This window comes from Salvelinus sp. IW2-2015, linkage group LG16 (assembly GCF_002910315.2).
Source record: "Salvelinus sp. IW2-2015 linkage group LG16, ASM291031v2, whole genome shotgun sequence".
Lineage (NCBI taxonomy): Eukaryota > Metazoa > Chordata > Actinopteri > Salmoniformes > Salmonidae > Salvelinus > Salvelinus sp. IW2-2015.
The window spans coordinates 9,604,022-9,820,042 of record NC_036856.1 but is presented as its reverse complement, the minus strand read 5'-3'; the positions used below and the strand labels follow the sequence as shown (position 1 = coordinate 9,820,042).

The 216,021-nt window shown below is 42.5% G+C and overlaps 2 protein-coding genes and 2 pseudogenes across 4 annotated transcripts; 3 read left to right on the top strand and 1 right to left on the bottom strand.

The window, feature by feature from the left end:
• Positions 1-1,263: 1,263 nt before the first annotated feature.
• Positions 1,264-60,870, top strand: mast3b (microtubule associated serine/threonine kinase 3b). The gene is given in 29 exon segments (XM_024004336.2): positions 1,264-1,582; positions 11,042-11,131; positions 20,089-20,177; positions 22,435-22,507; positions 29,993-30,013; positions 31,606-31,684; positions 34,499-34,656; positions 36,056-36,131; positions 36,494-36,703; positions 39,904-40,005; positions 40,200-40,332; positions 40,442-40,509; positions 43,052-43,146; positions 43,441-43,649; positions 44,582-44,720; positions 46,106-46,238; positions 46,519-46,684; positions 46,775-46,876; positions 47,091-47,213; positions 47,463-47,575; positions 47,759-47,919; positions 48,187-48,308; positions 48,658-48,867; positions 51,513-51,739; positions 51,859-51,981; positions 52,094-52,230; positions 54,646-54,833; positions 55,067-56,072; positions 56,074-60,870. Coding segments are annotated over 29 exon segments (4,467 nt in total). The 5' UTR covers positions 1,264-1,535; the 3' UTR covers positions 56,141-60,870.
• A 16,456-nt stretch (positions 60,871-77,326) lies between these two features.
• On the top strand, positions 77,327-88,291 carry LOC111976090 (phosphatidylinositol 3-kinase regulatory subunit beta-like; annotated as a pseudogene).
• Positions 87,443-90,324, top strand: LOC111975918 (gamma-interferon-inducible lysosomal thiol reductase-like; annotated as a pseudogene).
• Positions 90,325-94,924: 4,600 nt separating this feature from the next.
• LOC111975805 (3',5'-cyclic-AMP phosphodiesterase 4C-like) lies at positions 94,925-209,816 on the bottom strand. Of its 3 annotated transcripts, none has more exons than XM_024004407.1 (15): positions 155,423-156,407; positions 130,536-130,727; positions 130,112-130,153; positions 129,438-129,474; positions 128,114-128,243; positions 126,334-126,446; positions 119,816-119,909; positions 108,867-109,039; positions 107,603-107,701; positions 107,253-107,417; positions 106,847-106,946; positions 106,516-106,670; positions 104,369-104,491; positions 98,472-98,654; positions 94,925-97,507 (listed from the first exon to the last, which is right to left on the bottom strand). In XM_024004407.1, the coding sequence occupies exons 1-15, from the start codon at positions 155,551-155,553 to the stop codon at positions 96,950-96,952; spliced, it is 2,295 nt and encodes a 764-aa protein (XP_023860175.1). In that variant the 5' UTR covers positions 155,554-156,407; the 3' UTR covers positions 94,925-96,949. The 3 variants fall into 3 exon arrangements, with proteins under 3 accessions (XP_023860175.1, XP_023860177.1, XP_070303609.1); XM_024004409.2 differs by lacking the exon at positions 155,423-156,407 and adding an exon at positions 136,106-138,426; XM_070447508.1 differs by lacking the exons at positions 130,112-130,153; positions 155,423-156,407 and adding an exon at positions 209,570-209,816.
• Between the last annotated feature and the right edge of the window lie 6,205 nt (positions 209,817-216,021).

The following is a 216,021-nucleotide window of genomic DNA, read 5'->3' as shown; positions in this document are numbered from 1 at the left end:
CACACACACACACACACACACACACACACAGATCTTATAGAGACTAATATACAGAGTAGATCTGGCTCTGGTGATAGCATAGTAGACTGAGAGGAATTCCTGGAGCAGCTTTGGGATAGGCTACCAACAGTCCTCATCTTGAGCAACAGCTTGTGATTATGTTGTCGGTGCGTCAGTAAATTGCCTACTGACGGCTATCCCGGGCTATAATTATGCACATCAATTTGCATGTTATTTCAGATTGCACACCGTCATTGATTTAGCTGGATTTTTATCAATTCAAATAGATTTAAAGGAATATTTCACTCAAATTTCAAAATATCATTGGTTTCCTTACTCTGTAAACAGTCTACAGCCTTAGGTGCTATCTAGAACCTAAAACTGTTTTCCGACTGTCCCCATAGGAGAACCCTTTGAATAACCCTTTTTGGTTCCAGAGTGGGTTCTATATGGAACCCCAAAATGGTTCTACTTGGAACCAAAAAGGGTTCTCCTATAGGGACAGCCTAAGAACCCTTTTGGAACCCCTTTTTCAAGATATGACAGAAATCCATGCTTTGGTTTTGTTTAGCTGACCACATTTTTTTATGGTAACCTTTTTAGCATCTGTGACACAAATCCAATGAATGTCAATGGTACCTACTGTATATTAGTGCTTCATGTCCAAATCACCCTAAAGCGTCTAAAAATGTATTGTGTAGGCTAACTCAATTAAGTTACTATAGATGATTTGGACATGAAGTGTAAATAATTCTAATATAGGTAACTTACCATTGACTTGCATTGGTTCGTGCCACAAATGAAAAAAAGCTAGCATTTAAAACAGTGGCCACATAAACAGACTGCTTACAGGGCAAGGAAAGCCAAACGTAATTTGTAATTTGGATGAACTATCCCTTTAARTTAGGAGGTAAATTAATCTTACACTCTCAACACAACTTTTCTCTTCCAACACCTTCTCGAAGGGTCGATTTATTACCTTGATCAACACCGTCACCATTACCCTCGCACCGTTGTCTGGCAAATGCCAGATGGGCTGGTCCATTTTTAGCACCGTGGGCCTGTCTAAATTGTTGTTATTTTTTTGCGCAAAATTGTAATTATATGGCTAATATTGGTGGCCTTGATATAAAAAATCGACCGGTGTGGGGGCCTCGAAGGGAAAAATGCGCTGGTGTGATAGAAATGCCTGGGCCGATTTCTGGTCCAAGTCCGTCCCTGGTGGTGACCGCGGTTCCCAACCGCGCTGTTGCTCCTCAGTTCTTCACTGGTGCGCTTTGGACTACACACTTGACGCGCGCCTTTTCAGAAACGGATTGCCTATGTTGAGTTTGCCTTCATTGACATGTTGTGTTTGTACCAGTTAGCGACGATGTGCTGAAGCCACTGATAAACGATAGCTACTTGACAGTTCATTTTAGGTCCTGCCGCACGATGATAGAGAAACTGTTCGCAAAATCACCAGTGTCGCACCGTGACAAGTGAAGTGCAAGCAGCAGTCAACGGAGGTCCCTCTTGGCAGGAGTCGTAGAAGGATGAAGTCGAGGAGAGACAAGCTGAAAATCCCCTCCCTTACTTTGGAGTAAGTTTGCATGCTTTTATATAGTGTATAACTTATGCACATTGATCTACATGATCATTCATTCATGTTGTCGGGGGAACCATGGGAAATCACTTATATTTTATTAAGGTAAGTAAATGTAGCCTAAGTGCACCTTTGGGTATAATGTTCAATTATTCATGTATGTGGGGCCTACTGTAGCCTATGTTTGACTATATATAATCAATTAGTGTCTTAGATGTTATAATAGTCTACAATCCCTATAGACTACTGTACTCTGATGCACTCAAATCATGCTTATTTTTCTGTGAGTATTTGAAGTGATAGATATGGTACARTCTTGGAATAAAAGGTGCTATCTAGAACCTTTAAAGGGTCCTTCAGTTGTCACCATAGGAGAACCCCTTGAAGAACCCTTGTTGGTTCCAGGTGGAACCCTTTTGTTTCCAAGTAGAACCGTTTTGGGTTCTACGTGGAACCAAAAATGGTTCTACCTGGATCCAAAAAGGGTTTTTATCTGGAACCAAAAATGGTTCTCCCATGCGAACAGCCGAAGAATCCTTTTTTTCCTGATTGTTTACAGCGATTGAAGCCCTAATAGTAGCTAGCCTACAGTATGTGCTTGATAAGAAAAGACAACAGGCTACAGTGGTGTGCCAATGTATTTCTCAACTCTACCAGTTGCAACCAGTTTCTGGCACGCAGTATGGAACACGCAGTGTGGAACCTACAGACACCTAGTGTGTTTCCCAATGAGACACACTCAGCTTGTAGGCTGCAGGAGTTTTGAACACGCATTGCTTGAGTGAATATCGTGGTGTAGAACTCAGAACGTTAATTTATTTTTCTGTCTCTTTGTCTATTGAGATTTGACCAATGACTTAAGCTAGTTCTGCAAGATGAGCTACTATAGCCAGCCTACTTGGCATATTTATGTTGGTGAATTTATGGATGTTGGTATATACTGTACTTTGTTGAAATTGAACCAATTATCAGATCATAAACTGAATGTGAATTTGAGGGATGCTTCTCACTTTGTTGGTGGGTGGGGGGATAGGAATTTGTCTACATTCAATCCAGAAATACATTAGACTAGATGTTTTTCAAAGTTACCTCCGCACACAGATTATATGCCTTTTTCAGAATTATTGTCAAGATGTCACATAGCTTTGATTCAGGCCAGTGTCAAACACGTGTTTCACATATCACTCACTCCCTACACAAATGTCTGTCATTTTGGAAATATGCACCCATTTTCCAAACGCTTTACTGTGATTCTTGCCTCCTTCAAAGGATTAGCATTGCTGCAGTTCTCTTCTTTCCACCCACTCTCCATTCTGAGCCAATGTAGCCAGGGGCTGCCTGTTTGCCTGCCTGCTGCCCACTAGACGCTGATCCATAAAGCGTAGGAGCTTTTTCTCCAAAATCTGACTCTCCCATGGATCACAGGCTCAGCGTAGGGTATTGACCCCCCAGTTTTGTGGGTGCAGCACGACGAGCAACATGAGCGCACTGCAGAGACCCTTTTCTAAGCAACCACTGTGTTCACAGAACGCTTCACACAAAGTTTTTTTTATCACAAAATGAAAGCAAAACATGGGAGCTCTCAGGTTTGACCGTGTGTTGCAGCAAATGCAGCTCCCCCAAACGTCTACCTCTACTGGATATAAACATAACACCTCACGCACTAATTAAGTAGGTGGAGAGCTGCAATCTAACGATTAACAATGAGGTGACGCACAATGTGGAACAATCTAATTCAGAGCGTTGTAGATGGGTTGGAGGGGTGAGAAAAAAATATTTTGAAATGATGAGGCGTGACTGTGAGTGATAGGTAATTATGAGTTAGCACAGTGCAGTGTCTTTGTGCAGAGGCTTGTTTTCCAACCATCTCTTTATTACTATGACAACAGGCTCATCTCGCTGCTGCAGAAGCCAGTGCTATGTTCTGCACTGGATCTGAAGAGCCCTCTGCTGCAGCAGCACTAAAACCATATCAACATTGTGCATTTGTGATAGCAAAGCACAGATCTGTACATGAAAATCAATAAAGCCAGCCTTCCAGCAGGGTCAGCAACTTCGGACGGCCAGCCTGCTACGGTATTATAGCTGAACGGTCATATTTTGACATGTGAGCAAGATGGCAGATGTTTTGGGGTGTGTTTCTATAGTAAGTCTTCCTATAGAATATGGCTGTGACGGTCATGGAATTTCGAGGACGCTTATTGTTTATTTTGTAATATATATTTTTAAGTGTTCTCCTCCGCTCCTGACTGCATGTGCTTCCATATAAATAGATGATATGTATATGTGTGCTGCTGCTGCAGGGAGGGGGGGTCAGCCGAGGTAGCCAAAGACTTGTCTGCTAGAACACCTTGCTTGTTTCAGCAAGGAGCAAGAAAGTTTCACCACGTTGTTAAGAATCCATGTTATCGCAGAAACAGACTCAAACGCACGGATACCCAGCCTTGCCGTCTTCAGTCAGCTGTTCGTTCCACAAAACAAACAAAAACAGTTATGACAGTTATTTTCTTTTTGTGACGGTCTTCACCCATAACTGTCGATTACACGGTTATAAGGTAATTGTGACAGCCCTACCATAGAATACAGAGGACAGCATGAGCTTATTGTATGTTTAAAACACAAGAACAGAACTTCTCAGGCTCCATCTCAGTGTGCTTCATTCTATATCTAGAGGACTCCTGATATCTCCAGGAGTGATAAGTATAATTTCTGTCTTCATCAGTTGTCTTTTTGCTAGCTAGGGCCATTTACTTTAAGTGRTGTCTGTGTTCCCTATGTGTGAACTGCTGACTGSTATTAACTTGCAGATGATTGTTGACACATCAACCAGGATTAAGGTTTATGGAAATTTGTGACTGTTGCTGTCTTCATAATCAGTGGCTCTATTGGAGGGGGAGAGGTTTCTCCTCTCCTAGACAATCACTACCAGGAGGTGAGGACAGGGCAAGGGGATACCTACCGTAGTCAGTTGCACAACTGAATGCATTCAACTGAAATGTGTCTTCCACAATTAACCCAACCCCTCTGAATCAGAGAAGTGCATGGGGGCTGCCTTAATCGACGTCCACCTCATCTGCGTCCTGGGAGCAGTTGTTTTTGGGGGTTAACTGCCTCGCTTAAGGGTAGAACGGCACATTTTTTCACCTTGCCGGCTCAGGSATTTGAACCAGCAAACTTCCAATTACTGGCTCAAAGCTCTTAACCGCTAGACTATGTGCTCTTCACCTCTGCAAGGGAATTAGTGTTAGTAATTCAGTCTCCCCTGTTTTCTCAGTGGCAGCTGTCAGTGGCAAAACTAAGACCGTCGCCGAAACAAAGACAGTTCTGCTGAGTTATTTGAGGTAGGAAATAAAAGAAGAAGGTTCCACACCACTCCCTCACTTGAGTATCTTTCCTAGTTATTTTCTTTGCTATTTTGTAGCTTTAGCAACTATGTGTGTGTTTTCTATACCTGTTTGCTCCTTTCCCTGTAGGCTTTACAGACACTCCCCACCCTTGGTTGCAACCCTTCTAATTTAMRGTAACCCGCTCACACAACCCATGTGGAATTCCTGGTCTCTTGCAGCGTTTGAAACTGACAATCTGCGGTCAAGAACGCCGAGTTCGTCTCAGCCTATGCTTGAAAAAAAAATAGGATACCCATTAGCCAACGCCAATGGCGACAGCTTGTCTTACTGGGGTCCGACACATGCTGCCCTTCAGTCCTTTGACTTTTTGGCCCTGATGTAGACATGGGTCACCCCAGAGAACACTGTTACTCCAGCTGCTCTCACTTCATCTGATTACGTTTTTCTGTCATAGGCCGAGAGCATGTGGTTGTCGTGGTGGTGACACAGGGCTACTCATTTCTCCAAAGTGGACATTTTCTCTTGTCTCCCTCTCTCACCTGTCCATCTCCTCATTTGAATCCCATGCCGTCACTGTCACTTATCCACTCAGGCTTAACATTGTTGCCATCTATTTCCCACTAGATGCCCTTAGAGAGTTCCTCAATGAGCTTGAAACCTTGATAAGCTAATTTCCTGATGATGGCTCACCGCTCTTTGTACTTGGCGACTTCAACTTCCTGATGCCGGCTTTTGATTAATTTCTTTCCAACTCTTTCTTTCCCCTCCTTGCCRCTTTTGACCTTCCCCAGTCCCCTCCCTCTCACAAGGCAGGCAATATGCTTGACCTCATCTTGACCTCATCTGTTCGCCTATTAATCTCACTTCAACCTCCCTCCAGGTCTCTGATCACTACTTTGTTTCCTTTTCTGTCTCCCTCTCTTCCAACCCTAGCCACTCAGCCTCTATCCAGATGGTCATGAGCCGTCGCAATCTTCGCTCTCTCTCTCCCACTACTCTGTCCTCTTCTATCCTATCATCTCTCCCTTCTGCTAAATCCTTCTCCCTCCTGTCTCCTGATTCTATCTCTTCGACTCTACTCTTCTCCCTTTCTGCATCCTATGATTTGCACTCTCTCTTTTTCTCCTGTACGGCTCGGCCCTCCCCTCCTGCTCCATGGCTGAGTCACTCATTGCTAGCTTGCAGAACAGGGCTGCAGGCAGCTGAGCAAAAATTGTGAAAAATTWAACTTCCGGAGGACCTATCATCCTTTCATTCCCTCCTCTCTTCCTTCTCTTCATCTGTATCTGCTGCTAAAGTTACTTMATATCACTCTAAATTTCAAGCTTCTTCCTTTAACCCTAGGAAACTCTTTTCCACCTTCTCCTCCCTCCTTGGAACTGCCAATCTGCGGTCAAGAACACAGAGTTCATCTCAGCCTATGCTTTTTTATTTATTAGGCTCCCCATTGTCTCCTTAGTCCCCCACCCCCTTCCCCTCCCTCCTCCCTCCTCCCTCTCTGCGGACAACTTTGACCTTCTCCCATTCCTCACTTCCTTCATCAACTCATCCCTGACCATTGGCTGTGTCCCCTCTGACATAGAAAACTACAGACCGGTATCCATTCTTGCTTTTATTTCCAAAACACTTCAGCCTGCTGTCTCTGACCAATTCTCTCACTATCTGTCTCAGAAAGATCTTCTTGACCCTAACCTGTCACGCTTCAAGACGGGTCACTCAACCGAGCCTGCTCTTCTCTGTGTCATGGAGGCTCTCTCTGCCAAAGCTGACTCTCTCCTCTGTTCTCATCCTCCTAGATCTATCCACTGCCTTCGACACAGTGAACCATCAGATCCTCCTCTCCACCCTCTCAGCGCTGGGGTCTCAGGCTTGGCACACTCTTGGATTGCATCCTAACTGGCAGGCCGCTCCTACCAGGTCACATGGAGAGGATCTGTGTCTGCACCATGTACTTTCACTACTGGTGTCCCCCAGGGCTCAGTTCTAGGCCCTCTCCTCTTCTCTTTATACACCAGTCACTTTGCTCTGTCATATCCTCATATGGTCTCCTTTTAATATATATATATATTTTACCTTTATTTAACTAGGCAAGTCAGTTAAGAACAAATTCTTTTTTTCAACACCGGCCTAGGAACAGTGGGTTAACTGCCTTGTTCAGGGGCAGAACGGCAGATTTGTACCTTGTCAGCTCAGGAATTTGATCTTGCAATCTTTCGGTTACTAGTCCAACGTTCTAACCACTAGGCTACCTGCTGCCCTTCTATCATTGCTATGCAGATGACACTCAACTACTTTTCTCCTTCCCCCTTCTGGCACCCAGGTGACGACACGCATCTCTGCGTGCCTGGCAGATATCTCAGCTTGGATGTCGGCCCACCACTTCAAGCTCAACCTCTACAAGACGGAGCTGCTCTTCCTCCCGGGAAAGGCCTACCTGCTCCAAGACCTCTCCATTACGGTTGACAACTCCACAGTGTCCCCCTCCCAGAGTGCAAAGAACCTGGTGTGACCCTGGACACCCTGTTGTTCTCTGCAAACATCAAAGCAATGACTCGCTCCTGCAGGTTCATGCTCTACAACATCCGTAGTGTARGACCCTATCTCACACAGGAAGCGCCGCAGGTCCTAATCCAGGCAGTTGTCATCTCCCGTCTGGATTTCTGCAACTTGCTGTTGGTTGAGATCCCCGCTTGTGCCATCAAACCCCTGAAACTTATTCAGAATGCCTGGTGTTCAACCTTCCCAAGTTTTCCCATGTTGCCCTGCTTCTCCACACACTCCACCGGCTTCCAGTCAAAGTTTTGATTTACTACAAAATGATACTTGCTTACGGAGCAGCAAGAGGAAGAACGGCCCCTTCTTACCTTTCAGCTATGCCCAAATCATACACCCCAACCCAAGCACTCCGTTCTGCCACATCTGGTCTTTTGTCCCACAGCKCCCCCCCCCCCCCRRKCCCCCRCCRCATGCCCKKACCTAACACCCCCCCCACATAAAAAGGCTTTTGTGAACTAACACTCCCAATGTAGTCTTTTCCCCCTTACTAGCTCTGACTTTGCTGATAGCTAATTTATTGAGGAAAAATGTATTTACTATGACTGTGATATGTGGTTGTCCCAACTAGCTATCTTAAGATGAATGCACTAACTGTAAGTCGCTCTGGATAAGAACGTCTGCTATATGACTAAAATGTCAAATGTAAATATAAGGCTATGTACCGGTATGTATATATCTGACACGCTATATATTTCGATTCTCAGATGGTGTCTACATTGGGACATTAGGCTAGACCTATCAGACAACCAGTGTTATAGAGCTAGACTTGGATAATAACCTTTTAATGGGGAAACCAGGCCAAAGTAATCAATGGTCTAAAAGATCTGTTCATTTAACTTCTGCTTTGACTGAAAACAGCAAGACCATTGTGCTGTTGTTGCTGTTAGAAATACTAAGGTTCCTAAGACAGACCCACGCTTTATTCGTAAGAGAAATCTGAAGAGTTTTAATGAGCAGGCTTTCTTTCATGATTTGTTTTATTTTGACTGGAGCAAGATTGAGCTTATTCCTGATGTGGAAACTGCCTGTAAATTCTTTCATGATGTTTTTTTCCCCAAATAGTAAACAAACATGCCCCATTCCGCAGGTTCAGAGTTAAAGGGAGGGATAATCCATGGTTTTCTTCTGAGCTGTCTTGTATTTTTCACAAACGTAATCTAGCCTGGGCTAAAGCAAGGAAATCATGTTCTAATGCTGATTGGCTTCTTTTTAGACAGTTACGAAACAAGTGTTATTTTCTTCTCAGGAAGGCCAAGTCTGAATATTTTATGTCTGTTACCACTGATAACCTGAATGACCGTAGAAAGTTTTGGAAGGCTATTAAGTCTATGCCTGGTAACAGTAATGTTAATGAATGACTGTCATGTGTATTGAAGGACTTTGTTGCTGCATATGACAAAACTGAAATGCTGAATTGTTTCAATGAGCACTTTGTATCATCTGGTAGGCTGTTTGATTCAGTGTCTTCTGTCTCTGTACAACCCTGTGTGGATGAACCAGCAAGAGCTGGRKAAAKMRWWAYKMTTTMYCCATTCTCAGTGCAGGAGGTACATAAAGCCCTGAAATCCTTCTTGATCCCTGCTTTTTAAATCTGGCAGCTGATTTCATAGCTGAACCACTTACATATCTGTTCAATCTAACCCTGGATGGTAATACAATTCCAAAGATCTGGAAATCAGCATTTGTCCTACCACTTTTTAAAGGAGGAGATCCAACTCTTTTAAATAATTATAGGCCAATCTCAAAGCTGTCACCCCTGGTGAAAATACTTGAAACCCTTGTGAGTGAACGGCTAAAATAGTTTTTATATACTAACTCAATTTTATCAATATACCAATCGGGCTTCAGGAAGAAGCATAGCACAATTACAGCAGCCATGAAGGTTTTAAATGATTTCACTGAAGCCCTTGACAAAAACAGCACTACGTCTCACTTTTTATTGATCTCTCTAAGGCTTTTGATACAGTTGATCATGCTATACTGAGGCAGAGATTGTCGAGTGTAGGTCTTTCGGAGCATGCAGTTGCATAGTTTGCTAACTATCTGTCTGATAGAACTCAGTGCACTCAATTTGATGGGCTCATGTCTGTTAAATTGTCTGTCTATAATGGTGTGCCCCCGGGCTCTGTACTTGGTCCCCTCTTATTCACTATTTATATAAATAATTTAGACAAAAATGTGCTAAATGCGCAATTTCACTTTTATGCTGGTGATACTGTTATTTATTGTTGTGCCTTGTCTCTCACAAAAGCTTTCCAGAACTTGCAAACTGCTTGTTATACTGTTCAACATACCTTGTGTCAATTGAAGCTTATCCTCAATACTGACAAAATTAAACTAATGGTGTTTTCTAATGCAAGAAATATATCTCTGAACCTTTTACCTATTACTACCTGTCAGGGCAATGAGATTGAGACTCATATAAATATCTTGGAATTTTAATTGATGGCGGCTTCTCTTTTAAATTGCATATTCAACAACTTACAAAAACATTGAAGTTGGCATTTTATTTTAGGAATAAGGCCTGTTTTTCTTTTGAAGCCAGAAACAGGCTAGTATCAGCTACATTTATGCCTTTYCTAGACTATGGGGATATTTTATATATGAATGCTTCCGCTCAGTGTTTGAGATCAATTGACACCCTTTACCATGGCGCATTGAGATTTATTTTTAAACTGCAAAACCCTTACGCACCACTGCACTTTARATACCAGGGTTGGCTGGTCTTCTCTAGTCACTCGTAGGGTCAGTCACTGGTATACTTTTATTTACAAAGCCATTTTGGGTTCACTACCATTTTATTTGGGGAATTTTTATTGTTCCGAAATGTGGTGGGTACTCTCTTCGTTCGCAGGACTTTATCCTGCTAACTGTTCCAAATGTCCGAACTGAATTTGGTTAAAGGGCTTTTATGTACTCTGCGCCATCAGCTTGGAACGCCTTACAAAATACTTTTAAACTGGAAGAACTTGTCCCGATTGGTGTTTTTAAATAACTGATGAATGATCTTGAGACTGATTCCCTGACCTGTCAATATTTTTAATTTGCTTTTATGATTTTTTTATACTCTTGTGAATTCTATGGTTTTTACTAGATTACTTGTAGTTTTTCATGTTGTCTGTCTGTAATTGTGCAATAACTTGGTGCTGCCTTTCTTGGCCAGGACGCTCTTGAAAAAGAGATTTCAAATRTCAATTGAGCCTTTCCGGTTAAATAAACGTTAAATATTTTTTTTTAAATGAAAGCAAGTGAGCAAAAAATCATGCTGTGACATGCCCTGGACATCGATTTGGTGTCTTGTACAGAACACTGAAATGACTATCCGATGACAGACTATTATCCATACAATCTGGAAGAAGTATCCCAAAACACAGCTGGGAAGTAAGTTGGTGTCATTTGCAAACAGTTGCCGAGTGTCTATCACAGACCTATAATGTCAGCCAATGAAAGTGAGACCTTGGGGTGCATCTCAGCCATTACCCAGGCACTGGTAGGCAACAGCGACCGTGCTGAGTCAGCACACTGATCCATGTGACCGTGTCTTGCCTTACAGTTTGTCACCCACTTGCCAGAGCCCAACTCTACTGAGCCCATGCAGTCCATGCAGCCCCTGCAGCCCCTTACAAACCCTACATCCCTGGAGGTAAGAAAGACAGCCCACATACAGCACACAGCCACACACAGCCACACAAGGGCATCAGGCCCACTTTATAGAACAGACAGGTGGCTTGAGAACAGCTCCTGTGAGGAATTATGAAGATAGCTTTGAAGCAGACGTTGCATTTACGGACAGTGTTTTTGCTAATTTAATTTCACTGACGAAAGCACATTTTTCAACGCAGTAACATTGCCTAATTTGTTGAACYATAAATGTTAAAACTCTGAATCATATTGTTTAGATAAAATGTTGCAACGTGCAAAAGCAGCTGCTAGAAATTGTCTTAACTATTGGAAGTCATTCGGAGGAAATGTTCCCTGGCTTATGGTGGTTGCCTGGCAACCCCCAATGGTACACTGCAGAGGAAAGGAAAACGATATGGCAAACCGAAGCAGCATACAGCATGCTATGTAGAGCACTAGGTTATTGTAATACATATAGTGAGAAATCATCTGTATCCTGATAATTTGGCAAAACTACCAAGAATATTGTTCAGTTCTGATCACAGAGGAACTGTAATATACCAGTAATAGTTTTTGAAATGACATTTGGTTGAACTTCATTATAGTTTGATAAAATAATATTTTTGACCACCAAGATTTTTCTCTACACCAGTGGTTCCTAAACTTTTTAAWGTCCCGAACCCCTTCAAACGTTCAACCTCCAGCTGCGTACTCCCTCTAGCACCAGGGTCAGCGCACTCTCAAATGTTGTTTTTTGCCATCATTGTAAGCCCGCCACACACACACTATACAATACATTTATTAAACATAAGAATGAGTGTGAGTTTTTGTCACAACCCAGCTCGTGGGAAGTGACAAAGAGCTCTTATAGGACCAGGGCACAAATAATAATATAATAATAATCAATAATTTTGCTCTTTATTTAACCATCTTACATATAAAACCTTATTTGTTCATCGAAAATTGTGAATAACTCACCACATGTTAATGAGAAGGGTGTACTTGAAAGGATGCACATAACTCTGCAATGTTGGGTTGTATTGGAGAGAGTTTGTCTTTTTCCACATACAGTCTGTGCCTGTATTTAGTTTTCATGCTAGTGAAGGCCGAGAATCCACTCTCACATAGGTACGTGGTTGCAAAGGGCATCAGTGTCTTAGCAGCGCGATTTGCCAAGACAGGATATTCTGAACGCAGCCCAATCCAGAAATCTGMCAGTGGCTTCTGATTAAATTCAATTTTCACAGAACCGCTTGTTGCAATTTTGATGAGGCTCTCTTGTTCAGATATCGGTAAGTGGACTGGATGCAGAGCATGAAAGAGATAACGAATCCAGTTGTTTGTGTCATCCGTTTTGGGAAAGTACCTGCGTAATTGTGCACCCAACTCACTCAGGTGCTTAGCTATATCACATTTGACATTGTCCGTAAGCTTGAGTTCATTTGCGCACAAAAAATCATACAATGATGGAAAGACCTGTGTGTTGTCCTTGTTACTGCAGACAGAGAAGAGCTCCAACTTCTTAATCATAGCCTCAATTTTGTCCCGCACATTGAATATATATTTGCGGAGTGTCCCTGTAATCCTAGATTCAGATCATTCAGGCGAGAAAAAACCTCACCCAGATAGGCCAGTTGTGTGAGAAACTCGTTATCATGCAAGTGGTCAGACAAGTGAAAATTATGGTCAGTTAAAAAAAACTTTAAACTCGTCTCTCAATTTAAAAAAACTGTGTCAATACTTTGCCCATTGATAACCAGCGCACTTCTGTATGTTGTAAAAGTATTACATAGTCGCTGCCCATATCATTGCATAGTGCAGAAAATACACAAGAGTTCATGGGCCTTGCTTTACTGGAGTGTCCAAAACGTKTTTCAAGCTGTCAGGCATTCKCTTGGCAGCAAYAGCCTCTCGGTGGATGCTGCAGTGTACCCAAGTGGCGTCGGGAGCATCTGCTTGCACGCGCGTTACCACTCCACTATYTCTCCCTGTCATGTTTTTGCACCATCAGTACAGATACCAACACATCTTGACCACCAAAGTCCATTTGATGTCACAAAGCTGTCCATTACTTTAAAAAGATCCTCTCTTGTTGTCCMGGTTTCCAGTGGTTTGCAGAAGAGGATGTCTTCCTTAATTGACCCCCCATAAACGTAACGGACATATACCAGGAGCTGTGCCAGGCCCGRCACGTCTGTTGACTCATCCAGCTGTAACGCATAGAATTCACTGGCTTGTATACGAAGCAGTAATTGTTTCAAAACATCTCCTGCCATGTCACTGATGTGTCGTGAAACAGTGTTGTTTGATGAATGCATTATCTGTACAGTTTTTTGGTCTTTTCCCCCAGCATTGTCCCAGTCACGTTGTCAATAAAGCTGCCAGTTGAGGACTTGAGGACTTCTGTTTCTCAAACTAGACACACTAATGTACTTGTCCTCTTAATCAGTTGTGCACTGGGGCCTCCCACTCCTCTTTCTATTCTGGTTAGAGCCAGTTAGCACTGTTCTGTGAAGGGAGTAGTACACCGCYTTGTAAGAGATCTTCAGTTTCTTGACAATTTCTCGTTCAAAAGTGTATATACAGTTGAAGTCGGAAGTTTACATAAACTTAGGTTGGAGTCATTAAAACTAGTTTTTCAACCACTCCACACATTTCTTGTTAACAAACTATAGTTTTGTCAAGTCGTTTAGGACATCTACTTTGTGCATGACACAAGTCATTTTTCCAACAATTGTTTACAGACAGATTATTTCACTTATAACTCACTGTATCACAATTCCAGTGGGTCAGAAGTTTACATACACAAAGTTGACTGTGCATTTAAACAGATTGGAAGATTCCAGAAAATGATGTCATAGCTGTTAGAAGCTTCTGATAGGCTAATTGACATAATTTGAGTCAGTTGGAGTGTACCTGTGATGTCTTCAAGGCCTACCTTCAAACTCAGCTGCCTCTTTGCTCCGACATCATGGGAAAATCAAAAGAAATCAGCCAAGACCTCAGAAAATTAATATAGACCTCCACAAGTCTGGTCATCCTCGGGAGCAATTTCCAAAAGCCTGAAGGTACCATTCATCTGTATAAACAATAGTACGCAAGTATAAAACCATGGACCACGCCAGCCAACATACCTGTCACGCCCTGGCCATATAGAGTCTTTTATTCTCTATTTTGGTTAGGCCAGGATGTGACTAGGGTGGGCAATCTAGTTTCTTTTAGTTCTGTGTTTCTGTTTCTATGTTTTGGCCGGTAGGTTCTCTATCAGGACAGATGTCTATCGTTGTCTCTGATTGGGAATCATACTTAGGCAGCCTGTTTTTCCACCTTAGTTATGGGTAGTTGTCTGTGTTAGTGGCCTGTATAGCCCTAGTCAGCTTCACGTTCGTTTTGTTGTTTCTGTTTTTTGTTGGCAACATTCATAAATAAAAAGAAATTACACTTACCACGCTGCACCTTGTCCGGTCATTTCCACCCTGACGACGAATGTGACAATACCGCCTCAGCAGGAGAACGCGTTCTGTCTCTCTAGAGAATGAAGTTACTTTGGTGGCGAAAAAGTTCAAATCAATCCCAGAACAACAGCAAAGACCTTGTGAAGATGCTGGAGGAAACAGGTACAAAGTATCTATATCCACAGTAAAACGAGTCCTATATGGACATAACCTGAAAGGCCGCTCAGCAAGAAGAAGCCACTGCTCCAAAACCGCCATAAAAAACCGACCTATGGTTGCAACTGCACATGGGACAGAGATTTACTTTTTGGAGAAATGTCCTCGGTCTGATGAAACAAAAATAGAAACTGTTGGCCATATGACCATCGTTATGTTTGAGGAAAAAGGGGGGGCTTGCAACAGAAAGAACACAATCCCAACCGTGAAGCAGCATCATTTGTGGGGGTGCTGCGCTGCAGGAGGACTGCTGCACTTCACAAAATAGATGCATCATGAGGATGAAAAATTATGTGGATATATTGAAGCAACATCTCAAGACATCAGTCAGAAGTTAAAGCTTGTCGCAAATGAGTCTTCCAAATGGACCATGACCCAAGCATACTTCCAAAGTTGTGGCAAAATGCCTAAGACAACAAATCAAGGTATTGGAGTGTCATCACCAAACCCTGAAAGTCAAACCTATAGAAAATGTGTGGGCAGAACTGAAAAAGCGTGTGCGAGCAAGGAGGCCTACAAACCTGACTCAGTTACACCAGCTCTGTCAGGAGGAATGGGCCAAAATTCACACAACTTATTGTGGGAAGCTTGTGGAAGGCTACCACCGAAACATTTGATCCAAGTTAAACAATTTAAAGGCAATGCTACCAAATACTAATTGAGTGTATGTAAACTTCTGAACCACTGGGAATGTGATGAAAGAAATAAAAGCTGAAATAAATTATTCTCTCTACTATTATTCTGACATTTCACATTCTTAAAATAAAGTGGTGATCCTAACTGACCTAGACAGGGAATTTTTACTATGATTAAATGTCAGGAATTGTGAAAAACTGAGTTTAAATGTATTTGGCTAAGGTGTATGTAAACTCCCAACTTCAACTCTATATGTGCACTGCATTTGAAAAAACGACTCCATGTGCCGATGTAAAAGTGGATTTGGGAGTACTCAGTAGGGTCTGTAGAATCTATATATGGTGTCATTTCATGGGGCACTGAGTAATATGGAGTGTTGCAGGCCTTTTACTTCACCCATTACATTGGCCACAATGCAATTCACTGTATATGCATTACACATTAGCTTATAGAAAAAAAACAAAAAAACTGTTCTATGTGCTGATGTGAACTGGGGTTTGGAGTACTCAGTTGGGTCTGTAGAATCTATATATGGTGTTATTTCATGTTATTTCAATACCCAGCAGCACTATGCACACTCAACTCTCAAAAAAAAAAAACTTAAGACCAACTTTTTAGTTCAAATGAAAATGTTATTTATTCATTACTTTATTTGGGCTACATTTCACTAGAACAACAGAATTTGCTAAATGATTAGTGAGTGTCTGATAAGCGCTTTGAGTTATAGCCCTAACTAGTCCTGGAATCTTCTTTGGAGATTTTTGGTATTTGGCAACAACAACAAAAATTGTTCTGGTAATTTTCACATAGAAACCTCATCGGGAGGATTGATGTTTGACATGCTTTTTACATCATTATCACAAATCATTTTTAGAGAACACATGCCTCCAGAATACATGCCTCCAGAATAATTTTTTCACTAAAGCCAATATATAGTTCATATATATTTGCATTATGACCTATGGAATGGTTGAAGTAAAATGCCAGCAACACTCCGTATTATTCAGTGCCCCATGAAATTACACCATATACTGTATATACTGAACAAAAATATAAACGCAACATGCAACAATTTCAAAGATTTTACTGAGTTACAGTTCATATATGGAAATCAGTCAATTGAAATACATTCTGTAGGCCCTAATCTATGGATTTCACATGACTGGGAATACAGATATGCATCTGTTGGGGTGTGGATCAGAAAACCAGTCAGTATCTGGTGTGACCACCATTTGCCTTATGCAGTGCGACACATCTCCTTCACATAGAGTTGATCAGGCTGTTGATTGTGGCCTGTGGAATGTTGTCCCACTCCTCTTCAATGGCTGTGCAAAGTTGCTGGATATTGGCGGGAACTGGAACACGCTGTCARAGACGTTGATCCAGAGTATCCCAAACGTGCTCAATGGGTGATAAGTCTGGTGGGTATGCAGGCCACGGACAAATTGGGAAATTTTCAGCTTCCAGGAATTATGTACAGATCCTTGCGACATGGGCTGTGCATTATCATGCTGAAACATTAGGTGATGGCGGCGGATGAATGGTACGACAATGGGCCTCAGGAACTCTTCACGGTATTGCTGAGCATTCAAATTGCCATCGATAAAATGCAATTGTGTTCATTGTTCGCAGCTTATGCCTGCCCATACCATAACCACCCCGCCACCATGGGGCACTCTGTTCACAACGTTGACATCCGCAAACCGCTCGGCCAAACGACATCATACACGAAGTCTGCGCTTGTGAAGCCATTTGGACGTACTGCCAAATTCTCTAAAATGACATTGGAGGCGGATTATGGTAGAGAAATTAACATTTAATTATCTGACAACAGCTCTGGTGGACATTCCTGCAGTCAGCATGCCAATTACACGCTCCCTCAAAACTTGAGACATCTGTGGCATTGTGTTGTGTGACAGAACTTCATATTATAGTGGCCTTTTATTGTCCCCAGCACAAGGTGCACCTGTGTAATGTCCATGCTGTTTAATCAGCTTCTTCATATGCCACACCTGTCAGGTGGATGGATTATCTTGGAAAATGAGAAATGCTCACTAACAGGGAGGGATGTAAACAAATGTGTGCACAACATTTTAGAAAATTATCTTTTTGTGCATTTTCTGGGATCTTTTATTTCAGCTCATGAAACATGGGACCAACACTTTACATGTTGCGTTTCTATTTTTTTTCAATGTAGATTCTACAGACCCTACTGAGTGCTCCCAACACCACTTTTACATAGGCACCAAAATAATGTTTTTCACTTAAGCCCAATGTTGTCAAAATATCCGGTCTGAGCATTGTATTTTTCAATAGTGGTCTCAAGTTTTACATATTTAAAACAATTCCCATAAATTCCTTCTTGCATTTGCTTATAAGCACAATAAAAATCGACATTAACCTTGCAATGTTTTGAAATGCCGGCTTTTATTTTAAAGGTTTCCTTTATTAACGCAGGAAGTGACGTCATCATTTGTGCTGAACAGAATACTAGTGAAAAGTCTACTGTGTCTATGGTAGTAGGCTATATCAGTCAACGATGGAGTTTTGGCAGCAGAGAGAGTAGCCCATGTCCACCGGGAACACTATCCAGGCAGAAGATATAGGCCTAGGTGCTTGGTTATGAGGCAAAATAAAGCGAAGGTGGCGCTGAAAGCTGMCTTCTTCAGTCATGAAGAAGTTGAATGATAGCCACGCTGACTAGCTAGTCCAGGGAACACAACATACTGCCACGGCGATGGAGGGTCTACCCGTGGTTTTGTGGGTTCCATTCTCGGGTCCTGTATCTACCATCTAGAAGGAGATTCAATAATTATTTATTTTGGATCGGAATGTGTGTTATTTTTCGTTCTAAACAACATTCACCATCATGTCGGATCCAAGTTACTGGACCGCAGTGCCAACCCACAACAAGTCTCATTTTGTAACAGGATCAATGCTAAAACGATCAAAAAGGTAGGAACGGTTCTGGTTTATGTAGTTATGTAACAAAGCCCAACGGCAGACAATTATGGTCCTTTTAATGTGTTTTGTATTCTTTTTTTTTAAAGGATATTTTCTTGTGTTGGCCTTGCTGATGTTCTCAGACAAGTCTCTGAAATAACCCGTCTATGGTCCAGATGGACACATGCTTGACCTCAACTTGCATTGTGTCAATTTCATATATTCAGAAACAATGTAACTAGATAAAAACATGTTTACCATTACTTTGTAAGTGATAACATAGCCGATGTTGACGCTCGTTCATTGGCTCCCATTTGGTTTCGATATTGAGACCACGCGCGGTCTTATCCCCATTGTTTTAGTTTCAGAGCGTGCAGTTAAATGTGGTCAGTGCTTAGAACATGTGCTGATTGTGATTTATGTATCGTTGGCWACACTATAGTTATGGAAAGGCAAAACATATAGGCGTACAGGTTATTCGTGTTTAAGTCTGTAATACTGTTATAACAAAAAGGGAACAAAATAGTTATATATTCAATAATGAATTACCTAAGTACAGTCATTGTTAGATTCAAAACAATGATACTATGCAGAATAAATAGGCATATTCCTGTTTCACGTAGAATTTAGGTTTGCTCACTGCTGTGCAAAACATCCTAGATCTGGATGACCAATGGCAGTCACTTACAATAATTTGATGGGTGCTTATATTTGATATTTGTCCTGTTTCATACACGTACCTATGTGTAATAATACGCATGTGCGAATTGGAAATGCTTTTTGCATATCGCGAGACACCCCTTGGAGAGTCGGGTCACGGCCAGGGTCTGCCATTATCAACGGTGATCCTGAAACAGTTATAGAGTTAACGTTAGTGCCTTGCCCAACGTTCTGACTGCTAGGCTACGTGCCGCGCTAATGCCGCCTCTTCTCCTTATAGGTCACTCTAAGTAATGCTCGTCTCTCCTTTATTGACCCTTATTGTGGCCATTCTGCTCAAATCGATGAGATGATTTACTTGACTCCTCCTCACAGTCTTTATAATAAACTGTCTGACTCTCTGTCTGTGAGTATGCCTCCTGGTAGATTTTTAGTGGATGTTTTGTTCTACAAGTGTTTCATCTCATATTTTGTTGCTTCACAGTTATTAACAATAGCCGTTTGCAATTGTGTTGATTTTGGGTATATTGAAGTTTTGAGAGAAAGTTTTGCAGTTTAAAAGTTAGTTTCCTGCAATTCTATGCATTCCGTCGTAAATAATGCTGTGTTCTTTTGCTCAAACAAAATGAAGACTGCTAAATTCCATTGTTTTTGGAAATTTCAATTCTGACGGTCTAGCTTTTAGTTCTCAAAGATTATAAAATAATCTGTGTCCATTGTCTTTTCTACATACTTTGTATATTGTTTTAGTTGTTTAAGTTTAGACAACGTTTGTTTATTACACTGTTTGGACTTAGGCAACCCCAAAAAAACGCTTAGGTGGCCCGCCCAAGGATTTCAATGGCAGACAAATCCCTGAAAACAAGCTTGTTTTCGATTCCCCCCCCCCCCCCCCTGGCTTAGATTGGTATATTTGCTGTGCTTAGAGACATTTTTATGACATCACTTGAACTATTCCTATTACTATTTGAAAGCGGAACTAACTCATGTTTTGAAGCACTGCCAGATGGATGACTGAAGTGTTTTGTATCTGGTGACTGACATCTCTGTTCCTGTTTATGTTCCACAGTTGCCGGAGCAGCAACAGGAAGAGTCTTGGCCTGGGGACACCTTCGCCCACTCTGTCACGCCCTCTCTCCCCACTCTCCGTCCACACCGGTAAGAACCATCARAGGAACAGAAGTTTGTCTCCAATGTATGAAGCCTGTTTTACACTATGTAGACTTATTCCTACACGTTGACACGTTTGAACGTTTTAGAGTTGGCTGTCCTACTACAACATAGCAAGTGCAAGTATCAATATTTTGGACTTCTCTCGCTATCACTGGGACCTCAAAGCATTTTTAGAGATATGCTGTGCTGATTGTAGAAAATAAAGGAGGAGAAATACATCTTATTGGGCAGAAAATTTAAAAAAAATGGTCTCTTCGGTAAAGGGGTGGGTTTTTGTGTTTCCCTTTAGCATTTGAATCAATGGGAGTGTATACAGTGCCTTCAGAAAGTWTTCACACCCCTTGACTTTTTCCACATTTTGTTGTGTTACAGCCTGAATTTAAAATGGATTAGATTGAGATTGTGTGTCACTGGCCTACACACAATGCCTCATAATGTCAAAGTGGAATTATGTTTTCAGAAATGTTGACAAATGTAATAAAAAATCTAAAGCTGAAATGTCTTGAGTCAATAAGTATTGAACCCCTTTGTTATGGCAGGCCTAAATTAAATTCAGGAGTAAAACTTTTCTTAACAAGTCACATAATAAGCTGCATGGACTCACTCTGTGTGCAGTAATAGTGTTTAACATGATTTTCTGTACCCCACATGCAATAATCTGTAAGGTCCTTAAGTCGCGCAGTGAATTTCGAACACAGATTCAACTACAAAGACCAGGGTTTTCCAATTCCTATTGGGGAAAAAAGCAGACATTGAATATCCCTATGGGCATGGTGAAGTTTTTAATTACACTTTTGCTGCTGTATCAGTACACCCAGTTACTACAAAGATACACTGGCTGTGTTAGGAGAAAACTGAGAATGGATCAACAACATCGTATTTACTCCATGGTACTAACCTAAATGACAGAGTGAAAATAAGGAAGCCTGTACAGAATAAAACATGCATCCTGTTTGCAATAAGTCACTAAAGTAAAACTGAAAAAAATGCGGCAAAAAAATGCACTTTGAGTCCTGAATACAAAGTGTTATGTTTGGGGCAAATCCAACACCACACATCACTGAGTACGACTCGTAATATTTTCAAGCATGGGGGTGGCTGCATCATGTTATGTGTATGCCTGTCATCGGCAAGGACTAGGGAGATTTTTAGGATAAAAGAAACGGAATAGAGCTAAGCACTGGAAAAATCCTAGAGGAAAACCTGGTTCAGTCTGCTTTCCAACAGAAACTGGGAGATAAATTCACCTTTCAGCAGGACAATAACCTAAAACACATGGGCAAATATACACTGGAGTTGCTTACCATTATGCCATTGAATGTTCCTGAGTGGCCTAGTTACAGTTTTGACTTAAATCGGCTTGACAATCTATGGCGAGACTTGAAAATGCCTGTCTAGCAATGGTCAACAAACAGAGCTTGAAGAATTTGAAAAATAATAATGTGCAAATATTGCACTATTCAGGTGTGGTCTTGGAGACTTACCTAGGAAGACTCACAGCTGTAATCACTGCCAAAGGTTCCTGTAACATGTATTGACTCGGGGGGGTGAATATTTATGTAAATGAGAGATTTCTGTATTTCATTTCTAAGAACATGTTTTCACTTTGTCATTATGGTGTATTGTGTGTACTGTAGATGGGTGAGAGAAAATATATGTAATAACTTTTGAATTCAGGCTGTAACACAACAAAATGTGGAATAAGTCAAGGGGTATGAGTACTTTCTGAAGGCACTGTATCACTTCTGGTTGTCAAGCAGGTGCACCCTATGAATAGAGTTCTGTACGAGGGCCCTACATGCCAGAGATGTGCAGACATTCTCTTTCAAGTTCTATCATGTCGAGACTTATCTGATTAGGGGGCACAATTTAAGCATTCATTATGTTTACAGTTTAATTAATTGGTAGCAAAATGCTCCCATGTTAATGAACTCTTGTGTCTCGAGTACACAAAGGTCCAGGCACTGTCAAAGACAAACAAAATGACACTTTAAAACGGCGCATAGCCTCCTCTCCATTAATGCCCTTTGATGGTAACTGCTGCTATGTTTGGCACCATAAACCAGACCTCTTTGAGATATTATTCAGTCTAGCTACTTACAGTACCTGAGACTTGCCTCCATACAGTTTGCTTCGTCCTTATTCAAAATATTAACAGGGTTTCAATCGCTATAATTACCTATTCTTACTATCCGAGCTTAATTCATTGTAATGATGATAATCATCCCTTGTTTCTTTTCAGCTGCAAGCAGTCCCATAGACAGCCCCCGAAATGTGTCCACCAGTGCCTCCCTCAACTTCCCATTTGCTCGCAGGTATGTGGTATGGTTGAATGGCAGAAACCCTTTTACCGGGAATTACCGGCCAAAGCCACTCCCTTTTCCTGGAATAAATTTATGTTAGAAACCAGTAAATTATAATGATTTATTTATATGACTAGCATGGCGTGAAATTGAACTGTTAAGTTATATGCTTCTCTTGTAAAGATGATACTTTTTTTCATTGCAGCTGCAGAGTTTTAAAACAGCCTATCACTGGAATATTGTTGCTTTAAATCAGTGCATGCGCGACCACTCTCTCGCAGTCTTTCTCTCTCACCATCAACTTCATTCATATTGCATCCAAAATAGATCATCCTGTTCTAGATTGAAATCAATCAATCAAATGTATTTATGAAGCCCTTTTTACACCAGCCGATGTCACAAAGTGCTATACAGAAGTCCAGCCTAAAACCCCAAACAGCAAGCAATGCAGATGTAGAAGCACAGTGGCTAGGAAAAACTCCTTAGAAAGGCAGGAACCTAGGAAGAAACCTAGAGAGGAACCAGACTCTGAAGGGTGACCATTCCTCTTCTGGCTATGCCGGGTGGAGATTATAACAGTAAATGGCCAAGATGTTCAAACGTTCATAGGTGACCAGCAGGGTCAAATAATAATAATCACAGTGGTTGTAGAGGGTGCAACAGGTCAGCACCTCAGGAGTAAATGTCAGTTGGCTTTTCATAGCCGATCATTCAGAGGTCGAGACAGCAGGTGCGGTAGAGAGAGTCGAAAACAGCAGGTCTGGGACAAGGTTGCACGTCCGGTGAAGAGAGAGAATTAGAGGGAGTATACTTAAATTCACACAGGACACCGGATAAAACAGCAGAAATACTCCAAATATAATAGACTGACCCAAGCCCCCCGACACATAAACTATTGCAGTATAAATACTGGAGGCTGAGACAGGACGGGTCGGGAGACACTGTGGCCCCGGACAGGGCCAACCAGGCAGGATATAAACCCACCCACTTTGCCAAAGCACAGCCCCCACAACATTAGAGGGATATCGTCAAACCACCAACTTACTACCCTGAGAGAAGGCCAAGTATAGCCCATGAAGATCTCCCCCACAGCACAAACCCGAGGGGGGCACCAAACCAGKCAGGAATATCACATCAGTGACTCAACCCACTCAAGTGACGCACCCCTCCTAGGGATGGCATGGAAGAGCACCAGTAAGCCAAGTGACTCAGCCCCGTAATAGGGTTAGAGGCAGAGAACCTCAGTGCAGAGAGGGGAATCGGCCAGGCGGAGACAGCAAGGGCGGTTCGTCGCTCCAGTGCCTTTTCGTTGACATTCACACTCCTGGGCCAGACTACACTCAATCATAGGACCTATTGAAGAGATGAGTCTTCAATAAAGACTTAAAGGTTGAGACCAAGTTTGCGTCTCTCACATGGATAGGCAGACCGTTCCATAAAAATGGAGCTACATAGGAGAAAGCCCTGCCTCCAGCTGTTTGCTTAGAAATTCTATGGACAATAAGGAGGCCTGCATCTTGTGACCGTAGCGTACGTGTAGGTATGTACGGCAGGACCAAATCTGAAAGATAGGTAGGAGCAAGCCCATGTAATGCTTTGTAGGTTAGCAGTAAAACCTTGAAATCAGCCCTAGCCTTAACAGGAAGCCAGTGTAGAGAGGCTAGCACTAGATTAATATGATCAAATTCTTTGGTTATAGTCAAGATTCTAGCAGCCGTGTTTAGCACTAACTGAAGTTTATTTTGTGCTTTATCCGGGTAGCCGGAAAGTAGAGAATTGCAGTCTAATCTAGAAGTGACAAATGCATGGATGAATTTTTCTGCATAATTTTTGGACAGAAAGTTTCATATTTTTGCAATGTTACTTAGATGGAAAAAAGCTGTCCTTGAAATAGTCTTGATATGTTCGTCGAAAGAGAGATCAGGGTCCAGAGTAACGCCGAGGTCCTTCACAGTTTTAATTGTGGTACAACATCAAGATTAATTGTCAGATCCAACAGAAGATCTCTTTGTTTCTTGGGACCTAGAATTAGCATCTCTGTTTTGTTCGAGTTTAAAAGTAAAACATTTGCCGCCATCCACTTCCCTATGTCTGAAACACAGGCTTCCAATTTTGGGGCTTCACCATGTTTCATCGAAATGTACAGCTGTGTATCGTCAGCATAGCAATGAAAGTTAACATTATGTTTCCGAATGACATCACCAAGAGATAACATATATAGTGAAAGGCAATAGTGGTCCTAAAACAGAACCTTGAGGAACAACGAAACTTACAGTTGATTTGTCAGAGGACAAACCATCCACAGAGACAAACTGATATCTTTCCGACAGATAAGATATAAACCAGACCAGAACTTGTCCATGTAGACCAATTTGGGATTCCAATCTCTCCAAAAGAATGTGGTGATCGATGGTATCAAAAGCAGCACTAAGGTCTAGGAGCACGTGGACAGATGCAGAGGCTTGGTCTGATGCCATTAAAAGGTAATTTACCACCTTCACGAGTGCAGTCTCAGTGCTATGATGGGGTCTAAAACCAGACTGAAGCGTTTCGTATACATTGTTTGTCTTCAGGAATGCAGTGAGTTGCTGCGCAACAGCTTTTCCATTTTTTTTTAAGAGGAATGGGAGATTTGATATAGCCCCATAGTTTTTATATTTTCTGGGTCAAGGTTTGACTTTATCAAGAGAGGCTTTATTACTGCCACTTTTAGTGAGTTTGGTACACATCCGGTGGATAGGGAGCCGTTTATTATGTTCTACATAGGAGGGCCAAGCACAGGAAGCAGCTCTATGTAGCCCTATACAGTGTATATATTTGTCCTAGCCTACCTCTTTCAGGTAATACATTCAATGCAGTATTAGCCTTATATTTAGCTAGTTAATGGTTTATGCATAATAAGCTTCTGACTTTTAGCCTCCATTTCTTGCGCAATACGCATGCACCTGTGCTTTGCTGGCCTCTCCTTAAAAAACACTCCTTAGCTCTTGGAGGCCCATGCAGGAAAATCTCGACTAGAATAGCTTGCTGGGCATTCTTTTTTCTTTTTTTGGGGGGCATTTCTTATACCAATTGTCACGCCCTGACCTTAGAGAGCCTTTTTATTTCTCTATTTGGTTAGGTCGGGGTGTGATTTGGGTGGGCATTCTAGTTTTTCTATTTCTTTGTTGGCCGGGTATGGTTCCCAATCAGAGGCAGCTGTCTATCGTTGTCTCTGATTGGGGATCATACTTAGGCAGCCTTTTTTCCACCTTTAGTTTGTGGGATCTTGTTTTTGTGTGGCTGCCTGTGAGCAGCCCAGAACTTTACGTTTCGTTTGTATTTGTTGGTTTTTTCGGTGTTCATTTTTAATAAAGTAAGATGTACGCTTACCATGCTGCACCTTGGTCCAATCCATCTCTAAACGAACGTGACACCAATAGACTATTCGAAGAGGGGCGCAAGCTCTTTTTTTTGCTGAACGTTAAATAAGGCAGCCAACAGAACTCATGGGTAGTTTGAAAGAAGAGCGTACACGCGACGGCGGTAGGCTATTGCAGTCATTTATTCAGACCCATAACCATTCAATCTTCGTGAAGGGAGGTGAAAGCCGTCTGCGTCTAATTCTAGTCCTATATTATTCAAGCATGTCATTAGAATGATGAAGATAAGGACAATAAAACTGTTGAAAGTGAGGAAAGACAGTAGAGAGAGAAAGAGGAGGTAGGCCAATAACATTAGGGGAAATATGAAAGGTATATATTCGTCAGCCTACTGATTATACAAATATGCCCTATTATATTTCAAAATTGTAATCAAATTCTCTAGCATATACTTTCTGGTGCACCAGAATCGCATGTTCTTTCAGCTTTATCATTGTTTGAACGATGTGCGTAATTCCAGTCCATATAATACAATACAGTACAGTAATACAGTTCACACTTAAAAAGATTAGCCTGCTGGAGCTAGTTACATTTATTTACCCAAGAGAGCATATAGCTAGCTACGTCTATGGGCTTTTATGTTTTTCTGTCGTGAGTAATGTGCAATGTATTGGATAACTGCACAATCATTTGGGCTTTTTTGGGCTTGGGCTCATTAAATGTCGTCAATGTAGGGCTCATAAAATGTATTTAATATATGGCTCATCAGGCTCCGGTAGCATCAGGTTTGAATTTTCATGCTGATCAAATCCAGACATACAGTGCATTTGGAAAGTATTCAGACCCCTTGACCTTTTCCACAATGTGTCACAGCCTTATTCTAAAATTGATTGAATTGTTTTTTCCCCCTCTTCAATCTACACACATTACCCAATAATGACAAAGCAAAAACAGGTTTTTAGAAATGTTTGCTAATTTATTAAAACATTTACTGAAATATCACATTTTCATAATTATTCAGACCCTTTACTCAGTACTTTGTTGAAGCACCTTTGGCAGCGATTACAGCCTCGAGTCTTCTTGGGTATGACGCTACAAGTTTGGCACACCTGTATTTGGGGAGTTTCTCCCATTCTTCTCTGGAGATCCTCTCAATTTTGGTTTCATCTGACCAGAGAATCTTGTTTCTCATYGTCTGAGAGTCTTTACGTGACGTTTGACAAACTGCAAGCGGGCTGTCATGTGCCTTTTACCGAGGAGTGGCTTCCGTCTAGCCACTCTACCATAAAGGCCTGATTGGTGGAGTGCTGCAGAGATGGTTGTCCTTTTGGAAGGTTCTCCCATCTCCACAGAGGAACTCTAGAGCTCTGTCAGAGTGGCCATCGGGTTCCTGGTCACCTCCCGGACCAAGGCCCTTCTCCCCCGATTGCTCAGTTTGGCTGGGCGAACAGCTCAAGAAAGAGTTTTGGTGGTTCCAAACTTCTTCCATTTAAGAATGATGGAGGCCACTGTGTTCTTGGAACTTCAATGCTGTAGACATTTTTTGGTACCCTTCTCCAGATCTGTGCCTGGACACAATCCTGTCTCAGAGCTCTACCGACAATTCCTTCTACCTCATGGCTTGGTTTTTGCTCTGTCATGCCCTGTCAACTGTGGGACCTTATATAGACAGGTGTGTGCCCTTCCATATTATGTCCAATCAATTCAATTTACCAGGTGGACTCCAATGATGTTGGAGAAACAGCTCAAGGATGATCAATGGAAACAGGATGCACCTGAGCTCAATTTCGAGTCTCATAGCAAAGGGTCTGAATACTTATGTAAATAAAAACCTGTTTTCGCTTTGTCATTATGGGGTGTTGTGTGTAGATTGCTGAGGACATTTTTTTATTTAATCCATTTTAGAATAAGGCTGTAATGTTACAAAATGTGTAAGAAGTCAAGGGGTCTGAAGGCACTGTATATGCTTTTGAAAGACACCGGGAAAATATTCAACCCTAGTATGTGGACCTGGTTATACTTAAGCTCTCTGGATGTTTATTTGTGTGTGTTCGTCCGAATTCTAAGGGCCATTTTCCTCCTCTATCTACGGCCCTTTTTTTATGCCAAAAAACTCCCCAGTCTTTAACGATTACAAGCATACCCATAACATGATGCAGCCACCACTATACTTGTAAATATGGAGAATGGTACAAACGAGATGCATGTTTTGGAATATTTTTTATTCTGTACAGGCTTCCTTCTTTTCCCTCTGTCAATTAGGTTAGCATTGTGGAGTAACTACAATGTTGTTGATCCATCCTCAGTTTTCTCCTATCACAGCCATTAGAGTCCCTTCCTCTCTGGCAACTGAGTTAGGAAGGAAGCCTATATCTTTGTAGTTACTAGGTGTATTGTTACACCATCCAAAGTGTAATTAATAACTTCACAATGCTCATTCAATGTATTTTTGTTTTGTTTTTTTGTTTTACCCATCTACCAATAGGTGCCCTTCTTTGCGAGGCATTGGAAAAACTTCCTGGTCTTTGTGGTTGAATCTGTGTTTAAAATTCACTGCTCGACTGAGGGTCCTTACAGATAATTGTATGTGTGGGGTACAGAGATGGCACAGTCATTCAAAAATCACGTTAAACACTTATTATTGCACACAGAGTGAATCCATGCAACTTATTATGTGACTTGTTTACCACATTTTTGCTCCTGAACTTATTTAGGCTTTCCATAACAAAGGGGTTTAATAGTTATTGACTCAAGACATTTCAGCCTTTCATTTTTAAATCATTTGTAAAAATGTCTCAAAACAAAGTACCACATTGACATTATGGGTTATTGTGTGTAGGCCAGTGACACAAAATCTAAATGTAATCCATTTTAAGTTCAGGCTGTAACACAACAACATGTGTAAAAAGTCCAGGGGTGTGAATACTTTCTCAATGCACTGTAAATAAAGCAGAGAGCTGGAGGCTATGGTTGGATGGTTGGTTGAGTCAGTGGAGATCACATCCTTCCTGCTAGGTTAGCTTCTTCCTTACTCAGATGAGGGGTGTGTGTGTGTGTGTGTGTGTGTGTGTGTGTGTGTGTGTGTGTGTGTGTGTGTGTGTGTGTGTGTGTGTGTGTGTGTGTGTGGTGTGTGTGTTGTGTGTGTGAAAAGATATTTCAATATAAAGTAGGTTTTTTGTATTTATAAAATATGTTTATTTGAGCGGTGACAATGTACAACAAAAACTTTAGTCTCAGTATACGTGAGAAAATATGTGTTGCAGTCCCCGGGCAGGTGAACATAAAAACAAGAGAACTTCATATACGAACAGATACCCGCAAACATCAGACATTTTTTTAAATATCCAGACATGTTTCCACACAGAAATCAAGACATTGCAGAAACCAATGTGTGGTTTTATACTAAATCAGTCTTATTCCAATGTTTTCTCATGAAGAAGATGTACCCAATGTTGGAAGACTGTCGACAACTGTTGCCATCAGGAAACTGTTTTCGTGCTGGAAAAGTCAGAACGTTCAACTAGGAGCTGCTGAATCCTTTAAGCTGGAACAATTTGTTTTTAGTGGGCTTTCATTTTGATCCGCTTTAAAACCACATTTGGCCAGCAGTGTGTTCGCAGTTACTCAACATCCCTTTATTCACAACCCTGGCTTTGATTCCTGATGGCAACTCATTATTGGTTATGCAACATGTAGAGAAATGTGCATAACCAATTTTTCTTAAACCCAGATTTGATAGGAGAATATATGGTTTTACACAATGTCTCTGGAAATTTGATATGGGCTGAAAAAGAACTGCACTGAAATGATAAGACCCTTTATAATTTTAGCCCCCTGATCATTTCCGTTGCCCGTATCCCTGGTTTTTAGAAAGAGCAAATAAGTGCTACAGTATTCTTTTTGCTCTTTGAATTCATGTTGAACCTGTACTCCCCATGCTAGACAAATGAAGTCTGACACATTAGCCAATTGTGTCAGACTTCATTCGTCAAATGAAATGTCACWGGTCAGTGGCCCACTATCGCAGTCATGTTCAATCTAAGCATGAGACTGTAGAAAGATGCAAACTTAACTTGTAACAGTTTAAAATGTTCCCCCGTAATCTCTCTTGCTTCTCCTGCTGTCGTGACCTCAGCCACATGGCTCGTACTGACAGGTAGATCTTTCTCTTATTCTATTGTCCTTCATGCCTTTCTTCTTTCTCGCCTCTATATTTGGTTACCACTTTTTCTGAAAAGATCACATCCCCTTGTCCTTCATCAGCCCAGATACAGTCAGGTCCGTAATTATTTACACCCTCGATAAAGAACAGCAAAAAATACCTTGTGTAAAATAAGTAATATAAACACTGAGCTATATTGTAGCTATTATTGTAGCTATGTTGAGCTATTAAGGTCAATGGTGCCGTTCACTGGCCACAGTGAAAGCAAAATAGCCATAACATCATAGATAAACTGCATTGCCACTTGGATTGGAACCGGTGCTATGGTCATATGACATGAAAATAGAGCTCTTTGGCCACACACACACAAGTGGTGGGTTTGGCGTTGGAAAAACAGAATCATATGCAGGAAGTGTTTTTTTGTTTAAAATCAATTTTAGATTACTTTGATAAAGTTGGCTAGAACTCGATCTCTGAATGTGCTAGAGCGACGAAACCACTCTCCTGCTGGTTACGATGTAAGGTTCCAGGCATGTGCTTTGTCAGTGGCTGTGACGTAGGGTTCAGCCAGGAGTTGATTGATGAAATGAAATGGTAGGTGGGAAATCCCAGCTTTAAGTGCTGTCAAATTTCACATCCTACGTCACACATGCGGAAGAGATGGACTCATGAGTCCGTGAGAACCATGGCTACCGCTCAATGCAAGCCATTTCGATAGACGGTGTCCACAGATCAARTTATAAGTTAAAATGTCTGTTGTAACCAGTACCAGAACCACACAGGTCCTCGATACAGGGGAATTTAGAAACGGCACCATGAACTTTACCAAGTACCAGGACATTTTAGACAAAAACCTGGTTGCCTCTGCCAGGAGGGTGACAGTTGGCAGCAAGTGGCTCTTCCAGCAAGACAATAACCCCAAGTACAAAGAAATGGTTAATTGACCACAAAATCAACATTTTACAATGGCCATCTCAGCCTCTGGACTTGAAACCCATTGAAAACCTGTGGTTTGAATTAGAGGGCAGTCCATAAGCACAGACTAAGGACATCAAGGATCTGGGAAGATTCTGTATGGAGGAATGGTCTAAGATCCCTCCCAACGTGTTCTCAAATCCCATAAAACATTTTAGAAGAAGGCTCYGTGTTGTTATCCTCTCAAAGGGAGGGTGCTGGAGTATTGAAAACATGGCCGCCAATAATTTTGACCCCTATCTTCTTTAGATTTGTTTGATTACTTGTTAAACAATCTATTCCTCTGAGCAATTGTATTAGTATCAAATAATATAATTTCTCTCATTTTTTTGAGCATACAGTATAGCTCAGTATTTGTATTTATCGATACAGTCTTGGTTGCTCATCTTTATCAAGGGTGCCATTAATTATGGGCCTGACTGTACATTGTAAGTGCATAGTAATTACACATTACACAATCCCCGAATGCATATTACATCACGAAGAACAGAGTAATAGCAAGACACAAGGCTTTCAGTGTAGTGCGGGGAAGACGTAACGTGTTACAAGGCAGTTGATATGATATGCAAATGTTCAAGGTAACATAACAATGTCTGTCTGTTTTTCTCCAGAGCGGAAGGCAGAAGATGGTCACTGGCGTCCCTCCCCTCCTCCGGCTACGGAACCAACCCCCCCAGTTCCACCGTCTCTGTAAGTCTCTAACCCTCACCCAGCACCCACAGGGTCCATGTGTAACTGCAGTTTCACAACACCATATAAACCATTCAACAAGATCTGAATAGGATAAAAAAAAGCGTCTGTGGCTGAAAGAAATAACACTGTGACCATGTGATCAAACGGGACAAATCCCGTCTTGAATCATCATGTGTCTGAATGAGTCATTTATGTTTGGCTCCTAGCCTGCGGTGGATAATGCCTAGTGATAATGGGCCCATAGTACACGAATGTATTCGAGTGTGACGTGATGGGCTAATGTTCTGTATTTGTGCTTGTAATAGGATTTGATGCTTCGAAGAGCATTATCTATGCACCTCGGCCTACGGGGTGCGCACTTAAATGCCCTCATCTTATCTTTTACTTACCCTGCGGATGTTGTTCGTGGTTAAGCATGAACAGAATTAACAGAATAATATGTGAACATCAAATATTCTATATGAGAGAATAAAACTGTGGGGGCTTTATAGCGACTGGTGAGAGTTGAGGCCTCTGCTCCCCATACGCCCCAACACATCTAATACAAACTCTCATGCTCACAAATCCACCAGCATCTACGTTTCTGACAGACAGAAACTTGGTACCTTTTCACTCTATACGTGCTGCGTGAGACAGGACAGGGTTCACGAACTGGCAGCCTAATTCGGCCCGCGTGTGATTTTATTTAAACAAAATACGACTGTAAAAACACCAGCAAATCAGCTCCAAGTGATTTACATTTTGGAAATCTGTTCCAAATTATTCCCACGCATAATTGAGAGATATATTGTGTACAAATGTCAGCAAGGTTTAAAATGATTGTTTTAGCCAGGTATTATATACAGTGCATTCGGAAAGTGTTCCGACCCTTTCCCTTTTTCCACAATTTGTTATGTTATAGCCTTATTCTAAAATAGATTAAAAAATATATACATCCTCATCAATCTTCACACAATACCCTATAATGACAAAGCAAAAACAGGTTTTATTAAAAATAAAAAACAGAAATACCGTATTTGCATATGTATTCAGATCCTTTGCTATCGGTCTGAATACATCCTGTTTCTATTGATCATCCTTGAGATGATTCTACAACTTGATTGGGTCCACCTGTGGTAAATTCAGTTGATTGGACATGATTTAGAAAGGCACACACCTGTCTATATAAGGTCCCACAGTTGACATTGCATGTCAGAGCAAAAACCAAGCCATGAGGTCGAAGGAATTGTCCGTAGAGCTCCGAGAAAGGATTGTGTCGATGCACAGATCTGGGGAAGGGTACCAACACATTTCTGCAGCATTGATGGTCCCCAAGAACACAGTGGCCTCCATCATTCTTAAATGGAAGAAACTGAGCAATCGGGAGAGAAGGGCCTTAGTCAGGGAGGTGACCAAGAACATAATGCTCACCCTGACAGAGCTCCAGAGTTCCTCTGTGGAGATGGGAGAACCTTCCAGAAGGACAACCATCTCTGCAGCACTCCACCAGACAGGCCTTTATGGTAGAGTGGCCAGACAGAAGCCACTCCTCAGTAAAAGGCACGAAGGCCTGCTTGGTGTTTGCCAAAAGGCATTTAAAGGACTCTCAGACCATGAGGAACTAGATTATCTGGTCTGATGAAACCAAGATTGAACTCTTTGGCCTGAATGCCAAGTGTCATGTCTGGAGGAAACCTGGCACCATTCCTACGGTGAAGCATGATGTTTACAGCATCATGCTGTGGGGATGTTTTTCAGCAGCAGGGGCTGGGAGACTAGTCAGGATCGAGGGAAAGATGAATGGAACAAAGTAGAGAGAGATCCTTGATGAAAACCTGCTCCAGAGCGCTCAGGATCTCGAACATCTCTGGAGAGACCTGAAAATAGCTGTGCAGCGATGCTCCCCATCCAACCTGACAGAGCTTGAGAGGATCTGCTGAGAAGAATGGGAGAAACTCCCCAAATACAGGTGTGCCAAGCTTGTAATGTCATAACCAAGAAGACTCGAGGCTGTAATCGCTGCCAAAGGTGCTTCAACAAAGTACTGAGTAAAGGGTCTGAATAAATGTATTATTTACGTCTTTTATTTTTTATACATTTGCAAAAATGTCTAAAAACCTGCTTTTGCTTTGTTATTATGGGGTATTGGGTATAGATTGATGAGGAAAAAAACATTTGAATCAATTTTAGAATAATGTTGTAACGTAACAAAAAGGGGGAAAAATCAAGGGGTCTGAATACTTTCCGAATGCACTGTATGTTTGGACTTCTTGCGGTCAATTTGCAGTCTTCGGATTATTTGTAATTATGTTCCGGCACCCTGACCATCCGCTCAAGAAACAAATTGTCCCAAGGCTGAATTAGGTTGAAAAGAAAATAATCAAAGGTCTCCATTCTGAAGGAGAAGGGTGGTGGTGGTGTAAAAATTTGATGAGGGTCTAAGATGAGAACAGGCCATGTGTTCCTCCATTTGTGAGTAGTTTTATAATGGAAAGGTCGGCATATGTGGCAAGGTCAGACTGGGACAATAGACCCTTCAGTGATCCTCAGTGACCTCTTTATGAGCAGGCAGAAAAGGGGCATCACAGATGCAGCAGGCCAAGTCACCATGATCTACTGCTATTCAGGACCCATGGGGCAAAACATCTGACAGATTGCCAGGAGCTGCCAGAGTGTGCCTTTCATCTCATAAAAATAATCAGGAAAATAATGTACTCGGCCTCAAAAGCCACATGAAATAACCGTTCTCTTGTCCTAATTATGATACCGATCCTCCATCCTTCAGGATAAAGTGTTGGCGTTTGAATGTTAAAAGTACTAATTTTCCTCCAGTCCTCCTCCTCTTCCCAGGAGCGCCTGCACCAGCTCCCCTACCAGCCCACTCAAGACGAGCTCCACTTCCTGTTCAAGCACTTCCGCAGCTCAGAGAGCGTAACCGACGAGGATGTGCGACCCTCGCCGTTCATGCGCCCCCGCTCCCGCAGCCTCAGGTAGCCGTCCGTTGACCCTCGCCTTAACTGTAATGTGCCATATCATCAAAATGAGATTTAATGCATCATCACCCTTACGTACATTTTTGTGGATTTTCTTTTTTAATCAGACCTGGGAATTTATTACATGCTAATTAGAACATCTTCAAAAACAATGTATTAAGTCAAATCCAGATTTGACTGTACCGTACCAGGATCTCATTGTTTTGCCTGGTTCTTAATTAACTCACCTCCCTTTATGTTGCGATAGAGAACTTAGGTGTGGACGAGAGCATGAGTCAGTGGAGTATTTACACAGTGAACTGACGAATGGAGACAATGTATTCATCTACATCCCCTTACCTGGGGGCTGTTTCACAAAGCAGAATCAATGCGTTAGCTCGTTATTGATCCTGCTTTGTACAATCCAACCCTGCTGCTAGTTCTGACAGTGTGGTCAGTCAAAATGTATTCAGTCCTGTAACAAAGTAAAGCTAAAGTATTTTGCAGTTGCTAACGTTCAGTACGCCTCAATTTGACCTCTAGCTAAACTCACTACACAGTGGGATTGCAGTTCCCACCTTCACTGTTCTAGTGTGATATAATAATTGTAGAAAATGAGCCTGTTTTGTAATAAGTAACATACTGCACCAATTTGTGGGACTCTCGTAGGGTCCGATTTAAGCATAGATTAGGACACAGAGCGTGGTGCTGCTGCGTGGCTTAAGGCGAGCAGCGCTGTGTACCATGCTCTGCCCGAGCTCCCTGTGTTGTCGTGGCATGGCGTGCAGTGCGTAGGTGGGTGGGTGCAGAGCACTGCGGGTACCAGCTAGGCTGGAGGTTCTCAGGGGGTGGGTTAGGGGGAGGGGGCGGGCTGCAGTGTGTGGTGGTCAGGCTGCCATCTGCTGCAACAGAAGCCTCTTTCATTGCAAAAAAAAGCTCTGAATGGGTCTGTGGCTGGGGTGCATTTCTGCACCGTACCCCTAACTCTTGGACAATGAGATTAGGCGGGACGACGTGAGAGGTAAGGGCCTGTTGGTCTGTTACATGGGCCAGGCAGACAGTGTAGATGTGGTCCATGTCTTACACCAGCTGTTCTCTTACCTCATACTGAAGAGTTAAAAAAACAAACATCTAAAGTAGCAAAGTAAAACAGGAAATGAGCTTGGAAGCCAAATAAAATGTGRCGATTAGATGTTTTGAAGGGATTAGATTTTTATCTTTATCTGAATGTTGCACGTTCACTATTCCACAATGAATCTTCACTTGGGATGATCATTTTAGCCATTATTCAAAATATTGCAACCACCCACTGCTTCACAGATTTTTGCTCTGTCAGTCCAGAGCAAAAATCTGTCAGTCCACTTTGTTGGATTGGAAAAATAAAAATTGACAAGATCTGTGTCCTTTTCTGTTTTAGCCCCGGAAGAACAGTGGGTTCATTCGATAATGAGGTTGTCATGATGAACCATGTTTACAAAGAACGGTTCCCTAAGGTATGTCATGTTGTCTCCTCCCCCTTTGTTGTACAGGAAGCAATGTCTGTTTGTATTTGCCATAATCAGAAAGCTAATTTCCCCTCTGCTTCTGGGGAATGTGAATACTCGGACTTATCTGACTTTCTGAATGTTGCACTTGGACTAACCGTGGTCGCCATAACATGTCTGAAGATAATTAGCAGTATTGGGCGCTCCAGAAGGACCACTTAACCATGGCTACCCTGTTTTGGGTGCTACTGAGGATTACACTTGGTTACAGGCTTTGATTGAATGCATTTTCACTATTTCTGATCTTACTAAACTAATGCTTAGGTGTGTTTTTTTTGGTATAATGTTGTGTGTGTTTGCTGTCCCTTTAGGCCACAGCACAGATGGAAGAGCGCTTGCTGGATATCGTCACCGCCTGCTCCCCAGACAGCACCCTCCCACTGTCCGATGGCGTGCTGGGCTTCATCCAGCACCAGCTGGTGGAGCTGGTCCGAGACTGCCTGGACAAGTCCCACACGGGCGTGGTCACTTCACGCTACTTTGTGGAGCTGCAGGAGAAACTGGAGAAGCTGCTCCACGAGGTGGGATATCCACAAATATCTTTGCGTCTAGGTTTATCAGTGTGATCGGACAATAACTGCCGGCACTTGAGTCTAAAATGTGTTTCCTCAGACTACCCTTGGGCATCCAGGTGTTTTATGATTTGCATATGATATGWCAACCCCCTGAGGAATAAATAAGTTATTTTTGGATGACATGTTATTTGTATGGTTTAGCTAGAGCAGCCAATGATGAGAACTCACRGTTTGAATCAGGAGGCCCTCAGAATACAGCCAAGGAATATTCTCCTTTGTTGATGTAACGTCCTGTCTGATGCATTTTCTTGGGGATACGTGTGTGTGTGTATAATATTTCTGGCCACATTTAACCCATCTGTTAAGGACACATCGCTTTTCTCCTCCTTTTTCAGACGTTCGTCCTCATTGCCTTGGCTTGTTTTGTTATTAATGGATCAAATTTGCCCTCACGGGGGCCACAGCATGACTGAGGCTGTCTCATGTGGTTCCGTGGGGTTGTTTCCAGCTAGACGTCTTTCTGTGATGCGCAACATATTTCAGGTTTTGCATTTTAAATTCAGAGTTCTCACTGCACTATTGTTCTGTGTTTAGCTCCTCTATCCAGAGCTCCTCTATCCAGAGCAGCGTGCATTCTCTTCCCCTGAGTTCCCCTTATATCGAAACTCAGTCTTGCTCTCACCATTCTAACCCAAGCAGACAGTTTTCCTTGAAGGCAAACTCACTTTATGTAACGTGTGGTAAATGTACTGAACAAAAATATGACCACAACATGGAACAATTTCAAATATCTTACGGAGTTACAGTTCATATAAGGAAATCAGTCATTTGAAATAAATGCATTTGGCCCTAACCTATGGAATTCACATGACTGGGAATATAGATATATCTGTTGGTCACAGATACCTTTAAAAAAAGGTAGGGGCGTGGATCAGAAAACCAGTCAGTATCTGGTGTGACCACCATTTGTATCATGCAGCGCGAAATCTCCTTCGCATAGAGTTGATCAGGCTGTTGATTGTGGCCTGTGGAATGTTGTCCCACTCCTCTTCAATGGGTGTGTGAAGTTGCTGGATATTGGCAGGAACTGGAACACGCTGTCGTACACGTCGATCCTGAGAATCCCAAACATGCTCAATGGGTGACATGTCTGGTGAGTATGCAGGCCATGGAACAACTGGGACATTTTCAGCTTCCAGGAATTGCGTACAGATCCTTGTGTTATGGGGCCGTGTATTATCATGCTGAAACATAAGGTGATGGCGGCAGATGAATGGCACGACAATGGGCCTCAGGATCTCGTCACGGTATCTCTGTGCATTCATAGGGCACCCTGTTCATAACGTTGACATCAGCAAACCACTCGCACACACGACGTCATGCATGTGGTCTGTGGTTGTGAGGACAGTTGGGCATACTGAAATATTCTCTAAAATGCCGTTGGAGGTGGCTTATTGTAGAGAAATGAACATTCAATTATCTGGCATCAGCTCTGGTGGACATTCCTGAAGTCAGCATACCAATTGCACGCTCCCTCTACTTGAGACATCTGTGGCATTGTGTTGTGTGACAAAACTGCACATTTTAGAGTGATCTTCTATTGTCCCCAGCTCAAGGTGCACTTGTGTAATGATCATGCGGTTTAATCAGCTTCTTGATATGCCACACCTGTCAAGTGGATGGATTATCTTGGCAAAGGACAAATGCTCACTTACAGGGATGTAAACAAATTTGTGCTCAAAAGCTTGGAAAAATTATATTTTTGTGCATATTGAACATTTCTGCGATCTTTTATTTCAGCTCATGAAAAATGGGACGAACACTTTACATTTTGCGTTTATATTTTTGTTCAGTGTAGTTAGTCGTCCTCTTTGTGTGTGTGTGTGTATCAGACCTGAGTTCAAATACTATTTCAATTATTTCGATTACTTTCACATACATTTAAAAGTAAGTATTCAGATAATTTCTTTGGAAAATACAAGTAGTTGAATATTGGAACGTATTTGGAAATACACTAGGAAAGTTTTGGCATGTATTTGAAAATACTCAAATACAGTGTATTTTGAAATACAAATAAATACTCCAATGCATTTGAACCTAATAATAATAATTTGGTGGGTGCTTATATTTGTCTTATTTCAAATGTGTTGTCGTGGAAATTCTACACAAGGACACTTGAAGTCAATCTTAAATGAATCATTGTTTATTAACAGCAAGCTGGAGAGGTCACAGTCAAACTTAGATGCATAAAGTACCGGTTTGAAGTGAGCTCCCCCGGGGCAGTCCTGTTAGATCTCTTATATACTGCTTACATAGGCATAGTTCATTGGGTTGGTTCCGGGCATTTGTCAGTCTCCTATCTTAACTTATAGACCATATTCTTGGCATTCTGCCAGATGGTCCTAAGGAGGGGGTCATGTCGCCCCCCCCCCCCTCTCATATCTTTACCAAGCACAGGCAGGAACCAAGGATAATTTATGACACTAAGACAAGATGAACATTTTCAAGGCTGTCTCTTCACATAATCAAATTTTCCATCACAGTGTTTTTTGCATACTCCAACTGCCCCTGAGACAACCTCAGAGAGTGGTGTCATGGCCAGGGTCAGCCATTATCAACGGCATCCCTGGAGCAATAAGGGCTAAGTGCCTTGCTCAAGGGCACATCAATAGATTTTTCAACTAGTCGGCTCTGTGATTCGAACTAGSMACCTTTCGGTTACTGGGCCAACACTAACCGCTAGGCTACCTGCCGCCCAGGTACTTGATTGTGATGTTTGGGGTAGCCAATAATGATGCATAGTGCGAGGGCTTAAGATCCATTGGCTTCCTGATTTGTGTTCTGTAGAACAATTTATTCTCTGGAATTGATTATCCACTGAAGAACAAAGAACAACCTGTTGCCCGGGAATTATCGCCATTTTACTTATTCAGTCCTCTCAGATCTACAGAAGTGCCTAGGGGCCAGGGTTTCTTTCTAGACAGGGCCTATGTCTGCAAGTAATGCATTCTGTGGTCATGCTCCAGGTAGCTAGGTTGGTTTGGACGTAGCATTAAAGCCAACATACTATGTGGTTGCGCTCTTGCTATGGTGAAAGAGATATAAAGGCCCCTCTGTTTTTGAGCTATCTGCGTCTTTAACAAAGTTMATCATCTCCATGTTGTGCTCTGTTCAGAAGCTTATAACATTTTGGCTTTGCATTTCAGGCGTATGATCGCTCAGAGAGCGAGGAGGTATCTGTCATCACCCAGCTGGTGAAGAAGATTCTCATCATCATATCCCGACCGGCGAGGCTGCTCGAGTGCCTGGTGAGACGGAGAGAAAATCTCATTCCGATTGAAAATGCGATTGATTCTGTCMAGAGCGTTGGAAAGCCGTCTCTCTTAATCTGTTTAGTCGCTGGTTTTTAAGCCACTGTATCGCCAATAAGCTCTTTCATGACTAAGTGATTTTATTCACTTTAATCCAATCTAATCTAATGGCCTTTGGATGTCGTTGGCAGGAATTTGACCCGGAAGAGTTCTATCATCTTTTGGAGGCAGCCGAGGGTCACGCCAAGGAGGGCCAGGGCATCAAGACGGACATTCCACGTTACATCATCAACCAACTGGGCTTGACTCGCGACCCTCTCGAAGGTATTGGAATATCTTTTGCCATAACATTGACCTGAATTTCCCGCACTTGAGACCAGTACCAATCAACATCATTGCTGTTAAATCGTATCTTTCTACCCTGCTCTTTTAGATATGGTACAGCTTGAGCAGTATGAGTCCGCTCCGTCGATGACATTGGAGTCTGATGAGTCTGTGGAGGTAAGGAGTTATGCCTCATTCACATTCCACCTGAGCAGTCCGTTGCGTTGCGCCAGATGTCATTCATTTCAATGGGAAACTTTCCTTAACGGAGTGGTATCGCAGCACCCCCCCTTGCGGTTGAAGGCTCCATTGCGAAACGGGTGATGCACACTTTTCCAAACTATGCAACGTCTTCAGTGCAGCCAGAGTCTGTCAATAGGATAGGAAGTTACCAAACCACAGAACAAGATGAAAATATATGTGGTTTTCGGCGACGGCTTTATGGGATAACCTGTCTAGGACATGCGTTCCGCTGGCGGAACCCCTCGACAACATTCCGCTGAAAAGGCAGCGCGGGAAATTCAAAAATATGTTTTTTTAAATATGTAACTTTCACACATTAACAAGTCCAATACAGCAAATGAAAGATAAACATCTTGTTAATCTACCCATCGTGTCCGATTTCAAAAATGCTTTACAGCGAAAGTCTGCAGTCAAAAAAGTAAAAAAAACATTTTTCCAGCCAAAGATAGGAGTCACAAAAAGCAGAAATAGAGATAAAATTAATCACTAACCTTTGATGATCTTCATCAGATGACACTCATAGGACTTCATGTTACACAATACATATATGTTTTGTTCGATAAAGTTAATATTTATATCCAAAAACCTCAGTTTACATTGGCGCCATGTTCAAAAATGCCTCCAAAATATCCGGAGAAATTGCAGAGAGCCACGTCAAATAACAGGGGTTTAGACCTGTCTCACGACGGTCTAAACCCAACTCACGTTCCCTATTAGTGGGTGAACAATCCAACGCTTGGTGAATTCTGCTTCACAATGATAGGAAGAGCCGACATCGAAGGATCAACTCATCATAAACTTTGATGAAAGATGCATGTTTTACATAGAATTAAAGATACACTTGTTCTTAATGCAACTTCTGTGTCAGATTTTTTTTAAACTTTACGGGAAAAGCAAACCATGCAATAATCTGAGACGGCGCTCAGAAAATACAATAACATTTCCGCCATGTTTGAGTCAACAGAAATCAGAAATTACATTATAAATCTTCCCTTACCTTTGATGATCTTCATCAGAATGCACTCCCAGGAATCCTAGTTCCACAATAAATTGTTGTTTTGTTCGATAATGTCCATTATTTAGGTCCAAGTAGCTACTTTTGTTAGCACGTRTAGTACACATATCCAAACGCTCGTGCAGGTCCAGCCGAACATCGGACGAAAACTTCAAAAAGTTATATTACAGGTCGAAGAAACTTGTCAAACTAAGTATAGAATCAATCTTTAGGATGTTGTTATCATAAATATTCAATAACGTTTCAACCGGAGAATTCCTTTGTCTGTAGAGAAGCAATGGAACGCAGGTCGCTATCATGTGAAATGCGCGTGACCAGGACCTGGCTCTCTGCCAGACCACTGACTCAAACAGCTCCCATCCGGCTCCACATCACAGTATAAACCTCATTGAAGGTTCTACAGACTGTTGACAACTAGTGGAGGTCGTAGGAAGTGCAAACAGATCCATATCCTATAGGGACTGAGTTGAAAATCGACCAACCTCAGATATCCCACTTCCTGGTTGGATTTTTCTCAGGTTTTCGCCTGCAATATGAGTTCTGTTATACTCACAGASATCATTCAAACTTTTTTAGAAACTTCAGAGTGTTTTCTATCCAATAGTAATAATAATATGCATATATTAGCATCTGGGACAGAGTAGGAGGCAGTTCACTCTGGGCACGCTATTCATCCAAAAGTGAAAATGCTGCCCCCTATCCCAATAAAGATAACTAGCACTTGTAAACAATTACCCATTCCTATAKTTGAGTACTATTTTAATAGAAATGTTGGCTGTTAAGCCAATTATATTATATGTCTGTTTTAGTTTATTGTGATGGTAATTACTTTTGTTTTTGATAATAATTTTTAGGTGGAGATCACTAGCTACAGTATTTTCAACCTAGCCTTGCTTTTAGTTAGCTAGCTAGTTGCTCTGTAAACTAGCTTGACTTGATAGAAAGTTCGAGAAAGAAGTTGAGGAAAAAGTAACTCAACGAAACATGTTTTATTATCACCTGAAACAATATGTTTCTCCTGTCTTGAATGAAAAGGGCCTATTTTGCAATCTCCCAAAATAAATGCGTTCTCGGACGAGAAACTAGACTCTCCTCCATTTTGTCTTGCATTGTCAAACCATATGCTCTCCATCCAGTAGCAGAATGAGATTGCGTTAAGATGACTTACCGCGTAATGAAATATGTCACGATGTGAATTGGACATTAGCTAAAAAAAAAAATGTTTGAAATAAATAAATTGGGCATTGGCTTGCCTGTGATGTACTAGGTTTTTAGTATGAGATTGCCAACAGAATCACACAAACTGGACTTTCAGTTAACAACATAAGCAGCTTTATTTACATGACGTTATTTGGTAGACTGGCTATGTAATCATACTGGCACCAGTGGGTTAATGGGTCCCCCGGCACCTTTTGAATAATGGCTGCCTCTTAATTCTCTAATTCTTTGCGCTGTTTGTAGCAAAACAAGTGTCCCCAGGCACTCACCCCGACGCGAAGGAAACCACTGGAGAGTGACTTTGAAACCATCAAGCTCATCAGTAATGGAGCCTATGGGTAAGCGCTAAACAGACAAGTGGTTAACCACGCTGATCACTGAAAACATGGACTCCCAATGAGCTATTATCATGTTGATTTGAAATCAATGCACTCTGTCACTTCAGTTATAGTCAGTTAAAGGTTAACAGTAAAATGCCAACTGTAGACTTCTGACATGGTTAGTAAACATTTAGAAAACTATTGAATATTAACTTAAATTCCACCTTTTATGGATTGAACTATCCCTGTAGTCATGGATTATCAATATGGAGGTCTTGTATGACACGGCTCCTGTCCTGTGGTGGTTGGCAGGGCTGTATACCTGGTCCGACACAGAGACACTCGGCAGCGTTTCGCCATGAAGAAGATCAACAGGCAAAACCTGGTCCTGAGGAACCAGATCCAGCAGGTGTTTGTGGAGCGGGACATCCTGACCTTCGCCGAGAACCCATTTGTGGTCTCCATGTTCTGCTCCTTTGAGACACGACGCCACCTGTGCATGGTGATGGAGTATGTGGAAGGTAATGTCATATGATATTCTAACCCAAAAGCGATATGTTTATCATGACTCTGTTTGTCATGTTGTAATGGAAATATACTGAACAAAAATATAAACGCAACAATTAACGATTTTACTGAGTTACAGTGCATATAAGGAAATCAGTCAATTGAAATGAATTAATTAGGCTCTAATCTATGGATTTTACATGACTGGGTAGGGACGCAGCCATCCACTTTGGAGCCAGGCCCAACCAATCAGAATGAGTTTTTCCACACAAAAGGACTTTATTGCAGACAGAAATACTCATCAGTTTCATCAGCTGTCCGGGTAGCTGGTCTCAGACGATCCCGCAGGTGAAGAAGCCGGATGTGGAGCTCCTGGGCTGGCGTGGTTACACGTGGTCTGCGGTTGTGAGGCTGGTTGGACGTACTTCRAAATTCTCTAAAACGAAGTTGGAGGCGGCTTATGGTAGAGAAGTTAACATTAAATTCTCTGGCAACAGCTCTGATGGACATTCCTGCAGTCAGAATGCCAATTGCACGCTCCCTCAAAACTTGAGACATCTGTGGCATTGTGTTGTGTGACAAAACTGCACATTATAGAGTGACCTTTTATTGCCCCCCAGCACAAGGTGCACCTGTGTAATGAGCATGCTGTTTAATCAGATTCTTGATATACCACACCTGTCAGGTGGATGGATTATCTTGGCAAATGAGAAATGCTGACTAACAGGGATGTAAACACATTTGTGCAACACATTTTTGAGAAATAAGCTTTTCTGTGGGTATGAAACATTTCTGGGATCTTTTATTTCAGCTCATGAAACATGGGACCAACACTTTACATGTTGCGTTTATATATAATATTTTTGTTCAGTATAGTTGGAAAGGCGAATTTGATCCACCCATGAATTCTCCTAGCTTTAGCATAACTGTTGATTATCTCTTGCAGGTGGGGACTGTGCTAACCTGCTGAAGAACATGGGCCCCCTTCCCGTGGACATGACCCGGATGTACTTTGCTGAGACTGTGCTGGCCTTGGAGTACCTTCACAACTACGGCATTGTTCATAGAGACCTCAAACCTGACAAGTGAGTCCAGAACAAACTTTAAACCTCTTTACAGGCAGTGCCTTCAGATAGTATTCATACCCCTTGACTTATTCCACATTTTGTTGTGTTACGGCCTGAATTCAAAATGGATTAAATCGTCCGTCCCCCCACCCATCTACACACTATACCCCATAATGACAAAGTGAAGAAAATAAAAAAAATCTGCATTTTTACAAATTTGTCACACCACTGAATAAATACATGTTAGAATCACCTTTGGCAGCGATTACAGCTGTCTTTCTGGGCAAGTCTCTAAGAGGTTTGCACAGCAGGATTGTACAATATCTGCACATTCTTTTTTTATTCTTCAGCTCTTTCAAGTTGGTTGTTGATKATTTTAGACAGCCATTTTCAAGTCTTGCCATAAGTTTTCAAGACAATTTAAGTCAAAACTGTAACTAGGAGCTAAAGAACACTCAATGTCYTCTTGGTTAACAACTCCAGTATAGATGTATWTTTGGCCTTGTGTTTTAGGTAGTTGTCCTGCTGAAAGGAGACCCCAGTGTCTGTTGGAAAGCAGACTGAAACAGCTTTTTCTTTAGGATTTTGCATGTGCTTAGCTCTATTCCGTACATTTAAAAAAAAGAACTCCCTAGTCCTTGCCGATGACAAGCATACCCATAATYTGATGTAGCCACAAATATGAAGACTGGTACTCAGTGAAGTGTTGCATTGGATTTTCTTAAACATAACGCTTTGTATTCAGGCCACATTTTTTTCAGTTTTACTTAAATGCCTTATTGCAAACAGGATGCATGTTTTGGAATATTTTTATTCTCTACAGGCTTCCTTCTTTTCACTCTGTCATTTACGTTKGAATTGTGGAGCAACTACAATGTTGTTCTTCAGTTTTCTTCTGTCTCAGCCATTAAACGCTGTAACTGTTTTAAAGTCACCATTGGCCTCATGGTGAAATCCCTGAGCGGTTTCCTTCCTCTCTGGCAACTTAGGCGTTAGGAAGGACGCCTGTATCTTTGTAGTGACTGGGTGTATTGATACACCATCCAAAGAGTGATTAATAACTTCATCCTGCTCAAAGGGGGTATTCAATGTCTTTTTTTCTACCAATAGGTGCCCTTCTTTGCATTTAGGCTTGCCATAACAAAGGGGTTGAATACTTAATTACTAAAGACATTACACCTTTTAATTTTTAGAAAATCTGTAGCTTTTCTAAAAACATAATTCCACGTTGACATTATGGGTTATTGTGTATAGGCCAGTGACAAAATCTAAATGTAATCAATTTTAAATTCATGCTGTAACAAATCAAAATGTGGGAAAATGGGTGTGAATACTTTCTGAAGGTACCGTACCTCAAGTCGAAGAAAATGTAGCTTTAACATTTCTCTCTATGCCACCTGCAGCTTGTTGATCACTTCTATGGGCCACATCAAATTGACCGACTTTGGCCTGTCCAGAATTGGCCTGATGAACATGACCACTAACCTTTACGAGGGTCACATGGAGAAAGACACCAGGGAGTTCATCGACAAACAGGTGAGTCTTGTCAACCGCTTAACCCTTTATTGGTCCTTTCACTATAAATACATTCAGCTCCATAATAAGGCATAGGAAAACAATATAGCGAAATGCCAGACAAGTGTTTTTGAACACATACTCACACCYGGGTCAAATGCATAGGTCAAATACTTTCAAATACTCAACCCAGTATAGGTGTACCATCTCATAACTACTGTGTAACTAAACTCCATTGTGTTACAAAAATCTGAATGCAAATGTTACAGTATAACTGAATATTATTGGTGTGGTTCTCTAGGTGTGTGGCACCCCAGAGTACATAGCCCCAGAGGTGATACTGAGACAGGGCTATGGGAAGCCGGTAGACTGGTGGGCCATGGGAGTCATCCTGTATGAGTTCCTGGTTGGATGTGTGCCCTTCTTTGGGGACACGCCCGAGGAACTCTTTGGGCAGGTTGTCAGTGGTAAGTATTCCACTGATGGAATATGTACAGTATGTAGGCTTTCTTTAATGTGGAGATCCTCTCATTAACGTGTGCTTGCTCGATGTACAGATGACATCATCTGGCCCGATGGGGATGATGCTTTACCTGCAGACGCCCAGGACATGATCACACGGCTGCTGAGGCAGAGCCCTCTGGAGCGCCTGGGGACAGGTTCGTAGACCACAAAACTACGTTCCAATGTCCATACTAGCATCCCACTTAYAATGCATGCCCTATTGCTTCATTCTAAGTGGTGCGCTAGTCTAGATATTGGAACCCGAGGCCTCATCTTTCATGTCACATCATCCTAGTCTGACGTTTTGCTGTTGGCTATTTTTCTGAGATTTGCACACGACCGTAATCGGAAAAATAAATATTMTTCTAGGAGGAGCATCTGAGGTAAAACAACACCCCTTTTTCTTACTTCTGGACTGGAARGGACTACTGCGACTGAAAGCCGAATTCATCCCTCAACTGGAAGCGGAGGACGACACCAGTTACTTTGACAGTACGGGCAGTCCTTCATAAGTGCTTTTATTAAAGACAAAGATCCATTCTTTCTATTGCTAGTATATCTCCACAGATGTAGTGATATTTTCTCTTCATGCCTGTTTAATGCTTATTGATATTTTCATTAGTCAATTGTGTTTAATGAAAACTATATGTTTTCCTGAAATACACTAAATATCCTGGTTCGGATTTTATGGTACGGTCCCTGTTCCTGAGTTCCACTCATTTTGTGTTGTCATGTTTTCAGCTCGCTTAGAGCGTTACCACCATTTGGCCTCAGATGAGGATGACGAAACCAACGATGAAGAGTCTTCCCTGGAAATCCGTCAGTTTTCTTCCTGGTCAAACCGCTTCAGCAAGGTTRGGAACGTACCTTTTKAAATATTAGAAATGTCAATAATATTAGTCGTTTGTTGAGAATTCTTTGTAAATACAATATAATGGAAAACTCCTTAAATCTGTGAAAGAGAAAAAAAGGTTTTGTTGGTGCCAAGTTCACCAAACTTGACCACCCTAGCTAATGTGGCTACTCCATGCTTRCAGGTGTACAGCAGCACAGAACATCTGGCCACACCGTCCAACCTGAGCTTCTCATCYGACCGCAGCCACAGTGAGGACAAGGAGGGCTGGGATGGGCGTTTCACACCCTCCCCAGGAGGAGACATTCAGAGACAGGAACGCCAGCACCAAGATCGCAGGGGCAGGTGAGCAGAGCCAGAATGAGTTTGTAGCTCTCTGTTTGTTAGGATTCCCTGTGTAAGAGTTAAAACACGTCTTTATCGGGCGCACCCCAAAACAGTGGGTGAAAGTGCATAAAATTATGATTAGTTCCGAAAAGTCAAGAAATGTTTGCTGAATAGGGTGTGCATAACCAATGGCTGCACACATCATAAATGACTATTTTAGCTGTAGATAGGATGTCACCATTGCCCCTTCTACTCCTAACTGACACTGCCGTTGATGCGTTGCAGCCTGCGCCCTCGGGCAATGTCCAATTCCTTCCATTCTGAGAGGGGCACCAGCCCCCTGGTGATGAGCAGCACCCACAGTCTGGAGACCATGCCCCGCTTCGCCTTCTCCACAGACGACGAAGGTGAGCTCAGTTCCAAGCCCCTCCACTCTTCTTCAAGTCTGCACAGCCTCATGGAAACCAGCAAAAATTGAAATATCACATAATATATTTAATTTCTCATGAAACATTCTTCATYAAAACAAACAGATTTGTGTGATATTGCTTTTTGTTGATAGGAGGATTCATGACCAAGCCAGGTGCAGACTAATCAAAGGGCAAACAGTCTAGGCACAAACACAGAGTTCAAGTGTATAGACTTTCTCTTTAGAGTGAGCTTCCATCCAGACCAAATTATTTGCAAAGATACTTCAGACATTGCCTAATTTGGTCAAACAAATTTGATTTGAACCCTTATTCCTGTGTATTACAGCTGAGGTGGTAGTGTCAAACCTGCATCGGATCAGGATTCGTAGCAACAGCACCGGGGCCAAACACTCTTCCCCCAGGAACCACAGAGCCCCACAACGCTTTGGAAACCAGCTGGAGACACCAGATAGACAGACACCAGACAGAACGAGGCTTGGGGGCAAAGTCCCCAAGTCTGCCTCCATCTCCGCCCTGTCTCTCATCATCACTGCAGGTCTGTGTTAGGGTTAATGCATTACAAAAGTAAATTGTTACGTAAATCAGATTACTTTTATGAGTAACTGAGGAAAGTAATGGGTTACTTTGTCAAATTGGGTAATATTATTACAGTTACTTTGTCAAACAACGCTTGCGTTACTTTCACAATCATATCTCTACCGGGCATGTTTCCATGATCTGATCCCYACTTGTTTCCTCATTTAGTTCTCGAGCGATTATAGAAAGGCAACAAGCTCACACAGTCTCARTGCTGAATTAGACATTTATCCACGTTGCTCCAAATTTCAGTGTGTTTTTGACACCCTGGGTTGACTCCTGCTGCTCTGTGGGCCCATTTTTCCAAACGTCAAATTTCTAAGTTAAGGGTTAAGTGTAGGCACTCATTCCCGAATGGTTAAGGTAAGGTTTGGGATAGGGTTAAAACAAAACATGTAAAACCAGTGTCCACGACTGGGATCAAACACACAACCTTCTGATCCAGAGTCATGGGATAACACTTATCCACCACCTCTGTCCACAGCACCCTAGCAAAACACAAGTCTACTTGATGGTAATAGTGCTCACTGTTGCCCCTAGTGGACAGTTTTGAAGGCATTTCCCGACGACCTCGGGACATGGATAGACGTCAATCTTGAACGCTCTCTCTGGTTTGGAGAAATGTCATGACAGTTGCTGTACATAGAAATATATAGAGGGCGCACCTCTGATCTTTGCCATTGGTCACTTCTGTGAAAACAAAGCCCATAGAGGGCTTTCCCYTGTAGTGGCAAGTGTGCCCTCTATACATTTCTATGGGTCTGTGTATGTGTGGTCCTTAACCAGAACTGGCGGCTCGAGAGAACGATTTTGAATGAAAAGATAGGAAATCTGTACTGATGTTTTGCTTACAGTACATATGGCTTGTAGACTAGCACAGGAAAGCAGCGCCACAGATGCAAGGAGAAACTAGTGATCAAACCTGAGTTAGTAAATAGCCTATCTCTGTCAGTACACACGGCCTTGTTTGCTCCTACAGAATTTTCTCATGAAAGTAACGCAAAGTAATATAACACCAATACTTTCCTCACAAACGAATATTGTAAAGTAATCTGTGGACATTGGAGTTAAGATCAGAACGAATGGTGATTGGCCACTGTGGGTGAAAATCCAGCACTTGAAGGAAGAGGAAATTAGGAATATATGTATAAATATTTAGCTACAGGTACTGTAGATGTGAGCAAAATATCTGTAAGTAGAAGTATTGCTGTCCGTTAGTTTACTCCAGTTAGGGTAGGGATGGTAGTAGGGTAACCAAAATCATGGGCATTAATATGAGTTGGTCCCCCCTTTGCTGCTATAACAGCCTCCAATCTTCTGGGAAGGCTTTCTACTAGATGTTGGAATATTGCTGCAGGGACTTGCTATCATTCAGCCATGAGCATTAGTGAGGTTGGACGATTAGGCCTGMATTGCAGTCTGCATTCCAATTTAATCCCGAYGGTGTTCGATGGGGTTGAGGATCAGGGCTCTGTGCAGGCCAGTTAAGTTCTTCCACACCGATCTCAACAAGCCATTTCTGTATGGGCCTTACTTTGTGCACAGAGGATTGTCATGCTGGAACAGGAAAGGGCCTTCCCCAAACTGCACAGAATCGTCTAGAATGTCATTGTATGCTGTTGCGTTAAGATTTCCCTTCACTGGAACTAAGGGGCCCGAACCATGAAAAACATACCCAGACTATTATTCCTCCTCCGCCAAACTTTACATTTGGCATTATGCATTGTGACAGGTAGCGTTCTCCTGGCATCRGCCTAACCCAGATTAGTCAGTCACATTGCCAGATGGTGAAGCGTGATTCATCACTCCAGAGAACGCGTTTCCACTGCTCCAGAGTCKAATGGTGGCGAGCTTTACACCATTCCAGGCGACGCTTGGCATTGTGCATGGTGATATTAGGCTTGTGTGCGGCTGCTCGGCCATGGAAATCCATTTCATGAAGCTCCTGAAGAACAGTTAATGTGATGACGTTGCTTCCAGAGGCAGTTTGGGACTCAGTAGTGAGTGTTGCAACCGAGGACAGGAGATTTTTACGTGCGAAGCGGTTCAGCACTCTGTGGTCCTGTTCTGTGAGCTTGTGTGGCCTACCACTTRGCGGCTGAGCCGTTGTTGCTCCTAGAGGTTTCCACTTCAAAATAACAGCACTTACAGTTGACCAGGGCAGCTCTAGCAGGGCAGAATGTTGACGAACTGACTTGTTGGAAAGGTGGCATCCTTTGACYATGCCACGCTGAAAGTCACTGAGCTCTTCAGTAAGGCCATTATACTGRTAATGTTTGTCTATGGAGATTACATGGCTGTGTGTTCGATTTTATGCAGCTGTCAGCAACGTGTGTGGCTGTAATAGCCGAATCCACTAATTTGAAGGGGTGTCCACATGCTTTTGTATATATAGTGTAAGTTCGTCATACAGGGTTACTAGTGCCAAGCAGGCAAATATCGCTGAATAGGGTGTGGTATGGCAGGTGTGTTTGCACAGAGCTAATGGCTATTAAGTTGATTGTAAATGCTAAACAAGAGCAGGCCCTTGTTCTAAATTCAACCATTGCCCCATGCRTTTTCTCATTTCCTGAACTTGAACTCATCCTTTGTGTACCATTTCAGATGATATGCCCGGCGGCCTCCAGCCCAGCCCCATCTCTTCGCGCTCGCTCTCCTCCAATCATTCGTCCCGCGATTCGTCCCCCAGCCGCGACCTGTCGCTTAGCCTCAGAAGCCTGCGGCCACCCATCGTCATCCACAGCTCAGGGAAGAAATACGGCTTCACCATGCAGGCCATCCGCGTCTACATGGGCGACAGCGACATTTACACTGTGCACCACATGGTCTCGGTGAGTGCCCCTTTGCTATCCTGCTCCAGAATTAGCCAATAATGACGTAATAAAAGGCGGCATCACCCCACAAAGACTGAGGAATTGTGATAATTTAAAAAACACTGTTTGTTTTACAGAGTGTGGAAGATGGCAGCCCAGCCCACGAGGCAGGACTGAGGGCTGGTGACCTCATCACTCATGTGAATGGAGAGTCCGTGCAGGGTCTGGTTCACACAGAGATGATGGAGCTGCTTCTGAAGGTCCATAAAACAATACACACCCTAGAGCCTATACCTATTGTCAACCTATAACAACACTGTTGGCGAGATATAAGAACCAATGCTTCATAGTTTTTTTGTGAAACACCAACAGAGTGGCGGCAAGGTGGCCCTTCAGACTACTGCATTTGAGAACACGTCTATCAAGGTTGGGCCAGCTCGAAAGACCAGCCACAAGGGAAAGATGGCAAGACGCAGCAAGAAAAGCAAAAGAAGGGACAATCAGGACAGGTGAGGGAAAATATTTAGATTTGTTTTTGTGCTAATTTATTTTGATGGAATATTGTTGCCGTATTGCCATTGTTATGATATATTAACCTGGTGGGGGTTGATACTGTATCAAAACATTTATATAAGTACATACAGCAAGAGTCACTATTACAAATCGAGTCAAATTGTRACATGCTTCGTAAGCAACAGGTGTAGACTAACAGAAACATGCTTACCCACGGGCCCTTCCCAACAATGCAGAGAGAAATAATAGAAAAGTATTTGCGTAATAATAAATACACAATGAGTAACGATAACTTGGCTATATACACGAGGTACCAGTACCGAGTCAATGTGCAAGGGTACAAAGTAATTGAGCTATATATGTACATTTAACTAGGAATAAAGTGACAGATAATAAACAGTAGCAGCAGTGTATGTGACGAGTCCAAAAAGTTCATGCAAAAAGGGTCAATGCAGATAGTCCGAGTCGCAATTTGGTTAACTTTTTAACTAACTATTTAGTAGTCTTATGGCTTGGGGGTAGAAGCTGTTCAGGGTCCTGTTGGTTCCAGACTTGGTGCACCGGTACTGCTTGCCGTACGGTAGCAGAGAGAACAGTCTATGAATTGATTGGCTGGAGTCTTTAGGGCCTTCCTCTGACATTGCCTAGTATAGTGGTCCTGGATGGCTGGAAGCTCGGCCCCAGTGATGTACTGGTCCATACGCACTACCCTCTGTATCGCCCTGCGGTCGGATGCCAAGCAGTTGCCTCTTCAACCGATCGCTGCCTGCACCTGCACGCCTGTCCAACATCACTACTCTGGACGGCTCTGACTTAGAATATGTGGACAACTACAAATACCTAGGTGTCTGGTTAGACTGTAAACTCTCCTTCCAGACTCACATCAAACATCTCCAATCCAAAGTTAAATCTAGAATTGGCTTCCTATTCCGCAACAAAGCATCCTTCACTCATGCTGCCAAACATACCCTTGTAAAACTGACCATTCTACCAATCCTCGACTTCGGTGATGTCATTTACAAAATAGCCTCCAAACCCACTCAATAAATTGGATGCAGTCTATCACAGTGCCATCCGTTTTGTCACCAAAGCACCATATACTACCCACCACTGCGACCTGTACACTCTCGTTGGCTGGCCCTCGCTTCATACTCGTCGCCAAACCCACTGGCTCCAGGTCATCTACAAGACCCTGCTAGGTAAAGTCCCCCCTTATCTCAGCTCGCTGGTCACCATAGCAGCACCCACTGTTAGCACGCGCTCCAGCAGGTATATCTCTCTGGTCACCCCCAAAACCAATTTCATCTTTTGGCCGCCTCTCCTTCCAGTTCTCTGCTGCCAATGACTGGAACGAACTACAAAAATCTCTGAAACTGTAAACACTTATCTCCCTCACTAGCTTTAAGCACCAGCTGTCAGAGCAGCTCATAGATTACTGCACCTGCACCTCTTTCCCTACTGTATTTATTTATTTTGCTCCTTTGCACCCCATTATTTCTATCTCTACTTTGCACATTCTTCCACTGCAAATCAACCATTCCAGTGTTTTACTTGCTATATTGTATATACTTCGCCACCATGGCCTTTTTTTGCCTTTACCTCCCTTATCTCACCTCACTTGCTCACATTAGAATAGACTTATTTTTTAAAATAGACTTATTTTTCTACTGTATTATTGACTGTATGTTTGTTTTACTCCATGTGTTGTTGTATGTGTCGAACTGCTTTGCTTTCTCTTGGCCAGGTCGCAATTGTAAATGAGAACGTGTTCTCAACTTGCCTACCTGGTTAAATAAAGGTGAAATAAAAATAAAATAAAAATACCAAGCGGGGACGCAGCCAGTCAAGATGCTCTCAATGGTGCAGCTGTGTAACCTTTTTTGAGGATGTTAGTGCCCATTCCAAATCTTTTCAATCTCCTGATGGGTAAGAGGCATGTGTTAGTGTGTGGACCATGATAGATACTTAGTGATGTGGACACAGAGGAACTTGACGCCCGTCGACGTGAATCTCCCCCCAGTGTTCAATCGAGGTCACTACACACTACCGCATGGATGACACCAAACTGCATACCTCACCAGTGTTGCCTTTTTTCAAAATGGAGCTAGAAATCTAAGCCTTGACTTTAGGTTAAGAAACGTAAGGTATATTGTAGAAGACCTCCTTAATGCACAGAGTATTCCCTCTCATTTGTATAACTCTACTGTCATCGTGAAACAAGTTGACCTAACCCCYATCAATTAGAAAACAAAATTATCCTCAATGAGAAATTTGTTTTACCGCATACATTTTCAGYAAAAAAACTCCCGGGCTGTGAATCACGTACTATAATAATAATGTTATGGCTCTATTTACCCTTCGCAACCCCTTCATAGCCCTTCATAACTCTTTGTAACCACTGACTGAGCTAGGCGGCGGAGCATCCTGAAGAAGCTATCCAAGCAGAGCACGGTGATTCACAGCAGCCGCAGCTTCAACTCTGGACTGCAGCACCACTCTGTGTCGTCCAGCGAGAGCCTGCCAGGCTCCCCCACACACAGCCTGTCACCTGGCCCCTCCACCCCCTGCCGCAGTCCTGCCCCCGACCACCAGGCTGCAGGTAAGACAAGGCCCACGCTCCTGCAGCAATGTTGCTACTAACACTGTAACTATGACTACTACTATGGCTACAGTCACTACTGTATTACTAGGCTACTACTAAAACTACTACTGTTACCACTAACTTAAGCTTTTATCTCCCCATTTTGCTTTCCATATGTCTTAGTCCATGACAATGCAATAGCCCCTTTTGAGGTGGATCGTAAACTTACTTTGTATTTACCTCTCCCTCAGACACAAACTCTCCACAGAGCACTTCTCCCTGCTCCAGCTCTCCCAGCTCCCCGGCTGCACACATCCGGCCCAGCTCCCTGCACGGCCTGGGCTCCAAGCTGAGTATCCAGCGTTACACCAAGGTGGGTCGCCGCAAGTCCACCAGCAGCATCCCCCCATCCCCCCTGGCCTGCAACTCCTCTCCCCAGCCTCTGTCACCCCAGCGCTCCCCTTCTCCCCTCCCTGGCATCACCAAGACCTTCCACACAGTCCGTGGCAAGACTCTGTCGCCCCCAACCATTGTCCGCCATTGTGTGCGCCCCCGCAGCGCAGAGCCGCCCCGCTCTCCCCTCCTAAAGAGGGTGCAGTCGGCTGAGAGGCTCTCCAGCGCCTACCACGTTGACAAGAAGTCGTACCCCCACCGCAGGCACACGTTGGAGGTGCCTTTCCAGGGCGAGGGGGAGGACGTGGAGGTGGAGGGGGTCTGCGGCGGGGGGGTCTCCTACCTTGGGGACCACGGGAGGCTGCTGGGGGGTTACGGGGGCTGCCAGCGGCTGAGGGACTGGGCGGCAGAGCGTTCAGAGCAATTGGTGGTGATGAGGAAGCTCAACCTTTCGGAACGCCGTGACTCCTTCAAGAAGCAGGAGGCGGTGCAGGAGGTGAGCTTTGACGAGTCTGACGACCAGAAGACAAGCCCCACGTTCACCGTGATGCTCACTGCCCCTGGAGCCAACCGGCTCCAGCAGAGGGCAGCCTCCTGGACGCCTATGTCCCAACCCAGCGAGGAGGTGACTGAGGTGAAACGCTTCACCCTGGTGCCTCAGATTGCTGTGCAGGGCTCAACGGAGAGTGAAGAGCAGGACGACTGGGAGCCGTGCTCAGACGGAGAGGAGGAGGACGGCGGCAAGAGACAGGAGCCCGAATCTACCGATAACAACATTGGCACACAGCAGCTTGTTAAGGATGTCTCTCTCACGGTGAACGTCTCCAGTAAGGCACCAGAAGCGACAGCTGCTTTGCACAAAGACTGCCTCTGATAAGGTTGGGGATACCGCAATAGACTCTAGCCCCCAGAAAGGGAAGCTAAGGAAGTGACATTTCCTTGAATCATTTCATGCAGCACATATCTTCCAAGGATGCACCTTGACACTCTCACTGTTGAAGGAAGGAAATGTTTGGGCAACAGAGTGTTTCCCCTCCGAAGGAACTCAAACGAATCGCGACATTGATTTTGTTTTGTAGATTTCACTTGATCCAGGATATTGTTTTATAAATATGTAACACAAGGAAATAGATTGCACTTTATTTCCTGGGTTTATTTATTACTTTTATAAGCTAAGTGGATTTTTGGGGCCAAAAAAGGAAAATGTTAAATTGATAGTGGCTAGCCAAGGTTAAATCATGTTTTGTGTCCATATATTTTGTTGTTATGTCTATTTTTAAACATGCTACAGAGTAGTTGCTAATAGTAGTTCAAAGAAGTGAGTAGTTTGAGAGGAATTCATTTTTTACACATTCATGTTTTGATTTAGGCTCGTGTGCTGTGACTTAGTGATGCTTTTGTGTAATCTCAGCCAGTAGTTTTGAAAGTGGTGCTAATTACAGTGCATTCGTAAAGTATTCAGACCCCTTGTCTTTTTCCACATTTTGTTACGTTACACACTTATTCAAAAATGTATTTAATCGTTTTTTCCCTCATCTACACACAATACCCCATAATGACAAAGCAAAAACTGTTGTTTTAAAAAACTTTTTTTTGCAAATGTATTAAAAATAAAAAACAGATACCTTATTAAGATAAGTATTAAAACTCTTTGCTATGAGACTCAAAATTGAGCTCAGGTGCATCCTGTTTCCATTGATCATCCTTGAAATGTTTCTACAAATTGATTGGAGTCCACCTGTGGTAAATTGAATTAATTGGACATAATTTGGAAAGGCACACACCTGTCTATATAAGGTCTCACAGTTGACAGTGCAAGTCAGAGCAAAAACCAAGCCATGAGGTCGAAGGAATTGTCCTAAGAGCTCCAACACAGAATTGTGTCTAGGCACAGATCTGGGGAAGGGTATCAAAAAATGTCTGCAGCATTGAAGGCCCCCAAGAACACAGGGGCCTCCATCATTCTTAAATGGAAGAAGTTTGGAACCACCAAGACTCTTCCTGAGCAATCGGGGAAGAATGGCCTTAGTCAGGGAGGTGACCAAGAACCCGATGGTCACTCTGACAGGGCTCCAGAGTTCCTCTGTGGAGATGGGAGAACCTTCCAGAAGGACAACCATCTCTGTAGCACTCCACCAATCAGGCCTTTATGGTAGAGCGGCCAGACAGAAGCCACTCCTCAGTAAAAGGCACATGACAGCCCGCTTGGTGTTTGCCAAAAGGCAACTAAAGGACTCTCAGACCATGAGAAAAAAGATTCTCTGGTCTGATGAAACCAAGATTGAACTCTTTGGCCTGAATACCAAGCGTCACGTCTGGAGGAAACCTGGCACCATCCCTACGGTGAAGCATGGTGGTGGCGTTTTTCAGTGGCAGGGAGTGGGAGACTAGTCAGAATCGAGGGAAAGATGAACAGAGCAAAGTACAGAGAAATCCTTGATGATAACCTGCTCCAATGACCCCAAGCACACAGCCAAGACAACGCAGGAGTGGCTTCAGGACAGGTCTCTTAATGTCCTTGAGTGACCCAGCCAGAGCCCAGACTTGGACCCGATCGAACATCTGTGGAGAGAAAATAGCTGTGCAGGCCCCCCCCCCCCCCCCCCCCTCCAACTTCACAGAGCTCGAGAGGATCTGCAGAGAAGAATGGGAGAAACTCCCCAAATACAGGTGTGCCAAGCTTGTAGGGTCATACCCAAGAAGAATCGAGGCTGTAATCGCTGCCAAAGATGTTTCAACAAATTATTGAGTAAAGGGTCTGAATACTAATGTAAAATATGATATCAATTTTGTTATTCTTTATATATTTGCAAAAATATCTAAACCTTTTTTTGCATTGTCATTATGGTGTAATGTGTGTAGATTGAACTATTTAATTCATTTTAGAATAAGGCTGTAACGTAACAAAATGTGGAAAAGGTCAAGGGGTCTGAATACTTTCCGAATGCACTGTGGCTKGGTCAGGTTTTGGTTGATGTGAAGTCATTGTATTACTAACAAATGGTATTAGCTGCCATGAAACAGATTTGTTTTGTTTTTGTTCTCTTAACCCATATCTTATTGAATGAGGGCCTTTCTTGTTTGACAAATAGCTCCTATTCCCTTGTTTGCAGGCTTGATAGTAGCAGGAAAATGCAGTCCCCTTTACAAATGCTTCAATTATTTTGCTAGTTTATATTTCTAAGCATTTTTACCCAAATCTCAAAGAGGGTATTTCTTCCAATCTTATTTAACATATAAATTAAAGCCAGGTTTGGTTCGTTTTGAAACCTGTTGATTATATTGCACAATATTTTGTCATAACCTCATCATGTTTGTTCATCCCGACCTCATCCACTTCTGGGTTTCCTGGTTCCTCTGTACTGATTCTCATGGACAACAGGGTTTATACCCACTTGATTTCGCTGAAATCATGGTAGCATGGCAATTTGAGCTTGCTGCCAATGCTTGTACTACTAAAGCATAGAACTTTAATCCTATCAAATGCTGTCACCTAATCTCTGTCACAGAGGCAATTGTTGACAGGATATTGTTTTGATAAGACACAAATAGATAGTTTTGCTCTCAAACCTGTTTTAGGCTACATCCTAGAATTCAGCTGTCCAGGTGACACCACCAAGCTAAAGATAAACAGTTCAAGCTTTCCACAAGATCCGCTAGCATATTTTCAAATGATACTAAAATGCAGCTGTTGACCTTTATCTACATATTATACTCCGATTTGAGCACAATGACTAGTGTGCGTGTAAATGTCCATGCGTAAGAAACCCATTCCTCTTTCATCTTCTTCTTCAGTGTGTTGATGTTTACATTGTGGTGAAGTGCACTAAGGAAAATGTATATTTTGACATGAATTTTGTAAACGATATAAGGAAGAGGCAACAATGGAGGAGCGTGACATACCTTCAGTCAGAACCCAGGGCTTAGATATTAGGAACAGATMATCGTTTTATGTCTTTGTACTGTACATGTATTTATGTATGTATTTTGATATCGGAGTCTTAATGCCATATGCATTATTATTATACTTAATAGTATTATATTTTAGAGTATACCAACATACCAGTTGCACAAGTGATGTGAACAACAATGGCTGTAAAAATGTGCCTCAAGGATGAAGCTTGTTGGGGAATCACATCATTGTTGCAAAAMGAGTTATGTTGTGTTGAACACCATCATTTTGGGCCTTTTATACACTACAGTAGTTCTGAAGGTTGATATTGTGTTAAATTTTACTTGCTGTTATGTAACTGTCTGTACATATCAAAAGTTGGCGGTGGGAGGGGGTTCTTTCAGAGTCTCAACAGATCCTCAAAAGAGGTCTATATTTTCAGATTTGATGAACTACTCAGAAGTCAGTGGTGGTGAAATGAAATTATACCCAGGACACGCTATCTCGCGGAGCCGGTCAGAATTGTTTACAATGAACATGCTATGTACAATTTCAACAAATGGTATTTTGTAATCCTGTATTTCTATGTACTGTGTAGGTATTGTATTGCAGTCTGTGCATTTCAACACTACACCGTTTTAAAGGCTTTACTCAAGTACCTTTTTGGAACTGTAAAACTTCTGAACTGTTCTATAAGAATACAGTATGATGCATTTTCTCTTGTTTACGCCTTTGTTAGATGCATGCTGCATGAGACAAGGACACATAATACTTGATTGCATGGTACTCTGGGTTTATATAGCCCATGCTGGGGTTTCTACAGTGTGTCTAATAGAGCATTTGTGTGCAAAGTCAACTTTTGCACTTCCCTCTGACTCCTACTCATCATACCCTGAACCACAAATAGACAACTGGTCTGTTTTCCTAATAGTTGTAGGTCTTTTTCTGTGTGTGCTGGGATGAAATCTTCCACTCTCGGGATGTGTATGTCTAATGTTTTTCACTTTCTCACCACTGCGCGGTAAAGAATCTCTTTCGTCATCTACGTCATAAGGGGTGCATGTGGTTCATCAAGGGCTGGGAGTGAAGCTTAGACGGTTAGGCTATGCATAGCCCATACAGTGGTTTGTCTCTCTTGCATTTAACACTCATTTAAAAAATAAATTAAAAAATAAATAAAAATAAAATGGTCTGCTATCGAACGCCTCTATGTCAACTTAGTTGTAGACAAGGGTACCTGTACACATTGTCACACACTTACAGGGTCAAATGGACACACATGCAAAAACATGTCCACATTCATTCTTTCCCTTTGTTTGATTCTGTGATTGAGTTAGAAATACTGGAGGTACAGTGCTAATGTCCATTTTATGTGAATATGGAGAGTATGATGGTGTTCATATTTGTTTTATTCGAAGCCAGTTTTGTCTGACTAGTTTTTCTTTTTGTGGTTCTAACTGTATGGCCTAGCGCTCTATTCAAACAAAAGCAAATGTTGAGTAAATAGATGGCTAGGATGTGAATATGCCTACGGTTGGGTTGGACTATTGAATGTATTTGCCGAGAAGTGTTTGTGTACCTGAGAATCCTAACAATTTTGCAGGCTCACATCACTTTGCCTTGTTTGAACATCTGTCTGCTTTTGTTTGAGTAGGGATGCCGGCCATCCTTGGTACAAGTGTCCAGATGGATCTATTTTGTGTTTTTACTTGATGTTTCCAAACGGTTTTATAATAAATTGTTTCCGTATGGCATTTGATATTGAAGGCACACATTGTCCTATCTTTTGTTTAAGAAGATCTTTTGAACTGGTGGGTGTTCAGCAAGCTTCATACAACACAAGTTTAGCTGGTATGACCAAAAGTATGGAGCTGCAGCCCTGCAGCAGCCTGTGACGAAACTAGCCAGTCACTAAAAGCAATACTATCGCCATCTACTGGCTGTGTTTAATCCCTACCACATATTTGTGAACTCCTTTTCTTTCCTAGATTCCTTTTCTCCTTTACTAGCGCCCTTTCATTATCTCCTTTTCTCGCTCCCTTCCTTTCCTCCCTACTTGCCGTGGTTAATCCCTACCACATGTATGAACTCCTTTTTGTTCCTAGATTCCCATTCCTTTCCTCATTTCCTAGCTTCCTTTCCTCCTTTTGCTAACTTCCTTTCTTTCCCTACCTCCATTTCCTATCTCCGTTTCCTTAATTCTTTTCCTAGCTAATTTCATCCTTTCCTAGCTCCCTTTCCTTTTATTAATATTCTTTCCTAGTTTCCTTTCATCTCTCCCGTTCCTTGCTCCCTTTCTTTTCCTCCTTTCTTAGCTTCCTTTCCATCTTTCCTAGCTTCCTTCCCTATCTCCTTTTCTTATTTCATGTCCTTATTTCCTTTCCTAGATCATTTTCCTTTCCTCTCTACTGGCCATGGTTAGATGTCACATTTGGGGAAGCTAAGAATTTATCCTACCATTTCTACCGATCTGCGTGCCAGTTATGATTTCACAGTTTAATTTCAATAATAACGTTTTCGTTTCTCAAAATCATTGTCACATGGTTACAAAAATGACTGAGAAGCTCAGCTTATTAGTAGTGGTGGTCAGAAATCAGACATCCCCAAATGGGCACTTTCCGACGGCACTCCAACATTACCAGGACAGAGAAACGAACCAGACACATGCTCATTGCTCATATGGGGTGTGATTCCAGACAGAGTTAAGCATGTGTAAATGGAACGTAATTCCCTTTGTATGCTCTTCTCTCTCAATGCTTATTGTGAGCTTGAATTTAAGCATGAGAATAGCATGCTGTTCACCTGCTATTCGTTTTGACTGGAGATCTAATACATTAAGGTGTGGCTACAGATACTGTACACTGACCTTGACTTAATTCCCTTATAATTCCACCTTCTTTACGCGCAAGGAAGTCAAAAATAAGGTCTAGCGAACCGAATGGAAAAAGCATCTATATTATTTTTTACGATAACAGCTATGTAAATGAGTAATCAGTTTGGATAAGGGAATTGTAAATATAAACGACACTTGTTTTTAGATACATTTTACCTTATAATCCCTGGAGACAAATGTGAAACCAGTCATATGGCAGCAAACGGAAGCATATAAACGTATCAACTTTCCAAGAGTAATGTTTATGAAATACTGTGCCATTATGCCGAATTTAAATTTTAACGTTTTAATTATCGGCTACCCCGACTTTCCCTGTTTCCTATTTCTATCAAGGTAGATATTCAGTATCGATTGTCAGTAGGCCTAATAACCACACATATCCAACTGCCAATTTACTTTGTTCGCTTCAGTTGGTTTAGCCTAGATTATTATTCCATTTAATTACATTGTTTTCTTTACTTTCATTTGCTTCCTCTGTAAACGCGGTCACGGCCATGTGGTTGTTGCTGATGATCATTAGTAACAGTTGATCATATAAAAAAAAGACATGTAGGCTAATTTAAATCATTACTGAGCCGATCGCAGACCAAGCCGAGTGTGAACCCTACGCGTGCCGCAATACTTCGCTGTCATTACACAGTTCCAGGGTTAGTACAGGCAATAGAGCAGGGTATAGAGCGGTAGGTTTGTCATACACGGAAGACACTATTATAATTATATTTACGCTAATCTTCCAACATTAAGACCTTTATTTATGTATTTTAGCAGTCCCGTTGAGACCAAGGACTCTTGCAACTCACAATTACACCGAAATCCCAATCACGGCATTATAGTGGTGCAGTGCTAGAGGCGTCACTACAGACCCTGGTTCGATCCTGGGCGCACAATTGGCCCAGCGTCGTACGGGTTAGGGGAGGGTTTGGCCAGGGTAGGCCGTCATTGTAAATAAGAATTTGTTCTTAACAGTAAAACAAACAAACAGTTAAGTACATTAAAAAAATAAAAAATAAAAAAGCCATAGTCTAGGACCGGAAGAAACGGAGGTGAGGTGAGGAAACATGGAAACAAATGCAGCTGAAATGAGACATTCCTTCTCCACTAGCGAGTCATCAGGCAAATGACAGTTCCCTGGATGGGTTCAGAAGGTAAGGGGTCAACGTCAAGAGACCAGMTTGCTCCCAAGGGAGGTGGTGGCGGCCTTCTCCCTCTCCTGTAGGAGACAGCGAGACCGAGAGAAAGAGGCAGGGGTGGTTTAGGATTTCAGAAAGCATAGCAGTCGTCATCTGAGCTCTCATTAATGACTTCTATCTTCATTTGAGTTCTCATCTACAGAGTCATCAAAAATATCCCCTTCTCCCAGAATGAGCTTGTGGTAGGTATTCCTGGTGTTGACTTCGTCTTGTATCAGGTCACTCAATCTTCTCTTCAGGTGGCAGAGAAGGCTATTCCTCCCTCCCTCTGACAAAAAGTTCAGTCCAAAAATAATATAAACCTCAACTTACTCTGACCTTGCAGCTGTAGGGACAGTGCCTCCAGAGATCCCGCTGCTCTTTGTAGTCTTCCCCAGTGCCGCCAGAGATCCCGCTGCTCTTTGTAGTCTTCCCCAGTGCCTCTTCATCTCCTGCACCAGGATCCTCTCTTCCTCCTGCAGTCTGTTCACCAACATCAGGCTGTCAAAGATTGCCTTTTTGATGGCAAGATGGCTGTTGCCTGTGAGATGTAAGCTCACAGAGGTATATAACGGAACAGCGATGATTGCAGCCTACGCTGGAGGTAAAAATTCAGTCACAATAGAAACCMTCTGCAATCATACACTTACTGTTGCCATGTCTCTCCCATGACCACACAAAGTTGTCAGTATTGAGCAGCTCATCCACTGTGGGGAGCCTAAACTCTGCCTTCTGCTCTTGAAGTTGAACAATGGCAGCTGTCAAGGCCTTGTCCTCAACAATTTTTATCCGAATCTGATGCCTCCACTTGTTGCCGTCTGAATAAAAAGGGGTGATTAGACGGACTGGGGGCTCCCGAGCGGCGCAGCGGTCTAAGGCACTGCATCTCAGTGCTTGAGGCGGCACTACAGACCCTGGTTAGATTCCAGGCTGTATCACAACCGGCAGTGATTGAGAATCCCATAGGGAGGCACACAATTGGCCCAGCATCGTCCGGGTTTGGGTTTGGCCGGGGTAGGCCGTCATTGTAAATAAGAATTTGTTCTTAACTGACTTGCCTAGTTAAATAAAGGTTAAATCAATAATAATTCAGATATATTACATAAGTTATAGAGCTACTATAGAGGCACAAACAAAGAGAGTACAAATCAATCAACTCATTTCTAAAGCATTTGTTGTCATGCAGTTATAACATTATACAAGGCATGCACAGTTGTGGCTCACAAGTTGATCTGTTGTTTCACGTAATTTCTCAGTTTAATGAAATGTTTTGCATTAGATCAATTAATAACATAGGGCATGCCTACATTTGATCATCAACATGATCTGAGGTGTATGACTAATGCATTTTCTTTCACAAATCAGTTTTACTGCTTGATTAATAATGTGTTTGAGGTCATATTGTTGTTGGGGCTTGCCTGTCCAACGGTAGAGGTAGTGTTTCCTCTGTCTCCCACTGTCAAGCCCCTCAGTCTTCTTCTGGAGATGCCGTGTCTGACTATCCTGAAGTGTGGCTGTCAAACATAGAGCAGGTTACAAACATAACTCCACTTACATCAACGCAATTCTGAAGTTGTACGACAGAAACATTCACCTTCTGCCTGTTGGATTCTGMCTTGAAATATACTTATTCCTGTCATCATATTAGAACGTATTGATTACTTTACATGTATATGAAATGAACAGTTGAAGTTGGAAGTTTACATACACCTTAGCCAAATACATTTAAACTCAGTTTTTCACAATTCCTGACATTTAATCCTAGTAAAAATTCCCTGTCTTAGGTCAGTTAGGATCACCACTTTATTTTAAGAATGTGAAATGTCAGAATAGTAGAGAGAATTATTTCTTTCAGCTTTTATTTCTTTCATCACATTCCCAGTGGGTCAGAAGTTTACATACACTCAATTAGTATTTGGTAGCATTGCCTTTAAATTGTTTAACTTAGGTCAAACGTTTCGGGTAGCCTTCCACAAGCTTCCCACAACTTATTGGGTGAATTTTGGCCCATTAATCCTGACAGAGCTGGTGTAACTGAGTCAGGTTTGTAGGCCTCCCTGCTCGCAACAGGCTTTTTCAGCTTGCCCACACATTTTCTATAGGATTGAGGTCAGGGCTTTGTGATTGCCACTCCAATACATTTACTTTGTTGTCCTTAAGCCATTTTGCCACAACTTTGGAAGTATGCTTGGGGTCATTGTCCATTTGGAAGACCCATTTGCGACCAAGGTTTAACTTCCTGACTGATGTTGCTTCAATATATCCACATCATTTTCCTCCTCATGATGCCATCTATTTTGTGAAGTGCAGCAGTCCCTCCTGTAGCAAAGCACCCCCACAACATGATGCTGCCACCCCCGTGCTTCACGGTTGGGATGGTGTTCTTCGGCTTGCAAGCTTCCCCCTTTTTCCTTCAAACATAACAATGGTCATTATGGCCAAACAGTTCTATTTTTGTTTCATCAGACCAGAGGACATTTCTCCAAAAAGTACGATCTTTGTCCCCATGTGCAGTTGCAAACCATAGGCTGGCTTTTTTATGGAGGTTTTGGAGCAGTGGCTTCTTCCTTGCTGAGCGGCCTTTCAGGTTATATCGATATAGGACTCGTTTTACTGTGGATATAGATACTTTTGTACCTGTTTCCTCCAGCATCTTCACAAGGTCCTTTGCTGTTGTTCTGGGATTGATTAGCACTTTTCGCACCAAAGTACGTTCATCTCTAGGAGACAGAACGCGTCTCCTTCCTGAGCTGTATGACGGCTGTGTGGTCCCATGGTGTTCATACTTGCATACTATTGTTTGTACAGATGAATGTGGTACCTTCAAGCATTTGGAAATTGCTCCCAAGGATGAACCAGACTTATGGAGGTGTACAATTTTTTTCTGAGGTCTTGGCTGATTTCTTTTGATTTTCCCATGATGTCAAGCAAAGAGGCACTGAGTTTGAAGGTAGGCCTTCAAATACATCCACAGGTACACCTCCAATTGACTCAAATGATGTCAATTAGCCTATCAGAAGCTTCTAAAGCCATTACTTAATTTTCTGGAATTTTCCATAAAACGAGATTTAATGACTCCCACCTAAGTGTATGTAAACTTCCAACTTCAACTGTATATGTTGGCGGTCAATGAAGGGTGAATAGGAACTTTGGGTTTGGAAAGTTACTGAGTGAGACTATGGGAGGATCAGGAAGTTCATATTCTGTTCAAACATGCTATTGCTGAATATTAATATTTCTAAGGAAGGAGGCAAAGGGTTTCAGTTTGGTTTTAGTTCCTGATAAGGCAGGCCAGTTGCTGTGGAACTAGGACAAGGAGGGATGTGAAACTCAACTCGAGATAAGGTCAGCAGTTGAAGAGAGAAGACACTGCTGGGAAGGGGCCATAGGGGCCCACCCCGAAAACCATCTGACTACAGTCCTATCCCATACACAAACACTTCCACCCCCATGAGGGTCCTAGACTTAGGCAGGCCATGACAATACCAGTAAAGTTAACATATTGTGTTTCTGCCTAACAACAGGGAAGGAGTGTTTATCTTAGACATGCAAGTTGGCAACTCTGCCTAGTCGGAAGGTATAAATATATGCTTGTGGGTAGAATAAACTTGGTTTGAGTTTTTTCTGGTTGTCCGTTTCAGTTTTTGCTCTATTTGTTCAGAACCTAACATACCTTCAGGCCCCTGCTGGACCTCAGCAACCCTGAAGCACAGCGTCGTTGATGTCCAGCTCTGCCCGCTTTTCTTCAAGGAGGCTGGRCGTCTCTTTCAGTCTTTTGACATTCTGAAAAAAATCTATTAAATTAAGGAATAACATATGTGAAGGTTTTAATATGTCAAGTGAATCACACTAAAATATTTGACTTTAATGTATACAGTTTTCCTACATCAAGATGACTAATAGAATAATTAAAAGCTGAGCCAGGGATGCAGACAGAAGATCAGACATGTAGAAATAGATAAACAAGAATGAGAAAGCAAATATTTTTTAATCTGTATTATGAAAGCCCACCCCCCCACCAAAAAACCCCCCATCATCTTCAGTCAGCTATTCTAATAATGTGTGCCTAACCAATCAACATAAAGATTGCAATTACAGTCGTGTAAGATACAAAATATTAACATTACATCACCATCAGTTAAACTAAAAAATTGTGCAGCTTGACTAAAAAGTGTGTATTGCAGGAGGTGCCATCAGATTTAATTTGAAACACCAAAACAATAAACACASACCTTGCTCCTGGAAGGTAAGGMACCCCTCATCATCCTGATGAATTACGGTGGTTGGGGACAAGGGGCGATAAAACCCTTCAAACAGAGACTCCTGTTGTGCAAAACCTTGGTGCTATGGGTGGCTATGTCACATGCGGCACAGAGAAGATGCCTGGGCAGGCTATCCTCACTGTTTCAATACTGACACTGGCCCAACACAGTACCTTCAGCAGAGAGCATGCTGTCCACCATTGCCTCAATCTTTTCCCCCAACTTTTGTCTGCCTCTCTGCCCAGGTCACCTTTGGGGTTACGTGACAATCTGGCCCCGTGAAACTCCCCATCAGCTCCTGTAGGTCCAGCATCAGGGAGTCTTGTGGAGATAAAAAAAAAATTGAATACAAAATCATGACAGAACTCATGAACAGAATAGCTTGGCTGTATTAAAAATAAAAAATAAATTAGCATGGTATTTGTTTGGCATTCTAGCATTCTGTACCTGAATCTTGTGGGGATAGGTGCAGTAGCATGGTACTGCAGGAGGATGGGTACTGGTACTGGAAACAATTCAATAAAAATTGTGTTATATTTCTTCATCAACGCAACTTAAGTATAACTTAGTATAACTGTGTTGATTGGGTGATGAGATGAGAATCCACTCTGACAGATATGTCATAAAATTATGATATACATGTCCTGTACATCATTATATTAGATATGTCATTAAATTACATGTGCATAACTATGTGGTTTTAATGTACCTTAGCAGTGGTTCTTCTTATTTTGAGAGTAATATAACATCTTGAATCTATTTTCAATACATGCAACCTAAGAGTTCATGCCTGCAAGACAGAGGCTTAGGTTACAGTCAATCGGTCTGAGGATTTAAAAGTTTTATAGCACTACTTTGTATTTAATCCCGCACTGAAATGAAAGCCAGTGAGCCAGCTAAAATTGGTCAGTATATTGCAACTGCATTTAGTACTAGTTAGAAACGTCCTAACAAGGTAGTCATGCTGCCTGACAAGTTGAACGACGCTAGCCTTGATGAGGCCCTTACTCTCTTGGGGTTGTTGTGTGTAGTATGATTTCCTTAGGGTCAAGCGACCTGGCTTCAAGCCTACCTCAGGTCAATACCCCCTCATACCATTCGCTACTCTGATGAGCAGAAGTAGGATAGTGTATGACAGTCAAAAGCATGTCCTGTTAAAGCTTGAAGAATTTGTTATAGAGAAGCACAGGTTGTGTTTTCTGAACCGAGGGACTAGTGTAACGATCCTAGCCTATGCACATTTGTGGCCTGCTGGAGGTCATTTTGCAGGGCTCTGGCAGTGCTCCTCCGTGCACAAAGGCGGAGGTAGCGGTCCTGCTGCTGGGTTGTTGCCCTCCTACGGCCTCCTCCACGTCTCCTGATGTACTGGCCTGTCTCCTGGTAGCGCCTCCATGCTCTGGACACTACGCTGACAGACACAGBAAACCTTRTTGCCACAGCTCGCATTGATGTGCCATCCTGGATGAGCTYCACTACCTGAGCCACTTGTGTGGGTTGTAGACTCCGTCTCATGCTACCACTAGAGTGAAAGCACCGCCAGCATTCAAAAGTGACCAAAACATCAYCCAGGAAGRATAGGAACTGAGAAGTGGTCTGTGGTCACCACCTGCAGAACCACTCCTTTATTGGGGGTGTCTTGCTAATTGCCTATAATTTCCACCTTTTGTCTATTCCATTTGCACAACAGCATGTGAAATGTATTGTCAATCAGTGTTGCTTCCTAAGTGGCCAGTTTGATTTCACAGAAGTGTGATTGACTTGGAGTTACATTGTGTTGTTTAAGTGTTCCCTTTATTTTTTTGAGCAGTGTATATAGTGGATTCACACATGATAGAAGTAAATTGGTATACATTGTGGATGGTTGATTTTCATTATCGTGGGAACTGTGTTATATTGTGCAAAAGCAAAAGCCTCCATAGTTAATGCTAAAATATTTGTTATTTATCTGCTTTAATTCACTCAGTTGTGAACAAAACTGGTATTATTATTTATGAACTAGATGTGTATTCATATTTACACAATTGATATACAGACAGCAAAAAGAGAATTACAATTGACAGTTTAAAATGTGCAGACACGTGTAGCTATGTAATCATATTTATATGGGAGACACACAGGCCATAAATAAACTAGCTACGCCATCAAATATCTAATTAAAAGGCTAAATAGTTTATTCTGTTATATGTTATGTATTCTGTGCAGAGTAATTCTTTATTTTAAGTTGGGTGCGGTATTCAACACAACCACAGGTATAATAAGAACGAACACAATGGTCAGTTCCGGTACAAATGATAAAATGTCAGTTCCGGAACTACGGAATCATGGGAGATTGAGTTTCACAGTCAGACACTTTTAAATCATGAAATAAATACCCCAATAATTCGCTAAACAGTATTTCCATGTCCTTGCTTACATGATTGATATTATTGTCTTTTTACATAATTAATAACGGTGAGCTGCTAGCTAAAAAGGCCCAATGTTCACTGGGGTTGCAACCGGCGGGTACCAAAAAGCTAACGTTAGCATACAAGATACTGTTGGCCAGAGTGAAAAATATAACTTCCTGTCTAGAAGATGAACCAATATACGTAACTGATTGAAATAAAAATATGTTTAGAATTAAGCGGGCTGAAATACAGAAAATACTCGATTATTTGTCATTTCTTGTCCAATAACTTACCTCATTCTCACTGTAAAATAGCTAGCTAGCTGGGTTGTGACTACAATATGCGTTTGTACTTGCTTTTAACCAAAGCGTGTGTCAAATCGTTACAGCTCTGATGTTTACAAGCAACGTTATTCAATTCAAAATGTTAGCTAGATATTTCAACTCTGTATGGCAAGCGTGAATGTCTAACTGAAAACGTTTAATGGGCTAAATTACATATTCTGTTAATATATGACCACAACCTGATCTGTTGTTGCAATTTGTATTCTATCACATTTCAGATTTAGATATATTAATTGATAACGATGAAGTTTGGATGTAGTGAACTCCCTTTTCAAAGTAACTTTAGTTAAGTAAACTATATTTTTCTTAACATGCTGAACAGACCACTCGCGCTCGTAKGTGCGCAGTTTCCATACCAGGCGGTGATACAGCCCGACATGATGCTCTCAATTGTGCATCTGTAAAAGTTTGTGAGGGTTTTAGGTGACAAGCCAAATTTCGCCAGCCTCCTGAGGTTGAAGAGGRGCTGTTTGCGCCTTCTTCACCACACTGTCTGTGTGGGTGGACCATTTCAGTTTGTCCGTGATGTGTATGCTGAGGAACTTAACTTTCCACCTTCTCCACTGCTGTGCCAACGATGTGGATAGGGGGTTGCTCCCTCTGCTGTTTCCTGAAGTCCACGATAGCTTGCTGTTGCTAGATCGTTTGTCCTGGGATATAAACATTGGGTTGTTATAAGGTCCTATACTCCAACAAATAATCCACAGATAAATTTGTTTCTAGTTTTGTAAATTTCTTCATTGCCAATTGTTTGGAGTGCAGATTTACCTTATGAAGGTGCGTAAGGGATGTATGCGTGGTTCTCTTGCGCGTGCTGAATAAATCAAATTCAAATGCTGAAAACCCTCTCACTTGCTGGCCAACAGATTTTCTCTTGGGAGTTTTCAGTACATTTATCTTGAGCCATCCCTTTAAATATTTTGTTGACAGACTCAATAGAATATATCGAGAGAACGGATTCAGAATATTTGGGATCAATGAAAGAAATCCATCTAAATATTCATATCTGTTTAAGCACCAATTGTTACATTTAAAAATACTCTGATCTTGTAGATTATTTAAGTTTATGAAAGTATTTATTAATCATACAAAACAGGGTTGGAGAGCTTTTATGCACGAAAGAAAACGGTTGTTTGATTCATTCTAAAAATGGCTACGTTCAGTTACTTGTTAATTAATAAATGCATTAAGCACTAACAGCTCTGAGTGTGTTTCAATCCATCCATTATTTTGATGTAATAAAAAGTGTTGGTGGAGCATGCTGCAAGCCATTGCTGCCCCTTGCAACATTGAAAATACAACATCATCTTGCTAATCTGATACTGAGTGGAATGTACTGTTGCCCAACCCATATATTTCAGCAGTGCAGGACAATAACATAGGTTGCCTATTTACAGCATTTGATGTACTAGTTGTTTTACAAAAATGAATTGAAGTCAATTGATATATTCATGGTATAAACAAAATATTGAATTTTACATTATTAAGTTCAAACTATAGCCTACTAAAATAGACACCTGACACACCACTGATTGATATAGGTTATGAGCAGTGGATTGGTCTGAACCACTTTAGTAGGCCTAATGAGTTATGAGAAAACAATCAGAAAAAGTGATGGGAATATTACATTTTGAAAAGCAAATACTTAGATTGAATATGTAGGCAAATTCCGTCATCAGTGGACCTGTGTGAGGGATGTTATGAAGAATTAGGGAGTTTTGAAGGGGCTGATACAATGTTGTACTGTTTAGGACATGCAGGGCTCCTGTTACCATTTGTAACAGGGAACAACTTATTATAGCTTATTATATTGCTGACTGACCTTCAAATAGGCTACACAATACAAGGCTATTTGGTATAATAAGCGCTTCATAGAATAGTTTATTATAGGTCTATAATAGGCTAGATTAAAATACATACATTTCCAGTCAAAAGTTCAGACACACTTACTCATTCAAGGATTTATCTTTATTTTTACTATTTTCTACATTGTAAAATAGTGAAGACATCAAAACTATGAAATAACACATATGGAATCATGTAGTAACCAAAAAAGTGTTAAACAAATGAAAATATATTTTATATTTGAGATTCTTCAATGTAGCCACCCTTTGCCTTGATGACAGCTTTGCACATTCTCAACCAGCTTCATGAGGTAGTCACCTGGAATGCAATTAACAGGTGTGCCTTGTTAAAAGTTAATTTATGGAATTTCTTTCCTTCATAATGCATTTGAGCCAATCAGTTATGTTGTGACAAGGTAGGGGTGGTATACAGATAGCCCTGTTTGGTAAAAGACCAAGTCCATATTATGTCAAGAACAGCTCAAATAAGCAAAGAGAAACGAAAGTCCATCATTACTTTAAGACATGAAGGACAGTCAATCCGGAAAACTTCAAGAACATTGTAAGTTTCTTCAAGTGCAGTCGCAAAAACCATCAAGCGCTACGTAGTTTTCATTGATTTTAAACAACATCAAGGCCTATCCAGCAGCATACCACCCTGCATCCCACTGCTGGCTTGCTTCTGAAGCTAAGCAGGGTTGGTCCTGGATGGGAGAACAGATGCTGCTGGAAGTGGTGTTGGAGGGCCAGTAGGAGGCATCCTTTCCTGTGGTCAAAAAAATATCCCAATGTCCCAGGGCAGTGATTGGGGACATTGCCCTGTGTGGGATGCTGTCTTTCGGAGGGGACGTTAAATGGGTGTCCTGACTCTTTGTGGTCACTAAAGATCCCATGGCACTTATTGTAGGGGTGTTAACCCTGGTGTCCTGGCTAGATTCCAAATCTGTCCCTCATACCATCATGGCCACCTAATCATCCCAGTTTACAATTAGCTCATTCATCCCTCACCTCTCACCTGTAACTATCCCCCAGGTTGTTCCTGTAAATGAGAATGTGTTCTCAGTCAACTTACCTGGTAAAAAAAATACAAAAATCCTATTTGTCTTCCAGGGACTTCAGCTCATGAGTTTGTACAGCAGTTTCCTCCTCCAGAAAATGTCCCCCCCCCCCCCCCCCCCCACCCCACACCTTGGAGAGGTAAGATGGCTGTGTAATATCAGAACATTTGATTCTGAGGTGTTTAGTACAAGGAATTTGCCAAGATAAATAGCAGCATTGCCCAGAAAATATGCCACATAGTGCTTTCAATTTGGCATGAATGTTTCAGTTATCCATACTTACATGTAATCCAATGCTTTGGTAGGGGATATTTTATGCATGACATGACATATGTAAACATATATTTATTATGATCGACTTCGATCCCTATGGTATAGAAACAGTGACATTTGAAAGTGTTTATCAGCTAGGTGAGACGCTTGGGATTTGATAGGAATTCACCTTTCTGCTCACACTACTCCTGAATACCAGTCAACCTTTCCTCCCGCCATCTGGTTTTAGACCCTTCAAACTTAGCACTCCTAAAAGGGGCTCCTTGGCCTCTGGGTAGCATGTCAAAGGCCAGGTTAGCYTTGAAACGCGCCGTGTTCCAGTTAGCGTCTCGCCCATGTATTTTTAGCTCCGGGTGATGTATTTTGGATGTTTATATATGTGTTACTGACCCACTAATCCAGGCATGCCAGGAGAGAAGAGACTATTTCAGAAGGGTGAGTTAACTTGTGTATGTGTGGGAAACTCGTGCAGGTTTGGAGTGTGAGACTTTGAATAGGCCACCTGGCTCCTTGGCTGCTGGCGGTCAGAGACAGAGCCTGAATATCGGTAAGACCCACTTCCTCTCTTACACCTTATGTCTGTGCATGCATGCGTTGTTCTTACATTCATCTTTTGCTGAGCTATACAAGTTGATATAGTTTGTTGCCATGGTCGGATAGTCATCCATTCCAATGGGATAAAAAGGGATTTACGCCCAACCCTGTGACTTCAGTGATCTGTGCTGCTGTTCATACTATAGCCTTGCCTATTGAGTTCAGTTAAATAGGTTCAATTCCAACTTAACTCGAGGGTTATTACCATGCTGCCCTTGTGACTCCCACTCCTGGAGGATCCACTGCATGCTCTATTTATCTTTGCTCTATTTTAACAGTGGGCCAATAACACAGCCTATGTTTGTGTAGAGAAATAGGCCAGCCTGTTTAGAAACCCAGCTCTGCTGTTCTCCCCTCTAAAGACAATCCAGGGATTTTCCTGCCGTTGAAATACTTGGGTACTCCCATTGAAATACTCTTRCGGGTCACCTAAGTCCAAACAGTGTAAAAAATGGTTGGTATATGCTGAACAAAAATATAAACGCAACATGTAAAGTGTTGGTCCCATGTTTCATGAGCTGAAATAAAAGACTCCAGAAATGTTCAATATGCACAAAAATATTATTTCTCTAAAATGTTGTGCACAAATTTGTTTACATCCTTGTTAGTGAGCATTTCTCCTTTGCCAAGATAATCCATCCACCTGACTGGTGTGGCATATCAAGAAGCTGATTAAACAGCATGATCATTACACAAGTGCACCTTGTGTTGGGGACAATAAAAGGCCACAGATGTCTCAAGTTGAGAGGGAGCGAGCAATTGGCATGCTGACTGCATGAATGTCCACCAGAGCTGTTTCCAGATAATTGAATGTTAATTTCTTTACCATAAGCCTTGTTTTAGATAAAACATTGTTTTAGAGAATTTGGCAGTACGTCCAACCGGTCTCACAATCGCAGAACACTTGTAACCATGCCAGCCCAGGACCTCCACATCTGGCTTCTTCATTTGCGGGATCGTCTTGAGCCATCCGCCATCCACAGCTGATGAAACCGTGGGTTTTCACAACCGAAGAATTTCTGCACAAACGGTCAGAAACCGTCTCAGGGAAGCTCATCTGCGTGCTCGTCGTTCTCACAAGGATCTTGACCTGACTACAGTTCATCGTCGTAACTTCAGTTGGCAAATGCTCACCTTCGATAGCCACTGGCATGCTGAAGAAGTGTGCTCTTCACGGATCAATCCCGGTTTCAACTGTACCGGGAAGATGGCAGACAGCGTGTATGGCATTGTGCAACTTCACACAGCCAGTGAAGAGGAGTGGGACAACATTCCACAGGCCACATTCAACAGCCTGATCAACTCTACGTGAAGGAGATGTGTCACGCTGCATGAGGTAAATGGAGGTCAAACCAGATACTGACTGGTTTCCTGATCCACGCCCTTAACTTTTTTTAAATTTTTTATTAAGGTGTCTGTGACCAACAGATGCATATCTGTATTCCCTGTCATGTGAAATCCATAGATTAGGGCCTAATTCAGTTATTTCAATTGACTGATTTCCTCACATGAACCCAGTAAAATTGGCATTACGATTGCATTAAATGCAATAGAATTGTCTCTACAAGTTCATGTTCCGATTGTTATATGTGTATATCTATAATTGCATGACAGTTTGTTTTGACTGGAGAAAGTGAACACTGTGTGTTTTGTAAGATCTGTTTACTTGGAGAGGCTGTTCCTAGAGTTCATGTGACCTGGGACTTGCTGCATGTGCAGACAGAACAGGTGTAAGCTAGATCCCCCCACCCACACATACCTTTAACATGACACAGACAGATAGAACAACTCAGATTCTCCCCTCCCTGTGCTCACACATGTCAGACACTTTCCCCACAGTCTATCTGCTCAGATAGAGAGACTTCGGCAGAYCCAGGCAGGCCTTTTCAGACAGCTGTTGTTTGCTAGCTGAGGCGTGACGGAGCAGTAAACAGCACCCTGCCAGTCTGGCCTGCCTGCCTGTCGCAGCGGTGGAAGAGGAGGAGGGCGTTATTTTAGGCAATCAGACACTGTCACCTGTCGTAGGACTAGTCTGGACACTGTCTCCCAGACAGCACACTTAGCCGCACCAGTAACACTTGCCACACCACAACAACACTCTCTGGAGACCTTACCACAGAACAGGAGAACCAGCGATGTACACAAACGGACTCTGTATTGTCTGAATTAACGACTAAAGTGGTCTTTTACAGAGCTCTCTGGGCCTGAGATGGGCCAGTAAAACACCCAGGCGCTTTCAGAGGCCCTGATGGGATTCCTGCAGGACCTGCCATCCCCCGTCATCCCAAAGTCTATCTATCCCAGCCTGAAGACTACCCTGCAAGAGGAAGAAGGTAACAGCACCTTTAGCACTCACATGCTTCTTCATGTATCTCATCAAGAACTGACGCAAGGAGCATATTCTACTTGGTGGCAAACAAAACTAAGGAAAACAATTTAAAGGCCATCATTGAAGCACACTATCAGGACTGTCAAAATAATTGTGTATATTTTGGAATCACTTAGAAATGCAAAGCGAAATATGTTAATTTGGCATTGGATAGAAAATAATGTTGCTTACTTACCATTGTGTCTCACAGCCAAGGCACTAAGATTGTCACTCAATCTCCTTGCTGGTTCTTGTATCCAAGAGTTGTCCGTCGAGGAGACAGGCAGGCGTTTGCTGAAGGCGCTGGAGCCCCCGGCTGTGCCTCTGCCGGGCCTGCTTACCCTGCATTACCTGCTCAGACACCTGGACCGAGTGGGCCAGAGCTCGGCCCGCAACAGCCTGGACCTCCACACCCTCGCATTCCTCTTCAGCCCTCTTCTGCTCACCGCTGGGTCAGTTTCACATTTAAACAAATACTGTACCTATGTTGGTCATAAAACGTTCAGACAAAATATTTGTTTTTACTTAAACTCAAATTTAGACTAATCTTGAAGGGGGATAAAAACCTGCCATCTTCATAAGCGGCAGGTCCCTCTGCCACTTTTATGAGGGCTTTGTTGTGCCTGCGAGAGACACACTGGCCAGCCTACAGGCACAGAGAGGAAGAGAATGCATTAACAGTGCCAGCATCCTCTTGAGCGCATGCTGTTGTCAGTCTACAGAGTTCTGGCTGTAGGAATGGGCCCCAGATTGAGCCAGAAAGAGATTGAAGCCATAACACCTGTCTGTTTTCCTGGAAGGACAGTKGTCTCTATAGTCAGCAGAATATACATCCCCTCAGCACCTTTCCAATGTCCCACATGTTAGTAACTGAAGTCCTATTATGGCACCCATCCATCTGGTACTAATGTAAAATATGACCGACCCCCCCTATCGCATTGAACAACTCTCTCTACCTTAATTACTTGTAATAGCAAAGTTTTCCACCGTCCTCTGAATGACTTATGTATGAGTGTATTTATTTGTGTCCAGGTCAGAAGAAGGTCATCAGGTTTCTGCCCAGGTTCAGGTGCTGGAGAGGCTGCTGGTGGCGAGGGCCTGAGAGCTGGACCAGATGTCATCAGGTAAACACGCAAGCTCACAACAATTTAGCACACTCACTAATGTAACCCCCTCACCAGGCTCGAATGTGACTCTCAACATATTACCTTAGAATATCTGAACAGCATGGGATATTAGGTGAGAAGGACATCTCCAATAAGAATCCCTATTGTAAACTCGGTAAGGTTAGGACAACTAGAGTATTAACTTCAGATAGAATGATTATAGATTTGTGTTATTATATAAGGATATGCTTTCCCATGCATTAAATTAAACTGAAACAGTAAATGACTCCACCAATGCAACAGACATAAGTGTAAAGATGTATATTATCACAAATTCAATGTACCACATCAAAATAACTAAAAACAATAAACCCCAATGAGTCGTGCACAACCCATGTCCAAATTACTTGCAAGCTTATGTAACGGATGTGAAATGGCTAGCTAGTTAGCGGGTACGCGCTAGTAGCGTTTCAATCAGTTACGTCACTTGCTCTGAAACCTATTAGTAGTGTTGCCCATTGCTCTGCATGGCCGCGGCTTTTGTGGAGCGATGGGTAACGACGCTTCGTGGGCGACCGTTGTTGATGTGTGCAGAGGGTCKCTGGTTCGCGCCCGTGTCGGGGCGAGGGGACGGTTTAAAGTTATACTGTTACACTTACCGTTGGCCCTCCAAAAAAAGTATGCCATACATAAAGTCCCGAAGCGCCCCGCCGTTGGAGTTACTCACTACTCGTTGATATTTCTTCACTGAAGTATAGCAGTTCCCAGCAGGTGTCCTCACAAGATCCACAGCTATCAATGCCAACAGTACTCCTTAGCAGCAACAGATATCCCATGGAAACATGAACTCGTTCATCTTCCACAAGCAATTCCCTCCAGGTCTCGCACTATCCTAGGCTAACCTCGAGCTGTCAAATACGTCCACGACGCGACGGTAGCTTCAGCCTCCAAGTGTTTCTTAACAAAAATAATAATAACTCATATAAAATCAAATCCGTATGTCCCTTCAAAACTCGGTAGATATGGGTTTTGTTCTATTCTTCTTCACCAACACTGACAATGTCTCTACATTTCTCTGTCAACGTCTCTCCCTCCTTTTTCAAGGTCTTTTTTTCCCAGGCTTCCTGTTAACCAGGTCAACTCTCCCATTGGCCACAGCTTAACAAGCTACCTTATTGGTCAAAACTTAAACTTCAAAGTAAACCAGCCTATTCACTTGTACATTAAATAKATATTTATTAAAAAATWAATGCATTAATGACATTACAATTCAGGAGCAATTCGATCATCTTTTAAATCTAATACCAATTAATTATAACAAATAAACTCTATACTTGGTTTTAACAAGGTTATTACACTAAAAACCCATCTTTGCCTCCTGGGTAAATTTTGATTGGATGTCCCACTGTATTGTAACACCACCACCTATTGATTCCTTTGACAGCCCTATCTTCCAAGCCTTCCAAAACCAAAGCCATGGCAGCTTCTGTCATCAATGGGGATGGCAGCAAGATGTCTGATGTAGAGTGGTACTGGGGAGACATTTCCAGGTAAAAATTTTAAATAATGGATATCCACACTTGGTTATTTACAGTTGAAACCACGATCTTCTGTTTCAAGAAAAAAATATTGTCACTCGTCTTACTCACCCATCTTTAATTACATAATCATGCTATATATTTGTATATATTTTTTTCCAGAGATGAGGTGAATGACAAGATGAGAGACACACCAGATGGCACTTTCTTGGTCCGAGATGCCTCAAGCAAGGTGAAAGGAGAATATACATTGACTCTCAGGTAAGGGTATTAATAATGAAMTCTTTCTAAAATTTACTATTTTGTCCCTTTTACAATCCACTCCAAGTTTGAGCTTGCCTAGTCACTCATTTAAAGTGCAATGGCATTTTACCACTTTGGATAGCTTCCAGAGTCTTTCACAGAACCTCAGTAATGTTGCACAARGTCTCTGGACTTTTCTAGGAAAGGAGGAAACAACCAGCTGATCAAGATCTTCCACCAKGGAGGCAAGTATGGCTTCTCTGAGCCGCTGACCTTTGCTTCTGTGGTGGAACTCATCCTGTATTATCACCACGAATCGCTGGCCCAGTACAACCCCAAGCTGGACTCACGGCTTCTGTACCCAATCTCCAAATATCAGCAGGTAGGCTCATTCTGTTATTATTATTATAGTGTTCTGTATCCTGTTCTGAAGGGCCTCAGTCTTGGTTTGGCTTCCGGGCCATATCTTAATGGGACTCCTTGGTTTTTAAATAGAGATGTTATAAGAGATAAGGAATGTAGCCTTCGAACAGCACTCTGATGCTTTCTGGAAGGCCCTACATTTCTTATGGAACATGCGTGAAGGAAAATAACCCATGGCATTCCCAAGAGCACTTAAGCTTGTCTGAAATGTCACCAAACAATTCTGTTTAGGTGAGAACAGTTTGCTTGCTGCCCTTCTCTATTTGAAATGCACTGAGCCCATATTGAATGCACTTTATCTCAACATCTCAAGTGCTGTGGTCAGTTAGTGACTTGTGGTCTTTGTTGTTTCCAGGATCAGGTGGTGAAAGGGGACAACGTGGAAGCAGTAGGAGAGCAACTGAAGGTGTACCACAAACAGTGCCAGGAGAAGAGCTGGGAATATGACGTCTTGTATGAAGAGTATACTCGCACCTCTCAGGTACATATCCAASACTTATGTTTTCACTGTCACATTTGGGTCTGGGCTCCATAGCATTTGAAATGAGCACAATATCGTCTGTTTTCCCTGTACTTCAGGAGTTACAGATGAACCGCACGGCCATCGAGGCCTTCAACGAGACCATCAAGATCTCAGAGGACGGGTGCGAGACCCAAGAATGCWATAGCAAGGAGAACATTGACCAGTTCCTCGGGGAGGGAAACAGCAAAGATACTGAGAGGTATCCACAATACATTGCTTGCTCTAGGATTTTCCTGTTGTGATACAGGCTTTGAACTAGCCCTCTGATTGACTATGAAGCTGGTRGTGATCATGATTTTAAAGTGGGGGACCTAACAATGTTGTCGCTCCATCTCCCAGAATCCAAAGTAATTGGGATAAGCTGAAGTCGCGGGTGACTGAGATCCATGACAGGAAGAGGAAGCTAGGGCAGGACCTGAAGGAGCATGCGACAGACAAACAAGAGATCGATAAGAAGATGAGTAGCCTGAAAACGGACCTCGTGCAGCTGAAAAAGATTCGAGACCAGTACCTGGTGTAAGTTATACCCTTCTACCACACACACACCACACAACCACACACACACACACACACACACACACACACACACACACACACACACACACACACACACACACACACACACACACACACACACACACACACACACACCCACACACACACCACACACACACACACACACACACACACACACACACACCACACACCACACACACACACACACACACTGCAATATTTAGGAACATGGCAGTCTAACAGTTTGCTTGTGTTAACGTCCCAGGTGGCTGAATCAGAAGGGCACCAGACAGAAGAAGATTAACGAGTGGCTGGGATCAAAACGACATGGAAGAGTGAGTGAAACCAATGTGGCCATTAGCCAGTTGTAATGTATTACCACGTATTATCATGTCGTATCGTGTACGTATTGACACTGGTTTCCTCCCCATGTCTGCCGTTCTTCCCCTCTACCTCCCAGCCTGTATTCTCTGGTGGATGAGGAGGAAGACCTGCCGCACCTCGACGAGCGCACTTGGTACGTGGGCGACATCAAGCGCAGCCAAGCCGAGGAGCTGCTGAGGGAAAGGGTGACGGCACTTTCCTGATCCGAGACAGCCAGTCCCAGAAGGGCTCCTATGCCTGCTCTGTAGTGTGAGTCCCGTTAGCCTGACCTGGGGTCTGTAAAGCCTTGTTAACACTGGCAGTTTGAAGTGACTCAAATCGATTTTTTTTTTGCATATTAGGGCTGGGAATTTACGATACGATATTATCATGATAGTTAGGTGACGATACGATATGTATTTGCAATTCTCACAATTCTAATGTATTGTGATTCAATACTGTGATTTTATTGCAATTCAATGTTCAAAAAATATGCTTCTGCAGAGTGGCAAGAAGAGCCTGTCACGCCTGACCATAGTTTGCTTTGTATGTTTTATGTTTTGTTTGGTCAGGGTGTGATCTGAGTGGGCATTCTATGTTGTATGTCTGGTTTGTCTATTTCTATGTGTTTGGCCTGATATGGTTCTCAATCAGAGACAGGTGTTTTGCGTTGTCTCTGATTGGGGAACCATATTTAGGTAGCCTGTTTTGTATTGTGGGTTGTGGGTTATTGTCTATGTGTTAGTTGCTTGTGTCTGCACTATTATATATAGCGTCACGTTCGTTTTATTGTTTTGTATTAGTTTGGTTAAGTGTTCTTCTTAAATAAATAGAAGAATGTATTCACTTCACGCTGCGCCTTGGTCCTCCTCTCTTTCTCCCGAAGACGATCGTGACAGAGCCATGAGAAGACAAGTTTTGCTCAGTAATGGAAATAAAAGTGCTGAAAACATATTGGGTCCCTATTTAAAAATAAGATGGAGAACAAGCTATGAAGGAAGAATACTGGCATTTTGGTGCAGGTACAGAAAACTAGCGCAAACATAATATTGCAATATTGCCAAAACGATACGATATATCGTCAAAAATAATATCCGATATGTAACTATTGATTTTTTCCCGCAATCTGAATTGTATATCCAATTTGAATCTGTTTTTTCCCTGCAGTCTGAACAGCCAAAAAGCACATGGAATCAGATATTTCAAGACACATTTCAAACCACCTTCGTAGGTGGTTTAAAATCAGATACCAATCTGATTCCTGACTTGTGTCTGTACGGTCAAATTTAGTTTATTTGCCCTCAAGTGGTTTTTAGACTGTTATTTGGCATATCTTGTTGCTTGCTAGCTACTCTGTTGACAGTTTTACAAGAACATGTGGTATCTAACTAGCTTGTTAATTGTTTACAAACAAATTTGTGAATGTGCTAGAAAGTGAAACAGCTTCCTAGCTAGCTAGTTGACTGCTGTGGCTAGCCAAAAAGTTCATCTTATCCTTTGAGGCTTTACATGTTTTCTTACACTATCATTTTGAACATTCAAAGCAACTAGGAGACGTCCATGGCAGGCATTGTTGTCACCACCGTAGCTAGCTACATCATTTCTGAGTGATAGGAAGCACGAGCACCACCACCAATCAGCCTACACCACTGCACACATACCTGTCATTAGGATTACAACTAGCATAGCCATGTCAGCAAATGACTGCTGTCTGAACACACACAAATGCAATTTGGTCACTTGTAACTTGCTGTTTGACAGTCAGTATTCCAAAACTGATTTGAGCATTAAGGCTTGCCGTGTGAACAAGGCTTTAGTGAACACAGAATGATTTGGGTTGGAATACGGCTAGACAGTTGGTTTAGCCAGATTTATCAGATGTTTTCCGGCCTCACCTGCCGAGATGCTGAAAATCTCAAATGCATAGGAAATATAGGGACCATCTAAAAACATGGTTGGCCAATCTTATCCTCAAAAGGCCGTTATGGGTGCAGGCTTTTGTTCCAGCAAGTAGTAACACAACTGATTCAGCTTGTCCAAACCTATGGGATTGCATAAAGAATGTCGGTATTTATTTATTTTGATCCAAAGCCACGAATGAGTGCTGCAAAAAGCTTTGTTCTGCAAAATAGCCTACAAAATATGCCTAACCTAAACATTCATTTAATTGCCTAAATAAACTAGTACAGTTCATAAGTAAATTAATAAATAGCTCAGGTCTTGYAAACACTGTGGTAAATAAAGCAATTATTTTTGCGGGGGGAGGGAGAGAAACCAAAAGCATAACCAGCGTTCTAACTCCCTCTTGTGATAGTGTGGCGCAATGACAGAATGAGGTAATTTACCACAATCTGCCACCATCTACCACAAACATGTCGCAGCATAAGGAACCACTGTAGCAGGAACATTTATGGTGTGTAGATCTTGATAGTAGTCCACTTCTGAGGTCTTGAAAAACATTTGACAAACTGTGATTTTGGGGTGAAATATCACGTTGACTGCTGTGTTTCGGCTAACCAAAGGTTCTGTTCTTGACTTCACATATCTATTCATGCAGTGTGGACGGGGACATCAAGCACTGTGTGATATTCAAGACCTCCACGGGCTACGGCTTCGCCAAGCCCTACAACCTGTACAGCTCCCTGAGAGAGCTGGTGCTTCACTATAGACACACCTCCCTGGTCCAACACAATGACTTGCTGAATGTAACTCTGGCATGTCCTGTCCTAACCCAGCAGCAACCCAAAAGAGAAGCAAGATAACCCGGACAGGGCCTGCCACACACAGAGGAAACAAACAGAACTCATAAAGACCACAAACCCTCACTTTTCCCATACAAGAAAACAAAAAGCAAACAGCTTTCTGCACGTTGGGTTTGAGAGGAGGGGAAGAGCGGAGTGGATTTTGACATGGAAGAGCACATTCACATGTTCTATTTTTGTTAAGTCTCTACAACACTACACAGTTTTTGGAGAAACATTTTTAAATCTCTGAAAGTAATTGCTGTAGATTCTTTTGAAATCGACTTTGAAATGTATTTCTTTATTTTTCTGTTACTTTTTTCTACAGTTAAAGAGGGGCTTTTTGCGAGAGGGTTTGATATTCAAGACATGGAGAACAAAAAGACCAAGCAGCGCTTTTCTGTTTACATTAAGCCTTGCTCACATTGTCCACTGTGGTAAAATGCTTAAAGGGATTCTCCAGTACTTTTGACTACTTTTTAGCCAGTAGTTCTGAAAGAACCGCTCACGAGCCAAAATTGCGTACTACGTCCATATGTGCACCACGTCATTCCTTTCTGTCTCGCTCATTTGCAACTTGCTAGCTGTTACTGACATGGCGAGGGGCTGAAGCTCATTGGTTGAACGCGAATTACTAGGGTTGGCACAGGTGGGGGAAGATTTTGGGGAAAATGGCGCAGCAAAGCTTCCAGAAAAACAGTTGCTTTCAAACTAGGGATTTTGTGGCTAATTGAGGTAAAACAGTAATTATTAACTGTCAGTGTTTTATTTCTTTACTTCAAGTTCATATTAATACAAACAAAAAATCCACAGCGTTGGGGAACACACACACACACAAAGAAAGCATTCTATCTGCTCTCTGTGTAACCTTTCATGCTATGTGCCCTTTCACAGTAGAACATGGTGGAACACTTGGTGGTGAAAGTGCCTTCTGTTCTAATCCTCTGTCTTCCATTATTTCTCTGTAAATCAGTCCGTGTGGATGCCTGGCCCCAATCAGATGCCAAGTGTTTTGTACAGCACTGTGTGTGAAACTGGAAATCCGAAATGGACCTCACTATTGATTGCCTTAGAGCAGCAGGGATGGGCAACTCCCTCAGAGTTGTATCTGGCACTACTGCCACTGCCTGCTCAGAGTGCACACATCTGGTTTCCCAGGTCTCAATCAGAAGCTGATTTAAAAGAAAGARACTATGAAGACAAAACTTGCCCACCCCTGCATTAGTGTGTGTATGATGGGGCTGTTGGAATTGTCCATGTTGGAAATGGATTTATGTTCACATTTTTCGAGTCGATCATTGGTAAATCTTGTGGGGGTTGAGTTGCTTGCAGTTGACATTAGGTTATGTATGCTGTATGAACTGAGGAATTTGTCAGTCTCTCGTTAAGGTATAAGTAGCCTATTTCAATGATTCAAAACGCATTTTCCTTCATTGGACCTTACCTGCCACACTTTATGAATGCACTTATTTCTCAGCTTCCAAATCTGTTTTGTAATGCTAACATACACAAGATATTCTTGTTAGATTTTGAACAAACTACTTTGACAAACTGATTAGTACTATGCAGCGAGTTAGGAGACAACTTGATGACGCCTCGTTATCGAAATTGATAACRCTCACATTTGTCGTGTATGAATCAGACCTTTTTAAAAGACTAGAGGAGGTATTGAGGTAGAAATCCAACGTCAGGGACACAGWAGGTCATAAAACATTAGCTTTTGCACGCAAGAATCTCACTTGATTTAGAGATCTTGTATAGTATTATTATCATGTTCTTAACCTTTAGCAGAAGCAGGGGTGACGGGGTTATTGGTGCTAGAAGTGGACGATGTTTTATATATTATGATGACATTGCATTGGTGCATTTTATTGCTCACTACTAGGAGTGATTCAATTGCCCAGCATGTTGGGATTGGTGAAAATGTAAGTTTTATAACTGTCAACATTGTTTGTTTTGTGTGTTATGTTAATCTGGTAAACCCATTTCTTATGTGTATATGGTAGTTAGGAGAAAAGGTCTCCTTGGAGAGAGATGACAGATGAATGTAAAAAGAGAGAGCAATCCAAAAAAGTTTCCTGTTTATTTTGAAATTGCACTTGCAGTGTAAGACTATGCTTGTTCTCCAAAGTGTAGACAGTCTTTTCACAGTGAGCCAGGCTCAGAGGAATTGTTATACCTTTCCCCTTGCCTTGTCTGTGTGCTTGGGCCCATATMGGAGATTATGACTAAAGCTATGCTTGATTGCCCCACAGACTGTTATGACGGTGCAACATAAAATACCAAACGCTTCTTCAGCTTGTGAGAGAAAGTGTGMGAGTGGGTAAACGTTTGAGGTTTGAGTAGGGAGGTTGCCTTGCCAATATTTAAATCTGGAKCTGTAAATGCACTACAAAGACATTAATATGTTTCAGGAGTTTTATTACAATTGGACTTGAACATGCTCATTTATTTATTTACAATAACCGGCTATGATAGGTCAGAAACACTCATTCATTGTAAGACAAGGATGGCATCATTTAAGAGGCACTTTTAAGGATCTGTTTGAAAAGGGMTTTTATGAAAGGCCGTTAAACCCGTCTGTGTTTCAGTGTTTTTGTTATTCGTTCATCATAACCTGAACAGATTTAATTGAATAAGCTAATGTGATTTAAAAAAAATCTTCTTTACATTTATATTTAATGTGTTTACAATCTCTAAATAACCAAATAGATTAAAAAGACTGTTTTCTAACAATCTATTTGTCTGCTCAAAAGCTTATCTAGAATGAAATTCTGTCGTAGTGTTTGTTGTATCTTGACTTTCAAATGTTTTTAAGACTGCTTGGTTTTTAACTTTTGTATTTGTGAAACTGCAATTTATACAACATTGKCATAGGTTGGAGTTAAGTACTTTGAAACATGGAAAACCCCCCAAAACATTGCAAAATGCACTTTAAGATTGACTGTAAGCAGCATTAGTCCAACTCTGTAAAATTGTTATTGCATTACTTTCTGGATTGCACATAAACAATGGTATATTTTCATGTTGTATTTGTTAGACTGGTAGTTTTGTATAGGACTAAATTAACCATTTATTAAAAAGAGTATAGTTGTCAAAATACCTTTTTGTTGACATTTTTACCAACTATTTTCTGAGAAAAGTAATCCCTTGCTCAGAAGGCAATTGKGTGTAAACATTGGGAGAATTGTGATATCTACTGTCAAAATGTGGTCAGATMGTCTATGATGTTCCTCACTGTTGTCTTGGCAATTTTCTTTGTKGTTAGTCACTACTGATGATGGACTGCTTTATTTAGCTACTGCTTTGATGTTGTGACTGTATATATGTTATTAATGATCTATTAGGTAATTAATCAATCAATTTAGAAGGCTTTTACTCTGGTTTTATGTTTGTTATTATGCCTGTTTTGCCAACCAATTTGTCTCTACGTAAAGAGAAGTGGTTGAAGAGATGATATGGCTGTTGTAATTGTTGTGGGATGTCCAATGAGAGAGTTTGGCTTCTCAAGTGGTCACAAAAATCCATCTCGTTAGCACATCTGAGGATGATACTAATCATTGGTGGGAGGAGCTCCAACCCACTGGCTTTTCAAATTGGTCAGAGTGTTGTCTGAGATAAGTGTCAAGGAAGGCTTTGGCTTCAGTACCTGTAAGCAACATGACGTTTGCACCTGTTTGACTTTTTTTGCTGCTCTACTTTCAAGAAATCCCAAGGAAAGTCGAAGCCCAAACCGGCTTGTGAATACCCCCCCCCCCCCTTCGCAGTGGTGTAGGAGTTTGGAAATTGCAATAGAATGTAGGGTACGTTTTGATCATCAAGTTTGAATAACTGCACTGAGACATTATTATAATGACAACTGCTGTTTTATCAAATCTATTCATGTTTTTTTCTTGATTCTGGCTTGAAGTATTTCATCTGTCGCAGTTGAATGATTAAAGCGTCATTTTCTACAAATCAAATGTCCTTTGTGTGTAATGTCACCAAGCATTAAGACATTCTCCTACAATATATGTAAATGTCAGTGTATATCCCATATTCACCAGAGGTCCTACATTTCGTGAGGGCGTGTGACTGAAGCCAAACCTCAATGAGAATGTGACGCCAACAAGCCGTTTTGTTTCGGTTCAAGTTAAGACCTTAAATGTGTCTTCATGAGAATTTTAAAGCCCTCCATTTTACTATGATTTCTAAACATTCAACATGTAACTGGGGGTTGGAAGTTGTTTTGGTTCCCACAATATTCATTCTCAGGTAAATTCCAGGCAAGTAATTATTTGTCTAATTGAAAGAGTAAGCCTGCTGTGTGTGAGAACATAGATTGCAAGATTATGTTATAATACTGTTATTGCATCAACTGGTTGTTTTATGCAACAGAATAGTGAGTTATTAGAACACTTGAATCTGTGTGTTCTACTGAGGATGGGCCTTTGGGAGATTTAATGCTGACAGAAGATTTACGATGTCTTTGGGTGATAAGCCAAACAAGACTGCATTCCATAGCATGAGTTAATGTTTCTGTACTGGGGGTACCAGGGGGGGATGACTCCAATATGGAGCTGGGGGCCAGACTCTGGTTTTTACACATCCAGAACAGTTTTTASAGCAGATACTGTTTGCTGTCAATTATTAGTATCTTTCATAATTTTTTTCCCCTTGTGACCCATTCCATTCCCATCCCATTCCATTTGTCATGAACACCCAGGAGGAGGGACTTTGCTATAAAATGCTGTGGTATAGTCCTGCTGGTTGGGCTCTCAACGAATCACCAATGGGGGGCTAATTGACAAGTTCCATTACTGCAGTAAATAAATAATAAAGTTGACTTGTTTTGAAGAAATGTAAGTCTCTCCTTTTGATTAGAATAATTCCACGACACGTGCTTTCCCTGAACATGTATRACACATGTTCATGTATCCTGTCTAGGTTCAGAAGCAGTGTCTAGAGCTCAATGCCACCAGACCCAACTTGGCGGTACCCCGAGTGGAGGTGACCCTGTACTATGAGAGCCTGTYTCCAGGCTGCAGGGCCTTCCTCACCCAGCAGCTCTTTCCCACCTGGGCCATGCTCCACGACATCATGGACGTCAAATTGGTGCCCTACGGCAATGCACAGGTAGGCCTCTTCTCGAAGTGGAGAGCACTGGGTCATGTTCAGTAGGGCACATTTTTAAAAGTGAAGTTCAGGTTGTACCTCAGTACAGGCCTTTTGATAGATCCATGTTCAGTTAGACTATTGAATGAATAAGAACATTAGAGAAATCAACAGTAATTACAGAAGTAAATATTGTGTTGTGTTAATGCTGCAGCCTTATTCCTGGTGTTCTTTCACAGGAGCTTCCCTCAGGGAATTCTCCCTTCACCTGTCAACATGGAGAACCAGAGTGTCATGGTAACATGATTGAGGTGAGCCTGCCAATCAAATGGCAAACTGCTTGTAACCTGAAATATTGTTCATTCATGATGTCATACCTTCCGCTTAGGCATGTATTCTACATTCAGTGGGTCGGTACTCAGCATTCCCAGTCATTTACTGCATGGAATCTGCAGCTAACATTCTTGATGCTGCCCAACCTGTGAGTATTGTACTGTTTTTAACTTAATGTTTTAGCTATTGCATTTTTCGCCATTCAAAATGCATTTGTGCACCTGTTTACATCAAGGGCTCTGGTTGCATTCTGTTCTCCTCTCATGCAATCAAACACCATGTGCCGACGTCACAGTCATCTGTGTATTCCTGCAAAGCAGCAGGAAGTGGAATATCAATGTACAGGCTTGACGTCGGCACATGGTGTTTGATTGCATGACCGGCTATACACTTAAAAGTTTTAAGTAGCACTGTATCCGCTCAAAAAACATTACTCGGTAACCCCATTGTTGATAAACAGTAGATACTCACCCCTAGCTGTACTATAGCCATGTTATCTACATTGTGCACCTAGTTTCAATCCCGGCACGGTCTTCTTACCCCATTAATAGTAACCCAGGGGACGTGTGTTTTGGCCGGACTGAGAGCTTTGGTCTTCAAGGCGTTCTCGTGCATCAGTTTGAAGCCGAGCTCTCCCTTCACACAGGACGTGACTTTCAGGACCAAGCTTTGTCATCGCTTTTCAACTTGGTCTGCAAAATGTACAAGGTGAGTTGCAGGGGGGTTACTGGTCCTTGTTTGTTTAATATTAATTACATTTAAAGTTGTAAACTGTGATCAACATGTACTTGGTCATGGGCTGAGCTAAAATGTAATGACCACRCATATTTGTCCACAGGGAGGTAAGCCCCCTGCCTGTAAATGCCATGCACGTCCACTTATATCAGTGCATTCGTTACAAACTAACTATTCCGAATCGTCTACTCTATTCGATCAAAAAAATCTTAACTTCGTGGTCTTATTTTCGTGGACAAATGCAAGACGCTTCGCCTCTTCCTCTCCGTTTTTACTAATGCGACTTGGTGCATCTAATGGTAACGTCTTCGATGGGTATAACGCCGAGAGCCGCTTTGGAGTTGACAGCTCCAACGAAGTTACAGTTCTGACATGGTTTAATTTAAATAAACGGTCTGCTATGCAGTTGTCGGTTAACGCTGAGCCGACACATGCAGCGTTTACGGTGAATGATCTCTGCACACGCAGGAACAATACCTTTAAAAGCTGCATTGCCAATAATATCCCGCGTTCAAATTGACATGTAGCATATTAACATGTAGAATAATGCTTGAATCAAAGATTAGGCCGGGATTCAATAAAACAGAAATTAACTATTTGCGCACAGACAGATTTAAGAATATGCACAAAAATGATACATTTTATAGGCATACAGGTTTCCATATTTATTGGCATTTTCACTTTGAACAACTTGAACTCCAGAAACTTTGGGCTTTAAAAATGATAATCAAACTCTCTAAACAAATATTGGAGCGGTAGATGTATACATTTTGAAAGGTATACTTGATTTTTTTAGGCTCCAGAAAAATGTATTGAAAGCTAGAATCCTTAATTGAAACAACAAAGTAACTAACTAAATAAATAAATAAAAAGGAATGGGCCTGGAGAAATGTACCCACACTCTAATTCATAGACTGAGCTATGGAAGCAAGGGACTGACCCTCCATGATATCAAAATTATAGTTTGAACCATGTTTTGAGGCTATACAGTGTTTGTTTACATTTACATTGTTTACAAACATTGGAGTAAAACAAGCTTATATTTGAGGTTCTGATGGGTATATATTAGTCCAAAAATGCATGTCACAACTACGGATTCTATCGTCAAGATCTCTTTTTACAGTACTTACATTTTGACAGACACAAATATACTACGAATAAATATCTGACTTGGAACAACATTGAGGATGAAAAGACGGACATAGAACAAAAGTACAACGGTAATGGCATACCATCGTGTGTCACTGTTTCAGAGCAAAGCAATAAAGGGACCAAGGGAACAAATTATCATCATTCTAACGTCTCCGCCAACACGTTTAACACTGAATGGCACTGATTTATGTACGTTTTACCCTCAATACAGTTGAGCTCCTCCCCATCACAAGGTTCTTATTTCAGCTGTTATCTTATTCATGACCAAACAGCTGAGTGAATGGAATACTGTCAAAATACAGTATGTATGAATACTAATGTAATCTTCTCCTGCCTTACCAGGAAAAGAGTAAGGGGGAATATTTTTTAGTGTTAGTTCCCAGGCAAGTTTACCAAGCTGGAGCTGTTGAACTTTTTTGGAAGTACTGTTCATTTCAAATTTCACTGTCCTATCGCTTTAAAATGGGAGGTATTCTTATCACAGGAGGTTGGTGGCACCTTAATTGGGGAGGACGGGCTCGTGATAATGGCTGGAGCGGAATAAGTGGAATGGTATCAAACACATGGTTTCCATATGGTTTCCATCATTCTATTCGCTCTGTTCCAGCCAGCATTATGAGCTGTCCTCTCCACAGCAGCCTCCACTGATTCTTCTCTATGTACAGTACCAGTCAAAAGTTAAAACACCTATCATTCAAGGGTGTTTCTTTATTTTTACTATTTTCTACAGTGTAGAATAATAGTGAAGACAAACTATTAACACATATGGAATCATGTAGCAACCTGGAATACATTTCAATTAACAGGTGTGCCTTGTTAAATGTTAATTTGTGTAATTTCTTTCCTTCTTAATGCGTTTGTGCCAATCAGTCGTGTTGTGACAAGGTAGGGGTTGTATACAGAAGATAGCCCTATTTGGTAAAAGACCAAGTCCATATTATGTCAAGAACAGCTCAAATAAGCAAAGAGAAACGACAGTCCATCATTACTTTAAGACATAAATCCGGAAAATTTCAAGAACTCTGTTAGTTTCTTCAAGTGCAGTTGCAAAAGCCATCAAGTGCTATGATGAAACTAGCTCTCATGAGGACCTCAACAGGAAAGGAAAACCAAGAGTTACCTCTGCTGCAGAGGATAAGTTCATTAGAGTTAACTGCACCTCAGATGGCAGCCCAAGTAAATGCTTCACAGTGTTCAAGTAACAGACACATCTCAACATCAACTGTTCAGAGGAGACTGCGTGAATCAGGCCTTCATGGTCAAATTTCTGCAAAGAAACCACTACTAAAGGACACCAATAATAAGAAGAGACTTACTTGGGSCAAGAAACACGAGCAATGGACATTAGACCAGTGGAAATATGTCCTTTGGTCTGATGAGTCCAAATTTGAGATTTTTGATTCCAACTGCCGTGTCTTTGTAGAGACACAGAGTAGGTGAACAGATGATCTCCGCATGTGTGGTACCCAAGGTGAAGCATGGAGGAGGTGGTGTGTTGGTGCTTTYCTGGTGACACTGTCTGTGATTTATTTAGAATTGAAGGCACACTTAACCAGCATGGCTACCACAGCATTCTGCAGCAATGCGCCAACCCATCTGGTTTGGGCTTAGTGGGACTATCATTTGTTTTTCAACAGGACAATGACCCAAAACACACATCCAGGCTGTGTAAGGGCTATTTGACCAAGGAGTGCTGCATCAGATGACCTGGCATCCACAATCACCAGACCTCAACCCAATTTGAGAAGGTTTGGGATGAGTTGGACCGCAGAGTGAAGGAAAAGCAGCCAACAAGTGCTCAGAATATACAGTTGAAGTCAGAAGTTTACATACACTTAGGTTGGAGTCATTAAAACTCATTTTTCAACCACTCCACAAATTTATTTTTAACAAACTATAGTTTTGTCAAGTTGGTTAGGACATCTACTTTGTGCATGACACAAGTCATTTTTCCAACAATTGTTTACGGACAGATTATTTCACTTATAATTCACTGTATCACAATTCCAGTGGGTCAGAAGTTTACATACACTAAGTTGACTGTGCCTTTAAACAGCTTGGAAAATTCCAGAAAATTATGTCATGGCTTTTGAAGCTTCTGATAGGCTAATTGACATCCATTTGAGTAATGAATGTGCCACTGTCCTGTAAAAATAAAATAAAACTCAAACTCAATTGGAGTGTACCTGTGGATGTATTTCAAGGCCTACCTTCAACTCAGTGCCTCTTTGCTTACATCATGGAAAATCAAGAAAAATCAGCCAAGACCTAAGAAAAAATGTGTAGACCTCCACAAGTCTGGTTCATCCTTGGGAGCAATTTCCAAACACCTGAAATACCACGTCATCTGTACAAACAATAGTACCAAACTAAAAACCATGGACCACGCAGCCGTCATACGCCTCAAGGAGACGTAGTCTGTCTCCTAGAGATGACGTACCTTGGTGCCAAAAAAAGTGCAAATCAATCGCCAACAACAGCAAAAACCTGTGAAGTGCTGAGGAAACCAGCTACAAAATATCTATGATCCACAGTAAAACGAGTCCCTATCGACATAACCTGAAACCGCTCAGCAAGAAGAAGCCACTGCTCCAAAACCCACCATAAAAGCCAACTATGTGTTGCAATTGCACATGGGACAAAATCGTCCGTTGGAGAAATTTCTTGGGTTGATAATAAAAAATAAACTGTTTGGCGCAGTGATTGGACCATCGTTAGTGTTTGGCGAAAAAGGAGCTTGCACCAACAGAACAACCAATCCCAATCGTAACACGGACTGCAGCATCATGTTGTGGGGGTGCTTTGCTGCAGGAGGGACTGGTGCACTTCACAAAATAGATGGCATCATGAGGAAGCAAAAGTATGTGGATATATTGAAGCAACATCTCAAGACATCAGTCAGGAAGTTAAAGCTTGGTCGTAAATTGGTCTTTTCCAAATGTACAATGACCCCAAGCATACTTCCAAAGTTGTGGCAAAATGGCTTAAGGACAACAAAGTCAAGGTATTGGAGTGGCCATCACAAAGCCCTGACCTCAATCCCATAGCAAATTTGTGTCCAGAACTGAAAAAGCGTGTGCGAGAAAGGAGGCCAACAAACCTGACTCAGTTACACCAGCTCTGTCAGGAGGAATTGGCCAAACTTCACCCAATTTATTGTGGGAAGCTTGTGGAAGGCTACCTGAAACATTTAACACAAGTTAAGCAATTGAGTGTATGTAAACTTCTGACCCACTGGGAATGTGATGAAAGAAATAAAAGCTGAAATAAATCATTCTCTCTGCTATTATTCTGACATTTCACATTCTTAAAATAATGTGGTGAACCCAACTGACCTAAGACAGGGAACTTTTACAAGGATTAAATGTCAGGAATTGTGACAAACTGAGTTTAAATGTATTTGGCTAAGGCGTATGTAAACTTCCGACTTCAACTGTATATGTAGGAACTCCAAGACTGTTGGAAAAGCATTCCTCATGAAGCTGTTTGAGAGAATGCCAAGAGTGTACAAAGCTGTCAAAGGCAAAGCTTAGCTACTTTGAAGAATCTAAAATATATTTTTTAGTTACTACATGATTCCATATGTGTTCATAGTTTTGACGTCTTCGCTATTATTCTACAATGTAAAAAATAGGAAAAGTAAAGAAAAACCCTTGAATGAGAAGGTGTACTGTACATCGGGGGTATAAGTATATTCTCCAGCGTCTTACAATTCCTGTCGGTCCTTCCCTGTAGCATACTTGTTAAAAGTTGTACAGTATTGGTGGAAAATGGATGTTTCAGTGTTTTGCTGTAGTCAATTGGCATTCGCATACTGTAGATAAAAGCTGTATCCCTGTGAAGAGCAGAACATTGATCAACTTGACAAAATTGAATGTAGCATTTAAGTCGAAGCATTACATCCAACGTATTAAGGTGCAACATTTCCCATAAAAAAAATTAGCATAAGTCTAACAATTAATAAAATAACATGAATACAATCAACAGTTCAGAGAGAACATTGTGTTAAACATTTCATAACGACTTAGGCTGGCAGATGTGTTGGTTCAAATTCCAAACACTTGTGGCACAATTTTCCCTATAAACTTGTTTCCCTCAAGAACAAATTAAACAAGACATTAGGGGCTTATTCAGGCAAATGGGAAGTTATCAAATGTCAATACAGACATGATTTTCTGTTGTGTATTACAGGGAATCATATCAACTCTGTTCACTACATTTCTATCTGCAACTTTCAAAGCATCGCACCCTACTGGACAAAAACCCTTATTAGTCTACTCTACGGCCCTGTCCAGAAACAACCCATAGCCCCTAACCCCTAGACACTTGTGGAGATCTGACAGGATTTCATAGGTTTAAGCTACAGTATATGAGAATTTAACCACCTGATATTTTAACCACAATTTAACCACMCTGATAGGTTAGGTGGAATTTTTACCACATTTATTACACCTATCCATTCCTCTCAGATCTACACAACCTTCAGTAAGCTGTCCAGTCGAATCATGGTTTGGCTCAAGCGCTTCAGAACTGAATTAATTTACAACAGAGATTGTAAAGTGCTACTGGATGGTGGAGGCACCCTGATAACTATGCTTACAAAGCACAGAGACAATCAGACATAGTGAGGACATCCCAAATATATAAAAGAAAACAGAACCATTTCATATCATATTTAAAAATGTGACACAAACGTAAAACATGATCCCATAAAAACAAATACAATTTTACAAATATGAGTGTAAGTGGTGTTTGTCTAGATTTAAAACAACCCAATCAACCACAGTACTTCAGGACATTTTTAAATGCTTGACTTGTATACATTGGGGTCTGAAATGATTGACACCCTTGATAAAGAATAGCAATACTGACTGTATAAAATAAATAATAAAAATACTGAGCTATATTGTGTGCTAAAAAACATGACATTTTTTTTCACCTAACAGGTAGGGGTCAGAATTATTGACACCCCTAAAGATTCTTATAAATTAGTCTGTATCAAGGGTGTCAATAACTTCAGATCCCCACTGTATATAATTATACTGGTACTGTTTGTTTCATCCGCCATACTTAACTTGCTTTAGTTCTCAAACTCAAACTTTTAATTTAGATCAATAGAGGGCGCCAGACACATGTCAATCAGTTATGTCTTTTTGCATAACTTGAACCTCTTGAAGTTCTAAGAAACGTTTGTCGTCAGCGACAACTCGAAACAGGCAGTCTAGGTTAAGGGGTAACCAAGAAGTCTGTGCTACATTAAAATCATTTCTCTCTCCATACCCTGAGGTTTAAGTCACAATTATCTCACTATTCAGGTACATACTGGATTTGGTTAAACTTATCATTCACAGAACTCTCAGTAACTAAATAAAATATACTAGTTTATGCTTACTGAATTCAAACAAATATAATCCCCCTAATTGTATGGTGCAACAGTTCTAAGACCCTGTAAATTGATCACAATCCTTACAATATTCTATTGAATAGATCTATATTCCATCATTTTGAGGAAGACATTTTCTCAGTAGAATTCCTTGCTCCATCAGGAGACGTTGGTGAGACTGGTTAGCCATGTAATTAGTTCTACCTTTGATCAGCTAGACATATACAGCAGTCTGTTTCTGACACTTTACCCCTAGAATCAACTACAGAAAGCAGGACTAAAAAGTCCCATCTGGCACAAAGGAGAAAAAAAGAGGATATAACGATGCTTCTTGTTCTACAAGATTAAACGGAGGGAAAGTGGTCAGTGTAAAGGTGTCTTCAGTGTAAAGGGACTGTTGTCATTACATACTGTTGTTAAAAAGCCCACCTTGCACGTCCAATTGCTGCTGGGACCCACGGACCAAGGCAGGGACTGAATGAGGTGCTGGGTGGGCTAGGGTTGGTGTTACGTGCCAAGCCGTAGGTACGCTACACTATTGCCTTCCTGACCCAGTTCTCTGTCCATATCGTCTCTGTCGTCCCCGTCCAGCCCGGGGCTCAACGTCCTGAGATGGCCGGGGCTCCTAACTGACATGGTGGTCAGACTGAAGGCCCGGCCAGGGTGAGGGGAYGGGGGCCGGTGTCTGGTGCTGCTGCTGGGCTCTGGGGATTGAGACAGGGCCGGGGTCTTCCTAGAGGTCTCTCCCCCCTGTGACATCTCCTCCTCAGGTGGGCTCTCCAGGTCTGACTCGACGTCGCCCTCGTCCTCCTCCTCCTCCAGGGTGAGTTCAAACTGGAACTTGTCCCCTGTGGAGGTGCAGCAACCCCCCGCCATGGCCTCCAGGGCCCCTGGCCCCCCGTCAAGGTCCATGTCCTCGAGGGTGGGTGAGGGGCTGCGCTGGATCATACTCTGGTACCACTCCCGGTTGTCCTCCAGCGTGTCCAGAATGTCCTGTGCGTCAGGGTGGACCAGGTCAGCCCACGTCTCCCACAGAGGGTGGACAATGTAGTCTATGAATCCCACCTGCAGGGGGGAGTAAATATGAGAGATGTAAATGCACAAAGACCCATACTTGTGAACTTTTGCTAAGACCATTGGTTTAAACCATTGGTCTCAAACGGCTAGTGTCTAGCTTTTCTCATAAACCATGCTGACAAAATTTGCCACAATGCAATATCCAGTAACAAAATTCTTATCAGCCAATTAAAATTGTCTACGTAGTTGGATCTGATCCCAATACTTTCTCACTAAAGTATCCATTGAACTTTGAGCCAACTGTCTTAGCGAACTGTGCCCCCAATCAGTCATAATGGTTTGGAAAAAATACAACCAGTTGACAAGACCTCCATCTTCGATTTATTTTTACGATGGATGTAGCTAAAAATATAAACGTATAATCCCCGTAAAAGCACATGGATGTGTATGAAACGGTAAGCAAAAACTTAGAATTTGGTCATATATGCAGAAATGTGCCTTACTGCCTTTCGAATTTTGTGGAACATCAATAGCTTAGCCATGGAAGCATCATGCAAAATAAATTGGAACACTCCACTTAACCAAGCAGTTGGATGGTTTAACAATCTCCCTCTGGTGGCCAAGTTGACCTGTTTAACAAATGCAATTGGATGGTGGCTATACCCTTTAAGGATGATTCCTTATTTAGTTTCCAGATCGAATTATCTGCTCAGCTGGCCGTCCCCAGCATCGTGGCAAATTTTGCCAGGTTGGCCTATGAGAAAATCTAGCAGCTAGAAATGTAAGACCAATGATTTAAACCGATGGTTTTAGCAAAAGTTCACGAGTATGGCCCCACACTGTTTTGATGGGTTCAAACAGACAGTATGACAATAACTTGTAAGCAACTGGGTCTGTTAAGCAGTGCCAAAGATCTGCGGGTGGGATTGCAGATTTGCATGAGTGAGAGAGCCTGCGCGACTTCGCCTGCGTGCACACTACTTGTATGCTATGCACATGCGCTGTACAGTACCTGGGTCTTCTCGACAGAGGCATTGTGTTTGTCACACATAGGGCTGATCTCCATGCCCTTGTCCCTCTCCCTGTCCCCCTGGGTGAAGAACTCCATCATGATGCGGTCCGTCCACTGGCGGTAAACGTCCAGTGGCTTGGTGGGGTTACTCAGGTCAGCACAGTGAACCATGTTCTGCAGGACCTTGAGACAAGCACAAAGGACCCCGTTAATCTATTGCTTTGATCTTTTCAGAATATTTTTTTTATTACATATACACTACTGGTCAAACGTTTTAGAACACCTACATTGTAGAATAATAGTGAAGACATCAAAACTGTGAAATAACACATATGGAATCATCTAGTAACCAAAAAAGTGTTTTATATTTGAGATTCTTCAAATAGCCACCCTTTGCCTTGATGACAGCTTTGCACACTCTTGGCATTCTCTCAACCAGCTTCATGAGGTAATCACCTGGAATGCAATTAACAGGTGTGTCTTGTTAAAAGTTAATTGTCGAAATTTCTTTCCTTAATACGTTTGAGCCAATCGGTTGTTGTGAAAATGTAGGGGGGAATACAGAAGATAGCCCTATTTGGTAAAAGACCAAGTCCATATTATGGCAAGAACCGCTCAAATAAGCAAAGAGAAACGACAACCCATCATTACTTTAAGACATGAAGGTCAGTCAATACGGAACATTTCAAGAACTTTGAAAGTTTCTTCAATTGCAGTCGCAAAAACCATCAAGCGCTATGATGAAACTGGCTCTCATGAGGACCGCCACAGGAATGGAAGACCCAGAGTTAGGTTCAGTAGAGTTAACTGCACCTCAGATTGCAGCCCAAATAAATTGCTGCAAAGAAACCACTACTAAAGGACGCCGATAAGAAGAAGAGACTTGCTTGGGCCAAGAAACATGAGCAATGGACATTAAACCGGTGGAAATTTGTCCTCTGGTCTGGAGTCCGTGTCTTTGTGAGACGCGATGTGGGTCACCAGATGATTACTGCATGTGTATTTCCAACCATAAAGCATGGAGGAGGTGTTATGATGTGGGGGTGCTTTGCTGGTGACACTGTGATTTATTTAGAATTCAAGGCACACTTAACCAGCATGGCTACAACAGCATTCTGCAGCGATACGCCATTCCAGTTGGTTTGGGCTTAGTGGGACTTGTTTTTTTTTTCAACAGGACAATGACCCAACCCACATCCAGGCTGTATAAGGGTTATTTTACCAAGAAGAAGAGCGATGGAGTGCTGCAACAGATGACCTGGCATCCACAATCACCTGACCTTAACCCAATTGAGATGGTTTTGGATGAGTCGGACCGCAGAGTGAAGAAAAAGCAGCCAACAAGTGCTCAGCATATGTGGGAACTCCTTCAAGACTGTTGGAAAAGCATTACAGGTGAAGATGGTTGAGAGAATGATAAGAGTGTACAAAGCTGTCATTAAGGCAAAGGGTGGCTATTTGAAAAWTKTCAAATATCAAATATATATTGATTTGTTTAACACTTTTTTGGTTACTCCCTGATTCCAAATGTGTTGTTTCATAGCTTTGATGTCTTCACTATTATTCTACAATGTAGAAAATAGTAAAAAGAAAGGAAAACCCTTGAATGAGTAGGTGTTCTAAAACTTTTGACCGGTACTCTATATTTTGTCATTTCTATTTCAGGTATTTATGTAGAAACCTACATTTACATGACACTATGTCTTGACTTACACTATATATAAAAGTATGTGGACACCCCTTCAAATTAGTGGATTCGTCTATTTCAGCCACACCCGCTGCTGACAGGCCTATAAAATCGAGCACAGCCATGCAATCTCCATAGACAAACATTGGCAGTAGAATGGCCTTACTGAAGAGCTCAATGACTTTCAACATGGCACCATTATAGGAGGACACCTTTCCAACAAGTCAGTTAGTCAAATTTCTGCTCGACCTGCACCGGTCACTGTAAGTGTTGTTATTGTGAAGTGGAGACGTCTAGGAGCAACAATGGCTCAGCCGCAAAGTGGTAGGCAACACAACCTCACACAACGGGACCGCCAAGGGCTGAAGCTCGCAGCGCGTAAAAATCATCTGTCCTTGGTTGCAACACACACTACTGTGTTCCAAACTGCCTCTTGAAGCAACGTCAGCACAAGAACTGTTCGTCGGGAGCTTCATGAAATGGGTTTCCATTGCCGAGCAGCCGCACAGAAGCCTAAGATCACCATGTGCAATGCCAAGCATCGTCTGGAGTGGTGTAAAGGTCGCCGCCATTGGACTTTGGAGCAATGGAAACGCGTTCTCTGGAGTGATGACTCACGCGTCAACATCTGCCTGAAAAGGAGTATAAGCCTTCATCGTTGGCATTTCTACAGAAGTGTTTGGTGATAGACTAGGAATGCCTTGAAGATCGACCAGTCAATCGTGATCGACCGGTTATCAAACTCAGCAAAAAAATAAACGTCCCTTTTTCAGGACCCTGTCATTCAAAGATAATTCGCAAAAATCCAAATAACTTCACAGATCTTTATTGTAAAGGCTTTAAACACTGCTTCCCATGCTTGTTCAATGAACCATAAACAATGAATGAACATGCACCCGTGGAACGGTCGTTAAGACACTAACAGCTTACAGAGGTAGGCAATTAAGGTCACAGTTATGAAAACGTAGGACACTAAAGAGGCCTTTCTACTGACTCTGAAAAACACCAAAAGAAAGATGCCCAGGGTCCCTGCAAATCTGTGTGAACGTGCCTTAGGCATGCTGCATGGAGGCATGAGTACTGCAGATGTGGCCAGGGCAATAAATTGCAATGTCCGTACTGTGAGATGCCTAAGACAGCGCTACAGGGAGACAGGACGGACAGCTGATCATCCTCGCAGTGGCAGACCATGTGTAACAACACCTGCACAGGATCAGTACATCTGAACATCACACCTGCGGGACAGATACAGGATGGCAACAACAACTGCAAAAGTTACACCAGGAACGCACAATCCTTCCATCAGTGCTCGGACAGTTCGCAATAGGCTGAGAGAGGCTGGACTGAGGGCTTGTAGATCTGTTGTAAAGCAGGTCCTCACCAGACATCACCGGCAACAACGTCGCCTATGGGCACAAACCCACRGTCGCTGGACTAGACAGGACTGTCGGTTTTGTCTCACCAGGGGTGATGGTCGGATTTGCGTTTATCGTCGAAGGAATGAGCGTTACACCGAGGCCTGTACCCCGGAGCGGGATGGATTTGGAGGTGGAGGGTCCGTCATGGTCTGGGGGCGGTGTGTCACAGCATCATCGGACTGAGCTTGTTGTCATTGCAGGCAATCTCAATGCTGTGCGTTACAGGGAAGACATCCTCCTCCCTCATGTGGTACCCTTCCTGCAGACTCATCTTGACATGACCCTCCAGCATGACAATGCCACCAGCCATACTGCTCGTTCTGTGCGTGATTTCCTTGCAAGACGTTTCTTTTTTATTATGGCCGATTGGTGTTCTGCCATGGCCAGCGATAAACCCGGATCTCAATCCCATTGAGCACGTCTGGGACCTGTTGGATCGGAGGGTGAGGGCTAGGGCCATTCCCCCCAGAAATGTCCGGGAACTTGCAGGTGCCTTGGTGGAAGAGTGGGGTAACATCTCACAGCAAGAACTGMCAAATCTGGTGRAGTCCATGAGGAGMAGATGCATTGCAGTACTTAATGCAGCTTGTGGCCACACCAGATACTGACTGTTACTTTTGATTTTGACACCCCCTTTGTTCAGGGACACATTCCATTTCTGTTAGTCACATGTCTGTGGAACTTGTCTCAGTTGTTGAATCTTGTTATGTTCATAGAAATATTTACACATGTTAAGTTTGCTGAAAATAAACGCAGTTGATTTTTTTGTTGAGTTTATAACATGGTCTGAGAATAACAATATTGGCAGGCCAGGCATATAGCCAATATGCTGTGATAATGTATTAGACCTACCGCACAAACCTCATTCRTACAAAACTGTAGGTTAATGTTACATTTTTTAAGTKATGCGAAAGTGAACTTGACTCAGATCAGTGGTCACCAACCTTTTCTAAGTGATTGATAGTTGGTATTCAGCAGTCTTAAAAGTATGCCTTATTTACTTTGAAGAACTACTAAAATAGTGATTTTGTCAGACAGCATAGGCAGCAGCTCTATATATATTATTTGATGACGTTGAATTAAATATTACATTCATCAAATAAAACAAATGTAATATATGCAACAACTGAAATATTTTATTAAAGTAACGTGAATAAATTATGGTTAATAAATGCTAAGTAGCAATGGGCAGCCACTACCATCATGGGACTTTTATTAATTGTTTTATTKTGMGTTGTTGCAGCATTCAGSCCACATAAAGCATCGTGCAATTAATAAAAAAATAAAAACCGAAATTCAAAAAACTTGGTTATATTTTAATAATCTAACCAAAACCGAAACGACCTCAAAAAGCAGAAATTGCTCAGCACTAGTCAGGGGCGGACTTAGTGATTTGGAGGCTCCATGCAGAGGCCAGTCTGAGGCACCCCCATGTCTATTCAACAAAATCATGGCTACTGAACAAAGAGCTGTTTGGAGCCGGCTCATTTAGGTGAACGGAGCAGAATGAAAAGCCTAACTGAAAACACCTAACTGAAAACACTAACTGAAATGTTCTTCACTAGTAAAGGTTTTGTATCACCACATACTGTAGAACAGGGGTGGTCAATCATTTTGTCTCGAGCCACATCGGGTTTTCAGAATTCAACAGAACAAATMTTTTCCCAGACAGATTTCTTACTCAAAAACAAAATTTGCAGGCCATAAAAGGGCAGTTATTTTTTAACAGGCTTATACAGTAGGTCCTTTATAATTTCAACATACTTTCTATCTCGTTTTAGGGATGCACTGATGTGGAAATTCTGGGGCCAATACCTATATGTGATATTTTCGTTGGAATATCGAGCAATAACTAACTGATAAATATTTTTTTACATTTTATGGCCTTTTTTTGTGCCCTTTTTCTCCCCAATTTCGTGGTATCCAATTGGTAGTTACAGTCTTGTCTCATCGCTMCAACTTCCMTACSGACTCGGTAGAGGCGAAGGTCGAYAGCCGTGCGTCCTCAGAAACACAACCCAACCAAGCCGCACTGCTTCTTGACACAATGCCCACTTAACCCAGAAGCACCYATGTCAGTGTGCACTGRGACCGGCCCACCACAGGAGTCACTAGRGCACGATGGAACAAGGACATCCCTGCCGGCCAAAATCTTRCCTAACCCGGACGACGCTGGGCCAATTGTGCGCCTCCCCATGGGTTTCCCGGTCGGCTGCGACAGAGCCTGGACTCGAACCCAGAATGGCACCGCTAGCACTGCGCTGCAGTGTCTTAGACCACTGCGCCACTCGGGAGGCCTACATTTGATGGCCTTTTTAACCATTCTAGCACATATACAAACTGCAACCAACTTTCAGAAAATATGTCAAATGACTTGAAATTGGGAAAGGTGTACATTTGTATTTACATAAAAAATGAGTGAAATGCATCGGAAAGGTATGCTAATAGATGTTCGGGAAAATATAATCATGGMAATAATGTGTGTAGAAAAAAAGATATGCATTGTTTTCAATTGTGGTTTTCTCACAGTCCCTTCTAATGTGTCCTTCCAGCTTAATGAGTTTCGTAGAGGGAAATAGAAAGAGTCTTAGCTTTCAGGAAAGGGGTCATAATAACTAACAGACCCAAGTGTTCAAAAGTTAAGATAACAGAGAAATTATGTATTATTAAACAAAATGATGCCAAGTTCACAAGAACCCTAATGATATGAGGCCCCGGGCAATTGCCTGAGTTGCCTAATGGTAAATCCGCCACTGCCCGTGGCATCTACTAATCTAGGAATGACCTCTGACCTGGATGCGGTCTGAGTAGTTGTCCAGCAGCAGCACTCCCAGACTGGTCACCTTCTTGGTCTCCACCATGGTCTTCAGGTCAGCCAGGAAGTTCATGTGCTTGGACATGTCAGTGGCCAACACCTGCAGAGGACAATACCCATTCATCAAACTTACTTCAGTCACTAAGTCCAATGGCTCAGTGGGTTAGAATATGGTCCTGCCCACATCCAGGGTTGTGTTGTGGGTTTGATTCCCACATGGGCCACATGCTGAATATACCCTGAGTGTACAAAACATTAGGAACACCTTCCTAATATTGAGTTGCAGCCCCTTTTGGCCTCAGAACAGCCTCAATTTGTCAGGGRATCAAATCAAATCAAATTGTATTTGTCACATACACATGGTTAGCAGATGTTAATGCAAGTGTAGCGAAATGCTTGTGCTTTTAGTGCAGTAATATCTAACAAGTAATCTAACCTAACAATTTCACAACAACTACCTTATACACACAAGTGTAAAGGAATGAATAAGAATATGTACATAAAAATATATGAATGAGTGATGGCCGAACGGCATAGGCAAGATGCAGTAGATGGTATAGAGTACAGTATATACATATGASATGAGTAATGTAGGGTATGTAAACATTATACACTGCTCAAAAAAATWAAGGGAACACTAAAATAACACATCCTAGATCTGAATGAATTAAATATTGTTATTAAAAACTTTTTTCTTTACATAGTTGAATGTGCTGACAACAAAATCACACAAAAATGATCAATGGAAATCAAATGTATCAACCCATGGAGGTCTGGATTTGGAGTCACACTCAAAATTAAAGTGGAAAACCACACTACAGGCTGATCCAACTTTGATGTAATGTCCTTAAAACAAGTCAAAATGAGGCTCAGTAGTGTGTGTGGCCTCCACGTGCCTYTATGACCTCCCTACAACGCCTGGGCATGCTCCTGATGAGGTGGCGGATGGTCTCCTGAGTGATCTCCTCCCAGACCTGGACTAAAGCATCCGCCAACTCCTGGACAGTCTGTGGTGCAACGTGGCGTTGGTGGATGGAGCGAGACATGATGTCCCAGATGTGCTCAATTGGATTCAGGTCTGGGGAACYGGCGGGCCAGTCCATAGCATCAATGCCTTCCTCTTGCAGGAACTGCTGACACACTCCAGCCACATGAGGTCTAGCATGGTCTTGCATTAGGAGGAACCCAGGGCCAACCGCACCAGCATATGGTCTCACAAGGGGTCTGAGGATCTCATCTCGGTACCTAATGGCAGTCAGGCTACCTCTGGCGAGCACATGGAGGGCTGTGCGGCCCCCCAAAGAAATGCCACCCCACACCATGACTGACCCACCGCCAAACCGGTCATGCTGGAGGATGTTGCAGGCAGCAGAACGTTCTCCACGGCGTCTCTAGACTCTGTCACGTCTGTCACATGTGCTCAGTGTGAACCTGCTTTCATCTGTGAAGAGCACAGGGCGCCAGTGGCGAATTTGCCAATCTTGGTGTTCTCTGGCAAATGCCAAACGTCCTGCACGGTGTTGGGCTGTAAGCACAACCCCCACCTGTGGACYTCGGGCCCTCATACCACCCTCATGGAGTCTGTTTCTGACCGTTTGAGCAGACACATGCACATTTGTGGCCTGCTGGAGGTCATGCTCTGGACACTACGCTGACAGACACAGCAAACCTTTTTGCCACAGCTCGCATTGATGTGCCATCCTGGATGAACTGCACTACCTGAGCCACTTGTGTGGGTTGTAGACTCCGTCTCATGCTACCACTAGAGTGAGAGCACCGCCAGCATTCAAAAGTGACCAAAACATCAGCCAGGAAGCATAGGAACTGAGAAGTTGTCTGTGGTCACCACCTGCAGAATCACTCCTTTTTTGGGGGTGTCTTGCTAATTGCCTATAATTTCCACCTTTTGTCTATTCCATTTGCACAACAGCATGTGAAATTTATTGTCAATCAGTGTTGCTTCCTAAGTGGACAGTTTGATTTCACAGAAGTGTGATTGACTTGGAGTTACATTGTGTTGTTTAAGTGTTCCCTTTATTTTTTTGAGCAGTGTATGATAACAGGGAGTAGTGTAGATATAATGTTATTTATATCTGATTACAAATCATTCAGTCAGTGTCTCACCATGTCGATGACCATCTTCCTGAGGGACTGTCCCTGTTTCTTGCTGAGGCTCTGGAAGATGTCACAGTTGTCCTCCTGCAGCAGCTTGAAGCCCACGGCCAGGTGGTGGTTCTCCAGGACCGAGGCGTCGTTGTACATCAGAGCCAGCTCAGAGTCTACAGTAGGAACACCCACACCATTAGTAAAGCAACAACAATTCCAAGGCACTCCTGTATTCAGTGATGTAACGCCTTACAGATGCTATAATGTAGTCTTCACAGTAGTAGATCCAAGACACATTTTGCTCCTTTATATCTAATCAGTGAGATTGCTAGTGAGGGATGGAACTGACTTGTGTTGATGAGGAACTGGTTGGACACTCCGGGATGATCCACGTCGTGTATGGCACTGCTAAACAGAGCAGCCATGATCTCCAGGTCAGTGAAGACAGCCTGAAAACAATCAACACACACTTTTGTGTTACTACTACTGTTAAGTGTCTGTTAAGTGCCTAGTTAAATAAAGGTTAAAAAAAATAAGTGTTACTAAGAATTAACACTTAACGTGGGGATATTTTTTTTTTAACCTTAAAACTTAAAACTATTAAAACCATGAACAAATGCCTTCTCCCTCAATATGCATTGATAAAGTTAATGAAATCCAAAGCCATGCACAGGGCAAGTCAACTAACTGGATTAGAATATAGAATATAGCTGAACATCATTCTGTAATCTTCCTCATAATGGAGCATCCCATACCTCCAGGGCAGGGGTGGAGAGGAGGATGTGAGTGGACTGTACCACGTCGGCAGCATGAATGTTGTTGTGGTAGGCCACGTCGGTGTGGTAGTGGTCCTCCAGGGTCATCATGAAGGTGACGAAGGTGTCGGCTGGGATCTTAAAGTTCTTCAGCAGCTCTCGCTCCTGAGTTTGGGGAGCAACAGAAACCAGGCTCACAGAAGAGTAAACCAAATACGTAAGAAACATACGGGTAAAGTATTGCAGCGAATTCGGGGTAGCCAAGACCGGGACTCAAACAATACACTAAGAGATTCAAACYCCTCGGTGAGAATGCTAGAAAATGCTACAAAGTAATGGGAGACTCATACCTGGAAAATGGAGTACATCACCACCGTCAAAGGCCGATTCCCCGAGTATTCAGCTATCTTGAAAATATCTAGACCCCATCTGTTGATGTCTTCAAATTCCTAGAACGACAACACAACATTCAGTGAGAAAAAGTCTGGTATGGCAAAAATATTTTATTTATTTKACTTTTTTAACATGCATAGCAAAATACATGAAAATGGCACAAATAGTCTGACTTTTTCCAATTGCAATCCTCCAGAGGGCAGATGATGTGACGAGTGATAATGCGTTATAACACGTCACTGACGGCAGTAGATGATAACTGAATTACATAAATAACATTAAAGGTCAGGTCAAGCAATAAGCATTAAAGTACTGTAACTTATCCATTCTTCACTGTAACATGGGGTAAACAAACTCAGTAGCTACGCAATATCACTCATACATTACAGTATTGACAGATCATAAAACAGTGCCTTCATGTACCACAATCCTATGGTCATAATGAGAGGGGTGAACCCATTGTACAAATCATTTATTGCCGTTTTTCTAAATAAAGGTCCTGTGGCCACTGGCTGACTGGAGGGCGTCATAAAAACGCTAAAATGTTTTAGTGATGGAATGAAGAGATTCATAGAGTATTTGTAGCATGTCTGACGTGTGAAAGCACGTAATGGTCTCTACCACTCAGCCACACGCACCTACACTGACGTTCTTCACATTCACACATACCGACGTACTCATGCTCACACAATCCCTACTGACACCTCGCACACGCACTCATTACCATGCACACACCACATATGCTGCTGCCAAAATGGATTGATTAATTATAGTGATTCATATTAACATTCGATGCTGCTATTTTGTTTATTACCATTATTATTATTACCATTGGTATTTATCCTGCTAACAGCGACTTTACATGTACATTCCTTCCTCATTCGCTCCAGTACCCCTGCACATTGAAATAACGGTACTGGCACTGCACTGACATGTATACAAGACCTGTACAGTATGTAACTGTTTCTTTATAACTATAGTTAAGCAATTCACTGTACTGTTTTACACCTGATGTATCTTGTGCATGTGGCAATAAAACTTGAGACGTAATGTGTTTTTCTTCACATATAGTAATACGGTCACTAAGCAGACGTTTTTATCCAAAGGTCTGTCATCCACGCGGGAAACAAACCATTAAGCTGCCAACACCATGCTCTAACCCACTGAGCTTGGAGTGTGTTTGTGCCCGTCTGTGTAAGTGTGTGTGTGCTTGGCACCCACCGTTGCCAGTAGACTCTCATGGAGGGTGGTGACCCCAAAGCGGGGGATCTGGGTAGGGGCGAGGCTGGGGCTGAGAGCAGGTTTCTTCACCGCAACAATCTGGGACATGGGCCTCTTCTTCTTGTCCTTGTCTTTAAGAGGCCCAGACATAATCTCCACATCTTGCTGCTTTTCTACAAACACAGAGAGACACAGAGAGAGAGAGACACAGAGAGAGAGAGAGAGATTTCTTTCAACCAATATAGGGGGACACAGTTGATGATTGTTAATATTAATAACTATAGCTAATCTAATCTTTTTCCATCACAAATCAGGTGAGAAATCAATTAGACTAGGACTAGGAATACGGCTTCGACCGATAACTCTGCAGCAAATGTAATCTCTCAACCAAAAATGATTCCTGGTAGTCAGACAGTGAGAAATATAACAAGCTCTATTTTCATGTCCTCCGACCATAGCACCGCCTGGAGTTTGATAAATGCCATTGGCACTTGGATTGGAACCGGTGCTATGGTCAGACGACATGAAAATAGAGCTATTGTGGTGTGGAGTTGCTTAACAAGACGACATTGAATGTTCCTGAGTGGCCTAGTTACAGTTTTGACTTAAATCGGCTTGATAATCTATGGCAAGACATGAAATGGCTGTCTAGTAATGATCAACAACCAACTTGACAGAGCTTGAAGAATTTTGTAGAGAATGATGTGCAAATATTTTACAATCCAGGTGTGCAAAACTCTTAGAGACTTATCCAGAAAGACTCACAGCTGTAATCGCTGCCAAAGGTGATTTCAACATGTATTGACTCAGGGGTGTGAATACTTGATTTCTGTATTTTATTTTCAATAAATTTGCAAACATTTCTAAAAACACATTTTCACTTTGTCATTATTAGGCATTGTGTGTAGATGAGTGAGAAGAAAACCTATTTAATCTATTTTGAATTCAGGCTGTAAAAACAAAATATGGAATAAGTCAAGAGGTATGAAWACTTTCTGTAGGCACTGTATAACAAAACATTATACAGAACTATAAACGTTGGTAAGCATCCACAACAGCGGGCCGTTTATCGTTGATTGTTCTGCAGTAGCCTACACCTGTCAATCAACTGATCAACGCATCCTACTGCAGGCTGTAGGCCTATTAATAATGTGGTAACACAGACCATTCAGTGTGTGTTCATTGTCATAGTGACAACTGCAAATTGTCCTTCAATGTAAATGTAAAGAAAAATAATATAGAAACTCGTATTTAAATGTAGCAATTTAACGACAAATGCTGTTTAGCCTATGTATCTTTTACATCATGTTATTGCTTGCCTCGTTGCTTAAGTGATTGGAAGTGATTTCCATTTTTCGAATGGTTGTCAATTCGTTTGAATCTTCTTTTTCACTGTGCTCATCTCTCTGTATATCCTGTGCAATCATTTGCAATGCATCAGTGCAATAATGTTATCATCATTGGCCAAAGATCATACCAACGCGCACTCCTAAAATTTCCACAACAGTTAATTTGGCCTAGACCTATTTTACATTGAGCAATCAGCAGCCCTGCTTCTCTCCACAAAAAAAAGACTACTAGGCATAGTATAAAATATCTTGAATATCTTAAGCTTTTCCTGGTATTTCAAGAGAAGAGGAATAGCGGAGAGGCTTGCCTCCATATAGCCAATTGCACACGGGAACGGCTGGAAGAGAAAGAGGCTAGAGTTGTGTAGCCGAAGTAAGAAGCTAAATATTAGCTAGATAGGCCCTTCATTAGCTAAATACTAGGGCTATACATATTTACCTGTCAAAGTGAAAGAAAAAAAGGTTGACAGATTATAAAATGGCAGATCAGTGTGTTCATCCAGGCTGCGCTTTGCAGTCCCCGGGCACGCAAAGCTCCACTATTGATTAGGCCTACGTTTGTTTAGACAATAACAGTTTCTACCTAGGCTACAACACAGTGCAACGTGGACTTTTTTTTTATTGTCATCAATTGAGTACACAATTATTGTCTAGGGCTGTAAACTGCAGCTATGTAGGCTAATTTGAATAACCGCTCAAACGGTCTGTTTTGAATGCTTCATGTTGAAATAACTGCATCCAGCATTGGCCTGATTTTGCAACCATTTGGATCAGTTATGGATCTATTCTCTACAGTTTACAAGGTCCAGAAAGGTACATTATCAGACTAATCATTCAAGCTAATGTAGTCTAGCTTTTCCTGGGACTCCAAKAGCTAAAGAAGCCAGCCTGTAGCTGAAAGGACCCATGAAGACAGACTACAGAAGTGTAGCCTAAATGAATATAAATATTAGGCTTAATATTACAGTGAATAGCCTTTACCCAATGATTTTACACAGTGAAAGTTTTTTAAAAATCAGATAATGAAATGACAAGTAGCCTGGTACCTGGGATAGGCTACTGTGTGCTCCCCAGGCTGCGCTCCCAGTCTGGCTTGGACAAGAAAATTATCATAAGTAGGCTATATCAACACAATGCAATAATGCATTTTATTCGATTTTTTTCTAGTGAGTAAATAATTCTAGTCTAGGCTGTTAACGGCATTGAATATGTAATTTCAATAACCGTTTTGAATGCATGTTTCATTACGAAATAATAATAATCTAGCCTAGTCTTTTACAGTTTACAAGGTCCAGAAAGGCACATTAGCAGGCCAGTCATAGTGCGTATTTTGTCAGGATGTATCGTGCGTTAACATACACTATCAAGTTTACCGTGCGTTCTGCCTTCTCGCCTCGCGCTCCAGGAACCAATAATGCTTCTATAGAACAACTTTTTGATTGGTTGTTAATGTTTTATCGTCGGGGGGACAGGAGGGGAGGGGGTATTCATTCAAAAATTATCCAAACGATAGCAATTGGTATCGTTCTCCACTCTTTTTGTAGTTATCGTTTAGTGTGAAAGCTCCTGTTCACTTGAATTAGAGTTGTCTTTGATTTGTATTTTTTTTTWGAATGTTTTTATTACACAAAAATATTGCAATTTTTCCATTCACTATAATGGGGGATCCTGTCTTCTGCTAACAATGCCTGCAGTACCGCGGTCGGTCTTGAACTTCTGTGGCTGCAATGAGAGGGGGCAGTTGTTCTGCCACATTATTAGTTAAAGCGTGCGTTCTGCTAACAATGCCTGTAGAATAACTGGTGACTTTACGAACACCCCATTGAATATGACCGTATCAGTAAACGTCAYCAAAAAAACGTAATTTGTGTCTAGAAGTAGCTAGCAAGCTAGCCAACTTTAGCCAGTTAGCGTAGGTGTTCGACTGCCATTGTAAGGTCAGAACGCTRGGATCAATAAGCTCTGAATTTACGAACGCCCAGGGCGTCCTCTGGCACTCCAGAGGGAATTTACGATCATACACGTCCTGACGCAAAAGGCAGTCTAATAATATTATGGTCTCCATGGCAATGCCACACAATGTGTCCAGGAATGCCATTCTGACATGCTAATAGGCTAGCAGACATGCATGACTAAATATGCATATTTATGTACTCCTATGCAGGGGCACAACTTTTATTATAAATGAGAATACAGTTGAAGTCGGAAGTTTACATACACATAAGTCATTATTCCAACAATTGTTTACAGACCTATATTTCACTTATAATTCACTGTATCACAATTCCGGTGGGTCAGAAGTTTACATACACTTAGTTGACTGTGCCTTTAAACAGCTTGGAAAATTCCAGAAAATTATGTCATGGCTTTAGAAGCTTCTGATAGGCTAATTGACATCATTTGAGTCAATTGGAGGTGTACCTGTGGATGTATTTCAAGGCCTACCTTCAAACTCAGTGCCTCTTTGCTTGACATCATGGGAAAATCAAAAGAAATCAGCCAAGACCTCAGAAAAAAATGTGTAGACCTCCACAAGTCTGGTTCATCCTTGGGTGCAATTTCCAAACGCCTGAAGATACCATGTTCATCTGTACAAACAATAGTACACAAGTATAAACACCATGCGACCACGCAGCCACCATACCGCTCAGGAAGGAGACGCTTTCTGTCTCCTAGACATGAACGTACTTTGGTGCAAAAAGTGCAAATCAATCCTAGAACAACAACAGCAAAGGACCTTGTAAAGATGCTGGAGGAAACAGGTACAAAAGTATCTATATCCACAGTAAAACGAGTCCTATATTGACATAACCTGAAAGGCCGCTCAGCAAGGAAGAAGCCACTGCTTCAAAACCGCCATAAAAAAGCCAGACTACGGTTTGCAACTGCACATGGGGACAAAGATCGTACTTTTTGGAGAAATGTCCTCTGGTCTGATAAAACAAAAATAGGACCTTTTGGGCATAATGACCATCGTTATGTTTGGAGGAAAAAGGGGGAGGCTTGCAAGCCAAAGAACACCATCCCAACTGTGAAGCACGGGGGTGGCAGCATCATGTTGTGGGGGTGCTTTGCTGCAGGAGGGACTGGTGCACTTCACAAAATAGATGGCATCATGAGAAGGACAATTATGTGGATATATTGAAGCAACATCTCAAGACATCAGTCAGGAAGTTAAAAGCTTGGTCGCAAATGGGTCTTCCAAATGGACAATGACCCCAAGTATTCTTCCAAAGTTGTGGCAAAATGGCTTAAGGACAACAAAGTCAAGGTTTTGGAGTGGCCATCGCAAAGCCCTGACCTCAAGCCTATAGAACATTTGTGGGCAGAACTGAAAATGAGTGTGAGAGCAAGGAGGCCTACAAACCTGACTCAGTTACACCAGCTCCGTCAGGAGGAATGGGCTAAAATTCACACAACTTTATTGTGGGAAGCTGGTGGAAGGCTACCAGAAATGTTTAACCCAATTTAAACAATTTAAAGGCAATGCTACCCAATACTAATTGAGTGTATGTAAACTTCTGACCCACTGGGAATGTGATGAAAGAAATAAAAGCTGAAATAAATCATTCTCTCCGCTATTATTCTGACATTTCACATTCTTAAAATAAAGTGGTGATCCTAACTGACCTAAGACAGGGAATTTTTACTTGGATTAAATGTCAGGAATTGTGAAACACTGAGTTTAAATGTATTTGGCTAAGATATATGTAAACTRCCYACTTCAACTGTATAATATGTTTCTAAACACCTCTACATTAATGTGGATGCTATGGATAACCCTGAATGAATCGTGAATAATGATGAGTGAGAAAGTTAGACGTACAAATATCATAACCCCCAAGACATGCTAACCTCTAACCATTACAATAACAGGGGAGGTTAGCATTTTTGGGGGGGTATGATATTTGTGCAGTAGCATCCACATTCATGTAAAAGTGTTTAGAAACATATRATATTCTTATTTACAATAAGTGACCACGAAATGACCCCAAAAGGGTCATATTAGATTGTGTAGAAATGCAGGAAATTAGCTTTAAATGCCCCCCAAAATTCTGAAGGAGGACCCCCAAACCCCACACCAGGTTATGTCCCCCCCACTTCTAAAACCAAAGTTGCACCTCTGCTCCTATGTAACCAAACACTGCACGTCATGCAACCTATGTTCATCCTCTGAATATGTTGGCCTGTTCAGTACTCCAACACATTATATACTGTACAGTACATTCGGAAAGTGTTCAGACCCCTTCCCCTTTCCCACATTTTGTTACTTTACAGCTTAATTCTAAAATGGATAAAACAACATTTTAAACTCAATCTACATACAATACCCCATAATGACAGAGCAAAAACTGTTAAAAAAATAATAATTGCAAATGTATTAAAAATAAAAAACAGATACCTTATTTACATAAGTATTCAGACCCTTTGCTATGAGACTTGAAATTGAGCTCAAGTGCATCCTGTTTCCATTGATCACCCTTGATGTWTCTACAACTTGATTGGAGTCCACCTGTTGTAAATTAAATTGGTTGGACATGATTTGGAAAGGCACACACCTGTCCATATAAGGTTCCACAGCTGACAGTGCATGTCAAAGCAAAAACCAAGCCACGAGGTCAAAGGAATTGTCTGTAGAACTCTGAGACTGTGTCGAGGCACAAATCTGGGGAAGGGGACCAAAACATTTCTGCAGCATTAAAGGTCCCCAAGAACACAGTGGCCTCCAACATTCTTAAATGGAAGAAGTTTGGAACCACTAAGACTCTTCCTAGAGATGGCCGCCCGGCCAAACTGAGCAATTGGGGGGAGAAGGCCCTTGGTCAGGGAAGTAACCAAGAACCCTAACGGAGTCGGTGCAGCCAGCTGGTTTCTTCATGCATCGCGCCGACAGAAACAAACATKTTTCTGGTAAGAAGAGGGGCGGGGGGGTATGCCTTATGATTAACGAGACGTGGTGTGATCATCATAACAACACACAGGAACTCAAGTCATTCTGTTCACCTGATCTAGAACTCCTCACAATCAAATGTCGACCGCATTATCTACCAAGGGAATTCTCTTCAATCATAATCACAGCCGTATATATTCCCCCCCAAGCAGACACATCGATGGCCCTGAACGAACTTTATCTGACTCTTTGTAAACTGGAAACCACACACCCTGAGGCTGCATTCATCGTAGCTGGGGATTTTAACAAGGCTAATCTAAAAAAAACTCCCTAAATTCTATCAGCATATCGATTGTGCTACCAGGGCTGGAAAAACCCTAGATCATTGTTATACTAATTTCCGCGACGCATATAAGGCCTCCCCCGCCCCCCTTTCGGAAAAGCTGACACGACTCCATTTTGTTGATTCCAGCCTACAAACAGAAACTAAAACAACAAGCTCCCGCGCTCAGGTCTGTTCAACGCTGGTCCGACCAATCTGAATCCACGCTTCAAGATGCTTCGATCACGCGGATTGGATATGTTCCGCGCTTGCGTCCAACAACAATATTGACGAATATGCTGATTCGGTGAGCGAGTTCATTAGGAAGTGCATTGACGATGTCGTACCCACAGCAACGATTAAAACATTCCCAAACCAGAAACCGTGGATTGACGGCAGCATTCGCGTGAAACTGAAAGCGCGAACCACTGCTTTTAACCAGGGAGGTGACCGGAAGCATGACGAATACAAACAGTGTAGCTATTCTCTCCGCAAGGCAATAAACAGGCTAAGTCCCAGTACAGAGACAAAATCGAGTCGCAATTCAAAGCTCAGACACAAGAGGTATGTGGCAGGGTCTACAGTCAATCACGGATTACAAAAAGAAAACCAGCCCCGTCGCGGACCAGGATGTCTTGCTCCGAGAGGCTAAACAATTTTTTGCCCGCTTTGAGGACAATACAGTGCCACTGACACGGCCCCTACCAAACTGCGGGCTCTCCTTCACTGCAGCCGAGGTGTGTAAAACATTTAAACGTGTTAACCTCGCAAGGCTGCAGGCCCAGACGGCATTCCCAGCCGCGTCCTCAAGAGCATGCAGACCAGCTGGGTGGTTGTTTACGGACATATTCAATCTCTTATCCCAGTCTGCTGTTCCCACATGCTTAAGAGGGCACATTGTTCTCGTTCCAAGAAGCTAAGGTAACTGAGCTAAACGACTATCGCCCCGTAGCACTCACTTCCGTCATCATGAAGTGCTTTGAGAGACTAGTCAAGGACCATATACCTCCCTACCAACCCTACCGACACCTAGACCACTCCAATTTGCTTACGCCCAATAGGTCCACAGACGACGCAATCGCAACACATGCTGAACTCGCTAACCATCTGGACAAGAGGAATACCCATGTGAGAATGCTGTTATCGATTACAGCTCAGCATTTAACCCATAGTACCCTCAAACTCGTCATCAAGCTCGAGACCTGGGTCTCGACCCCGCCCTGTGCAACTGGGTCCTGGACTTCCTGACGGGCCGCCCAGGTGGTGAGGGTAGGTAACAACATCTCCACCCCGCTGATCCTCAACACTGGGGCCCACAAGGGTGCGTTCTGAGCCCCTCCTGTACTCCTGTTCACCCAACGCTGGTGGCCATGCACGCCTCCAACTCAATCATCAAGTTTGCGGATGACACTACAGTGGTAGGCTTGATTACCAACAACGACGAGACGGCCTACAGGGAGGAGGTGAGGGCCCTCGGAGTGTGGTGTCAGGAAAATAACCTCACACTCAACGTCAACAAAACAAAGGAGATGATTGTGGACTTCAGGAAACAGCAGAGGAGCACCCCCTATCCACATCGACGGGTCAGTAGTGGAGAAGGTGGAAAGTTTTAAGTTCCTCGGTGTACACTCACGGACAAACTGAATTGGTCCACCACACAGACAGCGTTGTGAAGAAGGCGCAGCAGCGCCTCTTCAACCTCAGGAGGCTGAAGAAATTCGGCTTGTCACCAAAAGCACTCACAAACTTCTACAGATGCACAATCGAGAGCATCTGTCGGGCTGTATCACGGCCTGGTACGGCAACTGCTCCCCACAACCGTAAGGCTCTCCAGAGGGTAGTGAGAGTCTGCAGAACGCACCACCGGGGGCAAACTACCTGCCCTCCAGGACACCTACACCACCGATGTCACACGGAAGGCCATAAAGATCATCAAGGACAACAACCACCCAAGCCACTGCCTGTTCACCCCGTATCATCCAGAAGGCGAGGTCAGTACAGGTGCATCAAAGCAGGGACCGAGAGACTGAAAAACAGCTTCTATCTCAAGGCCATCAGACTGTTAACAGCCACCACTAACATTTAGCGGCCGCTGCCAACATACTGACTCAACTCCAGCCACTTTAAAAATGGGAATTGATGGAAATTATGTAAAAATGTACCACTAGCCACTTTAAACAATGCACTTAATATAATGTTTACATACCCTACATTACCCATCTCATATGTATATACTGTACTCTATATCATCTACTGCATTTGCCATCTTTATGTAATAATGTACCACTAGCCACTTTAAACTATGCCACTTTATGTTTACATACCCTACAGTACTCATCTCATATGTATAATACCGTACTCTATACCATCTACTGCATCTTGCCATGCCGTTCTGTACCACCATCATTCATATATCTTTATGTACATATTCTTTATCCCTTTAACACTTGTGTGTGTGTATAAGGTAGTAGTTGTGGAATTGTTAGGTTAGATTACTTGTTGGTTTATTACGCATTGTCGGAACTAGAAGCACAAGCATTTCGCTACAACTCGATTAACATCTGCTAACCATGTGTATGTGACTAATAATTTGATTTGATTGAATTTGATTTGACACCGATGGTCACTCTGACAGAGCTCTAGAGTTCTTCTGTGGAAATGGGAGAAACTTCCAGAAGTACAACCTTCTCTGCAGCACTACACCAATCAGGCCTTTATGGTAGAGTGGTCAGACAGAAGCCACTCCTCAGTAAAAGGCACATAACAGCCAAAAGTTTGCCAAAAGCACCAAAAGGACTCTCAGACAATGAGAAACAAGATTCTCTGGTCTGATGAAACCAAGATTGAACTCTTTGGTCTGAATGCCAAGCGTCACGTCTGGAGGAAACCTGGCACCATCCCTACGGTGAAGCATGGTGGTGGCAGCATAATGCTGTGGGGATATTTATCAGCGGCAGGGACTGGGAGACTAGTCAGGATCGAGGGAAAGATGAACATAGCAAATTACAGAGAGATCTTTGGTGAAAACCTGCTCCAGAGCACTCAAGACCTCAGACTGGGGCGAAGGTTCACCTTCCAACAGGACCAAGACAACGCAGTAGTGGCTTCGGGACAAGTCTCTGAATGTCCTTGAGTGGCCCAGCCAGTGCCTGGACTTGAATCCGATCTAACGTCTCTGGAGAGACCTGGAAATATCTGTGCAGCGACGCTCCCCATCCAACCTGACAGAGCTTGAGAGGATCTACATAGAAGAATGGGACAAACTCCCAAAATACAGCTGTGACAAGCTTGTAGCATCATACCCAAGGAGACTCGAGGCTGTAATCGCTGCGAAAGGTGCTTCAACAAATTACTGAGTAAAGGGTCTGAATACTTATGGGTGCCTGCTATCTCTATCTAGAGTGGCACAGCAGTCTAAGGCACTGCATCTCAGTGCAAGTGGCGTCACTACAGTCCCTGGTTCGAATCCAGGCTGTATCACATCCGGCCGTGATTGGGTGATAGGGCGGCGCACAATTGGCCCAGRGTCGTCCGGGTTTGGCCGGGGTAGGCCGTCATTGCAAATAAGACTTTGTTCTTAAATGACTTGCCTAGTTAAATAAAAAATACAAATCTAGAAGGTTGCGCTGAGTATGAGAGTGGATGTATGAATGTTTGTCCTTTATTTTACTGATCAGTACCAGAATCCATATTTCATCAACGTACAATTATATGCATACTTTCATAATTTCACCCTGATACGTTTTTCTTAAGTATTTGCATGAATGTGAGATGAAATGTCATTATGTCGTGCTATCATTTGTTCTCTCTTTGTTCCCTCTCTCTCTTCCCTCGTCACAGGTGACGAACTGCACCTGTGACCAGTGGGAATGGTATATAGTGGAGTGCTATGGGGTGGGGCTTCAAGTCTCCTGGTTCAAGACCTGGGAGAACATGAGTGAAGGTGTCTCTGTGAGGAGGCCTTCTTATTGCCACCCGTACCATGTGTTTGTTATTTTCAGCCTGAGGGCCATGTATTTGTAATAAATATCCCTTAACTTTGCATCAGACAACATGATCCTGCGATTCCTTTCATAGATACGGCCTGTCCGTGAGCATTTTCTATGAATACCCTCTTCATAATGCATTCTAAGTGCATTTCTAATACCTTACGAGCTATGCATAATAATGCACAACTCATGAACATKTTTGACTACATTTATAGAGCATTATGACCAAGGCTGTATAACGCCTTATAAAGCAAATAAATATTGTATTATGTAACAGAATTTGAGCAGGATGAATGCTTTACATCAATTCCTATTTGTCAATAGAGTCCAAATAAATACCTTGCGTGGCCATTTTAATGCATGTTCAGGAGCRATTCAGGAGCGCTGTTGTCACTCACCTAGGAAAGTGTTGGCGATAAACTCTGAGACTTGGTTTCCTGACCGGCTGGTTTCTGACAACTGGGTGAGCTCTCTGTTCAGCATCCTTTTGAACTGGGGGGCAAGATCAGACACCAGGCATCAGTGACACAAGTTCATACATGGACATACAGTACAGTGTGGAAAGTAGAAAATGCCTCAGTAGAACAAGTGTACCAGCATTAGAGTTCTTCACACACTTTAATGTGGATGACTGACTTATCTCTTTTTGCATAAACAACTTGTGAAATGATAAATTAATTAAACAAAATGAGAGTTCAAAATGGCCCCCAAAATATTTTTACATGATGTTTGGTGTGATTTTTTTACACCACACATTTAAGTGTCCGGAGTAAACTAACAAGTAAATCAAATGACAGTAGTGATTTCCTTGATCACATCAAAATAAATGTGTGAAATTAGATATCAATAGACTAATAGTAGTCAAGTAAGACACAATTATATCAATAAGACCAGAAAATGAATCATTAACTATCATGACACAACCTCATACAAACCCCAAGTCTATTCAGTGCATCACACATTTAGTTGTTGTTGTTGTTTATTTCATACTAAACACATGCACAACAAATATTGCACCATGTTTAGCTGAATTAGCTCTGTTGGTATTTTCCATCTGCAGGGACACAGTCGTTCCATGAATGGGGATAAATGGAAAAACCAGGGAAATATAGCCATATCATTAGCAGACAGTGCAGCACACAGTCCAGACAGAAAGAAGGGGGACATTCTTTTTTAACCAGAGCGGTGTGGTTGCCATGGTGAATCATGGTACACAGAGGCAGCCGTGCTCAGTGAGTGGTTCATTGAGAGTGAGCGCAGGGRATTGGGAAGGGAGGGTAGGGCACAACGTCTTTAGCTGGGCTCAGRCCATTATGTAATCACGTGGGTACGAGATGGCGGAGCGCACAACGCCAGCCATACAAACCACCATATGGTTTTAAAGGAGACGGTGCATGTACACACACACACTGAGACATACAGGACGGAACGTGTAGTGTACTCACAGGGAAACAGGCATGTGTGTACACACAGAGGTGTACACACACAATATGTGATAACTTGTCTAGACAATAATAGGCAGTTTTATACACTARGTAGACAAAAGTATGTGGACACCCATTCAAATTWGTGGATTCGGCTATTTGTTACGGTGTATAAAATTGAGCACACAGCCATTACTGAAAAGCTCAGTGACTTTCAACGTGGCACCGTCATAGGACGCCACCTTTCCAYTAAGTCAGCTTGGAATCAGCTCCTGATTTGTTAGGAGCTTTATGAAATGGGTTTCCGTGGCCGAGCAGCCGCACACAAGCCGAAGCTCGACACGCGTAATGCCAAGCGTCGACTGGAGTGTAAAGCTCTCTGCCATTGAACTCTGGAGCAGTGGAAACGGGTTTTCTGGAGTGATGAATCACGCTTCACCATCTGGCAGTCCAACGGACGAATCTGGGTTTGGCGGATGCCAGGAGAACGCTACCTGCCCCAATAAATAGTGCCAACTGTAAAGTTTGGTGGATGAGGAATAATGGTCTGGGGCTGTTTTTCATGGTTCGGGCTAGGCCSCTTAGTTCCAGTGAAGGGAAATCTTAAGACTGCAGCATAGAATGGCATTCTAGATGATTCTGTGCTTCCAACTTTGTGGCAACAGTTTGGGGAAGGCCCTTTCCTGTTTCAGCATGACAATGCCCCTATACACAAAGTGAGGTCCATACAGAAATGGTTTGTCGAGATCGGTTTGGAAGAACTTGTCTGGGCTGCACAGAGCCCTGACCCCATGTTTGTCAAGATCAGTGTAGAAGAACTTGACTGGCCTGCACAGAGCCCTGATCCCATCGAACACGTTTGGGATGAATTGGAACGCCGACTGCGAGCTAGGCCTAATCGCCTGACATCAATACCTGACCTCACTACCTGACCTCACTAATGCTCTTGTGGCTGAATGAAAGAAAGTCCACGCAGCAATGTTCCAACATCTAGTGGAAAGCCTTCCCAGAAGAGTGGAGGCTGTTATAGCAGCAAAGGGGGGACCAACTCCATATGAATACCCATGATTTTGGAATGAGATGTTCAACAAACAGMTGTCCACATACTTTTGTAGTGTACCATCTCACTGACATAATATGCTAAAACACAGATACATCCAAAAATATACTGTTCTACAGTGCACCAAAGCACACTTATCGTTATGCAGACACATTAAGAAGTTTGCAATGCAATAACAGAAAATGAAATTCTGACACCCTTACACCTTGAGCCCACACACATTTCCGTGCACTCACCTGTATGAGTGTCCAAGACACAGAGAACAAAGTGACTTCGGGCAACCCAGTGGACACATGTTGAATCAAAAACAAAGACGAGTGAGCAGTAAAAACCAACTCGGATGAATAAAATCCAGTAGCAGATTCTATGGGTCTACAGTTCCGTCACAACCTGACAGTCCGTAGGTCCGAGATTGAAAGAGGGGAAAAGATCTAACAGTCGTCAGCCAAAGACGAGGTGTGCRCGTAGCCCTGAGCTGAGTAAGGAGGACAGAGGGCACAGAGGGGACATGGGGGACAGGCGGTGCAGGGCAACGGGACAGACAGTCCAGCTAGGTGCAGGACACCAGAGCGCATGGCTGACTGCTGCTCCTTCATCCACCATCACACTCTCAATGTAAACACAGAGACCGAGAGGAAGGAGTGYAAGATAGAGGGAGGGAGGGATGGGGAGAGTATGAGCGAGGAAAGTCTCTCCCTCCCTGTGTGTATCTCCCCTTGAACTGCCTATATGCGGGATGCCCCCTTGCCAATCAGCTACAGAGGCTGGAGGGATGRGAGGGATCTGATTGGTTGTGGGTGTAAAGGGGAGTGTGAGAGGTGGCGGCTGAGAGAGAGAGGGGGATACATAATGCATCCAGGAGGAGTGGAGTGGAAAGAAGGGATGGGAATCCATGCAACTGGTTAACTCCTTCAATGGGAAGGATGGGCTCCATTCATGTGTTGGTGTGTGTTTGTGTCTGAATGGGAGGGCGTGTGCATCAGCCCAATGCTCTTTGTATGCCCAAATATTAAGCAGAGGGAGAATGCAGCAGCAGTTCAACTGCCTACATTGTAAAAATGTAAATACTACAACGCAACAAGAACCGACCTACTTGGTGGAGGGTCCAAATAATGGTCATATCTGTGAATCTGTGGTTGCCATGGCGCCGCGAGGTCYCATATGCAGAAAGCTCTGTKAATATTGTACATATTTTAATAGTTGTAGGTGTTTCTGGACAGAATTTTTTTTAAACAAATATTTAATTTGTTAGCTAATTAAGTTTTGATTGTATATACACTAAACCAGAATATAAATGCAACATGTAAGTGTTGGTCCCATGTTTCATGAGCTGAAATAAAATATCSCAGAAATGTTCCATATGCACAAAAAGCTTATTTCTCAAAAATGTTGMGCACAAATTTATTTACATCCCTGTTAGTGAGCATTTCTCATTTGCCAAGATAATCCATCCACCTGACAGGTGTGGCATATCAAGAAGCTGATTAAACACCATGATCATTAGAAAGGTGCACCTTGTGCTGGGGACTATAAAAAGGCCACTCTAAAATGTGCAATTTTGGCACACAACACAATGCCACAGATGTCTCAAGTTTTGATAGAGCGTGCAATTGGCATGCTGACGGCCAGAGAATYTAATGTTAATTTCTCTACTATAAGCTGCCTCCAACGTCATTTTAGAGAATTTGGCAGTAGATCCATCCGGCCTCACAACTGCAGACCATGTGTATGTCGTTGTGTGGGCGAGCGGATTGCTGATGTCAACAGAGTTCCCCAAGGTGGCGGTGGGGTTATGGTATGGGCAGGCATAAGCTACGGGTAACGAACACAATTGCATTTTATCGATGGCAATTTTAATGCACAGAGATACCGTGACAAAATCCTGAGGCCCATTGTCGTGCCATTCATCCACTGCCATCACCTCATGTTMCAGCATGATAATGCACGGCCGGCCCCATGTCACAAGGATCTGTACACAATTTCTGGGAGCTGAACATTTCCCAGTTCTTCCATGGCCTGCATATTCATCAGACATGTCACCCATTGAGCATGTTAGGGATGCTCTGGATCGACCTGTACGATGGCATGTTCCAGTWCCTGCCAATATCCAGCAACTTCGCACAGCCATTGAAGAGGAGTCAAAAAACATTCCACAGGCCACAATCAACCGCCTGATCAACTCTATGCGAAGGAGATGTGTCGCACTGCARAAGGCAAATGGTGGTCACACCAGATATGACTGGATTTCTGATCAACTCCCCTACCTATTTTTTTTTAAAGGTATCTGTGACCAAAGATGCATATCTGTATTCCCAGTCATGTGAAATCCATAGATTAGGGCCTAATGAATGTATTTCAATTGACTGATTTCCTTATATGAACTGTAACTCAGTAAAATCTTTGAAATTGTTGCATGTTGTATTTATATATTGATCCACAGCAGTGCAAGACTGGCAAGTCAGTTATTTATTAACCAACTGAACTGAGAAGCTAGCTATCTAGCTATCTAGCCATCTAACTGTTTTCATTTGAAACAACAAGATGAAAGAGGCTTGGAGACTGTTGAATATGGCAGAGGATCCCTAAAGTTTTCAAACAATGGTTTATTTCAAGGTGGACTGTAGTGTTGACTGTAGTGTTGACTGTAGTGAGCTTCAAGCGCCTTAAGCTTAGTGGCTGCATGGCTTCACGCAGYTGGGTGCTACATGTTTTTCGGAYGAGTTTACCAAGGAGTCTARAACTGGGGATGGAAAGGTGTCCTGGCTTCTGACTAGTTTCCCCCCTGGATCTGACCATRGTTTCCCCCCAGCTCAACCCTTCATCTGGGCCTCCACTCTTCATCTGGGCCTCAGTTGGAAAAGAAATGGATGGTGCGGGTGAGGAAGGTGCGCATGGAGAGTGGATCAGACATATGTTGTGACCCATTGGACTTCCACCTCCCTCTGTGGATGACTGTGGAAGATCTTCCACCCAGAACAGAAAATCGCTATACAAATCTACAAATCTATTATTATTATTATTATGCATTTCAGACATTTCCTTGACCTTGGCATTCCAGCTGTTACAGTGCATTCAGAATGTATTCAGACCCCTTGACTTTTTAAAAATGTTGTTACGTTACAGCCTTATTCTAAAATGGATTAAATCTATACACAATACCCCATAATGACAAAGCATAAACAGGTTTTTCGAAATTTTAACAAATGTATCAAACTTAAATATCACATTTACATAAGTATTCAGACCCTTTACTCAGTTCTTTGTTGAAACACCTTTGGCAGTGATTACAGCCTCGAGTCTTAGGTATGACGATACAAGCTTGGCACACCTGTATTTGGGGAGTTTCTCACATTTTTCTCTGCAGATCCTCTCAAGCTCTGTCAGGTTGGATGGGGAGCGTCACTGCACAGCTATTTTCAGGTCTATCTAGGGATGTTAGATCGGGTTCAAGTCCGGGCTCTGGCTGGGCCACTCAAGGACATTCAGAGACTTGTCCCAAATCCACTCCTGCGTTGTCTTGGCTGTGTGCTTAGGGTCGTTGTCCTGTTGGAAGGTGAACCTTCGCCCCAGTCAGAGCTTTGGAGCAGGTTTTCATCAAGGATCTCTCAGTACTTTGCTCCGTTCATCTTTCCCTCGATCCTGACTAGTCTCCCAGTCCCTGCCACTGAAAAACATCCCCACAGCAAGATGCTGCCACCACCATGATTCACTGTAGGGATGGTGCCAGGTTTCCTCCAGACGTGACGCTTGGCATTCAGGCCAAAGAGTCAAGGGGTCTGAAAACTCTCCGAATACACTGTATACTGTGCCATTTTCAAAAGCTATTGAGATGGCATAGCGAACAAAAGCATCATATCACTTCAATCAACCACTGTCTTGATGCATTAAGGAAAACAGCATATGCTACACAAGGAACTGAATTCTCCAATCAAATATACTGTACAGGTAAAGAATAACATCACTTTGTAAATCTTAAACATAAGACATTTGATCGACATGAACACAGGGCAATGTGATACTGATGAGAGAGATGAAAGGCAATGYTATTCAAAGTTGGGTTCGCGACCTTTAGTGGGTTCACGGGGGAAGTACAGTGGGGTCACGTTATTGTATGGGATAATATACAAATGTTTTTGAGAAAGATAATTTGAAAAGAAAAACTATTTTATTGAGTAAAAATGTATTTATTGGTTTCTTTTCATTTTGATAAGAGATTCAAATGCAATGAATTGAAGGTTAAAGGTTGATGTAAAAATCTAAATTTACCAATTTTACGGTTGTGTCATCAGATTTGGGCTGGGGTGGGGTTGCGAGAAATTCTTGGGAAAAAAAATGGGGTCTCTGCTGAAAAAGTTTGAATACCACTGCTTTAAGCAATCATTCCCAGGTTGTTACTGTAGATGAGGCTCAGTTCAAATGCAACACAGCTCACCTTGTTGGAAGCCATCTCGCTGACTGAGTGACAGGTCTGCAGGGTCTCCAGCTGGTCCAGACACCAGTCCAGCTCCTCCAGTGTCTCTATGGCCAGCTTCTGGTAGGGCTCCTCTGAGGGGGTCAAAGATCATTATGTTGTTAAAGCCCTGAGAGAGACCTCCAGAGACCATCCCATCCAGACCCTAGTCTAGACTTAGCCCCAGATCCTTTGGTTCATGTCCAAACCCTCAACCAAGGGGGGGGGGGGGTGCAAAGACATCTATATCGTCCGCTAATACAGGACTAGTAAAGGTCCGGTGCAATACTTTTGTGAAAATGTTTTAACTAAATGTATTGTATTTCAGTGTTTACCAGCATTTGTAATTTGAGTCTGATAATTATCTGTAGAAAACAGTTAATCTGATAATACCTGCTTCATATAGCTTATGTTTTCCAGTTTKTTGAAATACAGTACTTTGCAAATGGTATATTCATTCCTTTTCCATTTTAGTAGATACTCTTATCCGGAGCAATTTACAGTAGTGAGTGCATACATTTTCATACTTGTTCYTATTGYTCCCCCRGTGGGAATCYAACCCAAAACCCTACTGTTCCAAGCGCCATGCTCTACCAACTYAGCCACATCATCACAAACCACTTGATGTCTCAATGTACTCAATTACTGTATTGTACATTGTTTTTCATCARGGTGAGGGAAAGTCTACAGGTACAAACCTAGATGACCAGCATATGTACAATACAGTAATATACATTTACATTAAGTGGTTTGTAAGGATGGTAAATTAATACTGAACAAAAAGTGATTGTTTTCCATGTTATTTGATCAAGAAATTTTATTTGATGTGGATGTTTTGGTCTTTTCCCCATAACTTTGCACCTTTTGATGTAAACGTTTGAGGACTGAGTTTTGTTCTTTCTGGATTCCATTAGAATGATGATCACAGAGAAAGGGACAGGGCAACAACTCTTACAATTCCAACTGTTGACCCCTACAAGACAACTTTCTTAATGATCTTAAAAACATTTTTCTTTCCCAAAGCTGAGATGCTAAAAACATTTTTTGCCCGCTACAGACGTCTATATCGGTCCGCTAATACAGGAGTAGTAAATGCCCAGTGTACTACTTTTGTGAAAAAAACATTTCCTTACATTTTTTAATATTTTTTATTAATCAGATCTTTCAGGGGGCACCCTCTGCACCCCTACTTCCCACGGCTATGCAGGCGTGATCACTTTCTCTTTATTTGACCCTAGTCCCACAGAATGTGGCACTGACCCCATGTGTTCAGTTATCTGGCATCAGACTGTACGGCTCCATTTCAAACCAGAGACTACACAATTAATTGTCTAGACATTTATTGCATATTTTCTCTTGTCTGTTATCAGTGAAAACGAATTCTAAAACCATGGCAGCTTCAAATACCCTCCTGAGTACTTGTATCGAGCTATGACATTTTGGATTGCCATAGAAAATAGGACCAGTGTCTACATTTGTCAACACCCCCCCCCCCACAAAAGGATGGATATAGAGACAGATATTTTTCTGTATGTCTCCTTACATCTTTGCATTCTCACTGCACTGCCCTTACCAACGTGAAAGCTGACAGATAAGCAATTATGGCAGTAACATCAAACCAATCTTACAGTTTGATCGTAAGCTGTATTTTCAGTTCTTATGAACTTATTATTTTCACAGAGTGCAGCAGACACTAGGGAACAACAAAGCCAATTGTTGTGAAGTAATGTAAMAGGTATGATCAGATGCGTAACCTACTGACCTGGTATGCTTGGCTTGGTATGAGTAGGCATTGAGGGAGGGTTGCTGCCTGACGGCCGCCTGTTGGGCCGATCCTGCAGATGAGTTATGACGGCAAAGTTGCTTCTGACTGTTCGGAGACTGGCGAGCACCTAAAGAGAGGGGGTGAAAGGGACACTGATTTAGTGGTATGATGCATTATGTCCATGATATTCTACGCACAATATCCYGATTTCCTAAAACATAAGATTTCGTTTGGGTTTTTCGATTTTTAATGGGAGCTATGTCTGTCCCAAGACAATCAAATGAAAATCAGAATGTTACGGTTTTGGAATTTTGATGCCAACATAAAGGGTAGTTGATCAAACTCTGCCTATGGCTCTGTAGCCTGGTGCCAGATCTGTTTGGGCTGTATAGCCTGCACCTATCGTGACAATGACCAGTTGGCTATACTGCACAAAAAGTACTGGGACCAGGCTAATGGCGCTGTCTTTGGCATGTGCAGGTCGTACATGATTGTACATTTTAGTAATTTAGCAGACGCTCTTATCCGAAGCGACTTACAGGAGAAATTAGGGTTAAGTGTCTTGCTCAAGGGCACATCGGCAGCTTTTTCACCTAGTCAGCTTGGGGATTCAAACCAGCGACCTTTCGGTTACTGGCCCAACACTCTTTACCGCTAGGCTACCTGCCGCCACTAAGGTATTATACACCTATCACACACGTGAGCTCTAGTGAGACACTGAAGATGTGCAGGGGTACAAAACATCCCTAAACACCTGTCTCAGGTACTTTGTGTGCCTTCATGTTGCAACTCAAGACTGCTCCGAGTTCAAAATGTCACCCCGGTGAAAAATCGCGGAGGCAGTCGGCCCATAAAAGATCTCTCCTTTCCAAACCCTTGAAGATTTGACATCTGTCCGGCTCTGCTTCGACGCACGTCAATATTAGACACCTCACTTGTTTTGTAACCCTAGTTGAGTTGTGACACACAATGACACGCACTACGTGCAGATGGGTTATTGCAGCAAAAGCCAGTGGTCTGGGTTGGAAGAGTATCGCTGGCACACAGATGTCGTCACAGCTACGTTAAAGTAGGCCCGTGTGTTCAGACCTTTGAAATGTTTGAATCCTTCCCGACTGTAATGTGCTTTGTGGATTCAAATAAAGTATTTCATGTGTTTGTGTTTGTGTGTAATGAATGGCGCCCTACCTCTTAAAACAACACCAAGACAGCACTGTGCATCATATGATTTTCCACGCAAGAAGTACAGAAGGCTGGCTCACTGTACTGTACACAATATTACCATGCACTTAAAGAGAAAACGCATGAACATAGTACTGACCTGTGCAAATGGTGTCACAATCATGTCTTCTCCATGTCTAAACGGACAGAAGAAAACAAAAACACTGGGTTAGATACTACATCTTCAACAAATAGGTGAAGAACAGAATATCACCATCTTACAAGGGCAATATTGATATAATATACTGTATACTGGGGCTCTATGGTACGCCCTGAGTGTAAAGCAATGGGCGTCCTAAATGCAGCCTGAACACCCATATATCCTGTATCGGTTAACGCATTGGACACATGGAGAGGAAACAAGTGACATGCACACAACTGACTGTGAGAACTGTGGGAAAAACAAACAAAATCCTTTGAAACTGTGCTCTGGGGGCATTATCATGCACATAATGTGTGGTCTTGTGGTCGAGCCTTACTGTTAAGATTATAGGCCTCAGCCTATCCATGCAGCACACAAACAGCAGCAGGCTCAACTCAGATGCAAGGCCTGTGGGGTTTTTCTTWTGGGATGGTTCGGGAGGAAAAGGGGGTGAGGGATGTGTGCATGTATGGGCTGGGGGGTTAAAGGTTATGTGTTGGGGCAGGAGGTGGGTGGGGGTGTGTGGAGGGGTTAAGGGGTTCGTGAGGGCAGGAAGTGTCTGAAACCTGCAAACGCAGTGGGTCCTTAAAGGGGAAGTTAAATAGAAAAAATGTGTCACACGCATCTCTCACCGCGGCAGCCAACCGACTTCCCAGTGCTTCAAGCCCTCTTCCCTTTAAAGACATAGAGCGAGAGTCCAGTGACTAAGCTAGACTTGACATGGGTAAACAGACTGTGACATGGCCTCCGATCTCCAGAAACAAACATCAACAATACGAGACAGGAAGGTTACGTTTTTAGGGACCTCTGTGGGAATCATAGTTGAAGGGTTAGCTATGACAGTATAAATATAAAAGAGTAGACATGTATTGGTTAGTGAAACATCAAGGGTGGGGGGAGAGCAACAACAGCAAAAAGAGAGACAGAAGGTCAGAAAAAACAATTCAGAAAGAGTGAGCGAGTGAGCGAGAGAGAGAGAGAGTGGGAAAAGAAAAGGGCCTGGAGAAGAGGTAAGGTTAGGAGGGTCATGCATCACTTTGGTCCAATGGTACTTACAGCTCACTGGCCATGGAGGAGTTGCGGGACATGGCTTTTGGTGAGAGGTCGAAGTCTGAGTCGGAGCGGTAGAGGAAGGACTCGCGGCGCTGGCTGTGGGGGTAGTTGGCCTGCAGGACCAGGCCGGAGCTGGGGCTGGCCTGGGGGTCCAGAGGGCTGCGTCCCACCGGCAGCCCATTCTCCACATCAAAACTTAGGAGAGAAGAGAGAGAGAAGGGACGATTCATGTGAATAGGTGTCTGGAGCAGCGGAGCAGGAAGACAAGATGTCATTGTCCCTTCCTTTATTCTGTCCAGTGTGATGACAGAGGTATGGAAGTCCGAAAATGTGTGAATCTTCAATCCGAAATCATCATTGTAGTTATCGTCATCAAAAAAACAGCAGTGACCAATCTCTGCCTGCCTCATAGCTAATACACAGTATATTGAGAATAGAAAAGAGCTGACCTAGTGATAGCAGGCCTCGAGCAGCAGCCATTCCCTACAACCCCCACACCATTTATTTGAACGCAATCACGCTAGTGTCAGCACTGACTTCACCACGTACGTCAGCAGTGCCAAAGTCTTCCGCCTCTGTCAGGGCCCTGGGCAGCACTAAAACAAATGGTGCTGCTGGCACCTCTCCACCTCCGCAGCCAGACCCTGACCCCAAAATGTCAGGGTGATCAGTCCATAGCCATCCAATCTCATAATAGGGCTGACTGTTTGATGGGACAGGGGAACTCCTCTTCATATTTTGAGGATGCAATTAGACGTTCAGTTAGGAGATCGGAGGGGGAGAAAGGCAAGTGGGAAATACAGCGGGAATGCTGGATGTGGGGATTGAACCCCAGTCTCTGGAAGGAAGTCATCTAAGCTACAGTATGTGTCAAGAGCTGGAATTGTTACCAATCAACCACAGGCTCTGCATGAGCAAAGTATATCCAATACAACAGGGACATACCGCAGTCGGRAGGTGAATGCTTACCAAGTTATAATACTACAATATCCTCCTCCTTTAGGCTCTTTGGTAGGAATACGTGACCGTGCGTCTGACCTGTGTGACTCTCCTTTGTCCAATCGAACTCCAGAAGCGGAGTTGTTCCAGGGCGGTGCCACGGTATACAGGCGGCAGCTGCAAGGTCAGGCTGAGGTGGAGTTGGAGAGAGTGGTTCTAAGAATAGCCCTCTATCATTGATGGAGGTACATGCGAGAGGGCTATACATAGCCTGAAACATACGGCATGCCCCCCCTGGCTGGAGTCTCATGTAATTACGTTAGGCTGAAACCCTCACCCCATACGGTACATACCCTTTTACTCGACTTCAAGTTCAACACATAATGAATAGAAAGCGCTGCAGATGTTTTTTGTCATGCTTTCGACAAACAAGTGATTATTTGCCAGCACTGTGTGGCGTGCAAATTTCTTTTGAGTTAAACTATTGCTGAATGTCCTCGAGGCACCTGCAACAACCACCTGTGGATGTACGAGTGCATTTCACTCCTCTCACAACAGCAGTCGAACCTGCATGCTTCTGTATGGGGTGTGTTGTGTCGTATGCACCTTAAATACAACGAGGCTCAGTATTTTGCCTAAATTAACATTTAAAAACAAACCTGCACCACACTCAGGCAGTGACTGACATCATTAATCAGAAACAATGAGAGAGAGAGAGAGAGAGAGAGAGAGAGAGAGAGAGAGAGAGAGAGAGAGCAACAGAGAGAGAGAGCAACAGAGAGAGAGAGCAACAGAGAGAGAGAGTGAAAGATAGGTTTGCATTTCGACGGCTCAAAGCAGCGTTTTAACAAGCTCCACCTGATTGGTGAGGAGAGTCCCAGGGGGAGGAGCATCAGTGCCAGGGCTTGCCTTATTACCCAACCTCTCGTCCTTTCTTTCCTCCCTGATTGGTGGGGAGAGCCCCAGGGGGAGGGGCTTGCCTTATTACCCCACCTCTCCTCCTCCCTTTTTCTCACCCTTCCCTTCATCTAATTTTCAAAGATGCGTCCGTCCCCTCGGAGCGATTTGGGCCAGCTCTGACGGTGGGATGTCATCAATCACGATGCCAATGGTGTCAGCAGCTATGAATAGCTCTATCCAAAATAACTGAATTAACCTCCAAAAACACTCACACGTGAAACAAAACTCGCCCATTAGAACTGAAATCCACGTCATTCACATGAAATGTTAATGTTTGAGTAAACTATCAGAGCCTGAGGCTTGGAGATATCAGAGTACACTTATGGACTGTGGCTATCTCCTTCCCAGCTGCAGGCGGCTTCTCTTCTCAACAACGCTCCCACTCACTTCTACTTCCAGAAGCAATACAGTGCGGTAGATGATGGCGCATATTTTCCCAAGAAAACCACTTGGGCAAAGTTCAAGAAATGCCACTAGGAAAAACCTGGGATTATCAGACTGAGTGGGAGGACAAGTGTCCATAAACAGTGGTATTCATACTGTTAGTCCCCTCTAGTGGGCTCCCGAGTGGCGCAGCGGTCTAAGGCACTGCATCTCAGCGCTAGAGGCATCACTGCAGACCCTGGTTCGATCCCAGGCTGTATCACAACTGGCCGTGATCAGGAGTGCCATAAGGCGGTGCACAATTGTCTGGGTCAGGGGAGGGTTTGGCTGGGGTAGACCATCATTGTAAAAAAAAAAAAAAAGTTGTTCTTAACTGACTTGCCTAGTTAAATAAAAAATACTGGAAACAGAATGGGCTTCTGAGTGTCAGGTAGCACCATCTACTGGAGACAGAAATATAACTCATCACTGTGCCAGTCAGTGCATGTTCCCCAGCACACCAGTGTCTCTATAGAGAGCACAGAGCAATTTAAAGTACATGCATCTTAAATGTCAGCCAGAGAACAGGTAAGATGAGTTTGTGGACTGGGTGGTAGCCTAGCGGTATAGAGGTTGGGCCAGTAACTGAAAGGTTGTTGGTTCGAATCCACGAGCTAACTAGGTCCGATGTGCCCTTGAGCAAGGTACTTAACCCTAATTGCTCTGGATAAGTGTGTTTGCTACTGTAAATGACCKAAAAAAGTATAATAAAAAAATCTGATGTTACACAGACACTACACTCAACATGGAGGATACGTATCATGTAGTTACTTGACACACAAGCATTAACCCAATTGTGCCATTCCACTGAATAAACCTTCGAGTCAATCTTCTCTTATTATGGTGGTGCTCTTTGTCTGGTAGGTCATAACTGGTGATAGTGACCTTGGTGTTGTCATTGTTCTCAGACGTCAGTCAGTGTCTCCTCTCCCTTCTCTTTGAGTCTGGACTACTGTCAGAACTCATGGGAGACAGGCCTCCATGTATCCCACTGTGGCACGCACCCTTCTGGGGTTTCTCCCGAGGAGACCACTGGCACATATACACATGCACATATACACACACAAACATTTGGTGCAGACTAATCACTAAATTACTATCTTATACTGAACAGGAACGGTGATATCGAAACGTCATCTGATCTCCACAAACACAAAGATAATCCTCCATGTTTCCTTTCCTCTTCAATTGTGGGAAAAAGAGCAAATCCATTAGTTCCTGGATAAAAGGATAAGCCCCCCTCAGGATTCAAATGAAATCAAACTTTATTTGTCACATGTGCTGAATACAACAAGTGTTGACCTTACCTTGAAATTCTTACTTACAAGCCCTTTACCAACAGTGCAGTTCAAGAAAGAGTTAAGAAAATGTTTACCAAAAAAACTAAAGTAAAAAAATAAGAAGTAACACAATAAAATAACAATAACGAGGCTATATACAGGGGGTACAGGTTAGTCGAGGTAATTTGTACAAGGAGGTAGGGGGTAGGGGTTACTAGTGACTAGTGATTCAGAGGAAACTCAAAGAAGCATTCAGGTCTGTGTCATTCAGACAAAGGTCGTTCCCCAAATACCGCTTTTAGCTAAAAAATAGTCCCAATCCCCCTTCTGTTTTCTTTCCGAGTGGCGTGAGAACCAGCTCCGGGGGCCTCGCCGACCTATGACAATCAAAGTGTGTGTGTTTGTCTCGGGGAAGTTCCCGAAGCCCTTACACACCAGGAAAGAAGGGAGTGGAGGCAGAGAATGTTGGAAAACAGAGGAGTGGACCTTTTTTGGTGTGTGTGTTCCTGGTGATGCGTAAGCTTTGTACTGGGGGGAAAGGGGGCCCCTGGTTTGGGAAAGGGGGATGTTAGTGTTGCACCTCTCACCCCATTGTGCGCGACCTGACACCCGTAGCAAAACAACGTGGTGCACCACCAAAAACAAGAAAAAAAGAATGTATTTGAAACTGCACATCTTACGTATGAAGACAGAGCATTAGCGCAAAACTGACTTTTTATTTGAGGTCCCATGTGCCAGTCTAGAGTAAACAATTTCAACACTTCCTATTAAACCTATGTCAAACACTCAACTTTTGAACACAAACTCCATGGTTAARGTGTAAATGAGGCTATATAAACCTCTTTGCCCTGTATACTTTTGTACCGGGTCTAGCCAAAGGTGTTTTATATAGGTTACTGACTATTCTTCTCTTATCTGGTCTAGCTTCTGGTGTTTATAAGTCATTTCTGGATACTGATAAACATGTTATACAAGTTATTTATCATCTCAACAGCCGAACAAAATTCAACCCCACAACATAATACATTCACTGTGTATCAATTCATACAAGTTGACCAAAAGGGAAAAACGTTCCGTGTACAACAACATAAGATACAGCCATGAGCATATGTTTTCTAAAAATAGCCCTTGAAGAGAAGTCGTTGCACGAGAACAGACATGGAGTCATCAGAGACCCGCCTGTGGATTCTTTTTCTCTCTGAGCGACTCAACTTGACTCGCTGTCAACAGGGTAAGAGAGACCCAACTTTACTGGTAACATGCAGTTCTGAYGTTCTGAACACATACATGTTCCACCCTCCATATACATGCACGCACACAAACAAACGTCCCTGGTATCAGAGCCACAATACTTCGGGACTTTAACTGGCTTGACCAAATGGGTTAAGAATAATATGATTTTTATAATAATCATCATTTTTATAAACATTGTAATCCAGATAAGCAGTTTAACCTAATATGACAAATATGTGAGCTTTTGACATTTAGCGGTTTATAAAAGGGGAATGTTTGGCCTAGTAAGTTGGTGTGGCACAGCTGAACAAAAGTTGAATGTACCACTTGAGCCAATAAGATAATAGAACCCATATTGTCTCACATTAATCATAAATAAACTGAAATGTTAAGAACTAAAGGAACTGAGAAAATTTTGGAAAGATCTCCAAAGCAAAGCCAAAAGATAGGCCTTCTTTGCTTTTGTTCACCGCCAACTGACTATACTGTTCCGCACTGTGGATGAACTCTTACCGGAACAAGCCTCTGTACCAGCCAACAAGAATCAGAGGTAAAAAGAACTTCAGCTATTAAAGCCGCTTCAAAAATTTACAGGATGTATACATGAAGAGTGAGAGTGTAGAAGTAACCGATATAACAGATACAAATAAATACACACACACACCACCCATACCCGTACAGTATCACCCACCCCACCTCCCACAAACACACCCACTCACACGCTTTGGCTTCACTTACTCAAGGGGGAACTGGAGGATCCTATCCTATCCAGCAGTGGTCCTGTGGTAACACACAAGCAGCCATGTATCAGATGAGCACTACAACGGCTCCAGAATGCCACCGTCCGTATACCCATAAACTCTGGCCGGGGCCGTGACGTCAGAGGCGCTTGTGACAGACGACTGGGAGAGGTAGATAAGCTACTGTGGTGGGCCCTGCTCAGGCCTGTCAAGAGAGTGCTACAACCCAATGGCTACACAGCTCAATCCTCTCACATCTAGTGTGGAACCTACTTCTCGTGGCCTCACTTTCTCCCCTGCCTCTCGTGGCCTCACTTTCACCCTCGCCTCTCGTGGCCTCACTTCCTCCCCTGCCTCTCGTGGCCTCACTTTCACCCTCGCCTCTCGTGGCCTCACTTCCACCCCTGCCACTCGTGGACTCACTTTCACCCTAGCCTCTCGTGACCTCACTTCCTCCCCTGCCTCTCGTGGCCTCACTTTCACCCTCGCCTCTCGTGGACTCACTTCCTCCCCTGCCTCTCGTGGACTCACTTCCTCCCCTGCCTCTCGTAGACTCACTTTCACCCCTGCCTCTCGTGGCCTCACTTTCTCCCCTGCCTCTCGTGGACTCACTTTCACCCCTGCCTCTTGTGGCCTCTTGTGCTTTTGGAAAGGAAATAACTCCCCTCAAATGTTGACAGTTGAAAGAAACTTCTGTGAAAATTGAAGTCCAAGCTCTTTAAAAGACTTGCATTTACCTGAAGTGCTTTTCTCTTGGTTTTGAAGTGCTCTTCTATGGCAGTAACTCACCCAAACCACCACCCATTTGTATTACCATCTGCTTTCATTTGCTATGACACAAACATTACCCATTGGGACATTGCCAACCTGCAACTCATGACTACTTACTATGATACCATCAGCTCTGCTCAATCCCATGACCTAGGCGAGGAGGCAAGAAGGCATGAAATGAATGAAGTGTCATGAAGTGAAAAAAGTGGTATTCCAGCATGAGCCCTTTCCCCTATCTCCACAGGTGGGTATTACAGTATGGAACTTTAGCCGGTAGGACTCTGCTTGCGTGCTGGGTATCTCTTAGCAATTAGCTAGTGCTTGTCCTCTCAAATCTCTCCGTTAGAGGAGGCCAGCCCTGGCTTGACCTCTGTGGTATGACCCTCTTCTTTCTCTCCCGTGTTTCATTATTGTCCTCTTAGAATGGGATCAACATGCTCTTTCCCAATGGAAAGGGAAAAATCACACTGTTGCTACCTCGCAGTCCAAACAAGGTGCATAAAATCAAGAACAAACTGAACAAACAAATCGGCGAGAGATATTCAGCCATTCTTGGAGGAAAATGGAAGTTCATTAAAAGCTCATCAGGCAAAAGACAAGTATTCTGTCAAGCCCTCTCAGTGTGAATGACACAAAGTTTGACAGACTGTGATGTCATCAGTGGAAGTGAAAGCGCTGGCCATGAGAGAAAATACTAATAGTWGTTTCTTGAATAAGGGGTATTTCCAGCGATTTCCCTGTCTTTGCAGTCTATGGGAGGAATGTGTATAATATGTTGCGTGGAAAAAACACTCCCTTGTAAAAGAAAATTAAGAAAGGAAAAAAATGAAGGGTGTGGCATTGGCTGCATGGAGGCATATGACGGGGGGAAAACAGGAGCGGTAAACATTTGGTTAAAGGAGGAAGGGAGGGAGGGGTGGGGTGGAGGGAACGAGGGAGGGGTGGAGAGCCAAGGCAGGGAGGCTCTGATCTCTGCTCCCACATCAAAGGGAGAGAGTGTGTGTGTGTCCTGTCTGTAAGCAGGGACTCCCGTTTGAAGGTGGCTTGTATGTCGTGAGACTGACGTCAATCACATCTGGACGAGTCGTCATGTAAAGCCACAGACGTAAGCCAGAGAGCAGGCCAGCTGCTCATAGGCACATTTAGATACCCACTAAGATACAGCACACACACTTCGGGGGTAGTACGAGTTGACGATGTAGTCAGACGCAAACCTTGACGTTTTTTCAATTCAATACCTTTTCCAATTGGAAATAGGATATTTCAATGTGTTGAAATGTACCCGAACCAAGTGCTTATGGTCTTGGCCAATCTGAAGGGGTTTCAGCTACAGGGATAGGACTTTGGTGACTACATACACTATATATAGTTGAAGTCAGAAGTTTACATACACTTAGGTTGGAGTCATTAAAACTCGTTTTTCAACCACTCCACAAATTTCTTGTTAAAAATCTATAGTTTTGGCAAGTCGGTTAGGACATCTACTTTGTGCATGACACAAGAAATTTTTCCAACAATTGTTTACAGACAGATRATTTCACTTATAACTCACTGTATCACAACTCCAGTGGGTCAGAAGTTTACATACACTAAGTTGACTGTGCATTTAAACAGATTGGAAGATTCCAGAAAATTATGTCATGGCTTTAGAAGCTTCTTATAGGCTAATTGACATAATTTGAGTCAATTGGAGGTGTACCTGTGGATGTATTTCAAGGCCTACCTTCAAACTRAGTGCCTCTTTGCTTGACATCATGGAAAAATCTAAAGAAATCAGCCAAGACCTCAGAAAAACAATTATAGACCTCTACAAGTCTGGTTCATCATTGGGAGCAATTTCCAAACGCCTGAAGGTACCACGTTCATCTGTACAAACAATAGTACGCAAGTATATGGGAACCACGCAGCCGTCATACCGCTCAGGAAGGAGACGCGTTCTGTCTCCTAGAGATGAACGTACTTGGGTGCGAAAAGTGCAAATCAATCCAGAACAACAGCAAAAGACCTTGTGAAGATGCTGGAGGAAACAGGTACAAAGTAATCTATAGCCACAGTAAAATTAATCCAATATCGACATAACCTGAAAGGCCGCTCAGCAAGGAAGAAGCCACTGCTCCAAAACCGCCATAAAAAAAGCCAGACTATGATTTGCAACTGCACATGGGGACAAAAATCATACTTTTTGGAGAAATGTCCTCTGGTCTGATGAAACAAAAATAGAACTGTTTGGCCATAATGACCATCGTTATGTTTGGAGGAAAAAGGGGAAGGAACACCATCCCAATAGTGAAGCACGTGGTGGCAGCATCATGTTGTTTGGGTGCTTTGCTGCAGGAGGGACTGGTGCACTTCACAAAATAGATTGCATCATGAGGAAGGACAATTATGTGGATATATTGAAGCAACATCTCAAGACATCAGTGAGGAAGTTAAAGCTTGGTCGCAAATGGGTCTTCCAAATGGACAATGACCCCAAGCATACTTCCAAAGTTGTGGCAAAATGGTTTAAGGACAACAAAGTCAAGGTATTGGAGTGGCCATCACAAAACCCTGACCTCAATCCTATAGAAAATGTGTGGGTAGAACTGAAAAAGCGTGTGCGAGCAAGGCCTACAAACCTGACTCAGTTACAGCAGCTCTGTCTGGAGGAATGGACCAAAATTCACCCAAATTATTGTGGGAAGCTTGTGGAAGGCTACCCGAAACGTTTGACCCAAGTTAAACAATTTGAAGGCAATGCTACCAAATACTAATTGAGTGTATGTCAACTTCTGACCCACTGGGAATGTGATGAACAAAATAAAAGCTGAAATAAATCATTCTCTCTACTATTATTCTGACATTTCACATTCTTAAAATAAAGTGGTGATCCTAACAGACCTAAGACAAGGAATTCTTTACTAGGATTAAATGTCAGGAATTGTGAAAAACTGAGTTTAAATGTATTTGGCTAAGGTGTATGTAAACTTCCGACTTCAACGGTATACAAGTATGTGGACACCCCTTCAAATTAGTTGATTCAGCTATTGCACACACACCCATTGCTGACAGGTGTATAAAATCGAGCACACAGTCATGCAATCTCCATAGACAAACATTAGCAGTAGAATGGCCTTACTGAAGAGGTCAGTGACTTTCAACATGGCACCGTCATAGGATGCCAGCTTTCCAACAAGTCAGTTCGTCAAATTTCTGCCTTGGTCAACTGTACCTATTGATAGTGTGAAGTGGAAACGTCTAGGAGCAACAACGGCTCAGCCGCGAAGTGGTAGGCTACAGAAGTACACAGAACGGGACTGCCGAGTGCTGAAGCATGTAGCGAGTAAAAACCGTCTGTCCTTGGTTGCCACACTCGCTACCGAATTCCAAACTGCCTCTGGAAGCAACGTCAGCACAAGAACTGCTCGTCGGGAGCTTCATGAAATGGGTTTCCGTGGCCGAGCAGCAGCACACAAGCCGAAGATCACCATGTGTAATGCCAAGCGTCGGCTGGAGTGGTTTAAAGCTCACCGCCATTGGACTCTGGAACAGTGGAAACGTGTTCTCTGGAGGGATGAATCACACTTCACCATCTAGCAGTCCGACGGACGTATCTGGGTTTGGCGGATGCCAGGACAACGCTACTTGCCCGAATGCATAGTGCTAACTGTAAAGTTTAATGGAGGAGGAATAATGGTCTAGGGCTGTTTTTCATGGTTCAGGCTAGGCCCCTTAGTTCCAGTGAAGGGAAATCTTAACGCTACAGCATACAATGTCATTCTAAGCGATTCTGTGCTTCCAACTTTGTGGCAACAGTTTAGGGAAGGCCTTTTCCTGGTTCAGCATGACTATTCCCCCATGCACAAAGCGAGGTCCATACATAAATGGTTTGTCAAGATCAGTGTGGAAGTGCCTGACCTCACTAATGCTCTTGTGGCTGAATGAACGCAAATTCCAGCAGCAACGTTACAACATCTAGTGGAAAGCCTTCCCAGAAGAGCGGAGGCTGTTATAGCAGCAAGGGMGGACCAACTCCATATTAATGCCCATCATTTTGGAATGAGATGTTCGACGAGCAGAGACCCGTCTGTGGATTATTTTTCTCTCTGAGCGACTCAACTTGACTTGATACTTTTGGTCATGTAGTGTAAGTAGGCCTGACTAATCTTATTGATTATGTTGGGTAAGGTACGTGGGGAACTGATTAGCACTAACATGGAAACTCTTAATCTAATGGCACACCGTGTAAGGATGAGGTGATTGCCATTAACTTGTGCTGAATGGTTAAGGGATGATACATGGGTTAGACTGCTCAGGTCATAAACTAATTAAGCCCTATCAGAAACCTGCAGCCCTCTTCCCACAAGTTATATTGATGAGTAAACCCCCCAACCATGTACTCAGAATAGACACACGCGCAGACAGACACACACACACACACACACAACCTCCCTTCCCCCCACACACCATCCACAAACACACACCCTCTGCGTCCTGCCAGCTGAGTCTGATTAGGGCCCCAGCGGGCCAGGTCTTGATTTGTCCCTTTGCATCGACCCCCTTTGCATCTACCCCCGAGCGGCCACAATTAGGCAGGCGGGCCATGGAACATGAGCGCTCAACGGGCAGAGCAGGACTCAGAGCAGGGCTCGCCATGGAACAAACAAGCTCAGGGGAGCAGGGGTGCTCTCCTCTAATAAGACTCATATGGCTTTAATAGGTGCCTTTCAATAAACAAGTGATTGAGCCCTGGTGTGAGGCAGGTTCCTCCACTTCCTTTTCACATTAAGACTTCGCAGCCAAGAAGAGGAAGACTGAGGCACACTGGGCATGATGTCCTCTTGTCACATGTGCCTGGTGTCTCTTAGGAAGGAAACATAAAATTGTCTGTCCCCTTTCTGTGAGAATGTTTGTTTGATGAGACCCTCAAATTTTTGGGGCCCTGAGCAAATTGTTGGTCTTGTGAGTGGCAACTTGAATGTTGTAAGAATTTTGTACAACTTCCGGAGCACGTTCACAGTGAACATTTGAGGCTGTACCATTACAGTTTTAGACAGTAGCCAATGGGCTATTGTGGCTATTTAGGCATAATGTAGGCCTACCAACAAAACCAATGGAGCAAATCACATAACATTTTCACACGGAAATAGCTTTTGATTTCTATGAAATAGCCTACAGTATATGTGGTGTTCAATGCAGGCCTACATTGCATGAGACTTTTAGAAACGTTTTTACATTATGAAGTGCTTGACTAATTATTTTTTATTTGGTCTGTAACACCATGGGCCATATAGGTGACTGTAAATTGCATTGTATAGTGTTATATGATGCAAGAAACCACTTAAAAAAATGAATTGTATTATTATTACCATACAGCGAATTAGACAATGTAGGCTACCCCTCTGTCTATTGGATTATGTGCATATTCAAGCCTGTCTCAAAAAACAACACTACTGCTTTAATTAAGACATAAGCTTTTTACCTGACTGGCTTTAAAAGACAGCTTGAAATGTAGCCTACACGTTTTGTGCTCTTGTATGAAGCGGTAACTCTCCATTGCTGACCTATACTTATCTATAKCTGGGCTAATAAATCGCTATCTAGCAAAGAATATCAACAAATGTCCACACGCGCGGCTCTGATCTGAAAAGCCAMTCTCTCGCGGGTGATTGAAAGACCGCTCGTGGGCTACACCCGCCAATAGAATTCTACTCCGTTGCGCTCTGGCTCTGCGTACAACAAAATCACAGACTCAATCTTGCAAAGTTAGATTCGTTTTGTTTTGTTGCATTGAAAATTGGCTGATATAATGTTGATTCGATCACAGAAAAAACGTTGATCAATATAGTGCAAACTAATGGGGCGAACTCAGTGAAGTTCAATCTCTTGCGTCRCTGCGCGGCATGGCATTTCTTCTGGGCGGCAGTCCTGGAGGAGGTGTGCGGCTGCGCAGGCGCGCAGTTTAGAGAGAATATTATTGTTGGTGACAGTGTTGAGGGTTTGGGCAGAAAGTGTAGACAGAGAGGCTGCGGTGGCTTGTGTGTGTTGTTATATTCTCAAACAAGCACATCCGCACACACACACTTTCTCACAGTCCTACCTCTGTGCCAGAGGCCCCAAGTCATCGACCACAGAGGTTGAGGCGTTTGAGAGTGGGTGTGCGTTGACGTCACCAGTGGTTTCTGAGGCGTTGGAGCAAGGCTGTGCAGATAAACTAGCACAGTGGGGCTTGATGGACACCAGATAAGACCACTCCACAGGTTTTAACCCAGTCAGCATGGGGCATTGTTTGCTACCAAATTTGTTCTTGTTATGCAAAACGGAACTGGTGACGTCAACGCATTCTGTTCAAACCAGTAAGCAGGTAGCTTGGATGAGTCAAATGTACTCAACAAAACAATGACTGTAGAGGGGAACAAAAGAAAACTCAATATCTTGTTGGAAATTCAGACATTTTGATGCAAGTGTTTGTCTCATCCTAAAAGCTAAGGTATTGGTTTTGACTGAGTAGAGCACTCAGTCAAGAAGATATAGGAGGGAATGGCATTGAAAGAAAGTATTCACACCCATCGACTTTTTCCAAATTTTGTTGTGTTACAGCCTGAATTTAAAATGGATTAAATGTAGATTTTTTTGGTCACTGGCCTACATTCAATACCCCATAAAGTCATAGGGGAATTATGTTTTCCAAAATTTGTACTAATGATCAAAAAATGAAAAGCTGACATGTCTTGAGTCAATAAGTATTCAACCCCTTTGTTATGGCAATCCTAAATAAGTTCAGCAGTACATTTTTGCTTAACAAGTCAAATAATAAGTTGCATGGACTCACGGTGTGTGCAACAATAGTGTTTAATTAACATTATTTTTTGAATGTTTACCTCATCTCTGTACCCCACACTTACAATTATCTGTAAGGTCTCTCAGTCTCTCAGTACATTTCAAACACAGATTCAACCACAAAGACTAAGTAGGTTTTCCAATGCCTCGCAAAGAAGGACCACTATTGGTAGTTGGGTAAAAAATGTTTAAAAAAAAGACATTGAATATCCCTTTGAGCATTGTGAAGTTATTAATTATACTTTGGATGGTGTATTAATATACCCAGTCACAACAAATATACAGGAGTCCTTCCTAACTCAGTTGCCGGAGAGGAAGGAAACCACTCAGCGATTTCACCATCAGGTCAATGGTGACTTTAAAACAGTTACATAGTTTAATGACTGTGATAAGAGAAAACTGAGAAGGGAAAAGAAGGAAGCCTGTACAGAATAAAAAATATTCCAAAACATCCATCCCGTTTGTACCACTTCCCGAGTGGCCTAGTTACAGTTTTGACTTAAATCAGCTTGAAAATCTATGGCAAGACTTGAAAATGGCTGTCGAGCAATGATCCTCTTCGGCGCCATAGTACGATGGTAGTACGAAGAGGATGGCTGACATTTTACATGCTCCTAACCAACTGTGCTATTTTGTTAGTTTTCTTTAACGTTGTTTGTAACTTATTTTTTAAAATTATTTTGTGCATAATGTTGCTGCTACCGTCTCTTAGAACAGCGATTACTCACCATGAACTGGAAGAAACGTTTTCCTTTAATGAGTTCGACGAGAAGGATATATTTCTTTCCCAGGAAATGGCTCAAATCCCAGTCATTTGCGTGACGAAAAGACAGAGGAAAAGGGGGCACAGGTCCGGCTGCCTTCTGAGAATCCGTAGGCAAGCGAGTAAAGTCCTACTTCCATCCGTTCTACTGGTTAACATGCAATCATTGGAAAATAAAATTGATGAACCTACGATTCTGCCCCTAAAGAAGTCTTGAGGTATTGCTCGCCTGAGGTAGAGTACCTTATGATAAGCTGTAGACCACACTATCTACCAACAGAGTTCTATATCTATATTATTCGTAGCTGTCTATTTACCACCACAGACCGATGCTGGCACTAAGATCGCACTAAACCAACTCTATTAGGCCATAAGCATACAAGAAAATGCTCATCCAGAAGCGGCACTCCTAGTGGCTGGGGACTTTAATGCAGGCAAATTTAAATCAGTTTTACAAATTTTTCATCAAAATATCACATGTGCAACCAGAGGGAAAACAACTCCAGACCACCTTTACTCCACACACAGAGATGCATACAAAGCTCTCCACCGCCCTCCATTCGGCAAATCTGACCGTAATTCTATCCTCCTCATTCCTGCTTACAAGCAAAAACTAAAGCAGGAAGTACCAGTGACTTGCTCAATACGGAAGTGGTCAGATGACGCGGATGCTACGCTACAGGACTGTTTTGCTAACACCGACTGTAATATGTTGCGGGATTCATCCAATGGCATTGAAGAGTATACCACCTCAGTCATCGGCTCCATCAATAAGTGCATCGACGATGTCGTCCCCACAGTGACTGTACGAACATATCCCAACCAGAAGCCATGCAGGCAACATCCACGTCGAGCTAAAGGCTAGAGCTTTTTTTTTTTCAAGGAGCAGGACACTAATCCGGACGCTAATAAGAAATCCGGCTATGCCCTCAAACGAACCATCAAACAAGCAAAGTGTCAATACAGGATTCAGATTGAATCCTACTACACCGGCTCTGACGGTCATCGGATGTGGCAGGGCATGAAAACTATTATGAACTACAAAGGGAAAGCCAGACGCGAGCTGCCCAGTGACGCGAGCCTACCAGACGAGCTAAATGCCTTTTATGTCCCTTCGAGGCAAGCAACACTGAAGCATGCATGAGAGCACCAGCTGTTCTGGATGACTGTGTGATAACGCTCTCGTTAGCCGATTTGAGCAAGACCTTTAAACAGTTCAACATTTACACTGGCGGGGCCAGACGCATTACCAGGACGCGTACTCAAAGCATGTGCGGACCAACTGGCAAGTGTCTTCACTGACATTATCAACCTCTCCCTGACAGATTCTGTAATACCTACATGTTTCAAGCAGACCACCATAGTCCCTGTGCCCAAGGAAGCCAAGGTAACCTGCCTCAATGATTAGCGCCCCGTAGCACTCACGTCGGTAGCCATGAAGTGCTTTGAAAGGCTGGTCATGGCTCACAACAGCATCCTTCCCACTCCAATTTGCATACCGCCCCAACAGATCCACAGATGACGCAATCTCAATCGCACTCCACACTGCCCTTTCCCACCTGGACAAAAGGAACACCTATGTGAGAATGCTGTTCATTGACTACAGCTCAGCATTCAACACCATAGTGCCCACGAAGCTCATCACTAAGCTAAGTACCCTGGGACTAAACACCTCCTTCTGCAACTGGATCCTGGACTTCCTGACGGGCCCGCCCCCAGATGGTAAGGGTAGGCAACAACACGTCTGTCACGCTGATCCTCAACATTGGGGCCCCTCAGTGGTGTGTACTTAGTCCCCTCCTGTACTCCCTGTTGACCCATGACTGCATGGCCAAACACAACTCCAACACCATCATTAAGATTGCCGACAACATAACAGTGGTAGACCTGACCACCGACAACGATGAGACAGCCTATAGGGAGGAGGTCAGAGAACTGGCAGTGTGGTGCCAGGACAACAACCTCTCCCTCAACGTGAGCAAGACAAAGGAGCTGATCGTGAACTACAGGAAAAGGAGGGCTGAACAGGTCCCCATTAACATTGACAGGGCTGTAGTGGAGCGGGTCGAGAGCTTCAAGTTCCTCTGTGTCCACATCATCAACAAACTATCATGGTCCAAACACACCATGACATTCGTGAAGAGGGCACAACAAAACCTTTTCCCCCCTCAGGAGACTGAAAAGATTTGGCATGGGTCCCCAGATCCTCAAAAAGTTCTACAGCTGCACCATCCAGAGCATACTGACCGGTTGCATCACCGCCTGGTATGACAACTGCTCGGCATCTGACCGTAAGGTGCTAGAGGGTAGTGCGTACGGCCCAGTACATCACCGGGGCCAAGCTTCCTGCCATCCAGGACCTATATAATAGGCTGTGTCAGAGGAAAGCTCATAAAATTGTCAGAGACTCCAGTCACCCAAGTCATAGACTGTTTTCTCTGCTACCGCACGGCAAGCGGTACCGGAGCGCCAAGTCTAGGACCAAAAGGCTCCTTAACAGCTTCTACCCCCAAGCCATAAGACTGCTGAACAATTAATCAAATGGCCCGCTCCATTTGTTTTGTACACTGCTGCTACTCGCTGTTTATTATCTATGCAGTGTCACTTCATTCCTACCTACATGTACAAATTACCTCAACTGACCTGTATCGCACACTGACTTGGTACCGGAAACACCTGTATATAGCCTTGTAGTTGTTATTTTATTATGTTACTTTTTATGACTATTTTTTACTTTAGTTTATTTGGTAAATATTTTCTTAACTCTTCTTGAACTGCGCTGTTGGTTAAGGGCTTGTAAGTAAGCATTTCACGGTAAGGGCTACACTTGTATTCGGTGCATGTGACAAATAAAGTTTGATTTGATTTGATCAATAAGCAGCTTGACAGAGCTTGAAGAAATGTAAAAAGAATAATGTGCAAATATTGTACAATCCAGGTGTGCAAAGCACTTAGAGACTTACCAAAGACTCATAGCTGTAATCACTGCCAAAGGTGATTCTAACATGTATTAAATCAGGGGGTTGAATACTTATGTAATCAAGATATATTAGTGTTTTATTTTTCATAAATTTTGTACAAATGTTTGAATTTTTCTCCCACTTTTGAGTAGATTGTTGACAAAAATATCAAATCAATTTTAATCCCACTTTCTAACACAACAACATGTGAAGAAAATAGCTGGAGACAAATGTGAAACCAGCCATATGGCAGCAAACTGAAGAATATCAACATATCAACTTTCCCACAGTAAAGTTTATGAAATCTGTGCCAGTATGCATAATTTAAATTGTAGACTTGCAGGGATGGGCACTCTCAAATGTCTTAATTATAGGCTACCCTGGCTTTCTCGGTTTCCTATTTCTATCATGTTAAATATTATTTACTGTTAGTTCCCTTCAGCATACATTATCATTACATGTAATTACATTGTTATGTTTACCTTCAATTGCTTCCTTTGTAAACGGCGTCGCGGCCATGTGGTTGTTGCTGAGGATCATTAGTAACAGTTGATCAAAAAAAATAGATGTTAAATTAAATCATTATGGAGGGAGGTGCAGACCAAACCGTAACAGTTTGAACGTGACACATGGTGCAATACTTGGTTGTGTCATCACACAGTTCCACGGTTAGTGCAGGCAACAGACGAGGGTATAATCTACTATTGTACACTATTCTCCCTATTATAATTATATGTACAGTACACTAATGTACACCCATTACACACCTTCATAAGGTAAGTCTGAATACCAACTACTGGGAAGTGCGTAGGAAAGGCGTGTGTGCATTTGAAAGGCGTAATTTCCTACGTCAGAATCGGGCCCAAAGTTAAAACATGTTTTTAGAAATGTTTGCAAATGTATTGAAAAATAAATACAGAAATATCTTATTTACATAAGTATTCACATCGCTGTAGAGCACAGGTGTCAAACTCATTCCATGGAGGGCCGAGTGTCTGCGGGTTTTCGCTCCTCCCTTGTACTTGATTGATGAATTAACATCACTAATTAGTTAGGAACTCCCCACACCTGGTTGTCTAGGGCTTTATTGAAAGGAAAAAACAAAAACCTGCAGACACTAGGCCCTCCGTGGAATGAGTTTGACACCCCTGCTGTAGAGGCACCTTTCGCGGTGATTACAGCTTTGAGTCTTCTTGGGAATGTCGTATCAGCTTTGCACATCTGGATTCTGAGATTTTCTCCCATTCTTCCTTGCAGATTTTCTCAAGATATGTTACATTAGATGGGGTGAACAACAATCTTCAAGTCTATCAACAGATTTACAATGGGATTCAAGTCTGGGCTTTGGCTGGGCCACTCAAGGACTTTCACATTCTTGTTCTGATGCTATTCCAGCATTGCGTTGGCTGTATGCTAGGGGTCATTGTCCTGTTGGAACATAAATCTTCSCCCCAGTTTAAAATTGTTTGCACTCTGAAGCGTGTTCTCATCAAGGATCTGCCTGTATTTGGCTCCATTCATTGTTCCCTCTATCCTTACCAGTCTCCCAGTCCTTGCCGTTGAAAAGCACCCCCATAGCATGATGCTGCCACCACCATGCTTCATGGTAGGGATGGTGTTAGGCAGTTGATGAGCTGTGCCTGGTTTTCTCCAGACATAGAGCTTTGCATTCAGTTCAATTTTTGTCTCATCATACCACAGCATCTTTTGCCTTATGCTCTCAGAGTCTTTTACATCTTTTTGCAAACTCCGGGCGTGCTGTCATGTGCCTTTTTCCTAGGATTGGCTTCCGTCTGTCCTCTCTCCCATAAAGCCCAGATTGGTGAAGTGCTGTAGAGACGGTTGTCCTTCTGCCAGTTTCTCCCATCTCAGGCAAGGAACTCTGTAGTTCTGTCAGAGTGGTCATTGGGTTCTCGGTCACCTCTCTGACCAAGGTCCTTCTTGCCAGGTGCTCAGTCTGGTCAGATGGCCAGCTCTAGGCAGAGTCTGAGAAGTTCCATATTTCTTATATTTCCCAATGGAGACCACTGTGCTCTTGGAAACTTTCGACACTCTAAAAATGGTTTTATACCTTGCTCCAGATATATGCATCATCACAATTCAAACTAAGAGATTTACGAACAGATCCTTCGACTTCATGGTATAGTTTATGCTCTGACATGGATTGTCAACTGTGGGACCTTACATAGACAGGTGTGTTTCTTTCCAAATCATGTCCAAGCAATTGAAGTGGCCACAGGTGGACTCCAATCAAGTTATAGTGACATCTCAAGGATGACCAAAAGAAATTGGGGTGTGAACACTTACACTACCAGTCAAAAGTTTTAGAACACCCACTCATTCAAGGGTTTTTCTTTATTTTCCATCCCATCTGGTTTGGGCTTAGTGGGACTTTCATTTGTTTTTCAACAGGACAATGACCCAACACACCTCCAGGCTGTGTAAGGCCTATTTTACCAAGAAGGAGAGTGATGGAGTGCTGCATCAGATGACCTGGCCTCCACAATCCCCTGACCTCAACCCAATTGAGATGGTTTGGGATGAGTTGGACAGCTGAGTGAAGGAAATGCAGCCAACAAGTGCTCAGCATATCTGGGAACTCCTTCAAGACCACTGGAAAAGCATTCCAGGTGAAGCTGGTTGAGAGAATGCAGGTTGAGAGTGTGCAAAGCTGTCATCAAGGCAAAGGGTGGCTATTTGAAGAAACTCAAATCTAAAATATATTTTGATTTGTTTAACACTTGTTTGGTTACTACATGATTCCATATGTGTTATTTCATAGTTTTGAGGTCTTCACTATTATTTTAGAAAGTAGAAAATAGTAAAAATAAAGAAAAACCCTTGAATGAGTAGGTTTTCTAAAACTTTTGACCGGTAGTGTATGTAAATGAGATATTTCTGTATTTCATTTTCAATACATTTGCAAACATGTTTTCACTTTGTCATTTTGGAGTATGGTGTGGAGATGGGTGAGTTTGTTTTTTGTTTTTGTCCATTTTAAATTCAGGCTGTAAAACAACAAAATGTGGAATAAGTCAAGGGGTATGAATACTTTCTGAAGGCACTATACTCTCTGTGACTCAGACTGCCATTGGAATAAGCTGCTGCAAGTACATGGGATATTCCACAGGAGCCTAGTCACAAATAGACGTGGACATGCAACCAACACAACACCTCACTTCTAAGGGGGGCTCCCGAGTTGCCCAGCGGTCTAAGGCACTGCATCTCAGTGCTAGAGGCATTACCACAGACCCTGGTTCGATCAAGTTTATTTTATTTTATATAGCCCTTCGTACATCAGCTAATATCTCGAAGTGCTGTACAGAAACCCAGCCTAAAACRCCAAACAGCAAGCAATGCAGGTGTAGAAGCACGGCGGCTAGGAAAAACTCCCTAGAAAGGCCAAAACCTAGGAAGAAACCAGGCTATGATGMGTGGCAAGTCCTCTTCTGGCTGTGCCGGGTGGAGATTTACATTTACATTTAACATTTAAGTCATTTAGCAGACGCTCTTATCCAGAGCGACTTACAAATTGGTGCATTCACCTTATGATATCCAGTGGAACAACCACTTTACAATAGTGCATCTAACTCTTTTAAGGGGGGGGGGGGGGGGGMMYMAAGGATTACTTTATCCTATCCTAGGTATTCCTTAAAGAGGTGGTGTTTCAGGTGTTTCCGGAAGGTGGTGAGATTATAACAGAACATGGCCAAGATGTTCAAATGTTCATAAATGACCAGCATGGTCAAATAATAATCAGGAGTAAATGTCAGTTGGCTTTTCATAGCCGATCATTAAGATCGGGCTGTATCCAGGCTGTATCACAACCGGCCGTGATTGGGAGTCCCATAGGGTGGCACACAATTGGCCCAGCGTTGCCCGGGTTAGGGTTTGGCCGGGGTAGGCCGTCATTGTAAATAAGAATTTGTTCTTAATTGACTTGCCTAGCTAAATACAGGTTAAATAAAACATTTAAAATAATAATCTCAGTTATTTCAGTTACCCATGCCTACCTGCTAATATCCAGCTTGTGTCCTATCATTTTCAGTTCATCATTTGGTTACCACTCATGCTTCTGCTCACCACATTCACATCATTGAGGTCTAGCAGGAAGCAGCACCTTATGAAAAGGTAGTCAAACGGTTTTRATCTGAATCACATGTGAGCTGGCTGCTCATTATGGGATGTATCCAATATCACCACACATTACTCATCAGACTGGGTTATTCTACAAAATAACTCGCTATTGTTCATAGTCTAAGCAAAACTTACCTATACAGTCATGCAATAGTATTATACTTAATAGTACTATCAGTAATATTATACTAATATTAGAGATTAAAACAGACCAATGGGATCAGGAGAATGTTCTAGCAAATATAGAGAAGGTCCAGTGTGGAGCTGGACATGAGACAAGATTGGACAAGATGAGACGAGGGATGCTTGCCAAAGACTGAACCCAACTAGGAGAGAGGAGGAGGCCTTCTGACACTCCATTCTCTTCAGCAGCCACAAACGTCAAGAGCTGCATTTCCTGTGCGTATAAATCATATCCACAGCATTAACTATAAATAATCAAGTTGTGCCCAAAGCATTAATATTGAAAAGCACTGCATTGGAAGGAGGGCTGCTTGTTGGCATTAGCGGAAACTAAAATGATGAGAGAGAGGCTAGTTAGAGGATTTGGAAGATTATACAGTATACATAGTTTTTCTCTAAACAGATTTTTACTGTGTTATTAGTTGCATATGTTCAATTCATCGGGCCACCACGCCGGCCTATAAATACGCCTGACTCAACGTTCATTAGACGTTGCCTTTGAAGTGTTTTAAACATTTGGGCCTGACATTATAAACAGACTTTGTTTCCGCGGTGAAGGGGTTTGTCGTCATGCGTTTTCAAATGTCAGATACAGAATTAGTTTTGCTTCTTTAAACTGGAGCACTGAGACTAACGTGAACGCGAGTCCCCGGGGTACAAACTATATAGCTAACATAATGGTCTCTTTCACATATTGCCATCTGTTGAGTGTGGTGTGGTGTGAGCCGCACGTGAACGTGTGAATGCCATTAGTGGTAATAAGTCTGTCACAGACCAGAAGACCTCTGAATTCACCTGTGCTGAGAAGCCATGTGTTCTTCATTAAAAGAAACCCTCTGGCCACATCATTCTAGCCTGACAGTCATAGTCCAGTCACAGTCATGGCTATATCCACAGCTACGTCACTGAGAAACATCCTAATACCAAACAAAGTCATAACAAAGTTTTCTTTTTAAAAGCTCCCATGACTTATAAGATTCAGCATAGCTTGTGGTAACAAAGGGTGACACAAAACCAGCACCAAGATAGGATGAAAGAGCTGTGTTAAAGTGAAACTGGCCTAAAAGCACACAGATGTGTGTGGGTGCTGAAAATGAAACTGTAACGTCTGCGTCCAACTCACACTCCCAAACATTTAGATCCCCGGAACGCAGCCCACTTTCCAGCTCACTCTCCAGATCCCAATTACCGGAATTCTAATCACCTGTTCACACAACTGCATGTCATCATCCCACACTGTTTCGTTCAGTTCCTTGCACCCCATCACTGTGGGGTATTGTTTGTTTTGAGACACACTTCTTTCGGAGTGCCGTTTTTTCCCCGTCCTTCACTCCTCCCGTGTATGATAGTTTTTGCCTGCCTCACTCACAACTCCTTTGGCCTATTCCTTGCCTGTACTGTTGCCATTTTGGACCTACCGTGTATGACCTTCTGCCTGCCCCTGGACCTAGCTACCTGCCTCCTCCTATGGCCCCCTCCAATAAACACCTGCTGCGTTCTGCACTTGAAAAATGCTCTGTCTCCTATCGTGTTCATTACAGACACATGGACAATTCCAGGGTAAAGGAATTGCGCTGAGACTCACTTTCAATTTATGCCAAACAAAATCCATTGATTTCAAAGTTTAACAAACCATACAACTCTGCCCATAAGGACTACTTTGAACAATTTGAACAGAACATTTTACAAAAACACATTTACTGGAAGAATTGTGCCGATCAAAGTTTGGGAACAGAATATCATTTTTTTTGTGTTACCACGTTTTCCAAAAACTCTTAAATATCTGCTCCGAATTAAGATTTTTTTAAATTCTGCAGAAAAAAATGGGGTGTCAGCTATGACATTTACACCTGTTCTCTTTTGGTTATTGATCAACAGTATTGAACTACAGTAAGTGAAGTGGATTTACACCTGGTAATGGAATTTCATCAGGTGTCCCTGATCTGTACTACCCAGAAATGCATAATTATGGATATGAATGTAATTCTCTTCATGGGGATGTATCCTAAATAGGTACAAAAGGTATAAATATGCAATACCCTCCTTTGCATATTTGGGTATTTTTATACACAATGGCTGTTATTTTAATGAGCTTTGCCCGCAAACAAGACCAAATTTGGGACCGAACCAAATCTAAACAAATCATGGACGTCTATGTTTTACAAGTTTGGACATCAAAGCACAACACAGTAGTGCACAGTAGAGTACAGTTCAGTACAATACAGTACAGTATACTGTACTCAACTCTAGCGTGCTCTACTGAACTATACTCAACTCTTTATGTTTTAACTTTACTGTACTCTACTGTGCTCTCCACACTTGTGAAACATAGACATCTATGATTGGTTCAGATTTGGTCGGGTCCAACTGAGACAAATCTGAACGAATCTGAACGTCTTTGTTTGGGGCATATCAAGGCCGGTCCGGAACGGACCAAAAATCAACATCTGTAGATGTTGAAATTAAAACTGGTCCGGTCCGGACAATACCAAAAAAAATAACAACGTCTGTGTATGTTGGAATCAAGGCCAGGGCGGACTGACCAAATTTCAACTACTTTTCAATGTTCATGCAAGTCCAGTGTCAGTCGGTAAGGATGCTGGTTACAGTAAATGGAAAGAGAGGGGGTCATGGGTAGGTGTGAGTAAGAGCCGGGAGAGGTGACATTAACTGGAGAGAGAGAAGAGAGAGAGAAGAGAGAGGCAGAGAGAGAGAGAGAGAGAGAGTGTTAATTTGTATTGTTTATTTCACTTTTGTATAATATCTACCTCACTTGCTTTGGCAATGTTAACACATGTTTCCCATGCCAATAAAGCCCCTTGAATTGAAATTGAATTGAATTGAGAGAGAGAAGGAGAGAGAGAGGGAAGGAGGGGTTGTCCAGACGGTTCTTTACACTCTTGCTTTGAACACCAGATGACAGAAACAGAAAGAAAACATTTATGAGCTGAACATACAGTACCAGTATGCCAGTGGAAGGGAGGACTGTCGCAGGTGACCCAACTATGGTTTGTGCCTACTATGATTTCCCATTGTAGCCAATTCAATTGCAGTAATTCTGTTACAGATTTTTCTGTAACAGAAAACTACCAGTTACTACCAGTTTAGTAACGGAATTTCAAGTTTTAATTTAATAATTAATAATTTAACTTAATTCATAAACCAAATAGATATCCCTAAAAACCTTTACTTGTTACTTCTGTGAACTTCCATTATCCTCCCTCCTGATGAAGGAGAGAAATGAGAAAATATCTTAAAGTTATGTGGGTTTTTGGTAACAGAATTTCAAGGCACAGGGCAATGTTTCTAACAATTAAACAAGGCAAGTCATCTCTCCAAAACGAAATATAAGTGTTGATATTAGTTGGCAGGGGTCTTTAATTCAGCATTGTTGTGTTTTGATGTATTTATAATACCTTTTAAGATGTTTTCTAAGGCCCCTATCTGTTTGACCAGAAATCAAAGCCTCTGCTTATTCCTAATATTTAGGATAGAACATGGTTGAAACATGTATATATGCCTTAATTTAAAAAAAACAGACTCTTATCTTCCATTTGACAGCAGATTTGACATGCTCCTATAAACTTCACATGTTGGTCTTCATTGGTCCTTTTACATGGAAATGATTACATGCAGCATCTGGTAGAATAGGTGAGAGGGAATAATAACGTGGTGCATTTACCGCCTGCGCTTCTGGACAATGTCAATGGGCCGGTTGACTGCGCACGGGGATCCACAGATATTCCCATTCCGCACTTTGAACGACCGGTCCGTGGAGGGGGCCATGAATACACAGTTTGTTGGCAAACTCATATTTCTCCCCCCTTTACTCACTCCTCCTCTCGCTCCCTCTTTTTCCCCTTTCAACTTCTTCCTCTGCTTTCCTTAGTTTCCTTCTTCTTTTGAAAGCTACGGTGGGAACATTAGAGTGCTCTTGTCCGTCTCCTTTCGCGCGACCCTGCTGCTTTCCTCACGCCGCACCTGGTTCCCATTGCCGCTCAAATGAATGATATGTCAAACAGAGAGGACCGAAGATGCCGCAATTACAAGAAAAGCCAAAACAGCAAGACAATCCCTGCGAGAATCTGGGAGAAAGTCTGAGGCTTTGAGGGAAATCCTCCTTGGTATTTCCCACCAACATTCCTGTCAAAAACATGGAAAAATCCACCTCTTGAAAAGCTGCTGTGTGTTTCAAAAAGTCAATTTTTTTCTCCCGGGTAACATCCTTAGATGTGGTTGAGGGACAGAATGAGTTGAGTTTGTCACCAAGCGCATGTTCAACAGTTGTAGAAGCAAGAGTGAAGGTCCCTTAAACTGCCAATTTGAAATTCCTTTTCTATCCAGATGAAGGTCAAAATAAACAAAATGCAGATTAACGAGCTTGATTTGGTCCTTTCCATTCCTATGTCTGGCTCTCACTGTCTTTTTGAACAATCTCTACATGAAGGCTTGATCAGAAAGCTCTCCCACTCTCCCCTCTGTCTCACTCCTCGTCAGTGTCTTCCTCTCCTCTGCATTCTTCTAAACCCAGTCTTCCACCTCCAAGTCTCAACTTCCTCTGACAGCTGAAGACATGGACCCTCTTGAAAACTCAATAAGTGTCTGTTTGTGTGCAAGTCTCGCTATATCATGTGTCTGTGTGCCTGTGCTAGTGTTCCCTTCCTGTGTATGTGTATGCCAGTTGAACTGTGAGGTCAGAAAAAACGGGCGGTCTCAGAGGCAGCATGGCTCCTGCCCTCTCAGTGTCTCCAGGTTTAACTCTTTAAATGCTCTATATGCTATATACCATGCATCTAAATACCATAAATATGTGCATACAGACATATTAATATATCAACTCCCACATGACATTGCTTAGACTTCTGTCTTTTTTTTCAAGAGAGAAAAATACACTATGACAGTAACACATTGAAGCGGGTCACAATAAAACTGAGAACAGTTTCTACTAACAAAAGCCTGAATGGAAGACAATGATTAGATGAGATTAGTAGTATGGGGTGTGTTACTACTTGGCTGGAGAAAAAGCCTGCACCCATATCAACCCTCACAGGGGGAGATCACCCACTCCTGTTTTAGCATGTTTACTACATGACAGCCTACACAGCGACAGGTCTTCACCTGATCCCAGACAAGAAAATCTCCAAAAGTCATCTGCCCAGACCTAGAGCCAGAGCCCAGATCAATAAGGTCAGAGAAAGCAGTGGACTGAAACGGCCCATGAGCTCACAAAGCGTCACTAATGAAATCAGGGGTAAATATTTGTCCACTGGGGAAGAGGGCACAGAGCCCGGGGCGGCATGTTGGCAGACATGTTGGAGAGGAATTGAAAAGGGGAGCCTTTTGAACATCACGCAAGTGTGAAAACACAGTGTTATAAAAAACACACATTTTTGTTTTCCATTGCAAAAAAAATTCCGTTCAGTGCCTAATGAACACAACCCAGGTATATGACCTCTGACCTTCTCTCTCTGCTAAGGAGATGGGAACGACGACGACATAAATCTGTCACACACACCAATGACAGGCACAGTGCTGAATGATTAAAATAGAATTTCCCTGTCTGCAATCTTGCTGGTACTGCCAGCCATCTGGGGAAAACCGTGAGAGAACGTTTATCACCAAAAAAGTATATATAAAAAAAAAATCCAAAAGCCTTACAGGGTTCAATTGAGCACTGAGGGTAAATACATTCCAGTTAGCATGACTGTTGAAGGCATCTTATAGATCTGGACAATCTATGACAGACAGGGACATACGTAAGCTGCATACATCGGACCCTCTGATCATTGCGCAACGTGCCTGACAAACGTGCTGGGTCTTGAAAAAGACACTGGGCTGGGTGGCTTTCAAAGAATGTGCCTCTGTGCCATGCTGCGTTCCCTCCCCTATGAGGAACCACATGTAGATCAGAGTGCTCCGCGCTATGCATTGTCACCCTCTGGGGACTGGCTGGAGTACCGTTGGGTAGGCACTGGATCACCATGGGCCTGCCTACTGGAGTGGAGTCGAGCGCACCGTCCGTGCCCTTCATCCAAAAATCTAAGCCCATTATTTTTGTTCAATTGCTTGACAATTGAATGTTTTATTTCTGTTGTTTTAATGACAAAGTCTAATTATTAAAGTCTAATTATTAAATGCTAATTATTAAAGGCTTATCATTTGGGTACGGATGTTCGAGCACCCTTTTATGGAGATCAATTCACAACTAACAGTGCACCTACATAGGAAACCTGTACACTTTTTACATTGTGTTTTTGGAAAAGCATATTATTATTCTCAGAAATGTGGTTCATTTTAGAAAGTAAAGATGGACAGTTGACTAAGATCGCAAAGAGTCTTCCAAAAGTTACGAATGAAAACACTCACTGGAATTGATGCTACTCCCGAGATTCCTGTGAGTCTGCCTTTCAAAACATCTCACATTTCTAAACTTCTCAAAACCTCTTTGGAGTTGACCAATTCTTTCATGTGAAACGCAAACCAAGAGGCTGTAACCAGTAGATGTCACTCCATACCAAAATACCAAATAATAACCTCCCCCTGACACAATATTCAATGCCCCTCTGAAACATCAAAACCATGGAATAATAAAACATACACCTCCTAGAGCCGGGCATGGAGTAATCAATAGGTTTTTGGGAGTAAGAGGAGGGGGAGGAGGGTGATGGGGAAGGGCGGTCATGCTGAATACATGGAGCTGGAGTAGTGACGCACATGAGCCACTGTTGCGGCCCCCCTGGTGGGGTCTGGGAARTATTCCAGGCTCGAGGCTTTATTTTGGGGGGACAGACCGGGACTGTTGTGTTATTGCTGCCTTGATTAGCATTCCAGTTCTCTTTGGGCTTGCGTGGCTGCCTGGGAGAGCATGGGTCGTGTTCAGAAGGCACGAACGTGAACTTGTCCAATAAGAACACAGAGTGCAATGTTCTGTTTCAAAGGATTTTGCTACATTATGCATGCAACCACTCTCTCTCTTAGTGGAAAACTAGACTTGAAGGGGCTGTTTGAAACGTGAACGGCTGATCGAGATATGACATGGACGAACTCTCTGGTCTAACTGTAATCTCAGTCTGGAGACTCTCCAGTGCCCAGTGCCATCTGGATGACATGCTTTGGGTCTCTCTCAGCGTGGCAGTAGTCAGCAGATCAGACTGACAGGCACCCAGAGACACTGACCAGACCACAGCTTGTATTATCAGTGATAGCAGTAGTGTCTGAACATCACCTGGGCACTGATAGAGGCTTTGAGGGGGTAGCAGGCCAGGGAGAGACAAGTTACAGTCTATGCTTCGTTAGTTAAAGCCTCTCAATATTGAGTCACACTCGAGGCAAAACCTTTCAAAGGAATTGAAACATTAACAATATGGGGTCAGATGGTTGATGAAGCACCAACTTTGTGTTTTGCTTTGAAACATGTAACGTCAATCTCCATCAAGTACCCTACCACTGCTGCCAAATGATGTGACTGGCAGTTGCCTGACCCCTTGTTTATCGTAACTGATTAAACAAATGGCATAACTGCTAAGCAATATAAAGTATGAGGTTTATTATGTGCCCTCTTCCTCAGTGCACATCTGAAAATGGCACCACTGTACTTCCCCTATAGCTCTGCCTCTGCTGGAATGTGGGCAGCCCTCCTGTGAAGATCATAGCTGTGGTGGCCATAGTTATTTGGTACTTCACATCGGTCAGTGGCTTTGGCATTGAACGGGCTCTCTCAAACGCTCATGTGACGATGACATCAGCACATCTGGAAAGCATTGGTGGGGGGGACCTTCAGGTTTTGGACCAAGACGACGGGTGTGTGTGTGTGTGGGGGGGGGGGGGTGCAGGGGGGGGTGGTGGGGGCGGGGGGGGTCTCAGAGGAATAGTGTGATGATCTGAACGTCTCCAAACGTGTGATCATATGATAATGTTATAAGGGATCCATATATCGTCTGGGCCATTGCTTAGCATTACACATAAAGTAAATAATCGAAGCATATGAGGGGCACAGAAGAAATGTGTGAACAGATTTGCACTATAGAGACACAGTACTAACAAAGTAAGATATGAAACTCTAAGGTAGCCCGGAATTTTAAAAAACAGAATAGACGAAAACAAACAAATCACGAACATAATCCAGAATACTGCCCATCTGAACCCGAGGCACTTTCAGACTACTCTGCTCAGGCCTCTGTCAGTGGTGGTGGTGGTGTTAGAATCTATGATCAGTGGCGAGTTACTGGTGACCCCAGCCAAACTGTTGATCTGGAGAGGCTAATACCACATTGTACCACCCATCCCAGTGGTGCCTCCCTCCTAATAGGAGACGTGTGGGTGAAAGCACATTCAGTATACGAATACAAACCAGTGTGCAGGATGGCTCCATAGGAGTATGGTGTGGCTAATCACACACCCACTCGGAAACACACACCAATCACACACACGCACACAGTGAGCAAAGTGTGCTCCACCAGTTCACTGCACCCCCTCCCAGTTGTGAAATCAGCAGACAGGGTTGGTGCTATCGATCCTATTCTCCTTTCCCCCGGGCTGGTACAGCACAGTACACAGAGCAGTCAAAGTACACACGTACACCCGTACACCCGTATCACACACACACACACACACACACACCACACACACACACACACACACACACACACACACACACACACACACACACACAAACACACAACACACACCACACACACACACCACACAGAGAGCTGTGACGGTCACAGAATTTTGGATGACGGTTATTGGTAAGCCAAATGACCACGGTCACCATTATAATCGTTTAAATAGCAACAAAAAAAAGATCTATATTTATTTTTATTTTTTATTTACCCTTTATTTAACTAGGCAAGTCAGTTAAGAACAAATACTTATTTACAATGACGGACTACAAAGGCCAAACCCGACCGATGCTGGGTCAATTGTGCCGCCCCCCTATGGACTCCCAATCACGGCCGGTTTTGATACAGCCTGGATTCGAACCAGGGTGTCTGTAGTGACGCTTCTAGAGCAGTGGTAAGCAGAGAGGAACTGGGTCTACAACAAACCCACATTTGGAACGCCGGTTTAATAATACCATCCTTTTGATATTGTCTCAAATTCCCCCCACCGAAACAGTATTGTATTTAACCTCTGGCTTCCTGCGGACTGTTTTGTGCAATTGAAAGCAACGCTAGTGTATCTAAATACATCCGCGTTACAAAAAGCAGCTACTGTAGTACTGGCTGGCTTGCTCGGTCTATAAAAAGTGGTCAGATGAAGCAGATGCTAAACGACAGGACTGTTTTGCTAGCACAGACTGGAATATGTTTTGGGATTCTTCCGATGGCATTAAGGATTACACCACATCAGTCACTGGATTTTATCAATAAGTGCATCGAGGACGTCGTCCCCACAGTGACTGTACGTACATACCCCAACCAGAAGCCATGGATTACAGGCAACATTCGCAATGAGCTAGAGCTACCGCTTTCAAGCTTATAAGAAATCCCGCTATGTCCTAAGACGAACCATCAAACAGGCAAAGCGTCAATACAGGACTAAGATTGAATCGTACAACACCGGCTCTGATGCTCGTCGGATGTGGCAGGGTTGCAAACTATTACGTTGGATGTGGCAGGGTTGCAAACTATTACAAACTATTACAGACTACAAAGGGAAGCACAGCTGAGAGCTGAGAGCTGAGAGCTGCCCAGTGACACGAACCTACCAGACGAGCTAAATAGCTTCTATGCTCGCTTCGAGGCAAGTAACACTGAAACATGCACAAGAGCATCAGCTGTTCTGGATGACTGTGTGATCACGCTCTCCGCAGCCGATGTGACTAAGACCTTTAAACAGGTAAACATTCACAAGGCCACTGGGCCAGACGGATTACCAGGACGTGTACTCCGAGCATGCGCTGACCAACTGGGGCCAAGCATCCTGCCATCCAGGACTTCTATACCAGGCGGTGTCAGAGGAAGGCCCTAAAAATTGTCAAAGACTCCAGCCACCCTAGTCATAGACCATTCTCTCTGCTACCGCATGGCAAGCGGTACCGGAGCGCCAAGTCTATAACTCTACCTACATGTACATACTTATCTAAATTACCTCAACACCGGTGCCCCTGCACATTGACTCTGTACCGGTACCCCCTSTATATGGCCACGCTATTGTTATTTACTGCTGCTCTTTAATTATTTGTTATTCTTATCTCATACTTTTTGGGGGGATTTTCTTAAAACTGCTTTGTTGGTTATGGTCTTGTAAGTAAGCATTTCACTGTAAAATACCTGTTGTATTTGTCGCATGTGACAAATACAATTTGATCACGCAGCTAGCTAAATTAGCTAGGTTATCAAACAGTATAAAGTCAATTTCAGTTAACATAGCTAACGTTAGCGGCTGATAATCTAACTTTAGATACGTGAGCTAACTAGATGGTTAGCAAGCAAGTATCATGCAACGTCAGTTTGTGCTAACTGAACTGGAGACACCAGTAGACCAAAACAACAAGCTAGCAAGCTAATTAGCCAGCTAGCTAACGTTAGCTGGCTGAGTAGATGCAGAGTAGGTGAACGGATGATCTCCGCATGTGTGGTTCCCACCGTGAAGCATGGAAGAGGAGGTGTGATGGTATGGGGGTGCTTTGCTGGTGACACTGTCAGTGATTTGTTTAGAATTCAAGGCACACTTAACCTACATGATTCCATATGTGTTATTTCATAGTTTTTATGTCTTCACTATTATTCTACAATGTAGAAAATAGTACAAATAAAGAAAAACCCTGGAATGAGTAGGTGTGTCCAAAAGTTACCTGCCCCAATTCAAAGTGCCAACTGTAATGTTTGGTGGAGGAGGAATAATGGTCTGGGGCTATTTTTCAAGGTTCGGGCTAGGTCCCTTAGTTCCAGTGAAGGGAAATCTTAATACTTCAGCCTACAAATGACACTCTAGACGACTCTGTGCTTCCAACTTTGTGGCAACAGTTTGGGGAAGGCCCTTTCCTGTTTCAGCATGACGATGCCACCGTGCACAAAGCGAGGTCCATAGAGAAATTGTTTGTCGAGATCGGTGTGGAAGAGCTTGACTGGCCTGCACAGAGCCCTGACCTCAACCCCATCGAACACCTTTGGGATGAATTTGAATACCGACTGCGAACCAGGCCTAATCGCCCAACATCAGTGCCCGACCTCACTAACGCTCTTGTGGCTGAACAGAAGCAAGTCCCTGCAGTGATGTTCCAACATCTAATGGAAAGCCTTCCCAGAAGAGTGGGAAGTCTCCCAGTCCCTGCCACTGAAAAACATCCCCACAACATGATGCTACCACCACCATGCTTCACCGTAGGGATGGTGCCAGGTTTCCTCCAGACGTGACTCTTGGCATTTAGGAACTCTGGAGCTCTGTCAGAGTGACCAACGGGTTCTTGGTCACCTTCCTGACCAAGGCCCTTCTCCCCTAATTGCTCAGTTTGGCCGGGTGYCSAGCTCTAGGAAGAGTCTTGGTGGTTCCAAACTTCTTCCATTTAAGAATGATGGAGAACACTGTGTTCTTGGGGACCTTCAATGCTGCAGAATGTTTTGGTACACTTCCCKAGATCTGTGCCTTGACACAATCCTGTCCCGGATCTCTACAGACAATTCCTTCGACCTCATGGCTTGGTTTTTGCTCTGACATGCACTATCAACTGTGGGACCTTATATAGACCCGGTGTGTAGCTTTCCAAATCATGTCCAATCAATTGAATTTACCACAGGTGGACTCCAATCATGTTGTAGAAACATCTTTAAGGATGATAAATGGAAACAGGATGCACCTGAGCTCAATTTCGAGTCTCATAGAAAGGGTATTTTTTCTGTTTTTTTTTCAAATAAAGTAGCAACATTTCTACAAACCTGTTTTTGCTTTGTCATTAGGGGGTATATGGTATTTTATTAGGATCCCCATTAGCTGTTGCAAAAGCAGCAGCTACTCTTCCTGGGGTCCACACAAAACATGAAACATCATACATAATACAGAACATCATTAGACAAGAACAGCTCAAGGACAGAACTACATACATTTTTAAAAAGGCACACGAAGCCTACATATCAATGCATACACACAAACTATCTAGGTCAAATAGAGGAGAGGCGTTGTGCTACGAGGTGTTGCTTTATCTGTTTTTTTAAATGAGGTTTTCTGCTTATTTGAGCAATATGAGATGGAAGGAAGTTCCATGCAATAAGGGCTCTATATATCATACTGTACATTTTCTTGAATTTTTTTCTGGATTTGGGGACTATGAAAAGACCCCTGGTGGCATGTCTGGTGGGATAAGTGTGTGTGTCAGAGCTGTGTGTAGGTTGACTATGCAAACAATTTGGGATTTTCAACACATTAATGTTTCTTATAAAAATAAGAAGTGATGCAGTCAGTCTCTCCTCAACTCTTAGCCAAGAGAGACTGGCATGCATAGTATTTATTTCAGCCCTTTGATTACAATTAAGAGCAAAAGTGCCGCTCTGTTCTGGGCCAGCTGCAGCTTAACTAGGTCTTTCCTTGCAGCACTGGACCACACCATTGGACAATAATCAAGATTAGACAAAACCAGAGCCTGCAGAAGGTAATGTCAAGTAATTTAGTCTCCTCAACTTGTTCAACAGCCACACCATTCATTACCAGATTCCTCTGAGGTCTAGCACTTAAGGAATGATATGTACTAAATGCAATGCTCTTAGTTTTAGAGATGTTTAGGACCAGTTTATTACTGGCCACCCATTCCAAAACAGACTAACTCTTTGTTAAGGGTTTCAGTGACTTCATTAGCTATGGTTGCTGATGCGTATATGGTTGAATCATCAGCATACATGGACACACATGCTTTGTTGAATGCCAGTGGCAGGTCATTGGTAAAAATAGAAAAGAGTAGAGGGCCTAGAGAGCTGCCCTGCAGTACACCACACTTTGCATGTTTGACATTAGAGACGCTTCCATTAAAGAAAATCCTTTGAGTTCTATTAGATAGATAGCTCTGAATCCACGATATGGAAGAGGTTGAAAAGCCATAGCACTTAAGATTGTTCAACAACAGGTTATGGTCAATAATATCAAAGGCTGCACTGAAATCTAACAGTACAGCTCCCACAATCTTCTTATTATCAATTTCTTTCAACCAATCATCATCTGTATGCTCCTCAATCACATTAGACCAGGAAATATTTTTAACATCATCCACATAAGAGTCACAGCAAAATCTTTTGTATGATCTCTTATATACTATTTTAGGCCCAGCTGTTGGAACTTTACGTTGTAAAGAGTCCATAGTTACCGCGGAAACTGCCATAGTTGCCCGGCTGTCCCATCTTCGCTCCACACAATATTTTTTTTACAAAAAAATGTATGGTTATTTTATTTTCATGACATAATCGTCGGTTACACAATTCTACAAACACTTATGCCCAGACATTTAAACATAAACGTGACATACACCATACATTCACAGACACATCTGATATCCAGTCCACACAGCACAGCTCGTACACACTGTGACACCCAAACACCCAACACTTTTCTGTGTATTAAAACATACACTGCGACACCACATAACAACATAAGACAACACAAAACCAGTCATTTCTCAAGCTGAACACATTACAACAAATTCTACAGTGTTMCTCCAGTTAACCACAAATAAAACAGGAAAACACTTGGCGAAAGTGTGATTTTGTGTTTGAGAAATAGAAAATGTTTTGCTATTTTTCTTTCTATTTGCTTAGTGGGAATTGACCTATATGGATAGGTCTAAATTWAAAAAATTCTTACAGAAGAAATATGAAAAGCATATGCATAACCATGGTAGCAATTAGAAGGGAAAAGTTTGGAGATTATGGGAAAGACTCAATCCACTGTTGATTTTATGCGCATTTTACATTCACTGTATTTGTTAATAACAAACTCTAAAATTCTCTGGATACATTTAGAAACGTGATAAGAATATCCCTGGAAAATGTGGGTTAGCTGCAACATAAGACAAAGAAATTACAGTTTGAGTGAGAGGACTAACTGGTGTCTCCAATTGGCCACACACCTCTCCAAAGTGTGCACAGTTCCTACGTCATTTCAATGCACTTTCATGACTCAAAGAAGAGTGTTCAACTACAAGGTGCTTTTTTGAGCTCTCCTACTGTAGCTGTGCCATTGGGTAACTAAAGCAAGCACACTTGTAGTTGTTTTGTTTGGAACACAGCCCTGCATCCCCCATCACAAAATTACTGTTGTTGTTTACGCAATCCAAAAAGTCCATTATAAATCGCAATCTGGGTCAGGTGGGTCTCATTTGAAAGCGTGTTATCAAATACAATATTACAGTGTTAGGATTTCACAATGCAATTCAGGGAAAGAGATCATTATTTTGGTACGCATAGAAAGGAGTCATGAGTGCATTCAGGTGCGTGTCGTGGCAAATTAGAATAGACAATAGACAAACATTCAGAACAACCCAGGGTATGACGCCATGTAATCTTGTAGCTGAATATTGAACATAGTGATCATAAACGTTGACACTGTACATGACATGGAAAACTGCACATTTGGATTGCTTGTAGGACATCAAAGCGCTATTTATTATAATCCTCAACGTCTCATCTTTAAAAATATATAAAGTCCTCTTAAAGATGCACTATGCAGAAATCACTCCATTTCCTGGTTGCAAAAATTCTAAAAGTTGGCCTAATTTCAGTTTATGTGACAAAACAAGCGAGTATAGTGTAGAGAATCACTGTACCATCTAAACCGCTGTGAATATATATTTTCCATAACCAAAAATATTGTATTTTCAGCTGGTGTACTATGCAATCCCAAAAGTAAAAGACGCAAAAACCAAACACAAGAACGGGAAGCATAGATATAGCGCACATAGAACTGATCTACCACTTCTTAGACTTGCTTTCAATGAGAATGACAGATCTACAACACACAATTCTATGTGAATTTGGTCAGGCCACCCAAAAAGTTACATATAGCACCTTTAATTTACAGTATTTCTCTCACTCAGACAACAAAACATTTGCAAAAGTTGCCCAATTAGCAGGAGGAATGGTGGCAACTTCTTGTCTTGCGCGGTGCTCAAGATCAGAACGGTTGTCAATCAAAACACATACAGCTCTGTGAAGGGCAGAGCCAGAGCTCTGACGTCATGTTACTGTACAGCCACTGCGTTGTACTTGAACCAGAAAAATACAACACTTGAAATACAGTCTGAAACCACAACTGCATGATATGAGGTTGTACTGACTGCAAAAAACAAAAACTGAATAAAACAGTCAAGATACTCACATACCCCACACAAGATCCAGTTCTACATACATACCCTAAGCAGGAGTGTCTTCGACCGTGGCTGTTGGGGCCATAGCTGAACTGGCTCCCCTTCCTGGGGAATCGGTGATCTTTGTTCATTGTGGGTCAAAGCTTTTGGCTGCTATAAGTCTATGACTTGCTGGGTTAACAAAGAAAAAGAGGCTACACACCCACAACAACAGCTGGGAGACGAGCTGGAGCTCAGGTGGAGCTCATCCTCTCCGAAGGGCTCTCCTGCCAGGGCTGTACCTACCACATGCTGCTACCGCCTGGGGAGACTCAGGGAGCGGTGGGTGGGTAGATGGGTGTCCCCCGATCACAGGTATGCTGGGGATACTGGGGTAACTGTAGATCAGGAGAAGGGGAGAGGCTGAAAATGTAGAAGTCCCAAGTGCTGTAGGATACGCAGGTCTCAACAAGACCAGTGGTATTCGGTGCTCCAGATAGCTTTCTTGAATTGCTGTATTAGGATTCCGTCTCTTCTGTCGTCCAAAATTCAGAGAGACCGGTTCTTAAACACAAAGTTTCTCACAGTGTCTCTCTCAGACTCTCTGTCTGTCTCTACAGAAAGGGGAAATCCTGCGTGAAACAATAACCAATGTGAGGGAGAAGGGAATGAGGTTTGAGCGCGGAGGGCAGAGCGAGAGTTGACCTCTCTCCGCAGTGTGGGAGAGCTTGCGCTGTCCCCAGAGGTTCTGGCTGTGGGGGCTGCACCCTGGGCCCATCCAAGTCCCCACAACTGTTTAGAGATTTTTTGGAATATCTACAGTAAAAGTGAAACAGCCTGCAAACACAAGCTTTCAGTTAAGGAGGAACGTGATGAAATTGAGGAAGCGTTGGCATCTTCCGAGAAAAGGAGAACCGAAGACTTCAAATAAGTATGCCAGAAGCAAACGGTCAAGTTAGAAAGATATGAGAGATATACCTACAATATTCCCAAGTGCATGGATAATTATTTTATACTGATTTTTTTTTTTTAACAGTTTAAAGGTTTTCTGATCTAATTGCCATAGACTAGCTTTGTACATCTGGATTTGTCTGTGGGTTTCTTCTGCTACTGGGTCTCTCTGGTGCCTGGCAGCCCTAACTTAGCAGAGGCCGACACGTGGGATCGACATGCCTCCCAATGTGGCACGCCCTTCGTTCCCCCTAAAGCTAAATAATGACATTGTGTATTGTTAGCTTCCATGAATAAGGGGTAGCAAGGAGGCACTCAGATGTAGAAACACGCACAGAAACATGCACACAGGAAAAGTACACGCAGTCTGCAGTCAGTGATAAAAACAGAGATAAAAACATCACTGGACGGCAGTTAGCCTAGCAGTTAAAGCGTTGGGACGGTAATCAAAAGGTAAATGGTTTCGAATCACGAGCCGATTAGGTATTTCTGTGCCCTTGAGCAAGGCATTTAACCCTTATTGCTACTGTAAGTCGCTCTGGATAAGTGTGTCGGATAAATTACAAAAATGTTTTCAAGCCCTGCAGTTGAGAGACTCCAGGAAACTGCTACCCACAACACACAGTACGCAATATCACTCTTGCACAAAGTGAGTCCACCAATATAAGGACATAACACATTTGATGTACTGTAGATGACACTGTAATTGAGACAGACTTTTTTTTGTTGCACTGTGCCACAGACATGCCAGGGCTGGAATTAAAGCCTGCACACKCAGTAGCTCTCCAGGTTTCATAGAACAGGCAATCTCAGGAAAACTCGTAATCACACCACCTGCAGGTACTCATTAAAATAGCACAGTAATGATCATCCACCCTGGATTGTACTATGCACAACCTCTGTCAGCTACAACACAACCTGCTCGCTCACCTCACCGCTTTCCTAGGCACCACACACACACACCTAACAGTGTTAAATAAATGTGTTTGATCTGGAACTTCTATCTAGCGACAGTCTCCTATGTGCAGGTGACAAGGAGTGAGATCTCACCTCTAATGAGCTGGGTAGTTAAAATGTTCAGCAGGGAATGTTTTGTTTAATTTGAATATGCCTTCCTACACTACGTGTCCCTGCAAGAACATCTCTAGTCGATTCTGTCGTTCGGGACGTTTTCTTTTTGGAAATAAGCTACAGTAATATCCAACTCCGCCGCAATGTTTACAGTTGTAAGTCGCTCTGGATAAGAGCGTCTGCTAAATGACTTAAATGTTAAATGTAAATGTTGTGCATGCTCCATGGAAAATAAACACATATCCAAGTATCTATTATTTGATCTATCTTTTAAATTCATGGGCAGGGATGACTAACTGCATCATGCACAATGCACCATCGTTCACTATCGAGCTCATTCCTATCCGCTGCATCTGGGCAGGATCCAAAAAACATCATATCGGTAGGCTACGGGTACACATAATACAACACAGACCAGAGGGACAGCTAAATTCTAAAATAAGAATTTGACACTTAAGTGACCCTTATCAGGAGTGGACTGGGGTGTCCTGGAGTGTGTCAAAGTGCGTCAGATTGTGCCCCCTCCCCTGCATGGCCCTGGGTCAGACCCAACCCATTATAGACCCCTTAGGCCCTCATCAAACAGCCTCATTAAAGCATGAAAACACACCCAAACATGTGCTCATCGATCTGTCACTCAGCTGCAGCGTGGGAACAGTCTGAGTGGTACAGAGAGTGGGGAGGTCTGTAGGCTTGGCTGGAGCTGATACCGAAGAGAACATGGGAGGCTAGATATTAAAATCAGGGGACCAGACAGAACACACACACACCATACATTTTTCTATAAAGGCCTGTTTGTCTTCCATGACTGTTAGTCAAGGGTAACCAGGGCAGACTTATGTTATGGAGTTTTCCACATTAGTCCATGTTTGGTTATAATGAACATAGTTTGTTTATCAACCCCCTCTGTATGATTAATTGCTCCAGACGAAGGGGGACTAAGTGCATCAAGAGGTGTGTGTGCAGTCATCTTGCTAGGTCTGAGTCTGAGAGTCTGTCACAGCAAGTGCAAGGTGTGTGTCCAGTCTGGTCACTGTGAGTGTGATAGCAAACTGAATGAATATGTGCAAAATCTGTAAAACTCTTGACAGACGAGAACGGACAAATCTGGGAGGGACAACCGACTAGAAAAGGTGTAGGCCTACAGAGTAGTAAGAAGACAGAAGCCTCTTTTGCGAGAATTAAGACGTCATCATTACACAGATTTACGTCAGAAAATAAAAAGCCATAAATGACTTCGTAGGTGTGTTCTGTATCAGAGGTATGCAATACAAAGGCAGCCATCATAACTACAGTACAACATAAATCAGCCCTATCGCGTAAAGACTGCAGCTACTGTACTTCTGGTGAATGTCTGGACAGCGCAGGAGAATCTAAAGTGCTCTAGACAATTGCATCTCATCTGAAGTACTTTCTCTTCAAGTTTTATTAGTCGTTTGTATAGGATACACATGGTATACATCTTCCAACCAAATGCTTACTTGCAGGTTCCTTCTCGACAATACAACAATAAGAAATAAAGATAAGAATACGAGCATAAACTAAATCTTGAGAGGCAACCGCAGAAAGTGCTTGGTTGCCAACACATACCTTTATGATGCATCCCCTTGAGTTTATCTTCTGCAAGGTCTCACAGTTCACACTCCCTGCACTGTCAGAGGCTTTATTTATCTTCTGTGACGTTGATACCAGCCGCTAGCTTTTGTACGTGTATCGTCTGCTTAATGCCAATTTTTCTGACACACAAATGTAGTCAGTTTTCCTGCCCTTGTTGCTTGAACGTGCACCTTGATTTCAAGTCAAGGTTTCAAGCCAAATACCTCTCAAGGTTTTGTATGGGGTCTTGTGGCAATATCATATTTTTTAAACAATCCAAATGCAGCAGTCTACTCTCTCTTATATACAAACTAGGGTTTGTTAGCATGATCCAAATTAAATCCTAAAGAATAAAAATAAAATTATATCAAAACTACTATCCAGGTTTCCGAGGTAAACATTGTTTTGTTGAGTATGGTGGATGAGAAAATGACAGGCATTATTGCAGAGAAAGAGTAAGGAGGATGTTTTTGAACATATAGGATCCAAAGTGGATAAAAAGAAGAGCAAGTGAGGAAACTGCATGAGGCTTCTCATCTATGATGATACATGTGTGAATATTGGACTATAAAATTGTGCCTTCCTGTATTATACTTATGCTAACAAATAAGATATTGTATTCTATTGAACCATTTACATTATGTTTGTATTCTTAACTTTTCTTATTGTTGTTGTATTGTAGAGAAGGAACCTGCAAGTAAGCATTTAGTTGGACGGTGTATACCATGAGTATCCTGTACATATCAAATCAAATGTTATTTGTCACATGCGCCGAATACAACAGTGAAATGCTTATTTACAAGTCCTTAACCAACAATGCTTTAAGAAGTTAATAAAATACGTGTTAAGTAAAAAATWGAAAATAAAAGTAACAAATAATTAACAGTAAAATAACAAGCGAGGCTATATACAGGGGGTACCGGTACAGAGTCAATGTGCGGGGGCACCGGTTAGTCGAGGTAATTACGGTAATATGTACATGTAGGTAGAGTTAAAGTGACTATGTATAGATTATAAAGAGAGTAGCAGCAGCATAAAGAGGGGTCTGGGTAGCCATTTGATTAGCTGATCAGGAGTCTTATGGCTTGGAGGTAGAAGCTGTTAAGAAGCCTTTTGGACCTAGACTTGGCGCTCCGGTACTGCTTGCCGTGCAGTAGCAGAGAGAACAGTGTATGACTAGGGTGGCTGGAGTCTCACAATTTTTAAGGCCTTCCTCTGCCACCACCTGGTATAGAGGTCCTGGATGACAGGAAGCTTGGCTCCAGTGATGTACAGGGCCGTACGCACTACCCTCTGTAGTGCCTTGCGGTCAGAGGCCGAGCAGTTACCATACCAGGCAGTGATGCAACCAGTCAGGATGCTCTCGATGGTGCAGCTGTAGAACCTTTTGAGGATATGAGGACCCATGCCAAATCTTTTCAGNAGCCCCTGAGCAAACGAGCAAACCAGGGTTAGCTAATGTATTTACTGCAAATTGAATGTACAATTTTGTAAGCTTGCCTTGCTGTTCATTAAAAAATATTTCCAAGTCAATCACTTGTCATTGTTCTTTATTGTAGTAACGTAACGTTAGAGATTGAAGATATTTGCCAATGCAGGTAACGTAGCAGTAGATAACTATTTTATTCTTATTGTATAGCTGAGGATAAAAATACCTGTATGCTATGGATGTGTAGCTATGTAGCCGATCTGTGCATGGACCCTAAACCGTTTGGTATAAATATTAGTTTAGAACCGCGGGTTTTAATTGTTCTAGCTACAACGCTTCCACTGGTAATGACTGAGTGAAGGAAACGTGACTGTTACATTTCAAACTGCTACGGAATGAAAGTCCTGCTTCAGTACTACTCCACATTGAACTACAGCCAAAGGCTGGGTACATTGTTGTTCTGATGTTTTCATTTGTTGCGCATATGGTGCTTATTTGTTGCATGAGGCATTTTCTTTAGTCTTGGGATTCTCACCGACTGTCGAGTTTTTATTTTGGTGCTTGTTAGTTCTCAAAGATCTTTTTAAAACAATATCTTTTCCACATACTTTATATCTGGTTTGAGTCGTTTATGTTTACACTGAAAACGTTTTACCATCCCGAAAATGAATCCTCCCCCAGAGCTGTCCGTCGCTGCTAAATTAAACTAGGGGAAACATTGAAATATAAGGACTGTTGCCAGTACAGGCACTGTGAAAAACACAAGGCTTGTGTGATGTGGTGATGTCCCATTCCCTGGGCCTAATTTAGCTCTCCCTACCACTAGTTGCTCCGTTTTCGAGTGCCTACCCCCACGAGAGCCACTCGAAAACAAAAGGGGAGGGCTAAGCGGGGGGTATTGGGATTGAGCCCTGGAGTGTGTCAGAGTGTGTCCCCTCCTCTGCATGGCCCTGGGTCAGAACAGGGCAGAACAGACCCCTCAGGCCCCCGTCAGACAGCCTCATTAAAGCATGAAACACACCAAACATGCTATTCGATCTGTTAATCGGCTACAGCGGGGAAACAGTCAGAGGGGGAGAGAGAGGAGAAGAGGATGGGGAGGTCTGTAGGCTGGAGCCGCTGCCAAAGAGAACATGGGAGGCCAGATATTAAACCAGGAGACCAGATGGAACCATGGACGTGGCATGGGGCTAGACACAGACCTGGTTTCAAATACTATTTCGTACATCTGTATATGTAAGAGCATGTGCTTGCCTCCCACAAAGTGTGTCAGTGTGTGTTCTGTCCTTTTGCTAGGCCTGGCAGGGACATGAGTGCCTGTCACAGCAAGTGCAAGGTGTGTGTAGCGTTTGGAAGCTGTGAGTGTGATAGCAAACAGAATGAATATGAGCAACATCTGTAAAACTGTTCACAGATGGCCAAATCTGGGTGCGACAACCAAGTAGAAAAGGTGTAGGCCTACAGAGTAACAACGAGCATCTTCTGCACGAATTAAGAAGTCATCATTACACAGATTTAAGTCACATATAAAATGGCATAGAAGAATACTGTTCTGTATGAAAAGTATGTTAGATACAAAGGCTACCATCATAACTGCAGCATTAATCAGCCCTATTATGTAAACACTGCATGCTCTGTCTGGTGAATGTCTGGCCGGTACAGGAAGAGAATCTAAAGAGCTCTGGACACATGCAGCTGATCTGAAGGATTTTCTCTTGAAAGGTAATCACTGAAAGCTCTCGGCTGCCAACACATACCTTCTGACGGTTCCCCCTTGTGTTTATCTTCTGCAAGGCCTCACAGTACACACTCCATGCACTGCCAGAGGTTTAATCTATCTTCTGTGACGTTAAAACGAGTTAATTGATACCAGCCGCTAGCTTTCTTGCGTGTATCATCATCTGCTTAATGCCAAGTTTCCTGATGCACAAATGTTGTAATTTTTCCTAACCTTGTGGCTTGAAGACCCCCACAAAAGGCTACTCTCTCTAATACACAAACTAGGGATTGTCAGCATTGTCAAAAGAGTAATACATTAAACCCTAAAACAATTCAAACTACTATCCAAGTTTCCAAGGTAAACATTGTTTTGGGGGATGTTTTTGGAGAACACTGTTTTTACTTGGTTGGAACGAATAGGGTCCAAAGTAGATAAAGAGAAGAGCAAGTGACGAAACTGCATGAGGTTTCTCATCTGTGATGATGGCCCAGTACGCCCCTCTGTGTAATCAACCTAAACTCCGGTGTTAATTCATCCTGGCCCATCTGTGAATCATAATGGGCAAAGAAGCACAGATCATTCCATTTGACATTTGCGGCTGCTTTTAACAATTTCATGCTAAAAAGCCAGGGGACCAGGGTTCCGCTCTGGAATCACGCTTTCCACTGTGCTCAGAGGACACTTTCGGTACAGCAGTTTAGCTGAAGTCGAGCCCAAAAGGACAATTTAAAAAATCCTAACAAGACACTTTAGTTATCACCTTTGTGCCGAAAATATCCATAGAATTTTTCAAGTAATTGTCTGGGGATTTTTTTTTTTCCTTCTTCATCACTCACAGCCGAATATATTAACATTTATATCAATCCACTGTCTGTCATGTTTCTGGATGACGTCGTTGCTGCTCGCCCTGCTTCCAGTGCGCACTGAGTGCTGGTGCACTGCTGTTCTCGGATCTGTAAAGCAGATGCCAACCGCCATGAAACGGCGTATGCGAACGTGAGTAGATTATGTTGAAAACAACGGTCGACCATCTCGGATGCTGTCTCAAGTTCATATATACACTGAACAAAAATATAAACGCAACATGTAAAGTATTGGTCCCATGTTTCATGAGCTGAAATAAAAGATCCCAGAAATGTTCCATATGCACAAGAACATTATTGTATTTATTCTTTACATCCCTGTTAGTGAGCATTTGATCCTTTATCCAGGTGTGGCATATCAAGAAGCTGATTAAACAGCATTATCATTACACAGGTGCACCTTGTGCTGGGGACAATAAAAGGCCACTCTAAAATGTGTAGTTTTGTCACACAACACAATGTCACAGATGTCTGTTTTGAGGGAGGGTGCAATTGGCATGCTGACTGCGGGAATGTCCACCAGAGCTGTTGCCAGAGAATTGAATGTTAATTTCTCTACCATAAGCCACCTCCAATGTCATTTTAGAGAATTTGGCAATACGTCCAACGAGCCTCACAAACTCAGACTACGTGTAACCATGCCAGCCCAGGACCTCCACATCCGGCTTCTTCACCTGCGGCATCATCATGGCTGTGTCCCTGCCCAGTTATGTGAACTCCATAGACTAGGGCCTAATTTATTTATTTCAATTGACTGATTTCCTTATATGAACTTATATGAATTGTAACTCAGCAAAATCTTTGAAATTTATTCAGACCCCTTGACTTTTTCCAAATGTTGTTACACTACAGCCTTATTCTAAAATGGATTAAGAAAAAAATCCTCAGCAATCTAAACACAATACCCCATAACGACAAAGTGAAAACAGATTTTTTTTAATTTTAGCAAATGTATTAAAAATAAAAACAGAAATACTTTATTTACATAAGTATTCAGACACTTTGCTATGATACTCGAATTTGAGCTCAGGTGCATCCTGTTTCAATTGATCATTCTTGAGATGTTTCTACAACTTGATTGGAGTCCACCTGTGGTAAATTCAATTGATTGGACATGATTTGGAAAGGCACACAACAGTTGACAGTGCATGTCACAGCAAAAACCAAACCATGAGGTCAAAGGAATTGTCCGTAGAGCTCAGAGACCGGATTGTGTTGAGGCACAAATCAGGGGAAGAGTACCAAAAAATATCTGTAGCATTGAAGGTCCCCAAGAACACAGTGGCCTCCATCATTCTTAAATGGAAGAAGTTTGGAACCATCAAGACTCTTCCTAGAGCTGGCTGCCCAGCCAAACTGAGCAATCGGGAGAGAAGGGCCTTGGTCAGGGAGGTGACCAAGAACCTGATGGTGACTCTGACAGAGCTCTAGAGTTCCTCTGTGTAGATGGGAGAACCTTCCAGAAGGACAACCACCTCTGCAGCACTCCACCAATCAGGCCTTTATTGTAGAGTGGCCAGACGGAAGCCACTCCTCAGTAAAAGGCACATGACAGCCCGCTTGGAGTTTGCCCAAAAGCACCTAAAGACTCTCGGACCATGAAAAACAAGATTCTCTGGTCTGATGAAAACAAGATTGAACTCTTTGGCCTGAATGCCAAGCGTCACATCTGGAGGAAACCTGGCACCATCCCTTTGGTGAAGCATAGTGGTAGCAGCATAATGCTGATGTTTTTCAGCGGCAAGGATTGGGAGACTAGTCAGGATCGAGGCAAAGATGACTGGAGCAAAGTAGAGAGAGATCCTTAATGAAAACCTGCTCCAGAGCGCTCAGCACCTCAGACTGTGGCAAAGGTTCACCTTCCAACAGGACAACAACCCCAAGCACACAGCCAATAAAATGCAGGAGTGGCTTCAGAACAAGTCTCTGAATGTCCTTGAGTGGCACAGTGAGAGCCCAAACTTGAACCCAATCGAACATCTCTAAAAAGACCTGAAAATAGCTGTGCAGCAACACTACCCATCCAACCTGACAGAGTTTGAGAGGATCTGCAGAGAAGAATGGGAGAAACCTCCCAAATACAGATGTGAACGTTCGTGGGTGACTCGAAATTCTAAAATTCAACTGAAATCTATGATACTTTTTTTGTGCATTATGTATTTGCCAACAGTGATTGTGAAAACATACAGTAATTAAATGCCAAAAAAGTAGACAGTTCATGAATCACTTTAAAGAAACTCAAGAACTAGAAGCAGATAAGAGTTTCTGAATCCATTTTTACAGGAAAAATAATCAGTTGAGGGGAATTGGTCTAGCATGTTGTGTAAAGAGAGGTTTTAGAGGGTTTGACTCACGTTATTTGCTTCATCAAGTTTCCCCTGCAGGTTATGATCCTGGCCATCAAAAATTCATCTTTGACGCCACCAAAAGCCAGGAAAGACTGCTAATTGTTTTGGGAAATCTTGCTTTGGATCACTGTGGCCATCCATAGCTCTTGGAAATCTATGAAGTTCTTCCTGAGCTACTTTTATCTGTATAGCTCTTGTAGAGTTAGTATGATTTGGCCAGTGACATTCCACCTGTGCTGACATCACAGAGAAATCACGGGTAGCATCAAAGTAGACCAATAATAGAAACCGATTAAAAAACACCCTCATGTGAAGAGATGTCTCTTCTTTTGTTTTGCCAGGATGGTAAGTAGATAAGGCATTGGTACATCAGACACATAGCACAGTGCTGACCTATGGCTGGCCTGCTGAACAGTACTGAACACCTGAGGCAGAAGACGAGAGGCTTGTCTGCCACACCGCGAACAAAAGGCTTCATTGAGATGCCGACACAAGAGACATTAACCCATGATTTTGACTCAGGAGTTACCTTCAGACTAGGCCAGGAGGCTGTGTTAGCGAGCAGACCCCATGACAAATACATGATGCGGAACAGCAAGCGCTAGCAGTGTGACGGCTCCAACACAAAGCCCTATTACATTACCTATTAGCTCCTCAATTGACTTCTTTGGCATCACATAGGGAATTCAAAGGTGTAACTATCTGGCGTCTTAATTTGATTTAAATTTTTTATTGAACCTTTATTTAGCTAGGCAAGTCAGTTAAGAACAAATTCTTATTTACAATGACGGCCTAGGAACAGCGGGTTAACTGTCTTTTTCAGGGGCAGAACGACAGATTTTTAACTTGTCAACTCGGGGATTCGATCTAGCAACCTTTCGGTTACTGGCCCAGGCTACCTGCCACCCCAAAATGCCTTCAAGGGGTAATTATCAGGCATCATACAAAGAAGTGCAGATAAACAAGAGGCTGCATGGTTTGCGCTGTGAACCATCTAAAAACTTTTCTTGTGGCACCATCCAACAGAACAAATCTTTCATGCAGCAATCAAGTCTTCACCCATCAAGGAATCAAACCACCATTTGGGAAAGACAGCTCTGACAAATGGACAATTATTGTATCATAAAGCATTGCATCGTAAAGTTTCTCATTGTCACGTATCGTAATGTAAAAAGTATTGTATCGTTAACTGGGTGTGTGAGACAAGGTGAAGCGCCTAGGCAGGGTGATGCTGCGGTTTGAGCTTGCGGAAGAGGAGCGGAGAGTTGGAGGGTGACATCCTGGGGGAGCCGCAGGGTGAACCCCCAGCGGAGCGTGGCTTCAGTTTGATGAGCTTGGTCCAGACAGTGCCGCCGACACCGCTGGCGGAGGAGGGCCCTTCCAACAGCGACGTGCCAACCCAGAGTGCCTCACTCATGCTCCCATTGGGATACGGGTGATTCTTAATAAACCAGTTTTAAACATGTCTGGAGCAAATTGAGTTGTAAAAGCATGATGCATCTGCAAAAATGACCTATCATTGATAACTAAGATGTCTAGTTTTTTGGCAAAGTGTCTTAAATCATATCAAACTTTATTTGTCACATGCGCCGAATACAACAGGTGTAGAKCTTACCGTGAAATGCTTACTTACAAGCCCTTAACCAAKAACACAGCTCAAGAAAGTGATAAGAAAAAGATTTACCAAATAAACTAAAGTAATAAAAAGTAACACAATAAAATAACAATAACAAGGCTATATACAGGGGGTACCGGTACCGATTCAATGTGCGGGGTTACAGGTTAGTGGAGGTAATTTGTTAATGTAGGTAGGGGTAAAGTGACTATGCCTAGATAAAAACAAATAGAGGCGGGGGGGCAATGTAAATAGTCCAGGTGGCCATTTTATTAATTATTCAGCAGTCTTATGGCTTAGGGGTAGAAGCTTGTTAAGGAGCCTTTTGGTCCTAGACTTGGCACTCCCGTACCACTTGCCGTGCGGTTGCAGAGAGAACAGTCTATGACTTGGGTGACCGGAGTCTTTGACAATTTTGGGGGCTTTCCTCTGACACCGCCTAGTATATAGGTCCTGGATGGCAGGAAGCTGTGGCGCAGCGGTCTAAGGCACTGCATCTCAGTGCTAAAGGAGTCACTACAGACCCTGGTTCGATTCCAGGCTGTATCACAACCGGCCGTGATTGGGAGTCCCATAGGTCGGTGCACAATTGGCACAGCATCGTCCGGGTTAGGATTTGGCCGGGGTAYGCCGTCATTGTAAATAAGAATTTGTTCATAACTGACTTGCCTAGATAAAGGTGAAATAAAAAAATAAAAAATAATTCAAGCTTGACCCCAGTGATGTACTGGGCCGTATGCACTACCCTCTGTAGCGCCTTAAGGTCAGATGCTGAGCAGTTGCCACACCAGGCAGTGATGCAACCGGTCAGGATGCTCTCGATGGTGCAGCTGTAGAACTTTTTGAGGATCTAGGGACCAACGCCAAATCTTTTCAGTCTCCTGAGGGGGAAAATGTGTTGTCGTGCCCTCTTCACGAATGTCTTGGTGTGTTTGGACCATGATAGTTTGTTGGTTATGTGGACACCAAGGAACTTGAAACTCTCAAATGCTCGCCTGAATCTTGCCCATTTCATTTCACCCCGGGTCATCTAACTTATTTGAATAAAACACAAAATATGTTGCTGTAGTTTGTCCATAAATCATAAAAATTGTACACTAGTTGAAGTTTACGTTAAAGTATAATATTTATTACATACAAACAAAGTATCTGTGGACATGTGTTTCATTACCGTAATACTTTTAAGTTCCTGTAAAAACTCCAATCAGTTTTTAAATAAAGTTGTATTCACGCATGATGAATCATCTAGAGTAGTAGAGGTTACGTTAACTTGTTCACTTATATGCCTTCAGAATGAGGTTCTTCTTCTCAAACACCCCCTTTACCCAACTTTGCCTTCTCATTACCGGAATGGCTAAAAAGCTGAAATTGGGAAAATATCTGATCAAAAAACATKATAATAATTATGAAATAGTACATATCCTAATCTCAGTGATAAAATAGGACATTTCATGAAAAATCACACTTTTAAATTGTTCTTGAGAATGACGCACCGTCCCCTCCACTCCACTGCTGCTAATGGGGATGCTCCAATGTTCTGGCCTTGTAGCTGCCGCTCTCCACCCAGAAAAGTCCACCAGGATGCTCTCTCAAAGAGTTACTTCACATAATGCTCTTCATGCCTTGGGTCACATACGGTGTCCACAGGCATCTCGAAAGAGTTGTCAAAGGTTTGAAACTTGAAAAACGTTAATCTTCAGAGAATGTTGTACTTTCTTTTTGGGATTGAGAATCTCTTCCACCCCGTTCCGTATAGTGGTCTACTGGTCTGGCTTGATAGACACAGACAAGGGCGGTGCGAGGCCTCCCCTGCGATATAAGCTCTGTTTACATGGTGCTGAAAACTTTTCCCTCCTCTTGCCTAAAAACGTCCAGCTGGAGTTAAAAAGGGGGTTAGCGCGTCGCGGGACAGTTAGCCGGGGGGGGTTACTTTAAAATAATTCCCATTCTCAGTCAATCGGCCTGTAAACATTAACCAGTCAGAGCCACATTTTCACTCTCCGTCAACAAACACATGCCTGAGCTGCTGTGATCAGGCTCAGGTCTTAGCTGACAAGGCCTGTTTGGTTCTTCATTATGCTCAGTTAGCAAGGCAAAGTTACATCTTTCGACCATAAAAAATGAGAGAGGGAGATAAAGTTTGTAGAGGAGCACAAGCGATCATAAGCCTGTGTCTCAAATGGAGATTCTGCCTTCTCCCATGGGGTTGGTGGATGATGGAAAAAATACACCATCTTGTGTCCTCTTTTGACCCAGTGGGTGGCCAGTGACCCATTCCTCATCTACTCCACACAAGGCCTCTGGAAACCAGCTGCACAAGGGCTAGGAAATTTCCTCTGCAACAATATATACACTGAGAACACAAAACATTTACACCACCTGCTCTTTCCATGACATAGACCAGTGGTTCCCAACCTTTTTTGGTTACTCTACCATCAACGGAATTTTGCTCTGCCCGGAGTAACCCTGAAATGCCACCTCATGTGCATTTTACCATTAGGCCTATGGTCTCATCAGTCTTCTTGAGTACCCCTGTGGATAGGCCAAGCACCCCCAGAATGACCAAGTGAATCCAGGTGAAAGCTATGACCCCTTATTGATGTCACTTGTTATATCCACTTAAATTAGTGTTGATGAAGAGGCGGAGATAAAGAAGGATTTTTAAGCTTTGAGACAATTGAGACATGGATTGTGTACGTGTGAGATTTAAGTGCCTTTGAACAGGGTATAGTTGTAGGTGCCAGGCGTAGGGCTGTTACGTGACCGTATTACCGCCACACTGGACGTTACGAGTCATGATGGCAGTCAAATTCCACGTGACCGCTTGGTCACAGTAATTAGGCTTCTCCAAGCTCTGATGCTTCTGATGGTCATTAGTAGCCTACCAAACGTGCTAACTGCCTGGTACTCGACACTCTATTGTCCCTCTAATCACCCTGACATCAATGCAAATGTAATCGYAAATCTAATCAAACACTTCATGAGAGCCCATGAGCTCATGTTGCGCAACATTTCTTTAGGCTATGCAATTACATGAGAAAACAGAGTGATGGCCTCTATTAAAAAGAGAGGGATCCCATCATCTTTTTATAGGCTAGGCCTACTATATTTATTTCTCAACTTTCCTAATATTAAGCACATTGCTTCTCTTTACAACAGGATGGCAATGACATTTAACCAAGGGAATAGTGTCCTCCTTTCGCTATTTAAGTGCATAGATAACATGTATTTTTCCCCCTGCTCCTTTTTTGAGACAGGTGCATGATAATGGTCCATTTAAAATCAACACATTTCACACATATATTATTTAGTACATGTAAAGACTAGATTAAATCAGGAATAGTCTGATGGGTGACAATATTAGCTTATCACTTGTGAATGATATATTTGCTGCTGGGAAATTCGAGGCATTATCAAGTGCGTGTGAAATTGTGAATGGGGGACTGATGAAGTGGGTACAGCCTGGGCAAAAAACAAAGCAGAGCTCATGCCTTTCATGCGACTTTTTTCAAATCATTATTAGAATCGCATCATGCAGTCTTAGAATGTATTAAAAAATCTAAACTTATAGCCCAACGTTTGTATCACAACTAAAGTGGCCAATAACTTCTTAAAATTAATCACATTAATCTTGTGTAGGCTACATTACATGGAATTTTTCCCCCTTCACTTTTTAAAATGTAGTGTTCCAAAGGTCTGCATCAGTGGCCTAAATGCTATGCATGGGAGCCAGGAYATGATAAATGTGTTTATGTTAATTAACAATCAATTACCATGAGACCAGCAGTTATTTGKTTGACAATCACCGGCTGACAAAATTTCATGACCACCACAGCCCTAGCCAGGAGCACCGGTTTGTTTTAAGAACTGCAACGCTGTAGCTTTTTTTTTTACACTCAACAGATTCCCGCGTTTATCAGGAATGGTCCACCACACAAAGGACATTCAGCCAACTTGACAACTGTGGGAAGCATTGGAGTCAACATGGGCCGGCATCCCTGTGGAACGCTTTCGACAACCCGACGAATTGAGGCTGTTCTGTTCAACCCAATATTAGGGTGTTGGGTATACTCAGTGTATACCCAGAATACTATCAGTAATATATTAGAACAGCATATGCACAACCACCACAGAGACAATATCACTAATAAACTGTGATGGTTCTAACCCAGCGGTGGGAAAAATACCCTTGTCTGGCCTGCAAATTGATTTTGACATGCAAATATGTGTGGCCCTGGGGCCAAAACATGTGCCCACCCGTTCTAACAACTATCTTGTAACTTAGGTAATATGGAGGGTAGATGAGGAACAATACGACTTTTATATTATAAAGTAAAAATAACACATTCTGTGCTACCTAGAAAGAATAACATGCTTTTATAAAGAGGGTCAGGAAAAAGCAGGTTATAATTGGCTGAATATGCTAAGGGAAAAACTGAAAAAGTCTACAATTAGAGTTTGTCCTGATGCTTACAGTACTTGTATCTACAACTCATAAGCCAGCATCAGACCTATCCAAATACGACCCTTAGACTAAAATACTCCTGAAAGCTCAGTCTGAAAAGAAATGTAGAAGGCTGAATTTAATCATCTTTCTTTAGTCAAACAAATTGTGATCCTATTTTATGCAATTATTATAATTAAAAAGTACACATTTCAACTGTCTCCAAAGTCTTTTTATACTATATTTGAAAAGTAGCCTAAATCTGAATTACTGGAATTTAGGAGATTTAAGATTTAATAGTACAGTAAATAATTATTTAAGCTACCAACAATGTTCGTCTGTATTGCTAATGCTATGACAACATCTGGTAAAATCAAAAACCAACTCTCATTGTCATAAGCTCTCTCTATCACCTACTCATACTGTATGTGGACAGGGTTGTAGTGAAGATATTGCAGTCATTCGCAACTCTGAATGCTCTTCTCTTCTCTTCGTTGTCAATATCTATGAAACATGAAAGTGATGAGGTGGCCTTACTACAGTTTTGTGGTCTGTCTCAGGCGGGCCCCCAAGACAGGGGTGATCTAATGCACACGGGTCAGGGGGTCAACGTACTGGAATGAGCTCACTTATCCACACACAGCTGCTGTGTGAACCTTTGCCAAATGCAACCAGCAGATGGTGCACTCTGAGTTTTCCCAGCCCCGCTACAGGGCCCCCACCCCTCCACGCACACAGGGCCGTTACGGTCAACACATTCCGGCCCGGAACACTCACAAGGCAGGGTTGAGTGTTCTAGGATCACAACTAAACAAATACTGTGCGTCTGTGAGGAATTAAGGACAGACACCAGACCCACGCAACAGGCCAACTTTAGAACCGTTGAATATTGCAGATGTATGCGAGGGACAGAGCACCAAAAAGAGCATGTGGGACTTCCAATAGCCTGGTCCCAGATCTGTATGGATTTGAACTCCTCTGATGTTAGTCGGGTAAAGCCAAAACAGATCTAGGACCAGGGTAATTTCAAATACTAGAGCACAAATGTTTTATACTATATCACAATGGCATAACATCACTGTAATATTTTTTTCCGTTATTTCTTTAAAGGTGGTACTATGGACGAGGTAATCCATTAAATTGAGTACTGTGTTCATTCATATGTAAGCAAGAATCAATAATGCTAGCGGCCATCATGGTGTGTTGTGTATCCAATATGCATGAATAGAATGTAGCAAATGCAATTGGACGACCAAGTATTAACAGCTTAGAGGGATACTTCAGCATTTTGGCAAAGAATTTGTCCCTTTACCTACTTCCCCAGAGTCAGATCAACTCGTGGATACCATTTTTATGTCTCTATTATTATTACTTTTTTATTGAACCTTTATTTAAGTCAGTTAAGAACAAATTCTTACTTACAATGACGACCAAAAGGCAAAAGGCCTTCTGTGGGGATGGGGGCTAAAAAATAAATAAATTAATAATAATAATCTCTGTGTGCAGTTTGAAGGAAGTTGCTAACTAGCGTTAGCGCAATGACTAGAATATGGTTACTGCTAGTATTCTAGTAATTGTGCTAACACTAGTTAACATTGGCTCACGAAACTGCCTCTAACTTCATTCATACTGGATGCAGAGACATACAAATGGTATATATGAGTTCATCTGACTCTGGGGAAGAAGATAAAAGTCTTCATTGCCGAAATCCTGAAGTATCCCTTTAAGATTAGATTGACTTTCTCTATTGCACTTTGAGGACAGTACATAGTGCCCTATTTGGTTGTGAGGGCTGTATATCCTTCTAGGACTGATTCCCAATAGGATAATAAGGATTTATCAGCTGTTTGGTTATTTTGAGTCACCAGGAATGCAGAGGACTGTACCAGATCTTATGTCCACTAAATTACTGACCTCTGGATGCACGTTAAACTATTCATTTCAATGCTAAGTCACTTAACTGCCACCCTTTACTGTTGCACAAACACAACATACCACACACAGTTTCAAACCCAGAGTTTCAAACTCACACACCCATGCTGACATACACATAGCAGTCCACACAGTTCTAAACACACACGTACATTACATATACCATATCACAAACATACACTGTTTCACACAAACTCACAGGCTTACACACATACACGGTTTCAATAAAGACTCCAAGGGGAGGATAACCTTCAGAGTGATTTGATTTTTGACAGTCCAATTACAGTAATTAGCTCCCTAAGATGTGTCTCCATGTGGAAGAAAACCGTACAAGTGTTTCGATTGTAACACTTTTAAGTCCAATTACAGTGCCTTCAGAAAGTATTCACACCCCTTGACTTACTCTGTTGTGTTACAGCCTGAATTCAAAGTGGATTTTCTCACCCATCTACACACAATAACCCATAATGACAAGGTAAAAACATGTTTTTAGAAATGCTTGCAGTAATATCTAATTTACACTACCGTTCAAAAGTTTGGGGTCACTTAGAAATGTCCATGTTTTTGAAAGAAAAGCTAATTTTTTGTCCATTTAAAATAACATCAAATTTATCAGAAATACAGTGTAGACATTGTTAATGTTGGAAATGACTATTTAAGTTGGAAACGGCAGATTTGTTATGGAATATCTACATAGGCGTACAGAGGCCCATTATCAGGAACCATCACTCCTGTGTTCCAATGGTACGTTGTGTTAGCTAATCCAAGTTTATCATTTTAAAAGGCTAATTGATCATTAGAAAACCCTTTTGCAATTATGTTAGCACAGCTGAAATCTATTGTGCTGGTTCAAGAAGCAATAAAACTGTCCTTCTTTAGACTAGTTGAGTACCTGGAGCATCAGCATTTGTGGGTTCGATTACAGGCTCAAAATGGCCAGAAACAAAGACTTTCTTCTGAAACTTGTCAGTCTATTCTTGTTCTGAGAAATTAAGGCTATTCCATGCGAGAAATTGCCAAGAAACTGAAGATCTCGTACAATGCTGTGCACTACTCCCTTCACAGAACAGAGCAAACTGGCTCTAACCAGAATAGAACTAGGAGTGGGAGGCCCCGGTGCACAACTGAGCAAGAGGACAAGTACATTAGAGTGTCTAGTTTGAGAAACAGACGTCTCACAAGTCCTCAACTGGCAGCTTCATTAAATAGTACCCGCAAAACACCAGTCTCAATGTCAACAGTGAGGAGGCGACTCCGGGATGCTGGCCTTCTATGCAGAGTTGCAAAGAAAAAGCCATATCTCAGACCGGCCAATAAAAAGAAAACATTAAGATGGGCAAAAGAACACAGACACTGGGCAAAAGAACAAAGACACTGGACAAATGTCTAGGAGCAACAATGGCTCTGCCGCGAAATGGTAGGCCACACAAGGTCACAGAACGGGACCACAGAGCGCTGAAGCGTGTAGCAAGTGAAAATTGTCTGTCCTCGGAAGCAATATCAGCACAAGAACTGTTTGTCGGGAGCTTCATGAAATGGGTTTCCATGGGCGAGCAGTCGAACACAAGCCGAAAATCACCACGCGCAATGCCAAGCGGCYGCTGGAGTGGTGTAAAGCTTGCAGACATTAGACTCTGGAGCAGTGGAAACGTGTTCTCTGGAGTGATGAATCACTATCTGGCAGTCTGRGGGACTAATCTGGGTTTGGCGGATGCCAGGAGAATGCTACCTGCCCGAATGCATAGGAGGAGGAATGATGGTCTGGGGTWGTTTTTCATGGTTCAGGCTAGGCCCCTTAGTTCCAGTGAAGGGAAATCTTAATTCTACAGCATACAATGACATTCTAGATGATTCTGTGCTTCGAACTTTGTGGCAACAGTTTGGCAAAGGCCCTTTCCTGTTTCAGCATGACAATGCCCCATTCACAAAGCGAGGTCCATACAGAAATGGTTTGTCGAGATCGGTGTGGAAGAACTTGACTGGCCTGCACAGAGCCCTGACCTCAACCCCATCGAACACCTTTGGGATGAATTGGTATTTAAGCTTGCCATATCAAAGGGGTTGAATACTTATTGACTGAAGACATTTCAGCTTTTCATTTTTAATTAATTTGTAAAAATGTCTACAAACATAATTACACTTTGACATTATGGGGTATTATGTGTAGGCCAGTGACAAAAKAATCTAAATGTAATCCATTTTAAATTCAGGCTGTAACACAACAAAATGTGGAAAAAGTCAAGGGGTGTGAATACTTTCTGAAGGCAGTGTATGTTAGCTAAAGAGTAACTTGGAAAGATCAAGGAGTGGAAGAGAWTGGTCTCAGAATGTAGTGCAGCAAATGTAAAAAAGTACAGAACACAGAACTTTCAAGGTAAAAGCCCAGATGGAACAATCAAATAATAGTAAAATCCTCTCTTGGAACCAAGGGTATAGGGGTGGGTGCAATGCGGAGATCTCCTTTGGAAAAGACAAGAACTTGGACAGAACTGTCTGTGTGTCACTGCCTGTCAGCAAGAGATGGCAAAGAGAAGCCTCTATGGACTAGAGCAGGCAAGCCCTGGCACGGATGTCCCTGGCACGGCTGTCCCTGGCACGACTGTCCCTGGCATGGGTATATGCTCGCAAGAGGAAGAGTCAGCGGGCCAGATTGTGGATACAAAATGTGCACCTGTTATGTTAAGTGTGGATTTTAATTTATTTTTTAAATCCAATGCTTCATCACGAAGGAGTGGTTATCCATGAAATATGAGCCAGATTAACCTACTCCTGGACTAAGAAGCATTCTAATTGGAGAATCTTGAATCGGGACAAGTAAGGTATTCGCTTAATATTCACCTTTTTGATGAACGTTTTAACTGCTCTCTGTTATCAGTGAGCACAAACATAGCACCAGTGCATATGTTTAGTAAAGTATGGTTATTGAGTTCAGTAGGTGGTGTGTTACAAGTTACACTGTGAAGAACTGGATGTTCTTTACCACACCACAGGCATGCTCTACCATAGCAGCCTTCACCATGCTGCATAATCACATCCTCCTGACTGTCTGTTACACGCTGCAACATCTCCTAGGCAACCAACAGCTTCTCAAAAGCAAAAAGTGTGCATTTATTAAAAAGGACAGCTAGAGCTAAGGATATGTCAGTGACCTTCCAAGTACCTGCATCTGCAATGAGTGTGCTATTAAAGGAAACGCTCCACTCACAAAACTATTTTTTGGTATTTTTTTGAATTGGTCCACCCAAAAGGTTTTGCATGTCAGCAATCAAATTTTCAAGATATAGGATTTTCAAGAAGCAAAGTGTCACTGCCACATCAAGTGTCATTCTGGGTCTGTATCAACAGTGGACTAAAGTAAAAAATACGAAAATATAGTTTGAGTGGATTTTTCCTTTAAGGGTGCCCAGTACAGATGAATGGTGGAAATAATTACCATGGTTACGACCACAGTATGTACACAAACAGACTAGCACTGAGTGCACGTATATTCAGAGTGGCTCATTCACATTGAAATTTCAAAAAGTAAGCCTTTTCTCCCTACTGCTCAGATGTTACATCTCTTGCTGCCCCCTTGTGGTTATCAAAAGCTAAAATCTGAAAAAACAAACTTTCATTCAACTGCAAAAAAAAGGCCAGTGAGTGCATGTAATCTTAAGGGAAACTTCCATACAAAAGAACCATACAGTCAGTAGATTTGTAGCTGCAGGGGCATCCTGTCTACTTTCCCACTCATATCACAGTCCCACAGGTGCAGCATATAAACTGAGCAGTGGAATAAGAGGCTGGTCGCAGCAGCTGTGATCTGTTTGTTGCATGAATGTATATGTGCTCCTTTGTTTTGCTGACGTTGAGGAAAAGGTTGTCATGACACAATGCCAGTTCACTTACCTCCTCCCTTTCTTGTATCAAAAGGCTGGCTGGTCCTCATTAAAGTCCTGTAGATCACTTCATTACTCCCTTTTTGTTTACAACGCTCTACTGTACAAGCTACCAGGATTGGTTAACTTTTCCAAGTTCTTTTGGTCTACACCAAATTAGGTAAATCCGCGTTGAGTTTTAACGCTCCACATTTTTGGGGAATCACTTATAATATTAATTACATTTGGATTCCATGATGCCACTAAGGCATTTTAAAAACCCTGATGCTGATTTCACCGGTGTGAAATTGTTTTGATTGATTGACTATAAAAACTTGTTTATGATGGCTGTGATGTTCTAATGTTATGTACGTGTTATGTTATCTTGTATCTTTTAGTTTTATGTTTTCTTTTATGTCCCCAGGACACCATTGAAAATGAGACTTGGCTCTCAATTGGGCTCTCTTGAATAAATAAAAGTTAATAAAAATGACTCCACTCCCTTTGGGGAGGAACATGTTTCTGAGGCAAGCACAGCAAGGGGTTATTAAAGAGACTTGTCATTCTGTGGTGGTTCTCCATGCGTCCTCTCTTTTGAAGGTGCTGCTACGAGGGGGGGGGGGGGGGGGGGAGTGGTAAATGTCTATATGCATACTTTAGAGGTAAAATGCTATCATAATTTTAGCCAACTCTGGAAAACAAACTAAGGAAAATACATTACGTTCCTCGACGGCAATGAAGCAAAACAAGTTTCTCAAGTGTGAGAAACTGAATGCTGTATGTCTCAATATGGGGCTAAAATATGTCTAGAGAGTTCATCTGTCATGCAAAACAACATTCATCTTGGCCTCTGCCAAGATCATTTTGTGACTAGACTCAAAAGGCTGACACYTTATATTGGAGCAAATTGGGAAATGGCATTTAGCCTGCATACCCTCAAAATCAAAGTCCCAGGAATATAATCATAATGAAATTCACATTTTGGCACCACTCTTTTTGTACAACAGAGACAAGAGACAGGGGATGTAGAAAACAAAGCCGATGCATTGATCGCTATACAGTGGGGAGAACAAGTATTTGATACACTGCCGATTTTGCCGATTTTCCTACTTACAAAGCATGTAGAGGTCTGTAATTTTTATCATAGGTACACTTCAACTGTGAGAGACGGAATCTAAAAAAAAATCCCGAAAATCACATTGTATGATTTTTAAGTAATTAATTAGCATTTTATTGCATGACATAAGTATTTGATACATCAGAAAAGGCAGAACTTAATATTTGGTACAGAATCCTTTGTTTGCAATTACAGAGATCATATGTTTCCTGTAGTTCTTGACCAGGTTGCACACACTGCAGCAGGGATTTTGCCCACTCCTCCATACAGACCTTCTCCAGATCCTTCACGGTCGGGGCTGTCGCTGGGGCAATACGGACTTTCAGCTCCTCCAAAGATTTTCTATTGGGTTCAGGTCTGGAGACTGCTAGCCCTCCAGACCTTGAGATACTTCTTACGGAGCCACTCCTTAGTTGCCCTGGCTGTGTGTTTCGGGTCGTTGTATGCTGGAAGACCCAGCCACGACCCATCATCAATGCTCTTATGAGGAAGAAGGTGTTGGCTAAGATCTCGCAATACATGGCCCCATCCATCCTCCCCTTAATACGGCAGTCATCTGTCCCCTTTGCAGAAAAGCATGCCCAAAGAATGATGTTTCCACCTCCATGCTTCACGGTTGGGATGGTGTTCTTGGGTTGTACTCATCCTTCTTCTCCTCCAAACACGGCGAGTGGAGTTTAGACCAAAAAGCTCTATTTTTGAATCATCAGACCAATGACCTTCTCCCATTCCTCTCTGGATCATCCAGATGGTCATTGGCAACTTCAGACGGCTGGACATGCGCCTGCTTGAGCAGGGGGACCTTGTGTGCGGTGCAGATTTAATCCATGACGGCGTAGTGTGTTACTAATGGTTTTCTTTGAGACTGTGTCCAGCTCTCTCAGGTCATTGACCAGGTCCTGCCGTGTAGTTCTGGGCTGATCCCTCACCTTCCTCATGATCATTGATGCCCCGAGGTGAGATCTTGCATGGACCAGACCGAGGTGATGACCATCATCTTGAACTTCTTCTATTTTCTTCTATTTTCTAATAATTGCGCCAACAGTTGTTGCCTTCTCACCAAGCTGCTTGCCTATTGTCTTGTAGCCATCCCAGCCTGTGCAGGTCTACAATTTTATCCCTGATGTCCTTCACAGCTCTCTGGTCTTGGCCATTGTGGAGAGGTTGGAGTCTGTTTGATGAGTGTGTGGACAGGTGTCTTTATTACAGGTAACGAGTTCAAACAGGTGCAGTTAATACAGGTAATGAGTGGAGAACAGGAGGGCTTCTTAAAGAAAAACTAACAGATCTGTGGAGCCGGAATTCTTACTGGTTGGTAGGTGATCAAATACTTATGTCATGCAATAAAATGCTAATTAATTACTTAAAAATCATACAATGTGATTTTCTGGATTTTTGTTTTAGATTCCGTCTCTCACAGTTGAAGTGTACATATGATAAAATTACAGACCTCTACATGCTTTGTAAGTAGGAAAACTTGCAAAATCGGCAGTGTATCAAATACTTGTTCTCCCCACTGTATGACCTTACACAAGACATCTGGTGGTTATTACTGAATGTTAAGAGCAAATATGCATGTGAGAAAGTTAGAAATGATATCAACACTGGGTAATGGGGAATATCAAATCAAATCAAGCTTTATTTATATAGCACATTTCAGACATGAATGCAAGGGCAATGCGCTACACAGGAAAAAAATATAAATAAACATATATCTTTACTACATAACAAACATAAACTGAACAACTAAAAAGCACCCTAAAGAAAAGCAAAGCTAAAAAGGTGTGTTTTAAGATCTATTTCAAATATGTCCACAGTTTCAGCCCCACTCAGGTCCTTTGGCAAGCTATTCCAGAGGCAGGGGGCATAGTAACTAAAGGCTGCCTCCATGCCTCTTGGTCTTAGGCTTTGGGATAGTTAAAAGGCCAGTGCCAGAGGACCTGAGGGACCTACCGGGTACATAACTCAAAAGCATGTCTGATTATTTATTGGGGTGCACACTCGTGGATGGATTTTTAAAAAACAATAGAAGAATCTTAAAATGAATTCTAAAACTCACAGGCAGCCAGTGCAGAGACTTTGAAACAGGTGTAATGTGTGCTCTATGTCGGCTCTTGGTAAGTACCCATGCTGCAGCATTCTGTATGTTTTTCAGTTGACCAATGGCTTTCCTGGGTAGACCAGACAGGAGAGCACTAAAGTAGTAAAGCCTGCTTGTAATAAAAGCATGGAAGAGTCTTTCTGTATCAGCCTGAGATAGAAACGGCCGCACCTTGGAAATGTTCCTCAGGAGGTAAAAAGCTATTTTGGTACCATTTCTATTGTGATATTTGAAACTGAGTTCAGAATCTAAAATGACACCTGAGTTTTTATTGACCGTGAATCACAATGAGCGGGCAGATTCTCTCTCTGTGCTTTGGCTCCAATGATAAGTACCTCATTCGTCTTGATAGTACTTTCACAGTTTGTTGGGATGAGGTGTGATCACTGGGGATAGTGGGTTTCAATTGCTAAAGATAAGGGGAGTAGGTGTAACCGATGTGAAATGGCTAGCTAGTTAGCGGTGGTGCGCGCTAATAGCGTCTCAATCGGTGACGTCACTCTGAGACCTTGAAGTAGTTGTTCCCCTTGCTCTGCAAGGGCTGCGGCTTTTGTGGAGCGATGGGTAACGATGCTTCGAGGGTGGCTGTTGTCGATGTGTGCAGAGGGTCCCTGGTACGAGCCCAGGTAGGGGCGAGGAGAGGGACGGAAGCAATACTGTTACATACGCGCTAATTTACAAATGCATGAACACTGAAAAAAACATCTGCTCGTACTACATGTTCCACCAACTACAGAAATTAAACCAACCTCTCAGTGCAGTCCAAAACTTGACTTTCCTGTGTTTTATATATGGTATATTTCCACACTATGYGGTTGGAATAATACTGTGAAATTGTGACAATTATGATAATGCCCTTTTAGTGTAAGAGCTGTTTGAAAAGACCGCCTGGAATTTCAGTCTGTTTTGATTTGACATTGAGATAAAAAAATAAACAGCTGCATTGGACCTTTAAGTTCATCTTAATTATGGCTTCCCTAAGCGGAGACCATTTCCATTTAATTTCTTAAGTACCTCACAGACACAGCATTACATCTACTGTTAATAAATAGGTACTATTAGAGTGCTCAGTGCTGGTCTGGTTCACATATTAGTATGAAGGGAACACATATGCACTGTATATGACCCAAATAGATAAACATACAAAAGATTAGAGTGGCATGTCTCTGCAAGATTAGAGATTTGCATAAAGGTCATGTTTGAAATTGTTTCTGAGACATGCCAGAACAAGCAGCTGACAATGACAGTGCCATTTAGATGCCTCTGTAAATTTCATGCTATTTCAAGASTCAGACAGAGGTCTGTCTTTTCAGTGAATAGAGGTTCGACATGCTCATCTCATAGAAGCTGAATGACACGGTGCAGGTTAAAGAAAATTAAAAATATGTACGCTGTTTTAACTCTACCGAAGGTGGTTGCTTGATGTGTCCACCATAGTCTTTGTCTGGTCTCAGGGTGAAGACAGAGGAAGACAAAAAAGGTTGCCAAGTTGTCATCAATAAATAAACAAACACATTTGGAAGTGTTAACCCTATCAGTCCCGAGATCCCAGCTTTTCATTTATCTGACTTTCATTGATGTCCAGCCCTTATATTTAGCCTCACAATTAAGTATTTTACCATTTTGTTTTCAGGACAACAAGGGCTACAAGTAGAACACAAAACAATTTGACATAAATAGTAGCATTCATGAGTTTTGACAAATGTCAATAAAAAAATACAGTCCGCCACAGCAAAATCCTCATAAAAAGGTATTTACATTAATGCTCTAAGTACATAATTTTTTTCTCACTGAGAAATTAATATCCAACTAGTCAAAGACAACGATTATGTGAGCTTAATACAGAATTATAGACACWATGCCCTGGGATTTCCAATGACCTATGTTGAAGAATTCCTTACCTTCTAACGAGAAACAGACGTTGACACTGGTGTTTCGTGGGTACTATTTCATGAAGCTGCCAGTTGAGGACTTGTGAGACGTCTGTTTCTCAAACTAGACACTCTAATGTACTTGTCCTCTTGCTCAGTTGTGCACCAGGGCCTCCCACTCCTCTTTCTATTCTGGTTAGAGCCAGTTTGCTCTGTTCTGTGAAGGGAGTAGTGCACAGCTTTGTACGAGATCTTCAGTTTCTTGGCAATTTCTCACATGGAATAGCCTTCATTTCTCAACAAGAATAGACTGACGAGTTTCAGAAGAAAGTCTTTGTTTCTAGCCCTTTTGAGCCTGTAATCGAACCCACAAATGCTGATACTCCAGATACTCAACTAGTCTAAAGAAGGCCAGTTATATTGCTTCTTTAATCAGAACAACAGTTTTCAGCTGTGCTAACATAATTGCAACAGGGTTTTCTAATGATCAATTAGCCTTTTAAAATTATAAACTTGGATTAGTTAACACAACGTGCCATTGGAACACAGGAGTGATGGTTGCTGATAGTGGGCCTCTGTACGCCTCCGTACGCGTATGTAGATATTCCATGAAAAATCAGCCGTTTTCAGCTACAATAGTCATTTACAACATTAGCAATGTCTACACTGTATTTCTGATCAATTTGATGTTATTTGAAATGAAAAAAAATTGCTTTTCTTTCAAAAACAAGGACATATCTAAGTGACCCCAAACTTTTGAACGGTAGTGTATATATATATATATATATATATATATATATTTTGTACTTTAACCCCTTATTCTCCATAACTTCGTGATATCCAGTTGGTAGTGACAGTCTTGTCCCATCGCTACAACTCCCCTACGGACTCGGGAGAGGCGAAGGTCGAGAGCCATGCGCCCTCTGAAACACGACCCTGCCAAGCCGCACTGCTTCTTGACACACTGCTCGCTTAACCCGGAAGCCAGCCGCACCAATATGTCGGAGGAAACACCGTCCAGCTGTTGACCGAAGTCGCTAGACCCCGATGGGACAAGGAAATCTCGGCCGGCCAAGCCCTCCCCTAACCCAGACGATGCTGGGCCAATTGTGCGCCGCCTCATGGGTCTCCCAGTCACGGCCGGCTGTGACACAGCCTGGGATCGAACCCGGGTCTGTAGTGATGCCACAAGCACTGCAATGCCTTAATAGTTTGTAGCTCTAACCATTTTGACTCTACAGAAATGTTTGTACAAAATAACTGGCCCCGGGGCCCTTCGGGATCCGCCCTTGTCTCACAAACACCGCTCTAGCTCAGCCTCCATTAATCACACAGGCTAATGGTTGGTATCTATGGGTGCAGAATAAATAGACAAATCCAATGGTACAACCCTGTAGATCAAACACACAATGTTTAAAAGGGGTTAGAAGTCCAAAATGAGCAGGCGATACGGTTGGACTGATTGGGTTAAAAGCCGTTTAAGAGCAGTTCTTTCTTATGTCCTTTCTCTGGATTTTGAGCTCGTCTCCGATTACTTTAGACTGCGGCCAAAATATACAGTAGCATTGAAGGTAACTTAAATTGAATCTTATACCATGCAGCTCTGGTGTGTGTGTGTGTGTGTGTGTGTGTGTGTGTGTGTGTGTGTGTGTGTGTGTGTGTGTGTGTGTGTGTGTGTGTGTGTGTGTTAGAAAAGACCCAATGCAGATAACGAATACCTGCCAGTAGCTCGAGTGTCTCAGTCTGTCTGGGATGACAGAGAGAGACTTGACTGAAAATGGGTGAGAAAGTGGAGCCTTCGTATTAGTCATCCAAGCACTCAAGTTTTCACAGATCGTTTACAGAGTGTGACTGGAAGTTAAGGTTGTAACACATGATGAATGACGAGGTGACACAAATCTGTGTGCCCTATGTGCTAAAATGCTATACGTGCTAAAAGTCCAACCTCAAAACATAAATGGAAAATCCAAAACCTGTTGACAGTAGGCCGCATGTCAATGTCAACCAAACGAATGGAGCTGATCGTGGACTACAGGTGAGAGCAGAGAGAGCACGCCCCCATCCACACTGATGGGGCTGCAGTGGAGATGGTGGAAAGCTTAAAGTTCCTCGGCGTGCACATCACTGATGACCTGAAATGGTCCATTCACACAGACAGTATGGTGATGAAGGCTCAGGAGGCTGAATACATTTGTCTTGGCCCTTATAACCCTTACAAACCTCTACAGATGCACCCCTGAGAGCATCCTGACAGGCTGTGTGTTGGTCACCCCTGTGTCACACTGTGTATTTAACTTCTCTAGGATAGGGGGCAGCATTTTCTTGTTTGGATGAAAAGCATACCCAAATTCAACTGCCAGCTACTCATCCCCAGAAGATAAGATATGCATATTGTTAGTAGATTTGGATAGAAAACACTCTGAAGTTTCTAAAAGTGTTTGAATCATGTCTGTGAGTATAACATAACTTATTTATAGCAGGCGAAACCCCGAGGACAAACCATTCAGATATTTTTTTTTTAAGGTCACTCTCTTTTCAATAGATTTTCATTGGGAATACAGATTTCTAATTGACCTTCTTGCAGTTCCTACTGCTTCCACTGGATGTCAACAGTCTTTAGAAATTAGTTGAGGGTTTTTCCTTTGTGTAATGAAGAAGTACGGCCATTTTGAATCAGGGTCACTTGAAGTGTCCTGTTAGATAGAGGCGCGTGACCAGAAAGCATGCTACAGATTGTTTTAATCCTGTATTGAACACAGATCATCCTGTCTTCAATTTTAGCGATTATTTACGTTAAAAAAATACCTAAAGTTGTATTACAAAAGTAGTTTGAAATGTTTTGGCAAAGTTTACAGGTAACTTTTGAGATATTTTGTAGTCATGTTTCACGAGTTGGAACCGGTGTTTTTCTGGATCAAACGCACCAAATAAATGGACATTTTGGATATATATTGACGGAATTAATCGAACAAAAGGACCATTTGTGATGTTTATGGGACATATTGGAGTGCTAACAACAGAAGCTCGTCAAAGGTAAGGCATGAATTATATTTTTATTTCTGCGTTTTGTGTCGCGCCTGCAGGGTTGAAATATGCTTATCTCTCTTTGTTTACAATGGTGCTAACTCGGATAATAGCATCATTTGCTTTCGCCGAAAAGCCTATTTGAATTCTGACATGTTGGCTGGATTCACAACCAGTGTAGCTTTAATTTGGTATCTTTCATGTGTGATTTAATGAAAGTTTTATTTTTATAGTATTTTATTTGAATTTGGCGCGCTGCATTTTCTCTGGCTTTTGGCCAAGTGAGACAGTAGCGTCCCGCCTAAACTCAGATTTTTGGATATAAATATGGACTTTACCGAACAAAACATACATGTATTGTGTAACATGAAGTCCTATGAGTGTCATCTGATGAAGATCATCAAAGGTTAGTGATTAATTTTAACTCTATTTCTGCTTTTTGTTACTCCTCTCTTTGGCTGGAAAAATGGCTGTGTTTTTCTGTGGCTATGTATTGAGCTAACATAATCGCAAGGTGTGCTTTCGCCGTAAATCCTTTTTGAAATCAGACACTTTGGCTGGATTAACGAGAAGTTTATCTTTAAAATGGTGTATAATACTTGTATGTTTGAGGAATTTTAATTATGAGATTCCTGTTTTTTTTTTATTTGGCGCCCTGCAATTTCACTGGCTGTTGGTTAGGTGGGACGCTACCGTCCCACATATCCCAGAGAAGTTAAATACTGTATCCCAAGCATAGATTATGCTAATACTTCTTCTACTGTACATTGTATTTTAGTTACACTGTTTATACACACACCACATATTTATTTATGTACTGAATTCTTGATATAGCTCATTCTAATATATCTACTGCTGTACATATTCCCTCGGTGTACATACTGTATGCATAGATTGCATTTTGATACTGCTACAGTGCTATTTGGGTTGTTAATTGGATTCATTCTGCCGCTCTTGATTTCGTCACTTAATTTTGTTGTATTTTTCTTTACATTTGGGATGTTTGACATTTGACTGCATTGTTAGGAACAAGTAACATAAGCATTTCGCTGCCCCACTATGACACTTTCTAAACTGTGTACGCGACCAATAAACTTTGATTTTATGTCCTGTATCAGCATTGCGTGTTCTCTCCCAGCTTCATGGTTTGAACGAGGTGCGTAATTCAAGTGCATATAATACAGTACAATAGAATACAGAAATACAGTCCACACTCAAAAAGACTACTGGAGCTTGTTTCATTCATTTACCCAAGCGAGCATACATCTGTGGGCTTTTATGTTTTTCCTATAACCTAGCCTATAACCTATCCTACTGGATAACGGCACAATCACTTGGCCTTTTTTGGCATTGAGCTCATAAAATGTCTAATGTAGGCCTCATAAAATGTATTTCATGTAGGGCTCATAAAACGTATTTCATGTAGGGCTCATAAAACGTATTTCATGTAGGGCTCATAAAATGTATTTCATGTAGGGCTCATAAAATGTATTTCATGTAGGGCTCATAAAATGTATTTCATGTAGGGCTCATAAAATTTATTTCATGTAGGGCTCATYAAATGTATTTCATGTAGGGCTCATCTGTCTCAGGTAGCATCAGAATTATCATGCCGATCAAAGCTCGAATCGAATCCAGACATATTTATATGCTTTATATGCATTAGAATGACACTTCCGGTTTTGGCGATAAATGCTGGGTTACCTGGGAGAAAAGTGATTTATTCTCGGGATAGAACATATGTAAAATACCGGGAAAATATTCAACCTTAGGGCACACTGATGAATTGTGTAATTTTGTCCTGTTTGCAGGCAGAATCAGCATGACCTCTCCTTAATTACAGAGGTTGTGAAGCGTGTGGGCACATGTGAACAGTTGTGTTTGTGTGTGCGCGCGCACGCATGTGAACAGTAGACCTATGTGTGTAGAGTATTTAGTATTTTTAACAAAAACATTATAGTACTGAGTGCAGGAATATTAGTAGACATATTGATATTGTTGGGTTTGCCAACCCTGAAGAAGGCACAGTGATGCCGAAACATTGTTTTTTTACCCAATAAATTACTGGGAGGTTATACATATGGAGTGTGCGACTGTTTTTATAGCTTCCAGTTTATTCTCCGTTAGTCAGCACCTCTACACTAAATAATGTTCTCTGGGTGTGCGCCAGTTCATGCTTTTTATTAGGGTTTGTGACCCAAAACATATTTTATCAGAGCTAAAAGCATGGTATTGGACCAGGGTCTTGTTTATACTAAAAGTTTTCTGCAATTTCCCCAAAATTATAATTGTGTTTGTATCTGATAGAGCGGACTACACCGGCCCTAAAAACTGTCCACACAAATCTCCTCTCTTCCAGAGCAGGTCACTGCACTGCAAAGGCAAAAGTAATGGGCTTGTAAATGCACTGAAACATATGCGGCTAGAATCTTCTCCCAAAAATATGTAGGGATCTCATTGTAATACATAACTAATGCGGAGGTTGACATATCGAAGGCTTCAAAACTAACCTTTTCAAAACATATTTCTGAGATCAATTTCTCTACATGACATTTTATCTTGAGTGTCTAACCAGGTTTCCATCCAAAGTAAATGTTGGATAAAATAAATGTTCTGACAGGCCTGATGGAAACAGCAAATTTGTCGGTAAACTTTCTAAATGTAGACAAAACAAAATACGCTAGACAAGTTGTGATATTCTTATGTCTGTAAAATGTATTATGCAAGAAATGGCTGTGGATTTTTTTAAATATACAATAACCATAATACAATAACCATCATATCATATTTGGTGACCGTCCACAATGGAGTGGAATTGCACCGCCCCCTTGCGGTTGAAGGCTCCATCGCGAGACGGACACCGCATAAGTAATACACATTGGCTGTTAAGCCAATTATACTTTATGACTTGCCTCCCGTTTTAGTTTATTGTGATGGATGATAATTATTAGGTGGAGGTTGCTAGCTACAGTATAGCCTAGCTTTTAGCTAGCTAGCTAGCTGCTCTGTAAGCTAGCTCTGTAAGCTAGCTTGACTTGCTAGCTAAATATGTTTTATTATCAACTGAAACAATATCTTTCTCCTGTCTTGAATGAAAAGGTCATATTTTTGCAATCTCCCAAAATAAACGCGATCCCTGACGAGAGACTCTCCTCCATCTTATTTTGCTTTGTGAAACCCTCCCCCGCTCTCCATCCAGTAGTGGAACGAGATCGCATGAAGATGATGTACGGCAAAATACATCACGATGGAAACCGGGCCCTGTTCATGTATCTCACATAAGTTTGCTGCACATATCCAAGAATGATGAAATCATGGCTGATGAAATCATAGCACTGTTCAAGATTGTTATTTAAAGATGCAAATTGCTCCGCCATTTCCTGGTTGCTGAAATATTAATAGTTTGCCTAATTTCAGTTGATGCAACAAAATAAGCAAGTACTGTGGAGAGAATCATTGTACCATCTAAACCGTTGTAAAATATATTTTCCATAAGCAAAAATATTGGATTTTCAGCAGTTTGAAGCTGGTGTAAAAACCCATGGTGTATTTTTTTATCGTATTATTTTTATTATAATTTTTTTTACACCAGATACAAAAGAATAACAATGAGTAAATAATATATTCTTTCTGGGAATGCTATGAAGTCCAAAAGTTATGGGCAGCTAGAAAGTTGGCTGTCAGAATTATTACAATGTAACTTACTTTTAAATCGGTCTGTCTGCCCATTTCAAGACATGGCATATGTGGGTGTAGTGAGACACCCAATGGGCTGGACGATTCTCTTCTCATCACTCATTTTGAAAAAAAAAACGTATACTAAAAACTTGGAAAATCAATCAATCCACCATCATTAACACAATAGAATAATCAAATGATCTATTATTGAAATATTGAAATAGCGACCGAGAAAAACAAATTGGTACAATTTAAGGCCATGTGGCAACAATAATGCAGTCACAAGAGATGGGGGTGAGAGCATGTGTGTCTGGGCAGATGAGATGGAGTTGTTGTTTGTGCACGTCTGTAAGTTATTGTTCGTATGTGTATGTTTGTATCTGGTGTAAAAAAGAAAATTATAATCATCTGAGAAACAAAAAAAAACACACCATGGCTTGTTGCCGGGGGAAGCAGTGTTCAACAATGATATATACTGTTTAAAAAACCTCCATGGTTTTGCCGTCGTTGGAGGACACCCTCTGAAGTGAGCTTCTAATATTGAATGTCATCATCCCTCTCTCCCCCCTGCAAACAGAGTTCCATTTCCTTTCCCCAGAATCACGAGTGCTCCCTGTGGACTCCCGGCCCTACTCATCACAGCATGGTCTTTTGGTTGATGCAAGCACGACACGGTGCTCACTGATAACCCTGCCAGGCCCCCATTTCGCATTCATCACACACTCCTGGGCGGGCTGACGCCTTCGACGTTCCAAAGAAATCACCACCAAAAAGATTTGGCTCAACAAGAGGAGGATGACTAGGCTTTGCTCTCATGTCCATGTCAAATCAAATCAAAGTTTATTTYTCACGTGCGCCAAATACAACAGGTGTAGACCTTACAGTGAAATGCTTACCTACAGACCGATAGTGCAAAAAAGGTATTTGGTGAACAATAGGGAAGTGAAGAAATAAAACAGTAAAAAGACAGGCCTATATACAGTAGTGAGGCTATAAAAGTAGCGAGGCTACTAACAGACACCGGTTAGTCAGGCTGATTGAGGTATATGTACATGTAGATATAGTTAAAGTGACTATGCATATATGATGAACAGAGAGTAGCAGTAGCGTAAAAGAGGGGTTGGCGGGTGGTGGGTGGCGGGGCGGACACAATGCAGATAGCCCGGTTAGCCAATGTGCAGGAGCACTGGTTGGTCGGCCAATTGAGGTAGTATGTACATGAATGTATAGTTAAAGTGACTATGCATATATGATAAACAGAGAGTAGCAGCAGCGTAAAAAGAGGGCTGTGGGGGGGCACACAATACAATATGTCCGGTAGCCATTTGATTACCTGTTCAGGAGTTTTATGGCTTGGGGGTAAAAACTGTTGAGAAGCCTTTTTGTCCTAGACTTGGCACTCCGGTAACGCTTGCCATGCGGTAGTAGAGAGAACAGTCCATGAACTGGGGGGCTGGGGTCTTTGACAATTTTTAGGGCCTTCCTCTGACACCGCCTGGTGTAGAGGTCCTGGATGGCAGGCAGCTTAGCCCCAGTGATGTACTGGGCCATACACACTACCCTCTGTAGTGCCTTGCGGTCAGAGGCCGAGCAATTGCCGTACTAGGCAGTGATGCAACCAGTCAGGAAGTTCTCGATGTTGCAGCTGTAGAACCTTTTGAGGATCTCAGGACCCATGCCAAATCTTTCTAGTTTCCTGAGGGGTAATAGGCTTTGTCGTGCCCTSTMRACGYCTGTCTTGGTGTGTTTGGACCATTCTAGTTTGTTGTTGATGTGGACACCAAGGAACTTGAAGCTCTCAACCTGCTCCACTACAGCCCCYTCGATGAGAATGGGGGCYTGCTCGGACCTCCTTTTCCTGTAGTCCACAATCATCTCCTTAMTCTTGGTCAKGTTGAGGGATAGGTTGTTATTCTGGCACCACCCGGCCAGGTCTCTGACCTCCTCCCTATAGGCTGTCTCGTCGTTGTCTGTTTCTAATGAGATAATTCAGTTAAAAAAAGGTTCAATATTTTTGCCTATAGAGACAATGGTGTTGTCCAGGTGACACAAAGGTAAGTTCTAATCTATTACACCAGGCTGACWCACCGGCTAAGAAATCAGCATGTTTACAGCTACGGGCCATGGTCATTTGGCTGGAAAGGTGGGGAAAACAAACCCCGGCCTTCATTGAGACAATTAAGAASGGGGGGTTTTAGTTTCATTTTGACAGACCCATCTTGAAGATAGGTATCATTTTTATGAGTCGTTCTTGGTTATCCTTGTAAGCAGAGCAATTTATGTCAAAGTACCAATGTAAAAGTCATCTGAATACAGGTATCTATGACATTGAGTCATAAAATAGAAACAGACAAGACCATAGTACTATAGCTACCAGGTACAGATTTTTCCATGAGCAATTGGACAACTTGGTAGGTAGTGAGTAAACACTGTAAATGTTGAATGTGGATCTCTGTACAGCTTCAGGGCAGCTCTGCAGTTCTCTCGTCACAAATCTTCAAATCAAATTGTATTTGTCACATGCGKCAAATAAAACAGATGTAGACCTTACAGTGAAATGCTTACTTACAAGCCCMTAACACTTTTTTTTCTTTAAAACGGCTTTGTTGGTTAAGAAAGTATTTACTAAAATAAACTGAAGTAAAGAATGTATCTTGGGGTGAGAATGAAGAGACAGTTTRTTTTGCTATACTATAAATACTGGGCTGCCACCCCAGGGAAACAAATAGCCCCAAACAAATCCGAATCACCAGAGGTCCTGGTCARCCATACATAAAGGCAATTAAACCTGAACTATTAGCATTTTGATTGCACTGCTTTGTCAAAAGCCAACAGAAAGAACATAAGAAAAATAAACAACGCATTGRGTCTCGGAAAGCACTTGATAGAGTAGAACAAATGATGTGCATTAACTCCTAGCCTTCACGAGACAATGGGAGGGATTCTAATCCAATAATTACCTGGAACGTTTCCATGGCCATGAGTAAAGAAGACGACAAACGGTGCTAACGCTTAAGARAAGGCGACCTAAGCCCCTTACAAAAACACTGATATAAAGGCAAACACATATTTTCAAGTGGATGAACTTAGAACCTCATCAAGCTATGCGAAGGACCATTTCAAATGGGCTTAATGTGCAAGGATTAGAACCTAATTTGCACCTCATCAGAAAAAAACTCCCGACCTGCCATGAATGAGAGAATCGGAGAGCAAATGAGAAATTATCTCTCTGATGATGACCACTTCTGAGGGGGGAACAAGGTATGCATGAGACACCTAAGGCCAGTATTTGTAGAGAAACTGCTCTGGCGAGGTGGACCATTTTGGGACCCAGCGAGAATATCAGTACGACACTACAACCTCCCATCCTGACCTCTCTCTCTAACAGCGCACTGGACTTCCTTTCGTTCCTACTAATCTGGCTTGCGATCGAGCAGAGGCTTCCTCCTTAATCTCCTAATGCTCGGCTGGCTTCCGTCCGACACAGTGCTTAATTTGTAAATTGGGAGGTGCTGGAACAAAAAGTGCTTAGAGAGGGGGGTGACCTCTGGGGTACCAGAACGCATGAAAAAAAAACCTTTTAGAATAAAGCATTGCATGCATTATCATCGCTATTGCGTAGTGGCATAGAGCAGTATAGCCGAGGGGCTTGCAGAAGTTGCACACATGGAAGATTTTTTTAAGCCTAGGGTCCAGGAAAATGTGGCATTTTATAAACGCATTTCATGGAATTCTACATCATTTTAGATGACTGGAGACTTTAGCAGAATATTTTTTAAWACCTCACAAATGATTGAAATGATTGAACTGACAGGCTGCTTTGACAATGATAAACTGAGATCAATAAAAATGACCCTGTCTTGAATCCCTCAATAGCCTAGGCCTAGCTGTGTGGAGACACACATATTGTACAATGAGGAGGGAGTTAGTCCAACAACAAAAAAGCTTTCCAGTTTCACTCACTCATCCAATGATGCGCAGTTCACTCACCAGCGATGGTCGATGCGCAAAGTGACAAAAGCCTATCCCTCCTCTTACTTTGTAAAACAATGCTGTTCGCTCAATAGGCCTATTTGGAAGTTGATAAAAATATTTTGCAGCCTACAGACCAATAAGTATTTTCTTTTCAGCAGAATCCATTTGCTTTCCAACCTGTATTTTCCCGCAATTGTATTCAAAATATTGCAAAAGGCCTGTTTTGGCTGCATGCTGTTCACTGACAGACTTGCCGCTTGCTCCTGACTGTAGGCATGCCTTGTGATTGGGCTACACACAATCCACAGCTACTCTACTGTGGGTCAATTATAGGCCTACTCCTGGTGTAGTACTCTGAATGATTTCATTTTGTTCTGAACAGACTTTGGCAAATGTATTTCAATTTCTCAGGGGTGCTGCGGCACCCTTCCTGCGGCTATGATTCTATAAGGAAATAAATGATGTGCAACGCTGGAGAGATGAGAGTCGCAGGCTCATGTCTTTTAGAGCAGAGAAAGGGAGAGAGATCATAGACCTTGAATCTCATTCTAGTTCTGGGTGAGATACAGGCGAGCTTCTCTCTCTCACCACAGCAATGGCCGCAAGTTGGTCTATAGGCCACAATGTCYCGCATTCAACATTGTAGAATAATAGTGAAGACATCAAAACTATMAAAAAACACATATGGAATCATTTAGTAACCAAAGAAAAAAGTGTTAGTGAATGAGTAGGGGAATGGATGATCTCTGCATGTGTGATTTCCACCGTGAAGTATGGAGGAGGTGGTGTGATGGTGGTTGGCTGGTGACACTGTCTGTGATTTATTTAGAATTCAAGGCACACTTAACCAGCATGGCTATCCCATCTGGTTTGCGCTTAGTGGGACTATCATTTGTTTTTCAACAGGATAATGACCCAAAACACACCTCCAGGCTGTGTAAGGGCTATTTGACCAATGAGAGTGATGGAGTGCTGCATCAGATGACCTGGCCTCCACAATCACCCAACCTCAACCCAATTGAGATGGTTTGGGATGAGTTGGACCGCAGAGTGAAGGAAAAGCAGCCAACAGGTGCTCAGCATAAAAAAMAATTCCACATGAAGCTGGTTGAGAGAATGCCAAAAGTGTGCAAAGCAGTCATCAAGGCAAATAGGCTACTTTGAAGAATATCAAATATCAAATATATTTTGATTTGTTGAACACTTTTTTGGTTACTACATGATTACATATGTGTTATTTCATAGTTGTGATGTCTTCACTATTATTTTACAATGTAGAAAATAGTATAACAATTGAGGAACACCCGTGAATGAGTAGGTGTGTCCAAACTTTTGACTGGTACTGTAATGATGATGATTCATGATTTCGACTGGCTGAGAAAAGCTGCCTGCCTGCCCGTCTCGGAGAAGACAGACCGCAAGGTTTATACAAATCTCCACTAATGAAAACCAATTGCTAGTCTAAAAGAAATTGGAGATAATGTCTAGGTTCTTTTTACAGCGGAGATCAAGTTTATAAATGATCTGACAGGGCTGATGAGACTGGATTGCGCAGTGAGATGGAACAGAGTAAATAGGCATTTCAACATCATCGCTTTAGCCGGTGGTAACTTCTGGAATAGACACTGGCTGGAATGGGGTTTTAACCAATCAGCATCCAGGATTATAACACAAGGCTCATGTCAAATACCAGTGCATGTACCAGTAGTGATGGGGGAGAAAAATGGATAGTTACATATCGCAATATTATTTTGGGACAATATTCTATTGATATGAGTCAAAGTATCGATTTGTACTAATAAATAAACTCCATAACAGCAGCATTTTTCATCCTATAGCTTGTTCTCCATCTTCTTTGTAAATAGTGAGCCAACATGTTTTCAGCACATTTATTTCCCTGACTGATCAAAACTAATTGTATCATGCTCTCTCTAGTCTCTCTGCAGCAGACATACAGTATAGTGAGCAATATGTTCGGGAACATCAAATCACAATAAAATCGCAGGGTCAAATCGCAATATATATAGAATCATGAGAATCAAAATACATACCGTGAGGTGACTGGCAATTCCCAGCCCTATGTACCAGGACATTCAAATCAGTAATGCAATGGCTGGCATTTGCAGGTCACCCTATTAGAACATAGGACCCATAAGCTTTTATAAATTCTCGAATATAACACAAATCCTGCATACTGAAACCGTTTCTATGCTCAATGTTAACATTGGCTAGTTTTATCATAAACCAGTAGATTTAAAACTGGGCCTTGTTAACCCCTTTCCAACACAGACCTTTAGCCATTATCACTCGAAAACAGATGGGTGCCATGGCAACATCGTCCATGGAATGGCTAATCCTTCCACTGTCTCAGTGTTAAACGTGCTTTAAAAGCAAACAGAGRGTCTGAGTAAAACGGCAGCAGCACTGAACACATATGGGTCACTCTTCCCAGAAGCATGACCTCATACAGCCCAGCTGGGGAGCACTGACAGAGAGGCAGCGTCTGGGGCGGCCCAAAGYCAGCCGGCCTGGCTCAGCTCAGCAGCACGAACACAGACCTTTATTAAAGGCTCCGTTTCCTCACGGCCAACATGTGAACGGCATGGAGACACCGGCAAGCGGCTTGGGTAGACAGCAAGAAGTAGGCTACATTCAGGAACATTTGAGGATTTGCGCCATTTTGTCAACACAACTCAACCCTCAAACAAATGCTGTTCTTAGGGCCTTATCTAATCAGAACCATAAACAAACAACACAGTTCTCATCAGCAAAGTCAGGAGCATCCCTCACACCTCAGCCACGGAGCAGTCCGTTCATCTCTCTCTACCTTGCCCATGTGAACTGAGTCATCAGTGTGGGATAAAAATGTCATGAGACAATAGAGGAGAGCTGCATTCATTCATACATAAATACGAGGTGCCGGGGAGGCAGAATGCAGGGAGTGAGTCACGTCTCTACTCCTACCTGAAGCCTGCAGTGATTTCAATGCCATACTATCCTCAATGCCAAACAGTCAGCGGCAGTCAGTAGGCAGCTTTCATGGCGGTGGGCTTCCAGAGTGGATAACTGAGGTGAAATGTGACGTGAAACACTGCGATGCTATAATGGTAGGCCCCAGTCATGAACCATTACTGACCCCAGTACAAAATGTTTCCAGCCCAAAAATCCAGGGTCACAAAGATCACAGGAAATCACAGCTGAATGGGTTGAAGGTGTCACTTCAATCCGATGTAAATTGATGATGTCAATGATTTTAATGAATGTCTGATCATATTTTAACGTGACCATGTAATGTTAGACTACATATGCCTTGAAGAAGAAAGGGATTCAGCCACAACACCCTCTCACGCTGGTTAGTCCAATATCTACAGACAGTTAATGAAAAGCAACCAAACAACAATAAACATTTCCCCCAGGATCAAACTTAGACTGCAGACTGAGATGACCTCATAGACCACAGAGACGGGGAAGGTCCCTTTGCAATATCCTCTCACTTTAGTAGGCCAATGCTGTTCCAGCACAAACTACCCCTAGCCACACTGTCTTTCCAGGGGAACTGCTCAGCAACCCAGTGTGTGTTTGTGTGCGTGTCTGCGTGCAAAATTAAGTAATGAAAAAATAAAAGGCTCTTTTGTTGCATCATAACAGCAAAAGATAATTACAGGGATAATTTGAATTTACGTTGGTGGTTAGGAGAACTAACAACAAAGGTTTGGAGAATTTATGTAAAAGGTTAGGTGAATTTGGTTAAGGTTAGAAAAAGGGTTGGGTTAAGGGGTAGCTAAAATGCTACAGTTGGCCCAGATGCGACTAGAACACACAACCTTTGGATTTCTAGACTGTTAAGCACTGAGGTACATATGAACTGGAGACAGCTTCCAAGATGGCAGACCATTGTCTTTAACATAATCTACTCACATTCGCATATGCTGTGTCATGCRGGTTGCCATCTGCTTTACAGAGCCGATAACGCCTGCACACTAGCACTCAGTGCACACTGAAGCAGTGCGAGCAAAGACGACGTCATCACGTCAGAAACATGACAGACATTGGATGAATATAAAATGTCCATATTTTCCTCTGTGAGTGACGGAATACAAATCGGTATCAAAGTCAATTACTTGAATGAGTAAATGAATATTTTTTTGCCACAAAGTGATGAAAAAAAGTGTATTTCTTTAAATTTTTTAATTGGGACTTCTCTATGGGGCAGTCTATGGGAATTGTATTTTAGGCTTGACTAAACTGCAATACCGAAAGTGTCCTCTGAGCACAGTGGAAAGTGTGCTTCTAGACCAGAACCCTGGGGCCTTGGGTACACGCCCACCAGTGGAGGCTGGTGGGAGGAGCTATAGGAGGACGGGCTCATTGTAATGGCCCGAATGGAATCAATGGAATGGAGTCAAACATGTTGTTTCCATATGATACCGTTCCATTTTTTCCATTCCAGCCATTACAATGAGCCCATCCTCCTATAGCTCCTCGCACCAGCCTCCTCTGACACTCACCCATCCTCCGCTGACCAACCTCCCTCCAATCATTTCTGCCTTCAGTAACCTGTCTTTGGTAACCATACCAAACGTAACATATCACACTTATTGGAGGTGCAAGGATTTACGTGAAATACCAAATGTCTGTCCAATGAGCCCAGTCTGGTCAAAGAGGTAGTTCCTTTTTTCTGGAATTATGCACGCACTTCAATCAGCATGAGCTCAATACCTTTCTGTGTTAAGAGCTAAATCAGTGCATCCTGACTGACTTTACTTCACACAAAATGGAGAGTGTGGGGAGGATATTGACATTCTAATTAAGTGGAGTAGCTTGCTGAGACACCGCCAGTCAATTGAGCACTTGTATCCCTCTCATTTAATTATGAACTTTGGAAGTGACAATAAGGCAGTTGCAAAAAGAGATCAAGAGGTTAGTAAGGCTATTTAAAACACCATTAATAATGACGCATTACAATTACCGTTTAAATGCGGATGGCCACGACAATCGTGGCTTTTTCAGCCCAGGGCGATCCTTCTCCATAGTTCTGTTGCGAGTCAGGTAACGCTCTGTGTCGGAGTGAAAACGCTGCTTGATTCGGATGTGAGTTCTTGGTTGTCGCCACAAGTGTTTGGGTGCCTTGGCGGAACCAGCACTTTCTCTACTTAGACCTGTGCACTCCATCTTTTCGGTTGTTCCCTCCAACATCACCTCTTCGTATGAAACTTCAATGTGTGCTACAGGCGGTGGCACATTGCGCTGTCCACGACACGAGGTGCTGAAACGAGGTAACGTCAGATAGGAAAGTTCTTCTGCGTCAATATCGACATAACCCCAGTGGATATAAAAGCCACAAACAAATAATATTAACTCTTCAAATATTATACCAAACTATTCATTTGATACTCTTTTCTATCGCTGCCTTTCAATCTATGGAGATTCATCGGTTGGCAAAAATGTTTTTGCAATCCTCGCTCTCGCAATGTAGCCTACATGTGCGTATAAACGAGTAAAAGAAAACAACTTTTTTGCCCATTTCAGAAACCTCTTCAAACGGAAGGACGTCGGAGTGAGAGGAGCATCTATCGATAGGTGAACTCACTCCACTGCTTGTGTTGTTGGGCTCCCATCTGCGCGCCTTATGAAGCAGTTCAGCCAACCGTTGGGACTGAGCGAGCACGACTGACGCGAGGTATTCATCACATTACATCACCGAGTGAGCAACACTGACTAGGAATTCAGGAAATTACTACTCCTTCTGTGAAATAAAACATTGATTTGTTATGTTATCAACTTTGGGCACTTTCAAGTTGGCTTCTTCATGGGGTTCAAATCATTAAAGTGAAAATTGCCCCCAGTTTTCTGTGATCCAATTGAAGGGATTATGTTCAAAAAAAAATATCACTCGAAAATCATTTCCGTATTTTGTTCAGTTAAAAACAAACTACAAAAGATATTCAGTCACTCAAGGGGGGCAAGGAAAGTTGAATAAAGTCAGTTCATTCCTATTAAATGTGTTTCTTTATAATGCTGGTAAATGATTTCAATAAAAAAGGAACAGCTTCTATTTAACTTTCATTTCCCTCCAAGATAGATAGAATACAATTAATTGCACTTGCAGTTCCAGTTTGTTCTCTTTCATTTCCTTCACCATGATACTACCGTTGGACTGTGACATATCAACATTGTTTCTTCATCTCATTATCAGTTTATGGTCACTGCTATGAATAAGATGGTATTCTAGTATTGATAAACTATGACTCAGTTGATATAGCCCTCTACAGACTTATATACCATGTGATGCTCAACATTAAAAGGCAATAACACTCTCCATACACTCCACATAGCCCTGACATCCAGTCATTTTTATTTGACAGTAATAGACCTTTGAATACATTCTGTACCAAAAAGCCCTGCATAATTGCACAAAGTTTTCAAATGAATTACCGAGGACTCGGCCATTCATTTTCTCTCTAGATCTGAGCATGTCACTGTGCCCTTTTCCCGGCTTTGCAAACATGATGGGCTCTTATTGGAATAGGAGAGAGAGCGCAAGCAATATGAAGAGGGAAAGACGTGAGACAACTAAAAAACGAGAGAAAACAGAGAGGGCAGAGAGGAAGAAAGAAAAAATGGAGAAAAATGGAGAGAAAGACATGACAAACAGACATGGAGAGAGAGAGAGCGAGAGAACCAGGCAAGACTCTCCCCTTCCCCATATCTTCTCTGACCTTTCTCCCACATGCCTCTTCCGGGCCATTCCAGTAATTACCCGTCAATTCATAAGGAGAAAGGAGAATCATTAATACCTGTAACACAGCAACAACCAACAACAAAAGCCCATCATACAGAATCCTGCCTCCTTTCCTGTCATCTGGCCTCTGTGAGGCCTGCCATGCCGAGAAGCAGACGGTAGAGGCGTCAGCTCAGAGAGGATACATAACGAAATTTGTGGAGAAACAAACACAGACACAATAAAGCAGGTGACCTCCGTTGACCTGAGGCTGGGAGAGGGAGATGCAGGAAGCAGCCGTCAGACATAAGGCTTTTCTTAACCCCCTCTGGGCTTAGAGAGATTCCACCTTCATATTATTGACTGAGCTGAATCTGGGCCACAAAGATAAATAGGGGCAGGGAGGCGTGKTAGGAAGGCGCTGTGTGACTGAGTGCATAAAGACTGGGACAAACACAGACATACAGATAACTGCCAAAATAAAGGACACAATTTAGTAAATTAGGGATCCAAAGTATATTTAAAGCAGATACCTCCACACAGGTGTGGTTCCTGAGTTAATTAAGCAATTAACATCATGCTTAGGTTCATGTATAAAATGAGCAGTTGCCCATTATTTTGGCTACCATGGCTAGAAGAAGATCTCAGTGACTTTGATAGAGGGGTCTCAAAGGAGCATAGGGGGTTTAAAAGGTGTGTGTTTGTGTGTGTCTCAGTCACCAGATCTCAACCCAACTGAACACTTATGGGAGATTCTGGAGTGGCGCCTGAAACAGCAACAAATTATCAACAAAACACCAAATTATGGAATTTATTGTGGAAGAATGGTGTCGCATAGATAGACATCCATAGACTTCCAACAGAATACCAGACACTTGTAGAATCTATGCCAAGGTGCACTGAAGCTGTTACGGCGGCCCAATGCCCTATTAAGACACTTTATATTGGGGTTTCCTTTATTTTGGAAGTTACCTGTACGTCCAAGCACACGCACACATATCCACAAAAGTTATTCAGTCTCCGCTTCCGTCAGCCTTGGCTAGATTAGCTTGATTTGAAAACCAAATGTCACAGGTGCAGTGCAGTTTCCATCCCAACTAATTTGACTGCTTTGAAAGAAAGTCAGTTGACAGTCTGTCCTTCTGACATGACATACTGTAACATTCTCCTGAAGTGTGGAGAAAATTCAAACCCTTGCAGCAGACATAAATATCACACAGTAGCCTTCTCAATYAATCACACTGCGGACCTCTCGTGGCTTGTTGAGCACATAGAGGGAGAGAAACGAGAGATTGTGCAGGGTCGGGGAGTAACGGAGTGAGTCTGACAAGTCGGACACCACTATGATGACACAGCACGTGTTTGATTGGTCACAGGAAAAAAGCAGGAATAGGCTTTTTTAGGCTACAGTTCAAGCTATGTCTTTCAATGGTGCGACAGCTGTCGGCATCCAAAGATTATTCAACTTCAATAAATGCCTGGAGGTAAGGACACCAGCGGTGGTGTAGCCTAAGGGTGATACGGATATCATGTATTATTGATATCTACATAGTGCAATGATGTGAATCACACCMCTRCTCTCTCATTTAGCTATTTGTGCCTTACGGATTGTTGTTGTTGTGGATGGCTGTTCACAAATGTATATGTGTATTTCAACCCAATAATGGTTGAAGTGAACTTAACAATGCCTCACTAATTCAACTGTCACACCACATGAGAAACCAAAATATAAGATTGTTTTTCTCCAATGTTAATAAACATTGTAAATGTAAACAAACAGTATATAGCCTCAAAACATGYTTAAAACAATCATTTTGATATCATGGATGGTCAGTCCTTGCATCCATAGCTCTGTCTATTACCTTAGATACATTTCTCCAGAAACAWCCCTCAGCTTTTTACCAAAACAGAGGCGGGTTTTCGCTTTGTTGTTGTTGTTTCAACTGTGGATTTGCCCTTGAAACAGCTACAAATTATCGAGATATCAAAGTGTCACCAACAGCATATGGCATACTTTTGTCACATGCAAATAGCACTTTTCGGTAGTGCTCAAAGCATACCATTCCATGAGAACATAAAAAATGGCACTGCAATGGATAGCAGCCATTTTACGGGCTATTTTGTGTTTTTTTTTGCGCTGATCTTAACTTTGTATGGTAGATGATGTTTCCGCCATCGTTTCCTATGACCGAAAAGAGCGTCTGCACATCAGAACAGCGACCCCTCACCTCGATTTGGATGAAGGTTTTTGCTTCTTCAACGAGTCGGAGGCACAGGACATACCGCTCAGCCCGGACCAGGCCCTAATCCCCGAGACTCGGAAAAAGAAAAAGGTGGAGTAAGAGAGGCCGATCACGGGCATCCTGACAAAAATACGTTGGTGAGTACATAAACCGCCTCTACCCTCCATTCTATTGGCGAATGTATCATTGGAGAACAATCACTGGAGAACAAACTGAACGAGCTCCGTTCGAGACTATCCTATCAACGGGACCTGAAGAACTGTAATACCCTACGTTTCTCAGAGTCATGGCTGAACAAGGACATGAATAATATACTGAACATCTAACAGTTTTTTCTATGCAACGGCAGTGTCGGGTAATCTCAAGTGGGGAGGTGTGTGTCTCTTTGTTAACAACAGCTGGTGTGCAATCTCTGATATTAAGGAAGTCTCAAGGTTCTCCTCACCTGTGTTAAAATACTGCATGGGCCTCCTGAGTGACACAGCGGACTAAGGCACTGCATTGCCGTGCTAGAGGTGTCACTACAGACCCGGATTTGATCCCGGGCTGTGTCACAGGCGGCCGCGACCGGGAGACCCATGAGGCGGCGCACAATTGGTCCAGTGTCGTCCAGGTTGGGGGAAGGTTTGGCCGGCCGGGATGTCCTTGTCCCATCGCGTTCTAGCGACTCCTTGTGGCGGGCCGGGCGCATGCACGCTGACACATTCCTCCGACACATTGGTGCGGCTGGCTTCCGGGTTAAGCAAGCAGTGTGTCAAGAAGCAGTGCGGCTTTTGGCAGGGTTGTTTCGGAGGACGCATGGCTCTCGACCGTCGCTTCTCCCAAGTCCGTATATATGTATGTATACACACACACACACACACACACACACAAAACTCATGATAAGCTGTAGACCACAGTATTTACCAAGAGGAGTTTTCATCTATATTTTTCATACCTGTCTATTTACCACCACAAACTGATGCTGGCACTTAGACCACACTCAACGAGCTGTATAGGGCCATAAGCAAACAAGAAAATGCTCATCCATAGGCAGTGCTCCTAGTGGCCAGTGATTTTAATGCAGGGAAACTGAAATCCACAGAAACGCATACAAAGCTCTCCCTCACCCTTCATTTGGCAGATCTGACTATAACTCTACCCTCATGATTCCAAGCAAAAACTCAAAACAGGAAGTACCAGTGACCCGCTCAATACAGAAGTGGTCTGATGAAGCGGATGCTAAGCTAGCACAGACTGAAATATGTTCCGGGATTCATCCGATGGCATTGAGGCGTTTACCACATCAGTCACCGACTTCATTAATAAGTGCATCGACGACCTCGTCCCCACAGTGATCGTACATACATATCCCAACCAGAAGCTAGGGATTACAAGAAACATCCGAACTGAGCTAGAGCTGCTGCTTTCAAGGAGCAGGACACTCATCCGTACACGTATAAGAAATCCCGCTACTACCATCAAACAGGCAAAGCGTCAACAGGACTAAGATCGAATCCTACTACAACGGCTCTGATGCTCGTCGGATGTGGGAGGGCTTGCAAACTACCATGGATTACAAACGGAAAGCCAGCCGTGAGCTTCCAAGTGATATGAGCCTACCAGATGAGCTAAATGTCTTCTATTCTCACAAACACTGAACCATGCATGAGAGCAACAGCTGTTCCAGACGACTGTATGATCACGCTCTCCATAGCCGATGTGAGTAAGACCTTTAAACAGGTTAACATTCCGACGGATTAACAGTACACCAACGTAAAATGTCTAAATGACTATCGCCCCGTAGCACTCACATCTGTAGCCATGAGATGCTTTAAAAGGCTGGTCATGGCTCACATCAACACCATCATCCAAGAGCCACAGTTGACGCAATCTCTATTGCACTCCACACTGCCCTATACCACCTGGACAACTAAATCATAAACAAGTAGGCTAATAGGTCCTTTAGTTGTGGGGTTATGCCCAGGTAGAACAATCTATCTAATCTATACTTCCAAATCCTATTCTTGAAGATCAAGGGGTATTAAATTAATTGGAATGACTGGAAATCTGACAGACTTTGCTTTAATTGTAAATATATAACAATTCATATTATTATCTGTAGTAGAAGCCTACATAACCAACCCATAAAGTAAAATGCAACATCAATTTATGGCTAGTAAACTCTAACATTGATTTATCCTGCAATAGATGTCACTCAATTGGTAATATGAATTTTTGTCTTCTTCTAATGCCTCTTAAGGGGAAAGTAATCTAAAAGTAACTGAAAGTAAGCTAATTACAATACAGAGTTTGAAAATCAAAAAGTTACATTACTGATTACAATTCTGGACAGGTAACTAGTAATTAACGGATTACATTTAGAAAGTAAACTACCCAACCCTGAGATTGTGAGTACTCGAGTGACAGAGTGAGAAATAAAGAGAGGCAGCTCTCGACAGAGCGAGTGTTTCTCAT